This window comes from Balaenoptera physalus, assembly GCF_965194825.1.
Source record: "Balaenoptera physalus genome assembly, chromosome: 1".
Classification (NCBI taxonomy): domain Eukaryota; kingdom Metazoa; phylum Chordata; class Mammalia; order Artiodactyla; family Balaenopteridae; genus Balaenoptera; species Balaenoptera physalus.
The window spans coordinates 83,644,581-83,927,321 of record NC_138882.1 but is presented as its reverse complement, the minus strand read 5'-3'; the positions used below and the strand labels follow the sequence as shown (position 1 = coordinate 83,927,321).

Genomic DNA, 282,741 nt, shown 5'->3' with positions numbered 1-282,741 from the left:
TGCTTTTGCCCTTTGAACTCCTAATCCCAGATTCTCTGCTCCACAAGCAGCAACCATGCTCTCAAGGCCCCCCCATTTTTCCATATTGAAAAACAGGAGTGATTGCTCAGTGAAATAATCTGCCATCTCTGAGGAGGCAAAGAAGAAAAATGTAATCTCTCTCTTTTTTGAGAAAACCTCAGCAGAGATACATGATACAAGAGATGTACTTGGGGTCATGGGCAGGGCCTTCTCTGGATAGGAGGCGGGAATTCACAGGAGCTCCCCAAACTTGTGCACACACTCAAGCAATGTAGTGACGGGGTTCTTCCCAGAAAAGGAAGGATGTTGCTGAAGGGGTGGTAGTCTGGGACTCTGCAGTCTGGAGAAAATGAGAGACAAAAAAAACAAAAACAAAAACAAAAACAAACTGAGAAAACACTGGCTATTCCATCACAGCAGAGGGAATGGGAATGGGAGAATTTCTTTCGGTCAACTGCATGTTTGGGGCTGGCTTTCTAAAGGAAGAGGGTTGTGGGGATGGATTTTCTAGGCCTTGCAGGAAACAGTAGTTATTTAAATGTTTCTTTGTCTCATTTCTTATCTGCCAAGAGAGGAGACTGGATTCAATAATTTTTAACGTCTCTTTCAACCCTGAAAATTCTGCAATTCCAGTTAGGTTGGGAGGGGGCACTAGAACAGGAGCTGGGTATGAGAAGAGGAAAGGTGGGCTGGTGAGGCAGGGGAGAGGGGAGAGTGGGAAGCTGACTCTGACACAGTGGGTTGGGTAGGCTGAGATTGTTTCAAGAGGGTCAGATGAAGTTCTGATACTTCACAGACTTGGAGAGTGAACTGATGTCCTCCCAGAGGGCAGGACACCTACCTTCTCTGATTCTTTCTTCGAGGAACAGTAGTATGATTCTTCTGATCTTCCACTGTCTTTGGCTTTAGCTTCCTCAAGCAGAATTGTCATGGCTTTTCATAGCTGCATCCTGCTTGGCCACTTTTCTTGCTGCCAGCTTCAGCTGGGGGAAACTCTCGGCCACTGATGACAAACTTGGAATTTAAATCTTGATGGAAAAGTGATTAGATGTGTGAAACACTAGTCTAGGCCATCCCTTCTGCCCTCTCCAAAGAGATCTTCACCCTGAAATTTCCTGCTACACTAAGGGGCTTGTTGACTTGTGAAGGAGATGGAGGGTAGGCCAAGGAACTCCTGTCCCTTTGGAGGCTCAGACTGTTCCTATTTTTTTTGGAAACAAAGCAGCCAGTGACTCTCTCTCCAAGCTCATTAGAGCAAACATAGCCACAGGTGATAGGAAACTAGCTCAAGGGAAACCCACTATCTTTTAGCAATGAATTAAGATCAAGTCTGTACAAAAAATGATGAGCTAAGATCACCATTACAGTCTTGTTAGCAACCAAAGAGCCTTTACCCTAAAGCAATGGTGGTAGACTTGGCCACCTCAATGGTAGACTTGGCCACCTCAAGGGCAGCTCCTAAGGAAAGCGAAGGCTTCTTACAGCGCAGTCTCACACTCCCCAGACACCTACAGGGATCAGATACCTGCCCCTTTTGGGGGCCTATTTTCGTCCCCAACCTACCCTCAGAGATACACCACTCTCACGGTTTCTTTTGAGTCATCCTACAGCTCTATTTGTCTGATGCCTGAGATGAAAGGAATTTCCCTTGTTATGCAGAGAACCAAAAAGCATTTGTTCTAGGCCTCTGGACTTAGCTTAGATCGTCTCTGTTCAAGCTTTCATATTTGTTCAGCTCTTTGCTCAATCTGGGATTTCATTTAGAAAAGTAGGTCAAATTTCTTATTTCCTGGGTCTTCTGAAATATTTGAGCATGGCATCAATGTTTCTTATAGCTGGAGTCCAAAGAAAGGTTAACCGCAAAACCCACTGCTGTTCCCCAACTCTGGGGAGGGGGATGGTGGGAGAAGAAAGAGAATGACGGCCATCCAGTCTCTAGCCCAGACAGAAGCACACCAGTCCTGGCCCTGTCAGCTTCTGGACAGACGCAGCCCTCTTCTTAACAGCTCTCCTGCAATGCCATCTCAGTGTCATGAAGACGGTCAGGATACGGAGGAAGGGTCACCGCTGGGAATCCTAACCCTCAGACGCCAGCCTACGGTTAATGTAAAAGTTAGTGGGATCCTCTGCTGGCCTCACTGGCGTGCGGTCACTCAGCTTCAGTGGTTTCAGCTCTCTGCTAGGCCCTGCAGCAGCTCCTGGGCCCACCTGTCTTCCTCAATCTGTCCGCTGGCTTGGAAGAGCCTATGGTGCAGGGCTGGGCCAGCTGTCTGAGTGAGGTAATTTCTGATTTCACAGCTTAGGAGCAGCAGCAAGTGCTAGCCCACCCATCTGTGCAGAGGCGGTGTGTAAAATTAGAACCACCACCTTCAACAGACAGGCAGCCCTGCACCCTACAGCATCCTTTCCCTACGGGAGCGGAGCAGGACGGGGGTGGGGAGGTGCGGTTTGGACCCGCTGCTACTTAGCAGCACAGCCCACCCTTGCTCTCTGTGTGCAGCCTGCCGCTACCCACCTGTTCCTGCACCCCCTGGGGGACTCAGCTCGGGGGGAGGGAGGACGGCACATGGAAGGGGGCGGGAAGGGTGTCAAGTCTTCATTACCTCTGGCTTTAGGAGGCAGGCATAACAGTGATGCATGGCAGCTAATCATCTCCAAAGAAGCTTCATTTTAGCCAAGGCTGCCAACCTCCCCCTTGCTCAGCCAAGATTTTGGCTGGGCTGAGGTCTACATTCCCTGCTCAAGATGTGGAGGAAGGCCAGACAAGGGTGATTCAGCCCACAGGCAGAAAAAAAGAGGGAAAAGACAGGGGCCACCAACTGGCACTGCTCATGAGTCAGCCAAGACTCCATCAGGAGCAAGAGCGCCTGACCCCAACCGTAGGCACAAATCCTGGGTGGTCTCTTACCGAGGTTCATGGGGTGGTCCACTCTGCTCTATCAGGTTGAACTCACAGGTCTGACTAGCGAACTGAGCATATTCTAACAGGCCGCTGATGGGGTTCTTCAGCTGACACTCTGCCAGTTTCTTGTAGGGTGAACACCGTGGTAAGCCATGACTGTAGAAGGAGGGCATCTCCATGATGGCTCGAAACTCACCTGGTGCCGCGTGGATACTATTCAAGTCATCTGGGATGTCATCTGTGGCCCACTGGCCATTTTCAAAGTCAACATACCCTGTTTTGGAGGGGCCATTGTCATGAACAGGTGGTTTCGGTTTCAGTTTTATTGGTTCTGGTGTGACCTCTTGCCTAGTTTCTAACTTTACGACGGGTTCCTGCCCGTTCTCCACTTTTTCTGTGGTGACCATGCTGTTTGAGGCATCTGACGCAGGTAAATTGCAAGTGGGGAGCTCTGAGATTTTTCTGGTCTCCTGGATAGCAGCTTGAATGGTTTCCGGAACGTTGTTTGCGTTTCTCTTGATCTGTATCCTCTCCCGCTTCTTATCGGTCAAATGCCATATGGGAGGGGTCGTCCCTTGCCTGTAGACGTCCCCCTGCCTTTCCAAGTCAATCAGCACGGCAGTCACATCTCGGGCCTTGGTGAAGCCAATGTTTTTAGCCAAATTCAGGGCAGAGGAGCTGGACACATTAAACAGGTAATCGCAGATCTTTTCCTTGATCTCAGCCATGTCGAGAGGCTCAGGAGGATCTTCCAAGCCAGATGTGAAGCTTCTGTCTTCAGTTTCCAAACTGAAGTCTGAGCTTGGAGCTCCCTGGCTATGACTGTCTGCTCTCGCTACTTGGCTGGGCTGGTTCCAAGCCTGAACCGGAACTGAAAGTCTCCACAAAGGGGGCGTTCCTGCCTCCCGATGCAGCTTCCCCTTCTTTGCCAGAGAGTATAAAACTTGATTGATTTCCTTCTTTTGGACTTGGAGCTTCCCAGCCAGATCATGCGCTGTGGTGGCCTTCCCTTCCCCAAGCTCCGCCAAGAGATTTAAGATCCTTTGTTCCTGATCCTGGCTGATAGTCAGTTCCTGGAAACGTGCGGAGAGCCTATCAACACCGCTCCATGGCCGAACCCGGCCACGTGGGAAAGGATGCTGGAACCCTCTTGGGGGCACCTGACTTCTGAGAGGCAGGCCCCTGGGGACACCTGGGATCGCAAAGTACCCACCTCTGGCAGGTGGTCCTGGAAACCTTAGCCTGAGTCCAGGGAGGAACAGTGGCAGTGATGGTGCCTGTTTTCCAATTAGGGGTGCTTCTGGGAGTTGCCCCTTGAGAAACTCTATTTGCTGGAGCTGGAAACTATTAGGATAAGATCCCAGCCCCGGCTGCTGGTGTCTGAGCTTGCTGTGCTCATAGCCTTGAACGGGATGGGTTTGGTATCTGTTGAGGGAACACCCCTGCAGAATAAGAAGATGGAAAAGAAAGTGAATTGGGACTGCAGCAGTGAGCCTGTCCCTCCCCCCTGCCTGGGGTGGGTGTGAGGGTCGCACCTGATTCCTAATAAGCTGAGAAGGCAAGTGAGACGTGGGCTTGTGACCTAGCTAGGGTGGCCCGCCCACCTCATAAGTACTACCTGTGGACCCAACAGAGGGAGGAGATGGAAGAGCAGGAAGCAAGACGTACAGAGTCACGGTGCTCGCCATTCTGGTAAACGGGTGGCGGTCTGAGAGAAGATGGCGTAGCTTGTGGCCTACAGAACCGGGTTCTGAAGACACGCTGTGGAAGCAGCTATTGGGAAGTAGCTAAGGGGGTGTGGGAGGCTAGGGCCGAGGTATCCAGGAAGAGACGCTGCCAACTCCGCACAGCCAGGGGAGCCTGGTGGTTTGGGTAGAAGTGCCCAGTGTCCCTTCCAAGCCTGGGCACCGCACTGAAGGACGAGAACCATGTGCCTTTTGTCTAAGGACAAAAGGGACCCTGGGGGTGTCAGTAAATACCTTGCTGCCCGTCCCCGGGGCTTGCATATCTAGGAACAATGATTCCTCACGCTCACATCCCCCTTGTCTGATTCGCCTGAAGGCTACAGGGACCTGCAGGCAGCTGCGTCCCTTTCTTCAATAACTTCAGCCTTCTACTCCCCGACCCCTGCCCCCCGTCACCATGAGGGGATTTTAGCACTCTTGCTGGTCAAGCTCACGGCATGCTCGCTGCACATCTCCTTAGCGCGGCTCCAGTGATGGCCACCTCCACCTTTCAGCCACATAAGTGGCTTGTGCGGCTCCTCATTCAATCTCACTGTTACTTGAGCCGGGCCACTATCAAACCTCAAACCCTGAAACTTTTCCAGGGTCAGTGAACTTTTTCTGTAAAGGGCCGGAGGGGCATTCAACTGTAGCACAAAAGCAGCCACAGGCAAAATGTAAAACTTCCTTTACAAAACCAAGGGGAAGGCTGCACTTGGCCCGCGGGCCGCAGTTTGCGGACTCCTGCTCTTCTCAGCCGGCAACTTCCCTGTGTTTCTACCTCCATCCCTGTAGCTGCGGGTCAGCCACTCCTGGTTTGTCTCCATTCTGGCTTCACACACCTCCTCATTCAGCCTGGATCTCACGGTCAGTTCCCTTCACCACCCAAGGCCCGCTGTCCCCTTTTTCTGTTCCAAAGCTTCCAAATGGTGCTGGAGGAGGACACCGCCGCACCACGATAATGGGGCCATATAAATTCCTCCTCTTGAACTTCTGTTAGGTTTTCACAGCTGTTTGGTGGTCAATTCAGTACAACAAACATGCGCTGACTCAATGTGGATTGAGCTCTCTTCTTTAAAAATTCTCCTCCAATGGCTTGGCTACCACCTGTGCTGAAGCTTAAGACCTGAATTTTCAAATGCCTAGACGATCTGTCTGTCCCCTTAGATATCCTGCCATTACCTCAAATGCCACACATTCTGAACCAAATTACTCTTTTTCCCTCAATCCAGCCCCTTCTCCTGTGGTTCTTATTACTGTTAATGGCAGCATTCTCCTCTGAGTTATTAAGGCTGGAAACCTGAGTCATCTTTTCTGCCTGCCTTCCTTCCTCCCTCCCTCCCTCATCTCCCACACCTCATCAGGTAGTTGCCAAGTCCTACCTTGTCTACCACCTCTATCTTTTCTCTTAAACGTGTCTTTTTCCAGTTCTAGACCCTCATTACCTCTCACATGGGCTACCACAAGTGCCTCTCATCTTTCCATCCCTCTACATTCCAGTGCAACGTGCCTGCTTTTCCCCCTACTGCCACCTATTACAACTCGCTACAGATCTCTCTAAATGCCACCTTCTTTAGACTTCCGACTCCCCCCCGCCGCCCCCATGAGAGTTTCCTCTCCTTGAACTCCTCCCATCCAGCACCTGTTACACCACTTACTTTACCTTTTATCATAGCTACTGATTTTTTTTAATGGCACATATAGATTGTAGTGTGTCTGAAAGGTGATTAACAATATTAGGTGCCCTAGAAATTATACTCAGCTCTCCACTCTCAATATTCCCCATGTAGTATTGATGGGGGGCTGCAGTCAATTCGACAGTAAGCCCCTGGGGGACAAGGACTACACTTCAGTTATCTTTGCATCCCTAGCACCTAAGGCAGCACCTGGAACAAAGCTGATCCTGAACCAATGTCCGCACGAACAAGACATCGCTAGACATGAATTCCATCTCTTTTCTTGCTCCTCTTGCTTCACACAACCCCCCTACCCCAACCTGGGGCCGAGGTATATGTGAGTACAGACATTGAGTGTCTGGCTCACAGGACTCAAAAGGATACACGAATTTGTTAACAATAGCTATTTTAGGGAAAAATTAGAGGGAGATTATTAATTTTTTCCTTATACCCCCTAAAATCTCCTACAAGGGAAACCAAGCCAAACCACCACTTGAGAACAGCCATTTGGAGGAGAGCCACTGAATGGCAGTGAGAGCAAAGAAAGTGAGAAACCAACCTCCATGGAGATCATTCCTAAATCCCTCAACATCTCCACTCACCCAACTTCATGCCTATGTACTATACAAACTATGTAACAAGCCACTTAACATTCACTGCTCTGCAAAATTTCACTTTAATCTATTCTCATATATTTAGGATTAAGAGACAAGCCCCCCATCTTTACCACATGGGCTCCAAAGGGTAGTATATTGGTTTGCATAAAGAAATGCTTTTCCTGTAAGTCAGGTGTCCCTAATCCTTTTAAAGAAGGGAAAAATATATACACACATGCACACACATATGTATGTATACATACCACACACACACATATATATATATATATATATATATACGTGTGTACATATACTTTATATATATTTAAAATCGAGGTATATTTACATATAGTAAAATGTACTGTTAGTGTATGAGTTTTGACCATATAGAGTCAAGGCACACACAGCCTTATAACTACCACTCAGATCAAGATGTAGAACATTTCCATTTCCCAAAAACATTTTCTCATGCACTTTGCAATCAATTCCTTTCCCCACACACAGCCCCTGTCAACCACTGATCTGTCTTGTCTCTCTAGCTTTGCTTTTTCCAGAATGTCATCTAAATGGATTCATACAGTATGCAGTCTTTTGAGTCCAGCTTCTTTTGCTTAGCATCATGAATCTGAAATTTGTCCATGTTGTTGCATATAGCAATAGTTCCTGCCCTTTTTTGCCTAGCAGTTTTCCATTATATTGATATACCAGTTTTTAGAGATAATGAATAAAGCCACTATAAACTTTCTCCTACAGGTTAAGAAGGAGAGGAGACGCTAAAAGTAAAGCATGTTGTCCAAGTGGGGCTAAAGGAGGCGTGAGCATACATGGGGTCCTAGCAGAAAAGAAGAGGGGGACTGTCTTGACCTGGGCTCAGGCCTTGTTCCTCAGAAGGGGGTAGGGGAGTGCATTTTCCCCACAAATCCTCTTCCACGCCTTGCTCGACACAATTAGCAAGATACAAATTCCTAAATTCCTAGAACATAAACTTTCCTTGGCAAGAAAACACACACACACACTCTCTCTCTCTCTCTCACTCTCTCTCTCACACACACACACACAACACGCATATGTCATGCATGAAAACAGGAGCGTAGGGAGGTAGATGAGCCAGGGCGAGCAAGTTGCAGGTGGCCCGCTCTGGGCTCTGACCCCAGCGGCTTACCTGCCTCGGGTCCATGGCGCGCCCGAGGCATGTCCCGGTGTCCGCCCGCCGTGACCCTCCCCGAGAGGGACCCTTCCCAACGCGGGTCGTCGGCCTCCAAGACACAAGAGGCTCCTCTGGAATCGGGACAGGCCCAGGCAGGCGGGGAGCAGGGCTGTGAAACGGCTCCGGTTCAATTTCACTTTCGTTTCTTCAGAAGGACCTCCCTCTTTGGAAAGTTTGGCCGAGGGGCGGGGCTTGGGCAAAGCTAGCGTGAGCCGTCTGGTTTCAGGCCGGTAACAAGTTTAATCCCTTCCTTGCATGAGAACTGGGCAAGATACTATTTTTTAGGAAAACAGCTATAAATACTGAGCTCATTATTCCCCTCATGGCCTTCTCAGGAATACATGGGATAAAGCAAACGGAGAACAAAGCCACCCTGCGAAGCCTAGCGCTGGAGAAACAGCCTGAGGTTCGGTCCTCTTACTCCCAGGTCCACACTAACGTGACCTCCTGTCTCTAATGTGGCAGTGCGGGGGGGGGGGGGGGGGGGAGGGGTGGCGAACTCTTCAGATGACTAACGTCCTCACTGTGGACTTTACTCATACTGTAGCATATTAACTGACGCGACCACGTAACAGCCAATATATAGTAGCAAGATAATGATACCAGCAACTGAACAGTAAAGGATCTACATCATAAAACCATCCCACCTTTCAGCATCCGCCATCCAGGCAAGGGTTAAATCCTTTACAGGCCTGATCGCTCTCTCTCTTTTTTTTTGGACGCGCCAGCGCACCCTGCAATGCAAGTGCGGAGTCTTAACCGCTGGACCGCCAGGGAAGACCCACCTTATCTCCTTAATCTTCACAACACCTCTGCCAGGTAGGCATTATTCCCAAATTACAGATGTGGAAATGGAGGCTCCACTGGGACCATGCTGCTGCTAAATCCAGGTCTGACTGCGGAAAGTCACTCTACACTTGCTCAGGTTACACCATGGCTTTCCAAAAGATAACTTTTGTTATCAATGGACTTCATGATCAGGCTTATATATCTGCTGTTTTGTCCAAGATGTCTAGGAAAAGATTCTGTAGATCAATTCTATTGCTCAACAGCTCCCCTCCCCCCTCATCTGTGAGAAATTTTTTTCTGTATTTAATTTCAATTTTATCCCCACTGTGTGAATGAAAAATATTGCTTGCCATATCAGTAAACAAAGGATGTTGCAGCCATCAAGCCATCATATTACAGCCACCCCGACGGTGAGCCCTGAGGGAACTCAGGATGAGAAAACACAGGATATATCTGGTTTTCTTTAATTAACAGTAATCTGTTGATGTTCCGACTACCTGGTCTTTGTTGCAAAAACTCCTATATATCCTGGCTCCCTCCCTTGTGTCTCTGGAGCAGTCTCTCAGAGTTATCTGAGATGCTGTGTCCTGGGCTTAAGTCCTCAGTTTTGTCCACCAAATAAAACATAACTCTCAACTTTTAGGCTGTGCATTTTTTTCAGTCGACAACTGCTTATGAGATTTACAAGGCAGTCCCTTCACAGCACTGTCTCCAGCTGATGGCCTTTCTCACTGTCCTCTCACTCCATTCACCCTAAGTGTTAGCCCCCCTCCCCAACTTCTCATTTCTAGGGTGGCATGTACTTTCCCTCTCCATGCCTTTGCGCATTCTATTCCTTTGCCTTGAATGTACTTCCTCCACTGCTTCTGGTGAAAGTCTTTCAAGATCTGCTTCAAATATTACCTCCTAGGGAAGCTTTGCCCCACTCTGGGTGGGGGAGTGGGTGCAATTCGTGGTTCCTTATTTTGTGCTTCTCTCTTACTCAACACTTACCCCTACTAGAGCACTTTCACCATCCTCTGAAAATGCCTCATTCATTCATTTAACAGAGATTTTACTAAGCACCTAATGTGTGCCAGATACTGTGTAAAGCACTGAGGACATGACACAAATAAAAGTCCTGTCCCTTCAGCTAACAGTCAGCGTAGTGGAGGAGACTGATGCGTCAACGATTATCACAATGTTATGAACTACTTGTTTATGTATCTGCCTTTAGAGCTGTAAAGTCTTCTCCTTGCGGCAGGGAACATCCCCACATCCCCTGCATAGTGACCTTCAGAGTTATAGTTAGTTGACTGAATAACCGACTGCTCGGTAGAAAAAACAATGGGCCAAACAGTGACATGGGAATGTCACAAGAAGAAATTAAAAATATCAGCACACATAAGAAACGGTACTCAATCTCATCATGTTAGGGAAATGCACAGCAAAGCCTCAGTGAGTTACCGTCCGTCCGTCAAACAGGCACATTAACCATCTGATCAGAGCAGGTGGGAGCAGGGGGGAAAGCAGAGCAGCTCCTAGTCACCACAGGAAACCTGGGAAAAGGGTGAATGTATACACCCTGCAATTTAGCAATTCCACTCCTAGACCAGGATACACATACAAGAAGTTGGTAGTTGCATTATTCATAACAGCTCCCAACCTGAAACAACCCAAATGTTCATCAAAAGGAAAATGGATAAATGGTGGCATTTGCCTATGATAGAATATTATACAGAAGCAAAAATGAAAGAACTATAACCACATGCAACAAGGTGGCTAATTATCTAAACATGACACTGAGTGAAAGAAGCCATACACATACTACATTGTTTCACTTACATAAAGTCCCAAACCAGGCAAAACAACTATAGTATACACTGCATAAAAGACAGGATGGTGGTTATCTCTAGGGAGGGAGGAGGGGTTTTGCCTGGGAAGGAAAGTTCTGGGTGCCGGTGATGTTCTAGTTCTTGACTTGGGTGGTGGCTACATATATGGCTCTCCAATAATTCATTAAGTTATACACTGACGCTTTCTGTACCTTTCTGTATGTATGTGCTGTACTTCACAATTTTAAAAGGTTAAAAACAACAGCAAACTCTCCCTGTAGCAATTCCAGCTTACCTCCCCATGTTCTACTTTTCATTTAAGTATAATGAAATGAGTTACGTCTTACCTCTGCTTTCTTGCCTTCAAGCTAAACAATCCCAAAGCCTTTAACCCTTCTACAAGAATGATCCAGGGACTTCCCTGGGGGTCCAGTGGTTGAGAATCTGCCTTCCAATGCAGGGGACGCAGGGTCGATCCCTGGTCTGAGAACTAAGATCCCACATGCCGTGGGGCAACTAAGCCCGCGCGCCACAACTACTGAGCCTACGCGCTCTAGAGCCCGTGCGCCACAACTAGAGAGAAGCCCGTGTGCCACAATGAAAGATCCCGTGCACCGCAACTAAGACCTGACACAGCCAAATAAATAAATAAATTAAAAAAAAAAAAAAAAAAGAAGATCCAGAGAAGCAGTAATCAGAGCTACTGTGCACGGGAAGCTGCACCGCTGTTGCCTCCATGGCTTTGAATCGAACCTAGGATGCAGTGGTGAAGCAGGGAGGGGAAATATGTTTCCTCAACAGAGGTTCAGTTCATGCCTTGAAAGAATAACAACTGCTCTTGTCATTTAATCTCAGCAGCTCGAGTAACTGCAGACAGAGTTATTCATAAACATTTCATCTTCTCCCCATCAGGGATTGTTTCAGCTCCCACAGGGTTGTGAGGTGGTGACATCAGTCTTTGTGCTGTTCTGTTGTAGGGGCTTGAGGAGTTGGATGAAGCTCTTTTAAAAATTAACCAAAAGTAACAGGTTCATTGCAAAAAGTTTCAGAAAATACAGATGAGCAAACACTGTCAAAGTTACCCCTAAATCTCCATTGTTAATTCACTGGTGTCCACCCTTGCTGTTTTCCCTGTGCATAAAGCCTCCATGGACACACAGGCACAGCTCTCCTAACACTGGGGCTGTTCCAGCTCCTGGGGCTCCCCAGGAGCCTGTGTCTGCTGCTCAGCTGTGAAGTAACCCCAAATGCAAGACCTCCTGTGAACATACTACCTAGGGCTACTTGCTAACGATCACCTAAGTGATTAAGAGTTACCATCTAAAATTAGGTATTACAGAAAAAGCCCCCCATTCAGTGTTCTCAGAAATCTGGCTGCCACATAACACTGCCAAGCTCTGGCTCCATGTGTGCCTGCAGGGGCCTGGACTTCACCAATTATGGGGAAGGACTCATTATCATCTGGGTTACTGGGTTGGTTTTAGTTTCCAGTCCCTGCTATTCTTGCTTTTATGCTATAAATATAACTGTTAGTCTTCTTTGTAATGATTAATTTGGCTTGCAGATTTTCTGTTTAACCTTACTGTGTGCAGGGGTGCATATTTACAACAACAGTCTTTTTAGTCTGTAATTTCCTATAACCAGACTTTACTGCACATATGGGCTACATCCAATTGGATCATCTATCTCCCTACTGTAAAGCAGATGTCTGCAAACTCCTTCAGTATTTGCTCATACAGCAGATACTGCAACAGAAATGTACTGACTGTGAATGTGTGTTACTGAACTTGCAACACATTATCAAAAAAGTAATGAATTACTGAGGTATTTTTAAGTACTAGGGCACTATTTTAGAGTAGGATCTGTACAAAAATACACTCATGTTCTTATCTTAACTCCTAGGAAATACATAAGAAGCAATTCGTAGAGTTGCTAGGCATAAATTTATTGCCTTCCTTTTTTTGTTTTTGTTGTTTCTCTTTCAATATATCATTGGGTTTTTTATTCCACTAAACAGCTACTGCCACATGAACATAATTTTCACAATTTACATGGTCTTCCTCTAATAACCCGACTTGCTTTGATAACCTGTAAGGCAGAATAGCGAAGTTGCCCAACTGGCTGAGCAGTGCTCCACAGCTGTCTTTATGCTGATTTATATTCCATTGAGGTTAATGACTAGACTGGCTTTTGAAGTTACAAGAAAGCAAGAGATGCCTCAGGTACCCCCAGAAGAAACAGAGGTCTCCAGAAGTGGGTAAGTGCCTCTACCCAAAGTTATCCAGTAAATGAAAGAAGAAAATGGTATTTATCAAACCATCTATAGGCATTGTGATAAGTATTACCATATTTTAAAGATATATTGGTAATAATGTCAAAACAATACTAATAATAATGGCTAACACGCCTGTGCTGAATATTTTACGTGCAAGTTTAAACAGTGAATGTACATTTAGTCTCATAACCACCCCACAAGGTGACTCTACATAGCTCGTGGTCTTATGCAATAAGTCCTGACACCCTGAAACCACCTCCTCCATGCTAGGTTGGTCTGGCATGCAGCACCTGAGTGACATCTAGTTTGGCTCTGGCCAGCAAAGAGGTTCAGCTACTGGGCCACACGTGGGTTCCGCTGAGCCAGAGTCCAAAGGGGGGGACCTCCCTCTCACTCTTGCCTTCTCTTCCTTCTCACCCCTAGGACCTAGCCTATGAGTGGCTGGGCTCAGTCCCAGCTTCCTGCAAGGGCAGTGTCCCCATCTCCATGGCTTGTAGGAAGCAGAGGGGACAAGTGCAGTCCTGTTCTAGGCAGGCCTGAGGGCAGCCTCTGCCCACAAGTTCTGCAGTGTTTCCTGGGGAAGTGGGCCGATTTCAGCAACAGCCAATCGCAGAAAGCTGACTTGCCAAGTGGCCAATTCCCTGAATAACCGATTTACTAAACTACCAATATGAAAAAGACTTTACCTTTTTCTTTAAGCTCTCTAGTCTTAATTGACCAGTTTTTATTCTTCCTTCACAACAGTATTAGGGGGAATGTACTCTGCCCGTCTCCCTGAAGCTGAAGAGCTGGAGATTGAGGAGGAGACCGGGGGACAGTGGGAGGGGGCAAGGTTTAGGGGCTTTTGTGGAACTGAATTTCAGCGTATTGATTTTCTGAGAATTGACCTAGAGCTACTTCCAGATGACCACAATCTTCTTCCCAAAGGGAATGAATAAGGCTTTGCTATTCCTAACATATGACTTTAAAAGCATTTCCTTCAGCATCGACAAGTTCAGAAAAATTTCCATCTACGCACACAGAGGAGAAGGTGCGTGAAGACGGTGAAGACGTAGCAGAGAGAGATTTGAAGACACTGGCCTTGAAGGCTGGAGTGATACGGCCACAAGTCAAGCAATGCAGGCAGCCACCGGAAGCTGGCAGGGGCAAGGACCGATTCTCCCGTAGAGGCCCTGGAGGGAGCACAGCCCTGTAACACCTCGACTTCCTCCCAGTGAACTGACTTCAGATTTCTAGCCTCCAGAACTGTGAGAGAATAAACTTCTAAGGTTTTAAGCCACCAAATCTGTGGTAATTTGTTATTGCAGCTGTAGGAAACTAATACACCATCCTCGACAGGCTGTGCACATCAGGGAGCTCCGGGCACAGGACTAGCACAGACCTTGCTGTGCAGCCAGGGATTTCTGCATTTGGGGCTATCAAGGAAAAAGGCGGCAACAGACCAGCAGACCAGCTGGCATAGACGATGTGCACAGCCACAATTTCCACTTTTTTGTTAAACCAAACAGTACAGCCTTCTCATTACTGTCCAGCAGAACTAGAGCTTTTTGTTTTATTTGAAGAAAAGGATATTTCTGTAATATAACAAAGACTACCTATCATAAACTGACAGCCAATATCATATTTAAAATGGAATAGTTAGGCATTCCCACTAAAATAAGAAATAAAATAAGGAGGGCCACCATTACCACTGTTATCTTATCTCCTCAATTCTGAGATGTACTCCAAACATTTCTGATACTGGGATGTGAATGACATGCATTTACATTATATATCGGTATATTTTGACTAGTAGCCCCTAAAAGCTATTATTAAGTTGACAGCATGTTCTTATGCTCAGTGGTCTTAGAATCAAAGAAATATGGTATTTAACATTATTTTGAAAATCCTAGCATATTCTGTAACACAAAACAGAAATAAGAGATAAATTATTAAAAAAGGAAAGAAAAACATTATTTGCAGATGATAATATCGTAACCCTTGTTGCTCCAAGAAGATTAAATGAGAACTCTTGGACCACCATCAGTTAAGAAATATGGCTGGATATAAGAGAAATATACAAAACACAACCCTTCCTTATATGAAAAATACTATATTCTTAACAGCAAATAAAGCATTAAAAAAGAAAAGGGAAACATCTGGGAATAATCCTAAGAAATGTGAAGAGCCTACATGTGGAAAAGTACAAAACTCTGTTGAGGAATACCTGTCTTAAATAGAAGGATACACCAGCTCCAAATGTGATGGCGGAATACTTTATGAATGCCAATTAGTGCCAAATTAAATAACAGTTTATTGCAAATTCTAATGAGGTTAGGGGCAGTAAGGAGTGGATACCTGACAAAATGATTAAAGTTCAAGTGCAAGAACAAACAGGCAAGAATAGCCAAAATATTTTTAAGAGGACAGCCATACTGATTAAATCAAAGCAGTACTGGTATAATACAGGAATGGTGCTACAGCCTAATAGAGCAGAACCACTTTTCCCCCAATAGACCCAAGTGTGTGTACAGATCCAATGCATGATAGGAGCCAAAAGCAGCAGTGAGGGGAAGAAGGATTAGTCTATAGATGGAACTTGGCTAACTGATAGGCTTTTTGGAAAGAAAGATCTATTCAGAGTCTTGCCTTATATTAGTAAACCAAAATAAATTACAAATGGATTAAAGGATTATTTGTGAAGTATTTTAAATAAAAACACTAAAAAACAAAAGTCTTTGTGTATGACCTGACCTGTTTCACAGCAATGGAAGACATCACAAAGGAGAAGACTGACATCTGTTCACTGCAGATAAATTTCTGTACTTCAAAATAGTGACGTGATGTTTGAAAATGTTCACAGAAAAAAGTTTTTAAAAAGAGACATTAATAAAAAAAAGAAAATGGACAGGGAATCACAGTTACAACACATCATACACAGGACAGAGTTAATATGTATATGTGTCTATATAAAGCCCACATACCCAGATAAGACAGCATGTACATATGGAGTGCTCATATGGGCCAGCACTGTAGTTTATCTTTTATTTTTTATTATTTATTTTTCTGGTTGCACCGGGTCTTAGTTGAGGCTCACGGGCTCCTTAGTTGAGGCATGCGAACTCTTAGTTGCGGCATGCATGTGGGATCTAGCTCCCTGACCGGGGATCAAACCCAGGTCCCCTGCATTGGGAGCGTGGAGTCTTAGCCACTGGACCACTAGGGAAGTCCCTGTACTTTATCTTTTAATTTTCACAACCACCTTATGAGAGAGGTACACTGTTACTGTCCCCATGTTACAGAATGAAAAGCTGAGGTAGGCCAAAGTTGTTCGAGATAACACAGCCAGTAACAGGCTGAGCCAGGATTCAGACTCAAGGCATTTTGGCTCCAGAGCGGGTGCTCTTGGCCATTACACTGCCCCCACTAACTCTGCAGTAGATAAAAAAGCCAGTTCCCAAAAAAGGAAGTGCAAATGCCTGTCAAACGCTTGGGGAAATATTCAGTTACACTTGTAATACATTTTACGTTTTCATTCATAAAATAAGCAATTAAAAAAAATGACCCAGTGCCAGGTGGGGAGATTCCATGGCTACCTTCACAATCTAATCTTGGACTCTAGGAATCCCCTCTGGCCCCCTCCAAAATGTTCTCAAAGATGGTTAGGTCACCATCACCTCCCTTCTTTAACCCTTTATTGGCTACATGTTACTCTTGGGATAAAGGCCCAAGTCCATAACAAGGTCGGCTGTGCACTCCCACTCTCCAGCCAAGCCTATCCTCCCATACTTCACAAAAGGCACCTTCCATCCTGTTTGCCCAATAGCCACAGAGCACTCTTGCAGCCTCGAAAAAGCCAAGTCGTAGACTGTTTTCTCCTCCAGTCCTGTCCCTATGCCAGACGGCATATAGAGTTTATAGTATCCATAACCCTAGGAAGCTTCCTTCACAATCCTTATCAGTAGCTGTAGTTACACAATTGCATGATCTTTGTCTGTCTGTCCTGAGCAGTACTAGCCTTGTACCCCCCATGACCGAGCACAGTGCTTTGGCTATAAAAGGTATTCAACAAATATTTGTCAAAGGAATATACATTAATGATTGAATGAAAGAAAGAGGAGGGAGAAAAGTAAAAAAATAAGGAAAGGAGGAGAAATAGGCATTCTACACTATGGTGGTAAGACTAAGATGCTTTTTTTTACAAAGCAATTGGACAATGTGTGTCAGAAGTCTTAAATATGTTAATAACCTCATTTAATAATCAACAATCATTATTAATATGTAATCATATTGCTACATAATTATTAATAAGTGTAATTAATGATCCAATCATAAAAATCTACCTTGAGGAAGATAATTTGAAATCTAGTACAGAAATTTAAGCTCCCTATAGAATTGTTTACAATAGCAAAAAACTGAAAATAGATTTGATGTCCAAAACTAGAGACACAGTCAAGTAGATTCTGGTACAGTAGTAAATTATACAATACATAAAAGTGACATTTACAAAGAGTTAATGCCATGGAAGATGTTTAGTTCATAATAAGTGGAAAGACATAAAATTTAAATAGAGAACAATTTTGGCTTTGAAAAACAAAATGCCCAAGTGGCAGATAGTGCTGAGTGCCTACCCTAGAACTCTGCCTTCCCTTCTGAGAGAACCCTGATTGTGTCCACATTCATCTGAGAAGGCCAGGCTCCCTCCCCAGACCCAGAGGGAGGACTGTGATTAGTCTAATCTAACTTGGTTTTGGCAATTCCACTCCTCTTGCCAGTGATACATGTGATACAACTCTGGCCAACAAAACACAAAGGAAGTCTGTCAAGGGCTTTCTGTCACAAAGGTTCCTTGCTATGAATAAATGATGCCCTGAGGATGGCAGAGTAGAGGGCTGGGACAACTCTGAGTTGCTGAATCAATCTACCCTGGAACTGCCCTATCTGTGGGCTAACAAACACAGCACTGCACAAAAGACACCAAAATGGGCTTCCCTGGTGGCGCAGTGGTTGAGAATCTGCCTGCTAATGCAGGGGACACGGGTTCGAGCCCTGGTCTGGGAAGATCCCACATGCTGCGGAGCAACTAGGCCCGTGAGCCACAACTACTGAGCCTGCGCGTCTGGAGCCTGTGCTCCGCAACAAGAGAGGCCACGATAGTGAGAGGCCCGCGCACCGCGATGAAGAGTGGCCCCCGCTTGCCACAACTGGAGAAAGCCCTCGCACAGAAACGAAGACCCAACACAGCCAAAAATAAATAAATAAATAAAATTAAAAAAAAAAAAAAAAAAGACACCAAAATGTTAATGATGATATCTGAGAAGTAGGGTTACCAGGGATTTTATTCATTTTAATAGTTTCTTCAATTTTCAAGTTTTCTATAATAAAGCATCTATCACACTCAAAATAAAGGGGAAAAGTTAATAAGAAAAAGAGGTTCATGTATTGCATGAACCTTGCCCTTAAGAAGCTCAGTCTAATAATGGAAATAGCCATGTAAATAAGTGATTAAGATATGCTGTGATAAAACCACAATGAGATACCACTTCACAGCTATTAGAATGGCTAAAATAAAACTAAAAAAAAAACCCTCATAATATCTAATGGTGAGGATATGGAGCAAGTAGAACTCTCACACACTGTTGGTGGGAATGTAAAATGATACAACCACTTTGGAAAACTGTTTGGCAATTTCTTCTAAGGCTAAATATGTAAACGCCCTATGTATGACTCAGCCGCTATACTTCTGGGTACTTACCCAAGGAAAATGAAAAGAGATGGCTACAAAAAGACTTATACAAGAATGTTTATGGAACCAGGGGTAGGGAGAAGGGGAAAGGGAGAGTTGTTTAATGGGTGCAGAGTTTCAGATTTGCAAAATGAAAAAGTTCTGGAGATCTGAACTTTTCACCATGTGAATATACATAATACTACTGAACTGTACACTTAAAAATGGTTAATTTGGTAAATTTTATGTGTTTTTTACCACAGTTAAAAAAAAAAGAAGAAAAAAAAAGAATGTTCCTAGAGCTTTATTCTTGATAGCCGCAAACTGGAAACAACCCCAAAGTACACCAACTGATGAATGAATAAATGACTAATGTATATACATACAGTGGATACTGACACATGCGACATGGCTGAACCTCACTAAAAGAAGCCACACATAAAGTACATACTATATAGTTCTATTTATATGACATTTTAGAACAGGCAAAACTGACCTATGGTGATAGACATCAGAACAGTGGTGGCCTTTGGGGACAGCGGTGACTAGAAAGGTGCACGAGGGAACTTTCTGGGGTGATGGAAATCCTTTATTTCTTGATTTGGATGGTGATTAAATGGGTATATGTATTTGTCAAAATTTACTGAATGGTATTCAATGAATACCATAGCATATTCATTAAATATTTTTACTGTATATAATTACATCTCAAAAAGAGACTTAGGGAAATGGTGAGACAGGTGAACTGGAAGAGGCTAAATTCATCATCTTGGCTATACACCGAGAAGTTGCTAACAGAATAAGAGTGCTTCTTTAAACCAGATCAACAGCAACAGATAAACATCTCATGCAGCAATTTATGGAAATGCTTAAGAACATTAAAATGATGAGAATTATACATACATTTGAACTCAGTTTTGTGGAGCAAGCTTTGATATTCTGCTAAATTTAAAAAAGGAAAAATAAATGATACATACGCACTAATGTAAGTATCTTTAAAACAAAACACAGGACTTCCCTGGTGGCACAGTGGTTAAGAATCCGCCTGCCAATGCAGGGGACACGGGTTCGAGCCCTAGTCCAGGAAGATCCCACATGCCACGGAGCAACTAAGCCCGTGCGCTACAACTACTGAGCCTGCACTCTAGAGCTCACAAGCCACAACTACTGAGCCTGCGTGCCTAGAGACCGTGCTCCGCAACAAGAGAAGCCACTGCAATGAGAAGCCAGCACACCGCAATGAAGAGTAGCCCCACTCGCCGCAACTAGAGAAGGCCCACGCGCAGCAACAAAGACCCAACACAGCCAAAAATAAATAAATAAATAAATTTGTAAAAAACAAAACAAAACATAGACTTTTAAAAAAAATTATTAGCACCTTTAATTATTTAATTATTTATTTATTTATTTTTGTGGCTGTGTTGGGTCTTCGTTTTTCTGTGTGAGGGCTTCCTCTAGCTGCGGCAAGCAGAGGCCACTCTTCATCATGGTGCGCGGGCCTCTCACTATCGTGGCCTCTCTTGTTGCGGAGCACAGGCTCCAGACGCGCAGGCTCAGTAGTTGTGGCTCACGGGCCTAGTTGCTCCGCGGCATGTGGGATCTTCCCAGACCAGGGCTCGAACCCGTGTCCCCTGCATTGGCAGGCAGATTCTCAACCACTGCGCCACCAGGGTAGCTCCCATAGACCTTTATCTAATTAAAACTGCTTTTATTTAAAACATTGTACAATATTTTCATCAAATATCTTGTTTAAATCTGAAATAAAACTGAATATTAGCCTTTCAAAGTCATATGTCAAAAAGCAAACCTTTAGAACACAAAATGAAGAAAAAATATTTTTAAGCTTACAAGCAAAGGAAGAAATCAAAAAGGACAAAATTTGTCTGCAGATGAATGAAAAACAGGTTTTGTATGTTTAATGATAAAGCCAAAATTAGATGGCAAACAACAAACTGGAAGAATGTTTACAGCAAATAAGAGTTTTTTGTTTGTTTTTTACAATGAGCATATACTCATATTTTTTAGAGTATTTGTATAATTTATAAAAAAAAATCACTTAGACACAATAAGCGAATAGACAAAATCAGGAATTAACAGATTTTTTAAAATGGAAATAAAAATGGTTAATATGCATATGCAAAAAAGAAAAGTTCAAACTTAATCATAACAAAAAATGCAAATTAAAATGAGACACCATTTTTCAATCTAGCTAAGATTTTCCTCTTTCACTTAAAATACCCAGTCCTGGAGAAGGCAGGGTGAGACAGAGGCAACAGCGAATGGTTAGGTAGTGCAGTATAAACTCATATTCACTTTTTAGGAAGCAAATGAGGACTAAGCACTACAAGAAGGTATTGCAGCTGGGTAGAAGCGGGGCGGGGCGGGGGGGGGGTCCAGACGTTTGTGGGTGAGTGTGGGGTTAAACAATAGCCCTTTCACCTCAAGTCTCTAACTGTATGAGAACTACTTTTTGTGTGTTAAAAGAAGAAACAAAAGGGTATTCCCCCTCCCGCTATTTTTGTTGGGGGGGTGGGTGTGGCATGGGTAAGTTAAGATAAGATAAGATAAGGCACAATAGTACCCAGGAAGATGGATGTGGATTTGGGCCCTCCCTGGGAGAGGGCGGAAGACCAACACCCGAGCAGCCCCTGTCCTGAAGGACAGACTGCACTCTGGGCTGCAAGTCCCCCATCACCCCGAGGCAGAGTGCTCTCCCTGGGGAGTAGTGGTGGGTACAGCAGAAGCACATTGAAGACAGCTATGGAAAAGGAAAGGTGCAGATCAGCATGTAGAACATGGCTGCATCTGGGTGAAAATCAAACAATGACAACAAGATGGAGTGTATTTTATTTAATAGCTTTGACTACAAAAGCCTAAGAAAAGGTAAGGGAGGAGACACACACCAAGCTATTAGTAGTAGCTCTACCTCTGGAGGGTGAGATGAGCTGGATGGAGAGGGGTCTCATTTCTTTTATAATTTTCTAGTTTGGATTTTTTTTAGCCTCTTTTGAGTGTTTTTGTATTTAAAAAGAAAAAAAAAGTTTTAAAGTTCACAACCTTGATCCCCAAACTCCAGTCAAAGAATAAGTTGCTAAGAGACTTAAAACCATGCCTGGCACACTGTAAGCGCTCAAGGGAATGTTTTAAAGATAAATACTCCAGGACTTCCCTTGTGGCGCAATGGTTAAGAATCTGCCTGCCAAAGCAGGGGACACAGGTTCGAGCTCTGGTCCGGGAAGATCCCACATGCCACGGAGCAACTAAGCCCACCAGCCACACTACTGAAGCCCGTGTGCTCTAGGCCCTGCGTGCCACAACTACTGAAACCCGCACTCCTAGAGGCCATGCTCCTCAAAGGGAGAGGCCACCGCAGTGAGAAGCACGCGCACCGCAACTAGAGAAAGCCCGCGTGCAGCAATGAGGACCCAGCACGGCCAAAAATAAATAAAATTAGAAAAAAAAAAAAAAGATAAAATACTCTAAGGAAAAAAAAGACTCAAACTACAAAAAAAAGCCTTAATATACAACCTATCATAGTTCAGAAGGGTTTGAGGGGGGTGAAATATCTCACAGGGTGGAATTTCCAGGTGGCTGCTCCTTGGGGCCTGACCCTTCACCTCTGTAGGTTCAGATGCACATGGAGAGAGAGGTTCTGCCTTTCTGGGGCATTTACATGTACTTGCATTTACAGACATTTACAGTGAGAACTATATCTATCATGCAGATTGAATCCTCATCAACACCGTGGCATCATTTTCTCCCTGTGGGCAGATTTTCATTCATTCATTTAATAAACATTTATTAAGCACATACTATGTGCCAGGCACGTCCTAGGCCCTAGAGATACAGCAGTAAATAAAATAAAAATTCCTTTCCTCATTATTTACATGAAGCTGATGTTTTAGTGAGAAGACAGGCAACAAACAAATATACAGTGTCAACTGGTTGTAAGTGTTAAGAAGAAAAATAATGCAGCTAAGGAGGAGGTAAGGAATACAAAGCAAAGAGCACCTCTGTCTTCAAGGGGCTCTCAGTCTAGTGGAGAACTGACTAGAAAATAGACAGTTATCAAACAGAAATCAAATCCACAGTAGGGTTGTGCTCAGGGGATGTGACTTCCTCGTTGATGGAGATCAAGGAAGGCTTCTGAGAAGAGAAGCATGACCTGAATCCAAAAGGAAGTCAGTCAGACAAAACAGTGTGTGTGTGTGTGTGTGTGTGTGTGTGTGTGTGTGTGTGTACACGCGTGCATGCACAAACAGCAGATGCAAAGGAGCGGAAGGGATGAAAAGAACATGATCAATGCCACAACAAAATAACAACGTGTGGGCTTCCCTGGTGGCGCAGTGGTTGAGAATCTGCCTGCCAATGCAGGGGAAACGGGTTCGAGCCCTGGTCTGGGACGATCCCACATGCCGCGGAGCAACTGGGCCCGTGAGCCACAATTACTGAGCCTGCACGTCTGGACCCTGTGCTCCGCAACAAGAGAGGCCGCGATAGTGAGAGGCCCGTGCGTGCACCACGATGAAGAGTGGCCCCCGCTTGCCACAACTAGAGAAAGCCCTCGCACAGAAACGAAGACCCAACACAGCCATAAATAAATAAATTAGTTAAAAAAAAAAAAAACAACGTGTGATGGACAAACAAAACCACGTGGATCCATTCCAGTAGGAAGGCTCTGGAAAGGCCTCAAAGAAGTGGGATATAAGCACACATGTCAGCACATATGCCTATGTATACACACACACTTACAGTAATCATCTGTTGTTTTCACCTGTCTAGTACCTCTGCACTTCCCCGTCCCATGTGGTTATGGAAGGAAATTTTACTCCTTCATCTCAAAAGTGGGCCTGTGACACAGATCTGTCTAAACATGGCATCCCTAGCTCCTTGTCCACATGATTAGTTTACAGTGCTAGAAGAGAGCTGTAAGCTCATAGGCTTGGGGCTGCCAAGAGTCACCTTTTTCAGTATGTATGGAGAAAACAGCAGGAAAGAATGAGGGCAATAAACAAAAAGAAGCAGAGAAAGGCAGGGCGAAGAGAGTTCTCATGACATCATTTCAGCCTCATGATCCAGCCATGCCTGAAGCTCACATTTGGACCTCCTAGTTAAATGATCAACCCTTTTTTGCTTATGTTAGTTTACATTAGGTTTCTGCCATTTGTAACTAGATTAATATACCCCTTTCTGGGGAAAGAACTTCACTCTGTGTGTGGTGGTGGTGGGGTACAGAGGGAAAGGGAGGATAAATTATGTTAAAGGATCTCTCCCATTAAGTTTGATAAACATGATGAAATAGGTGGCTTCAAGGCATCTGGGAGGGTATAGAAGCAGCAATGAAAGCTCCTTGGGTGGAGGAACTGAGAGTTTACTTGTCACAATCTATATGGATGGGTTATATAAACCTTTCTGCATTCGTAATAATTCACTATACAGCCCTAAGTCATTTTCAGACTGAGAACCAACACAGAATGGCTCATCAAAAACACCAAGAATATCATCTGTTTAAAACCCGTTTACCATTACCACATTAATGCACATCCGTCACAGACCTTTCTCAAATACTTAATTTTGTGACAAACTTAATATTTTGAACTCTGTATCCCTGATACCAAACCATCATCCAGTGTTCTCCAGGAAACTTAACTCAAGCAGCTGTACCCACTATGGTCCAAGTCTAACAGATGTTACAGCAAAATAAACTGCTGTATCTCAAGAGATCACTACAGAAGCCCAAAAGGGGCTCAGACCCTGTTGTTCACATAAACTCAAATCAGTTGGTCACAGATAATAATACCAGTCTTGGTCTGAAACACAGCTTCAAATCTTTAAATCCATGAATCAGAAAGATGCTCATATTACACTGTGTTACAGTATAAAAATAGCTAGCTTAAAGGAAACTGTGTGTGTTAGCAATGGGTCTCCTTCTGGCAGACGTAACAATACCTCAAGATTTTTTCTTCTTTCCACAGACATTTACCAAATACCTACTGTTTGCCCACTATCCCAGCACTGTGCGCCCATGAGCCTTTCCTTTTTCTCTGGGTGAAAAGGCTAAATCTTGCTTTGCATCTGGACAATGCTGGGTAAAATGTAAAATAAAAGGTAATTTATCACTGGACAATTTGAGATGTTATTCTTACAGCAAACACCGGCCCTCTAAACTCTGCTTATGCCTCCCTTCCCCCACTACACCTCACACTGCCAGGATTCTAGTCACTGAGAAATAACAAGACCCAACCCCTACATAGCCTGAGGGCCTGGGTTCAAGTTTCAGCTCTGCCATTAAATAGTGTCAGGAACTTGGCTAAGCTCACCTTCTGCATCTGCAAAATGGGGATAATACTTATTATAGCACTGGGCTGCCGGAGGGATTAAAGAAATTAGTGTATGTTGAGAGCTCAGTACAGGGTCACACACATAGCACGTGCTCAATAAAGAGAAGCTATAAATAAGAGAATAAAGTGAGACTTCTTCCAGTTCTAAAATGTTATGGTCTATTGTAGAGAGAGTATGGGTTTTGAGTCTCCCCCGCCACCCCAAGTCTGCTTTATCATATCTGGCAGAACAGCAAGCACACAGAATAGCAAAACATTCCCCTGCTTTTCAAGCAGCTGTACCAATGGGAAACCTTGAGCAAGGGAGCAAGTTCAAGTCATGGGTGCTGGGCCCTTACTAATAATAGCTAGACACTTCAGATTCTGACAACAACCCTGCAAGGTAGATATAATTATCCTCATTTTGTAGATAAGACCAAGTAGGAGTAGAAAGGTTAAATAACTCACTCACTGTCACACAGCTGGCAAATGCAGACCAGACTCCCAAAAGTCATGCCCCCTTTCCACTCTTTTCCCTGCCTCCCATACAGCAAGCACACCCAGCTGTCCGTGAAATAATGAAATAACGGAAAAGATATCTCAAAATCTCTGCAACGATGGGAACGGGCCTTCTTTAGTAAAGAAAGAAACTGCCATCATCACTCGCATTTGCTCGACAATTTGTTGCTCCGACGTTCTCGGCTCCCAGTGACCTGTTCTAGCAATCCGGCCTCCCTCTCCAACAGCAGCCACTGTGTAGGCCTCTGTGTGCAAATCTTCTCCCTTAGCAGCTTAGGCTCTGTTCCCTCCCCAACCGCAGGCTGGGACTCCCCGACACTGCGTTTAAAATCCAATGACAGGTGCGTATGCCTCTTTGAAAGGCAAGTTTCCCAAACTCTGACACCAACAGGGCACACCTGAGGCAGGCTTACCCTCTAGCGGGACCCAAGAATCAAGCCAAGCAGATGAAGGAAGGGGAGGTGACGCAACTAGGCCTCCTGCACCAAGGCCAGACCGAGGCAGAACGCAGTGGCCGTGACCCCGCAGTGGGCTCTCCACCGCGGACGCCTACGCCTTCCCCGTATAAGGCACGCCAAGGGCTGCGGATATTATCCCAGGGATGAGGCGCGGGCCTATGCAGTCAGAGGAGAAGGCGCAGGAAGGCGCGGACCTGAACGAGTCCCAGGCGCCTAGCTCTCCAGTCACTCTCCCCCAGGGGAGGGAGTTGGCGAGAGGGACACAAGGGCCTTTGGTACCCAGCTGTTCGGCTCCGGCTGGCACGAGCGCCGGAGCATCCGTGCGCAGCCTCTGCCGCCCACACCCGCGCACACCCGGGAGCACAAACACCCGCACACAAGCCCTTGGCCCCCGGCGCCCGCCTCCCCGCAAGGCTGCTGAGCCCCGCCGCTGCCCCCGACCCCCGCCTCCCCACTTGGCCCTGCGGCCACACTCAGAGCCCACCCGGGCGCCCCTGCGCTCCCCCTTCCAGTAGCGCCGGACACTGGAGCGGCGGCGCGAGCCGGGCGTTCAGGCCACAGAAGGTGATAGCGGGGAAGGGAAAAGCCTCTTACCGGGTCTTGTAATTCTCCGGGACACAGCGCGACACCAGAGACTGCCAGTGGCGCCGGGACCCTCCCCCCGCCCTCCCCCACCACGTAGCCCTCCCCCACCACGTAGCCCTCTCTACCTTCAGTCGGGAATCAATGGCCCGGTCGCGGATTGGTGACATCATTGGCGCGCCGGGCGTGGGAGGGAGCACCACGTGATTGCTCCCTCTTTTGTTTGCGTCCTAGTTAAGCTAGGATTTTGTTGCTTCCTCCTTGGGTTTTTACTAATCTGTGAATGGCGTTGTCGTAGGCACGGTGGAGAGTAGGTACCTGGGTTTGGTATGCTACATTTTTGCTCATGGCCTTGATTAAACTCCTCAGTCATTTATAACGTAGTTGGGCCGGAAGGCCTGAGACGTATGTGGGTACCATCTTTTTTTTTTTTTTTTTAAATGGATATCAAGTACACAGAATTAGTTAATAATACCCTATAATCAGTATTCCTTGTATGGCACGTTCAAATTAAATATTTTTTAAATGTTATAATGAACATCACCTTTAACTCCCCATTTTGCCGCCCCAACCAAGAACTAAAATATTATCAATAATTTTAATGTACTTATAAGTGGTCGCCATCCTTTACCTCTGCCTTCCCCTCAGAAGTAACCTCCATCCTGACTTGTGTTTACACAACTTTTATATTGCTTTAATTTCTTTTCACAGTTATATGCATTATTAAACGCTATTTTTTTTTTTTATTAGTTTTGTGTGTGTGTGTGTGTGTTTGAACTTTCATCTAATGTTCTGGACTTTTATTTTAACAAACACGTTCCTAAGTTACTTAGTCCATTCAGGCTGCTATAACAAATACCAGATTTTTAAACAGAAATTTATTTCTCACAGTTCTAGAGGCTGGAAGTCAGGATGCCAGCATGTTATAGGGAGGGCCCTTTTCCTCTTGGCAGAGTTCTCCTTGTATGGCAGAAGGAGTTAGGGTTCTCTGTGTGGTCTCTTTTATAAGAACTCCAATCCCATTCATGAGGGCTCCACCCTCATGACTTAAGCCCCTCCCAAAGGCCCCACCTCCTAATACCATCCACTGGGCCTCAGGATTTCAACATATGAATTTGGGGGAGAACACAAATGTTGACCATAGCACTAAGATTCATTCTTCTGGTTGAGTGAAGTTGCATTTCATTCTTTTTCACTGCTATATAACAAATCATTTTGTGAGTGTACCATTATTTATCCATTCTCTGGCTGCTGAATATTTATGCAATTTCCAGTTGTTGGTGTTTTTTTGTTTTTGTTTTTGTTTTGCTTTTTCCAACTGTGCTGCTATGAGCATTGCCTTTTGGTTCCTCTATACAAACTTTTCTCTTGGGTATATTTACCTAGGAGTGGAATTGATGGGTTTTGGGTATGTCAGTGTTCAACTCTGTGTCATAGTGCCAAATCTTTATTCAAAGTGGTTATACCAGTTTACAATCCTAGCAATTTCTAGCATCCACATCTTCCCTAATACTTGAGACTTCTTGATTTTTGCCAATGAAATGGGAGTTAAATGGTGTCTCATCCTGGCTTTATTGGCATATCCCTGAAGTTAAGCATCTCTTACATATTTTATCTGTAGTTCTTTTCTATGAAATGTCAGTGTAGGGCATTCAGGGGTTTCAAGGCAGATCAAGGAAAAAGGCATGACTGTGAGGTGGCAGTAGCACAGGCAAGCTTTATTTGGACAAGTTTTGACAGGTTTGCAGACAGGGGAAGTCCCTCACAGAACCTGATAATTCAGAGACTACTTAGGGGCAGGGAGGGGAGGCATCTGGAAGGAGAGGACAAGGAAATTCCCAGAGGAGAGGGGACTTACATGTTTATGTGATGTGCTCAGCTGCCTAACAGAGAGCCTCTGGGTCAGAAAGCTCCAAAGGGCAGCAGCAGCTTGGGGTCTATAACCACAGGGTTTATCTTATCTATGACTAGCAGATGTTGGGTGCACTTTGGTGAAGTATGCATGGCAGGCAGGCAGCTCTAAATGGCTAAAAATCTGCTTATTTGGGCTATGCTTAAAACAACTAGATATGTAAAAATTTGACTTTAGTGCAGGCAGGTTTTTGAGCTAATTGATCCTAGCCTGCTGTGAAGAAATAAACAACTTGGGGGGCTATATACAGAGCCCAACATTGGCTCATTTTTATACTAGTCACTTCATAGTCACTTTTGCCTATTTTCAAAGTGGATTGTCAAATTCTTTATATACTCCGATACTAATTCTTTGTCAGTGATATGTGTTGCAAATTTCTTCTTTCATTCGTAGCTTGCCTTTTCACTTTCTTTTTTTGATAAATAGATGTACTTAACTTTGAACTTATACATACTTATACTGTTTTTTCCTACCCTAATATATATTAACTTACTGTTACTTCTAAAAATATGTAGTTTTGCTTTTGACATTTTAATCCTTATTCTTTCTGGAATTTACTTTTGTTTATGGTGTGAGGTAGGGAATCCAATTTTACTTTTTACGTACAACGGAGAATTTTTTCCAGCTTTCTTTGTTGACCAGCCCCACCTTTCTCAACTGATCTGTCATGCCAGCTTTGTCATGTGTCAACATCCCATTTATGTATATGGGTCTGTTTCTGAGCTGTCTATTCAGTTCCACTGGACAACTTATCTTGGTGCCAGCACCACTCTACTTAATTACCATAGTTTTATAAAAAGTCTTGATTACTTAGTAGGGCAAATTTTCCTTATTTTTCTTCTTTATCTTTTGTCTTGGCTAGTCTTAGTCTTTTGTTTTTCCATACATATTTTAGAACAAGCTCCTCAAGTTGCACACACACACACACACACACGCACACACACCTGTTGGGATTTTAACTGGAATTGTGTTGAATATGTAGATCAATCTGGAGAGAATTGACATCTTTATGATTTTGAGTCTTCCAATTCATGAGCAAGGAATAGATATCTTTTTATTAGGTCTTCATTAATGTCTTTTAGTAGAGGTTTTTTATTTTATGTGTCCAGATCTTGCACATCTTTTGTTGGGTTTATTCATAGATACATTGTTTTTATTGCTATTGTAAATGATATCCTATAAAAATTATGCGTTGTAATTGTTTGTTGCTAGTATAGAAATAAATTGGACTTTTGTATATTGATATTGTGTCCAGTCACTTTGCTGGAAACAATAATTTGTCTTTGATTCTAATAATTTTTCTATTATTCTTTCTAATAATTGTTCTATTGATTCTTCCAATAATTCATTTCTAGATTCTTTTGGATTTTTCTATGTAAACAATTATTATCTGAAATCTATGTCCATTTTGCCTCCTATCCAGCCCTTATTGCCTTTTATTCCTATTAAAGTATTATACTGGTTAGGACCTCCAGTACAATGTTAATAGAAATGGTGCTATTTTCTTGACATTCTTACTTGGGCACTCTTGACTTGATCCTGATTTTTGAAAAGGAAATTTAGAATTATTTTTGTAGAATATTTTTGGTAAATAAATTTAGAGTAATATTTTGAAGGCTTTTTGTAAATCCCCTTTGTCAGATTAAAGAAGGTTCCTTTTTAACCATTTTTTAGATTGAAGTATAGTTAATTTACAATATTGTGTTAGTTTCATGTGTACAGCAAAGTGATTCAGTTATACATATATATATATTCAGATTCTTTACAATTACAGGTTATTACAAGATATTGAATATAGTTCCTTGTGCTATACAGTAGGTCCTTGTTGTTTATGTATTTTATATATAGTAGGGTGTATATGTTAATCCAAAACTCCTAATTTATCCCCTCCCCCCAATTTGGTAACCATAAGTTTGTTTTCTATGTCTGTGGGTCTATGTCTGTTTTGTAAATAAGTTCATTTGTATCATTTTTTTAGATTCCATATATAAGTGATATCATATGATATTTGTCTTTCACTGTCTGACTTCACTTAGTATGATAATCTCTAGGTCCATCCATGTTGCTGCAAATGGCATTATTTCATTCTTTTTTGTGGCTTCTTTATCCATTTATCTATTGATGTACAGACAGTTCCTCAAATATTCTCCCCTTCTTGTAAGAGAACTACACATTTCCACCTATTGCCACGTGATTTGAACTGCCCCTTTTGGGAATATGCATATCCACCCAGCTGACAATGGGTTTGGTCACAATGACTTCACATCTGACCGGAATCTTTAAAAAATATTCTCTGTGTGTTTCCACTAGCTCTCTTGCTCATTTCCCTCTTCAATGAGAATGGCATATCCTCCACTGGGGATCTGAGAATGCAGAAGATATGTGGCATACACAGCAAGCAAAAAATAAACACTGAGATTTGGGATTTTGTTAGTTACCACAGCATATTATAGTGAAAACTGACTGATAAATTATTTGTCTGTGTCTTCTCTTCTTTTTTTCTTAGATAAATCATTGCAAAGCTTTGTTTATTTTGTTGGTCTTTTCAGAGAACCAACTTTTGGTCTTGTTGATTCTATTGTAACTTGGTTTCCTATTTCAGTTTTTTAATTCCTACTTCTGCTCTTATAATTATCATATTCCTTCCACTTTCTTTGAGTCTATTCTGTTGTTTGTTTTCTACTTCTTAAGTTATGGATTTAGTTCATTAATTTTCAGCCTTTTCCCCCTTCTATAAAAAAGCCTTTAAGGCAATAAATTTCCCTTGACACATACTTTTTATATCCCACAAGTTTTAATATATATTGTCTTCATTAAGTTGTAAAATGTATTTAAAATTGTATTATGGTTTCTTCTTTGACTCATGAGTTATTTAAAAAGCATGCTTTTCAATTTCAAAATCTACAGAGATTTTAAATTAACTTCTAAAATATTTGCATTGTGAACAGAACATAGTTTTGTGATACTTTTCTTTGAAATTTGTTGATTTTGCTTTGTAGCTTAATTCATGATCTAATTTTGTAAATGTTCCATATGTGCTTGAGAAGAATTTGTATTCTCTCACTGTTGTGTACAAAATTGATATATGTCCATTACTACAAGTTTGTTAATTTTGTTGTTCAAATATCCTACATCTTTGCTGATACTTTTTTTTGGGAGAGGGGGGTGTCTGCTTGAATCATCAGACACAGATAAAGACATGTTGAAAAATCTCCCGCAGTAATGGTATATTTGTCCATTTATCCCTGAAGTTTTTATAAAGTTATACTCTATGTATCTTGAGCATATTTTATTAGATGCTTATATTTTTAGAACTGTGTTATTTATGGTGATTAAATCTTAAATCATTACACGGTTATCCCTTTCTATCCCTATATTGCTCATTATCTTCAAGTCTATTTTGTCTGATATTAACATGGCCAAACCGACTTTCTTTTAGTGTTTGCTTGGAATATCATTTTCAATCCTTTTACTTTTTTTTTTTTTTCTGCATGTGTAAGCATGTGTGTATGTAGAGGTACATACCACTTGTCCCAAACCACGTTCTCTCCTATTAGTTGAAGTTGCTCTCTCTCTCTTTTTTTTTTTAATTAAATTAATTTATTTATGGCTGTGTTGGGTCTTCGTTTCTGTGCGAGGGCTTTCTCTAGTTGCGGCAAGTGGGGGCCACTCTTCATCGCGGTGCGCGGGCCTCTCACTATCGCGGCCTCTCTTGTTGCGGAGCACAGGCTCCAGATGCGCAGGCTCAGTAGTTGTGGCTCACAGGCCTAGTTGCTCTGCGGCATGTGGGATCTTCCCAGACCAGGGCTCGAACCCGTGTCCCCTGCATTGGCAGGCAGATTCTCAACCACTGCACCACCAGGGAAGCCCCAATCCTTTTACTTTTAATCTATACAAGTTCGTTTGCTTTTTAAAAAATCCAACAGGATTTAAAAAAAAAACCATTCTGATAATCTCTGTCTTGTAACTGTCAATTTTTGTCCACATATATTTATTGTAATTTTTGATATATTTGGACTTTGATTCTATCTTACTTTGTGATTTCTATTTGTTTCATGTTTTCTATGTTTCTGGCTTTTTTTCTTTCTTGCTTTATTTCTCTTTCTTTTTTTTTTTTTGGATTAACTGAGTTATTTTTGAACTTTTTTCCTATTCCATATTTTTCTTTCCAAAGATTTGGAATCATGCATACATTTTTTAGTGGTCACCCTTAAAATTTATCATGCATTCTAATTTAATAAGGTCTAAAGTTTAAACACAGTGTTGACATTCTCTTCTACACAGTATGAGAGCTTTTGAATACTTTAGCACTTTTCTTACCCCTTCTGACTAATAACAGCACTGTTGTCTAATTTTTGGTTCTGTCTTTTCTTTTTAACTCCACAAATTGTTCATTGTCATTTTATTCTACACAGACAATATTTGTTTGGGTTTACATACAGAGAAAGAAGAAGAGTTAGTATGAGGATGCATTTACAAACTAGCTGCCACTAAGTGCAACTGGGATAGCTTGATGTTATGGGACTGCTCTCCAAGAAGTCATATGAAGTGTGTCTCAGGAAAGTCTGCCTGGGAGAATATTTTAAAGATGTCTTCAATCACTCAGTAAACTGTTTTGGGGAAAGAAGAAATTGTTCTACTGACTCTTGCTTTCTTTCTGTCATGAGGGTTAACTCCCCTGCCCCTCTGCGCTGTGCAGTGCATCCCCTGGTGTCTGACTTCTCTGCATCAACTGTGTAGCCCCAGGGCTGGAGGGAAGAAGTGTGTGGTGTTAGTATAGAGTGAGTCCTGTCAGCGTGTGCTTGCATGAAAGTGGGTGGACTCTATGCTGAGTTGGCCCCAACAGGGGTGGCTGGAGCAAGGATTAAATGTGAGGCCAAGGGAATCTGAAGTGAAGCATATAATGAGAAATAAAGAGGGAGAATGTTCTCAATAGAAGGAACAACATTTTAGAGGCACCAGTATGGAAGAAAGGACTCTTCCTTTAGGGAGATGCAAGAAAGAATAGCCATTTCTTTCAAACTGAAGATTTCCTTTATGTGAACTCTTGAAGATGTATTTTTACCTCTGTGAGCCTTTTCTGTACACTCACATTTCAGGTTGGATATACATGAACTTGAATTTCTAACACTGGGAGTAATTACAGATAGAGGGAGCAGGCTGCTGGGAAGAGGAAAAGGATGTTTGTGGGCATAGATGTTTTTGCTGTGGTAGTTTGGGAGAGACAAAAAACTAAGGCAAAAAAAAAAAGTCTTTGGAATGGTCCATCTCAGCATCCCTGCCAGGAATGGTGCTGAATATGTCAGGATATCTAAGAGAGCCAGATCAGAGTGTCTTGTTATGTTCTGTGTGTTCTCGAAGTTTTTATTGGCATAATTTTACATTTGAGAAATACCTCTCGGTGTTATTAAGGACTTCCCTTTTCAGACTCTCTGAGCTAGGTAGAATAAATTAAAATCATCCAAAGACATTTCAAACCAGATTGTATCAGACCAAACTTCGCAGGAAGAGCAGTTAGAAAAGCTGGATAAAATATTTTAAAAACATCTGTTTGAAAGCATTGGAAAACTACTGAGACAGCAAAGGATTTAGGAGTCAAGAGACTGGAGAAGAGGGACTCCCACAGAAGTGAGACCAACACTTAATGTAAGACCCCCTTAAGTGAGACCCCCTTAATGTATTTGCCAATTATGAAATCAAAGCTGTGAGGATGAGAAACTGGACAGAGCTTTTGGAAGTTTCACAGAGGGACAATAACTGAAGTTTAGAACTCACTGATGAGAAGGGTCCTGGTAAACACCTCAGGTTTAGAGTTGGGATCTGAAAGGGCTATACCCTAGGAGTAAGGATGAACCAAAATCTAGCTCTCATGAAGACTGAAACCCAACTTGAAACAATTCAATCTTAGATGTACTTAGGTGGTTTGCCCCTATCCTAACCTCTCCTATAAACAAGAATAAATCCTCTCTGGGAGAAAGTAATATTGTCCAGTACTTCAAATTATCTCTACATTTTCATACAGTGTGTCTAGCATTTAATGAAAAATAGGGATGCAAAAAGGGGAAGACTTTGCCAAAAATTCAGAGACAAGACAAATAATAGAAAGAGATCTACAGGAGATCCAGATATTAGAGTTATCATACACAGACTTTAAGATAGCTGTGATGGGGCTTCCCTGGTGGCGCAGTGGTTGAGAATCTACCTGCCAATGCAGGGGACACGGGTTCGAGCCCTGGTCTGGGAAGATCCCACATGCCGCGGAGCAACTAGGCCTGTGAGCCACAACTACTGAGCCTGCGCGTCTGGAGCTTGTGCTCTGCAACAAGAGAGGCCGCGATAATGAGAGGCCCGCGCACCGCGATGAAGAGTGGCCCCCACTTGCCGCAACTAGAGAAAGCCCTCGCACAGAAACGAAGACCCAACACAGCCATAAATAAATAAATAAATAAATAAAAATAAATTTAAAAAAAAGTTTAAAAAAAAAAGGAAAAGTGCTCTTTACAGCTCATAAACTCATTAAAAAAAAAAAAGATAGCTGTGATGAATGTGTTCCAGAAATTAAATTACAAATACAGTGTTTTTGGCCAGTGGTTGTATGGTAAAAATGTATTTTTATGTCTCCCCCAACTCAAATTGATTGTTTTTACAAAACGATGTGCAGGAGAATTCTCAAGTTACATTCCAAAAACCATTGAATGTCAGTATCATTGGCAGAATATCAGAATCAGGTGTTTTGAGAAGTAAGCCCAGTGTCAACAAAGGAGATGCATGCAGGGGACATTGGTTTTAAAAGAAGCCATGCTACTACATGCAGAACAACTATTTGTTAATGATTACATTAATTATTGCAGGTTTTAGCATTTTATATCCTACTATGATCATTTGTTACTTACAGGTGTTTTACTGTGTTTAGTTTAGTTTCAGGAAATTGATTGGAGAGTTTGGTTTGAAATATAATGCACTATAATTTGTTCCTTTTAAAATAATGGGAAATAGGCCCTGATTAGTATTTTTGTGCAGAATACCTGATTTTCAGGATTGGATTACTGACGTTAACAGGAGATGCCTATGTTGGTGAGCAGGTTTCACTGTATCTTTTTTTCCCCTCATATTTATTTATTTGGTTGCGCTGGGTCTTAGTTGTGGCAGGCAGGCTCATTTAGTTGCAGCTCAAGGGCTCCTTAGTTGCGGCACGCGGGCTCCTTAGTGGCGGCATGCATGTGGGATCTAGTTCCTTGGCCAGGGATCGAACCCGGGCCGCCTGAATTGGGAGTGTGGAGTCTTAACCACTGCACCACCAGGGAAGTCTCACTGTATCTTTTTTTAATTGCTGCAGTTCTTAACACTCTCCTAAAAGTCCATCTTCTTTTTTTTTTAATTTATTTATTTTATTATTTTATTTATTTATTTATTTTGGACTGTGTTGGGTCTTCGTTGCTTTCTCTAGTTGTGGCGAGTGGGCGCTACTCTTCGTTGTGGTGCATGGGCTTCTCATTGCGGTGGCTTCTCTTGTTGCGGAGCCCAGGCTCTAGGCTCACGGGCTTCAGTAGTTGTGGCATGTGGGCTCAGTAGTTGTGGTGCACTGGCTTAGTTGCTCTGCAGCATGTGGGATCTTCCTGGACCAGGGCTTGAACCTGTGTCCCCTGCATTGGCAGGCAGATTCTTAACCACTGTGCAACCAGGGAAGCCCTAAAAGTCCATTTTCTAACCAGTTATTAATGGTATGTAATAATGCAATTAACTTTTGTATATTTATGTTCAGACTTTTAAATTCTACGGATTTGTCTGTTCTTTGTGTTTTTCATGTAAATAATCTGTCCTGTGAATAACAGATTTGACTCCTCCTTTCTAGTCTGTATACATTTTATTTACTTTTTTCTTTTTGGTCTTATTGTTCTGGGTAGAAACGGTAATATAGTAAGTAGTGGTTTTAAAACACGTCTGCAAATTCTTTGACACTCTTCCCACAAAGGGGGAATAAGGGTTGCTGTAGTGACTTGCTTCTAATGAATAAAATTTGGCAGAACTAATGCTGTGGTGTGACTTCCAATGCCATGACATAAAAGGCGATATCGCTTTGCCTCTCTTTTTCTATCTGTCTCTCTATCTTAAACTAAATTGGTTTGCCTTAAGTTTATCAATTTTCAAACAATCAACTTTGGCTTTGTTGATCCTCTGTTTTCAATTTCATTACTTTCTCTACTTATTATTTTCTTCCCACTACATTCCTCATAATTTGACTATTCTGTTGTTCTTTTTCTAATTTCTTAAGTTGGATATTTAGCTCATTATTTTTATGAGCTCCATGTCTCTAATTAATTTCCCACCTTTTAGGTTTTTAAAATTTTAATTTCACCAATTTTTTATTTCTAGAAGTTCAGTTTGGCACTTTTTCATAACAGGTCGTTTTTACAGCTTTTGTTCCTTACTCATGTTTCTAAGTCTTAAAAAAAATCTACTATATATTTGTTTTTGTTTGTATGATCATTTCAATACTGCATGCCTTTGTGGGTCTGATTTTGCTGTTGGTTTTTCTTCTGAGTCTCTCATATGGTGTCTTGTTTTCTTGCATATTCTGTAATTTTTACTGTGCTCTCATGTTCATTGAAACTGTATTGTGAGCAATATTTGAGGCCTACATTAAGGGTATATTCCCTTAGAAAGGGTTTGCTTTTCCTTCTGCTTACCATGTCAGGGACAGCCCAAAACTTGGGACCACTTCAAACTAAATTCTTAGTTTTTTGGACAAAGCAGGTAGCATGAATTTAGGTACCAAACCTTTGTGAGGGTCAACTTGTTGCTTATGAATTATTTGGGGGAAATTTTACCTCACTCCACTTGGAGCTGTGTCCTTCTCCCTTTATGAAGCAAACTTTTCTTTACTGAGAGTATAGCCCTTTGAGAGTACTGGCTTTATGGAAGGTTTTAAAACCAACTTTCCAGCTTGCAAGGGCACTAAACTTGGCCTTCTGTTTCCTAGCATGGTTGATAAAACTCCAGTTCTAGGTTACTGGGGATCATGAGATGCCCATAAGAAGGTGGCTGGATTCAGTGCTCATTCACTCTCTGATTTTATGCTTTTGATTTATTTTAGTCTCTGAGGAATTCCCTTACTTTCTTGCCTGCTCAGCTATGCATATAAGGAGATTTTTAAAAAGATTTTATTTAGTATTTTTGGGAGTTTTTTTTTTTTTTTCAGCAGAAGAGTGTTTTTGTTTTGTTGTGTTTTGAATACTAACTTATCTTCCATATTGCCAGGATGGGAGTCCCCTTAATTCTTCAACCCTAGTTGAAATTTCCATTCCTATCACTTCACTAAAACTGCTTTTGTTAAAGCCATCAACCATTTCCATGTAGCCATATTTAATGGACATTTTGGTGTCCTTGCCTTAGTTGACCTGTCAATGATATTCAGCACATTTTATCACATCCACTTCCCTGAAACATCAAAAAAGTAGATTCAACTAAAATATGACACAAATGAACCTATGTATGAAACAGAAACAGAGTCATGGACATAGAGAACAGACTGGTGGTTGCCAAGGGGGAGGGGGTTGGGGTAGGGTTGGAGTGGGAGGTTGGGCTTAGCAGATGTAAGCTTTTATATACAGAATGGATAAACAACAAGGTCCTACTGTATAGCACGAGGAACTATATTCAATATCCTATGATAAACCATAATAGAAAAGGATATTTAAAAAAAGAATGTATATATATGTATAACTGAATCACTTTGCTGTACAGCAGTGATTAACACAACATTGTAAATCAACTATACTTCAATTAAAAAAAGTAAAAGTAGATTCAAATGGTATTAAAATTCTCTTCCTGGCTTCAAACTTGTTGCTTTTTCCACTCTCAACACTGAATACATACATATATTAAATATTTATTTAATTGAATGCAGGGTAATCAATATCATTCACTGTAAAAATATTTCCAAAACCTTTAGGCTCCTTATGTGACAGCTGACATTTACTACAAAATGAAATCAAAGCAATATGATGAGATTAGAATAAATATGTAACCAACTTTCCATTTTTTATGAGCATATTACCTACTTTGTGAATTATGTATTATGATGTGATACTTTCCCTTAAAGTCATGATCCCTCCTGAGCCATCAGTTAAGTCGTTAATAATATGTCATAACTGGCAGAGAATAAGTTTTTGGTGAGGATATTGATGACTAGCATGGCTAGCCATTGCAGAGAAAAAACTTAAAATTCCTTAGTTTGTCATTCAGTTCCTAACTTACTCTTCCAGCCTAATTACTCCCAAGAAAAGTTCACGTTTTTCAAAAATATGGTCTTTGGTCTAGTGCCTTCCCTGAAAATGCTTATCCACTTTTCTACCCTATATCTTCTTTATTTCTGTGCTTCCTTTCCATATTTCCCACCACTTTTCTCTCATTCTGCCCAATTTCTCACTCTTTCAAGTTGCACCTTTCAAGTTCCTCCCCCATGAAGCCTTTCAGGCTATTCCAATGGTCATAGGAAGCATCTGACCTGGCTCCCAATACTCCCTACCTCTAGTATTCATGCCCTTGTATCGTCCTCTCCCCCTGAGTGTAGGCTGGACCTAGTGACTTGCTCCTAACAAACAAATAACAGAGAAAAATTAATAAGATATCAGGTCCATGGCTCCTGACTTGCTAGCATTCTCTCTCTTGCTGGCACCCTCTCTTGCCCCTTTGTTTGCTCACTTTGACGTTGTGAGATGTTTTACAGAGAGGCTTACGTGGCAAGGAACTGAGGGTGGCCTCAGTGCAAAAACTCATGAGGAATTGAATCCTGCCAACCACCACATGAGTGAACTTGAAAGCATATCCTTCCCAGTTGAGTCTTTAGATGAGATTGCAGCCCTAGCTGACACTTTGATTGCAGGCTCGTGACAGACTATGAAGCAGAGGAACCAGTTAAGTCATGCCTGAATTCCTGACCCACAGGAACTGTGAGATAATACATATATATTTTTTAGCCACTAAGTTGTGGGACAGTTTGTTACAGAGCAATAGATAACTAATACACCAGCCTATATTTATTGTTCTGTCCTTGTATTTATTATCCACACTGCTTGTAATTTATTATAAAAAACATACATGGGCATGATGGAAAAACTCAACAGTATAAATGTCATAAAGTAAAAAGTAAAAGGCTACCTTAACCTGTTCCTGCCTACCCTCTAGGGTAGATACTACCAAGCATTCCTTATGCACTTAAGAAGTGTTTTAACATAAATGGGATCATACTATAGATATTGTCCAACAACTTACCTTTTTTCACTTAGCAATCCATCTTTCCATATATCTGTAACACTTTTAGAAATATAAATTATATTCATTGCTTTTTTCTGTTTATGAAAACAATACATGGTCTTAGCTGAAAATCTGACATATACATAAAAGCATAAAAATTAATTTGCCTCTACTCCTACCATCCAGAGATAAACTAAAATATGGAATTGAATGTCTGTTTTGGTCTGTCTCATGTTTCTTCTGGCTCTCTTCTTGTACAGAAGCCCTCTTTCCTGTGAGGAATCGATCTGATATGGTCAGTTTGGGCCTACCTTCTCTTTCTAGGTGTGGCCCTGTGACCTATGTCTGGCCAATCAGAACCCTCCTCCACTCTTCTGTCTTCTAGATTGGTTCACAGCTGGGCATGCAACTCAACCAAGCAGGGGACCAATCAGAGTCTTTCTAAGCTTTTGCAGGGGGAGCTAATGACGGCTGCTTCTTCTGGGTTGTTAAACTAGGATTGTGTGGGACAAGGCCTTCCAGAGGCTATCTCACTGCCATCTGGGGAGTGGATGTCTGGCTTCATAGCCAAGGAGGGATAAATACAACTGAAAGTTGAAGAGAGCAGAGCCCTGAGGACATCTCTTATCCATGCCTAGATCCACTGGAATCCAGATATATCCTTGGCCATCTCAATTTCTGGTGTCAGCAAATTCCCTTTTACTGCTTCAGTTTCCGTTATCTGTATCCAAGGGACTCTTACCTAATATAAGTGTTATATTGAACTTTGTTTGAATTGAGTAGAAATAAAGCAAAATTTAAATGAAACTGGAGGAAATGCTGACAACAGATAGTTTCTTAAAGTCCCTTTAAAGTTAAGTGAAACATATTATGAAAACATTTCAAGGTTGAAGTAATTGTGTTTTGTAATTTGACTTGAGGTTTCTTAATGAACATGAGTTTAAGTTTCCAGAATAACTTAGTCAATTGTCTCAAAAACTAAAAGCCACCTCTGAGGTCTAACCAGTCAACTAACCAACCAAACATATCCCCTTAACTTTTTTTTTAAAGCAAATGTCTTTTATTCAAAAATTTTTTAAAGGTGACAAATTTTATCTCTCTATGTAATATGTATGTGTGAATAATTTTGAATGCATATATTTTATGCAGAATTGTCATGGGTTTTTTTTTATTTTTTAAATTGAAGTGTAGTTGATGTTCAATATTGTATAAGCTAAGGTGAACAACATAGTGATTCCCAATTTTTAAAGGTTATACTCCATTTATAGTTGTTATAAAATATTGACTATATTCCCTGTACTGTACAATATATCCTTGTAGCATATTTTATTTTATATATAATAGTTTGTACCTTTTAATTTCTTATCCCTAACTTGCCCCTCTCCTCCCCTCTCTCCCCACAGGTAACCACTAGTTAAAATAAATATCTTGTAAAATATAAGTCCTAAGCCTACATTTAGGGTCTTTCTTTAAATTATTAGGGGAAGAAATTAATAAGGATGAGATTGATATATAAGCAAAATATTCTTTTGTGTGAAGAAATCTCCACTTTTTAGGAAAAATAAAAATACCAAAAACAGGATAAATAATGATAGCTATTGCCTGTTATAGATCTGAAGTGAACTCACTTAATCCAAATGGTTCCAATACATCATTCAAATGATTCCCTCATTGCTCTCTTGTAATTAGCCAGTGTAGGTTAAAGCCAGTTGTTATTGTGTTCTTGGTATACAATTTCTTTTAATGACCCAACGGTTAAAAAAACACAATTCTTCTTAGAGAATCTTTAGAATACTTTGGAAAAAGATTTAAGCTAATTTGGATGCTGGCACCAAACATTCTCCAGTGTATTTTATTTCAGGAAGAACCATTTAGTCTATATTCTACTGGAAGTAATGTAGTTATCATGGGGAAGAACCCATCTTGTCTAATGGCATATTAAATAAAAGCAAAACATACTTTATATAACTGTCTTCCCAGCCCAAGAATGAAGGATGCTCTGCCGTGGAAATATGACCCGTTCAAAGTTCCATCAACTGAGAAATGATCCAACCCAACCTGGGCAGCTGTCCATGGCCTTAGGGAAGCCAGCTGAGGGTCCTTGCTCGGTGAATGCTATTGCGTAACAATGCCAGGCGAGGACAAATTCGCTTATGCTCCTATGGCATGTTAGCTATCTGGAGAGTCTCTTTTACCATAAGCTTTCCCATGACTTCATAATAAATGGGGTAAAATACTTCATTAGGTTAGCATAAAAATTGTAGCTATGTCTATCTTTGGTTTAGTTCTTGTTCTCTACTCCAACAAATATTTATGTTCAATTTTCAAGCTGGCCAGGGACCTGGAATAGCCAAGAATAGATTTCTATACGACAGGCAAGGGTAAAGGGCAGTGTGGTGTTGGTGGCCTAATATCAGGCCTTTGAGTCCTGGCTCTGTTGGGTGCCAGCACGACAACCCTCCTTGGGCAAGTCCTGAAATTGCCAGCACCTCGGTTTCCACATCTATAAAACCAGGAGAGTAATATTCTTCTTGCTGACTTCCTAGGGTTGTTGTAAGGATCAAATGATATAATGGATAGAAAAGGGCTTTGGAAATGAAAAAGGGCTAGATCAAAATGTTACTTTGTCACCCACATAGCATTCTGTAGTATTTCTGAAAAATTCCTTCATTTGTTTGAAATTATACACCTAATTACGAAAATATGATTTGTTTGTACTCAATCACTTCTATGCAAATTCAGTAGAGTGACTCCCTTACTTAGTTCCCGAGTAAACAACAACAAAAACCCAGTTAGGGAAATGTGAAAATGTGCAGTTTTAGACATTCGAGGGTAATGTGTTTCCTTTATGGATTTGGAGCTCTCTATAAGCCAAAGGCCTTCCTCCTTGCCTGCCGCTAATGGTAAGCTACATTTCAACCAGTGGCATGCTGCTTCCCGGAGAGACTCTTTCAGGGATCTTCTCTTGGCCAGGTGTTGGCAGTTTTTCTCACCCACCTTGGAGGTTGCGATCAGGGCTCCCCCTGCGTTGACTACAGCTCTGACACCTGCTGTGGGGTTGGAGCTGTGGTCCTGCTGTCTTTGAGGAAAGGAGCCAGGGAACCACTCCATTTGCTATTTGGGCACTTGGCCGCCACCATGGATGGTGCGGTTCTTTCTTTAAATGCTGGCATCCCAAAATGACTGGGCATTTGGCCAAATGATAAAACAGGTCATTTTGTTAATAGTTGCCTTTCAGCTCATCAGCTCAAGAAGAAGAATTGAGGCTTTAAAATACCATTTATAATAGCAAAACAATATTAGTTATATATAGGAATAAACAAATGTAATCCCTCTATGAAGAAAATTGTAAAACATTATTGAATGACAATTTAAAAAATAGGATGAAACATGTTCATGGATAGGATGACTCACTATCATGTCAGTTGCAATTCCAATAAAATTCTCTTCTCCCTCTTCTTGGCCCCCTCCTGCTACTCAAAACACTAAGTCCTGTTGGTTCTGCTTCCTTCTCTTCCAACTGCCCACTTCTCTCCCACTCTCACTGATTCAAATTTATTTCAAGTCCTCCTTATTCCTCTCCTGAATTACTAAAACAGCCTCATAACTGTGGCTCCTTTCCAATCCATCTTTCCACAACTGCAACTAAGTTTAACTTTCTAAAATCCTCATCTAAGCATGTCACTCCTGCTTACCACCCTGTGATGATTTGACATCATCCTTGGAATAGAGCCCAAACTCCATAGCAAGGCATCCCAGGGCTTCTCCCTGCTCCCACGCCAGCTCTCCCCTAGCTGAGGTGCTTGTAGTTCCCCAGGAGGCCCTGGCTCCTTTGGCTGGGTACACTTCCTCCTGCCCCCCTACCCTCTACCTCTTCCTCTTTTCCCTTTGTCACCTAATGAGCTCCTGCTAATTATTCAAAACTAAACTTGACTCTAATCTCCTCTGGGAAGCTTTCCTTCATCTGTCAAGGCTCAACAGCTGCCTTTCCAATTGGCCACAAACCTCAATTTCCTTATCTGCCAAATGAGGATAATAATTCCTGTATTATATGGGTTTGGTATCTCTCTAGTGGTAGGTAGGGTAACCATATATCCGGGTTTACGCCTGTTGTTCCTAAGTCGTGTCTGGTTAGTGTCCTCTGAGAACAGAAACCAACTACACGTAGTTTAATAGGATTAAGAACCAAGACTGCATTAACATGACTTGAACTCCAAGAAACCCCGGCCCAGAAAGCTGCAAATAGCATTGTTGTTTATTTCAGGAACTTCTAGAAAAATCCATTTGTTTGAACATAGACTACTCAGCTAGCCCTCATCAGGATAATAGCCCCCTTCTCACAGCAGCAGATCACTCATCTGGCTTGTGAAACACCTGTTTACTCCCCGATGTTCCCTTCAAAATCCTCTCCTCCCTGTATCCACCAATCCTAAACTATTAGATCATGATTTTGGTCAATCCCAGTCATCCTCCTGGGCCCCTGTATTGAAAGATCCAATTTAAACCCGACTTTCCAAACCTTCTGAATATCCCACCCACAACCTCCTCCTTTGGAGACACTACTCAGGTAGTGGTCTCCCTTGCTTCATTAAGTAATAAACCTAACTTTGCTGATAAACAGTTTATTTTGATGATCTCCTTGAGGAATCAGCAGTTGACACCCTTTTACTCTGAAAAGAATTCCTGTTTGGATGATAAATTAAATGATTCCTATTATAAATTGTTACCCTATTAACTTGTAACATTTATTGTTCTCATTTAATCCCTACAATAACCCCACATGGTATGTATTATTATACTACCCTTGTACAAATATGAAAATGAAGGCACAGAGAATTTCAGTAATTTATCCAAGATCCTGTAACTACTATAAGAGACTGGATTACAAACCAAGGACCCAGACTCCAGAACTGATATTCTGTAAAAAAAAAAAAAAAAAAAAAAGTAGTTTTCTTTTTAATTTTAAAATCACAAACTTACCGAAAACGTACAAGTATAGTACAAAGAACCACCTCATCCTACCACCAAATCACTGGAGAGTAAGTTGTCAACCTGATACCCTATTACCTTCACATACTTTAGTCTTTGTATTTAGCATTTGTCCTACAAATAAGGACATTCTCCTCCATAACCACAACACAGCCATCAAAATCAGGAAATTAACACTGATATGTAACTACCATATAACCCTTAAAGCCCACTCCAGTCTTGCCAATTGTCCCTATAATAACCTTTGCAGCAGAAGAATCCAGTTCAGAACCAACTACATCTTGCATTTAGTTCTTAAATCTCTTAACTTTCCTTCAGTCTGGAACGGTTCCCCAGGCTTTCCTTGACTTTCATGACCTTGACATTCTTGAAGATTACAAGAATTTTAACCTCACTTTGAGTTTGTCTGCTGTTCTCTCATGCTTACATTCAGGTTATGCATACAGAAGTGGTATTGTGTTCCCACTGCACCCTATCAGGTGGGACAAGATTCTGATTTGCCCCGTTATTAATAATGTACACACTTCTAACACTTGATTTAAGTGGTGTTTGCCAGGCTCTCTCACTTTTTCCTGTCTGTAATTAATATTTTGTGGGGCAGTATTATATTTTATTTTATTTTGGATTATTGTTGTTTTTCTAACTTTCTCCACACAACCCCTGCCAGCTTTCTTGAGGTATAATTAACAAATAAAAATTGTATATATTTAAGGCATACAATGTGATATAATTTGATATAGTTATAAATTTTGATATAGGTATACATTGTGAAATGGTTACCACAATCAAGCTAATGAATACATCTGTCACCTCACACAGTTACCATTGTGTGTATGTGTGTGGTGAGGACACTTACGATCTACTCTCTCAGCAAATTTCAAGTACTGTAAATACTACAATATTATTAACTATAGTCGCTATGTTATACTTTAGATCTCCAGAACTTATATATCCTGCATAACAAACTTTGTACCCTTTGACCAATATCTCATTTCCCCCACTCCCCAGCCCCTTGCAACCACCAATTTACTCTCAGCTTCTATGAGTTCTGCTGTTTTAGATTCCACATGTAAGTGAGATCATACAGTATTTGTCTCCTGATTTCAAACTCTACTATAAAACTACAGTACTCAAAACAGTGTGATACTAGCACAAAAACAGACACATCGGTCAATGGAACAGAATAGAGAGCTCAGAAATGAATCCACACTTAGAAGGGCAATTAATCTATTATAACAAAGGAGGCAAGAATATACAATGGGGGAAAAGACAGCCTCTTCAATAAATGGTGCTGGGAAAACTGGACAGCTACATGCAAAAGAATCAAACTGGATTACTCTCTGACACTATGCACAAAAATAAATTTGAAATAGATTAAAGATTTAAACATAAGTTCTGAAACATAAAACTTCTAGAAGAAAACAGAGGCAGTAAGCTTTTTGACATCAGGCTTAGTAGTAGTTTTTGGATATGTCTCCTCAGGCAAGGGAAACAAAAGCAAAAATAAACAAATGGGACCACAGGACCAGATGGCTTCACTGGGGAATTCTACCAAGCATATCAATACAAAGAAGAACTTATGGATGGACCTGGAGACTGTCATTCAGAGTGAAGTAAGTCAGAAAGAGAAAAAAAATATTGTATATTAATGCATATATGTGGAATCTAGAAAAATGGTGTAGATGATCTTATTTGCAAAGCAGAAATAGAGACAGACGTAGAGAACAAAAGTATGGACACCAAGGGGGGAAAAGGGGGGTGGGATGAATTGGGAGATTGGGATTGACATATATACAATATTGATACTTTGTGTAAAATAATAACTAATGAGAATCTACTGTATAGCTCAGGGAACTCTACTCAATGCTCTGTGGTGACCTAAATGGGAAGGAAATCCAAAAAAGAGGGGATATGTGTATACGTAGAGCTGATTCACTTTGCTGTACAGTAGAAACTAACACAACACTGTAAAGCAACTATACTACAATAAAAATTAATTAATTAAAGAACTAGCCACATATTTTTTCAAACTATATTTTATTTTATTCTGTAAAGAGTAATATATTGATTCATGCTATCACTTTGAATAACTGTATTTCAAAAGGAACTAAATTAGATGGGTTTTGTTGTTAAAAAAAAAAAAGAACTTATACTGGTCCTTCTCAAACTCTTCCAAAAGACTGAAGAGGAGGGAACACTCCCAAAGTCATTCTATGAAGCCACCATCATCCTGATACCAAAAGACAAAGACACTACCAAAAAATAAAATTATAGGCCAATATCCTTCATGAATATAGATGAAAAATCCTCAACAAAATATTAGTAAACCAAATCCAACAACACATAAAAAGGATCATACACCATGATCAGGTTGGATTCATTCCAGGGTCACAAGGATGGTTCAAATGAATTCAGCAAGGTAGCAGGATACCGGATTAATATACAGAAATCTGTTGTATTTCTTTACACTAACAATGAAATATCAGAAAAAGAAAGTAAAAAACAATCCCGTTTAAAATTGCATCAAAGCCATAATGAGATATCACCTCATGCCCATCAGAATGGCTATTATCAAAAAGACAACAAACAAGTGTTGGTGAGGATGTGGAGAAAGGGAACCCTTGTGCACTGCTGGTGGGGTTGTAAATTGGGCAGCCACTTAGAACTACCATATGATCCAGCAATTCCACTCCTGAGTATACATCTGAAGAAAGTGAAAACACTAATTCGAAAAGATACATGCACCCCAGTGTTCATAGCAGCACTATGTACAATAGCCAAGACATGGAAGCAGCCTAAGTGTCCATCGACAGATGACTGGATAAAGAAGATGTGGTATACATATACAATGGAATACTACTTATCATAAAAAAGAATGAAATTTTGCCGTTTGCTACAACATGGATGGACTTGGAGTGTATTATGCTTAGTGAAATAAGTCAGAGAAAGACAAATACTGTACGATATCACTTATGTGTGGAACCTAAAAAATAAAACAAACTAGTGAATATAACAAAAATAGAAACAGACTCACAGATATAGAGAACAATTTAGCGGTTACTAGTGGAGAGGGAAGGGGGAGGGGCAATGTGGGGGAGGGGATTAAGAGGTACAAACTACTGTGTATAAAATAAATAAGCTACAAGGATACATTGTACAGCACAGAGAATACAGCCAATATTTTCTAATACTATAAATGGAATATAACCTTTAAAAATTGTGAATCACTATGTTGTACACATAAAACTTATATAATATTGTAAATCAACTATATCTCAGAAAAAAATTGGGCAGCCACTATGGAAAACAGTAAGGAGATTCCTCAAAAAATTAAAAATAGAACTACCATATGATCCAGCAATTCCACTCCTGGGTATTTATCTGAAAAAAATGAAAGCACTAATTAGAAAAATTTTCTGCACCCCTATGTCTGTTGCAGCATTATTTTTAATAGCCAAGATATGGAAGCAACTTAAATGCCCAGCAATAGATGAATGGATAAAGAAGATATGGTATATAGATACCATGGAATATTACTCGGCCATAAAAAAGAATGAAATCTTGCCATTTGTGACAATATGAATGAACCTAGAGGGTATTATGCCAAGGGAAATAAGTCAGACAGAAAAGGACAAATGCTGTACAATTTTACTTATATGTGCAACCTAAAAAACAAAACAAATGAACAAACATAAAAAAACAGAAACAGAGTCACAGATGCAGAAAACAAATAGGTGGTTGCCCTAGCGGAGGGGTAGGAATAGGAAAGAAATAGGTAAGGGAAATTAAAATGTACAAACTTCCAGGTGCAAAATAAATGAGTCATGGGTATGAAATATACAGAGTGGGGAACATAGTCAATAACTATGTAATATCTTTGCATGGTGATGTATTATAACTAGACTTATGGTGGAGGTCATTTTGAAATGTATAGAAATATCGAATCACTACTTTGTGTAACAAGAACTAACATAGTGCTGTAGGTCAGTTATACTTCAAAAACAAGACAAAGAAACAAACTCAAAGAAAAAGAGATCAGATTTGTGGTTACCAGAGGCAGGGAGTGGGGCGACAGGGAATTGGATGAAGGCAGTCAAAAGGTACAAACCTCCAGTTATAAGATAAATAAGTCCTAGGGATGTAATGTACAACATGATTAATATAATTCACACTGATGTATGTTATATATGAAAATTGTTAAGAGAGTAAATCCTAAGAGTTCTCATCACAAAGGAAAAAAATTTTTCTATTTCTTTAATTTTATGCCTATATGAGATGATGGAATGTTCACTAAACTTATTGTGATCCTCATTTCATGTTGCATGTAAGTCAAATCATCATTCTGTACACCTTAAACTTGTAGTGATGTATGTCAGTTATATCTCAGTAAAACTGGAAGAAAAACAAAACAAAATAAATTATACATTTGCAGGCTTAAAAAAATCTACTCTTTCAGCAAACTTCAAGAACTGTAGGCTGGGGATCGGGCAGGGCCGGACGGGGGCGGAGAGGGTGGGTGTCCCCACTGGCCCCGGGAGGCTTCAGCCGCCCTCTGCCCTCCGCCCTCCGCCTTCCTGGGGGTGTTGCTTCTCCCGTGGGACCGATGGTTTCCCCAAACGCAGAAAACGAAACCTCAGTGGGCGCACTAGAGGGGCGACGCGGGCGCCGCCACCCGCTCCGCCGGGTTTCTGCACCTGCGGCGCTTACTTCCCACCAACCCCCGCGCGATGGCATGACTGAGGCCCCCAAGACTCAAATGAGAGCCGTTGGGATGCGGTGGGGGTCACAGTGATGCAGGACGGCGGGGGCCGACGCGTGGGGAAGAGTCCTCACCTGCCTCCAGAGGCGAAAGTGTATTTTGACGTCCCGCCTGTCTGTATATACGTGCCATCGAGCAGTCCCAGCTATGGAAGGTAAGCCATTGGTGACATCGAAAGAGAAGACTGCAGTGGTGTGTGGGGTCCCCACCCAGGTGGTCTGTACAGCCTTCAGCACTCACATCCTGGTGGTGGTGACCCAGTTCGGGAAGATGGGTACCCTGGTCTCCCTGGAACCCAGCAATGTGACCAGTGACGTCGGCAAGCCCGTGCTGACCACGAAAGTCCTTCTCGGGCAGGACGAGCCTCTCATCCATGTCTTCGCAAAGAATCTGGTGGCGTTTGTGTCTCAGGAAGCTGGCAACAGAGCAGTCCTTCTCGCCCTAGCTGTGAAGGACAAGAGCCTGGAGGGGGTGACGGCCTTGAAGGAGGAGATCCGGACGTGCCAGGTGTGGTGACCGTGGAGTAACCACCCGTGCCGTCCAGCAGGGCCACATGGTGACTCAGACACCCTGTCGATGATTTGAAGACCCTCCCTCAGTCAGAAGGAGGGGCTTTATCTGGCTTTGGTCCTTGAAGCTGGAAGAAACATGCACGTCTCGGGCCCACTTTGGTTTGGGGGCTGCCCTCACCTGTGGAGGGAGGGCGTGGAATGTGTCCTGGGGTGAGCGGTCCTCCCTGGGTCCACACAGTTGCACATGGTTGAGAATTGACGGAACGAGTCATGGCCCTCGGTGTGCAGATGAATTGTTGGGGGAAATTTTTTTTTTATTAAAAGTAAATGCACATCCCAAAATAAAAAAAAAAAAAAAAAAAAAAGAACTGTAAATGCTACAGTATTATTAACTATAGTCACTATGCTGTACTTTAGATCTCCAGAACTTATTTATTGTGCATAACTGAAACTTTGTACCCTTTGACCAATATCTCATTTCCCCTACCCCTCAGCCCCTTGCAACCACCAATTTATTCTCGGCTTCTATAAGTTCTGCTGTTTTAGATTCCACATATAAGGGAGATCATGCTGTATTTGTCTTTCTGTGTCTGGCTTATTTTACTTAGCATAATGCCCTTCAGGTTCACCCATGTTGTCAGAGATGACAAGATTTCCTTTTCTTTTTTTTTTTTTTTTAAAAAGGCTGAATAATATTCCAGTGTGTGTGTGTGTGTGTGTGTGTGTGTGTATCACATTTTAAAAAATCTATTCATCTGTCAACAGATACTTCGGTGGTTTCCATATCTTGGCTACTGTGAATAATGCTACAGTGAACATGGGAGTACAGATATCTCTTTAAGATACTGATTTTGTTTCCTTTGGATATATACCCAGAAGTGGGATTGCTGGATCATATGGTAGTTCTATTTTTAAATTTCTGATGAACCTCCATACTATTTTCTGTACTGTATACCAATTTACATCCTGTGGGGTGGTATTGTAAAACTATGTAAAGATCCTATTCTTCATCAAAATTTCTATTTATTCGTTTAATTTATTTACATCAATACAGGGTCATGTTTCCTATTTTATCCAATAGGGTGTAATTTGTTACTTCATTACTTATTTTGATGCCCTTATTTTTCTAGATTTGTCCATTGGGAGTGCTTTCAAGCTGCCTTCCAAATCTTTTTGACATCCTCCACCATTCTTTTAAGCAATTTCTTGTTTTGGTAGACGGTATTTTTTTACGTATCTGAAAGATTGAATTAGGTATATATAGAATTTAAGTTAATTGCGTTTGCTGAAAAGATGGTATTTTGTGTTAAAATGAAATATCCTCCTAGAGTTTTAAATCATGCAGCGTGAACAGATACAAATGAGAGTACCAATTTATCAATGGGAGCTCTCACTGAGCGTCTGTTTTATCAGGAGAAATGAATCCATTCCATGTTTTCTCCATTAGGAGACTATAATTAGAACCTGAGCCTTTGAATAGCGTTTTTTAAAATCACACTTAATTTTTAGTTTCTCATTAAAAAATACGTATATTTCTTGTTCTGTGAAAATTTATTAATAGTTCTGCAAATTCTCTGCTGCCCTTAGGGAACAGATTGTGTATTTAAATAGTCTTTTCAGGCACTTATGCGTGAGCACCTCCCTCCTCTGGGCTCCTGCACCGACTACCTACTTATCTGCCTACAGGCTCGTCTTATTCACTAGTCTGTTGCAAGCTCCTCAGGGCAAGGGCTTCAATGTCTACACCTTTGTACCTGTCTGGACCGAGTCTGGGGACTGGTGTGTTATAGATGCCTGGCCAGTGCTGGTGGGATGGCCAGGTGGTCATGCACTGTGTCTCGCTTCTGCCCACAGGATGGCAGTATTTAGTCAAGGCTCCAGCCCCACCAGTGGCCTGGCTGTACGGGAATTTGAAAGTACCTGGTTTCTTCCTGAAATGAAAAGAGTACTTCAGGTCCCCTCCTATGAAGAAACCCTCCACAAAATAATGTATAATGTTAACTGCTCACCCTCTCTCCAGTGTGCTTCCTGGAAGATGACCTCTTTGAGGTGAATTATGTGATGTTTCTGGACTGTGGGCATCCATCCCCAAAGGACTATTTAGGTCTAGAGTTTGTGTTACTAAAACTGAGCAGGTAGGCTGAAATCACTAGCTCATTCCACATGCAAGTCATTAGATGCAAAGAACAGTTGCTATTTAAAGAGAAAGAAGGAAACGGGAACACTTGAGCGCTTGCTGTATGCTTTGTGCTTTAAACCAGGGGCTCTCATTCATGAGTGGGCGTCAGAATCGCCTGGAGGACTGGTTAAAACACAGATTGCTGGACCTCACCTCCAGAGTTTCTAGTTCGGTAGGTTTGGGATGGAGCCCTGAGAATTTGCATTTTAACAAATTCCCAGGTGGTGCTGATGCTGCTGGTCCAGGAAATCGCTGTTTTAAACAATCACATTTAATCCTCAGCAGCCCTTTCACATACTCTCCCCATTTTGCAGATGAGAAAACTGAGGTCCAGAAGTTGCGATAACTTGCCTACTGACACATCCTAGTAAGCGGAGGGCTGGAATATGAACCCTGGTCATTCTGACTCCAAACCCTTGCTCTGTCCACTGAACCATCTGTAAGAAAAAGAGAATGAATCTGTACTTTGGGCGTTTCTCTGAATCATATGGCTCCCCAAAATATGAAACAATGCCCATTACCAGTGTAATGCTTTTAATTTTTAAGAGTTTAGCAATAACAGTTAATCTTTGCAATTCCTCTGGTACAGAAGTAATGAAGAAAACTGCCAAACTGGAATAAACAGGTGCACTTGTGTATGAAGGTACCCGAAGCTTTGCACTATTCGTTTAAAATTCAAATGTCTTTGGAAATGAAATATTGATGTTATAGGTATTTTAATCACCAAACTCCAACTTTGAAACTAGAATAGTAAGGCAGAAGTAATTATCAACTACATTAGCTTGCCCATGGAGACAGAGGACACAGTTTGTTTATGGAAATTAATGAGGAATTCAAAGCTGGTGGGCTTTATCCAGAAGTGAATCAGCAAATTAATGACTTGGCTACAGGCTCCAGTCATTGTTGAGTCCCTGATGTGTCAGCCTATGATGTATTGAGAACCTGTTCTATATTTATTACTCAGGCACAACTTGCCTCCATCTCTCTTTCCTCAATGTTATTAAAAAAAATTAAACCCGAGCTCTCAGAGGCAGGGATGGGTTTTATTCTAAATGTTTATGAAGAAGGGGTGGGACATGGAGGAGGAGGATGGAAAGAGAGAGACGACCTCAGCTCAAGCTGAGGCTTCCAGTCTGGCTGAACGAAACCTTCTTCTTCCTTTGGCCGGGCTCTTGCTTGTCTCCTGTTAACTCCTCAACAATCAGGTCTCACATGCCTGTTCCATACTGAACGGACTTGCTCAACCTGGACTTTAAAATGCTGCCAAAGAGGCCTTATGAATAGTTCATGGAGGGCCAGAGGTGGGCAAGCTGGGGCCCTTTACAGGTAGGATCTCGCCATGCTGTCCCCTTCTAGTCCCAGGTGACTCTCACCTGCTGCCTGGAGTCTCTATCTCTAAGGAGAAACTTGGTTACTATAACCTGTGTGATCTGAACTTCCAGAGCCTGCTCCAGACCTGAGGGTTCCTGAATGTTTCCTTCTACCGCCTTCCCCCAAAGGGGTTATAACCAAGCACTTGGAAAAGAGAAATGCCTCTGCCTGGGACAGCAGCGAGGTCACCTGACAGGGCCCTGGGAACAGGGAGGATGGAGACAGCCTGTGTGTCCGGAGGACCGTCACCTGCCCTCCCAGCCTGCCCTTGCTGCTGCAGCCCACCAGGAGGGTCACAGGTCTGGGGCTGAGCTTCAGCCCCTTAACCTGACACACTGTGCTTCCCAGGGAATGTGAGCTCACAGCGGGGAAATTCAGGCTTTTGAGGAACAGAATGCAACAAAGGAAAGACCGTAAACCAGAAAGCTTATCCCAGGCAAAGCAAAAATAATACTTGAAAATATTACTTGGTGGTCTGGAGGTTGGGAACCACGGCTTTCACGGGCGCTGATGGTGGGGTGTGATCTTGACTCCTGGTCCTTCGTTCTTTGCTACCAACTGAGTTCCAACACAGGTCCCTGTCGCACATCACCGCACTCTGGCTCTGCCGCTTAGGGCAGGTACCCCGGGCTCTGTTTCCACATCCAGGTGGAGGCCACTACTGCTCTCCTGGCCAGCAGGAGCTGAAGTCACATGACTTCCACCCACCAGAGAAGGATCCCTCTTTGTTAAATTCAGTTTCTGCTGCTCCCTTGACCAATTACTCCTCCAGGACACCCTGGGTTAGTGAAGTACCCACAACTCACCACTGTGCCTCCTGCACTTGACACGTATGTTAAAAAAAAACCCAAACAAACATACATTCTTCAAGCCTTCCCAAAGATAGACCCCATGGCAAATGCACCACAATTGTTTCCATTTCTGTTAATTAGAGAACATCAGCAAATAGGAATTTCAGACTTCTACCCCTTCTCTCAAGGAGGTAAATTTGGGTAAAAACAATATCAATAATAAACCTTTGTTAATCGATTTATATACTATCTGTTTTCATAGATGATTTGAAAATGACTTACTACATTAAAATACACAGAGAACAGAATATATAACAGAAAAGAGAAGAAGTCAAGCGATTCATGAACCATTACTACTCTTTGCCTCCATTTTCTTACCTTTAAAATAGGGAGAATGCTATCCTTGCCACGGGAGTTCTTGTGAAGGGGATAACGTTTGTGAAGACATTCTCCAAAGGGTGGGGCATGGCACAATTCTAGCCTCGGGAGCTGCTCAGGGACTCGGACCACTGTTCCATGACTGATTCTCTCCCTCCCTCCTTTCCTTCTTTTCTTTATGAATTCACATTTCAGCCAATATTTACTGAGGTCTTTTATTGTGCTAGGTATTGGGGATACAAAGGTGCTCAAGACACGTATCCAACCTACAAGAAACTTGACATCCAATGTCAAGTGGTCCATCCAAATGGTAAGGCCATTTCAATGTGACTTGCCCACTACAAATATAGAGTGCCATGTGGTTTACTGGAACCAACATAGGCTCTGAGGGCAGGCAGATCTGGGTGTGAATCCCAGTTTGCTTTATCTCTGTGAGCTGCAGATCCCTCATTGTAAGTTATGATTAATCGTAACTGTCTTTCAGGGCTATTGTGAAGATTACTTGAAGTGTGTGCCAGAGACACACGATAAATAGTTAACACTTATTAAACACTGACCCTGTGCCAGGCACTTTTCCTATATTAGCTCACTTAAAACTCACAGCAACTCTATGAGGTAGACACTATTATCATCATCATGCCTATTTTATGGAGGCACAGAGAAACTGAGTGACTTGCCCAAGGTCAGGCAGCCAGTCAGCAGCAGAACCGGGCTTCAAATCCAGAGTATCTGGTTCCAGAGCCCATCACAGTTGCTACGCAGCACAGCTTCTCAGCCATGGCGGTGCGTTAGAATCACCTCTGAGGCTTTGGAGTGCTTTGTTCCCACTGGGGAGATTCTGACTTAGAAGGTCTGGGACGAGGTCCAGGAATTTGTATTTTTAGAGAGCTCTCCAGGTGATCTTGATGTGCAGGTTGAGAACCAGTAGGTGTTTAGACAAGTGAGAGCTGTTATCCTCGGAGTGAGGGAAATGGAGAGGCCTCTAGAGAAGTGGGTCTTGAAGGATGGGGTAGAGTTTTCTCAGCAAAATGGAGGTTAGGGCTCTCCAGGCAGGAGGAAGAGCATGTGTAAACCCTTAGGGAACACAAGTATGTGAAACTCAGGTTTATGAGACCCAGCCGTGTGTGCGTGAGTGTGAGACAGCGTAACGGAAGAGGGAGGAACGGATGAGGAAAGCAGGATGGGAGGTAGAAAGAGGGAAGGAGGCTGGAAGGTGGATTGGGGCCACAGTGGGATAGGATTAGAAATCGTGCGAAGGAATGTAGACTTGATCCCACAGACAGGGAGAGCACCTGAAGAATTTCTATGCAGGGCAGAACGTAATTCGCTCTCTACGTGGTCTTTATTTCAAAGCTCGTCTTTTTGATTCCAAGAATTTTGACATATTGAAGGAAAATAAACATAAGCAGGAAAAGGAAGATCACAATTTATAATTAATTGAGCCAGAAGCATCTTAGCGCTTTTGGTGAGAGGAGAGAGTAAATTGTTGAAAATTGAATGCACTGTGAAGTGGCTATTATTTCACTGACTTACCTCATTTTGGAAGAAAACGGAGGAAGAGAGAGTATTTTCACAGCAGAGGATATGGAGGCTCAATTAGGGGAAATCAGTCGCTGTGCCTTACCTGGGGGAAGGTGGCAAAGGGAAGGCAGAAGGGCTCGTAGCTGTGGGGAGGAGCCCAGCCCCCACCAGCCTGGGGACGCTGGTGTTTAGCGGCTCCACGGGGATGAGGGGAATGAGATGCAGTAGGAAGAGTTTCCCCGGCATCCTCCTCCGAGGGAACCAGGAGCTGCCACCTCCCTGGCCCCTTGGGTTTCCTGAATGATCCATGCCTCCCTCTGAATGCAGACCTCTGTAAAATGAGATTGGGAGGAGATATTTGTCAGTCCTTATGATTTCTTGATGATTGGAAGGACTGGCAAGATTGTACTTTTGAGGCAGTAAAGCCTCTTTTTAATCACAGTGCATGATGTGCTTTAGACTCCCGGGTGTAATAAGAGTCGTTTGAGCTGCATTCTTGATTTGCAGCCCCTGGGACACTGTGTTGGGATTTCCAGCCCTGTTTATTTTATGCTGATAGAGTCGGTTGAATCTAGGCATGGCAGAGACTAGAAAGCACCATCATTAGATGAAAAGAAGCAATGGTTAAGTCAGCTCCCTCTGGGTAAAACACAAAGCTTGGAAATAAGTGACTCTACACAAGCAGCTGGAGACTGGGCTAGCCCTGTGCGTGTGGGAGGTGACTTCACATATGTTACTGCATTTAATCTTCATAGCAACCCTCCAGTAGGAGTACTATTAGTATTCCCATTTTACAGATGGTGAAACTGATGCTTGGAGCTCTTCTTTCTCACAGAATGTCACCAGCTAGTAAGCACCAAAGTCAGCAATAAGAACCCCGGTCTAGCTGACTGTAAATCTAAGTGTTGGGTACTTAAACTGTTCTTATTTATTCATTTGGCTGCGCCAGGTCTTAGTTCTGGCATTTGGGTCATGCGAGATCTTCGTTGCTGCATGTGGGATCTTTAGTTGCGGCATGCGGGATCTAGTTCCCTGACCAGGGATTGAACCTGGGGCCCCTGCATTGGGAGCGTGGAGTCTTAGCCACTGGACCACCAGGGAAGTCCCACTTCAGTTGTTCTTGATTAAATAAGACATTCTTGGCAGGGCTCCTTTTTCTTTATGGAGACCTGTGAGGACTGCTTTCTCCTTCTTCCCTTCTCCTCAGTGTTCAGGAGGGTCTGCCATGTGCTCACGGTCAAAGTTCTCTGGAGATAAAAGCTCTGCTCCTAACTGAAGAAGTATGGATGTCATTTATGGGCAGCTCTTTTACCTCCTAAAGTCTAAAACAGCATCAGAGGCTTCCGGGGGTGTACCTTCAGCTTTGTCCTGCTTTCCTGGATGTTGGGTCATTCCTTCTACTTATCTTAGATGATACTGCTGCCTATGTGCCAACCAGCTGTACTAGACCAGAGGAAAAACCTGGCATGTGCTGGGTGCTGCTTTATTAACTTTAAAAAACTATGAGGCATAGCAGGTATACAAAAGAATGTATGTATACATTTTTGTACAGGTTAAAGAAGAATAATAAAATGAACATCTGTATCTTATCTACCCAGATTGAAAGCTAGGAAATGTTCAGAAGCTTAGAATTCCCTGACACCCTTCTCCAATCTCATCTCCCTTTTTTCCCCGTGACACACCAATGTCTGTATCTTTAAGCAGGATATTATTTAGTTCTGCCTGGTTTTGAACATCATATCACAGGCACATACAATGTGTATTCTTTCTGGGCTGTTTCTTCCCTTAATATTATGAGACCGGAGTCATTCCTGCTGGTGTACCCGGCTGTAGTTCATTGATTTCATTTATGCTGCGGCCTGACATTCCATTGTGTGACTGTCTATAATTCTTCTACTCATTCTATTCTTGTTTTGGGTTGATTCTAGTGGTATTTTGTTTGCTTGTTTGTTTTACAAATAATACTGGGTCATTGGATATGCACATACTCAACCAATCTAAATAATGACAAACTGATTTCCGAAGTGGTTATACCAGTTTATACTCCCACTAGCGATGGGTGACAGTTCCAGTTGCTCCACATACTTACAACACTTGGTAGTACCTGATTTTTAACTTTTTTTCTATCACTCTAATGGATGTGAAATAGTAACTTGTGATTTTGTTTGCATTTCCTTGATCACTAGAAGCTGACCACCTTTTTAATATGTTTATGGACATTTGTGGTTCCTTTTTTGTGAAATTCATGTTCCTTTCTTTTTTTTAAAAAAAAAATTATTTATTTATTTTGGCTGTACCGGGTCTTAGTTGCAGCACGCAGACTTCTTAATTGCGGCATGCACACTCTTAGTTGCGGCATGCATGTGGTATCTAGTCCCTGACCAGGGATCGAACCCAGGCCCCCTGCATTGGGAGCTCGGCGTCTTACCCACTGGACCACCAGGGAAGTCCCCATGTTCCTTTCTTTTGCCTGTTTTTTTTCCCCTATTGGTTTGCTTGACTTTGTAAGTCATACGAGTTGTAACTCCCTTCTCATTTTTGGAATAGAAAGTCTTAATATACTCAAATTTGTCAGTCATTCTCTCTTTCTTTGAGCTTTTGGAGTCTTGTTTAAGGAATGTTTTCTATTGTCTTCTGAAAGTATCACAATTTTTCTTTATGTTTTTAATTCAACCAGTATTAATTTTTGTGTATAAATTTAGGTAGTCATTGTTTCAGTGCTGTTCACTGAATAGTCCATTTTTTCCAATTGATTTGCAAGGCCAGCTCTATAACAGATCAAGTTTCCATAAATGTATGATGTCTGTTTGTCAGCTCCCTGTTGTGTTTCACTGTTCAAATTGTCTTCCTCTCCCTACACAAAAACCACATTACCTTAATTTTACCTTTATGACAAACCTTGATCTATGGTAAGTCCTCCTACCTTGCTCTCCTTCAGAAATGTCAAGACCTCTTTGTTTTTGTATCAATTTAACAATCAGATTGTCATGTTTCACACACAAAAAACCCTGTTTGGATTTTGGTTGGTACAGTATTAAATTTATAGATTAATTTGGGGGAGAATAAACATGTTTACAATCCTGAACATGAATATCTTCCCATTTATTTAAGTTTTCTTTATTGTCCTTTAATAACATTTCATAATTTTCTCTGTAAAGCTCTAAAACATAGTGTTAGTTTAATGCTAGTTTTTTTTGTGTGTGGCTGCGTTGGGTCTTCGTTGCTGTGCGTGGGCTTTCTGTAGTTGTGGCGAACGAGGGCTGCTCTTCATTGCGGTGCGTGGGCTTCTCATTGCGGTGGCTTCTCTTGTTGCGGAGCACGGGCTCTAGGTGCACGGGCTTCAGTAGTTGTGGCATGTGGGCTCAGTAGTTGCAGCTCATGGGCTCTAGAGTGCAGGCTCAGTAGTTGTGGCGCAGGGGCTTAGTTGCTCCACGGCATGTGGGATCTTCCCGGACCAGGGCTCGAACCCGTGTCCCCTGCATTGGCAGGTGGATTCTTAACCACTGTGCCACCAGGGAAGTCCCTATTGCTAGATTTTTAATATTTTTGGATGCTATTATAAATGTTTGCTTTTGTAAAATTTCATTCCGTATCCTCTTATTGATAGGGTATAGACATGTAAATTAATTTTTATTTATTGAATTTGTATCCAGCACCCATGCTCTCTGATTAATTCTAATAATTTATCTTCAGATGCTTTGGGGTAGACAAGCAGACAATCATATCAGCTGCAAGTAATGACAAAATTTTCTTCCTTTCTGATCCTTTCCCTCTTATTTTTCTACTGATATTGCACAGCTAGGAACTCCACTGCAGAGGTGGTAATAACAGGCATCTTGAGCTCATCATTAAATATGGTGTGTGCTTTAGGAAGATACGATTTTGTAGATATCATTTATTGGGTTAGGGAAGTTCCTTTTGTATTAATTTTCTATTGCTGCATAACAAACTACTACAAATTTAATGGCTCAGAACAACACACATCTATCATCGCAGTTTCCATGGGTCAGGGCTGTGGCCACAGCTTAGCTGGGTCATTTGCTCAGATTCTCACAGGGTGCAATCAGTCTGCAGTCTCATCTGGAGGTTTGACTAGGGAAAGATCTCTTTTTCTAAGCTCATTCCGATTGTTGACAGAATTCATTTCCTCGTATGACTGAGAGTTCTGGCATCTTACTGGCTATTGTCTGCCCTCAGCTGCTAGAGGCCTCCCACCCACAGTTCCTTGCCACAGACCCTTTCCCTGGGCAGTTCACAGCATTTCTATTTGCTTTTTCAAAGTCAGCAGGAGACTCTCTCAGTCCACTAAGACAGTGTCTTCTGTAACAAAACCTAACCACAGGAAGGACATCTCATTACCTTTGCCTTATTCTATTGGCTAGATGTAGTCACAAGTCCCACCCACACTCAAGAGGTGAAGAGTATACAAAGGCATGAATCATAGGGTGATTACACTATACCTTCTATGCCTAATTTGCTCAGTGTTGTTTTTTTTTAATTAACCAATGTTGATTTTAATTAATTTCTTTAAAAATCGATTATTATTAAATGATTTTTCTCCTTTGATCTATTAATGTGGCAAATTTCATTATTTTTCTAATGTTAAACAAACATTTTTGGGACAAACCTAATTTAATTATGATGTATTTTTCCCCACTTATTTCTAGATTTAGTTTGATAATAGTATGTTTAGGATGTTTGCATCTGAAGTCATAAATAAAACTGGTCTATAGATTTCCTTTCTTGTACTGTCCTTATTGGGTTCTGACATCAATGCTATGCTAGCTTCATAAAATGAATTGGAGAACAGCCCTTTTATTTTCCTTATGCTTTGGAAAAAAATGTGTAAGATTGGAATTATCTTGCTCCTTGAATATTTGGTAGAATTTGCTGGTAAAATCATCCAGGCCAGGCATTTTCTTTGTGGGAAAAATCTGAAGCATTTACTTATTTATTTATAATGATTTTATGACTATTCTATTTTTTAATGATTTTCTTGAGTCAGTTTTGGTAAGTAGTCTTTTTCTAGAAATCTATTTTTTCCCTTTTATTTCCAAACACCGTTCCTATTATCTTTTTGGTGATTGTAGCATCATTCCTAAGATTGCTTTCTGTTTTCTCTCTCTCTCCCTCTCCCTCCCTTCCTTCTCTGTCTCTTTTTGTTCAATCCTGCTAGAGGTTTATCAGTTTTAATTGTTTTCACAGGATCAACTTTTGTCTTTTTAAAAATCTTATCTGGTGTATATTTATTTTCTATTTAATTTCTTGTCTCTATTTGTTCATTCTGCTTTTCTTAAAATTGCATTCAAGGGCTTCCCTGGTGGCGCAGTGGTTAAGAATCTGCCTGCCAATGCAGGGGACACGGGTTCGAGCCCTGATCCGGGAAGATCCCACATGCCGCGGAGCAACTAAGCCCGTGAGCCACAACTACTGAGCCTGCGCGTCAGGAGCCTGTACTCCGCAACGGGAGAGGCCGCGACAGAGAGAGGCCCGCGCACCGCGATGAAGAGTGGCCCCCGCTCGCCGCAACTGGAGAAAGCCCTCGCGCAGAAACGAAGACACAACACAGCCAAAAAAATAAATATTAATTAATTAATTAATTAAAGAAACGTTTAAAAAAAAAATTGCGTTCAACTAATTTTGAAATGTATTTTCATTAAAGTTCTGTTTTACATATTTGAAAATTTCCATTATGATTTATTTTTTGATTTATCAATTATTCATAAGTAGGTTTCTTAACTTCCAAAAGACATATTTTGGTTATAAGTTTTTGTTTTACTGATTTTTAGTATATATCACATTGTACTCAAAGAATGTTGTTTGATGGTACGAGTCCTTTCAAATGTGTTCATGGCCCATTAAGTGGTTGATTTTCATTAATGTTCCATGTACTAGGAAAAGGTGTGATTTTATAATTATTAAGTCATTCAAATTTTCAATGTCCTTTCAGATTTTTTTTTGTCTGCTTGATCTACTACTTACTCAGAGAGATGTGATACATTTTCCTACTAACACAGGAAAATTTAACACATTTAAATTGTTAAATGTGTGGGCTTGTCTGTGTTTTTCTGTAGTTCCATAAATGTTTGTTTTATGTATTTTGAGGCCAAATGATCAAATACATAAATTCAGAATTGTTATATTTTCTTGGTGAATTCAGTGCTTTTTACATTAAAGTATATTTCCCCATGATATTTGTATAGCTACACAACTTTCTTTTCGTTAGAATATACTTGGTGTACCTTTGAAGATTTGTACATTCAATTTTTCTTTATGTTTTAGATGCGTCCCTTATAAATAGCATTTATTTGGATAACTGAAAACGTTTGGTCTGACAATCCTTTTCTTTTGCCTAGAGCATTTAGTCCATTATTTTCATTGTGATTCTGGAAATAGTTGGGTATATTTATTCCATTTTATTTTGTCCTTTCAATTTGTTCCATCTTTTCTGTGTTTTTCCTCCGTTTGAATTGATTTTTTTTCCTCAGTTTTTCAGCCTCTACTAATTTGGAAGTTATAGACTCCATTTCAATGATATAATTGATTATAATTTTAATTATCTAACTCTGAAGTTATCAATATTTACCTTCCTTTCAAAAAATACCTAGATCACTTTTACTGCACTCCTCTCCACCACCTGACTGATTAATCATTGTCCATTTTAGTCTCTTGATTCATGGAACAGAATCTCATTCTGTGGCTCTTTCCTTCTTCCATCACCCTTCTATCCTGCTGGTCAAGGTACACTCTAGAGTCAATTTTGACATTTCCAATTTTCTTGTTATCCTATTTAGTTTTTGTGTTTTAAACTTTTTAAATGTCAGAATTACTGTATAGGCATTTCCCTTTCTCATTCTGGTTACTCCTCTGGGGAATCATACATGTGTATAGAAGGTTGGTTCTTCTCCACCAGGACTCTTTATGTTGAATGTGGCTGAAAATCCACCTGCAAATGACTTCATCATAAAGCAAAGTTACTGGCTCAGGTAATTAGAAGAGTCAGTGGCTCCAAGGAACTTACCAAGACCCCCATTTCTCTCTTCCTCTCCTCTCTGCCTTCTCTGGTCTTGGCTTCAACCTCATGTTCCACGTGTTGGCCCCCTGTCAACCCCACCCTCTCCCTCACGAAACAAAAGGGCACATCAGTTCCTGACAAAATCTGTACCATCCCTTTCTGGGGAAGACTGTTTTTTTTCCTGGTAGCTTCTGCTTAAGCCTTGGCTCTGAGATTCATTTGCTCATGTTGGCTTAATCTGGGCCATGTGCCCATCCCTTCGTGAGGGTGATGAGTCCCTCTAATTGCCTTAGCCTGCCTTGGTCCACCATGGGTCTGGAAGTAGGATTACTCCTACCCAAATACACAGTGGAGATGGGGGAAGGGTAAATTCATCAAATTAAAATCCATGTACTATGGGCTAGAGAACTGGGGGAGTGGATGTTGTGGAGGTAATGAATAATGGATGTCAGGTCCTCTTGTTGATGTTCAGACAATACTAGATGATTATTTTCTCATTTGAACCAAAACCAAACTGGATCTTAGGTTCCCAAATTTCTGAGTCAAGTAAACATTGCATTTTCACCCTTAGAAAAATTCTCTAGGAAACCTTAAGTATAAATCTGTTGGGATTCCTAAATTCTGATGTTCAGGCAGAGCTATGTACCTACCTTCTCATTCCAAGAGGTGGGAGGAGAGGAGGGTGTTAGAAGAAAGGGCAACTGAATCACGGTGCACAGGAGCCTACAGAAGACCTGACATTTCCCTTGATGAGTGACTGGGGTGTGGGTGCCCCACTGCTATATGTATTCTTTCTTGAGAAATACTTGATGGCTTTTAAGTGATACCCCAGTGTTGGAAAGTAGGAGGTAGAACAGATTTGGAAAGAAGCTTTACCTAATTAAAGAGGAAATCGCCCATAGGCAGCAGTAACATATTGCATTTGTGTTTTCCACCTTTGGTTTTCTAGGGGACAGAATTGCATTTTAAAGAGATGCTATTAAGTGTGACTTGTTCCCGGAAAAAAATAAAGTGTAAATTTCAAATTCATGCTACAAAAAAAAAAAAGATAATTTTGGCTAATGTTCATGTACTATTTGCAGTAGTGACTGAAATAAAGATTAATAACCTTGACCACCATTAGCATAATCCACTGTAATGCTGGATATAAAATTGCATCATTTTAATAATCTAATTTAATGTTTCCTAACCAGTGGGGGTTCTTGTCGATTTGCAAGTATTAGCTCCAAATTCTTTAACTAAAGGCAGATAACAGTGAAAACGATCAATGCCTCTGGAATATAAAATACATGATGAATTAATTTGGCCAGTCGCAATATGCATATCTTTGTTTTCAGTGAGAGATTGATAATGTGGTGTGTGTATGTGTATGTGTGTGTGTGAACATGTGTGTGGGGGAAGCAGGGCCTTTTATTTTTATCTAACATTTGCAAAATTGATAACTGACTATGAGGATGAATCTAGGAAGAACTTGGCGAGACTCTGGGCAGGCCTCAGCTTTCCACACCCGCACAGAAGGCATTCTCAACAGGGGGTGGCAACGTTCCAGTCCCGTTTCTGCCCAATTAGGCAGAAATTCTCTGTTTGATTTTGGGCCAATCACTTCTCTTGCCCCCCATTGCCTCTGTGTAAGGTAAGGGACGTGACTGACAAATGAGTTTCCCGGATGCCTGAGGAGCTTCCTGTTCCCTCGGTTGCTGTATTTCTGTCTGACCTGCAGGGGGCAGTCTTACTCAGAGGGCCCTGAATTTAGCAGAATTGTCCAGTTCTGAGAACGGGGCCCACTTTCCGGTTCTAACGTCCCTTTCCCCCAGCTTTCGTAGGTATGCATAATGTAATAACGGGTCAAGTTTTCTTTAGGATAGGAGCCATTTGACTTAATGGTTAAATATAGTTAGGAAGGGATCCATGAGTGTCACATGGCAGGTTACCCTGTTTTCGTTAGGTTTAATGAGACACCTACTAGCAAGGACAACATGTTATTTTTAATCTTAACCTTTTTTGCCTAATGAAAAATGTTGGGATGGCCCTTCCGCTAATCCTCGCCCGGAGCTAAGGCCAAAGAAAGACATTAAGCCCCAGACAGACTGTACGTCAGGCAAAAGCAGAAGGCTGCGGCAGCCAGGCAGAGAAATACTGAGTGAACAATACCCTGGCGGCATTGTTTGCCAATACGTGTAGAGCCGAATGCAAATGAACACAGGTTCATGGGTCCAGAACTGAAAAGAAACGAGGGCAGGATGAAAGCAACGGAGCTTCAAGCAAATCCCCCGTCTTTATACAAATCTTGCCTCCCCTGCCCCCTCCCCAGTGGCTCCTTGCCAACTCGGGAGGGTAGAGATCCCAGGGGGCACTGGCCAGGCTGGGCACCTGCGGGTCTCACTTCAGCAAGCTCTGGATCGGCCCTCAACTCTGAGAGCCCCTTAGAACCCCTTGGGGGGCTTCAGGGAAATGTGCGGGCACCACCCCAGACTCTGCCTTCTGAATCTCGGGGCTTGGGGGCACTGGCTTGGATGTTTTCAAAAGCTTCTGAGGTGCTTCCAGCGTGAAGCCAAGATTGAGAACCTTTGCTCAGATAAATGGAATGACTGTACTGTGTTACTGCCTGATCCTTTATTTGAGCATACCTGCAAGCGGCTTTATCACACATCAGTGTGTCTATACATCCTCATTGATAACAGCTGCTCACCTTGAGCACGGTTCTCAATTTCTCTCTAGGTTGTTAAAACTGGGTTAGGCAAAAAAAAAAAAAAAAAACAACAAAAACCAAAAATCAAAACTGGGTTAGGCACTAAAGCCATTCACGTGTCTACTTGTTGGCAGGGCCAATCTCCTGAGTCAGACACAGCCATCAATGCCAGGGTAACCCTTGATTAAAGAGGTAACTTTTTCCAGGGGGCTCTGTTTCTAATCTAAATTAAGATTTCCTCCTTTAAAAATTCCTGTTTTCACAACTGTAGACATAGGGAAGGAAGAAGATAAAATTAAAGGAAATCAGCCGCTTGCATTTTTGGTTTTGTGTTTGTGTCAGTTCCCGTCTTGTTTTTATTTAATGCCGTCATACTGTATCAGCATTTGCCAGAACATTTAAAAAATGCTCCTTCTCTCCAGCTTCAGTTCAAGAGGAAGTGGCAAAGGCCATAGACTCAGCTTACTCCTAACAGCACAACTCTCAAACTTCGCACAAAGAAAGAGATGCAGTCTCCCACCCAGACCTCCAAACCCACAAACCAGCCCACCATTTACATTCCAAGCCTGTGTCTGGGCATATGGTCGACATACATTCTTGGTCTTACTCATCCAAAGGTGGCCAGCAATAGAACTTGAGCCACCAAGTTTCCGTTCCCTTCCCAAATGTGCTGAAAAATCTTTGGTTGTATTTTCAGCTTAACTCCTGTCTTAGATGTCATTTACTGCTCGGTTTTCTCTAGCTCAATTTTCCCATTTGAATAATGGGAATAATGTTTGTCATCCACCTCACAGAGTGACAACTAACTTATTGACATTTGAGGTCCTTGGATGAAAGGTATGATTGTTTATAAGTATGAAGTATTGTTATTTCATAATCACTGAGTTGGTAAATGTATTCATTCATAAGGAATTTTGGGAAGAGCAGCAGAAATATAGCTAGATATATTTTTAAAAAATATTTTAACTTAGAAAAAGTCCCAAATATTAGATACTGGTTTTGAAAGCACCTAAATTGCATTTTTGTTTTTGTTTTTCTTTTTTTTTTTTTTTTGTCTAGAGCTACAGAAAAATTCATGGGGAGGAAAGTAAGGGTAGGGGGGTTTCAATTTGGGGAACTTGATTTGCCAAGCCTTCTTAATGACGATTCCACAAATGTGGCTGCAGCTGTGAGGACAGCTGGAGAGACGTGTTGTCCTTCTGGTCACCTCTGATATTTTGCAATGTCTCTTCTGATTGACACCGTGACTGGGCGTTGCCGCTCTGGCCTGGCCCTGGCTGTCATGAGGGCGTTGCCACTTGGGCAGGGAACTGGAGAGATTTAGTTGGTTTGAAGAAGTAAAATCCCTCCTTGAGCTCATGGGCAGAGCCATGGAAACCTGATGACTTCTCCCTGGGGCTCTGGGGGACTTCTAACCAGAGAGGTGGGTCCCTTACAAGCTGTCACACCATAGAAAGAGAAGACCTTTGGCTAAGGTAGACAGGCTGATTGATACAGGTGACTGTATTATTGTAGAAAGGCAGGGCACAGGAGCTCTAGAAAGTTCACTGGGGTCCCTCTGCCGGCCTTCTAGGACAGGTTCTCACCTGGTTCAGGGAGAGAACTTCCTATTTGTCTTTCTGTGTGTGCTGCTAAAAAGGAAGCAATATTCAGAGCCGATTTAAGCCCCATCCCCTGCAATTTAGTCTGTCCAATGCCAACAAAACCATGCCTAGCTTACAAAGACCAGGCCCTTCTGATGCTGATGTGTGAAGAGAACTGGGCACTAGACTGAACAAAAGGTTTGCTTCTGTTAAAATGGTTAAAATGGATTATAATGAAATTATAGAATCACTGTAACCACTCTTACTTATGCACTCCTGCAAAGGGAAAACAGTCACTGAAACAGAAAAATCGTTCCCAAAGGCAAATTCGGTTTCCTTTTTGGTGACCTGAGAAAGTTGACCACAATTCCATTCAAAACCTTCAGGCACTTGACTTTTTTTTTTTTTTTTTAATATCCTTTACCTTTTTAATAAAAAGTAAAAAACAAACAAAAAAATACATCGATGTCCTGAATAGAACCTCTCTATGTAAAGGTCTCACTAAACAAATAAACATAGGACCAGACAAAAGAAATGGAGCTGCGAATAGCAATATGATATATTATGAAGCATTTATATATGTATGTATATATTATATATGAATGTGCGGGTTTATGTGTGTGCACCTATGTACGTATAAATATGTAAATATTTGCCTACATATGTCATACACACACATATATATTTATACTGACCTCTTTAGATTGAAGTCCAAGGCACTTTTTACAATGAACAGGTTAAAGCCATTAATTCAGAACATAACTGTTTCTGGGTACATATCGATTTATGGCGCCAATATCACAATTCACATCTTTCCTTGCTTACTTTGGAGTGTCTGGTTGGTGTAATGAATAAGAGGCTTGGTTTTAAAAGAGATTAGGAATGTTTCTAGGTGGTTAAACTAACTTCTTTTGCTAGTTTCCTGTAGGGAGGAGAGTTCCCACTGGTGGGATGGTGAGTTTCTCAAGAAAGGAACACAGATGCAGCTATTTCTGTGCTATGCTGAGCAGAAAGCCAGGTGGCCTTACAGGGGACCTGCCCTGAGGAGCCACCTGATATTCTGATGGCCCTGCCAGCATACACTAAAATGAAAACCTTAAAAAGGTGCTTGGAGGTGGCTCAAGGCAATGAAGTGAGTACTTTTAAAATTAGACAGGGAAAAGACTGCTTCTTTGCGTACACCACCCAAGCTATATGACCTCAAGGGGAATTTTAAGATGCATTTGTTTTTATCATTATGATCATATAGGACCTTTACTTCCTCAAATAATTCTGTAGATGAGGGTCAAGGAAGAAATGGCTTGATTTTCTGATTATTAATTTTGTTGGTTACCACGGCTATGTGGTGAGGCCAGAGCTTCTCAACATTTAATATGTATACAGATCACTTGGGGGACCTTGTTAAAATGCCCAATGTGATTAAGTAGGTCTGGTGAGGGGCCTGATATTCTGCATTTCTGACAAGTTCCCAGGTGACGCTAATGCTGCCGGCCCATGGACCACGCTTTGACTAGCAAGGGTTAGCATATAGCTGTATACCTGAATTACTGTCAAAAGGTCTGTTTTCCCCAAAGCAGGAATTTGTATTGGTCTCCTTGACTCTAGATCGAATAATAACTTTGAGTAGAAAATCAGAACACTCTCTATAAATGTACAAGTCTTAGTCTGAGAAAGGCTAGGAGGAAAAGCCAAAAGAGACAGTTCTATTTCGTAGCAGAAAAGTATTACGAGATCAATCAATTACCACCAGTACATTCATCAGTCAATTATAAAATTGAGAATAAACTAATTTCCATCACCCAGTGAGTGAGTAACTTGCTAAAAACCGGTGCCCTGGAGTTCTGATGGCTTTAATGGAGCTCTGCCTAACATGTAACTGAGGAGCAGTACAGAGAGAGAGAGAACTGAGAGAACTCAGCTCAATAAAAATAAAATGTGTGTCCAAGTTAGGTCTCAGCTACACAAGCAGATAGAAACTAGGCATTTAGATATTTCTCTTTCGAATGGCATGACTAACACCACTGAAGGCCCAGCCTTACCTATATTTAAGCTCAAATGAATGGAGGTGTGAGAGGGTTCCAGCCTTTTTCCCAGGAGAAAACTTGCCGTTTTGCACTATCAGTATATCTGTGTGAATTGTCAGAGATTGTGAAGGGAAGAGATGCGCATACTCAGTTCAATCTACCCTGATGCTACTTGGTTTGCACCTGTGCAATACTATACCGAGTGATGGTAACAAATGAGGGTCCTCCTTGGGAGGAGGCCCACTGATTCTAGGAAACCTCTGTTCTATAACCAAACACATCCTGTTTTCGTCTACAAATAGTCCTTTGGTCAGTCAAAGGAGGGAAGTGAGAAATTCTACGCGTGTGTCTCCGAGAAGGCGGGGCATGGATATCATAGTTGCCAAAGTAGAGAATTTGCCACAATTTTGCCAGTAAAGGAAAATCTCTTGATTGAAACTCTTCCTTCCTCCCAGCTGGAGTAAACTAGCAGAAAAGGAAGGCCGGCTCTCTGCGTGTCCCGCCTCTTCCCCTCAGTCCCTCAGGAGCTGTGCTCAGTGCTGTGGATAAACATGTGCAAACCCCGCACCCTCTAGGGCACTGCTGACTCAGGAACGCACGCCTGCACACCAGCCTCTCACTGGGCCCCGGGTAAATGGAATTCCAATCCCAGTTATACTCTGACACAGAGAAACTTATAATGCCTAGAATTTTGAGTCTTTTGTGTCACAGGAGAACAAGAGTCTTCCTTATGCCCCGTTCCGACATTGCCAAAGGAAACACCAGTTGACTGTGTTTGAGACGTATCATTTATGGAAGAGGGTCTTTGCATTTATATAGGAAGAGCCTGCACTTTTATTAAACTGGCTTTGCACAGCTACTAAAGGAGTGATGGCTTTTAAAATCTCTTCTGAAATGGCTTGAAAGAATTTAGGGTAGAATTAGTCATCTAAGCTGGGAACAATGTTGTTTTGTGTCTAATAGTCACGTCTCAGAGAATTAGAATATGGCAGTTCTGTAGGCTGAGGACCCTTGGTCTGGGTGTCAGGCAATCACTAACAGTGATGTGTACTCAGAAACAGTCGTTGGGAGAGCAGGCTGACACCGGACCTGCTAAAGACTAGTTTGATACAAAATGTTAGTTGAAAGTTACAATATATTTTATAATATAGCAATATATTTCATATTTAAAATAAACTGTTATACTTTCTCCTATCATTAAAAAATAGCAAGCAGTACAGAGGCAAGATGCAAATTCATATTGAAGCTCATCTGATTCTGAATATAAACACATCAGTTTCTGAGTTCACCATGAAAATATTTCCTCCATTGACATCCTGTTGCTCTCTTTTGTTGTTCTCTTCTGGTCAGTGCAGAATGGAGAATCTGGGACCAGCATTGAGTTGTTGCGCCATTGAAAAGTGTGTCTGATGAAGGTGGATCAGTCCTGGTTGAGATTCAAAAACTGAGACAATATGACACAGCTAGAGAATGTTGTTTATTCCCTGTCCTTCTTCTGTGAACTTGGATTTTGGCTGTTCCGATCAGATTGATATTTGCTTTGTCAAAATATACATATATATATATATATATATTTTTTTTTTTTTGGCTATAAATTCAGCATCTCTTTGGGATCCGAACTATAGGTTGGTGTTGAATTTTGTGCTTTTCCTCCATCAGCTTGGTTGGTCACAACGTCTCTTTTGTTTGTTTCAACACATGATCCAGGCCCAAGAGTACAGCTTCCAGAACACGTTTCTCAGGTGTGTAAACAACTGTGGCAGGGCACTTGGCACCTAGATTTGGAGGTCATACGTTGATGATTTGATAATGGTTTTGTTCAGAGGGAACTCCAGTTCATGTTTGGGCATTTCCAGTAATGGTGTAAGAAAAAAAGATCACAGTTATTTTTTTTCTCTATCTGTATATATTTATATACCATTGCACTGAGTACTTTTAATAAGCTTCGGCCTATTTTAGTAAAAATCTACATATTACTTGTCTGACAGGAGTTTAGTGTTAACTATTCATGCAGCCTGGCACAGGCTTTCAGGATGAAGAGCACTCACCTATATTCTACGGCCAGAGGCAGACCGTTAATATTGCTATCCCTGTAACATTCCTTTCTTAGTGGTATCAATGATCCCGTTCCCACAATGTTTACTTTGGCGGCAGTAGAGAAGGAAGGGATACTGTCCAGGGCGTCATTAAGCTGACGGGAAGGGAAGGGAAGGGGCTGTTCCCGCCTACCAGGAAGCCAGCAGATAGCTGTCTAAGGTACTGAAACCGAATGCCGCAGAGTCAATAGCGGCAGCCAAATGGCCACTGACAGAGGCTTCATCTGCTTCTAAGCAACATCCAGGGAAGTAGGATGATTGTGTAGAACTGGGACGTATTTTAGGATTTAAGAGCAGTAACCTACTGGTAGTGCAATGACTTCATAGTGTCTCAGTTGTGGTCCTGTGATGGTAGCAACACCATGGGTTCTGGGATGAAACACTGATTCTTAATTTGGGGTGCACTGTTTGTTGAGGTATGCTCTGAAGGAGAGAGGTCCTGGGACTATGTGCTAATCCCATACTTCTCCCTGCTAATTTCACATCGGTTGATATGTAAGAATTACTTTTTGGTAACTATTGACTACCTTCAGAGGCAACATCAAGGTGTGGACTCGACAGAGTCAGTCTGGGCTGCTGTTGTTGGCGATAGTGATTTCATTTTAAAATCTATTGAATACTTTGTACTTAAGAATATTAACTATTACCTTCATTTTAAGCATAGAGAAATTGAGGTATGGGGTGGTTATAGTCATTGGCCAAAGATGTGGATCCAGTGTTAGAGTTTTATTTATTCTGATTCTGCATCTCTAGTTTTCTTCTCTTCCATCATTACTTATTCACAAGAAATTATCAAAAATCTAAGGGGGAAAGCCTCAAATATTATATACTAAAATCCTTGTTTCTTCAATGCTGTTTCTTCTTGGCCTTTAATAAATAACAATAGTTTGCACTTGCTCAGCACTTTGGAAATTACTTGCACAGACATTTTCTATACCTCTTCAGTTATGAGATTGTTGTTACACCACTGGTACTTGCTGAGGTCAGAAGTTAGTGGTGATGCAGGGCCTTACCCCTCTTGTTCTTTTGCATTGCATTAAGCATTTCTAGAGATATGATGTCATGAAGTTACATATTATGAGGATGGCAAGAGCAGTTCATAGACACTTCATGATAAATTTATTGATGATGATCACACATATGTGGCCTTTGATCCAAAGATGCAGATTTTTATTTGGACTTCAATCTAAGGAGGAGTGAGCCCCTAGTCTGGTATAATTTACCAACTGATGCTATGTCCTGAAATTCCACTGAGATTAGTGGTCTTAAAGTATCACAGTACATCCCTGACTTTACAGTACATGAAGCTATAATATGGCTTAAGCGATGAGGGGGTGGCTCTGTATTTTTAATTCAAGTGTCTAGATATTTTAGGGAATATTAGAGTACTTTTACCTGACACTGAGTTATCAGAAGGATTATAGTAGGGGCTCTGCCACTGGGTCATCCTTCCAGGAGTGGGCAGAACTCAATCAGTTCAGTACTGGAGTGAGGTTACTGTAATTAATAGTTTTTCCATATAGCCAATTCTTGAGTAGATAATTAAACCTCCTCCACCACCAAACTTGAAATTACAGAACAAGAAGGCATGGCATGAGAATCCACCTGCCCCCTTTTCCCATCTGACTAAGATGCTGAGGCTCAGTGGAATTAGCCAAAAGATGGGCTGTAGGAAGGAAACCTGGGTGAGCTACACCCTGGATAATCAATACCTAAATCATCAAGGGTTGATTGTACTTGCAGGAGAATGGGAAACTTCCCCACATAAAGCTGAAAAACCAGTACAGAGAAGCAGCCTCCCATTTACCATTGCAGGATCAACATGCAGATTTGATCACTTTTTTTTTTTTCCGAAGAGTAAGTACTCTTTCGCCAAGGATAAAAACCATACGTAGCTATTGCACTACCAATAGGTCCAGTCATGCTACAAATGCCCATATGTTTCTAGGATGCCAGTGGCTACTGCTACTGGAAATATCTCCAACCACTCTCTTTGCTAGTGTTGCTAGGTTGGTCCTCAGGATTTACCTAAGTGAATAGCATTAGTGGTGAGTTAAAGAAAAGTCACCCACAGACAGCGATGGGCCAATGACAGTCTGCACACACTTTTTGGCAGGAGGAGTAGCAGTGGAATCTTGCATGCCATTTGCTTGAAATTCAGATTAAATCCCTATTTGTGTACATGTGCACATACACACACACACACACACATCACAGGGTTACGGGGGAAATGGGAAGGGTGACCAGGAATTAAGAATTGAGGGCTGTAGGTTAGATGACTGGGATTGGCACGCTCAGGTTGACCTGTCAGTGCTCTTCACTTCATTTCTTTGTGAAATGAACTAACGCCACAAAGAAACTGCATGGTTATTTCATCTGCTTATTGGTCTGTTTATATGTTCAGCTGTCACTGAAAACAGGAGCACCATTCCTGGGACTGGTAAAAAAAAGGAGAGGGATCTTTTAGATAATCAATAGTTAAAAGAACAAGCAAAAAAATTTTAAAGCCAGCAGCAAGTGTGGCATCTATGGTGTGCAAAGCAACCAAGGAAAATGCCCAAAGGAGTTATCAAGATAAAAATGAGGGCATCAGGGGAACAGCACAGCAATGAAAAGAGATGTAAGAAGAGGTTGAACAAGAGACCAGATCTTCTTGAAAGATTGGCCTTTCTAGGGTGGTCTACCTTTTGCTGTCTGATGATTCCCTTGTCCTTAGAAGACCAGGCCCAGTGTTGTAGAGGAAAAGTCTTCACAGCTAGACTCTGCCTTTGGAAAAGTGGCGATGTCCTGTACAAAGTGAAACCCAACAGGACAGCCATCCACAAATGATACCCTTCTGTTTTACCCTAAACAGATGAAATATTCCCTATAGTATGATTTAAGTCCCCACAAGCAGACGTCAAAGACCTCAGAATGAGAAATGTGATGACTAGTATGATGGTTTTCACATCACAAACATTATGCATGGTTAGATGATGGAGTGCGGAAAATATCATGCATCCCCATGCCCTCTCCTCACAATGCCTGTCCTACACTGGATCTGGATGTTTCTGGAGTCCCTTGGAGTTTGAGATGTATTACAATAGTTTCTGCACCAGGATTAACGTGGCACAGCAGGAACAGGATACTGACAAATCCGTGTCACCTTATCTTATCCACAGGGTTCGCTAAAGGCTTCCTTTATCCTCATAACCTTACACTTTGAGGTGGTTTTAGGTCAGGTAGAAGGGACCAGCTGGGCCACTCACCATCGCTTCTCCCAGCTCTCAGGTGAGGCACTTGACCCCTTTGTGCTCGTAACATCTGGGGCTGTAAACCTGTTGCTGGATAAATATCACTGAGCAAACCCCCTAGACAATACTTCTATTCATGCAGGTGTCCTGGGGTCGCACCTGTTGGTGCAGGTGTGTGCACGCATGCACAGATCCCACACCCCTTCCCTCACACACATACACCTGATCATGCGCTCCAGTGGAACACAGCTTGTTTGGATATAAGATGAAAACTCTGCAGAAGCTGTTATTTTTAGAAGGCTGCTTATCTCTCCAGAATGCCAATTTTGGCTTGTCATTCATCTCAGAGCAAGCATGGTGCATACCCAGGGCAAAGCACCCTGTTTTGTGTTTGAAGCAACCTGCATCTTCAGTGAAGCTCAGGATGTGGCCGACACTGGCAAACTACCTGAACTGACAGCACCCACATCCCGATTCAGACCAACTCAACGTGCATTTAGGGAGTGCCTACTGTGTGCAGGGTAAGGTACCAGGTCCCTCTTTATTTGGGTCAAGTGCAAACCAGAAAAGACCTGGGTTGACTGTGGGATGTGTATGTGTGTGTGTACAGGCACACGCTTGCAAATACACGGGTTTATGTGGGTATTAATATTGGATGGAAAGTCTGGCTTTTTATTTGTCTATTTTTCTTTCAGTCTAAATTTTGTTTTATGACTGTGTGAGGGATGGCAGGAAAGCATGTCTGTCTTGGCAAAAGCTGTGGGCAGCTCTCCCTTACTTTGTCATCCAGGGGCTTCCTTAGACAGAAGGAACGCAGACAGGTGGGCTGGAGGACCCCAGGGTGAGGAACCCATCCCCCAAGCCTGACACCACGCCCTCCCCCCACGGGATCCTCCTCCGGGCTGGCTTCACTGCCGGCTACTTCAGTGCATCTGAACTCCCACCCCCCCCACGTGAAGACCTGAGATTGAACGTGGGTGTCTGTTCTCCACCAACTGTGCCACAAGGGCCCTACCAGAGGCGTCGTTTCCTGTCATCTCCTCTTCCTGCTCCCGAGTAGAGGCACCTAAACAGAGATCAGATTTCTGGTTTCAAGGCATATCAAACCAAGCACGCTGAATGAACATGAGTTAGTTAATTAGCTCGGTCTCTCTTCTTTACGTTCCCTGGTCTGAATGTTCCTTGATGGCAAAGTGACCAGGAGAGAGTTGATTTGCATCTTAAGACCTATGGGTAATGCTTCTGAAGTGGGGAGTTTTATTTAGCAACTGCTTGAACTCGTGTACGGGGTTGGGAAGGAGGTGGAGCTGACCCCGATTGGGCTGTCGGAGAGTGGGGTGTGGGTGGTGCCCACTGCCACGCTGACGCCCCGGGCCTCCGTGAGGGCAGACAGGAACTGCCGCTGCTGCTGGCGCAGGGTATCCGCGATGAGCAGGGGCAGGGAATTGACGCTGGCGGTGAGGTGCTCCAGCTTAGACTCCAGACTGCCGATTTGTTTCTCCAGATCTTCGCTCCGATCATTGAGTTCTGTGATTAAGTCATACATGACGTTCTGCATCTATTGGGAGAGACGGGGAGACGACAGGTCATTGCAGAGGAATCTGCAATGGGAAAAATGAAATACTCCTCCAGATTACACTTGAAACACAACTCCTCCAGGGATCAACTTCCACACCGGCCGTGACGGATCTGGCCAAGGACAGAGAAACAGTTTACTTTCTTGACGACTTGGAGGCTCAAATGGCACAGTGGGTTTTTTTTTTGTGTGTGTTTTTGTTGTTGTTGTATTACAAAAATAATATATATTACTTATAAAAATATATTAGAAAATATATAGAATGGAAAGGCAGCACTTTCTTCTTAAATAGAACAAGTCCCTAAAGTGCCCTCATGTTCTTACTGCGTCCAACCTCTCAGCTCATATGCCAATGGCACCTACTGATGAAAGAGACGGCTCTGTGGTGGGGAGCGGACAATGCAATAGACTTACCATTGGTAGGCCAGGGTTCAAGTACACGTCTGCCACTCACTAATAATGTGCCTTCCCTCATGCCCCTTAACCTCTCTGCTTGGTTTCCTTATGAAATGGGAGTTAATAATAACAACACATAGTTATAAAGCTGTCGATCCCCCCCGCCCCAACTTTCAACACAGCAGCCAGAATGTACAGTGTACAACGTAACTCACTCAGGACTGGGCCGTAGTGAAAGGGAGCTGCCTCGCTGAGGTTACAGCCCCTCTCCTGCCTGGTCAATGAGGAGGGACATTGTCTCAATTTGGGACACCCCTGAAGGGCCAGTCCACCTCCAGAACTCCCGTGGGTTGGTCGAGGCCTTTGTCAATCATACCACAGTTCAGACTCTCCCTCTGCCCCATCCTGCTTCCCTCGCTTCCGAACAGGTGCTGTCCTGATGGTGTCCCCAGTAAACCTCCTGCTCTCGGTGCCATCTCCAGTGTCCCAGGGACCCGCCCTGTCACCACTGCTCACTCCCCACACATCCCATGGCCGACAGCCTCACCTTCTCTCAGCCTCCCCTTAAAAGTCATCTCCCCCGATGCCCTTGTTAATGTGGCACCTTGTTCCCAGCCCTACTCCTGATCCCACTAACCCTGCTCAAGTCTTTTCTTTTCTTCATGCCACCTTCTAATACACTCGCTAATTTGCTGTTTCTTCTGCTTATTATTGTCTGTTTTCTCCCACTAGAAGGAAAGCTCCTCCACGGCGGGGACCTTCGCCTGTTGTGTTCACTGATGTGTCCCAAGGGCTTAAAACAGCATCTGGCACATAGGGAATGCTCAACTAACATTTTTTGATGGACAAATGTACATAAACATGCCTAGCAAGGGGGTCTGTCACATGTGGTTGGCACTAAAAGATGTTGGTAGAACTAATGCATGAATAAAGTGCTGGCACAGGGGAAAATCACCGTCCCTTCCATCCTTTGGCCAATGTAGGAGTTTAACTGATGGGAAAAGACCTTTTGCACCACAAATTATTTCCATATACCTAGAAAGTTTCTCAGCGTTTCCCACCGAGACCTGAGTGGCTGAAGGAAAGGAGAGAAGACTCCCAAGGGGGCCCAGCCCAGGGCCTGCCTCTGGAGAGCAGGTGTTCCGGAAGCTTTTGTGAATGAACATTGAACAAGGTCGTGAGAGCAGGGGAGCAAAAATGGGGTACCTCCAGGGAACTGCCAATAAAATAAAACTTTAATGTAATAAAATAAACTTGTCTTCTGAGAGTTCAGTTATAAAACTAGGTCAGAGCAGCACTAAACAAAGGCAGCTCGTGCCAAGTGCACCATTTTCGGTCCTACGTCTGCTCTTTGCCAGTGCTCCCTGGTTCCATGAGAGGCCATCCATTCAGGCTGTCCCCACCTGAAACCTGGGCGTCATCCTCTCCCTCAGGCCCCACATCTCACCAGTACAAAGTCCTGCCCACCCTGCGTCTAACTATCCCTCAAATTCAATTCATTTAATTGAAATGAAACCACTTTTGTTCCAACCGTTCCACCACGGTTCTGACTCTCCTCTTATCAGGCAACTTTCTGGTTATAATTTGGCTTCCCGGGTTGGTCTGTAGAGCCCTTATCTATGTGACAGTCACATTTCTCCCTGCAAACTAACAAATGACATCAGACTTGGGAGCAAGACTCTTGGGAGACTTCATGCTCTCGGGTGTTCCTGTGGGCCAGGCTGGCGGTTGCTTTGTACACTCCCAAACCCCACCTGCAGGCACTGCGGCTCTAGGGGCTTCTGGTCATCTGCCAGTGACACCCTGATCCTATTTTACCTGAAATTTCAGGTTACTCCAGGAAGATGCAGAAACCATTGGTGCCCGCAGGGGCCAAGGTAATAGGGAATGAGGTGAACGAAAAAAAAAGTAAAGGAAGGTGGCAAAATATGAGAAGCCAGAAAGGAGATGGGAGAAGGGGGATTGAAAATGTAGTGATACCTTCCCACCAGGAAACTAACTGGCTGCAGCCCCAAAGGGAGCCGTCACAGAGGTGGAGTGAGGCAGCTCTGCCTTTGCAAGGGCAGGACTCTTCTGTGGCCACCTCAGAGGACAGCGTGACTTTAGAAGCAAGAGTGCTTCCTTCATTAATTAACATTCACAGAACCTCTTCAAGGTGCAGGTTCTCCCCAGAATGTACAACACCACAAATCTATTTGACTGCAGGGGCACCCTAACGAGCTCTGGACTGAATCCGGGCCCCTGGGTCTCAGCCCCAGCGCGGCAGCTCTCCAACAGCCCGACCTTGGGATGGTCTCTTTGTTTCTTTGGACCTTGGTTTCCTCATCTATATTCCTAATCAGAACTATCACATGTAAAACCATTATAGTTCACAAAGCATTTTCACAGATACCATCTTATTTGATCAGTTGAGCCTCAGATGTGGGGAATGATTTTTACACTTCAATGGAAGACACTGAAGCTAGCATATAAAGCATCCCAGCGTTCCCCCACCCCATCTCTGCCACCCTATGAGCGAGCTCTTCAATACAGCAAGTGTTATGTGGAGGCCACACACCCTTTTCTTAATCTAGAAAGGACCAAAGGACAGGGGTGGAAGGTGGTGAGCTGGGAGGACGAAGCACAGAAAGAAAAGGGAGAGAACACAGTGTTATTATTGTCTCCCCTGTTCTGTTGCTTGGTGACAGGATACCAGGGGGAATGGGGACCACTGTGAAAGATGCTAGGCTGCTGCCAGGACCTTGGCTGAGTCTCCTGGGAGGAAAGATGAAGACTGGATGGACGTCAGAGTTCACCCTCCCTGCAGGTCCCACACCACTCCCGGTAGCCCTGCAGACGCTTTCCCTTAACCCTCTCCTCCACACCCTTTCTTTCCAGGTAACTTGCTCCCAGGTTATTGATGGTTTAGTTCCCCGACCCAATTCACATGAGCCTCTTTCCAGTTCACTGAGTTTTTTGCTTCACCCAGTCTGCTCTGCACGGGGCCCTGTCTCTGTGAGAGGCGGTGGCTGGCACTGAAGAAACGCAGGCTTGAAAGTCCAGTGTGCCCGCTATTCCCAGGAGAACACCAGCCACAGCCTGTCTTGCCAGGTGAGAGGGGAGGCAGAAACATGGCTACCTGTAAAAGAAATATCTTGGGGCTTGTTGGGCCATTCCTGCACCTCCCAGCGTGGGTCCCCAGCCATGTTTGCCCTACCCGACCCCCCTGCTGGTCTCAGCTGATTGGCCCAAGGGTGGACACGTGACCCAAACTGGCCAGTCATCTCATCCCTTCTGAGAATTTAGAATTAAGACCAATAGGAGGATGGCCAATCGGTTTTGCCTGTGGCTAGAACTAGAACATGTACTCTCTGGATAGGGGCCTGCCATGGTCTGCCATGGAGACAGGGGGCATAGAAAGTTGTCAGGAGATGCGGGAGAGGGAGAGAGAGAGAACTGAAGCATGCACTTGAACAGGAGAGCGAAGAGAGGGTGAGCGAATACTTTCCAGGGTGAGGGGCACTTGTAGGTAGTTCTTTCCTGAAGTCTGACCACATGCCTGCCTTGAGGTTCTGCCTGGAATGAGACTTCCTTGTATCCTTATAATAAACACCTATATTTTAAAACCTACTTCCAATGGGTTTCTGATACTGAAACCCAAGAGTTTTAAGCAGTGCACCCAAGACCATGGGGGGGCTCCCTTCTGCACTTGGGCGTTCCATTCACATCTTTGCCTCCTCCTGGCTCTCAGGAGCCCTGCACTCCACCACAGTGCCCCCTCCAAAGCACACAGCCTGTGGGCTTCTCCCCACCTGTGCCAGCCACACATTCCCTGATTGAAGTCCTGCCAAGCTTAGGAGGCCCTTTCTTTGGCCTGATCCCTTCATTGAACAAGGCGCCTGCACGTGGCCCAAGAACTGGCAATTTCTCTGATTGCACCATCTTTTCAAAGGGGGCTTAATTTGCCTGAGGGAGTTTCTCTTGCTTACCCAGGGAATGTGTTCCATGATGATAATCGACATCTGCTGGAATGTTCTGCCAGCCTGGCCCTGGGCTATACATTTGATATAAAATTTCTATCAAGAGGCAATGAGGGGGCTTCCCTGATGGTGCAGTGGTTAAGAATCCGCCTGCCAATGCAGGGGACACGGGTTCGAGCCGTGATCTGGGAAGATCCCACATGCCGCAGAGCAACAAAGCCCGTGCGCCACAACTACTGAGCCTGCGCTCTACAGCCCGCGAGCCACAACTATTGAGCCCGTGTGCCACAACTACTGAAGCCCGCACGCCTAGAGCCTGTGCTCCGCAACAAGAGAAGCCACCGCAATGAGAAGCCCGCGCACTGCAGTGAAGAGTAGCCCCCGCTCGCCGCAACTAGAGAAAGCCTGCGCTCAGCAACGAAGACCCAATGCAGCCAAAAATAAAAAACAAATTAAAAAAAAAAAAAAAAGAGGCAATGAGGAGGAGGGGCTGAGGAGGGGAGGCCCTTTCTTCATTGGCGCCTACGCTCAGCTCTGCCAGGGGTGCAGCCTCCGATTCCTTCACTCCAGAGATTTGCAAAAGGAGAGAGTTCCTTTACAGTATTTACAGCAGTTCAGGGCCAGAAACGCAGAATGACAGTAGCACTCTCAAAGGAGGGCTCTCCTTTTTGGCATCTTCATGAGAAATAAAGAAATGCACCCCTCACCACCACCACCACCGATTTGGGGCCAGAAAAGCTGAGTTGTAAGGACTGGAGGATGCAAGAAAATGAGTTTGCAATTATAACGGCAAACCGGAAGGATCCTCCTAGGTGTGGCCCAGGAAGCAGCATCGCCATTATCACCATTTGGTCTCGTCAGTGTGCTTCACCCTGTGCAAACTCAGTGTACAGCTAATCAAGCAACACACCGAAAAGATGTAGTAGGTCAGCTAATTAAATCCCAGCAAAGACTGACCTGAGTGACTGAATTTAAGAAACGCATGCCAGGTTTTAAAAGTCAACAACACGCACTAGTAGATTGCAAGTGTCAAGAACTCGAACCCAGATGATTTTTTAACAAAGGAGGAAGCAGTCTTTGCTTTCCTGGTCCTGCACTGTCCAGTTTGGCCAAGGCCAGGCCTTCACAGCCACACTTGAGAAATTGAAATGCCAGCATCTGAGAACCCTCTACGGGGTCTTCGGAGTTTGCCACTCACCTTGGAAAGGTCCACCAGGGTGTTGGCTTGGTCACTCAGCTTCCTCTGCTCCATCTTGACGCTCCTCAGTCTGCGGGAAAGAGTCGTAATAGCCATGCTCCTCAAGCGCTGGGCTCAGCCCCGCAGGCAGATTCCACACCCACATCAATTCATCTGGTTTTGGAACCCAGCCCAGGACCTCGAACATGGGTGACAACTGACCAGAATCAAGGGCTTGGCAGGTCCCCAAGAAAGCAAACTCTTGCCCCCACACGTGCCTGCCTTCAGTCATTATAGTTTCCTCACCACTCTTCAGATAATTTCCCGGCTTCTATGCCTTTATCTAGGCTGTGCCTTCCACCTTAAGTGCCCTACTCTAGGCCTTTCATGGTTTCCCCAAGCCTCCAGGTCAGAATAAATGTTTTCATCCTCTACTTTTAAAAATCCACTATACTTTTTAAATACTTAGCTTATAGAAAGCACTGACCACAATTTGTTCTGCTTCCAGTTGTAATGTGGGGTGTGTGTGCGTGTGTTTGTGTGTGTGTGTGTGTGTGTGTGTGTGTGTGTGTAGACTATGAGAGCCCCCTGAGGCTCTTACCTAATTTTTACCTTCCATAGCAGTCTGTCCAATGTCTGCCAGTGGCAGGTGCAATAAGTGAATAAACAGACTGATCTGCGGCCAGTTCACCGCCCCCAGTGGTTGTTGAGTGGAAAAGAATGGATTTCTCCTGCTCCTCTAAGTATACAAGAAGATACTGATGGAGCTCTGGGGAACCCACCACTTCTAATTTGGTCCTCTGGTGGCTGAGCTGCCCCGGCCTACTCACTGGTGGATTGCTTGGAGGAACTTCCTCTGGTGTTTCCTGACTTTGGCGTGGTCAATCTTCTTTAGCAGCTTTGTGTGTTTATAGATTAGCCACGTTTCCCGAAGGACATTGGCTGCAGCATTCTTGATCTAAGGAAAAGTAAATAAAACAGGCTGCTATCAGGTAAATTTTCCTAGGTTCACATAACATGTTTTTTATGTCTGTCAATATAGTCTACCTTATAAGGAAATGATTCTGCAACGATCTTTTTCCTTAATGAAATCATGAACTCTTAGAAAGGATCATTAAAATTCATCTCTTATTAATCCTGTGTTGGACACAGTAGACTGGAGCCCGAAGCTGAGAGGCGGTTCTTGTCTCTTTCTTAATTATTTCAGGACTGCCTATGGACTGTTGCTGCTGATGCTATATTTAGATAGGCTACATTACCAAGACCTGGAGGCCTGGGGCACACTTTGAATAGATAAACATGTACCATTGCTGCCCTTGGATGCAGAGTTCCATGCTCTACGTGGGATTTCTATTTAGTGTACATGGTACATTTCTTGGATTCACAGAGTAAACAGATTTCCTATCAGCTAGAGATTTCATTTATTTATTTAAAAATTATTTAAAATTTGTATACCATTTTTAAAGGTTACTTTCCATTTACAGTTATTACAAAATATTGGCTATATTCCCCGTATTGTCCTATACATCCTTGAGCCTATCTTACACCCAGTGGTTTGTTTCTCCCACTCCCCCAACCCCTATGTTGTCCCTTCCTGCTCCCCACTGGTAACCACTAATTTGTTCTCTTTACCTGTGAGTCTGCTTCTTTTTGGTTATATTCACTAGTTGGTTGTATTTTTTAGAGTCCACATATAAGTGATATACAGTATTTGTCTTTCTCTGTCTGACTTCTTTCACTTCAGCTGGAGATTTTACAAGGCCTCTTTGAGGAAATGTCTCTCCCACCGAATAGAACTCTAGGTATTAACAAGTCCATTGTTTCCTTTCCCAAATGGCAAAAAACATTTACACTGTAATTTCACATGTAAATGTAATTAGCATAAAACTGAAATCATTTCCAAGCAGTGTCTGAAAATCAGTGAAGATATTTTGTTGTGAAACCAGAGCTGCCTCTTTCCCAAGGCTGGCTCTTTCACTGCACTGCAATCACACATTTCAACATATGACGCTGTCATCTGTTGACATGGAAACCACTGATATCACCTGGCTCACGACAGAGCTGAGACATATCAATGGCATCCAGATGGCAGGGGACAAAGTTTTAATCCAAACACAGACATCTTCAGCAATTAGTAACAAGAGCAAGAGGAAACATTTCTTATTAAGCACAAGCTAAACAGATTTTTGATTAACCGTTCCCATTTCTGTCAGCCATGCAAACTGGCACAGGCCCACAGGCCCAGGGCCTGGAAGTAAGTAGGCCAGCCTAGTAGAAATCAGGTTACTAGCCAGAAAGGATTTTAATAAAATTGGAGAGTACAGGCCTGCTTCTTCAGACCGACATCAACAGATGGGACGTTGTTAAAATACTGAGACGTGTGGGAAGGCCTGGGAAACATTGTTTTGCAGGCTGATAACTTCTGTGTGTATGTTTTAAAAATTTATTACTAAGGCTGGATTACATTTTTCATTGGCGCTGAAGTGATTTTCTAAAAGAACAGCTAGGTCTTCTCAGAAATGTCTAAGTGACATAAATACTGCCTTTTTGTTCAGTAAAAATCTACCGTGAAGGTGGTTTTAAATGACTTAATTGTCCACCTTTGGTACTTTCTTGCCTGAAAGGAAGCAGGTGGTGGTGAGGAGAAGCTGGAAATGGTAAGTGTCCAGGTGAGGAGGGGGGAGGCGGAGGAGGGTGTGGTCACCGGGGTTCTGTCCAGGGGCTGGAGTGGACATCAGCCTCCTGGCAAAAGAGGCAGCATAGAAGGGAAGGCTTTCTCTCTGTGGAGTGCCTACTCCTGCCGCCCTTCTGTGGGGAGAGGGCAACTTGGCAGGTGGTTTTCTCAGTTTCCCTAGGTGCTTAGCCTCCAAGGAAAGCCTCACAGAAGAACAGGAGGGAAAAACCTGCCCAGCATGTGTGATGATCGGAAGAGCCCCAGTTACACGGGTCTTGTCTTTGGAACACTGATAGAGCCATGGAATGTCAGCGCTGATGAGCCTTTGACACCTGTCTCTGTGTTGGTGTGGAACAAACATTTGAAACTGGAGAGGCTGCAGGTGAATCCTTCCTCTGCCAGTTTAGGAGTAAGTGCTTAACAATCTATAAGAAGGGAAAAATAAATCCTTACCTTAAGGGTTGTTATGAGGCCCAAATGAGGCAATAACCATGGTGCTGAGGCTAAGAGCGAACATCTACCAGGTGCCACTTTGCATATGTGTAAACTCATTTAATCTTCACAACAACCCTCTCAGGAAGGTACTAATATTATCCCCATTTTACAGATGAAGAAACTGAGACAGAGACCAAGACCGTAAAGTGATAAATGGCAAACTGAGTCAATGTGGATTTAAGTGTTATAGAAACTATAAAGTACCATAAAGATACTAGTTATCATCATCTGGCCCAAACCCCCACTGAAAATATGAGGAAATGACAGCTTCAGAGATAGAATGTGAGGGCCAGAATCCCACAGCTAGCTAATGGCAAAGTCAAAACAAGAGCCAGGTCCAAAAAGAGCATAAGGTTTTCATGTGGTCTGAAGAAAGACCTGACTGACTAGATGTCATCTCTACACAAACAAAATTATTTCCTGTTTTCCAGGATCAAGGAACTGGAAAGGACATTAGATTTGTTTTTAATCATCATGGCCCTCACTTAGCAATATGACAGAACAGGGAGTCCAGGTCCTGCACTTAACTTTAGCCCAAATATAAGGTACTAAAATCACAGCACAGCCTGGGTAGCTGAGCAAAGCAGTCACAGCATCTTTATGGGTTTGAACGGGAGGCCCCCGCGTATTCAGGAAAGCGATGTTAAATGCAATCCTTGGTGCTGACTCTGAATTAATTGCCAGCAAACAACCTGGCACCAAGCTAAGCAGATCAATATCTGCAAGAGAAAAAGAAATAGGCTTTTAACTGCATTGTGCTTTCCCACGACGACAGTAAATGCTATTGTGACCAGGTTCTCCCTCCAATTCACCTGGCTGATTGTTTTGAGCATCACCGGGGTGGGAGGCAGTTGAGGCTGTGTGCACCCCCTGGGATTCACTGAGCTTCCACAGGGCTCCCAAGCACCACTCCCTGATGGGGACTTGGGTACCCACTGAGCTCTCCTAGTGGGCGGGGCGCCAGGGCTAAAAGATGCGCTTGAGGGTGAGGGTGGGAGTGGGTGGGTCAGGGAACTGGGAAGGACTGGGTAAGGTTGGCCATGATCCGATGGGCTCAGGGATGGTTAGAAGAGGGCCGTTTGTGCATGGAAGACTGGCTGTTTCGTCCCCCAAACCCATAAGCATACGAGCTAATTGTTTTCCGTGGGCCCATTCATTCTCTCCCAAGAATTGTATGCTTTCACTCTGACAGTGGCCAGAGAATTGGCTCAGTGACCTATGTCCTTCAGGGAGGGCTCTAAGATTCATGAGCCCGGGCAAGAAAGTCATCCAACTAAGATCTTGCATATAATACTGACAGCTAACATTCACAGAGTGCTTACTATATGCCAGGCTCTATGCTAAACACTTTCTGTTTACATTGTTCCACTAGCCCTCAGAAAAACCTCACAAGGGGATGAATGATCATCTCTACCTTGGACCGTTGCGGAACCTCTCTGAGACTCAATTTTCATATTCATTCCTTCCCAAAACATTTACTGAGCCCTTACAATGGGGCAGATAATGTTTAGGAAGTAAGAATACTGGGATGCACAAACCAATAACATTTCTGCCCTCAAGGAGCTTCTAATACTATGGGGACAGCATGCCCTGTGTAATATAGCGTCAGGTAATAAGTGCTTCAGAGAAAACTACAGCACAGTAGGGTGCTACAGAGTGATGCAAGTTCTCCCAATCTGTGAAATGGGATTGTGGTGTTGATTCAATGAAACACTTAGCACAGAGCCTGGCTGCACCGCGCCTCAGTACACAGTAGTTTTACTGATGTTCCTTCCCCCAACAAATGTCAGCTTCTTCCCCCACCTCCAGCGAAAGAAAACATAAAACAGAACACATATGTCTGTTCCTTGAGCTCTTGGCCGTATTATCCATGTCGACGACTTGCTCTGGCTGCCTCTCTGCCAGGGTAACCTGCCTCTCCAGACTTCGTGGAGGCTGGTGCAGGAGGAACATGTGGGGCAGACGAGGGGCGCCCTTCTTCACCTCCCCCCATGCTCCCAACAGCCACAGGGAGCCCTGGGAGAGAAATTCCAGGAGCCCTACTGATGGGCCCCCGGGAAAGAAATAGCATGCCCTCCGTGCTGCCAGGACTCCCTCCCAGGGAGAGGGAAGTTGGAGAGGAGGGCAGATCAGGCCTGGCAAGTGGGTGTGACTTCGACAACTTCAAGAAGTTCCAGGGGTTGAATTTAGATGAATAAATCTAAAGGGATGATAAAATCGCAATCTGAGAGCCCTCAGGTCAGGCCCGTCTTCAGACACCTGACTGGTGTCCATTATAACCGGGGCGTCCCCTCTTCTCCATCCGCCAACCCCTCACTTCCCTCACCCTCACCCACACACACTTCCTGCTGGCTTCCTGACGCTGCCATCTCTTTCATCTCCCCCCTTATACCCTCTCTTCTTCCTCCCCCATCCTATTCCACACTCCCTTCTCAGGCTTCTTTGCCCGCCTTACCCAGAAGCCCTCACCGAACACTTAGAAATGGGGGCTCCACCCCTGTGGCTGGCAGGACACTAGGACAGGGAGTGCGGAGGGATGTACTTCTGTGGTTCAAAGTTGGAGTTTGTAGTCTTCCCCCATAGCAATGCAGTAATGAACCACGGCTAGTTCCATAATGCTATTAATGTGATGCTCAGCTAGTTTGGAGGTAAACTGGCTTTTCTTTCCAGCAGACCTGGGACCCTAACCACCATTCTGAGTTCCAAGGAACTGGCTGTTCTGGGAAACCCATTGGGTTATGGCTGGAGAGCTGCCTGCCAGCCTGAGAACAAACGGCAGCCCTGGCTGGGACCCAGCTCACTGCATATGGCTGGGGGCCCACACTTGCCCATCTCTGGGCCTGAGAGGCTCATCCCTAAGAACACTTTCAGCTCAAAAGCTCAATGTTCCTATGACTATTGTTAAAGAAAAACTGTACCCAGTCTGTCTGGGATAGAACTTTAGTGGGTGATATAATTTATAATCCCCTTCTGGGGAGAATTAACATTCGTGATAACTGCTCAATTGATTATCTGATAAATTTTTAAAAGACGAAGACCTGTTCTGGGAATCCACTCATGGGCCCTACCAGCTGTCAGTCAGGAGTCTGTGTCCTTTAGCCAGGCTTTCTGTACCCTGTACAACAATGACTACCATTGTCTTTTTCCTATAAAAGACCCCTACTATGAGTAAACCTTCGAATTTGCCTGCTGGAAAAAAACACATTTTTTTCCCCTAGCAGGATTGTGATAAAACTTTGACACATGCTCATAATTAAAGAAAAGTTTTCGGGACTTCCCTGGTGGCGCAATGGTCAAGAATCCGCCTGCCAATGCAGGGAACACAGGTTTGAGCCCTGGTCCGGGAAGATCACACGTGCCGCAGAGCAACTAAGCCCGTGCGCCGCAACTACTGAGCCTGTGCTCTAGAGCCCGCAAGCCACAACTACTGAGCCCATGTGCCACAACTACTGAAGCCCGGGCACCTAGAGCCCGTGCTCCGCTACAAGAGAAGCCACCGCAATGAGAAGCCCGCGCACCGCAACGAAGAGTAGTCCCCGCTCGCCGCAACTAGAGAAAGCCTGCTCTCAGCAACAAAGACTCAATGCATCCAAAAAAATAATAAATAAAATTTTAAAAAATTAGCCCCTATTTAAAAAAATAAAAAATAAAGAAAAGTCTTTTTTTTATCAGTGGATCAATAGGTTCCCGGGGGTTATTAAAGGTTTTTGAGCAGGTTGGTGATATGTTCAGAGCTAAGTCTCAGAGTCTAAGGAGAGTCACAAGGAAGCAAAGTACAGGATGACTTGGGTCAGGGAGGACCAGGTGAGATGAGACGGTAGCAAGCAACTGAGATGGTACAAGACTGAGATGGTGGCTTTGAGTATGGTGGGCAGAGGACCTGGAGAGGCTGGTGTGGCCAGGTGGAATCAGACTCCAAAGCTGCTCGGACCCCTGTGGGGACCAGGGCAGAGAGGAGTCAGAGATGCTGCTAAGCTTTCAGGCCTGGAGACTGGAGGAACGATGATGTCATTAACAGGGAAGGCAGGAGAAGGCACTAGTGTAGGGAAGATATGGGTTTGGTTTTGGTCTTACTCATTGATTTCACGGGGAAATGTACTTGGATGAAGTATTTGAGGCAGGAACCCATCGTGGCAAGGATAAGGAGACAAAATCCTCAGCCAGTGGCACACACCGCAGAGGTGTCTGCAGGTTTGATGTGGAGAGGAGGCGTGGCAAACAGAACGTCTCCTGTCCGTGGTGCCTCTGAAGTCAAGTGTGTCCATGGGCAGCTACCTTGCTCTTTAGAAAGGAGAGGTGCTCTTTGAGGACAGGCAGTAAGTATGAGGGCAGGTACCATCTCTTACTCATCTTGGTGTCCCCAGAACACAGGGAGTGCCATCCAGCTGTGATGGATGTGTTTCGTTACCTAAAACAGCGACAGCGGGATGTGTAGCACTGAGTGGGAGAAAAGGTGGGGATCTAGTATCTTTTTCATAGTCTCTCTGTGTGTCATTTACATATATATTATCTAGTAGCCCAGAGGTTAGCAATAAATTATAATTCTAGATTAACAATGGCAGTAACACTGCAAAGTCAGTGTGGGAAGATCTTATTGCATTAAATACAGAGATGATGTTGCCACCAGGGTTGACAAGTTATACAGGTGAGAGAAGAAAAGCCACGGGAATCAGGAAAACCAGAAACTGAGTTCCGACCCTGTGCCATCAGAACACCGCCGCACCTGCCCCCGCCCCCCTGGCAAATAAGTGAATAAAAACAGTGTGACTCTAGTGGTAAAGTCTGGGCTGAAGCCTTTACAGCAAGACAGGCAGAGTATATAAAGACTAGAACAATCTGAGTATTTTTATGATTAATAGATTACAATTCCTCTTTTTTGTTTTTTTTGCTTAGAGGTTTGAATAATTAAGGTTGCATGTATTGTAAGAGATGGCTTTTCTCTGTTAAATCTATTAATTGTCCACTCTTGAGAGGTTTGCAATTATGTCCCAATCAGCTCCTCCAAAGGTCGGATCTTTCTCTGGGAATTCACTGAGAATTCACTGTGAATTCACTGTGAATTCTATCTGACCCATGAGCCACTCCTGCTGGACACAGCGGGCCACTTGGAGAGAACAGAGGACGGATGAGGCATCGCCAGGGGAAGAAAGGTGGGCTTCTCTGAGACCAGGTCAAGGGGAGCTGAAGCCAGAGCAGGCCAAGCTCACAGCCAGTTTCCTTTCAATCAAGGTTAGGTAAAAGAACCTTTCCAGTCTTGCCAGCTTTGAGAATCCTCTCTCTGTAAGGGCCACTCCTTTCGTGTTGTTTGTTTCTCTGGGAAAAGATATTAGATATTAAAGGGACATTTCAACAGATTTAAGTGTTCTCAGAAAAGTGAGATGTTATTCGATAAAAAGATGCCTTGTACTCATAGATGGGCAATAAATATTTGTTGATTTGATTTTCAGTCCCACTTTTCAAAAAGTAAGTGGACTTGAGGAGGATTTTAGAGAATTATTTTTGAAAGCTTGAAATTAGCAACCACAATCTCATCTCCTTGTACAATTATATTGCAGAAAAATTGTTTATTTTCCTGTCATGTGAGGGAGCTGGCTTTCCTCGGCTTTATTTTCCTGTAATGTCTGATTCACAGAGTGAAAAATGGAGAGGACAAAGGAATAACATGATATACAAAGTACATCCTTGGTTTCAAAAAGCAAATAGAATAAACAGAGAGGCTGTTAACGTCTCTGCTCGAAGAAACAGCTTCTGAGAAGGTTTTGGAGGCTAGACTCCCTTGCCCCTGACTCCTGCACCAAATTGTTCCAGGAGAACAGAGGCAACTTTGGTAATTTGCTCAATACTTAGCATGACTTCTGCATGCTTACTAGGGGGCTGAAGGAAAGCAGCTAGGTTACAGGGCTCTGGGTGGAACCCGGCTGGCCTACCCACAGGTATGGCCCTCAATCCTGCCATCTTGATGATACAAATCATGTTTTCTTTTGTACCACGGACAGCTCAGTGCCAGGATGTACCGTATACAACCATCTGTATGGCAGCGACGGAAGACTATTTGCCTGTACCCCTTCTTTTTAACATCTGTGGAGGCTCTTTAAAGAATCCAGTACATGTAATCAAAGACCAAACAATCAAACACCATAAATAATTCTGCTGAGAAACTGGAGAGGCCTGGCAACTTCCCATTCCCCCACGCCTCCCTCTGAGTGAGCACGCCCACCCTTTGTCACTCTCCCTCTCTTTTTGTTCTCCCTTCCTGCCTTTGTCTCTATTTAGAACACATTTTTACTGTGCTGCAACATTCATCACTGAATATTTTCTCCAGCTTTCAAAAACCCCAATCAAAATCTCGTGGCTCATGGGTCTCCTAACCCACTTTAATCCTAAATGAGAAACTTGTTAGAGCCACCAAGACCCCAGCACAGGGTTTTGCTTTGCTCTCATTTCGGAAAGAGGAGAGTTTTGCAGGAAATCATATTACTGACCTTCGTTCGGCCTGCAGCTCTAAAGGATTTTCCATAAAAGCTGTCATTAAATAAACAGCTTCTGCCTAGCTCATTTGGCCTGCTGTTTTCCTGGAAGGCTCGTTTCTGTCTCTTCTAAATGGGCCTTTTCTTCTCTGACGATTCAGTGGGGTGTCAGACTTTTAGCAGCTAAATGATCTTCCCATTCCTGCTTATATTCAGTTTTTCACCCTCCTTACCCACTTTCATGAAGTTACGAGGGAGAAACATTATTTGGAAAACCCAAAAGGGGGAAAATTGGATGATGATATTTTGATGAATGTTATTTCGGAGTGATTGTCTGTAATGATTTTTTTTAAAGGGTTGGATTTAGATACATTCCCAATATCGTTTTTAAGACTTTCTACTGCCCTTCCTAATGAGAAGCATGAAAATATTTAAGCATAAGCAAAAACACCTCATGCTGGGTGATTTACTCGGTACCATTAGGCAAGGGGGGCGGGTTACATCATTGTATGCTATAGATTTAATTATCAGGAAAGTTATTTGGTCGCCTGAACCATGCACAGTGATTTAAGAGAAGACAGGAGCCTTCAGCGTTGGGACATTGTGCCCGTTTTGCGCTGGCTGTTTGCATGTGTCTGGGGCTCCCTCAACCCTCCACTGAAAGGTGGGGCCCTAACCCACTGTGGCTACTTTCTGACTGGCTCCCATGTTGGTCTTGAGTCCCCCGTTAAGACGTGGACAGTGGCGTTTTACCCGTTTGGTGAGCTGAGTGTCCATCATGAAGTTGTGAACGTGCTTCTCTGCTTTGGTGAGTTCCAGCTTTCGGGCCACCACGGCCACCACCAGGGCAGTACAGCCCGCACCCTGTGAGGGGACAGCAAGAGGACCAGGGGAGAGAGCACATCATTAAGAGGCAGGGCTCAGGCGGAAGACTCCACGTGCCCCGGGCCCACGGTGGGGTCTCCAGGAGTGGAGTGGGGACTTGAACTCTGGCTGGTCAAGGCCAAGCCACAAAACCCATCAGGGCCCTGATTCCCGCACCCATGAAGGGGTCTGCAGTGTTCTTGGCTTAGCTGCAGAGCTGACCTCTGGGAGACTGAGCCTTCCTAAAGCTGGCCACTTCTTCATGGAGCAGGATACTGGATGGGGCTGAGGCTTGGGGGAATTTAAAACACCGAACAATCACTTGGTCACCTGCCAGGGTGTGCAGGGAAGACAGAAAATCCACACACGCTCCCCCTCCCTCATGCATATCCCAGCCCCACTGCCAGCTCCAGAGCAGGGAGCCAGGAGGAAAGAAAGCCATGCAGTATGGATGGATCACCTGTTGGTGGTGGAGAGTTTTCCTGATAATAATCTAACGAAGAGGCAAAGCATCACCCCGCCAAGACTGCTTCCCAGGGCTACACTGGTTGGCATGAGTCTGTGTACTCAGCGGCTGAGCTTGCTCCCAGTTGGGTCTTTTTACTGGAGGTCTAGCCTATGACTCAGCACAAGAAATTCAGTTCCTTCTTGCTTTCACCAGGAGGCTCACGAATTCACCATCTTTCAGAGATTTAAAAGACGATAACAACACACCTGCCTCAAATCAGGATTTTAAGGGAACCCGCAGAAGGTGCTCAGGATTCTCCAGAGCAGCGTTCTTATTCTGCTCTGAAAGGTCCATTCCAGGGAAGCCCAGGGAGAGTGAGTAAAAGAGGCCAGTTCCTCAGGACTCACTTTCTCTCTCCTAATCCTCTGGGCGCATGCTTGACTGTCTGAGAAATGAGCAGAAATGGGCTCATCCCAACATTCTTCCAAAGGACTTTGAAGTCCTCTTCGCTGTGCATCTTGACCTGGTTGGTGGGGGGGGGGAGGGGATCGAGAGAGAACTGCTCCTGCCCTGCTTCTCCTGCAGGCAGCAGATGACAGCCCCGCCCTTGCCTGGCTCTTGGAAGAGAGCACATGCCCCTCGGTGACCATCACCCTTTTCCTGCACGTGGGGCCCTGCACCATCCTAACCTCCACTCGTGGAAAGAGACAATAAGCTCAGAAAAGTCAGCAGTCTGATCCTCTAGATGTCAAACAGTAATTACAGTTGCCACAGAGCTCAGTTTAGCAATTGAGGTCCTAGGATTGAAGGAATCCATCAATAACATTTGGGGCTCACCCAGTCTAACAGAATGCATAGGAAACCTTAAAGACTGTTTTCAAAGGTACTATAATCCGTACCAGAGCTGGGCGGAATGCATATGGTAGATCAATCCCCTACTCTCTCCTTCATAATCTCTTTCCTTTGCCAGAGGTTGGCAAAGGTTGGTCGGTGCAAGGTTTTGGCACAGGTGAAGTTGGCAACGCTTTCGCCCAGCTTCTTACAAGGGTTCCCATGAAAACAATCTCATGTTTCTCGGTACACTTGGTCAGCCACCCATTTCTAGCACAACAAACTGAAAAGAAAGGAGCCTGTGTGAACTTTCCTTTTCTGACCTCATTTTCCTTTCTTGTTCAGGGACGGCCCTGTTTTCCTGGCATCTGTGACTTGCAGGAGACTCTGTGCCCAGTTTTCAAAGGATATGTAATGGGCAGTTGGACAGCCTGGGCTGTAGGTGTCATCAATTGAGCCAGGCCTCTAAAAGTAAAAAATAGCTTAAAAAGAAGCTGTTCTAGAGGCAAGATGTGTGCTCCATTTCCCCTCAAGCAGACCGAGTATATAATCCCTCTCTTTTGTATGGAGCTACAAAAGAACTTTGGGCTGAACGCCCAAAAAGAGGGATATATCACTGTGTTAAAAATGGAACATCAGATGGAGAGGGTTCTTCCCAGGCTGCAGGCTTCCTCATTTCCCTGGGTCCAGGGAAACTCTGCTTAAATCACTCCTGAAAGCTGGGGGCAGAATTAGCCTGAAGGAGTCTCCCTGCTCACCACGCCACTTTGGAAGTTTCATTAAAACAATGAACCATCCACAGTCCCGAAGTTCCAGGGTCTAGACGGATTGCTCCATGGTTCTTGCTATGGCCCACAACCTAGGCTGCTGAATGCAGAAGGGTTCTAATGAGAAGCTAGAGTGTTCTAACTAAGGAACCATCTATCTTATATGATTAAGATTCATTTCTGCATGGAGGCAGGAGGCTGGGCTAGATGACATTTCCCAGTTTCTTTCAACTTAAAGATGTCAAGGCTCTCCTGTGGATATTTCTCTGAAGGATGCTTGGTTCTTAACCCCTAATTCTAACTTGAATAGATAGCAGTGGATACTTTCAACTTTTCTTTTAGAAAATCCATCATCTGGCTGAATTAGGGAAGTAGCCAATAATGAAGCCTAATCTGGTCACTCCCATTAAGAGGCAACCTTGTAAAGATGGGGTCAGACGTCAGCAACCTTCAGAAAGTGGTGTTCAGGGTGCTGAAATACAAACTGATCCTCTTCAGTGTGTGTGTGTGTGTGTGTGTGTGTGTGAGAGAGAGAGAGAGAGAGAGAGAGAGAAGCGGGGGGAGGGGAGGGGAGGGAAGGGAAGGGAAGGGGAGAGGGGAGATGCAGAGAGACATAGAGCTGGAGCAGAGACTGAGACAGGGAACAAGTTGTGCTGCCTCCTCAACAGATGGGACAGACAGGGGAAGTGGAAAGGAAGAAGCAGACAATAGGCAAAAAGGATGGGCTGATGGGAATTTGAGTGGAAGGCAGGAAGAACAAGAAGCCTAAGACTTGAGTCAGAAGTTAATGGTCAACTTTGGCTCTTTAGAGGAAATAAAGGAAGTACTACGGGATTCTCCCTCCCTCCTGCTGTATTCACCTTTCATGTGGTATAATGATCACCTATGTTCCTTTTGGGTCTTTTTACTTAGATGAGTTTATCAGCCTGACAGGGCCCCGTTAGCAGTTTGGGAATGCTTGTGTGATACGGCAGGGATGCGGGTTGGTTTTAAGAGACAGATTGCCAAGGGCTTGGCTGATTTGGGTGTGTGAGAGCTCCTGCTGTCCTAGCTGTCCTCGTGTGGAATCTCAGAAATGGTTGGTGGGCAGCGGGGCCATGTGAGGAGAGATCGGAGTGGGACAGAAGAGGGTAAGCAGCTGCTGGGATGACTTCCATGGGGTCAGATTGTGGAGCAAATCCATGACTCAGACTCTTGCCTTCAGAGGTGCCAAGTCCTGAATCCTTGTTGACACCAACTGAATTCCCTGGGTCTTGTCTGTCCAACACTATTTCCACGGGAGGGCTGTGGGAGGGGAGAGGGTTCACCTCTAATGAGGTCGTCCTTGCCAAGGTACATGGTGAGCAGAAGCACAGGAGTGAACAGAGAAAGGAGGGGCTGGCCTGGGGTCAACATGCCTAACTCATCCATAGATCTGGACCCAAACCAGAGACCCAGTCTCCTCCACTCTGGTCCTCCTACTTCTTGTGTCCAAGAAACATTTTCCAGCTGGAAAACCTTAGAGTCTCAAAAAACAAGTATCCCAAGGGGAAAAGTATGAGGTGTACTTAACTAAAGAAGCATAAGATAAAATAAAATAAAACATAAATGAAAGTGACAAATGGAGGAGGGAAGCCTGGAGGATTTACAGTTGGATTCTGTTTCTGCAACAGATACCATGTAACAACTAAAATAACATCAATTGGTTTGAAACCAAGGTGTTTCAGGGAGAAGCTCGTCTTCTAAAACTGACATTAAGCAGATGTCTTACTGAGCCCTCTTTTTCCCTCCTCCCCAAATGACTCAATTTGTGCTACCTTTTACTTCATCATCCCTTTCCTTTTGCAGTTCAAAGAAGCCTCTCTCATGAAGCCTCGGGGAAAAGCTCAGTGACCCCCACAGATATCCTGGAAGCTTTTGTCTATTTGTCCCTAACTCATGAAGGGTCCACAGAGTGAGTCCAGCTTTAGAAACTGGCTGTATTGAAATGGGATTCCTACCCAGGAGTCTTGGGGGCCCCAAAAGTCTTCCAGATGCCTGCAGAACCAAAAAGCCTTCAAAGGCCCATTCTGGATACTAAATATTGCCAGCTTTCTCTCTACCTTGTAACTGTCATCATAAAATTCTTTATGGAAAGTTGATGCACTTTGAGATACCTGCTTTTGTGGGTGAAATCTCTCAAACACACCAGGTCTGTGCCAACAATGTCAAGTTGTTCAGACAATTATATACCCTGCTTAATGGTTGATAATTACACCGTTACTGGGATTGCCAAGAGAAAACAATGATTAAGACTATTTACAGCCCGCACACACAAATTCTTCCTTTCCCTTCCCGAGCAGGCCTTGCCTTGGCCTGCATGGTGTCCATGGTAACCAAACAGGAAGCCCTACCTTTAGTAAAGGCACTTGCAATAATAATCAGGAGATGTACAAAGTGTCGGGAGGCTGGGAGAGGGGAGGAAGGGATTCTCAGCCATGCGAAACCCTGGAAAGGAGTGACTCAGCTGGAAAAGTCACATTTGTTAGTAAAAATGCCACCAGGGTTCCTCACTGTCAGACCCCAGAGGGAGGCAGCTGATTTTAATTTGGGTAAACACACTGACAGTGAGAGCAGGGATGCTCCCTGTCCCTGTTATAGATAGGTATATATTTACACAGCAGGGTTTGTGCAAAAGGAGAAGATAAAAGGCATGTGCTGTACTTTTAATATGGGGGGTGGGTATCGGTTCCTCCTCACTTGTTTGTTCTTTCCACTTTGATCACACCTCTCTCCACAAGGAACAAACACTCCTTTCCAAGGAGCTGCTACAGCCCCAGGAGCAAAAGCGGGTGCTGAAGACCACACCCCAGGAGAAGGCAGGGCGGGGCCCAGGGATCCTGCCCACCCACCCCCCAACTGTGCCAGAGCAGAAGCCCGGAGATGCAGGAGTGAGGGAACCAGGGAAATGGTGGCTATGGGGCCGCTTCTTGGATGGGGCACAGCTCCGTGCTGAGAGGGCGAATGGCTGGTATTTAAAAATAACAGAGGTTCCCAGCAGGGCCATCCACCTATTGGCAGCCCGGCTCTGTGCGGGCCTGGCTGAGAGCCGGTGCCGAGGCACAAAGCTTGAACCCCAGGAGCAGCTCTGAGACAGGAAAGCTTTGGCCTTCGGGCGGCATTTCATTCCTTTCTGGAAGGAAGAATCATTCCTTGGTTTCCTGGTGACAGCTGGAGCTGTGCCAGATAGACTCCTACTAACCGATGGGAGGTATTTGTTCTGAGGCCTTACACTTACCCGTGATTTATCCCAATCCCGGGGCTAAGCCTTTTCTCATTAACTGCTGCCCAGGACCTGCTAATATGCACCAGCTCTGGATTTCAGTCAAAACGGGAGAGGACGGTGTCCAGTCGTGACATGGCAACGCTGGACCCCTCCTGCTCACCAGCCCCAAGGCCCCAGGCCTCTGACCCTATGGCCTCTGCTGCTCTGAGCTGCTTTGTCACCGAGATCAGTCCCAGGAGGCCACCAGGCTGGCGAGGGCTTAACCCCCTTCCCACTGCAGAAAGGAGTCACTTCCCTTTCAGAAGGAGGGTGTCTGGTGTCCTCCTGGAGAAGTGGGGGTGATGACTGAAATCTGAGGGAGTCCTGGAAGGATTTCGATGATGGGGGTGCGGAGAGGGCTCCCTGGGGAGGGCTGTCGTAACCAACCGCGGAGCCCTAGGACCAAGTCACTGGCCTCCTGTCCGCCCTCAGCCCCACGACACCCAGGCTTAGCTGCCTGCTCCTTCTCTGACCCTCAGCTCCCTCTTCTGAAAAGAGGACCCTGTGTGTTTACTCTGTACTCTGGGGTTCTGGGAAGGAGGTCAAAGACCAGGGCTGCCTGTCCTGGCCAGAAAGTGCAGCAAGGCGAGGAGCCCTCATCCCCGGCCAGTGACGGAGTAGCGGCGGCAGGGACGCCGAGGACGCGCCAGCACTGAAGGCGGCGCAGCTCCTTGCTGCTGGCGGAGTGCGTTAACATAAAGCATTGCAGTTTATCCCCCTCGCCAGCCAGGGAGGAGGGCAGAGCAGGCCTCCCATCCGCACTTGGTACTCGAGAATGCTGAGGTCCAGCAGGCTAAGTGCCCTGCCTGGAGTCCGCAGTGAGGTCATGGGGTCAGAGGCCTGCGGCTGTGGGGCTGGTGAGCAGGAGGGGTCCAGCGCTGCAGCGAGCACCGGGGACTCAGACTCTGGTCTGACTCCCTACCCGCATCTCTCCCAAACTCCGTACTGTGTGGCCATGTGATGGGCACGAGTGTGTGTAGGGGTGGGGGATGGCAGGGTGATGGGCGGGAGGAATATACACCTTGAAAGGAGGCAGCACAGCTGCTGGACACCTGGGGAGAGATGGGGATGCAGTCACACGCTAGCCGGGTGCCAACACTGGGAGGGAACTGGCACTCGGAACCTGGCACCTCAACATTTGGATGCAGAGGCCAAGAGTTGGCCCAGGGTCATGTCATCAAACCAAGACCGAACCAGTGGCCAACCCAGTCTAGGACACGGGTCTCTCATGGCCGGCTCAGTGAGTTCTAGCTATACTCTTATCAGATGTGGTACCAAGGTCTGCGGGGCCCAGGCGACAGGAAAGAGGACAATGAACTGCAAGCCCTGATGCTCACCGGGGCCGGTGGGTAGGAGCAGAGGGTAAGACCCACGGCCAGCTTCACTCGGCCCATTTCTGGGGGGCTATGAAGAGGCCATTAGCTGTTAGGAACTGGGACATAGTCCTATCTTAGACAAGGAAATGAAACAGTGAGAAGCCACGCAGATTTCACATCTGCCTTTCTACGTGCAGGGACACACACGCTGGCCTGTTAACTAGCAGCTGGCCCCATGCCCGGATGAGGAGGGCCCCCTGCACCCACCATAAAGGCGCTGCTCCTAGCAGCATTCGGTGGGTGGGGAAGGGTAACTGGCCGAGGCAGGTACTCACCATGATGCCCGTGAGAAGACAGACACCTTTCCCACAGTATGTGTGGGGCACCATGTCCCCATAACCAATGGAAAGGAATGTGATAGAGATGAGCCACATGGCACCCAGAAAGTTACTAGTTACGTCCTGCTGGTCATGGTACCTGCCGGGGGGGAAGACAGGAGTTAGTTAGTGGAACTGCCATTCCCGGGAGTAAAGGCTCTGGGCAAACCTGGACAAAGACGGAAATGTGACATTTTGCTGAGATGGAGACAGCAGCGATGGTGGCACACGGATCTCTTCAGGAGACTGAAGCTGCCGCAACTCTGCCCACCCAGGTCCTGCCTACAGTTCTCCGTCCATCCCCCAACCCCCCCACCACGAACTTGGTCCCAGCGGTAAAATGTTTTGTCATGATTTGCACCATATCATAGACGTCCTTTCGGTAAAATACCTTTGGATGAAATCATGCAGTAACAAAATTTAGATTTTCCCTTCCAAGCTGACAGTCTAAATGTATGTGGATGTGATTAATCTGAAATCACAAGCTCTGAATAAGGAAAATGTCAAAAAAAATCACCAAACGCATTTAGCAATTTCCCCTAAGAAGGCTGATGGAGCCCAAAGACTGGCACCTCCCAGGTGTCTGGAGGGAGGCTGCGGTAGCCGGGGCGCTCTTGGAGCTGTTTCCAGGGGAGGCTCTGGAGTCTCCACGGAGCCACGGCCTCCTCTTCTGAGCTGGATGGAGGCTCGTGGCTGTCCTGTCCTGGGAGGAACCAGCTGGAAATGCATCACCACCATTCCCTCTGCCGGATACCCATTCCACCCCATCCTTTTCCTCCCTCCCTTCATCCCCAAACACCAAGGCCCGCTGTGGGCCAGGCTCTGTGCCAGGCACTGAGATAGAAAGATGAACAGGATACAGTCCCTGCCTTAGGGTTCTCAGCCCAGGGCAAGGGTCCATCAAGGATGCAGACATTTCTGAAAGCGTCAGTAAGTGAGTGGAAGAGGTACCTGGAGGACAGGAGGGAAAGGGCAATGACCTCGACTCAAATGTAGGAGGGTTAGTCAGAGGCTTGAGTTTTCCAGGCCGGCCGGGGGTAAGGTGTTCCAGGCAAAGGGAATGCCCTTATGAAAAGCCAAGGCCCAACTTGAGTGCAGCAGGTGGGCCTGGCTGCACCTGGGGTGGCAGGGCAGATGAAGGTGGGTCCTTTCTCAAAATGTTCTCTAACAGGATGAGCCTGAATGACAGGGACATCACTCCTTGATAAACTCTTCCCATCAGCCTCTTGTAGGCCACTGGATGGGAAAGGTGAGACGGGGCCAGGGAGACCAAACCATCCTGGTTGGATAGAGCAGAAAGCCATTTAGGAACCATAATCTACAGAATTGAGTTACCAGCAAGGCTTACATGACGTGCTTGGGATGGGGTCTGGTACAAGGAGGCCCCCAGAAAGTATTAGCTGCTACCGTCAGTGCTCTCCCTGCGCCCCACACCCCCACCAACAGGGTCTGGCGCCCAGTGGGCAATTGACAAATGTTGCTTTTCTTACCCTTACCCCCCGCCCCAGGTCAGGTGTGCTGGAAAGGCTGCAGATACGGGTGCATCTGGAGATGAGCGTAAAAGGAGGCAGAAGTCTGCTAGTCAGAAAGGAGATGGAGGGCACGTGAATGGGGAACACCAAGGACACTCTATGACGGATACCGTTTATTGACTCACACTGTATTAGCGGGAGCCACACAATACAAACTATCCTGTGGCTAGCTAGCACTTTGTGTACAAACACTCACATTCTCACAACATCCTGTAAAGTGTTTTTACAGGTAAGCAACTGGAAGCACAGAGGCATTGAGTGACTTACCTGAAAACACACAGGAAGTAACCAAAGCAAAGCCCATGCCCTTTTCGCTATTCCCTCAGCATCAGGGAGATGGGAACGACTGCTGTGTGCCTTGGGGAATGATGAGGAAGTTTTAGCAACAGGAGGGCACCTGGGCTCCAGCAGCAAGTGATGAGGTAGCTATGGAGACCAAGGGTCTGATTTTGGAAGGCCTTGAATTCCAGGATAAGAGGTTTGGATCTGGTCTTAAAGGCCTTGGAAATGATTCTTGGCTCTTGAGCAGATGAATGACAAGATGACATGGCCCACTGGGAAGAGTGGTCTGTAGGTGGTAAGTAGACTGATTCAAAAGATGCAGCACAGGGGTGGGGTAGCCAGGTGGGAAGCAAATGCGCAAAGCCAGGAGGGAGGTGCAGGCAGCAACCTTCATGGTCCACCTGAGCCTGGCCCGAGCAGATCCCGGTAAGCACATCGTTGGTGGGCCGTCCAGCCCCAACTTGAATCCTCCACCAGTAACTAGAGGAGGGTGGCTTTAGCCTTTCATAGCTGTCTGCACAAGGGCATGCATGCCCAGAACTCTAGGGGCGACATCTGAAAAGCAGACATCCCTCCCCAAAGCTCTGCTGGTTAAGTTGTCTTACCTGCCCTCCCCTACCTGCTTTGCTTGCTCCCCAGCACTACTCTGTTGCTACCCAGATGGCACCCTGGCTGCCTGCCCCTTCCAGTTGGCCTCATGTCCCCGGGGCTGCACTGTGTCTGCTCATCTGGCCACACTGGAGTAGCATAGGCTGTTGGTGCCCAGGTCTGATCTCCGAGAGGGAGCGTGCCCTGCCCTGCCCTGCCCCGGGACACCTGCCCCATCCCAGGTCTGATCCCCGAGAGGGAGCGTGCCCTGCCCCGCCCCGGGACACCTGCCCCATCCCAGGTCTGACATGGCCTTGGATGGGCAGCCACCCTCCGCATCCCGCTCCCCACAGCCCTGGGTCTCTGCAAGGCGCTTGGGCTGATGTGGTCCCCTCCACTCACAGCCTGCTGCTCTTTGGCCAGGAAGAATGGTGGTGACCCTGGCTCTAAGGGCCTGTGCTGAGGTTAGTGGTGGGGATTCCTTCCCTGGAGGGATGGACTTTGGAGTCTGTGAAGCAGCGAGACTCAGTGACAGGTTGAGTGTGGGGACACAGAAGGGGCAAGACTTAAAGATGGCTCCATGCCACAAGCCAGCAACACGCAAACACATGTGTAGAGTATAGCCGGAATCGTCATCTCCCGGAAGGGGTCTTGGGTCAGGTCTGATGACAGTGAGGTTGAGGCAGTGGGTAGAGAGGAGGCGAGCCTGTGGTCTCGGGCTCAGTTTCCCTGGCTTCGAGCCCCAGCTCCACCTTAAGTAGCTCCACGGCTGTGGGCAAATGACTTAACCTCTCTGTGACCCAGTTTCTTTATCTGCAGATGGGAGGAGTAAGGAAAATAATTCACCAGCCATATTAGCACAGTGCTCGGCCCAGAGTAAGTGCACACTAAGTGTCAGCAATTACCATTATTGCTGAGATTGGTATATGTTATCAGTCTGAGAAACAATCTGTAGAAAAATACAGTGGTAGGGATTTACAAGTGCAGTGGGTAGAGGGTCTCAGCAGGGAGGGAAGAAGATGGAGGGAGGGATGAAGATGGAGGGAGGGACGATGATGGAGGGAGGGATGAAGATGGAGGGAGAGATGAAGATGGAGGGAGGGATGAAGATGGAGGGAGAGATGAAGATGGAGGGAGGGATGAAGATGGAGGGAGGGACGATGATGGAGGGGGGAATGGAGATGAAGTGGGGGGATGAAGATGAAGGAGGATGAAGATAAAGATGTCTTGGCATTTAGGCTGGAAAACTATCTGATGAAGGGATGAAAGGAATCTACTGTAAGTTCTTGGACAAAGAAGGGACACGAGACACTTGGTATCTGAGAATGATTCTTCTAGCAGCTACATGTGAGACTGATTAAAGAAGACAGGCCCCAGACAGCAAGAACCTCTAGAAAGTTTGCAGGTACCCGAGGAGAAGCAATGGAGAGACTTGAACACTGAACTATGGGGTTTGGACTTAATTTGCAGCCTGTCTTCTGTGGACTTATTGTCTTTACTGTGCACATGGGTCTCTAAAGTCCTCCTTTCTTTGCTTAAACTAGAGTTCCTGAGCTGCTCAGCTGCCCTCAGAACCATGGCCCATCCTATTCATATGTGGGTGGATTCTGAGGTAAAGAGATCAGAACTCAAAGTGGAATTAAATAAAAGCAACCAGTAATGTGTCTCTCTTTTTAAAGTTGAGGTTTGATTTACTGCTTTATTTTTCTCTAAATTCTCTTTATGTTCTTGTGGGTTTCTTTTCCATTCACCATCTAAAATCCCTTGGTGCTAACTATGTGTGCTGAGGAGAGGAGAAGCAGATCTTGAGGATGTTATTCATTCATCGTTTGTCAGACTTTGATGATCTCCCCTCTGACAGGGGCTATTGAAGATCTGGAGATGAATCGGACATGCACCCTGCTCTCCCATGGCTTGGAGCATCGTCATGGAGATAAGACACACATGCAACTCACCAAGCAGGAAGTGATGAGTGAGAGAGCAGGGCTGGTGATTCAGGACTGTGGGAGTGGAGAGGAGGGAAAAATTGTTTCCAAATCTATTCACAATTTTAGAGTGGTTTACACTTGTCACAAACTCACATACTAATCTCATGATATTTTTTGCAGTAGAGAATTTTTTGGAGAAAAGAGTCCCATGTTTTTCCTTAAAGGCTAAGGAGAAAAAGGTGTAGGTATTTTTTTAGGGTTATTATAGTTATTAATTTATCATTAGCATGTGTGGACTATGGTTTTTTTCACTTTTTAATATTATGAAATAAATGATAGATATGGAAGATTGTATGATTGGGTAAAGATGGTAGATGAAACACACATGTTACTTTTGCTCTCTCTTCACATCCCTCTACAACTAACAGTTTTAGTTCCCTGCTTTTAAAAATAAGCAGACAACCAGGAATCCCCAGACATCTGAGGAAAGTCTCAAACATTAAAGACACAGACCAAATCAGTCAATTAAACAAACAAAGAAAAAAGACTCTGGATCAAATACTGACCATTAACAGAGAAGAACTCTTGAAACAAATCCTGTAATTAACATCTTAAGAGAGATAAAATAAGATATTGGACCCATGAGACAAGAATGACATGCTATACCAAAAAAGTCCTCCCACAGGGCTGGAAAATAAATTGAGGAAGTTTCCCAAAAGACAGTGAAAGAGATGAAAATAGGAGAAAATTAGTGAATCAATCTACCAGTTCAAATACCGAGAGTCTCAGAAAGAGAGAACTGGAAAAAAAGAAGGAGGAGGAGAAAAAAGGAAAAGAAGGAAAGAAGTAATCATTAAAGACAGCATTAAAAAACTTCCCAGAGGGGCTTCCCTGGTGGCGCAGTGGTTGAGAATCTGCCTGCCAATGCAGGGGACACGGGTTCAAGCCCTGGTCTGGGAGGATCCCACATGCCGCGGAGCAACTAGGCCCGTGAGCCACAACTACTGAGCCTGCGCGTCTGGAGCCTGTGCTCCGCAACAAGAGAGGCCGCGATAGTGAGAGGCCCACGCACCACGATGAAGAGTGGCCCCCACTTGCCGCAACTAGAGAAAGCCCTCGCACAGAAACGAAGACCCAACACAGCCATAAATAAATAAAAATAAATAAATAAAAATAAAAATAAAAAACAAAAAAAAACTTCCCAGAGCGGAAGGACACACGTTTCTAGATTAAGGGCCCACTGTTCCCAGCACAGTGGTTGGAAATAGAGTCACAGCAAGGCACATTACTGTGAAATTTTAGAACACCAGGGGGAAAAGAGAAGACTCTATGGAGCTTCCAGGGAGACAGAGAGAGAGGTCAAACACAAGAATCAGAAGTCAGAGTGACTCTGGACTTTTTCACAGCAACGCTGGAAGCTAGAAGGCCATGGAATAAAGGCTTCAAAATTCTGAAGGCAAATTATCTCCAATCCAGAATTCCAAACCAGCCAAGGCTCTCAAAGATTTGCCTCCTTTGCACCCTTTCTCATGAAGCTACAGGAGGGTGTGCGTCACCAGAACAAAGGAGTAAACCCAGAAGGAGGAAGCCCTGAGATGGAGGAAACTGGGGATCCACAGAGGAGAGAGGCCCGGGGTGATGGCACCAGGAGGTCCTTGGGTGACAGCCACGCACCAGGTGTGGAGGGCAACCCGTCCAGACTGGAGCAGGTCAGACAGCTCTGGAAGGTATTTCTCCAAGAAGATGAAATTGATAGAAAACCTACAGTGCCTAAACATCCTGAGAAGAAATTTAGACAACTGTCAGAGTCTAGAATTGAGTTAGTGATAAATACACAGCAAACTAAGCAAATGAACAAACATGGTAATTAACCAGGAGAAACAAAAAGTTATGCAGGGAAGGAAAAGCTATCATCCTTTACTACAAGGCTCAGCTCTGAATAGAGTCAAATTAGTGTTGGCTGAGTAATGTAAACACCGATTACTGATCTAACCAAAAACGTGATACAATGATGAAAGGAGGATGGGGAGACAGGAAGAGTTGGAGGGGAGGAAAAGGACCTAAATCCTCATCTTCCGCTGTGGGAAGGGGATAGATGATGCCGAAACCAAAGCACCGAAAAGCAGCAATACAAGTGTGTTATGAAGAGACATGGAGGAAAAGGTTAAAATTAATTAGCGAAAGAAGGTAAAAGTGCTACCTCTGGGGAGGCATACATGGGAAAAACTGGTGGAGGACAGCAAATACCACAGAACAATTGACTCTAAGTGTATGCAGGTATAACTTCCATAATATCAAACACAAAACTAAACCTAAGACAAAAAACCCACAAATATATATAACATAAAATTAAGTTGCAAAGCATAAAAGTAAGCATTCCTGAACTCACTGTCCTGTTGAAAATACTTGTGCATTTTCTCCATTCTCAGCCTCCCATGTCCCCCCAGATATCATCAACATCTTGAATTTCATGTTTGTGTTCTTGTTTTTCTTCACAGTGCTTCTCTTTTTAAAAATTTTTTAATTTTTTAATTTAATTGAAGTATAGTTGATTTACAATGCTGTGTTAGGTTCAGGTGTACAGCAAAGTGATTCAGTTATATATATATATATATATATATATTTTTTTTTCAGATTCTTTTCCCTTACAGGTTATCACAAAATATTGAATAGACTTCCCTGCCCTATATAGTAGGTCCTTGTTGGTTATCTATTTTATATATAGAAGTGTGTATACGTTAATCTCAAACTCCTCACAGCGCTTCTACCTAGCTATGTATACCTACCTAAACAATATATAATTTAGTTTTGTCTACTTCTGAATTTTATAAAAATGAAATCGTACCATAAGAGTGTGATAGGCAGCCTCTAAAATGACCCCCGGTATTCTCCCTCCTCCTGGGGTACTCACACACTTTTGTAATCCCCTCCTTTTAAGTGTGGGCTGGACCTAGTAACTTGTTTCTAAGGAATAGAATATGGCAGAATATGGCTATCACTTCTAAGGTTGGGTTACAGGAAGACTGTGGCTTCTGTCTGGGAAATCTCTACCTTGTTCTCTTTTGAATTGCTCTCCCTTGGGAGAAGCCACCCAAGTGGTGAGTGAACTTGGGAGCAGAAACCCCTTAAGTCAAGCCTTAAGGTGAGACCACAGGCCTGAACTACAATCTCATGAGACCTCTTGAGCCAGAGGTACCCATTTAAGCTGTCCCTGAATTCCTGATGCATGGCAACTGTGAGATAGCAGATGTTTGTTGTTTTAAGCTGCTAAATTACAGGGCAATTTGCGATGGTCCAGCCACCGCAGGGGGTCTTCCAGGTCCCCACGGAGAGGGGTAAGGGACTGAATAGCACCGTGAGTATGGGGTCAGAAGGACCAAGACAACTGATGGTTGCAAGGCACTTTATTTAGAATTTACTGAATCTTATATAGACAGAAGAGGAACTCCTTATTAGACAATAATCCCATGGAATTGTTTATCGTCTCACTTCAGTCACCACCACGGATGTCAACAAGTTTACAACAACTATCCTTGAACATTATCTTCCCTTAACCAGGCTCACACACAGCCCCCAGCCATAAGGAATAACCAGGACTCTCAGTTCCCTGAGGTCTCCTGGCTTGAGATAGCTTTGCTAATCTCTTTTACATTCCTCAGGCCTGGGACAAAGAGTGCATTCCAAGTCAAGGGTAAGGGCTTTGCTTTTTGTGAGAGACAAACTGTCTCCTCCAGGACTTACCTCCGGCTAAGACTGCATGCTTCCCACAGCAGTAGGTAACTAATACAATGAACTCTTCTCTGAATTGCTTTTTTCCACTCAACATATATGTTGATATATGTGACTATAGTGTATTCTCATTCCTGCACTGTGCTTCATCTTATGAATATACCATTATTTATTCATTCACCTCTCGATGGACATTTGCGTTGTTTCTAGGTTTTTCCTCTAATGAGCAATACTGCTACAAACATTCTTAATCATAGTTCCTGGTTGTGTTAGAGTCTTAGGACACATACCTAAGAGTGGATTTACTGGTTTGTAAGGCATGTACATATTTAACTTCCTTTGAAAATGTCAAGTTATTTTCCAAAATGGCAGTACCATTAGGTTTCTACCAGCAGTGAATACGTGTTCCTGTTGCTCTATGTCTTTATCAACACATCATCATCTGACTTTAATTTTTGCCAAACCAGTGGGCACACTGGTATCTCATCATGCTTTTACTTTACATTTTCCTGATAAAAGCTGTGTATTCTTTTATGTTTATTGGTCATTCGTGTTTCCTCTTCTGCGAGGTACCATTCATGACTTTTGCTCATTTTTCTATTGGTTTGTTTTTGTCTTTTATTCTAATTCATTACAAGAGCTCTTTATAAAATTCTAGGTAAGAACTTTGTCAGTTTATGTATTGCAAATATCTTCTCCCAGTTTGTGCCAGGTCTTTTTATTTGCTTTATAGTATTTTTGATGAACAGAAGTTTTAAATTTTACTATAGCTGAATTTATCATCCTTTTCATTTATAATTAGCAACTTGTATAATTTTTTAAAGAAATCCTTTCCTATCTGCGGTTATAAGACTTTCTTTTAAATGTTTCTAAATGTGGCCTTTCACATTTAAGTCTTCAATTCACCTGGAATTGATTTTGTGTGTGGTGTGAGGTAGGGATACAACTTCATCTTTTTTCATATGGATAATCAATTATCCCAGGTCCACTTAACGAGTAGTTCATCCTTTCTCCCACTGAGAATGCTACCTCTGTCATATAGATTATATGTGAAAGTGAAGCTATTTCTGGGTTCTCTATTCTGTTCCATTGGCCTATTTGTCCAACCCTGGAGTTACATTATACTCCTCTTCGTAACCTTTTCTGGGTACCTTCTCAGAGCCTAATGCATGAAAGGTGCTCAGTAAATATTTGTGGAATGAATATGGCCTACTTGTTGCTTTTCCTGTCCCTTTGTGAAAGCGATGCTTGCTTTAGTAATTCAGTGACTCATGTTAAGGTGACTTCAGCTGTTCTCTTTGGCAGATAAACTTTTGTCAAACTGGCTGCCAAATTCCTTGGGCTTGGAGTTGGTTCTCACTATTCATAAGAACTCAGCTTCTTGACAGTAGCTGCGACCTAGCTCTTTTCATATGGGTCTTAGTGATTTAATGGCTCTAGACATTTGTCCTGGGTCTGGTTTGTTTGTTGGGAATTTTCAGGAATCAAGCCAACTGGATTCTTTGTCTTCACCTTCCAGTCATTCCCCAGCTTCACACAGTCAGATCCCAGCCCCCACTGAGCTGTGGAACCCGTGCTTGCTCAGTTCTCCAGTGAAGAACCCAACATGTTCCTGACTCGACCCCTTGGTGGCCTTGGATCCCATTGGTGCCTCCCTCCTCAGAACAGTCCTCTTGGCATCTTCAGTGGCTTGCTCTCCTGCCTTCCTCCTGCCCTGACCATCCTTCTTGGCTTCTTCTTCTGGCCTCCTCTTCAATGTTGCTGTGCTCCAAGCTTGCTTCACACCTTTCTTGCTTCTCTCGTGCCTGCCACTGTCCTTACTGATCCCTTGTAAATGACCCTTCAAGAAGCAGCTCAAAGCCCACCCTGACCCACCCAGCCAATGTGGGTTCTCTGTCTCTAACCCCACACCACTCAGCTTCTGCACTCTCCATTTGATGCCTACACACTGTCTTTGGTAGGAGACCACCGGTGTGGACCATGGTTAGGTGTCATGGTGGACTATCTATGTTTGAATCTGGGTTTTGCTCCTTAGTATCTACATGACCTTGTCCTCAGTCTTCCTATCTGTAAAAGGGGATAATACTTGTACCAGCTCACACAGAGTTACCTTTAGGGTTAAATGAGCTAATATTTCTAAACCATTAGAACAGTGCCTGGCACATAGACACACTAAAAAATGTTGGCTATTGTTGTGCTGTTACAATCTAGTGTGTATAAGCCTGGCCTTGTCATAGCAGAAAAGATGCAGGATCTGGAGCTGAAGGACTGCCTTTCATGCCCTAATGGCTTTGTGACCTTGAACAAATTACTGTCTCAGGATCTGTTTCCTCTTTACCGAATCAGGGTGTAATAATGTCTGCCCTGACCATCTCACAAGACTGTGGTGAGGAGCGAATGTGGAAGGGCTTTGTCCACCTGGAACGTATGATGCACATAGAGGCATGTGACTGCCTCTTGAAGAGCTTCCCACCTGGGGCTTCGTCCTAGTGACAAGGAGAGCCACATGGGACATGGAGGGGGAACAGGCAGCAGATACTGCCAGGTAGGGAAACAGTCATTCATTCTTCCCAGGTTCTCCTTTCACTCATCCTTTGTTCCACTGCTGTGGGTTGACCACAGCCCTTCTATATGGTGATTTGCAGTGTGAAGCCCTTATCGCTATCATATCCTATCTGCTTCATCTTCAAAATATGCCCTGAATCTGCCCAGTCCCCACCACCTTTGCTGCTACCACCTGGTCCAGGCCTTGCCCTCTCACTTGGACCACGCAGTAGTCACCTAACTGATCTCCCTGCTTCTGCCTATATGACCCCCACCCACCATCCACTAACAGCAGCCAGAGTGGTCCTTGCAAAACAGTAAGACAGACCATGTCATCTCTCTGCTCCAAAATTCCTGCATCCCTCAGAACAAGAGCCAAAGTCCTCATGGGCCTAAAGAACCCTCCCCCAAAGCCCTGGGGCCTCTCTGACCCCATAGCCCATGAGCTGCCCCCTCATCCACTCTGCTCCTGCCATCTGGTTTCTGTACAGCTCCTTGTGCAGCCCAGCTTTACTCCGTCTCAGAGTTTGGGTCCCTGCCATGCCTTGTACCCGGAAGGCTCTCACCTCAATTAATTGCAGGCCTTTGCTCAAACATCAGTTCTCAGGAAAGCGTTCCCTGTCCCCTGTTATGACACACGACTGCCCACACCCACCATGCCCCACTTTCCTCTTCTGTGTCACTTTTCTCCATGTGTGTATCACCACTTGACATAATACATATTTGGCTTATTTTTGTGTTTATTGACTGTCAATCCCCATTAGAATACAAGCTTCATGAAGGAAAGGACTTTTTCTACTTTGTCTACCGTGCTAGAAATACTTGTTGAATGTATGAATGAATGATCCCATTTTGTCTTTATCACAAGCCAGCAGGACAAGGTCAGCGGGACAGGGGCTGTTATCCCAATTTTATAATAAAACAATGAGAAGCTCAAGAGACTAACTAACTGGTCTCCCTAACTTCTCAGAGCAAATGAGTGAAAAAACTGGGCCAGAAACCCATCTTTTTTCTGATTCTAGAAATGGCTGCAGTGAGCAGGACCTAGGATGGGGCGTGGTGGCAGCATCTGTGGGCCTGGGCAGATGCCAGCCTGTCCTGGCAACGCGGAGCTCCTGCTTGCTCCCTGCCAGTAGGACAATGGCCAGGGGACTGCGTGTGACTGGCGAGTGAGTACCAGCTGGGATCAGGGGGCCTGAGAAGCTCTTCTTAAGGGAAGACATTTTCATGGAGTCCTGGGTTTTACTCCCATCCCTACCTCTACTTTTGTCTTGGTTGCCAATATAATCAACTCCTAATTATCAAGGGCCCTCATCATGCAAGGGCATGTGATTCCAGCATTGGGGAGAAAATCGCCATTTCTTAAGCATATTATGAGCCTTAGTTTAGGAGGACTCGAGAAATGCTTGAGGTATATGAAAGAGTACCACTGAAATTCAAAGTTAGCTGAGGAATAAATGGCTTATTACAGTGACTTTAGAGCTACTCCGTTATTCCAGCTACAAGTGAATTCACATAAAGACCAAAAAAAAAAAAAAAATTCTTTCTTTTCTTAAAAACAATCTCCCTCATAAACATCTTAAAATATAAAATAAATGGCCCTGGAGGCCCAGGGCTAACCACCAGCCTACTGATGTCTGACGACACACGCACCCATGAAGTCACTCCCTCATCTGCCTCATTCCTATAGCCAGTGTTGTATTTTTTACAAGTTGGCTTTGAATTTAGGAAAATAAGGACGTTTCCCTCCACCAGGTAATTCAAGGCAACAGCGCTGAATCTTTCCAAGGCAAACCTAAATCTAGCCTCTTGTTTCCAGCCCCAAGAACTAACAGCATGGGTGCAAAGCCTCTGGTTATTTTTAAAAGGGGAGAAAACCACCACCACCAAAACAGACAACTCCAACAACCAACCAAGCAGAAGCAACTCATACCCTTTCTGTGACCACGGTGGGTGTGCCTTTTTCTCTCAGAGGTGGTGGCATGCATGCCTCCTCTGGCAGTTTTCCTTGGAGACTTTTGCCAAATGTGGGTGAGTCGGGACATCTGGCTGGTGTCACACATCTGGATGCAACCTCTCTACAGGGAAGTCTGAACAAGAATGCCAGCTCAGCTTTTCTTGGGGTGTGTTTGCCTTCTCTCGGGTCTCTCCCTCCTTTTGTTAGGCTAAGAAGTTTTGTTCGACTTCCCCACTTCGCAAATGGATACAGCAATTGAGGGAGGCCAGCTGCCATTCCTTCCACGGTCTGTTTTCTTCACAAAGAGGAGCGCTGTCAACCTCTTTGAATGGTTATTAAATTAAAAACCAGATGGTTCATCTGGCAAACCTTTCTGAGCCCGTTTCACTATTTGCAATGTTTTCTTTCTTCTTATTAAAAAATATTTCCATGTTTCCTCATTTGGAAATGTTTAATAAAATGCATGAAAATGGAGAAAAACAATATGTTTGGAAGAAGCACTGTTCCCATGGGAAGCATGTCTTCCACGGTCTTTGGAGGTGGCGTGGCGGAGAGGGGACAGATCCCAACCCTGCCACCTGTTAGCTGCGTGGCCTGGGTAAGGCGCTCACCTCTCCATGTCTTGGGCTTTCCTTCTGTAAAGCAAAATGTAAAACCTCTCTCATGGGATCAGGTAGATGGTTAAATGAGATAACAAATGTAAGACCCCGTGCAGCGCCTGGCAGGTATTGGGGGCTCACCACATGAACTCATTCAGTCAGCAACCGTGAGCGGGCCCCTACTATGCACCAGACTTGGCACCTACTTCAGGGAACTTACAGTCCAGTGAAGGAGGCCGACACCAAGCAACGCCGAAAGCTGAAAAAGGCCGAGTTAGAACTGAAACGCATGCCAAGAGGCAGCATGGGGTGCCCTAAGCAGGGACCGCCTCTGAGGATGCAACCTTTGCGCAGAGCCACCCAGGACGAGCAGGAGTGAGGCTGGAGCACAGGGGTGGGCCGGGGTGGAGGTGCTCCCGGTGGAGGGACTGCTCTGGAGAAGGCTGGGGGAACTGGGAGGACGTGGCTGGAGAGGCAGGGCGGATGAAGGCTGCTCTCTCCGAGCCAGCACTGGGCTTTGATGAGAAGAGCCGCTGGCACTGTTGGCCTCGCTGGCACCGGCTCCCTGGGCCCTTGTTTCCCTTCCTCTCCCTCATCCGTCTGTCTTTCCATTGCCGGTCTGTCTTCTCTCTCATCCTTCTGTCTCTCGTTCCCTCCTTTGAAACACGCCCCCCCCTCCGCCCCTCTCTATCTCTCCTCTCTCATTCCCCTTCACTGGTTCAGTCTCTTTCTCATCCTCTCCTCGTGAGCAAAGCCCTGCCGCGAGGAGAGGCGGGGGCTTCTGTCTCCAACCAAGGGGTTGACAATTCCTGTGGGGACACCAGTCTTTCTTTGCCTCAGGTTGGTTTTGCTTAACCAGCAATCTCGCATTCTGCACCTACTGGGTGGCCAGGTACCAATGGCGTGAGATGAAACAGCCCAGGGTCCCTGCTCCAGGAACCGCCCCCCGCCCCCCGCAGAGTCAGACTCCCGGGATTGGAAGTGGGGAGGGCTGCACCAGGAGCCGTACCCACGTGCTTGTCCTCCCAGGGCCTGGAGACCGCAGCCCTCCGCTCTTCCGGTGACCGTGTGCCTACTCGCGGTTTCAGCTGCCACCCCCGGGCCTCTGAAACCAGCCCAAACCTCCCCTCTGAGCTTCGGACCCGTGGACCCACCTGCCAACATGGGACATATCCAGGGGGACAGCGGGTAAATTACGTTCAGCTTATCCTGAGCCCTGCTCATTACCTGACCCCTGCCTTGTGCCCGGATCCCCTCCAGACCCATCCTCTTCCTCCTGCATCTCCTATCTGCGGGCAATACCCCCACCCAGCCGCGCCAGGACACTGGGCATTGTTCTCGAACTTCCTCCACTGTCACCCCGCATCCAATGAGTCCGCGTGGCAGTTTGGGCTCCTCTAGTTCTTCCTCTTTTTTTTTTTTTGTCCGCACCGTGCGGCATGTGGGATCTTAGTTCCCCGACCAGGGATGGAACCCGTGCCCCCTGCAGCAGGAACGCGGAGTCTTCACCACTGGACCTCCATTGAAGTCCCTCCTCTAGTACTTTCAAACCTGTCCCTCACTCGCCATCCCCGCCACCACCTCCCTGGCGGAAGTGGCATCCTATCCCATGTCCATCATGGCAGCAGTCTCCCAACTGGTCTCCTTGACTCGTGGTCATCATCGTGCTCCCCTCACACATTGCAGCCAGGGAAACCTTTCCAAAACAGAGGACTTTCCCCCACTCAAAACCCACTAGTGGCTCCCACCGGCCTAGGGTAGGGGCACGGGGTGTTCCCCAGCCTCAGCGTGGAGACACACAAACAATCTATCCAGGACTAAGAGTGGTTGAAGAGTTGACATCTGTGAAGGATTTACAAGGTGGTTTCAAGGTTACCCCTATGATAACATCACTCTCGCAGTCTTATGTTCTGATTTGCTTTCTCCAGTGGAAAGGAAGGGCTAGGACTCCGGCCAGGCTGGTGGAAATGACTTATAACCTGGGGCACACCCACAGCAGAAGTCAGGTATCTCAACACCATCTCTCCTGCGTCACTAGACTAAAAGAAAAAAGTAAATAAACAAGGTTGGGAACTGTCGGCTGTGATAGAGGATTAAGTCCAAACTCTTTAGACTGGCCTGGCCCCTGCCTACCTCTCTAACCTTGAGTGCAGCTGCGACCTCTCATTGACACCCCCTGGCAAGCAACTGCTTATTCTCTCTCCCACCCTGTGCTCCCCCACCTCCACGCTCTGCTGGTGCTGGTCCCTCTGGCTGGAGTCCCCTCAGGCCCAGAAGATCACCTCCTCCAGAAAGCCTTCCTGGATCAAGCACCCTCTGCAGAGCACCCTTAGCCGCAGGCTCCTCTCTGTCACCTCCTACCGCAGGAGCTGATCACGTGCTTGCTCCTGGGGCTTGCCCTTCCGCATGGCCCGTTGCCAGTCCCGGGGCCCTGGCACTTGGAGGAAGCTCTGAGAATCTGCTGAAGGAGGCAGTGAGTGAACAAGGGTCCAGGGGATGTGACTTTCAAACTTGGTCTCATCTCACTCCCCTCCACGAGCCTCTGCTTTCTCACAGCTGCTGCCTTTGGTTTTCATTCAGTTGCACCCTCCTGGGGCCTCAGTCTTCAGCCTGGGAGCTTTTTCTCTCCTGGTTGAGCCTTTTCCTGACATTAGTCACAGAGTGTGATTTGGAAGCAAAGGGGCTTCACAGCTCTTGGTGTTTTATACACAAGAATACCAGTGGTTGGGATTCTTGCCAAATATTTCCTCAGAGAACTTAGAGATGATCTATTTCTCATCTCGTTTTATTTCTGGGACTAACTCTATGAGGCGGGTAGGACTGGATATATAGCCCTATTTTAAAAGATAACAATCAGGGCTTCCCTGGTGCCGCAGTGGTTAAGAAGCCGCCTGCCAATGCAGGGGACATGGGTTCGAGCCCTGGTCCGGGAAGATCCCACATGCCACGGAGCAACTAAACCCGTGCGCCACAACTACTGAGCCTGCGCTCTAGAGCCCGTGAGCCACAACTATTGAGCCCACTTGCCACAACTATTGAGCCCACTTGCCACAACTACTGAGGCCCGCACTCCTAGAGCCCGTGCTCCGCAACAAGAGAAGCCACCGCAATGAGAAGCCTGCGCACCGCAACGAAGAGTAGCCCCCGCTCGCCGCAACTAGAGAAAGCCGGTGCACGGCAACCAAGTCCCAACACAGCCAAAAGAATAAATTAAAAAAAAATAAATTAAAAAAAATTTAAAAAGATAACAATCATCATCATCATTTGTCAAATGCCAGCCATGTGCAACGTGGGCCAAACTTTTGTGTGCATTATCTTATTTAATCCTCACAATAACAAGATTTGCAATTGTCATTTCCTGTTTTCTTGAGTTGGAAACTCAGGCTCAGCCAGATTAGGGAATTTGCACAAAATAAAACATTTACCAAGTGGCAGAGCCTAAGTGTGAGCTTGGGTCTGGCGTATTCCTCAGCCCAATCTTTGACCATATTATGCCTTTGAGGAAGTGAAGGCCCAGTGAGGTTGATGGGAGAGGTTACTGGGGATGCTCCCTTTCTCAGGTATATGATTCTGGATGTGTATTACAATGAGCCAGCTTCACAAGGGAGTGAGCCAGAGCCAGGGCTGCCCTGTTCAGCACCGTAGGTTGTGTGCTGTGCAACTCCAGGGAGTGCCATTCGCGGAGCCGTCAATGCGAATGGCGCCCCCTGGAGGGCAGTGCCGCGTAGGCAGTGGTCCCGGCTAGAGCCTCAAAGGAAAGAAGGGTGTCTTTCTCCTCTCAGTTATACTTTCCAAAGAGAATTAAAGGCAGGCAGCTGCCCAGGCGCACAGATGTTGAGGAGGGCACAGAGCTGCGGTCTCACCTGGGCAGCGTTAGTGTGGGAGGGAGGTGGGGACCGCTCTGTGACCAAGAACAAAGAGAAACAGGCTGGAAGAAATACGCTGGGAAGGAGTTTTCTTGTTACTGTTTCCCAGAGCAGTGGGGATTCCAGGGCAGGACGTGGGAGCTCTGGCTGGACAGCTTCCCCTGCCACTGAGAAGAGGGGGTGCCAAAGAGGTGAGTAGGAAGAAGTCTAACTCAGCACAGACACCCACCCCCATCTGGGGAACATGGCTTCAGCGCTCTGGGGGCTGCAGGATCTCCCTGACCACAAGTAGCCTGCATGTGGAGGGCAGTTGCCTCTAACCTCTAACCTCTTTCCACATGCCTGGGCGTCCAGATGGCACACTTCCTTGGATTTCTGGGGGTGGACTTTGGCCACTTGAAGAGTGACAAAGTCTCGGGCAGGGTCTCAGGGCCTGGTCCAGGCTCGCCTGTCCCACAGCCAAACCACCCAGACCTTGGCTTATATGATTAACTGGAAGGTCCTGGAACACATCAGAAAGAAAGCTAGTTCTGAAGCTCGGGACTGTGTGGGGAAGGGAATGGAGACAGCCAGCACCTGCACCCCTCCAAGGGGGAGTTTCTTGCTAGAGGAACTTCTAAATCTCCGCAGCTGGCATGCCCCAAGATCTACAAGAGCAGCAGCTGGAAGGAAAGGCTCGTGTGCTGGGGCCTCCCTGCTCATCTCTGTGGCCCCAGGAGCAGAGTGAAGGGATGCAGCCGGGGAAAGACAGCCTGCAGCATCCAAACTCCTTTTTTCTGCCTCTTGAACTGAGAGATTCTTGCTGGGGAAAGAGAAGGAGCAAGACACAGGAGACACGACCCATCTGGACGTTTCTTCTCATTTTCAGGACATGAAGAGGTTGGTATAAAATCCCCTGCACATCAGCGGTCTCCTCGTGAGCTCCGTCTGCTCCTCTGAGAAATGAGGGGGCCTGGGCCCCAGCCCCGTGCAACTGTAACCCCCCAAACAGGACGGAGAGCTGGCCAGGTAGGGGAGTGGTCAGTGACCAAGAACAAACAGAAACAGGATGGAAGAAATACCCTGGGAGCACGTTTGATGCTTTAAGGGGCCATATTTGGAAAGACACAGATTCCCAGAGACTTGCCCTAAATTGACCTGATGGTGACAAGTGTCCTTAGAAACACAGTGTGGCTGTGCTGAGGGGTTTTGCCTGCAGAATGGGGTTCTCCTAAGGAGCATTAACCAGAGGCCCAGGACTCCCCAGCCTCTGGGCTTTTCTAGGGAGGGGAGAGAACAGCCATGGATGTACCATCAAAGACCTGGGCAGGAGGTGCTTTGCCTGTTGGGTAGGCTTTGTCTCTGGGAGTCACACTGAGTCTTGGGGCTACCTTTAGCCAGACAAACCTCATTTTTTTCAGGCAAGGAAATGGAGGCCAGAGAGGAGCACGCTGGGCCCAAGTCCATCGTACTTCTCCTCACTGTGCTGCCTCTTCCTACTCCACCAGCACCAGTCATGTCAGCCTGGGATGGTCAGTCCCAGGAGAAAGACCCTCAACAGGGAGCTTAGATTCTCTCCAACTTGTGTGACTCTAGACAAGTCGCTTCCCCTCTCTGGACCTTGGTTTCTTCATGTAACATGTGAGGATTTTTCCAGTTCTTAGGTAGGTGTTTCTATGATGACACTCTACCATCACCCACACATACACACCCTCACTCAACCTCCACCCGGTCTCTGGGGAGCGTTTGGCTGGGCTGACTGCAGACACAGAAGCCAGTCATCTTCACAGACAGGAGGCCTTTTACATCCCATGGGGAACAAGATGAAGAGTTCCGCTCAAGTGGAAACCACCTAGCGGCCTCCGCCCAGAGCCAGCCAGCCACCCCTTGGGCAGCTGCAGCAGGTGGGCACCGAGTTACACAGAACCTCTGACGGCTCCTAACCAAGACTTTTGACCACTGAACACCTGTGATTCCTGAAACAGAACAGGAGAGGGTGAGTTGGTGCCCCAGCTGTTATAAAAGAATCAGAATGGCTACACTCGGAGTCACCTGAGTCTGCCTGCCTGTCTCTCTGCCCCCTCTTCCTCCCCAACCAGCTTGGAGAGGCCCCTGGAGCCTCCTCTATCCCAGCACCCCAGCCCTGGCTCTGTTTTCCAGGACGCAGCCATCACAGAAGATGCTTGTTACATGTTGCCAGGCAACAAAATGCTGCCTGAAAACTACAACCCACCTCTGACACTTCATAGGGCTGGAAACCCGCAGATGAGAGGAGCCTGCCAGAACAAAGGAGAAGCATCAGGAGGGAACACGTCGGAGCTGAGCAATTGCAGAAGCAAAACGAAAGAGCCCAGACAGTTGTATAAAGTACCAAACAGCAAACAGATGGGGAGGAAAAACTGACTCACTGAAATGAGGGAGACAGAGAGAGAACGTGACGTGGAGGAGAGCCCTCCGCAGGTCAAGTCCTCGAAAGGCCTCCTTTATTTTATTTTTGGTCAAATCTGTCATGATTAGAGTTGAGGTTGTTGATAAGGAGGATGATGGTAATGATACTGATGATGATTCCTTAGGCAAACATTTATCTATCGGTTTTTACTTTGATGAGTGATTTTTATTAAACACCCTCAAGCAATGGCACGATTTTCCACCGACTTTCCAGGAAATAACAATTATTCCCTAAAACAAAGATCTCCGCAGCCATCACCATCACCCCCTTGCCCAAATACAGGATCATTCACTTGTTAGCTTAAGTGACCTTGGGCTCTGGAATCTCAAGCCCTGAGTAGATCTGGGAGAGCCAGGCCCAGGAGATGCCCAGGCTGGAAGGCTCCCTGGCTGCCAAGGGGACCTCAGAGGGAGGTGCCGGGAGCTCGACATGGGAGTGTCACGGGTGGAGGACCCTCCCTCTCCAGGCAGGATCTCTGGGCCAGCAGTGAGATTCTGCCTCACACCCAGAGATCCTGCCTCACATACCTCTCAAAGCCTCCATTCCCTAGTTTCTGAAATGGGAAAATTACTCCTGCCCTGCCCACCCCACAGAGTGCTGGCCCCAGAGGAGAAAGTGCATAGACTGAAAAGCTGTGAACAAGAAGACACTGTTCCTGACTTATTCAAAAATAATGCCTAACCTCCTACAAGGGCTGGGCATTCTAGAAAACATTCTCTTACAAACTTACCATCTGCTGGGGGAGAGGCAATTAACAAGCAACCTCACACAATGGTGGGTGAGCTACCCCACTGCCCTTGGCTTCAGTTTTTCCATCAGTGAAATGGAGATAGCATCACAAAAGATTCCTGTGAGGGTTAAATGGGATGATGAATGCAAGAAACCAGTACTTAACAAATGACGGCTCTCTTTCTCCTTCCTCATGCTTGAGGTCATCCTTAACTAGGCTTCTGAGACCCTGGCTCAGTCTCACCAGCCCTCCAGCTTTGCCTAATTTGGCCGCAGCAACAGTCTGGCAACCTCAGGAGGGTATAGTCTAATTTCTGAAATAATGAAAAGCCTCAAGACACATTTATTCCCTAAATAAAATCCACAGTTTAAATTATAAACAAGAACAAAACAAATTAAGAATGTTGGTAACTAAGTGAGAGCAATTTCACATGCTAAACTTGACAAAATAATTACAAAGCTACTACCCAGTTAACTGTATTCACATTTACTTAACTCTGTAAGTTTGACAATACAGCTGTTTACTTTATGAATTTTGACATATACTTTCTCAGAAAATGCCTAGCCAGTCTCCAACCCCGCCTGCCCCGGCCCCCCGAAAACTGACATCATGGCATTTGAGGATGATGGGCCGTTTCTACCTGTACTCACTAACAGGAAGTGGCTTCCCACTAAAAATTGCTGTTTTTCTACAGCACCATCACAATTTCCATCTAGGTACCAGATAGTATGCCCTCAAACAAATTATAAATTGGCCTCAGAGTGCCAACTGAAAGAAAAACTAAATTCGCTTTGCACATTTTGCTCTTTCTCCTTTGGCCCCAACACAGTCACATAAGACAACTCCCTAATTTAACAAATATCCCAAGGGCCCTACAGCAGGCAGTCAGGATCCCGGGGTCACAGGCCTCTACTGCCCTATGAGTCAGGGGACAGGACAAATCACCGAGTCTTGTTGAGTTGCTATGTCCTGATCCACTAAATAGGGGGCTCTGGACTCTATTGCACCTGCTCACTTCTTAGGGCCATTGTGAGAAGCAGAAGAGATTAAGTCCTGGATTTTATGTTTTCCCCAGCTTTTCGTTCCCTCTCTTATTTGAATTTCATACTCACCTAGGAAATAGGTAAGACAGGCTTATATTTCCAACCTACGGATCAGAAGAATGAGGCTCAGGAAAGGAAAGGATCCAGTGTTCCCCAAGAACCGCTACAGTCATAGGCACTTGTCTTATTTAATAGAGGGTAAGTGACTTGCCCAAGGTCACATAGCTGGTGCACTATTAAGCTAGGCTGTGAGCCAGGGTTTTCCGACTTCAGATGTCACCGCTTTCAATTTTGTAGGCAATAAAACCTCACATAGAAATGTGAGGTGTTATTACAATCATTGCTAATATTACTGAAATTGAACCAAATGGGTTTTATCATGAGTTGACTGTAGAAGTCCTTGGACACTAAAGCAAGGAATATGGACTTAATCTTCTAAAAGGAGCAATTGCATGTTTTTTAGGGGTAATAGAATGTATCTAGTGGTAGTATAATTTGAGGTCAGAGAAGCTACTTCTATAGTCCAGTGTAAGATGACAGGGATCTGTGTCAGTGAGGTAGCAGGAAGAGATGAGTTTGAGAGACATTATAGCATAAGAACCCTAGGGCTTGAGGCCTGAATAAAGGGGTGAATGGGGTTGGGCATAGGCACAAAGATAGTGAATGGTTATGAGCCTATGAGATAGTTATGGCCCAACAGTCCTTCTTCCCTTCTTCATTGTAAAAGAGCCCAGGAATGAGCAATGGCTGCCAATAATAAAGACTACATTTTTCCAGCCATGTGAGTGACCAATGAACGTGAATGGAAATGACATGTGTCACTTCTAGGAAATGTCTTTAGAGAGAAAGAGCACACCTTACTTTGTCCCTTCCTCCCTCCTGCAGTCTAGAAGGTAGACGGGATGGCTGGAACTCTAGCAGCCTTCTTGAACTATGAGGAAGAAGCCATGTACCAAGGCCGGCAGGGCAACAAGGCAGAAGAAGCCTGGGTTCCTAATGCCATGGAGCACCATAACTGCTCTGGAGTGACCCTTTTCCAGTCTTCTTTTGCATAACAAAGAAACTTCTACTTTGCTTAAGTTGCGGTTATTTTGGGTTTCCTGTCACTTGCAGCCAAAAACTAATACTAACTGGAAAATTCCTGAGAAAAAGAAGACAAAAACAGAGAAGCAGAGAGAAATGAGGGGAAGCATGATGAGTTTGAACAGAGACTTGATACATGGGACATTCAGTCTTGGCCTAGTACATAGAAGGTATCCAAGAACCCTACACTGCCACCACCACCCTTCTAAGTCACCATGTCCTTTGCCCTGGCCTGTGCAATGGCCTCCTAACTCATCCTCCTAGTAGTTTCCTTGCCCACTTCCAATTTATTCTCCACAAAGTTGCCAGAGTGATATTCTTAGAATGAATGAGGTTGTATTACTCTCTGACTTGAAGCTTTCAGAGGCCTCCCACTGCACTTGCCTTCAATCCCTTAACACAGTCCCCGGAGCCCCCTCTGCAGCTCAGGCTCTGCCACAGCCCCATGCCCATCCACACTACCCTCCTTCCAGCCACTCCACACACCATGCTCTTCGCCAGCTCAGGGCCTTTGTATGTTCTGTTCCCTCTTCTTGCAGAGCTCATCCCCTTGGTCTGTAAATGACTCATTCCTTCCCATCCTTCAGGTCTCAGCTGAAACATAACCTCTCTGGAGAGACCTTCCAAGCAGGTCCCAGCTGAGTAGGATTCCTCTCCAACCCCATTACTTAAAAAAAAAAAAAAAAAAAAAAAAAATTGCAACCTTGTTTCTTTTAACAACTTCAACAGTATATACCATAGATTTGAAAGTACCTACTTGTGTCTTGAGTTGTTATTGGTCTACATGGTCTTCCCTGGTAGACTATAAGCCCCATGAGGGGAAAAAAATCACGTGTGTTTTACTAAGGTATATTAAATGGCTAACGTAGTGCCTGGTGAATAGTAGGGCTCCACAACTACTAACATTATTCCTACTTAGCAAGCCATTCGGAATTGAGCATTACATCTCAGGGGAAAGGCTTGGCTCAACGTTTAGACTTTGGAGGTGAGGCTGCATTCTGGTGAGACTGGATGCATTCTCTGGGGGCAAGCATGATAAAGAGATGCCAAAGGGTGGAGAATGTCCTTTAGGAAGCAGATCTGATGGAGAAAAGCAGGGGATGGGGAAGACCAGCATGAGATGGGTCCAGAGAGCAGCGGGTGGAGGGAGTGAGCTCAACACTGGGCCAATCCCTGTTTAAAGATCTGCAAGGGCCTGAAAAACCACTGCTTTTATCAGCGGGAAAACTAAGGCAGAGAAATGGGCTCCCAGGCCAGATCCAGAGCCCCTTGCTAAAGCTGGAAGCAGGACATGAGCCTCTTGACACTTAGAGTCCTAACTAGTTCCCCACTTGGCTTAAAACCCTTTGGCCTAAATTCAGCCGTGGCTCTGTCAGGTGGCAGGCTGAGTGGGGTGCGGGTGCTGGTCATAGGGCGCAGGCTAAGCGGGGCCTGTGCAGTTGTACTGAGGAAATATTAACAACAGCGTGTGGGGCTCTATAGCGTGTGGGACTGTCAAAAGTGCCAAACCTAAACAGAGATGTGCCCTGGGTCTCACTCCCTAATGCCCAGGTCATTATGCCTCTTCTGGGAGATGCTTGCTCTCCCCATGGGCCGCTCTCAAGCCGCACTAAAAGGAGAATAATGCCGAGAAAATGGGAGGTTGCCTAATCTTCGGGGCACTGTGTTCGGTCTGGGGCCCCCGATTTGTGGGGACACTGATGACCAAAGAGGAGGGTGAGAAAGAGAGTGGAGTCTGATGGGAGCTGAGTCCCGTGAGGACTTGCTGCAGGATGAGAGACCATTAGACTGCAGAAGATGAGACCTGAATTCTCAAGCGTTGAAGGCGCCTTCAGCGGAACAGGGAAGGTCAGCCTGCTTCGCTGGTTGCTCAGCAGGTGCTAAATGCTGTGCCCTGTGCTACGGGCTTTTTGTGAATTACCCCACTTCCCGGATGTCCTGAGGCTAGCCTGCCCAAGGTCATGGCTGTCAGAGCTTGAGCAAGACCCCAAGCCCGTATCTGCCTAGATGGCAATGGTTTAACCACCAGCCTATGTTGCTTGAATTTTTGTGTGGATACAGAAAACCAGACCCAAGTCAGAAACTATGAGGAGTTCAACTTTAACCAATATTAGGAAGATATTTCTAAGTCAGAGCTGTCTGCAGACGGATTGAATCGTCTTTTAAAGCGATGAGTTCCCTGTCCCAGAGCATGGTCAGTAGAGGCTGCATGACTGGCGAGATTAAGTACACGTACGATGTCCAAGGTAAATGGTGGAACCAGGAGCCACATGGTCTTTTAACCCTGAGTTCAGGCTGTATCCAGCCTCTGCGCGCTGTGTCACTGCATGTATTGGCTCAGCTGCAACATATTTAACACTTTCAAAAGGAGTTTTACTCAGTAGGCTCTGTGCCCCCTCTACTGTAGGGGTGTTGAGCTCATCTGGCCCTTCTTAGTGTGTCTGGGCCTGTCTGGGCCAGCCTGCAGGGGCTTTGTTGGCAGGCAGCTTCCATGAGCCTCTTGGGAAAACAAAATGACCTGGTGTGGTAGGGTTGGTGGGTTCCCAGGGCCACTATTCCCAGGCCACCAGGGGACGTGGTTGCCAGGGAAACTCTTGGGCAGTGCACAGAGCCGGGAAGTAGACATCCAGGCAGGGTGGGAGGTGGAGGTGGGGTAGGGCTGGGGATGCTCAGTGAGGTTCCATTTGGAGTATAGCATATCTTGCCCATATTCCCTCCCAGCTCAGCCTCTGAGGGACTGGAGCCAAGCCTCAGGGGACGGAGGAGCCTGTATTAAATGGAAGGAGAAAATCTCATGAAAAAATCTCCTAGCAGATATGCTATGAGAGTGGGAATGCAGGGCTCCCCACCAGCTTGGGCGGCAGCAGCTATGCCCGCAGTGGAGGGAGGTGGAAAGCACAGAATGGCAAGGAGTGCACACATGATGTGTCCCAGGCCACCAAACGCATGGAGAAGGCCTGTGGGGTGAGGATCCAGTCCCTTGCTCGTGGGTGCCTGCACTGAGATGCAGGGCACCAAGAGATCACCAGGGGCAAACAAAACCACCCCAAAGTTGAAAAATGGAAAAGTTGACAGAATGTGGATTTCCTGTCTTGACTAATGTCAGCCCACAAATAGATGTGGCTGACGTGGCTTACAGGAAACCCTCCCTTTTCCTCACCTTGGCTCCCTCCAAGGATTCCCACCCTTGTAAGATTTTTGGCATTGTCTCCTCCCAGTGGTACAGCCTTTTCAACTGGTCCTGGGGATGAGAATCAAGCCTGGGTGCCCTTAGGCATCCATGATAAGAAACAAGCAACTTCCCCCTTATACATCAAGGGTGGTACTAGCTGTGTACCATCCTTGGTGGAATCAGGAAGATGGTCATTCCAGCCTATTTCTGTAGGGCTTAATTCTCAGTTCTCAGTTGAGAAAGGTTGGATGATCCAGCTGGAGAAAGAGCCCTGTCCTTAGCTGGGTCTACCTAAGGCAAAAATCCTGGAGGCAAAGGCACTGGCCACCTCCCGCAGAGAGAGTTTATGTGAAACCTAGTGTTTAGCATAACACAAGTTGGAGTAATTTGGGGATTGACTTGACTGGGAAAATGGAATGGTTTCTCAGTGCAGTGGAGTTCACTTTGCACCCACACTGTCCCAAACTAATCTTATGGACATTTTCCTCATTTCTTGATTCTCCTTTCTAAGAGGTGTCATTCATTACTTATAATTTGTGAATAATATATTACTTAATATAAATAAAAGTACCAAGAAACCAGTCACAAATTAACGATTTCCATGCGTAATTGTCAAAGAGCACAAACATACTGCCAATAATAAAGGAAAGAATTGTTGAATCAAAAATAACAGAAAGAGCAAGTGGGCGGAGGTAGTAAGGATGGGGAAAAATGTAAAACATGCACATGAAATAAAAATGCGACGCTACTAGAAGCAGGAAAGAGGCAACCTTGGGGCAGAGGAGCCAGTCCTGAAGTTTATTCTTGTTGCCCTGGGCGCCGGCGCCACAGCAGGGTTGAACCTGAACTCTGGCGGCGCCAGGAGCTGGCCGACTGGCTCCTCCCCCGCGGCCTGCCCTTTCCCGTGAGACCCCGCCCACCGGCCCCCACCTGTTCGCGTTCCCCCGCCCGCCCCGCGCCCCCTGGCGGAGCGAGCCTCGGCCCCGCCCCGGTACCAGCCTCCTCCCTCGGACGGTGCCTTCCGCGTCATTGCTGGCACCCCGGAGCCTGGCCCGCCTAGAGCCGGTGCTAGAGAGTTAATGCAGCCCTGCCTCGGACCACACCTCACCTGCACAACTCCACCTGCCTGGACACCGGTTCTAGGTCCTCCCATAATCATCCCGCGGCCACAGAGGGGCTGTAAGTGGCACCCCCGCCCGAGGAGAGAGGACCCCAGCCTAGGCTCACGTCATCCCCCTGCCTTGTCCACTAAGGCCACTGGCAGCTAAGTCTGAAGGGGAACCCTTTAGGAAGGAACTTTTATTGAGCTTTTCTGAGAAGATTATACGTAAAAACTGAGTGAGCCGTTCAACTTCACATTCCAAGCCCTGTTGATATAAAATATGAGTTCCTGTGCAAGATGAGAAGAGGGGCTTTGTGGAGGGAGAAAAAACAAAATGCTCCCTCTTTACATTAAAACACACACACACACCCACATATATATTGCCATGCATTCTCATTGAAAATACAATAAAATGTAATGAAAAAAATCACATGTAACATCCCACAGAAAACAATAGATGTATTTTCCAAGCATTTTCTACGCTTGTTATACATCTATTTTTTTTTTTTAAAGGTGTAGGTTTTTTGTTTTTGTTTTTTTTTTTTAATTTATTTATGGCCGTGTTGGGTCTTCGTTTCTGTGCGAGGGCTTTCTCTAGTTGTGGCAAGCGGGGGCCACTCTTCATCGCGGTGCGCGGGCCTCTCTTGTTGCGGAGCACAGGCTCCAGACGCGCAGGCTCAGTATTTGTGGCTCACGGGCCCAGTTGCTCCGCAGCATGTGGGATCTTCCCAGACCAGGGCTCGAACCCGTATCCCCTGCATTAGCAGGCAGACTCTCAACCACTGCGCCACCAGGGAAGCCCCACATCTATGTATTTTTAATTGGTAACATCCTATATAATACCTTTGTGTGCTCTTTTTAAAACTATTACATCACGACTATTTTCCTACCTTATTATAGTCTTTGAAGGATGATTTTTTAAAATTGTTGCCTAACTACCCATCATATTGATGTACTATGATTTATTTAACTGTTTAAGCCCTGGACATTTGCTTGGTTTCTGATTCTCCACTGCTGTAGAACGCATCATGCCGAAGAATCTTGACATAATTGATTATTCCATTAGAATAGCTTCCTAGAAGGTGAATTCCTGGGTTAAATTTATGAACTTGTAAAGGCTCCCCTGACATACTATTTAATTGTTTTCCAGAAAAATGGTGCTAATTTTCCTTCTTGCCATCAGTATGAGAGAATCAACCTATCCACCCCACCACAAACAATAACAACTTTCTTCAGCATCGAATTATATTTATTTAAATTTTTGTCAATTCTGGAGGAGAAAAAGCAATTCTCCTTGTAGTTTTAATTTGTAGTTCTTTGATTTGAGAGGCTGTGTTTTTCATTTTATTGGTTATTTGTATTTCTTCCTTTGTGGTTGTCTGTTTTTATTTTTAGCCTTTTTTTTTTTTTTTTTACTGAGGAGATGAGTTTTTCTGATTGGTAACTAATACTGCTTTGCACAATGGGATATTTACCTCTTCTCATGTTTGCTGCAAATATTTTTCCTAGTGTAACATTTGCTTTTTTAAATAAATTTATATTTTTTGAAGGACAGAAATCCAAAATTGTATGTATAATATAATCAGATATACTGGTCTTTTCCTTCACATTTCTTCTCTTCTAAGATTTTATGCTTAACAATTCTCTCCCATCTCAGGATTGATTAAATATTCACTTTGTTTTCTGGAGCTTGTTCATGGTTTCTTCTTTTACATCTGACTCTTTAATCCACCTGGAATTTATTTTGGTGGCTGGTGAGAAGTGGGTTTCTAATTTGATTTTTCATCCAAGTATCCAATCTTCCCATTAACATTTATAGAATAATCTATTCCTTCCTAATTGGTTTTTTCCTCAAATATTGGGTTCTCACATACTAGGATTTATTTCAGGAGTTTCCATTAGGTTTCATTGATCTGTCATTACTGATTTTTCAGTAATGCCACAGGGACTTAATTACCTTAGTTTTGTAACACATTTTAATATCTAGTGGAGAAAGTCCCCCTCAAAGGTCTTCTCTTTCAAAAAAAGTTAAGCTATTCTCTTTCATTTATTAAAACATCCTCAGAATCAGTAGGTTTCCACCTTCAAATTTCTAATTTTGCTTGTATTTTCTTTTTTTCTTGATTAGATTTATTTGAAATTGATATCTTTTGGATTCACAAATTCTGTTTTTCTTTGTTTAAATTCATTAATTCCTGTCTTTGTTATAAAGCTAATTTGTTCTGAGGCTTGTTCTGTTCTTCTAATGAATTCAGTTTATTTTCATGCTTTTTATTTTAAATGAAAAATCTTAAGGATATTTTTCATCTGAGAACAACTTTGGTCACATCTGAGTTTTAATATATAGAGTTGTTGTAATTTTTCAAATAGTTTTCAATGGTAGTTTTGAATAATTCTCTTTTGACCAAGTTATAGTTGAGGAGACTGCTTTAAAAGCTCCCCCCAAAAGTTTCCTTTTAATTGAAGTTTATGGCCTTGTCGTTAGAGAATATGCCTGAAATTTTTTTTCTGATGTTTTGAAACGTGTGGCCAAGAAGTTGATCAATTTTTGTAAATGTCGATGGATGCTTAAAAAGAAAATGTATTATTTGTTTATAGGCTACAAAGTTCAAAATTTATCAGACAATTAAAACATTAAAAACTCAGATCTTCTATCTCATTTATTTTTGCATAAAAGTTCACAGTTTTCCTGTGTATAATATTTTTATCCATGTTAAATGGTTCCTTTGGACCATTTAATGGTTTTGGCTTTGAATTCAACTTGGTTTAAAATGAGGATTTCTACTCAATTGCCCTTTGGTTTGTACTTAACTAATAAATCTTTGCTATTCACTTATTTTTCTAGGTCCTTCTGTTTTAGGTACCTCTTTTGTAAACAGTGTAAAATTAAATTTTGCTTTTAAATCCTATCTAAGTAAGGGACATTGTCTTCTAATTGGGGAGGTAAATTCAATTATGTTGATCGTTATAAATTTTATTTATTTATTTATTTATGGCTGTGTTGGGTCTTCGTTTCTGTGCGAGGGCTTTCTCTAGTTGTGGCGAGCGGGGGCCACTCTTCATCGCAGTGCGCGGGCCTCTCACTATCGCTGCCTCTCTTGTTGCGGAGCACAGGCTCCAGATGCGCAGGCTCAGTAGTTGTGGTTCACGGGCCCAGTTGCTCCGCGGCATGTGGGATCTTCCCAGACCAGGGCTCGAACCCGTGTCCCCTGCATTGGCAGGCGGACTCTCAACCACTGCGCCACCAGGGAAGCCCGATTGTTATAAATTTTAAGTTTGGTTTCCCCTCATCTTGTTTCAGGCTTTCTGTTTTAAAATTCTTCCTTCCTGGTTCCTTTATTTTTCTGTCTCTGATGATGCTTGTGTGTCTCATCCAGGAATGTGGAAAATGCACATTCTCAAGGTAGGGAAAAGCAAGGCTCTCAGGCAGGGGGTTGGGGGTCTCGGGTCTGCCAACCCCTGGCTCCATGACCCAAGGCACATTGCGTAACCATAACCTCCCTGGGCCTCCATTTCCTCACGTGTAGGATGGAGATAATGATAGTCCCTGTACCTCACAGAGCTGTGGTCTGGATTAAGTGAAATAACACCTGGCTGATGCTATCGTTATCATTATTATACTTATAAAATTCTACCTGTGGTTACCTTTAGCTTTAAAAAATGATTTAAACTATATTTCTCTAATTATTAAAATTGAGAGATAAGGCTTTTAAAATTCTCTTCTACTTAAGATGATGAATTTATCATGCTTTTACTCATCCTTCCTAGACAACTTCTCTCAACTTTTCAATCTGAGAGTTAGCAACCCTCTCATTATTATGGAATTATTATTTTGTTGCATACATTTACTCTTTCCAGAATCTACTTTTTCTTTGACATTAGAATTTCGTTTTACAATCATGTTTAAATGTAGTCTGGATTTCATGTTTACCTGGTTTCAACACTGTCTACCTGTCTTTCTTTCATATAGTTCCATTATTAAGATCTTAATCGTGATTCATCCCTTGGTCAACGGACACACAAGCTCCCCCAAAAAGTGTAGGTTGTAAACTTCTGAGCCCACAAAACTCCAAGAATGACTCTTGTTCCTCTTGTTTCCTCATGTAAATGACACGAATGCCCTAATGTCTCCTGGAATTTAGGGTTCTGAGGAGAAGTCAGCTCTGTGTTGCCTATGTGCTTCTAGGATTGTTTAACCTTATGATTCAGAAAATTTTCCAGAAAAAAAATTATTTTTCCCCCTATTCTAAGTGGAAAACAGGAAACTTTTTGATCTGAATAATCTTAACCTCCCCACCACCCCCCTGGCGCCAATTCTGATAAAGGTTTCTTCATGTATGTCCTTGATTTTGCTTTTATCCAAATCATTCTGGTTTCTTCCTCCAAAATAACTCTAGAGCTAGGATTTAGCCTTGATTCTGCAGCTTCCAATTCTGTCCTATTCACCCTCTTCTCTCATCTCTTTGTTCTTGTCTTCTACATTTGGAGAGAACCTTTGTTTGTCCTTCACATTCCGCATTTTAAAAAATTCAGTCCCCCAATGTGGATTTTCTTTTTGCTAAAACAATTTTCATTTTCTGTGAACTCTAGGCTTATGTGAACCAGATACATTTTCATTTCATACCTGCCCACTCTTCTCTATCATAGAGATCACATCTTCTTGCACCCTGTAAGGGATGCCCAAGAATTTTCAAATGTTGCTTTCTGTTCCTCATAATTAAACGTTATTCTGCATCTTCAGAATTATTTTCCTCTTTCTTAATGCTGCACATTTGTTTCAAGGCCTCCTGTATGATTCCCCTTCCCTCCCCTCCTCAGTCTCCCCCACCCACCCCCCGCCGGGAATTCATCTTTGAATTAGGAGTGATCTATCCAGACCTGGCACCCGGCAGCAGGATTGCCCTAGGCTGCTCCTCTGCCCAACGGGGTGCTGATTTCCCCTTTCTCCAGCTAGAGGGCAGGGTTCCAGGTCTAGCAGGCTTCATCCAATGTGACAGGATACTTTCCTATCCTTACTAACTAGTCCTCTCATTCCCCAAACCAGTGGTTTGCATCCTCTAAAATCATGGACTCCTGCCAGTAAAAAATTTTTGAGCATGCACCCTCCCCCTGCTATATGTATATTTATTATAAATTGTCCACATGTATTACAGTCTACCTGCATATTAAGATTAGCAAAGCTTAATTTTCTTAGATAAAAATAACTATGAACAGAAACTCTGATCATTTCTTTCCGTCGTCCCAGTGGGTCACTGTGCATGTGTTACACGTTGGAGGTTGTGCCTCACATCAGAGGGCCCATGAGAACCCATTGCTCTCAGAGCTCTTCCCAGCTCTGCCCAGCACACAAAGACTCTACTTGGGCACACATGTCAACCCCGTGCTATGTGCTTCCTTCTGTAGACCTTCTCTCTGCTCCTTTCTTGGAGCTGAAGCCCCTGGCGGAGGTGGCAGGAGACTGTGGGAAGGAGACAGGGAGGAGGAGGGAACTGTACTTGCTCCCGGCTTCCGGCTGGTGCAGACCTGGGCGTCTGGGACAGAAGCAGAAGAGACTGGAGGAAGGAAGCCTCTTTTTATCTTCCTTATGATGGGAGGAGTGGCTCTGTTTTAATGAGAGAAAGAATGGCCACTCATTGTTTTTCTCCAGTTCCAGCAGCCAGGTCTCCAGAATCCATTTTCTCACGAAAATGCCAATATACAGACTTAGATGAAAGTTCACACCATCATCACCAAAGACCTGTTGATGGGCTGGAAGGCCTGAGATACTGACACGGCCTGTGAGCAGAACTTGGGGCCTCAGGAGAGAAGAGGCCAAAGGGATTCCAGTCACGAGGCTAGGAGGTCATTTACAAAACTTGGCTCGGGATCACAAGACTCAGCTCACTCTGTCAGTGTCCTGGGAGGCCTTGTTGCTCCTCCCAGGGAGGTAAACAGCCACATGTGAGCTGGCAGACTTCGTTCAGGGCGTGCCGGGAAAGCCCCCTTCCCCACCTTGCTGCCTTTAGGTCTGGGGCCCCCAGTGGTCTCTCCACCAGCTCGGCTGCTTGGTGTGTGACGGTGTTTAATGAGGAGGATCCTCGGATGGGCTCTGGGAGGCCTGTGGGAGGCGGGCACGCGGCCAGGAGAATCCCAGAGAATGGCGAGTGCCACACTGTCAGGCCTCGGAACCCATGATGTAATGCTTCACTGGGGTCCAAGGAAAACAAGCCTGCTGTTGATGCTGCCCTCCCAGCAACCGGGCGCTGCCCTCCCCGTAGCAGGCTGTTCTGGGTAATTACTGATTCCCTCTCCCTCGCTGGAAGGAGGAAATGTGAAATACCTTTATTGTCACATAAAAGCCAACCCCAGATATGAGAAATGTCTTTCAAAATGAGTCTAGCTGAAGAGGGATTTCCATAGCAACTTCAGAAGTGTGTGTTCACAGCTAGAGATGCATCCGGGCTGATGAAACCCACCTGGAATGTGAACAAACCCTGCTCTGCTCATCAGCAGAGGGGAGTTTTTCTAGAGCCTGTCGTGCTGCTATGTGACCTTGGGCGAGTCCTTTACCCTCTCTGCCGTCTCAGGTGACAGAATGGTCATTGATCAGGCTGAGAGAGAAAAACGGCATCTTGCCCACATTGGACAGGGCAGGTCCTTCCACCCTGGTCCGAGGCTTCAGTCCTCCAAAGCAGCCCCTGCCTCCAGTTTCTGTCCGGTCTCTGGTTGAATAATTCCTATCTCAGCCTCTGCCAGTCTTGCTGATTATTTGACATTGGGGAAGGACAATGCTCATTTAAGCTTGATTCTAAAAGAAATTGCTTGGTCTTTTTAAAAGAAGCACTTTGCCTGATTAGGAAAGAATATACTTACTCATAAATGCTTCCACAGTTCCATAGGTCAGATTCCTGGGAAAGAGTCACTGGGACGCTGCGATTTGAGTGCGGGAGGTTTGTTGGGGCTGCTCTCGGGATCAACACCCGTGGGGCCTGAGGGACGAAGGACTGGGGAGAGGGAGGGGTTGAAGTGCCACGTGATCCCTCAGGAGCCCTGGAGCCAGGAAGGCCCTGCAGAGCTGTGAGGTAAAGGGGCTGGGCCTTTAAACTCCTACACTGACAAGTCACTGGATGCTGCTGCCCTGGGCAGGAGGCTTGATCTTAGCTGAGGCAGCTCCCTTCATCCAGGGCAATTCTGCCACAGCCGACAACCCCAGCTGAGGGAGTGAGCCTGGGCTGAGAGGTGGCCCCAGGGTAGCATACCACAGCATCCACTACACTCGGGTATGTTTGAATTTAACATGAAGGCAGCCCTGAAGACAGGGTGATAAAATGGTTAAAAGCACAGACATCAGAGGCAGGCAAAACAGCAAGACTGGGATTTAAGTGTCAGTCTCAGTGGCTTTGAGACGCTCAGATCGGGAAAGTCGCCAGGAGAGTCTAGGCCACAGTTTCCTTGTAAGTGCAGGATTCAGCCTGGGCTGGTGAGACAAACATGAAGTTCAGAGTCCGAAGCAAGTTCAAATTCTGGCTCCATATTTACTGGCTCTGTGACCTCGGGCTAGTTACTTTACATCAGTTTCCTCCGCTCTAAAATGAGGACAGGACTTCCCTGGTGGCGCAGTGGTTAAGAATCCGCCTGCCAATGCAGGGGACACGGGTTTGAGCCCTGGTCTGGGAAGATCCCACATGCCGTGGAGCAACGAAGCCCGCGCGCCACAACTACTGAGCCTGAGCTCCAGAGCCTGTGAGCCACAACTACTGAGCCCGTGTGCCACAACTGCTGACCCCGTGCACCTAGAGCCCGTGCTCCGCAACAAGAGAAGCCCACGCACCACAATGAAGAGCAGCCCCCGCTCTCCGCAACTAGAGAAAGCCCGTGCGCAGCAATGAAGACCCAAGGCAGCCAATAAATAAATAAATAAATAAAAAGAGAGTAACTATTTTAAAAAATAAAAAATAAAAAAAAAATAAAATGAGGACAATTGCAGTGCCTCTACCACAGGGCTACTGGGAGGGCAGATGGAGATAAGAGTGAAGTATTTCACACAGAACTGGCACAGGGTAAGCTCCCAAAAAACAGGGGCAATGACAACACCCCACATGTTTTAATATATCTCATGTGAGATCTAAGCAGAAGCCTTTTGGTCAAAGGGCCTTTTCACAAGAGAAGGGGAAGCTTTAGGAGAACCTTTGATTTGCTCGTTGCTTCTCTGTGCCTTTGCCTTGGACTTCAGCTGGGCATGTCAGTCATCTCCGTAGACAGAGGCCCTGATGGTCTGATGGGGGCCAGGTCAACCCAGCCCCAGTGTGGAGGCCATGGAGTGTCATTCAGTGCCAAATAACGTGCAACAGGGTACTTTGCAAACTACACACTTTGAATCACGCTCATCATCCGATAAAAAATCATCACCCAGACTTCTGACAGGTTCAATAAACAATGAAACTCACTTGCTGGTACTTTGTTCCATGTTTGCGCATCTGAAAAATGGGCTAGTGATACACACCAAACAGGGTCGATTTGAGGACATGGATGCCAAACACCTTAAGGGGCTATGAAAATTCAATTATTATTGCTGTTAGAAGACTCAGCTTTGATCAATTAAAAAGGAAAACAGGAAGAGCATAGGTCTACATATAGTAGGAATTGGTTTGTTCTAATTATAAAAAGGCAGCCACAAGATTCCCAAGAGTTATCAAGAGATCTCCGTTATTAGTATTAATGGTCACTATCATTATCACAGTGTATGCTTCACGTACGTTATCTATTTGACTCCAACAACAAATCCTATAAAGTTAGTATTATTATCCCCAGCTTGCAGATGAGAAAACTGAGGCCCAGACTGGCACCATATTGCTCAGCTAAGGGAACTATGAGGAGTCTGGGGTTGGAACCCAAACATATGCTTTCTCCATTGCAGAAAGAGTGTCTGCTTACCAGAGAAGATTCATGAAGCCTGGTGAGGTATGGTCCTACTTAGAGCAGGTGTTATAATGTCAGCTGCTGAGTAATGACGGGGTTCTGAATACGTGGGTATCGTGTGTCCTTCAGGCTTTGTATGTGAGAAATGTCTCCCAGCATGGCACTGGCTCTCAAGAGACTGACCCTGCCATGCGCAGGGATCCCTGTCTGGCTGCAGCAGAATGGCCTCTTCATCTGACTGTGTGTCTTCTGGCCAAACATCTGAAAGAACTGTCTGCACACAGAACATTTCAAAATAGGTGGGAAATCTGGTTCAGTGAACCCCTGAGATATCGTTAGACTAACTCTCCTCCAGACTTCTTTTGCTTGTTTTATCTCTCCTGGGACACTGGTACATGGAAGATTTGACAATACAATTTTATGTGATAATGAACGAAGGGTGACTACGGGATCCAAGTAAATTACACAGGACGCTTGACCAGGCCTCCCAGCATACTAAAAATAACCTCTCTCAAGTAAATATATATATCTTCCTTCTGTCTCAAGTGAGCCTCACTTTAAAATGAGGACGCTGAGGCCCAGAGAGGTGAAGTGACTTGCTCAAGGTCTTACAGCTACTTAGGGGCAGAATCCAGGTTTTTAACCTCGGCGTTCAGACTCCACATATGAAATCAGAGAAAATGAATATCCAGGACAAGCTTGAAAGGGAGAGGAGTCAGTAAGGGCAGCTTGAGGATGGCGGTGGAAGGGGATAACCACAGACCTACCCTTGAGCCTTGATGATGGCAGTTCTGAGGGGCTGGCGTGATGCCTTAGAGCCCCAGATCTCTATTAGGCCATATTCCCCTTCTCTCCTACCAGCCACCAGCCTCCCAAAACAGTGTTTCCCAAAGTATGTTCCATCAGTGAGGTGCTTCTCAAACTTTAAGGTGCATACAAATCACCAGTGAACTTGTTAAAATGCAAATGCTATTCAGTAGCTCCAGGGTGAGGCCTGAGATTCTGCAATCTAACAAGTTACCAGTGATGCTGGTCTGTGGACCAAATTTTTGAGTAGTGAGGCATCCATAGTGATGTACAATGAAAAGCGTTGGTGGGTGAATACTCTTGAGAAAATCTGGACTAAACAAAATTAAACCAGTTTCATTACTGCAGGACTTCTCAGAGCCTTTAAAATGCTAGCGAACATCCTTGATCTCCAAGAGGGAGAGATAATGCAGAAATTGCGAAGTGTTATATGTGAGAAAGGGGCAATGATATAACCAGAACGCTTTGAGATACACTGGTTTACAAAGAACAGGAAATGAGGTTTATATATGCATTTTTCCCAGCTTACCTTGGTTCCCATGTTTCAATGTTGCAGCTCATATTCAGCCCCAACCCGGTCCTCTCCTTTCCCATTTTCTCCTGAGGTGTTTGCGTACATGCCTGTTTCTTCCATCAGACCACATACATCCGGGCCCCCCTGCTCCTCCTCCCTTCCCCCCTCCCAACATGGGCTGTGTGCTCAGAGGCCCCGGTCGAGTGGAGAACCCGACCCGCCGGAATACCTTTCGCAGACGCGGACGGTCCAGGCAGCGATGATCCACAGTGAGATGCTGAACACGAGGAGCACGGTGCCGGGGCAGATGGTCATGAGGGTCTTCATGACGAAGCGCGTGTTGAAGTTGATCTTGTTGAGGGCCCCGATGCTGCGGGACGAGGCGTCGGTGAAGAGCTTGCTGTGCAGTAGCATGACGCGGGCGATCAGGTACAGGCGCAGGAACATCGGGATGGACAGGATGATGTCCACGTCGGCCTCCGCCCGCGAGGGTGTGTAGGAGAAGGCCAGGCGCGCCGTCCAGAAGAACTTGTACTCGCCAGGAATGGGGTGGATGGCGCACACCAGCATCTCCAAGCTGATGTAGAGGATGCGCTCGTAGGTCATGGCTATCCGCCAGTCGTCGGCACCATTGTCGATCACGAAGAGCTGTGGGAGCAGAGAGCCTGTTAGCACAGCCAGGATGGGACCACACAGCGGGGGCGAGGGAGGATCTGGCAGCTGATCCGCCTCAGGGCCCTCTCGGAGGCCTCGCCTGGGTGAAGAGAGCCCTGGACGGGGAGTCAGGTGACCTGGCTAAGACATGTCAATCTCTGGGCCTCCATTTCTGTAAGTTGCTTCCCAAGATTCCTTCCAGCTCCAAGGAGCCCCTAAACTGGTTGTTTCATGACTAGGAAGAGGAACAACTCACTTGTATTGAACACAGGTCCCTGGGCCCCCGCCACGCCCTGAGCTGAGCCCTAAGGGGGATGCGGAGATGAAAAGGCTATGTTTCCAGAGTGAGCCCATAGGGCTGGCAGAGACGCCTCTTCCCACAGGAGAAAAGTGTCTGCTGGCAGCACTTTGCTCTCAGTCGGTGGTGGGGTGTTAGTGGTGTGGGCCCTGGAGCCACACTGCCTGGGTCTGCATCCTGATCCCAACACTAACTAGCTCTGTGACCTTCTGCAAGTTATTGAGCCTCTCTGTGCCTCAGTTTCCTCATCTGGGGACAATGATAATAATACCTGCTGCATAGTGGGCGCTATGTGGCTGCAATGGATCAGTACGTACGAAGTGCAGAGAATCCTGTCTAGCAACCAGCTCTGTAAGTATTAGCTATTGTTATTTTTAGTGTTATTAATCCATGGGGTCTCTTTCTGTTAATGAGGGTTGGGCTCAGTGATGTCTAAGCTCCCTTCCAGTCCTAACCTTCCTTCCATGAAGATGAGGCTCCCACTGTCGCACCAGGAGGACTGACAAAGCAGCTGAAACAAGCCTTCAGTGAGCACCTGCTATGTGCCCAGCCTGGGCTCAGTGCTGGGTTCGCATACTGGGAAGGCCCAGGCTTGTTCTCAAGGAGGTCCCACAGTGGGGGGTCTCCCACACCCAATGACTGTGAAGGGGGCTTCACGTTCTTCCCCTCCGTGGCCCCAGTCTCCACATCTGTGAAATGCGAGGCCTCTGAGGTCTACCTTGGATATCTGAAGGTTCTGATTCTTAGAAGGTGAGGCCTGCAATCAGGGGCCTGTGCTGGGCATGGGGGCCTCCTGGACAGGTATGCGCCTCACTTATGAGAGGCGATGGAAGCGTTTATCCTCGTGATAATCCTGGGAAGGATTCATGGCCAGAAGGAAATTAGGCTGTGTTAGAAAGAAATTAATGTTGGGGCCAGGGTTGGGTGGAAGAAGTTTGATTTAACCTGGAAATACACCCTCAGCATGGAGGGAGTAACAGAGAGTTTGTGTCAGCGTGGATTGGGCGTGCTGGTTGAAGGCTGAGCTAAGCCTTCCTTGCCCTCACACTTCACCCCACTTCACAGGGAGTTTAGGAACGGAGAGGCCCTTTACTCTGTGTGTCCCACTGTTTCCTCTACGGTTTGGGCCAAAGAAACATTCTGCTGTGTTTTGAAGTTACTCACCAAGCACCCTTCTCTCTTCTCCCTCCTTCACTGCCTGCCCTCCAGGCCACCATGCCCACAACCAAGGACCCAGGAGAGAAAACCGTGGCACCCATGTCTGGGGCCTCTGAGGGTGAAAAGGGCCCATCAAGGGATCTGTGTCAGGGGACTTCCCTGGTGGTCCAGTGGTTAAGACTTTGCCTTCCAACGCAGTGGATGCGGGTTTGATCCCTGGTGGGGGAGCTAAGATCCCATGTGCCTCGTGGCCAAAAAACCAAGACACAAAACAGAAGTAATACTGTAACAAATTCATTAAAGACTTTAAAAATGGTCCACATCAAAAAAAATCTTAAAAAAAAAAAAGGATCTGTGTCATGTCTGAGACAAATTCAAGGTGAACCAATCGAGTCACATGACTTGAACAGGGGTCTCCTGCTTGCCTTGCTTTTAGGGTGTGCCTGTGACATTTGTCTGCCACATGGAGCAAGTGCCAGGCAACTCAGTGGGCTGTCCAGAGGCAAGGGCACCTGCAAAAGTGCACAGGGAAGGGAGGCAGCCTGTGAGAGCACCTCCTTCACCTTTCTGGACCACAGTTTCCCCTTCCTCCTGCCCTGGGACCTCACACAGCTATAATGGGGAATAGGGGAGATAATGGGTATGAAGGGCTTCATAAACTACAAAAGCTCATTCATTCATTCATTCATTCAACAAACATATGTTGGAGGCCCTCTATTTGCCAGGGGGCTGAGCATTCAGGGTTCAAGGAAACAGCTCTGAGCATGACCCCCTGTGATGAAGATCATGGGGGGGAACTAGAAGGCTCTATGGGAGCAAGTGGCTGAGGGGCCGACCTCTGCCCAGGCGGCTGTAATTAGGAAGGTGTGCTCCCTGAACAGGAGAGGGTACCCAGCACAACACCAGCCGAGACTCCCCCTCCCTCCTTCTCCAGCGCAACTGAGCCAGGGGGTTTTCCAGACACGGGTTTCCACCATCAATTAGAGGGACCTAGAGGCTGCTCAAAGGGTTCCCTCTGCTTCTAACTGCTGCTGACAGGCCGAGCCATGGCAACGCGACTGCCTGGCCAGACTCTTCAAATACAAAATGAAAACATCCATCCTATAAGAAAGAACGGCATCAGGTTACTATAGCAACCGGGTTCATTCTGGGCAGGAACTGAAGTAAAGAGTCACAGGTTCCTTGGATTTCCTGATGGAGAATGAGATTGTATACCATCCAAGTTAAAGGTGAGGCACATCGGCGGTTCTGCCCAGCTTGACGGGAGGGTGCTGGCCCCGGGGTGGTGTCCCCACCTGCCTCCCAGGTGCCCCGCTTCTGTTTCAGTTTCCTGGCGCAAGGCTTGGGGTCGGGGGACGACATGGGTAGTGGAGTTGGAGGCTGGCGAGCTAGACTGAAGTCTCACACATCCAGATACTAGCTGTGTGATCTTAGGCAGGTCACACCACTTCTCTGAGCCTATTTCTACATCTCTATCATCAGACTATTAACCTTGACCCTGTCCATCGCACGGGATTAGCATTAGGATCCAATAATACAGATAAGAGGGAATGTGCTTTACCAACTACAGTTGGACCTCCATATCCATGGCTGAAGAACTGTGGATCCGGAGGGCTGAGGGTCCTACACCATTTTATATAAGGGACTTGGGCATCCTCAGATTTTTGTATCCACAGGGTTTCCTGGAACCAATCCCCTGTAGATACCGAGGGATGACTGTATGTTAAAATGTGAGGGATTATTAACCTGGCTGGCCTGGGAGGCACTCATAAATAGTATGTATGGGGGCCAGCAGGGAGATATTTCAGGTTGCAGATTGAGAGCCTCTGCTAGACAGGGCTCCAGTGCAGGGATCTGTGGATCAGCAGGGTGGGCAATACGGCCCAGAAGATTCCATTGCTGTCCCATATGAGGACACCCTTGTGCTTGCTCCCATCTGACCCCTGGAACCACAGTTCTCCAAGTGCAGCCTCACTCAGACTTAGGCAGATAACAGTACCCCACCCTGCCATGTCCTCACTCAGCATCCTGTTCATTCCTTACAAATCACAAATTTCAGTTACGTATTTATTCATATTTACTTGGTTTTTGCCTGTCTCCCCCACCCCAGAGCAGTGGTTCTTGACCTGTCTGCACATCAGAATCACTTGGAGAACTTGTTTAAAAATACCCACACTTGGACCCCAGACCAGGCCAGTCTGAATCTCTGGGCATGAGGCATTGGGATTTTTCTTAAGCTTCCTTGGGTAAGCCTAAAGTGTAACCTGGATTGAGACCCACCAGTCACAGCTGGAGTGCCAAAGGGACAGGGCTGTGTCCACCTTGTTCCCTGTGGTATCTCCAGTGTCAGCCCAGATCTTAGCATATATAGGTGTTGGGTAAATTCTTGCGTAGTGAATCAATAACTACTGCTTACTGTGTGACCCTGGATGACTAAACTCCCCTCTCTTGGGCTCAGTTTCCTCCTCTGAGGAATGAGGGGATAGGTTGGATGATCCCCAAGGTAACTTCTGCTCTGAAGAGCCCTTATTCCGTGGTCCTATGCAGACCTCGTGTGTGGTCTCAGGGCACATGAGCTCCCAGGGGACAGGACCCACGCCTGGCTCATCTCACCTCTCCCTAAGGCCTGAGATGGTCCTGGTACACAGTGGGCAGTCTATAGAATTTTAGTGAGTAAAGGGGTGGGTGGGTGAATGACTGTGTCATGTGAAGAAAAGGACAGGTGGCCAGTGGCCCTTGTTCACCACCCAGAATGGAAACTCCCGTAGAAAACTCATTGCTAAGCCTGTGAGTAATGAAGTACCTGACAATTTATCTTATGCCATGGGAGGGACATCCTCCTGTTCCCAGGGGGTGGTCCAATCTGGAATAAAGGGTCACAGGTGATCTCCAAGCCTTAGAAAGTGCTGGAGAAGTGCTGGAGCACTGCTGGACCAGAGTGGGGAGGGTGGCAAAGGACTGTCCTTCCCTCCATTTGGGTCTCAGCCACCCAGGCCTGGTTCTAGAGCAGCCTGACTGGTCACCCTGATGAATTTTGGAAGAGTGCTGAGGTGATGTGGATGGGATCTGGCATGGGGCAGGGGGTGCCAGAGGGCCCTCGGGGGCTCAGGTGGTGGGGTCCGCTCTGAGCTGTCACAGAGTAGAAGCCTCAGAGGTCGGGGGCTGACAAACATGTTTCCTCCTGACCTGGCCTGGGTTTCCCCTGAGTGAGGAAGGAAAGCCACGATCTCCAAACTGCTGTATCTTTCTGCTTCCTTAGCCTCACACGGTGATGCCGCTCATTTGGGGTATGGCCGGCCTGAAGATGGAATGCTTTGGTGCCAGGGCCTGTGGTCACCTGCAAGTCCCACTCTTACCCCAGATAGTGTCCTGAACAGAGCTGGCTCCAGACCTGATCCTCTGCCACTTAACTGGTTCTAAGAGCCTGTGGGATTTTCAGCCTGTTGGTATAATTCCAAGAGCTTTCGGAGGGAGATTTTATGTGAGAGAGCAATTCCAAACTTGCCTTCAAGGAGCTTGTAATTAGAAAGAAAGGAGAACCAACTCAGTCAATTCAACTCAACTCAATTCAATAAAATAATTAGTAAGAACCAACCAATACTTGAAATTTGCTAAGAGAGCAGATCATAAGTGTTCTCAAAAAAAAAAAAGGTAACGATGTGAGGGGGTAGATGTGTTAACTTGACTGTGGTAATCATTTCACAATGTATACGTATATCAAATCATCACATTGTACACTATACAATTTTATTTGTCGATTATACCTCTATGAAAAAGAACCAACTAGGTGAGAACACTGTGGTGACATAAATATTAATCAGACACATGTCCCATGAATCAGCTCACAATCTCAAGGAGCTCTAGCATAAGAGAGGCATGATAAGGGCCCATCATGGAAAGTTTCTTAGGCAAGATAGGGATTCAGTAGTGCTTGGAAGGCCTGTATCAGACAAACCTGGTGTGGTGCTACCAAAATGCCACCAATTCCTCCAATCCCGTTTGTTTCTTTTTTCACATGTGACTTTGCTTCTCCTCCCAGCAAGAGGTACATATAGTCCATTTCTCAAGGGGTACAGTCCATTTCTCCCTTGAATCTGAACCTGGCCGTGTGCCTTCCTTTGGCCAAATGGACATTAGAGAATGTGATGTAGCTGAGGTTTGTAGAATGTCAATGCGATGGGGCTTGCTGTAGACACGTGGCCCCATTTTCCCCATCACCCCAGCCTACAGCCAGCACCAGCTGCCAGGCACGCGAGTGAGGCCATCCTTGACCAGCTGCATGACAGAAGCTCACCCCAGGTGAGACAGCAGAAGAACTACCAAGCTGAGCCTTGCCCTGATTGCTGACCCACACAATCGTGAGCTAAATGATTATTGTTTTAAGTCATTAATTTTGGGGGTGCTTTGTCATGCAACAAAAGTAATACATAAACAAATCTAATTCACGCGTTTACTTAGCACGCATATTAGAAGTCGGGTGATTTGCCTGCCATGCCCAACACTTCTCTTTTAACTTCTCATGCCACAGCCCCTAGAAGGAACTTCCACCCCCACCCTCCCACCCCGCATAGTTAATCAGACAGGGCCGGCCATTCTATCTCAAGTAACTGGGTAACTGGATGAAGAGGAGATCATGATCAAGGGCCATGCCAGCTTCCCCCAGCCCTGCCCCACCCAGTGGACACATCATTTCATATATCAAAGAATAAATCAAAGCATTTAAAAAATTATTTTGCAAGCAGCTCAGTTATTTTGCATGCAATGTGTTTCTCACAGGCGAGGAAGTCATCTGGTAGACTGAATCGAGGAGCGAAGGCAAAACAGAATTTATCGGGTGTGAAGAAGAAAAACTGCAGGGACTCTGGGAACAGTGAATCTTGTTGGCAAATTTGGGGGGTAAATTGATCAGCTGGCAGCTAGCAAAAAGGTCAATGTGGGCATTCCATCCTTGAGTGGCCAATTAGAGGTATCAAAGAAAACAGTTCAGTTATTTATGGGTTCTCCAGGAACACTTGAATTTCAGCTGTGGCACATGGGTGTGTAACAGGCTCCCTCTCTGTAAAGTCTGCTGGGCTCTTCCATCTGCACCAGTCAGACCAGGTCTGCATGCTTCCCACATTGGAGTTTCTCACAGAGTAATTGTGTGGTTCACCAGCTCACCATGAGGGCCAACACTGAAGGGCCATCTGGTCATCCCAGGACAGGTCATTTCATGTGCAATCACTGGAGCCCACCATGCGTTAGCTGCAGGACTGGAAACAGGCTGTCTCGACAGGGAGACAAGGAGAATGTCCCGGAGCCCCCAGTGTCAACCTGACAGAGCAACAAGCACCAGAGAACCTGCCCTTTTTTTTTTCCCCTTTAGTGTAAATACATTTGGAGTTGATTAATTGGATTTGCTAGTTTCCCCCTTCTATTTTGAAAGACTTGAGGCCTTTTCAATTCTTTATTTAAGAAATATCTTTCCTTAAAATGTTCTCAGCTATTAGGGGAGATCCTGCTTAGACGTTTTCTGACCCATCTGAAAAACTTTCATTCTTGTGCAACTATGAATTTTTTTTAATTAAAAGAGAGAAAATGGAAAAGGCCCTTGTGTTCTCTACTATTCTTTCTCTGTGAGAGAAAAAAATCCAGGGATAATTTCCATGATTTACAAAATATACATGCAGAAAAAAAGCAAGAGAAAAAAATTAAAGATATTCTTAAAATCCAGTAATAATATATACATTTTTTCCCCAAACTCCCTAGAGCATATATTCTGCATGTACACCATTACTATGGGGGTTTCCATGGAAACGACATCTAAAGTCCCGTAATACCTAATTAGGTTTCCCCAAGGACAAGAGCTGATTGCCAGTGATGAAATGAATGTCTGGGTTTGCAGTAATGGCTAACATAAAATTTCCAGTCAGCAAATGCTCCTTGGAACTGGCTGAAGAAAAGGAGGAAGGAAAAGAAGGGAAGGTAGAAGAGAGGTCAGCAAGTAAGGGGGCTGTCAGAAAAGTCTATCATTCTACCACCAACAAGACTCTCAGAGGGCTGGAGTCCATGCTAGCCAGCTCTGAGTCTTTCTAAGAAGAAATCCTCCCCTTCTGAAACTGCTGTGACTTACTGGGCCATGTATAATGTTCTTTGGTGGCTCTTTGGCCTGGCCAGGGTTCTCCTGAGTGCCCCTAGCAGAGTTCATGTGTGGTCTCCTGAAGCGGGCATGAGAACTCATGGGACCCTTGAGCCTGAAGTTTGTTTGGGACTGCCAGAGACCAGTGGTGACCATAAGCCCTTTCTTGTCCCCAGTTCATAGAGAGTAAAAGCTAAGTTATAGCATTTGAGGAAGCCAGTATTTTTCACTCACATAACAAGAATTGTTAACAAGAATAGTGCCTGACCATGGCACCATTGGGGATACAGTGCTCTGCCAATGACCATCTGTGCATGGGCAAGTCCCTTTCCCTCACTGGTCCTCAGATTCTTCCTCTGTAAGATAAAGGGTTGGATCCAATTTGTGGTTTTCCATTTTCTCCTAGCTGTGGAGCTGTTTCTTCTAGTGAGATTTTTCACTAAAGCCCAATATAGGAATCAGATAAACTCAGAGCTCTACTGGTTGAAAGGGTAGAAAAGAGCATTCAAAGGCCAATCATGAGAGGGCAGACAGCAGAAGCAAGAAGAACTACACTCCTGCAGCCTGTGGAACAAAAACCACATTCACAGATAGATAGACAATATGAAAAGGCAGAGGGCTATGTACAAGATGAAGGAACAAGATAAAACCCCAGAAAAACAACTAAATGAAGTGGAGATAGGCAACCTTCTAGAAAAAGAATTCAGAATAATGATAGTGAAGATGATCCCGGACCTCGGAAAAGAATGGAGGCAAAGATCGAGAAGATGCAAGAAATGTTTAACAAAGACCTAGAAGAATTAAAGAACAAACAAACAGAGATGAACAATACAATAACTGAAATGAAAAATACACTAGAAGGAATCAATAGCAGCATAACTGAGGCAGAAGAACAGATAAATGACCTGGAAGAAACATGGTGGAATTCATTGCCGCAGAACAGAATAAAAAAAAAAAAGAATGAAAAGAAATGAAGACAGCCTAACAGATCTCTGGTACAACATTAAACTCAACAACATTCGCATTATAGGGGTCCCAGAAGGAGAAGAGAGAGAGAAAGGACCCAAGAAAATATTTGAAGAGATTATAGTAGAAAACTTCCCTAACATGGGAAAGGAAATAGCCACCCAAGTCCAGGAAGCACAGAGAGTCCCAGGCAGGATAAACCCAAGGAGAAACACTCTGAGACACATAGTAATCAAACTGGCAAAAATTAAAGACAAAGAAAAATGACTGAAAGCAGCAAGGGAAAAATGACAAATAACATACAAGGGAACTCCCATAAGGTTAACAGCTGATTTCTCAGCTGAAACTCTACAAGCCGGAAGGTAGTGGCATGATATATTTAAAGTGATGAAAGGGATTAAAGTGATGAAAGGGAAAAACCTACAACCAAGATTTCTCTACCCGGCAAGGATCTCATTCAGATTCGATGGAGAAATCAAAAGCTTTACAGACAAGCAAAAGCTAAGAGAATTCAGCACCACCAAACCAGCTCTACAACAAATGCTAATGGAACTTCTCTAAGTGGGAAACACAAGAGAAGAAAAGGACCTACAAAAACAAACCCATAACAACTAAGAAAATGTAATAGGAACATACATATCAATAATTACCTTAAACATGAAGGGATTAAATGCTCCAACCAAAAGACACAGGCTTGCTGAATGGGTACAAAAACAAGACCCAGATTTATGCTGTCTACAAGAGACCCACTTCAGACCTAGGGACACATACAGACTGAAAGTGAGGGGATGGAAAAAGATATTCCATGCAAATGGAAATCAAAAGAAAGCTGGAGTAGCAATACTCACAGCAGATAAACTAGACTTTAAAATAAAGAATGTTACAAGAGACAAGGAAGGACACTACATAATGATCAAGGGATCAATCCAAGAAGAAGATATAACAATTATAAATATATATGCACCCAACATAGGAGCACCTCAATACATAAGGCAACTTCTAACAGCTATAAAAGAGGAAATAGACAGTAACACAATAATAGTGGGGGACTTTAAAACCTCACTTACACCAATGGACAGACCATCCAAACAGAAAATTAATAAGGAAACACAAGCTTTAAATGACACAATAAACCAGATAGATTTAATTGATACTTATAGGACATTCCATCCAGAAACAGCAGATTACACTTTCTTCTCAAGTGCTCATGGAACATTCTCCAGGTTAGATCACATCTTGGGTCACAAATAAAGCCTCAGTAAATTTAAGAAAATTGAAATCATATCAAGTATCTTTATTGACCACAACGCTATAAGATTAGAAGTCAATTACAAGGAAAAAAATGAAAAAAACACAACCACATGGAGGCTAAACAATACATTACTAAATAACCAAGAGATCACTGAAGAAATCAAAGAGGAAATCAGAAAATACCTAGAAACAAATGACAATGAAAACACGACGATCCAAAACCTATGGGATGCAGCAAAAGCAGTTCTATGAGGGAAGTTTATAGCAATACAAGCCTACCTCAAGAAACAAGAAAAATCTCAAATAAACAGTCTAACCTTACACCTAAAGGAACAACAGAAAGAAGAACAAACAAAACCCAAAGTTAGCAGAAGGAAAGAAATCATAAAGATCAGAGCAGAAATAAATGAAATAGCAACAAAGAAAGCAATAGCAAAGATCAATAAAACTAAAAGCTGGTTCTTTGAGAAGATAAACAAAATTGATAAACCATTAGCCAGACTCATCAAGAAAAAGAGGGAGAGGACTCAAATCAACAAAATTAGAAACGGAAAAGGAGAAGTTACAACAGACACCACATAAAGCAAAGCATCCTAAGAGACTATTACAAGCAACTCTATGCCAATAAAATGGACAACCTGGAAGAAATAGACAAATTCTTAGAAAGGTATAACCTTCCAAGACTGAACCAGGAAGAAACAGAAAATATGAGCAGACAAATAACAAGTAATGAAATTGAAACTGTGATTAAAAATCTTCCAACAAACAAAAGTCCAGGACCAGATGGCTTCACAGGTGAATTCTATCAAACATTTAGAGAAGAGTTAACACCCATCCTTCTCAAACTCTTCCAAAAAACTGCAGAGGAAGGAACACTCCCAAACTCATTCTATGAGGCCACCATCACCCTGATACGAAAACCAGACAAACATACCACAAAAAAATAAAATTACAGACCAATATCACTGATGAGTATAGATGCAAAAATCCTCAACAAAATACTAGCAAACAGAATCCAACAACACATTAAAAGCATCATACACCATGATCAAGTGGGATTTATCCCAGGGATGCAAGGATTCTTCAATATATGCAAATCAATCAAATTGATACACCATATTAATAAATTGAAGAAGAAAAACCATATGATCATCTCAATAGATGCAGAAAAAGCTTTTGACAAAATTCAACACCCGTTTATGATAAAAACTCTCCAGAAAGTGGGCATAGAGGGAAACTACCTCAACATAATAAAGGCCATATATGACAAACCCACAGCAAACATCATTCTCAATGGTGAAAAACTGAAACCATTTCCTCTAAGAACAGAACAAGGATGTTCACTCTCACCACTATTATTCAACATAGTTTTGGAAGTCCTAGCCTCGGCAATCATAGAAGAAAAAGAAATAAAAGGAATACAAATTGGAAAAGAAGAAGTAAAACTGTCACTGTCTGCAGATGACACGATACTATACACAGAATCCTAAAGATGCCACCAGAAAACTATTAGAGCTAATCAATGAATTTGGTAAAGTTGCAGGATACAAAATTAATGCACAGAAATCTCTTGCATTCCTATACACTAATGATGAAAAATCTGAAAGAGAAATTAAGGAAACACTCCCATTTACCACTGCAACAAAAAGAATAAAATACCTAGGAATAAACCTACCTAGGGAGACAAAAGACCTGTATGCAGAAAACTATAAGACACTGATGAAAGAAATTAAAGGTGATACAAACAGATGGAGAGATATACCATGTTCTTGGACTGGACAAATCAACATTGTGAAAATGACTATACTACCCAAAGCAATCTACAGATTCAGTGCAATCACTATCAAATTACCAATGGCATTTTTCACAGAACCAGAACAAAAAATCTTAAAATTTGTATGGAGACACAAAAGACCCTTAATAGCAAAAGCAGTCTTGAGGGAAAAAAACGGAGCTGGAGGAATCAGGCTCCTGGACTTCAGACAATACTACAAAGCTACAGTAATCAAGACAATATGGTACTGGCACAAAGAACAGAAATATAGATCAATGGAACAGGATAGAAAGCCCAGAGATAAACCCACGCACCTATGGTCAACTAATCTATGACAAAGGAGGCAAAGATATACAATGGAGAAAAGACAGTCTCTTCAATAAGTGATGCTGGGAAAACTGGACAGCTACATGTAAAAGAATGAAATTAGAACACTCCCTAACACCATACACAAAAATAAACTCAAAATGGATTAGAGACCTAAATGTAAGACTGGACACTATAAAACTCGTAGAGGAAAACATAGGAAGAACACTCTTTGACATAAATCACAGCAAGATCTTTTTTGATCCACCTCCTAGAGTAATGGAAACAAAAACAAAAATAAACAAATGGGACTTAATGAAACTTAAAAGCTTTTGCAAAGCAAAGGAAACTACAAACAAGATGAAAAGACAACCCTCAGAATGGGAGAAAATATTTGCAAATGAAGCAACTGACAAAGGATTAAACTCCAAAATTTACAAGCAGCTCATGCAGCTCAATATCAAAAACAAAAACAAAAAACAACCCAATCCAAAAATGGGCAGAAGACCTAAATAGACATTTCTCCAAAGAAGATATACAGATTGCCAACAAACACATGAAAGGATGCTCAACATCACCAGCCATTAGAGAAATGCAAATCAAAACCACAATGAGGCATCACCACACACCAGTCAGAATGGCCATCATCAAAAAATCTACAAACATTAAATGCTGGAGAGGGTGTGGAGAAAAGGGAACCCTCTTGCACTGTTGGTGGGAATGTAAATTGATACAGCCACTATGGAGAACAGTATGGAGGTTCCTTAAAAAACTAAAAATAGAACTACCATATGACCCAGCAATCCCACTACTGGGCATACACCCAGAGAAAACCATAATTCAAAAAGACACATGCACCCCAATGTTCATTGCAGCACTATTTACAATAGCCAGGGCATGGAAGAAAACTAAATGCCCATCGACAGACGAATGGATAAGTAAGATGTATATACAATGGAATATTACTCAGCCATAAAAAGGAACAAAATTGGGTCATTTGTAAAGAGGTGGATGGATCTAGAGACTGTCATACAGAGTGAAGTAAGTCAGAAAGAGAAAAACAAATATCATATATTAATGCATATATGTGGAACCTAGAAAAATGGCATAGATGAACCGGTTTGCAGGACAGAAATAGAGACACAGATGTAGAGAACAAACGTATGGACACCAAGGGAGGAAAGTGGCAGGAGGGGGGGTGGTGGTGGGATGAATTGGGAGATTATGATTGACATGTATACACTAATATGTATAAAATGGATAACTAATACGAACCTGTTGTATAAAAAAAAATAAAATAAAATTCAAAAAGAAAAAAAAAAAAGGCCAACTCATTCACCTCGTCCTCTGCCTAGCTCTCTGTGGTGGCCCATACCCCTCCATAGAACCCTTCAGTTGAAAAACCGTTGGCTGGACCAGTTGGCCTCTAGTTATAATGAGGGATAAGTTGTGGTAATCAAGGTGCTTTGGATCTACTTCAAGGGATGCTGGGTGCACGGGCATGGAACTTTTACCAGATCAGTTTGCTCTTTCGTTCTTTCTCTGTCTTTCTCTCTCTCTCTCTCTTTCTCTCTTTTGTTCTTTCTTTCTGGGTTGAGTCCCTATTATGTGACAGTCACCATGCCAAGCTCTGGGGATATAGCAAGAACAAGTAAACAAGACCTCTATCATCATGGAGCTTACGTTCTAATGGAGAAAAACAGATAAGAAACAGGTAAACCATTTAATTTCAGTACGTGATGCCTGCTAGGAAGAAACAAGAGCAGCCTGGGTAGAAGTTGTGCTGTCTTGGGCAGGCAGTCCAGGCAGGGCTCTCTGAGAACTGAACCTTAGAGTGAAAGGTAAACCCTGCAAAGGTAGGCACTGCAGGCAGAGGGGACAGCACCTGCAAAGCAGGATAGAGCTCGGAGCATTTGAGAAATGAAAGAAAGAAGGCCAATCTAGGAAATAAGTGACGGGTGGTACCAGATGAGGCCAAGAAGGTAGCAGGACCCAGATCACTGGGACCTGGGAAGCCAGGGTAGGTGCGGCTGGAGGGGCAGGGAGAGCACAGGCCCACCCCCCTCAGGGCCGAGTCCATGCCATCACCACTTTCTGAAGACAGACTGTACACAGATTGAATACATGTCTGCATTAGTCAGCTTGGGCCACCATAACAAAGTACCACTGACTGGGTGACTTAAGCAACAGAACTTTTCATTTTCTCACAGTTCTGGAGGCTGGAAGTCTGAGATCCAGGTAGTCAGCATGGCCAGGTTCTGGCGAGGACTCTCTTCCTGGCTTGTAGACAGCTGCCTTCTCACTGTGTTCTCACATGGCAGAGAGAGCAAGAGAGACCGAGAGAGATCTCTCTTCTTATAAGGCCACAGTCCTATCAGATTGGGCTACTACTATACCTCATTTAACCTTAATTATCTCCTGAAGACCCTATCTCCAAATACAGTCACATTGGGGATTAGGGCTTCAACATATGGATTTTGAGGGGGACACAATTCAGTTCATCGTAGTGTCCTTATGTGTCCAAATTAACCCAAAGTCCAACTACAGGCCAAACCAAGTGATTCTGCACATACTATCTCATTGCAACCTCACAATCTTCCTGTAAAGAAGTAATATCATGCCCATTTTGCAGATGGAGAGACTAACCTAGAGAGGTTAAATTGATTGCCCAGGGCCCTGCATTCTACTTTTTTTTTTAACATCTTTATTGGAGTATAATTGCTTTACAATGGTGTGTTAGTTTCTGTTTTATAACAAAGTGAATCAGCTATACATATACATATATCCCCATATCTCCTCCCTCTTGCATCTCCCTCTCACCCTCCCTATCCCACCCCTCTAGGTGGTCACAAAGCACCGAGCTGATCTCCTTGTGCTATGCAGCTGCTTCCCACTAGCTATCTATTTTACATTTGTTAGTGTATATAAGTCCATGCCACTCTCTCACTTCGTCCCAGCTTACCCTTTCCCCTCCCTGTGTCCTCAAGTCCATTCTCTACATCTGCATCTTTATTCCTGTCCTGCCCCTAGGTTCTTCAAAACCTTTTTTTTTTTTTTAGATTCTACATATATGTGTTAGCATATGGTATTTATTTTTCTCTTTCTGACTTACTTCACTCTGTATGACAGTCTCTAGGTCCATCCACCTCACTACAAATAAATCAATTTTGTTTCATTTTATGGCTGAGTAATATTCCATTGTATATATGTGCCACATCTTCTTTATCCATTCATCTGGCGATGGACACTTAGGTTGCTTCCATGTCCTGGCTATTGTAAATAGAGCTGCAATGAATATTGTGGTACATGACTCTTTTTGAATTATGGTTTTCTCGGGGTATGCCCAGTAGTGGGATTACTGGGTCGTATGGTAGTTCTATTTTTAGATTTTAAGGAACCTCCATAGTGGCTGTATCAATTTACATTCCCACCAACAGTGCAAGAGGGTTCCCTTTTCTCCACACCCTCTCCAGCATTTACTGTTTGTAGATTTTTTGATGATGGCCATTCTGACTGGTGTGAGGTGATACCTCATTGTGGTTTTGTTTTCCATTTCTCTAATGACTGGTGATGCTGAGCATCCTTTCATGTGTTTGTTGGCAATCTGTATATCTTCTTTGGAGAAATGTCTATTTAGGTCTTCTGCCCATTTTTGGATTGGGTTGTTTTTTTTTTTTTTTTTTTTGATATTGAGCTGCATGAGCTGCTTGTAAATTTTGGAGTTTAATCCTTTGTCAGTTGCTTCATTTGCAAATATTTTCTCCCATTCTGAGGGTTGTCTTTTCATCTTGTTTGTAGTTTCCTTTGCTTTTCATAAGCTTTTAAGTTTCATTAAGTCCCATCTGTTTATTTTTGGTTTTATTTCCATTTCTCTAGGAGGTGGGTCAAAAAGGATCTTGCTGTGATCTATGTCATAGAGTGTTCTGCCTATGTTTTCCTCTAAGAGTTTTATAATGTCTGGCCTTACATTTAGGTCTGTAATCCATTTTGAGTTTATTTTTGTGTATGGTGTTAGGGAGTGTTCTAATTTCATTCTTTTACATGTAGCTGTCCAGTTTTCCCAGCACCACTTATTGAATAGGCTGTCTTTTCTCCATTGTATATTCTTGCCTCCTTTATCAAAAATAAGGTGACCATATGTGTGTGGGTTTATCTCTGGGCTTCCTATCCTGTTCCATTGACCTATATTTCTGTTCTTTGTGCCAGTACCATACTGTCTTGATTACTGTAGCTTTGTAGTATAGTCTGAAGTCAGGGAGTCTGTTTCCTCCAGCTCCGTTTTTTTCACTCAAGACTGCTTTGTCTATTCGGGGTCTTTTGTGTTTCCATACAAATTGTGAAATTTTTTGTTCTACTTATGTGAAAAATGTCATTGGTAGTTTGATAGGGATTGCATTGAATCTGTAGATTGCTTTGGGTAGTATAGTCATTTTCACAATGTTGATTCGTCCAGTCCAAGAACATGGTATATCTCTCCATCTGTTGGTATCATCTTTAATTTCTTTCATCAGTGTCTTATAGTTTTCTGCATACAGGTCTTTTGTCTCCTTAGGTAGGTTTATTCCTAGGCATTTTACTCTTTTTGTTGCAGTGGTAAGTGGGAGTGTTTCCTTAATTTCTCTTTCAGATTTTTCATCATTAGTGTATAGGAATGCAAGAGATTTCTGTGCATTAATTTTGTATCCTGCTACTTTACCAAATTCATTGATTAGCTCTAGTAGTTTTCTGGTAGCATCTTTAGGATTCTCTATGTATAGTATCATGTCATCTACAAACTGTGACAGCTTTATTTCTTCTTTTCTGATTTGTATTCCTTTTATTTCTTTTTCTTCTCTGATTGCTGTGGCTAAAACTTCCAAAACTATGTTGAATAATAGTGGCGAGAGCGGACAACCTTGTCTTGTTCTTGATCTTGGAGGAAATGCTTTCCGTTTTTCACCATTGAGAATGATGTTGGCTGTGGGTTTGTCATACATGGCCTTTATTATGTTGAGGTAAGTTCCCTCTATGCCTACTTTCTGGCGGGTTTTTATCATAAATGGGTGTTGAATTTTGTCAAAAGCTTTTTCTGCATCTATTGAGATGATCATATGGTTTTTCTCCTTCAATTTGTTAACATGGTGTATCACATTGACTGATTTGCATATATTGAAGAATCCTTGCATTCCTGGGATAATCCCCACTTAATCATGGTGTATGATCCTTTTAATGTGCTGTTGGATTCTGTTTGCTACTATTTTGCTGAGGATTTTTGCATCTATGTTCATCAGTGATATTGGCCTGTAGTTTTTGTTCTTTGTGACATCTTTGTCTGGTTTTGGTATCATGGTGATGGTGGCCTCATAGAATGAGTTTGGGAGTATTCCTCCCTCTGCTATATTTTGGAAGAGTTTGAGAAGGATAGGTGTTAGCTCTTCTCTAAATATTTGATAGAATTCGCCTGTGAAGCCATCTGGTCCTGGGCGTTTGTTTGTTGGAAGATTTTTAATCACAGTCTCAATATCAGTGCTTGTGACTGGTATGTTTATATTTTCTATTTCTTCCTGGTTCAATCTCAGAAGGTTGTGCTTTTCTAAGAATTTGTTCATTTCTTCCAGGTTGTCCATTTTATTGTCATATAGTTGCTTGTAGTAATCTCTCATGATCCTTTGTATTTCTGCAGTGTCAGTTGTTACTTCTCCTTTTTCATTTCTAATTCTATTGATTTGAGTCTTCTCCCTTTTTTTCTTTATGAGTCTGGCTAATGGTTTATCAATTTTGTTTATCTTCTCAAAGAACCAGCTTTTAGTTTTATTGATCTTTGCTATTGTTTCCTTCATTTCTTTTTCATTTATTTCTGATCTTATGTTTATGATTTCCTTCCTTCTGCTAACTTTGGGGGATTTTTGTTCTTCTTTCTCTAATTGCTTTAGGTATAAGATTAGGTTGTTTATTTGAGATTTTTCTTGTTTCTTGTGGTAGGATTGTATTGCTATAAACTTCCCTCTTAGAACTGCTTTTGCTGCATCCCATAGGTTTTGGGTCATCGTGTTTTCATTGTCATTTGTTTCTAGGTATTTTTTTATTTCCTCTTTGATTTCTTCAGTGAACTCTTGGTTATTTAGTAGTGTGTTGTTTAGCCTCCATGTGTTTGTATTTTTTACAGATTTTTTCCTGTAATTGATATCTAGTCTCCTAGCATTGTGGTGAGAAAAGATACTTGATATGATTACAATTTTCTTAAATTTACCAAGGCTTGATTTGTGACCCAAGATATGATCTATCCTGGAGAATGTTCCATGAGCAGCACTTGAGAAGAAATTGTATTCTGTTGTTTTTGGATGGAATGTCTTATAAATGTCAATTAAGTTCATCTTGTTTATTGTATCATTTAAAGCTTGTGTTTCCTTATTTATTTTCATTTTGGATGATCTGTCCATTGGTGAAAGTGGGGTGTTAAAGTTCCCTACTATGATTGTGTTACTGTCGATTTCCCCTTTTATGGCTGTTAGCATTTGCCTTATGTATTGAGGTGCTCCTATGTTGGGTGCGTATTTACAATTGTTATATCTTCTTCTTGGATTGATCCCTTGATCATTATGTAGTGTCCTTCTTTGTCTCTTGTAATAGTCTTTATTTTAAAGTCTAGTTTGTCTGATATGAGAATTGCTACTCCAGCTTTCTTTTGATTTCCATTTGCATGGAATATCTTCTTCCATGTCCGCACTTTCAGTCTGTATGTGTCCCTAGGTCTGAAGTGGGTCTCTTGTAGACAGCATATATACAGGTCTTGTTTTTGTATCCATTCAGCCAGTCTGTGTGTTTTGGTGGGAGCATTTAATCCATTTACATTTAAGGTAATTATCAACATGTGTGTTCCTATTACCATTTTTCTTAATTGTTTTGGGTTTGTTATTGTAGGTCTTTTCCTTCTCTTGTGTTTCCTGCCTAAAGAAGTTCCTTTAGCATTTGTGGTAAAGCTGGTTTGGTGGTGCTGAATTCTCTTAGCTTTTGTTTGTCTGTAAAGGTTTTAATTTTTTTGTCGAATCTGAATGAGATCCTTTCTGGGTAGAGTAATCTTGGTTGTAGGTTTTTCCCTTGCATCAATTTAAATTGTCTTGCCACTCCCTTCTGGCTTGCAGAGTTTCTGCTGAAAGATCAGCTGCTAACCTTATGGGAATTCCCTTGTATGTTATTTGTTGTTCTTCCCTTGCTGATTTTAATATTTTTTCTTTGTATTTAATTTTTGATAGTTTGATTAATATGTGTCTTGGTGTGTTTCTCCTTGATTTATGCTGTATGGGACTCTGTGATCTTCCTGGACTTGACTATTTCCTTTCCCATAATAGGGAACTTTTCAACTATAATCTCTTCAAATATTTTCTCAGTCCCTTTCTTTTTCTTTTCTTCTTCTGGGACCCCTATAATTCGAATGTTGCTGCATTTAATGTTGTCCCAAAAGTCTCTAAGACTGTCCTCAATTCTTTTCATTCTTTTTTCTTTATTCTGCTCTGCAGTAGTTAGTTCCACTATTTTATCCTCCAGGTCACTTATCCATTCTTCTGCCTCAGTTATTCTGCTATTGATTCCTTCTAGAGAATTTTTAATTTCATTTATTGTGTTGTTCATCATTGTTTATTTGCTCTTTAGTTCTTCTAGGTCCTTGTTAAACGTTTCTTGTATTTTCTCCATTCTATTTCCAAGACTTTGGATCATCTTTACTATCATTACTCTGAATTCTTTTTCAGGTAGACTGCCTATTTCCTCTTCATTTGTTTGGTCTGGTGGGTTTTTACCTTGCTCCTTCATTTGCTGTGTGTTTCTCTGTCTTCTCATTTTGCTTCACATACTGTGTTTGGGGTCTCCTTTTTGCAGGCTGCAGGTTCATAGTTCCTGTTGTTTTTGGTGTCTGCCCCCAGTGGCTAAGGTTGTTTCAGTGGGTTGTGTAGGCTTCCTGGTGGAGGGGACCAGTGCCTGTGTTCTGATGGATGAGGTTGGATCTTGTCTTTCTGGTGGGCAGGACTGTGTCCGGTGGTGTGTTTTGGGGTGTCTGTGACATTATGATTTTAGGCAGCCTCTCTGCTAATGGGTGCGGTTGTGTTCCTGTCTTGCTAGTTGTTTGGCACAGGGTGTCCAGCACTGTAGCTTGCTGGTTGTTGAGTGGAGCTGGGTCTTAGTGTTGAGATGGAGATCTCTGGGAGAGCTTTCACTGTATGATATTATGTGCAGCAGGGAGGTCTCTGGTGGACCAGTGTCCTGAACTTGGTTCTCCCACCCCAGAGGCACAGGCCTGACACCTGGCCAGAGCACCAAGACCCTGTCAGCCACACGGCTCAGAAGAAAAGGGAGAAAGAAAGAAAGAAAGAGAGAAGGAAAGAAAGAAAGAGAGACAGAGGAAGGGAGGGAGGGAGGGAGGGAGGAAGAAAGAAAATAAAAAGAAAGTTATTAAAATAAAAAATAAAAACTATTAAAAATAAAAAAATTAAAAAGTAATAAAAAAAAAAGAAAGAAAAAAGAGCAACCAAACCAAAAAACAAATCCACCAATGATAACAAGCACTAAAAACTATACTAAAAAAAAAAAAAAAAAAAAAAATGGACAGACAGAACCCTAGGAAAAATGGTAAAAGCAAAGCTGTACAGACAAAAATCACACAAAGAAGCATACACGTACACACTCACAAAGAGAGAAAAAGGAAAAATATATATATCTTTTGGGAAGTCTGAGGTCTTCTGCCAGCGTTCAGTAGGTGTTCTGTAGGAGTTGTTCCACATGTAGATGTATTTCTGATGTACTTGTGGGGAGGAAGGTGACCTCCACGTCTTACTCCTCCGCCATCTTGAAGGTCTCTCAGCCCTGCATTCTATATGCCTTTCACCTGCCGGTCCACCAAGCAGAACCCTCTATGTTGGGGACTAGCCAGTATTGACTTTAGTTTGTTTTATTCTAAAGAAAACTCAAGCCTACTCTTTTGTTTTATTTTTTTAAAATCAATTATTTATTATTATTATTATTTTAATTGATTTAATTTATTTATTTTTGGCTGCATTGGGTCTCCGTTGCTGCACGCGGGCTCTCTCTAGTTGCAGCCAGCGGGGGCTATTCTTTGTTGCGGTGCACGGGCTTCTCATTGGGGTGTCTTCTCTTGTTGTGGAGCACAAGCACAGGCTGTAGGCGCGCAGGCTTCAGTAGTTGCGGCACGTGGGCTCAGTAGCTGTGGCTTGCAGGCTCTCGAGCACAGGCTCAGTAGTTGTGGCTCATGGGCTTAGTTGCTCCATGGCACGTGGGATCTTCCCGGACCAGGGCTCGAACCCGTGTCCCCTGCATTGGCAGGTGGATTCTTAACCACTGCACCACCAGGGAAGCCCAAGCCCACTCTTTTAAACGTTCATTTCTCAGAAGAACCTTCGCTGACCACGGGATCAATATACAATTAAAATAAGCTGGGTCTGCACCACCTTGGGAAACCCACATTGTGATTAGCAGTCCAGATTGGTCTCTGTGGAACTAAGACAGTTGCATTCATCTCCCTGGGGCCAGTCCAGAGCGAGCAAGGAAGGTAAAGCCCACTTAGAAGCAGCTGCCTCTGACTACTCCCCCTCTCCCCGCTGAGGCAGGAACAGTCATGAGACTTCCAAATCCAACACTATGCAAAGTTCAATGTCATGTTGTTTGTTGTGCCACCAGCAACATCATGCCCCCCCCTTGCTCCCAACCCACAGAGAAGTCAGGCCTTGATCATGAGTCCTGTGGGAATGAAGGGACCAACCAGGAGGTGACCCAGTGCCTATGGGGGTCACTATGTGCAGGATGGAACTGGAGAATTCAGCAGAAGCAGGAGTTTGGCATCAGGGGAGCTGCCAAGAGAGAAATGGAAGTTCCCAAGAGTCCCCAGAGACCTGTGGGGAGACATTGGGTCCCCTCCTTGTTTGCAGTGGGAGTTCATGACCAATTCTATTAGAAGCAGTAAGGACAAGATGACCCCAGATAACACTTGGGTTAGATTGGCCATGCCCTGGTATCATAACATGCCTTACTCCATCCATCCTCCACCCTGCTACCAGAGCGAATGGTCTAAAATGCAAACCAAACTGTGTTACTTCCCTTCTTGGAGCCTTTCGATGGCTCCCCAGAGCATTCAGAATCAAGTCAAACCTCCTAGCTGTACTTGGCAAAAGGGCCCTTCCCCACGTGGTCCCAGCCATTGCCCCCCACCCTAAACCTGGCATCTCATTCCAGCCAAACCAAGTTACTTGTGATTCCCAAACTTTGTCCCTTGAAGTTTTGTCCAAGCTGTTCCCTCTTCTCAGCCTCTTCACCAGGGAGCTCCTTCTCATCCTTGAAAGCCCAGATGGAGCATCTCTCCTTTCCACATGTCTTAGCTGGCCTCTTCCCAACCCCAGGCAGGGTTAGGCGCCCCCCTTGGGGATTTCCCAGTCCCTGTACACTGTCACAGAGCCAATTCTCAGATAGCACCTGGTCAGAAGGTCTGGAGTGCTAGCCCCAATTTCAGGGGAGGTAGGGATGAGGTAGAGTGGCCATCTCCATAAGCACCCATAACGACAGACACCAGGTATTGTAGCCTCATTCTGTACCAGGCCCTGTGCTGTGTGCTTTACAGGCATTATCTCATTTAGTCTTTAGTAGGGCTCTGGGAATACGTATTATCATTCCCATTTTACAGATAGGGAAACTGAGGCTAAGAGAGATTAAGTAATTGTTCAAGGCCATACAGTTAATAAGGAGCAGACCTAGGCTCTAGAACCAGGAAGACAGGTTCCAAAGGCTACAATCTTGACCACTATGTCCTGGTGCCCAGCTATGTGAGGGGGGCCGACCCCTGGTGCTTGCTCACTCAGACCAGGCTGGAGAGTGTTTTTGGGTCTCTACCTGCCTTGGCAGATCGGAGAGTTAGAAGGTTTCTGAGCACCTGCTAAATCTGGGGTGAGAAGAATTGTTTTCTCAACAGGAAGTCTCTGATAAGTTTCCATTTTGTTTTTACACATGAACTGATCCTGCTGAATGTTTTTGGGGTAACAGCACGATCACTGGGGCTGCCAGACCTGGCTCCACCGTAACATGAACCTGTTTACCACTAGGGAGAAGATCTCTAACCCTGGCTCAGAGGTTTTGCAACTAAAAATGAAGAGGTTTCTGGATCTTTCAACCACCTGGGGTGCTGGAGAACCAGGTCAGGACCAGGTGTTAGTGGTGGGTGGGGAGTGTTTGTTTTCCCTCAGCAGACAAAAATGCCCTTCAACTCATCCTCAAGGACCAGCTGAAATGTCCACCCTCAGGGGAGCTTTCCTGATCTCCCTGCAGACAGGGGGGCCACTGCAAACAGCAACTACAGCCCACTGGGGCTTCCGACTTGCTGGCTTAGTCCAAAGTACTTTTCTTTACATTAATTAACCCTCTTTGTCCTCACAGCAGTCCCATGTGAAAAGTCCTATTGTTTTCCCTCGTTTACAGATGAGCCAACTTCCCCAAGACCACACAGCAAGTGAGTGGTAGAGACAGGATTTGAAACCAGAGTCCACGCTGCCATCTATTAATCCTCTAGCTCTCCCAGCAAGCTGCCTCATAGATGCTCCGGTCCACCCGCCTGTCTACACCAACACCCACCTGACAAATGGCTCCTTGAGGACAGACTGTCTTCTTGGCCACAGGGCCACGCACAGAGCTCAGGAGATGCAGGCTGCCCAAATGAATGCATAATTGGGGCAAATATTCTGAAAACGTCACAAGTTAAGGTTTCAAAACTCTATCAGTGTGACGGTAAAGGAAAACATTTTAATTGTCCACCATTTCTATAATTCTCCTAAGGCATAATAGTCCTTTGCAACATATGCACAAGAAAGAAACTGAAGAATATTTAAACTAGAACTGCTAATAAGAGCTGCTATTGGAACTGCTAATAATTGAAAAAACAAACTTGGGAACAACCTGAATACACATCAACAGGGAAACAGTTGAATAAATTGTGGTACTCACACGGTGGAACATTATGTAGCTCTTTTTAAAAATGAAGTGGATCTATTTGTATGGACTTAGAAAATGTTCATGATATTTTATTAAGTCAAAAGAGAAAATGCAGCATAATTGGTGTAGTGCGATTCCTCTTTTTTTAAAAAAGCAAACACCAACATGTGAAAACAAAAATTCCTCTATATGTATATACATATTGGTATATTTTTGCATATGGACACACACAAAAAAAAGGTGGTAAAAGCCCTCTGATTAATCACCAAATGGTTAACACCAGCGCCTCTGAGGAGGTAAGGGGGTGGGAGTCAGGGAAACTATTGATTATTTTTTCCTTTAATAATTAGAACATACCTCTGTGTTAAAACAAGCTTTGGTAATTTTGAAAACCCAATAAAGTCTTCTTTTTAAAGAACTGGCCTGGGGGAAGCCACTAGTTGAACCTAATGGGGATGTTTTAAGCACGGCCATTCTTGGAGGGACAGTGATCCCCTGAGCCTTTGCTGCTCTGTAATTTTCCATATAGAGCTTCGAGGCCCCCAGGAGCCTCCCACCCCTGACTCCCACCAGGATGCTGTGAACAAGCCCTACTGAAAAGTGTCAATAGCGGGGCTCCTCCCGCCAAGGCCAACTTCATTACATGTTCCACAGCCCTTCTAACTAAACCACTCTGTGAAAAATAGTTCTCACCTATACAAATTAACAAAGGCACTTATCTCAAGGCCTACCTCTTGGGCACATTTTTTTTTTTAACATCTTTATTGGAGTATAATTGCTTTACAATGGTGTGTTAGTTTCTGCTTTGTAACAAAGTGTATCAGCTATACATAAACACTCTTGGGCACATTTACACTGCAGGTCCTGAAAGTCAGCAGCCCACCTTGCTCGCCCACCATGGGCAGAGGCCAGGGCTTCCCATGGGAAGGGGTGGCCCTCCTCACAATTCGTAACATAAATCGCACTCCACTGTTCCCTCCATTCAGGAGGGGAGGGGGCAGGGACAGGGCAGGGGGTGACTGCTGTTGGGGAAGGCTCACTAGGGACATGGCCACAGGGCACCAGGCACAGAGCTAGGCCCCATGGGTTACAGCGGAGATTAGGATGCAAGTGTCTGCCCAACCGGGAGCTTAGAAGTCACCAGACATAACGAAGGACGAGGCTATTGAGGTGCCCAGCTTGGTGCTGAGGGGCAGAGGAAGAGCGCTACCCGCAACTCAGGGTCCTGTGACACTGCAGTGTCAGTGCCCACACCTGGTGCCACCCTAGACCCAGACCCCTGGGGCTTCTGCTCTGGGCCTCCCCAAATAGAGGGCCATGCTCCAGGCCTCCTCTGGTCACACCTCACCCCATGGAGCCAGGAGCCCACAGACGCCAAGGTGCTGAATCCACTCCCATCTTGTAAACCACCCTTCAGATATCCAGGACCCTAAATTCCATATCTGAGCCTGCTTCCATGGCCGGCACCGCCTCTTCCCCCATCTGTCCTCTGGCAGGCAGACCACGGCTGCTTACAGATGTGGCCCTAGGCCTGAGAGGTGGCCAAGGGGCAGCTGAGTTAGGGGTTGGATGGAGCTTGGGCCTGAAGGCTAAGGTATCCACAAGAGTCCTTAGGGTACTGGTTGAGCCAGGGGAGGGAAGAGGAGGGGCATGCTAGGGAATGAGGGCTGGGGGCTTGGGCGCCCCCATTTAAGGCTGGCCCCAGGCCCTGCAGATATCAGGGGTGGGTCTTTCCGTAATCCTTTCTGACTGTCTGGGGTATATCTATACAGCAGCAGCTATATTTTCTAGATTGTTCTGAGGTCAGGCAAACAGGACCTGATACTCCATCTCAGATAGTCTGTCCTACCTTTCCCCACCTTCTGTGGCAGCCCCAGGCCTCCAGACTTGCTCTGAAGTGTGTTCTGTAATAAAACACTAGTCCTGTAGGAAGTGCCACAGAAAGGGGTCCGGTGGCCAATGTTTGGGAAATGTCTCTTGGAGATTCACTAGGTTCATCTGCATATGCAATGTTCAAGAATTCCTAAGGGAAAGAAAACCAGTCAGCTTTGAAATGTAGTTTCTCCAACTTATTTGACCAGCTATTAGAGTAACAGCTATTAATGCTTCAAGGAAGACTGGAAAGCCCAGTGGGTGGGGCCATCACTGTAGCAGAGAACTCAAGTTCACCCTGCAGGCATCCATGCTGTATTTGAACTGAGACGGCTGACAGTCTTCCTGAAAGGCACCACATACTCCCCTGCTTTGTTCAACGGGCTCTGCTGAGCACACCAAACCTGCCAAACCAGTGTCAACTGGCTCCGTCCAATGGCCTCCTGTCAGCCAGGAGTGTCCACGTGCTTTGTAGGTATTTTATTTAACAAATGAACCTACATTACTTACTAGATTCCAGGCACTGTTCTCATGCTTTACAAATATTAACTTCCTTTATCCTCATAACAACCCTATGTGGTGGGCCCTATTATTATCCCCATTTAAAGATGAGAAAACTGAGGCCTGATGAGGTTAAGTACCCTGCCCAAGGTCACATAGCTGGCAAATGGTGGAGCCTGGAAGGAACCCACGCAGTCTGGCTCCAGAGTCCATGTTTATTAGTTTCCATTGCTGCTGTAACAAATTACCACAAAATTAGTGACTTTAAAACAACACAAATTCATTCTCTTCCAGTTCTGGAGGCCAGAAGTCTGAAATCAGTCTCACTGGACTAAAGTCAAGGTTATGAGCAGGGTTGGCTCCTTCTGGGGGCTCTAGGGGAAAGTCCATTTCTTTGCCTTTTGCGTCTCACAGACCCTTCCCCCCAGCCCTCTAACCTCTGGCTTCAGTTGTCACATCTCTTACTTCCTCTTCTGTAGTCAAATTTGCCTCTGCCTCCCTTTTATAAGGACACTTGTGATGACATTCACGACCCCCACAGAAAATCCAGGATTATCTCCCCTTCTTAAGAGCCTGAATTTGATCACATCTTCAAAGTCCCTTTTGCCATATAAGGTAATAGTCACCAATTCCAGGGATTATGGCCTGAATATTTTGGGGGACTATTACTCAACCTATCACACCATGCTTTTAACCACTGCACTGTGTTCGTTTAATTTTCTCAACAGTTCTTGGAGGATGTTGTCATTATCCCTATTTTACAGATTAGAAGACTAAGGCTCCAAGAAGTCAAAAGAGTTGCCAAGGTTCATCCAGGTAGGAAATGGCACAGCATGATAAATGTGGACGACTTGCTCCTGCACCCCTGCACCTGCTGCTAGAGAGCTCAGGGGTTTTGGGGGGGCTTAGGGTTTTTTAAATATATATTTTTATTGAAGTATATTTGATTTACAATACTGTGTTAGTTTCAGGTGTATAGCAAAGTGATTCAGTTATATATACATATATATACTCTGAGCTCAGGAGTTTTTGAAGCAGGGGCTGCTCTTGTTCCCTTTTAGACTGAACCCTTTTGGCATCTTAACCCCACTGCAAACCTGATGACCACTATGGATTTGCCTTCCCCAGAACAAGATGCATTTACACACCACATTTTGCAGATAGTTTCTGGGAGTTCACAAATCCCAAGTTAAGAATGCTTGCTCTTGGGAATTCCCTGGTGGTCCAGTGGTTAGGACTCCATGCTCTCACTGCTGAGGGCCCAGGTTCAATCCCTCGTTGGGGAACTAAAATTCCACAAGATGCATGGAGGAGCCAAAAAAAAAAAAAAAAGAATGCTTGCTCTTGAAAGCCAGGTCTCAAAGAGGTATTTGCACACCCATGTTCAAAGCAGCATTATTCACCATAACCAAAAGTGTCTATTGATGGATAAATAGATAAGTAACATGTTATGCAGTGGAATATTATTCAGCCCTGAAAAGCAAGGAAATTCTGACACATGCTACAACATGGATGAAACTTGAGGACATTATGCTAAGTGAAATAAGCCAGTCACAAAAAGGTAAATACCGTATGATTCTACTTATATGAGGTACCTAGAGTAGTCAAATTCACAGAGACAGAAAGAAGGATGATGGTGGCCAGGGGCTGGAGGGGAGGGTACGGAGTCTCTGTTCTGCAAGATGAAAAGCTTTCTGGAGGTTGGCTGTACAACAACGTGAATGTACTTAACACTACTGAACTGTAACCTAAGAAATGGTTCAGATGGCAAATCTTATGTGTATCTTAGCACAAGTTTTTGAAAAAGGACACTTGTTCGAAACTGAGAGTTCTTGCAGGGTAGGGATCACATCTGTGAAGGCTGGTGCACAGAACGGGCTCAACAGAAAACTGCCCATGACTGCTGGATGGGTTGAGTGGGTGATTCTGCTGCCTCCCCCAAGCTGTGGGCTGGCATTTCTAGAAGCCCCACAGTGGTGGTTAAACAGCTACCCCAAGCTTGGTTAAAAACAAAAACAATAAAAGCACTGAGAATTGGGAATGGGGTGGAGACAGATAGGAGGAGAATAAACCCAGTTGCGTTGTGATGAAGAATGAGTGTCTCTCACCCATCCTTGAAAGGAATCTTGAAAGGCAGCCAGGGCTCTGATGTCAATGTTACAAATAACTTGAGCCCCCTCTAACTTGAGAGTGATCCCATGCCTCTTCCATGGCTTAAAGTACCCAGGCTTTTTGACTGTTGTATCCCTCTGTTGCCAAATAAGATACTTGAGGATTTTTTAAACTTCTCTGCTGTTTGCAGGAATTCAGGAAGAAGAACCAAATTCCAAGAGCTGACCTGCGTTCCTCTGGGCATCGTGCCAGCCCCTCAGAAATCACCTCACCTGCCAACCTGCCAATGATACCTTGTCCACAAAAGCATCCTTCCACTGTGCCAGGGGGACAGCACAGGAAACAACGTGATTGCAAGAAAAGCCAAGCCAGAGTGGCAGGTGGCACCTATGTCATGATCAGTGGAGGGTGAAGCCATTGAGGCTTCAGAATTGAGAGTGGGTGGAGGCAGACGAGCACAAGAATAAATCCTGTCACCGTTGTGGTAAAAATGGGTGGCGCTCACTGTGGGAATCTTGAAAGGGAAAAACGGGCCCTGCTGTTGCTAATGGGTGTCCCTTTGCAGAGGGTCCGGTGACTCATGCAGCATCCCGGAGTGCTTTACTCCCTCCGTGTCCCTCTCTCTGCCGTGCTCCTACAACCACAGCAAATCATCCTCCTTTGACTGGGATTGTATTAAATAGCCTTTCAACCAGCAACAGAAGGAGGTGGGCTCTTAGTGAAGCCCAGTCTATAAATACAGGGTAACAATAGGAACCAGAACGTTCGTTCCACAGGAAACCGGTAGGACTTGCCCTCCCCATACAGAGCAGGGAAGATTTTCACAGAGATTTCTGCAGCCCTCCCCAATTATAATCCCAGAATGGTAATAACAAACTGATGAGTTTATTCAGGTAATATCCATGAGACATAGTTCTCTTTAAAAGGAAAGGGAATTTGCATGTTTTGTTATATCCATCCTTTATTCCAGTTTAACTGGTCCCTAAGAGGCTTTAACTCTAGCAAGAGGGATTTTGGTTAGAGAGACTGTCACACCTTGCAGAAGAAGAGAGAGAGAAAGACATATGTTGGAGAAACTCCCCCCAGGGAAGTGCTTTCAAAATGGAATCCAACCTATCCATCCAGGAGAGTAAGTCCTATATGGATTCCGAAAGCCTATCCAGTCTGTTTAGATGGAACTACCTATCCTTGTCTGAGATCCAGGTAGAAGTCTGATGTTTTTCTGTCCTTGAAGGTATTGACAAAACTAAAGGGTTTCTCTGCACATGCTCCCTCCTTCAGCCAGGTCTCAGGTGGCTTCTGGTGTGTCCCTCCCCATCTCTTTCATTTCCAGCCAGATCAAGGGCGGTTCCTGGGTTACGGTCCTTGGTTCAGCACTAAGAACAGGAAGCCCCTAACCTAAAACCATCGCACCCAGGAACATTCTCACCACAAACACTTAGAAGCCAATCTTCCCATTCCAAATGGACACGGACAGTTCAATCGAGAAGGAAAGAGATATTTAAAAGCTGTAATAAATCATGGCCAAGTGAGGTGTCAGACATGCAAACCAGTGAATGAAAAGTTGGCAAGTTGCAAATGGAGAGGTGTGTTGAATTCACAGCCTCCCGGTTGCTCCTGCCCATGGCCAAGGCCCAGGGCCAGGTAAAGTGCTGTCCCTACTTCTTGGCCAAATGTCCTTGGAGAGAGGCTGACATTGAAAAGTTCACACCTGGATTTCCATCCCTTCATCTTATAGCAAAGGCGGAGGATAGGGAGCATTGTGGGGAGCTTGAGGGGGAAAAGAGCAACGAGTGAGGGTGGCAGACCCCAATCCAGCCTACAGACAAAGCCACCAGGGTTGGGAACTGACAGACCCCATGTGAAAGTTATAAACCGTATAAAAGAACTACCATTAATGATGGTTATTACTGTAAACCTCAAATTCTCAATAGATCATGAATAATACTTTTAATTAAAAGGAAAACAACAAATCAATATTAACTTATTCTGGATGCTGGGGACTATTATTCAACTGTTTTTTAAAAAAGGCAGAAATAGAACACAAAATGCCTGCAGTGAAATACCTGTAAGAATGGCCAGAGCAGTAACTTAGCTGACTTAGTCAAGAAACGTCAAAGACCGGAAGTTAAAATTCCAGCCTACACCAGATCCCCGAGAGCAGCATTGGAGTGGGGGAGGGTGCTGCGTCTAGTACTCCACAAAGCACCCCTCACCCCACCCCCACTCCGCCCCCACCCCCTGCCCCGTGCTCAATCCTTCCACCCACGGATCCCTTCATCCCTCACTGATGGGATGCATCCGTTCCTCAGACATGTGCGTGGCACTGTCCCAGGTGCTGGAGACACAGAACCAGCGGTTCTGCCCAATGGTTTCCTGTTGTGCAAAATGAAGACAAGTCATCTTCTCAGGGCCCACAGGATGCGGAGGGATTGGGTCCCTCCTTCTCCGCAGCCTCCATTTGCGTTTCATGCCCCTCACTCTCTCCACTGCAACCACACTGGCCATCTTTCAGGCTGCCATGCTCATCTTCTCCTACCTGACACACGGCCTTTGAGCAATGCTAGTCCCTCTGCCTAGAATGCTCTTCCCTTCACTCTGTGCCAAGTTAGAATCTATTCATCCTCCTATCGACTGAGTCAATCCTAGGCCATTCGTGACATTTATTGTAGTTGCAACTGTACTTCTTTGTGCAACTATCTGACGAAAGTCTGATCTGTTATGAGACTGTAAGTTTACTTGAGGGCAGAGGCCATATCTGTTTCTATCTCCATTATCTCCCCAGAGCCTGCCCTTGATACTAGGTATTTAATAAATACTTTATAAGTGAAAAAATGAAGTATACCTTAAGAGAGCTCACGCCCAGGTGGAAGAGACACTATTTGATCCTCCATGTAAATGACTCCACAGGCCTTTCCTGCAAGACCAGTTTTTAGAGTGAGGAACTGGGTCCTTTGGTGGGGGTCAGAGACCCTCTGAGAGGAGAAAAGACTTGGACCGTGGAGGGGAGACAATTGTTATGGCCAGTGTATTTCGCTATTGCCTTTCTGGTCTCTCTTTGAATGAGTAAGCTATTATGGCCCACAAGGAGCAGGCGTGTGGTCCATGGTTGAGTCACAGAGTCGTAGGAGTACCTTACACAGTAGCCTGGGCATCGAGCACGGAGGAGCAGCAGGAGGGAGGAAGCACTAGTGCAGGGAGGGATGCCAGGCTCTTCTCTCAGGCCAGCTCCAAATGATTGGAGGTGCCTGCCCAGAGTGCTCAGTGAGAAGATTTCTGAGAAGACATTTGAAATCATCTAGAAAGGGTGCTGGGATCAATTAGTCATGTCTGCTCTGGGTGCAGATGGGATACCAGTGGCATGCCTGCCATGTGTTGGTCACCCTGCTCTGAGAAGGCAGGCGGGCTTGTTCACTGACCTGCTGGAGAGCTGTTCCCTGCCCAGTTTGTGAGGGCAAGTGCTCTGTGGAATAAGGGAGGCCATTTCTTCCCAGTTAGTGGTTATGGCTGGATTTCCCACAGCTGGATGTTTGCATAAATAGCTTATATCTAAGTAATTGAGGCAGGCATCACATTTTTCCAGAACATTCTCTGAAACACTGCTAAAGGAACCGTGTGAGAGAAGGGCATCCTAAGGTGCCCAGGGGAACAGGGGGCCCACGATGCCCGAGTCCCAGTCTTTGTGGTCTCAGGACACTTGTGCAGCTATTGGTTAAACAAAAATGGAGGTTCTGGCATTAGGTCATGATCTGGGAAGCCACGTCCCTTCTCTGACTGGCTTCTGAGGAAAGAACCTAGCCACACTTCGTAGGCTGGCCACCTGAAAGGAAGCACTTTGTAAACATAGGAGGACAGAACAGAGCAGACAGTAGAGGCACCTCTGCAGGGACAGTGGCCAATCCCTGCCTGCTGATCGCAGCGTGAAGGGAAGGCTTCTGTGACAGCAAGGCTCAATCCCAGGACCTCCCGAGTTCAAGTATGACAGGTCGGCAGAAGCTGTACATAATTCACTCAGTTGCCAAACATTCCGTGAGACATGTCTTCTATCAGACGCTGTATAAGGCCTGGGGGATTCAGAGCAGCCGGGCCTGGATGCCCTACAGAGCTCACTGAGAGGGACCGTCATGTAAACAGAGAACCGGGTGCCATGGGAGACACAATAAGAGAGGCCTGTGTGCATGGGGGGGCGCCGAAACGGGGGCAGCTCAGGCTGGAGAGATGAGTAGCGTTCACTGAGCAGGCGAGGCGGAGAAGGGCCCTCAGGAGGAGGGATGGCACATGCAAAGGTCCAGTGATGAGGAACAGTGGGGCACAGGAAACCCCAAGGGGACTGGCACAGTGTCCAAGGAGGAAATGGCACAGATGTGGCTGCCCAGAGCTATCTTCCAGAGAGCCCCGCGTGCCAGGCTGGGGAGTCTAGAGTGTATTCGAAGGACAGTGAGGAGCTGCTGAAGGTGTTCAGACAAGGGCAAGGTCAGATGTGTCTGTGGGATTCCTCGGCAGCAGTGTAGGTGGGGTGATAGAGGGAGGGCAAGCAGGAAGGGGTACTAGTTGGAGGCTGCCCTAACAGTCCAACCGAGACCCGGTGTGGGGAGACGAGCAGAGCCAGTGAACGCTGCAATCAAAAGGGATCTTATCTTAGAAGATAAACACTCAGCAACAACAAAGAAAGAGTTCATAAACTCTTGGAGAAGGGAATTCCCTGGTGGTGCAATGGTTAAGAATCTGCCTGCCAAGGCAGGGGACTCGGGTTCGATCCCTGGTCCAGGAAGATCTCACATGCTTCACAGCAACTAAGCCCTTGCGCCACAAATACTGAGCCTGTGCTCTAGAGCCTGCGAGCCACAACTACTGAGCCCGTGCACCTAGAGCCTGTGCTCCATAACAAGAGAAGCCTGCACACTGCAACGAAGAGTAGCCCCCGCTCTCTGCAACTAGAGAAAGCCCGCTCGCAGCAACAAAGACCTAACGCAGCCAAAAATAAATAAATAAATAAAAACTCTTGGAGAGCCCGGCCTCCAGGGCCCTTTTCCTGGTCTCCACTCCATATCTGAATTCTTGCCCCCTCCCCTAGTCTGCATAGCTCTTTGTTACTAGTCTGTCTTCCTTGAATTACAGTCCACAGAGTATCATCTCCTACCCCATCTGAGAACAGGTTGAGGGCAGAGCTGGCAATGCACACTCCTCTGTATTTCCCATCAGCCCAGCACAGCTCCTGACATGTAGCTGACACCCAACCGTGGATGGATGGAAGGATGGATGGATGGATGGAAGGAAGGAAGGAAGGATAGATAGATGTGCTTTCGTGCATACATAGATGTTTCAATATAAATTTTTTAAATTAATTTATTTTATTTATTTATTTATTTTTGGCTGCATTGGGTCTTCATTGCTGCTCGCAGGCTTTCTCCAGTTGCTGCGAGCGGGGGCTACTCTTCGTTGCGGTGCACGGGCTTCTCATGGCTGTGGCTTCTCTTGTTGCGGAACACAGGCACTAGGTGTGCAGGCTTCAGTAGCTGTGGCACGCAGGCTCGGTGGTTGTGGCTTGCGGGCTCTAGAGCACAGGCTCAGTAGTTGTGGCGCACGGGCTTAGTTGCTCCGCGGCATGTGGGATCTTCCCGGACCAGGGCTTGAACCCATGTCCCCTGCACTGGCAGAAGGATTCTTAACCACTGCGCCACCAGGGAAGTCCCTCAATATAATTTTTAATTGGATGAAAAATTTAGGTGAACAGACTGCCCTGGCTACAATTCATCTGATTGCAAAGGCTCACAGGGAACTGGCTGCAAATTTGCGGTTTGGGAGGCAGGTCAGGATTCAAGAACCGATTTTGTCCATAAAGCAGCGGGTTCAGAAGTGTCTGAGGCTGGAAGCCTGGGGGGAGGACCAAGCCCCCCAACCCGCAGCCCAGCAGGACAGCCCCTGAAGTGCAGAGCAGTCACTCGCCCAGCTGTGCAAGGTGCTCCTGGGTCCCCGTCAGTCATGGGGCAGGAAGTGAGGCCGTGCCCAGAGGACAGGACATGGCTCTTGACTGTGTGGTTTGCCTTTGTGATGAATGAAAGAGTTTTTCAAATGAGGCTGGTAGAACTGAAACAATCAGTAAACTGGGAAATGAAAAAGGCATTTGCGAGCTGGGACATAAGCATATCAGCCTGGTTTGCCTGCGGAAGCAGGGAAGGCTCTGCCTGTCTTCATAAAGAGCTTGGGACAAACTGTGACCTAAAAAAGCTGGCCTGGGGACAGTGTCATCTCACGCCCTAGGAGGCCAGTCCCAGGAGAGGAGGGGGAAAGGCCACCTGGATAGTCCACCTCATCCTTCCCCTAGAAAAGGATGAAGAGAGAGCCTGGCCTTGGGGTTTTTAATGCTCATAACAATGATCTCCATATTACTATGAACATGTAGGGCAGGGTCATCCTAATTTCTGGAGACAATCAAGGAGGGTGGAAAGAACTTGGACTGTGGAGTCTGGCAGAGTAGGATTCAAATTCTGGCTCTGACCACTGACCAGCTGTATGATCTTGGTTAAGTTAATTAACCCATCTGAGCCTTACTTTCCTAAGGAGATAATATTGTAGTACAAACAGAAAGGAGATAATGTTAATAGAAATAAATCACAACACCAAACCATTATCTCAGAGGTCTTTCTTGAAACTCCAACCCTATGTAATTTCCTTTTGCATCATTCTCCACCACTGTTCCATTTTGTTCATTGTCTTCATCTGCATTTACACTGACCTATCTGATACCTTACCTGTGATTCCCTGACGCTGTACCTGTCCCTAACGCTGTCCCTGGAAGCTCTATGGGGGCAGGGATCGTACCTGCCTCATTCATGACTGTATCCCCACTGCCTGGAACAGTGTAGGCACTCTTTAAATTTGGAGTAAATGAGTTGAATGGGGAACATGGTACCTGGCCTACAGTAGATGTTCAAGGAATAGTGGCCAGTATGACCCAGACACCTGGAAAGCCCAGAGGCATGAACCTGGGAGTCCAGTTCTGGCCCGGAGAAAATCTCTGCAACTTGCTGTGTGGACTTAGGTGAGCCTCTTTCCCCTCTAGGCCTCAGATTCTTCATCTGTCCGATGAGGAAGATGGTCTGAAGATGATCGCTGGGGCCCTCTCCAGCATTCATGGCTCTAACCATCTCTGATTCTCCACATGGGCTCTGAACTGACAAGGACTAAGAGAAAGGCCAGTTCCATCACTGGATCCTGTGCGTGTGACTCTCAGCTCCACAAATGCCATACAAAATGAACCCAAAAGGCCCGGGTGCAATTCTTAGGAAGAAGTGAGCATTGGCAACAGCCAACAGTCAACCCCACTCCTTTGCTGCCCAGCATCAGGCCCAGAGGACTCACCACGAATCACCGCTTAGCCTCAGGACTGGTTTGAGAACACAGGAAGGTGGGGGGGAGGGAGGGAGAGCGGTGGGTATGCACATGCACCAGGCCCTAAGCCAGGGACTTTGGCATCACTAGCTTGTCTGGTCCTCACCATAGCCTGGGCGATACCATTATACCCACTCACAGACCAGAAGAGCATGTTAGTAATAGCCCCTGGGAAGCAGCAGGTACCAAAGCAGGAAATAAAGCCGACCCTCCTGACTCCAAGTCTCCCACACCGAAGAACCTGGTGGAGTTTAGACGTCAGGCCTCTTCTCTGTGACTGTTAATCAGGATATACCCCAAGTGTAATTGATGGCAAGAAGACACCACTAATTCAGGAGCAGCCTCTAGAGGAAGCATTGTTTACACTAATGGAATAATAAGAGCACTGAAAAGTGCCAATACTTACAGAGCGTTTCCTAAGGGTGAAGTAGACTCAGTGCTAAGCACATCACAAGCACTCTCCGGTTTCATCCTCACAAAAACTCAATGAGTAGGCACTGATACTGTACCCACTTTGCAGATGAAGAGCCTGGGGCTTAGAGAGGCAAAGTACTTGCCTGAGGTCATGCAGCTAGGAAGTGGTGGAGCCAAAATTTCAACCCTGGTCTCTCTAATTCTAGTCATCCAGTCCCACCATCTTACCGTACCCTGGGGAGGCTGGTGAGACTACTGGGATAAATTTACATTTAATTATATGACACTAACATTTATTATATTAATATAACATTAACCATATACATATATCCAAAGCATACTATAGACAGTGATTCATACCGATACAGTACTTAGAATATGATCAAACTGAGATGGAAAGAGGTGAGTGCTCTCCAGTCTCAGCCAGCACTGACACCAAATGGATTAGATCAGTCTCTGGGATTAGGTCAAAGGCTCAAGATCATTGTCACCCAGTGGGTGAATGCACAGCGATGCCAGGCATTTGCCGTTTTCTGGTCGGGGGCCTCTGAAGACAACCGCTGTGAACCATCCAGACAGTGTAACCAGAGTCTCCAGGGAGACTCCAAGCCCGTAAAGTGAGGCTGTCCAGGGTCATGTCCCCTCCCTTGCATAAGTTCATATAGGAATTCAGCTGTAAATCCTGTAAAGAGTGGCAGGTGGAAGGGCTTAGCTCCTACTGAGGGCAAGAGAGAGCCTCTACTGTCTCACTCTGGAACACGCAAGTGCCCTGGGAGGGGGAGACTTGTGGCCGACGGTGAGTGGGTCATGGCCTGGAGTTCCTGGTCGGCGTGGTGCCCTCACCCCTCAAAGGATCAGGCAGTGAACGCAGGACCTGGGAAAGGTCACTGAGATTACTTCCGCAGCTGGATTTAAAATGGCTTTGAGTGTTGGGGTATCCAGGGCTCTGCACCCCAGATCGGGAGACAGCCACCCTACCTTGCCTTTTACAGTCTGGACAGTCCTGGGCCCGTCCCTTGACCTGTTGGCCCCTCAACCGCTTCATCTGTAAATAGAGGCTAAATGCCAGTCTAGGCGTGTGACTTGTATGTGGGAGACAGCTTTGCAGAGCCCTGAAAAAATGTAAGGGGATTTGACTTCACTATATGGGGTCCCAAAGTCGTCATTGTCATCATGCTGTTTTGGATGATATCATTGGCTGTGTTCTTACAAAATGGACCATATAAGCAGCTCACTCTGAAATGAAAGGAGGGCCTTGTCCCTCCCTGTGCCCTGACCCAGCCCATAGCAGACCACGCCACTGCCTGGAATCATGAGTGACCACCTCCCCTGCTGAAGAAGCTGTCAGTTCTCTTATTTGTCCATCCATTCGATCGCAGGTAGGTATTTATTGAATCCCCACCAGGGCAGGGCCCTATGCTGGTGTTGGTACACCACAGCTGAACTCCCTTTGTCCTTGCAGAGCTGCTTCTCTACTAGAGGACACGGGCACAGAAGCCAGAGTTGGCTCAGGGGACCCAAACCCTGACCCAGGAGATGAGCACTCAGGGCCAGGGGCTGTTATGGAGCCCAGTGCAGAGCTCTGGAGCTGGCCTTGTTATAACTGGCTGGGACGCAGGACCCACAGGGAAAGCAGACATCACCCAGCCCTCTGCAGACCAACCCTGGCAGCTCCTTCCTGGGCACCAGTTATGATGCCAGCCAGTCTGAGATGTGGTCTTCCCAAGGGTCCAGTAAGCAGTTATCCCTTCCCTGGACTCCAGGCTTTACCAAGAGAAAACTGCAAAGAGGAAACAGATTAAGACTCTATCCACAGGGCTTCCCTGGTGGCGCAGTGGTTGAGAATCCGCCTGCCAATGCAGGGGACACGGGTTCGAGCCCTGGTCCGGGAAGATCCCACATGCGGCAGAGCAACTAAGCCCGTGTGCCACAACTACTGAGCCTGTGCTCTAGAGCCTGTGAGCCACAACTACTGAGCCCGCGTGCCGCAACTACTGAAGCCCGTGCGCCTAGAGCCTGTGCTCCACAACGAGAGAAGCCACTGCAATAAGAAGCCCGCACACTGCAACGAAGACCCAACACAGCCAAAAATAAATAAATAAAATCAATAAATTTATTTAAGAAAAAAAAAAAAAAGACTCTATCCACAGAGCTGTCCTGGGCCCAAGCTGGCCGGTGGATTCCAACCTCCAGCTTCCTCTCTTTGAGATTCTGGGAGTGACCAGCAGAAGAGGGAGGGGAAACACCCTCACCCCACACAGAGGAGGCCCTTCAATTTTACACGGAAAGCCCTGTTTCTTTGTTCTCTGTTCCTGACTAAAGAGAACCATTTATCTTGGCAAAATGGGAGAAGACCCTTTATATTCCGAAATGAAGTGTCAGCATGCAATGACAGTTAAGGTCCCAAGATACCCCCAGAGTCACTTTTTATTCTTTTCTATCCACAATCATTAGGGGGAAATCTCTCTGCAGCTTCTGTAGAACCCATTCACTGGAGGGAAATAGATCAATGAGAAAACCCGAGCCCCGAGCAGCTGCACTGACAGCTCTGAAGCAGGTACATTCATTCTTCCCTGGAGCCCACGCCAAAAGGACAAAGGACGCTCGCTCCCACCTCCTGAAAGAAGAGCTGGCCCAAAAAGTTCCTTAACTAGATATCTATTTCTTATCTTTTATACAGCAAGAACAAAATCTCTTTCTGAGAGTGACATATCTTACAGTCACTTCAAACAAACGCAGCTTTTGCCACTTATTTTTAAGTGCACTTGCCTGCTAAAGTGAGAGCAAAAAAATCCAGGGGGGAGAATAAGGCAAGATGGTGGAGGCCCAGCTGCTTCCATAGCTGGCATCTCCAGCCAACAACTGCCGGACCTGGAAAAGGTCCCTGAGAAGAGCCTGAAGAGCTGACACCCCAAGAGGATGTGCAATCCAAGTGTGAAGAACTTGACCTCTGGTGCTCCATCTGCTTCCACCAGAGCCCAGGTGCTCCGAGAATGCTCATGACGGCCAGCTGCGAGGGGTAGGCACGTGGGCACAAAAAGGGGAAGGTGCTACAGCCACGAGAGCAGGGGAATAGGAATATAGCTCAACATTGATTCACTTGTTCATTGATCCTGCAATTATTAGCACCTACTGTTGCCAGGCACTGACAGTGGGGGTGGGATGAAATTAAAGTAGCAACAAAACTAATAGCAGTTACCACACTGAACTCATACCCTGTGCCAGACACTCTGCCAAGTGCTTTCTGTGTATTATTTCGTCTAATGGTCACACCAACCCCTTAAGGAAGGTAATAAAGTGACTCTGCTTGTAGACAAGGAAATTGAGGCAGAGAGTTAAACCTCTAGCCCAAGATTATATAGCTAATAAGAGGTAGAGCTGGATCTATACCAGACCCACTGTGTCTCAGCTGGAGAAGGACTAACCATCGATGTGTATCCTGACCTGGTCAGTAAGAACAGGCAGTGTTCACCCAAACCTGCGCAGAGAAGCACAGGATACTGCCCCGTGTCCAGGAGCTCACTCGCCAGCCAGGAAGGAGGAGAGTTTGCATAATTGCAGGGAGGCAGGCGGGTAAGATCTAGTCCATGTTCAGTGAACACAGGCAGCTGGCCTGGGGCAGGACCCAGGCAGCATGGAGCCCAGCCACACTGTGGTGCCTTGAAATCCAGGCTCAGGGGTTCGGCTTTATCTAGAAGTCACCAAAGGGTGAGAGTGTGTGAAGAGAGGATGCCCTACTCAGAGTCATGTTTTAGGAAGACTACCAGCTGCAGGCTACCATTCATAACCCTGAGAATATGAGGCAAAACACAATATCTAGAATATTACAGAAAAAAATAGGATCCATTTATTGAAACACTCTAGCCACTGCGAGGCATCAGACTCAACCCCAGGAAACCTGTGTTTGCCTGCAGGCCTCCACCTGCTGACTCAGGCACGCATGGGGCCCCAAGACCATCCCAGTGGCCCCCCCGGTTTCCTCTGGCTGTCACTCGGAGGCTTCTTCCTTGACCTTATTCTCTAGCCTCTTCACGTAGCTGTTCTGACCAGTTGGAAGGGAGAGGCTGTCTGTCTTTGTAAGGGCCCTTTTCATGTACATGACACGTCATGGCTCTGCCCTCTGTCCCATCTCACCAAGGCTGTGAAGTGCCTCTTGTTGGGGATGGAGCCCTCCCTGTCATGCTGCCTCCGCTCCAGCTGTACCACACTGGGCTTTGGGCCGTGGCCAGGCCCTAGGAAGTGGCTCAGAAATCCCCCTGGGCCCTACCCACCAATGAGCCCGAGGGCTTTTCTTCCCTGTGCAGATTCCTAGAGACTCCAGTGGCCGGGGAACAAAAAGGGACACGACTGACCACCAGCAAGGCACATGGATGGATTAGCAGGGCGCCCCAGGCAACTGCAAACATTTTGCCACAAGTCAGGTCAGGGCCGCGGCTGAAAGGTCAGCAGCGTGGAGCAGGCTGCCCCAGCAGAGGTGGGGTCTAAATGATGTTTCTGACAATAAAACCCTCTGAGCTGCGGGTCAGAATTGACGCCTGTCATTTCGGTAATGATCTGGTATCATTATTGGCTTGCGGTATAGCCCCTATAAACACACTGATCAACATCTGTCTGCCCGAGACAGGTGATTTTCTTCAAAACCAGAAAACCCACAAGCCTATCAAGCATTCGCCCCACTGTCCTCAACAGGCAGACAGGAGTTTTTGGCCTCTGAGCCCATATTTTACAGTAAGAACCCAAGGAGTGTTGAGTCCTGTTTCTAAGCATGTTCAACCAGGCGGGATGGGAAAGGTGCCAGGGGGCAAATCAGCCCAGTGTCGGTGCACAGCTGTTCCCACAGCTGGCAGATACGCTGCAGCTGCAGGCCAGCAACAAGGGCCAACACTGAGCAAGGAAGCCCGGAGCCAAGAGAGGGGCGTGGGTGGAGCCACAGGCCATTGGGCTGGAGGGGATGGGAGGACACTTTCAGGTCCAGTAGGACTCCTCTCTAAAGAGCCTCTCCCACCAAAGATTCGCCCTCTCCTTTCCCACTAACCCTGCGGCCACCTTCACAACCAAGCCTCCCATCCGGGTACTTTCTATCCCTCTCCTTGGGGGTTTTAAGCCCAAGCCTAGGGCTTTCTGAGCAACTCCAAACTCCACAGTTAACTGCTGCCACTGCCCTCCCCGACCACACACCCTCCACCCCCATTTGCATGACAAGCCCTCCTTGGACTCCAGCTGCAATCTGGGATGGTAACCCTTTCCTGGCAGGGAACCAGCCCCTTCTTCAGGGGCAAGTTCTCCCATCAGGGGCATCTTAAGCAGGAATTGGGACATATTAATGCATTCACTAGCCAGCACTAACACAATTTACCTGAATTCACGATTCACACAACTAGTCTAAGCGTTACAGACCAAACTTCACAAGTGTAGACGGTAGGGACAAAACCCATTAAGATTTTATTAGTGCTTAGAATTCACAATACACTTCCCATCCGTGGTCCCATTGAATCCCCACATCATGGATGTCCCTATCTTTCTCATCCCTTAGCAATTTGGTTCAAACTTTTCACACTGTATTGCCCACCTGTTCTACTCTTTCTCCTCAACACCCCTCACTCCCTCCCAAGACCATGAGCTATTTGAGGGTAGGAAACATTTCTTACTCTTTCCTGTTCTGGCACCGAGTAGGTCATCAGTGTTTGCTGAATACAATTGAATCCCACAGGGCCAGGTTAAGAGAACAGGAGGAACTGGAGTAGTAATACTAGCAAACGCCTATACAGTCTTCCTGTGTGCCAGACACTCGTCTGATTAATCCCTTTTACATAGATAAAATCATTAATTCTCACACCAACCCTAGGTAAGTACTACTGTTATCCCTATTTTTTTTTAATAGAAGAAATTGAGGCACAGAGATAGAATAACTTGCTCCGAGCTCACAGCAGGAACTGGCAGGGCTGGGATTTGAACCCAGACAGTCTGGTTCCAGAGTCTGATCTCTAATCAGACTCCATATACACTGCTTCTCAAGTTGAACTGATGCAGACTCCCTAAGAAACAGTTTATTATATTTTCTTGGGGAGACCCTTTATAGAAATGTAACATGCACAATGGGGAAATTAATAAAATTCAATTCTGCAGACAGCCATGTGGAAGGACACAAGAGACACAGAAGGAAAGCATGCTTTGTTCCCAAAGGGGAAGGTCCTCTGTGCATAGAGGATGCCGCTCTATACATAGCCAGGGTGCAAGGGGGGGCTGCCAGGAAGAAACAAGGGAGACACGGCCATTCTGGGCAAGGGCCCAGGAGCAAAGTCCTGGGGGTGGGAGGGGTGTGTCCTGGGCATGGTCACAAGAGACTGTACATAATTGTGGGGGGCACGATTGTGAACCATGATTAGCTCAAAGCAATGATTCCCCCACTCTGCTGCACTTTAGAATCACCTGGGGAGCTTGGAAAAACCCCTACACTCAATGCCTCCCCAGAGCAATCAAATCCCAATCTCTGGGGGTGGGCACCAGTATTATTTTAAAGCTCCCTGGGTGATTCCAACGTACAGCCAAATTGGAGGACCACTGGTTCAGCCTATGCAGTGTTATTCATAGAGCAGTCTATTCTTCCATTAAGGACTAAAATGGCATGGAGGGCTTCAAACTGGGTGTGCTCCTTCCATCTGCCCTCCTTCCACTTTGGAAGGCTGTTTGGGGCCATTTTGGGGGAATGTGTTTTCTCTGGTTTCCTGGGAGCCCTTTAAAACGAAGGCAGGGGGGCTTCCCTGGTGGCGCAGTGGTTGAGAATCTGCCTGCTAATGCAGGGGACACGGGTTCGAGCCCTGGTCTGGGAAGATCCCACATGCCACGGAGCAGCTGGGCCCGTGAGCCACAACTACTGAGCCTGCGCGTCTGGAGCCTGTGCCCCGCAACGGGAGGGGCCGCGATAGTGAAAGGCCCGCGCACCGCGATGAAGAGTGGCCCCCACTTGCCGTAACTAGAGAAAGCCCTCGCACGAACCGAAGACCCAACACAGCCAAAAATAAATAAATAAATAAATAAAGTAGCTACAAAAAATTTAAAAAAAAAACGAAGGCAGGTTTTAGATAGTGCAGCTCCAACTCAAATTCCAACCTTGCCACTTACCAGCTGCATGAGTTTGGGCATGTTATATAATGTCCAAGCCTCGGTTTCCTCATCCACAAATAGGGGATTGTGGTAGGCGGAATAACGGCCCCCCAAATGTCCACATCCTCATCTCCAGAACCTGTATGTTACATGGCAAAGAGGAATTATGGATGCAGATGGATTAGGATGGCTAATCAGTTGACTTTAAAATAGGGAGATTATCCTGGTGGATGCAACGTAATCATAAGGGTCCTTACAGGCGGAAGAGGGAGACAGGAAGAGTCAGTGTCAGAGTGATACAATGTGAGAAAGCCTTGGGCAACTGTTGCAGGCTTTGAAGGTGGAGAGGCAGACAGCTTCTAGAAGCTGGAAAAGACAAGAAAATGAATTCTCCCCTAGAGCCTCCGGAATATGCAGCCTTGCTGACATCTTGATTTTAGCTTAGTGAGACTCATCTTAGACTCCAGAACTGTAAGATAATAAATTTGTGTTGTTTTAAGCCACTAAGTTTGTGGTAGTTTGTTACAGCAGCAGTAGGAAACTAATACAGGATGGACGGGAATAAATCGGGGATAGTATGAAGATTAAATGAGATAAATTTTGAAAAACTTGCAGCACTGCTCTTAGTGCTTTGTAATTATTAGTTGCTGTTATCATTTTTACCATTACCATCCTATCAGGAAGCTGCCACCTCCTGTGTTCTGTGTACCTGGCACAGGCTGCCCACTCTCTACCCACCATCCCTGGATCCACTCCCCACTCCCGAGGTGGTTGAGTGGTTCCAGGCCCTGCGCGTCAGTAAGAGGCTTTGTGACCTGGGCCCAGGCTGGTGGGAACCGGCCAGTCTTTCTTGGACAGAGCAAGAGGCTCCCTAGAGCCCTGTGATGCCCATTCACACGGCACAGACCAGTATTTCTGCTTCCTGACACTGTTCATGAGAATCAACAGGAAATGGGGCTGGGTGGGGAGGGGGAGAGGTTTGGGAAGGGAGGCCCCCAGGGAGTCTTCCTGACCACCAGCTAAGAAAGCACCATGGGAATGGTCAGCAAGGGCCTCAAGAGACTTACTCTAAAGGACTAAAGGTGTCCAGCACCTCAATAGCTGTCAACAGCAGGCAAGAGCTGGACCACCAGGCCAAGAGCAGAGGGCTTGGGTTTGGCAAGGAGGGTCCAAAATTAAATCTCCATCAGGCCCCTTGTTTGTGCCAGGCTCTCGTGGGCCCTTTCCCCCAGCTCTTGTAGCTGATGTTCACTATACTCCTTGTGGCCATTATGATCCCATCATACAGAGGGGGAAACAGACTCAGTGATCTGCCTGAGGTCACCCGCTGGCAGCAGAGCTGAGATTCAAACTTTTGATTCTAACACTAGAATGCTCCACTCTGTATCATATCTCGTTTTCTTTTCATAAAGGTCCAATTAATATTTTAGTCATTACTGATTTAATCCTGGGAGCATGAGAACACAGCTAGTACAGACTGTTAATCTGTATTTATACCTTGAAATGGGCCAGCCATGAAAACGTAGAAGCTTCAAAAACTACAAACAACTAAAAAGGGGCTTGAAGGAAATCTGGTCCCAGATGAATAAATCTTGTGTCAGCTCGGGGTTGCCATAATTGAAGTTCTACATAATGATCACAAACCTGGGTTTCACGTGGCCCCTGAAGTGGACCAGGCAGGTGAGGAGAGGCTCATCCCCTCCCCACCGTGGGCGCCCAAGGACTCCCTCCAAATTAGAATGTGTACCAGCCCTGGGAACTAAATTTATCCTGAAAGGACACCCAGATCAGAATGCTCTCTGCTATGAGATATCCTGTCCCTCACTGTCCTCCTCTCTTTTGCCAGAGCCAGGGAGTATCGGCTGTCAATTCAGCCCTGTCAATTCAGCTTGAAAGCCACACACACGTGATGTCAGCCCACAGCGACAGGCACCACATGTTTAGATGCAAAAGACAGGAAATGTTGAAAGAGCGAGAAAGGAGAGCCAGAGAAGATGGAAGAGAAGGTGGAAAGAGGCAGGTTTAGATGATGCTGATAAGAGGGTCGTAAAGAAACTGAGAAGAGGAAAAAAACGGCACTGGGGCCGGACATCTGTGGCAGGGTCCCCCAGGATAAGCCATCGGGGGCACGAGAGCTACGATGGGGTCCTGTTCGAAGTCAGCGGCTCCTTTACAAGCTTCAGGCAGCACGTCTCCTCCATTTCCCCGGCGTTTGCACCTTTCAAGCCCACTACAAACTGAGAAGTTCCCACGTCAGCCTTGGATGATATCGCTGCTCCTGCAGGTGACAGCCAGGCCTTGGGGACAGGAGCCCATTCTGCCAGCACTCCAGAAGGGTGGCCATTCCGCCACACCCCCTCCCCAATCCCACAGGTAGAGGAAGGACACGAACTCCCTGCCTGAGGGAGGCCGCTGGGGAGCCTGGGTTAGGGAACAATGAGAGAAGGGCAAAACTGTAAAATCCTGAGGTTCTTGTAAATCTCATCAGTGCAGTTAAACATCTAAGAAGATCCGACAGAACAAGACAAACTCGGGCTCCCCAGGAGGCCCGGGCTCCCAGTGGGGTCTTGTTCCGTTAACAAGATCACAGAACCTCAGATTCTGGAGGGGTATTTTTCCGTTCCTCTCCCTCTCAAACAAGAGTGTACCAGGTTGCTGTCGTCTTTATGTCTAAAGATCCCCCAAGGAAGGAGCTTTTCAATGTTTTCTCAAGGTCAATGCTATGCTTTAAAGTCAGAGTAGGTGCTTAAGCTTGCAGATTGGGTGGGTTTCCACCATAATCTCCACCAGTCCTCCCACCCCCAGCTCCACCTCTTGATCTTAATGCTGACTATTGATGGTTTCTAAATCTTAGGTAAAATGCTTTGCTAATGCAACCTGGGGATCAATTCTCTGGCCTCCCTGTCCCCCCCATCAGATTGCCATCCCTGAGCCCTTTCTGATGGACAGCTAGGGGCTGCTACCATTGTAGACAAGGATGCCTAATCTCTCCTGATCCTACTTGCCAGGTTCTGGGTCCAGCCTTTCTTTTTATTTTCACTTCTCACCACTGCCTTTATGGCCAACTGCACCTCTCCCATTCCCCAGAAGCCCTGAGCTTTCCCAGCTCTCCGCATCTGCTCCAGCAGGTCCCTTCCCCTAAAGCACCCCTCACCCCACCTGCGTCTGCGAAACTCTGCCCAGCTTTCAAGGCCCATCTCAAATGCCCGGGAGGCAGAGGCCTTGTTCCCACCCATGAGGAAGGCCTTGCTCTACCCACCGCACCTGCGCTCCCAGCACCTGGCAGCCAAGGCCCGTGAGTATTCGAGTGCTTATCTCCCCATTAGATCCCAAGCCCGTTTAGGGCAGGGACCTTGCAGTCCACATGGTGCCAGGCTCAGAACAGGACCTTCAATAGCTCCGTGTCAGATGAATTAATCACCTTTTGTCCAGTCCTCAGGGGAGGTGGAGAGCGGTTGCTATTTCTAACAGCAGCAGGAAGACAAATATGGCCCTGCCCACCCCCCCTTCATCCCCCACCATTCCACACACACCAAGGGGTGGTCATTTCTCTTTGCTCTCACATCAATAAGGTTTCTAGCACATTCTAGCAAGAGGCACCAGAGAGAGCTGGGAGGAGTCTTGGAGAGCACTTAGGTCCCCGCCCTGGTTGCACAAATGGGGGACCTGAGGGCCACGAGGGGCAGGGCCAGCGGGCACTCACACAGCAGACTGGTGTCAGGGATGTACCTGTCTCCCCAGCCAGTCTCCCACGGAGCTGCCTCGGGGTACTGAGCTCAGAGGCTGTGGCTGCTCTGCACCGGGTGATGGCTCCACCACGGCTGGTCACTGATCTCTGGTTGTGGCTGTGAGCAGTGCAGCCACAGGTCGGCAGTCGCAGCCAAGTCCAGCTGCTGCAGTGAGAGTGGCTTCAGGAACGTTGGAGCCCCAGGGGCATGTGGCTGTCCGGCAACACTCTCCTGTGACACAGCCTGCTGGGGCAGCGTTGTGACAACCCAATCCTGCCAGGTGGCCAAGCGCCCACCTCACCCTTTCATTCACAGACCATGAGCAGCACAGAGGCAGGGTCCACTCGGCAGCTCACAGCTCTATCCCGCACCAGAGCGGCACTCAGTAAACACTTATACGATGTGCTTGCACAGCCGGACTTATTTGGCGGGTGGGTTAGGAGGGAGCATAAAACCACAGCCTATGGGGAGGCCACAGAATATTTAGAATGAGAAAGATTTGCAAAGCCTTGAATTTCTTCTTCTCCATTCCTCCTGCCTTTAATCCAACAAAAGGAAGTTTACTTCCCCAGATTCCATTTCTGGTTCCACATTTGTATCAATGGCTTGGATGAAGCTATCACAGTCAGGCTCATCAAATGTGGGAGGACAGGAAGCTGGGAGGGCCCCAAACATGGGCTGCTGAGTGAGATGCTAAAAGACCCGGACAGATTAGAACAAAGGGCTGAAACCAAACGAACTCAGGGAAAAGGAACAGAGGCAAACGACAGGTGCAGCTCTCGTCCCCAAAAGGCAACTGGGCAAGCAAGGGTGGGAGATCAGGGGCAGGGGGTGAAGGCCTGTGGCTTGGCAGCTCTGTGAAGAAGACAGAGGGCTTTAAAAAACATTCCACTCAATGTGAACTAACAGGCTGCTGTGCAAGTCAGGGGCACTGGCTGTCTTTGGCTGCAGTAACGGAATGAGAAAGCAGGTAGGTGGTCCTCTGTCCTGAGCAGCTCGAACCCCTGGGCAGGTGCAGAGCAAGGGCACTGAGCAAAGCAGTGGGGACAGGACGGAGACAGGGCTCCTAACAGTGCCAGGGAAGCTGGGGATGTTTTGTGTGGGCAGGAGAAAACCCTGGGACGACCTGTGTCCAACCCAGGGGGGCTTGGGTATGAAGCTGTTGGCCCCTTACCACAGGGACAGTCAGCAGGAGGAGGAAAGAGGGATGGGGAAACTGAGGAGGCTGCTGAAGCCTGACCCACCCAGGCCACTGGCAGCCCAAGGCTCAGTGTCCAAAGGGAAGACCAGACGCAGCCCAGATAGGCGCTGGCTGGTCCCGAGGGCCAGGGGACTCTGGCAGGGAAGCAGGAACTAGCCTCTCATAAACCGGGGGGGTGGGGAGAGGGCAAAAAGGAACAAGACCCAGTATGGGGCCAGCCAGGCAGCCAGGGCTTCAGAGAAGGCTCTAGCCAAGCAGGGATCAGGAGGGGAGGCAGGGAAACCAAAGCATCATCCAGTCCTGATGGCTGGGAATGCTACCTGGGGTTGGCAAGCTCCCAGCTCCCTGAGGGTGCTGGACCTCATCCTTGGGGTAGGCCTGGGACCCAAGAGGAAGACAAGAGGGAAACCAGGGTAAGGAAGCGATTTCTAACATGCAGAGGAGCCACCCCAGGGCAGAACAGAGGCTGGAGGTCCCTCCTGGAGGTGCTGCTGGGGCTGAGGGCCCCGGGTGCTACTGTGGGGTTTCTGTTCTGCCCTTGGCTTCGTCATGTGCGCCCTTGCCCTGTTTTGGAGGGGAGGCCCCATGGCTGTGCCCAAATTCCAAGCAGCCTTCTGGTACTGCAGGAACTAGGGGCAGGAGAGACAGACCAAGGATGGAGCTCTCCCCCCAAGTGAAGCCTAACAGGCTTAGAGACAGCCCACTTGAGTCCAGCTCTGCCTGTCACCAGGCACATGACCTTGGCCACATCACTCACCTTCTTAGGCCTCAGTTGTCTTATCTATAAAACAGGGATAGTAACAGAATTCACCTCACAGGACTGACATGAGGATCCATTGAGATCATAAAGGGCACAATTCCCGGCACATATGAGATCAAAAATAGAGCCTGTCATTATTATCATTTGTGGAGTTACAAACCTTTGTGCAGATCTAAACTTGGAATCAGAACCTGGGCCTGTGATATGAGGATGTCGGGACAGGGTGAAGGCAAGTTCGCGGGATGCTGGTAGGGGGCGGTGTATGAAAAAAGTCCACCATACTCAGAGGGGCACCCACACCCACGAGCCATCAGGTGACTGAAGGTTACATAAAAATGACAAAGTCAGTTCTGGAGATGGATGGAGGTGATGGTGGCACAACAACATGGATGAACTTAACCACTGAACTGTATGTGTAAAAATGGTTAAAATGGTAAAATTTTACATGATATACATTTACAATAATTTAAAAAAATTTTTAATGGCAAAGTCACAACTTGGCCCCAGGTCTACTGACCACAAGCCCAGGGTCCCTCCCACCCACCCACCAGGTTTGTATTGGTGATATGTTCAGAGGAAATGGAATTCTGCTGGATTGAATTGTATTGAATACTTTAATTCAAAGATAAACTCGGCACAGTTCATCTCTTTTCCAATTATTGGGTTTGGGAGAATTTGAGCAGTGGTGATTTTGCCATCTTTTCTCTTAAAAACAAAAAGATGTGACTTCAGCTTCCTGCTGAACAGAGACTAGAATTATCAGAATTTTCTTGGTCCTATAATGCAATGAAAATGGTAAGGAAGTCTCCAAACACTAAAAATTCTACCATGCCTTCCAATTTCCCAAATCCTCAGAGAGTCAATTATCTTTAGCCCAGATTTAGAATCATCACACTCCCACTACGTACAACCCCCTTTATTGGCACAGCAGGGATAGTCACCCAGACGATTAAGAGAAAGCATGGCCCTTGCAGAGCTTATAACTGAGCACGATGTTTCTTAATCAGGAGAAAGCCCTGGAACCCTGTGGTGCTTTCCAAACACACACCCCCAGGCAGTGGGGTTCACTAGATTGCACAGGGGATCTGATGGAAAATGGAAGAGATCATCACTTGAAAATAGTAACAACAACAATACAAAATAGAATGAATTAACTCTGAAAAAGTCACGGACAGTACACATCGGCACTCTCAGGGAAATAGAATTAAGCTGAACACTCGCTCCCCAGTGACTCTGAAGAAATGGGAGTTTGTATTCATGGAAGGAAGCTGGAACTGAGCGCTGAGGAAGGGAACATGGTCACTGACTTTAATTATCCTAAAAGCTTTACTATGTCTGACCAGATTATATTTGTAAGAGACTTAAGAGGAGTCACCTTTAAACTTTAGGATGTTGGAGCCAAAGAACTGTTCTTTTGATTGTTTGCTATTTCAAGTTCAAGGCTATATTAAGGGGACAGCCAGCTCCCTTTCTGGGCAGAGAAGCAAGGCAGTTAGGAGAAGGGACAGTCTGCTGGGACAGTCCCGCATGAGGGCCTCCTGAATGCAAACTCTATCAGTTCTTGTTATCAAAAACCATTCATAGCTACTCTCCCTACATTTTTGTCTCCTTGTCACTGAGCATCCTTCAGGCATGGAATCCTGGATACAGTCAGAGGCCCCAGAGATCATCTGATCCAATCTGCCTACTTTACAGATGACAAAACTCAGGTTGAGAGAGAAGTAGCTCATCCAAGCTCGCACAGTGATTGGTACCACCGACAGACCAGGCCACAGGTCCCTCGCACCTTGTAAAGGGGGCAGAGGCTTGCTAGGTGGAAGCGCCTTGGATGGGGCAGGCACTCGGGCTGTTTTTCTCAACCCTGTCATTCACTTAGCTGCCCATGTTGGACGGTGATCTCTTGTATCCCTGAATTACAGCAGAAGCTTCTTGAGAAGCTTCCTTGGCCCCCCTCGCTTCCCAAGGTGAGGACGGTGTGTGGTTTCCAAGGTAACACACAGCTTGGTGGATTCAGCCTCCCAGCACCACCTCATCCGGCACCAGCAGGGGAGGAGGAGTGGGAGGTGAGGTGACACCACCTCCCCATTTACAAACACTGATTCCTCCCGAAACCAGTTTCCCCTCTGTCCCCCTGCCAGGGTTCAGGGTAGAGGACACCCCTGACATCCTGGAGTCCTGGAGCTGAGGAAGCTTCTGGAGGACTTGGCAAGAGGCAATTGCCTGGAAGTGAATGGAGCCGCAGGCAGCTGACTCCGGAAGTCTGGGACCGGCCCTCCCGGCTGGGGCAAGTCTTAACATGCCCAGGGCAACAGTTTTCACACCTGTTAACAGACACAGCACATGCCCTGTCAAGAAGCATGACACAGGATGACATTTCCAACTGACAAAACGGAAAGTCAACACAGGCAGCTGAGAAACAGCCTTGCTGCTCCCCCAGGCACGCCAGCCCCGTGGGCTCTGGGCCCCGGAGAGAGCAGCGGGAGGCCATCACCCCTAGGGAAGGGGCAACATGGCAGGAAAGCCCTCTCTGGGGCAGAAAGGGTTAAAGCCAAGTGTTCAAATATTTAGCAAATAAAACCAAAATGTCACACAGAGACTGCCAGGGCTGACGTGGTAACCATGGCAATCCATGGCCAGCCACAGATCTGAGAGTGTAGAGGCTCTGGGACTGAGGCCTGGGACGAGACAGGATGAGAGGATGGTGGGGAGGGTCACAGAGGGCATGGCCAGCCCAGCTCACAGGGCGCAGCCCGCTGAGACCCTTGACCCCTCACGATGCACAAGCCAGAGCTGTGGACTTCACGCCAGTCTCTCAGTCTTACAGAGACTCAGTTTTCTCTTCTATGGAGCGAGGGGAATAAATCGGCCTGTCTGCCCCTCAGGCTTGTTGTTCATTCATTTGGTTACACTTATTGAATCCCTGCTATGTGCTGCGTGCTCTTGGCTGTGCGACAGAGCAGTGAATCCAAGTCAGCCTCCACCACCATGGACATACGGCCGGAGCGGGTGCAGGTGAGATACAGTGTCAGGGTCAGAGCCCATGTCCAGCCAACTCCTAGAAGGGGCGCCTTGCCCGGGGAGTGGGGGCAGCCAGAAGGGTTCCTAGCGGAGGAAGCATCTGTGCTGAACCCTAAAAGTCAAAGAGGTGAAGTCAGGCACGCAAGAGGTCTGACAATACATGTGAAAATACTCCCAAAACTACAAAGCACTAGACAAGATGACGTGACACCATCGTCACCGACGTGGTTGCTAATGCGTCATCCTCTCAGCTTTCTGTCTTTGGAGGGTAGTCTGACAAAGACTCATGGCATTTGAACTGAGCAGCTACTCACCCTCTCTTTCCTCCTTTCTCTCCAGCTGTACAGGTGCAGGTGGGCCAGTGGGAGGGCAGGCGGCGTCCTCAGCTGATGCACGGTGGCCTAGCCAGGCCCTGTCCCCTGGACACACCCCTCATTTCCAATTTCCCTCGTGTGCTGTCATCGGTCTAGGGAGTGTTCATTAGCGTGGAGTAGGAGATGGCTGTGAGCTCAGCAGAGGAGACCACCATCCAGAATTTTCCTGTCAAGCCCTGTGGTCCTGGAGCCACCCTGGGGGCCTAGAGTTCCCTCCTCCTCTCTGTGCAGCACACCTAGGTTGAGGAGCTCGTGTCCTCAGACCTAGCAGGCTGAGCGGGCCATCTGGAGGTCTTGGGACCTCAGGGGTCCCCAATCTGCTCAGCTCTAAAGGAGTCCCTGGGCCACTGGCCCATCTGTGAGCCCAGTGAAGGTGATTCAAATCCATCAGCCAACCAGCCAGGGACATCCTTAGGAAATGTCTGTCAGGGGCCTGCAAGGACAGAGACCCCAGCCCCACCAGGGTGAGGCAGCTGCCATCTCCCCTGCAGGACAGACACACCTTCCTTTCTCTTCTCTCTCATGTCCCTGAAATGCTCCAGGCCAGTTTCATCCCAAACACACACAAGGGCTCTGCTCCCGGTGAATACATGGCTTGGTTAAAGCCTCTTCTCTCCATGAGAGTTGCCTGGCCCACTGTGGCCACACGGTATTTCACACACACCTCATACCTTGGGGCTTATCAGCTTGGGTCACAGTGGATCAAGGTCTAGGACAAGCAGCTTCCAAAGGTAGGGACTGGGTCTGAATTATTTCTGGATTCTCAATGCCTGACACACAGTAGTCCTTACCTTACAGATAAGTTCAGGGTATGACTTGAGCCCACTTTCTTCTATAGGGAGAAGGGAGAGTGAGAGCACAGAGCAAGACTCAGCCTGAACCCTTGAGTCCGTTCCCTGATGGGAAGACGCGCCTGACTCATTTAGCAGTGGGCCCCCAAGGCAACTGGACCAGTGACACCTCCTGCATTCCAGATGCCCCTGTTCCTGTGACAGCAGGTTATACATGCCCAGGGGGACGCTCCAACCTACGGGACCATCATGCCGTGGCATGTGAGCCTTTTTACAATGTGAGCTGTCTCTTGAATATAATTTATGTGCTACACTTTGAAGTAATTTCCCTGCCAGCTGAGAACTCTATTGCTATTTAATAAAAATATCCACTTTTACACATCTAATAACTTAAAAGTCTCCCCTTTTATTGGTCTCCTATGTTTCAAGTTCATGAGCTTGAAGACCTCTATCTTGTCACTATAGTTATATTTCTGTCAGGTTTGAAGCAGACTAGAAGTCTCTGGAGGCCCACACCAGATCTTCATCTGATTGATGCTTTCTACTTTGAATATGGCCAATAAGTACAGACTGAAATTAATGATCTATAAGTTCCCATCCACACACTGGATGATGGGAGATCTGCCACTGCCTATGTCCTGTCCTAGGTTCACAGCAGTCCCTCCATTTGAATTAGACAAACATTAATTGAGCCATGCTATGTGCCAGGCACAGTCCTGCAGCCTCCTGACCCTGTAGCTTCATTAAGGACACCAAGGCTCGGCTCCACACCTCCAGGTGTGGGTGTGTCTGCACTTCCCACCCACCCCTCCCCATCCCCCCACCATGTCCCCCAGGCTCTGAGCCAGGGCACTTCCTCCCTGGGGCACTTGTTCCCTTCCCCTCCTGTGTGCTCCTGGACAAGAACCTGGCCCCTGGTTATTTCCTCTCCCTCTCAACTGGCTTCTTCCTGACAGCTGAGAGACATATGCAGTCTCTCCAGGCTACACAAGCAGACCAACATCCCTCCCTCAGCACTGTGTCCTCTCCAGCTGCCACTCTGCCTTCCCTCGATTCACAGTCAAACTTCTTAGAAGACTAGCCAGTATTCAGTGTCTCCATGTTCCTCACCTCCTACTTGGTCCTCCCTTCCCCTTCCACTGCCCTGTGACTGTCACTCCCAGTGACTGTGCTGAGGAAGGGCACAATGACCTTCCCACAGCCTGATGCAAAAGACCAGTGGGGTTCCCAACTCCTTGACCCCCCTGTGGCATAACTGACACTTCCTTCTCTGTCCCAGCTTTGTGACTCCCTCCCTTTGGAGTCTCCTCTGACCTCCCTGACTTTTCCATTCTCCTTTGCGGTCTCCTCTTCCTCTTCCCACTTCTCACTCGATGATGTCCCTCTGGGGACCTGTCCCATGCCTCCTCTCATCTCACTGCCCCCGGCTCATCTAGGCCTATCCTCTGCATCACTATCCTGGAGGCGGCTGGATGCCCAGCCCCCAAACCTCAACTTCCAAAACTAACCTGGTCATCATTCCCCACCTCAGCCTCCTTCTGCGGTTTCAACTATAATGAATGGCACTCCCAGCCACTGAGTTACCCAAGCAACTGCTGGACCCCTCCTTTCCCCACAGACAGTACCTCCAACCTAATAACTGACCAAGTCTGGTCAATTCCACTTGTTCAACATCTCTTATGCACAGTCTCTCCTGTCCTGGCTCTTGTCTTGCCCCTGATTCAGGGTGTCACCATCCCTCATCTCGACCATGGAAACATGCGTCTAATTAGTCTTCCTGCCTCTGAAATTGGCCCTTGCAACATTTGCCATGCTGCAGCTAAAATGCAAATCTGATCATCTCTCTCCCCTGCTTGAACTCCTTCCATGGTTCTCCCTGCTGCCCACAGGACAGTTCCAAAACTCTTCAGCAAGGCAGATGAGTTCCTGCTGGTCCTGCCATGCTCCAGAGTAGACCGGCCCCCACTGCCCAGGACCTTGTCCTGGAGGCGTTCTGAATGCACTATGCAGTTTCCCGTCTCAGGGCCTCTGTTTCTTTTGAGACTTCTGCCTGGGATATCCTTTCCATGCTGTCAGCCCGGCAAACACGTCCTCATTGAAGCTGAGGTGTTTTGCACGTATTATCTAATTTGATCTGCACAACAACCCTGTGGTGGGTACTATTATTAGTCCCATTTTGCAGAAAGGAAGTAGACTAAGAGGCATTCAGTAACTTGCTAAAGGCTACCATACATACTACAATGTGACAAAGAACATGATTTGAACCCAAGCTGGGCTACTCTAAAATCTGTGTTCTCAGCCTCCTTCTGTCCTGCCTTCCAGGATGGCACTAAAGACATTAGAGCCATGGATTCACTCACCATTGGCAACCCCCTGGAGAAGCAAAAGTTGTTTCAGTGTTTCCAGCACAGCGTACTGGGCCCCTGTACCAGGCTCTGCACAGAGCAGAACCTCGTTAAGTACACACTGAATGAATGAATGCACTAGATGGGTAAGAAGGGTAGAGGAGGGAGGATATCGGGGGAGCAATAAAGCGTTCAGTGTCTCACCGGTCAGAATGGCCATCATCAAAAAGTCTACAAATAATACATGCTGGAGAGGGTGTGGAGAAAAGGGAACCCTCCCACACTGTTGGTGGGAATGTAAATTGGTGCAGCCACTACAGAAAACAGAATGGAGCTTCCTTGAAAAACTAAAAATAGGGCTTCCCTGGTGGCGCAGTGGTTGAGAATCTGCCTGCCAATGCAGGAGACACGGGTTCGAGCCCTGGTCTGGGAAGATCCCACATGCTACGGAGCAACTAGGCCCGTGAGCCACAACTACTGAGCCTGTACTCTGGAGCCCACGAGCCACAACTACTGAGCCTGCGCGTCTGGAGCCTGTGCTCCGCAACAAGAGAGGCCACGATAGTGAGAGGACCGCGCACCGCGGTGAAGAGTGGCCCCCACTTGCTGCAACTAGAGAAAGCCCGCACACGGAAACGAAGACCCAATACAGCCAAAAATAAAATAAAATAAAAATAAATTAATTAAAAAAAAAAAACAAAACTAAAAATAGAGTTGCCATATGATCCAGCAATTCCACTCCTGGGCATATATCCAGAAAAGATGAATACTCTAATTCAAAAAGATACATGCACCCCAATGTTCATAGTGGCACTATTTACAATAGCCAAGACATGGAAGCAACCAAAGTGTCCATCAACAGATGAATGGATAAAGAAGATATTATATAGACACACAATGGAATACTAGTCAGCCATAAAAAAGAATGAAATAATGCCATTTGCAGCAACATGGATGGCCCTAGAGATTATCATACTAAGTGAAGTAAGTCAGAGAAAGACAAGTATCATATATCACTTATGTGTGGAATCTAAAATATGATACAAATGAACATATTTACAAAACAGAAACAGACTCACAGACATAGAAAACAAACTTACGGTTACCAAAGGGGGAATAAATTAGAAGTTTGAGATTAACAGATACACACCACTACATATAAACTGGATAAACAGTAAGGACCTACTTTACAGCTATACAGGGAAATATATTCAATATCCTGTAATAAACCATAATGGAAAAGAATCTAAAAAAGAATATATATATAACTGAATCACTTTGCTGTACACCTGAAACTAACACAACGCTGTAAATCAACTATACTTCAATAGAAAGAAAGAAAAGAAACAGAGAGAAAAGAGAAAAAACAAAGAGAGACAGAAAGAGGAAGCAAGGAAGGAAGGAAGGAAGGGAGAGAGGAAGGGAGGGAGGGAGTTACATGTTGAGCCGGGGTGTGCCGATGGCCCCTAAAACGTGAGTCTGCAGCCTGGGGAAAGGAGGTTTGCACTGCCGATCTGGGAGGTGCTGGCGATCGCCAAACCACAGGAGTAAATGGACTCTCCAAGGGGGAGTGCAGTTTTCAAAGTTTTGATAAATAACACAACAACCAATGCATTTTGCTTTTCATTTCTTTCCAGGACACGCTAGCCTGAGGAGAACAGATGCCCGGGCCTTTGAAGGCTCTGTGCTCCAAGATGCCAAGAGAAGAGGAGACCAAGGAGACACAGGGCAGCCATCCTCAAACGACAGGGGTTGCCTCATGGGAAACACAGGCACCTCTTTTCCCTGCTCCAGAAGAGAGGCGGGCTGAGTGGAATTTTCAGAGAGGCCCGTTTCCTCTCAGTGGAAGGGCAGACTTTCTAGAACTCACACTGCCCAGCCAGGGAGAGCCTCCCTCAAGAGACAGTGAGTCCCGGTGACAGGCCGGCCCACAGAGGCTGGAGGGGCCTCCTGCACTGGTGAGGGGTGCACCCCACTCCTGTCACCTCTGAGGACCTACCAAGCCTCAGGTGCATGACTCAGAGTCTTCTTTCTCAGAAACACAAGTTGTCCAAACTAATAACAAATACGAACACTATTCTAGAAGGTACTCCTAGCCTCCTGTGTGTGCTGGGCCAGGGCCAGGGGCCTGGATGTGAGCGACTGGGGCAGGGCTGGGGGGAGGTGGAGACACGGTCATCTGGTTCCTGCTAAAATTTAGCCAAGTGACCAGAAACTGGTGTTGATGAGGAAGTGGCGAGCATATCCTTAACACAAGCCCCTGACTTCACCCCACGGAGGAGAGGAGCCATACCCTCACCCTGCCCTACTTCCCAACAGATGAGCAGCAGCTGGCCTTTCCCTACTGAAGAGGTTTTCCAAGCATCCCCTCTGGATAAGCACTGGCAATCACGCTTGGGATAACCCTCCCACCACTCTCAGGAAGCAGGTCCCCCAGCCGGCGGGCACCAACCTCAATCAGACAATTACAGAATCAGGGTGGGGTGGGGTGGGGTGGGTGCTTAGGATCCCCAGTGAACAGATGTGGAAACTTGAGGCCCAAGACCACAGAGCTGAGTCATGGTCTAAAAGGCTTTGGAAACCAGATAGCTTGAATCCAGCACTCTTTCATTCAAAATATGCCCTGCAGACACCTGCTCTCTGTCAGACACCACGGGTCCCTGGAAATACAAAGATTAACAGCATCACTGTCCCTGAGAGTGGGGAAAAGGATACAGAACAGAAAATCACAGTATGGTCAGGTGAGTGCATACAAGGGTCCTGCTGACTGGCTGGGCCCAAACCGTTCCCATTTCCCTCTGGCAGGAGAAGGTCCCACTAGACCTTTCCAGAAGAAAGAACTTCACTGGACAGGTAAGAGACACAGAGGGAGCCAGGTTCTGGTGACTCCCCACATGACGGTGGGTCAGGTAGGATAAGGGGCTGGGCGGTGGGAGCTGAGAGTGGAGGCAGGGCCGGGCCAGAGCAGGGAGGAAGTCCAACCACCCGCCAGTACCGGGAAGTTGTGACAGTAACCATCTGGTGGGCACAGCTTGTACATGGACGAGGTCCAGCTGGAAGCAGTGGGACAGAGGTCACAGGAAAGAGACCAGTTTCCATTTCATGAAGGCCCACTCTGTACTGTCAACTGTTACCCCCCTGCTAATGAGTTCAGCAAGGTGGGTGATATGACTTCCATACTTCAGATGCGGAAACCGACGAGGCCCAGAGAAGTTGTTATTGGCTCAAGGTCATTCAGGCTGAAGTGTCTGAGCCAGGATTTAATGCCACTGACTTCACTTTGTTTCTCCAAACTGTGAGTGTCAGGCCAAGACAAGTGACTGAAAAGCATCCTCTGCTGCCTATAATTAGGGTGAAGCAGAGACTGGCTATGAGCTGAGGATGGACAAAGTGTGCCCAGCTAGGTGCTAGCCTATCAGCATCACGGCCCTGCCACCAGGCCAGAACTGAGGTCACAACTGCAGTTGGGTGGGATCAGGTCTGAGAGCCAAGGCTGCAAGCCCTGGGGGGAGGTGGGGCAGGACCCCAAGAGAATCAGAGGGAGGGATGTCTGGCTCTTCCAATCCCAATGCCTGGAGTGGAAAGCAGCAGCAGTCAGGCTGAATGGAACCGTCGTGCGGGCGTGAGGCTGAGATCAGCTCCTCTCCCCTCCCTCAAGCCTGGATCACAGATGAGTTCATGACTCTGTCTTTTTCTCTGGCCTGTGCAACCCCTCTGCACAGGTCAAGGTGACACATAGTAGTATAGACGCCCTCTAGGTGAGGGTTCAGGGGCTCAGAGAAGTTGAGGAGATACATGGGTCCCACAGCTGGTTTGGGGTGGGGTGAACCCAGCCGGGAGCCCCGACTGTGACTCATGGTCCTGTCTCTGTTCCTTGCCCGTTCCTCCTGCCTGTACTCCTGGCTCCTTTCTGGGGTTGACTGGACCACGGTCTGGGTTAAAGCCCACCTGCATTGTCCAGGTCAGACCCCAGGAAGGAAGCTGCTTGGTGGCGTCTGGGACTCTCAGCCTTCAGAGCACAACCTCAGTCCCCGCACCTGTGACCCCCCAGAGATTAAAGAGTCCCCACCTTCTAGATTAGTGTCCTCTGGTCATCAACAGAGTGGAGGTAAGGTGGCCTGGAGCCAGGGCTCCAACCCCGAGGCCAGCCGCAGAGGTCCCTGACACCCAGCGGCAAAGCAGAGCCCCTCCAGGAGCAGGAGGCACTGGCCCGTCTCTGCCTGTGCAGCCACTCGGCCCAGAAACGCTGAGTGACAAAAGCGATGAGATTTGAAGTGTTTTACAGTTTACAGAGCTCGCTCATACACTCCCCATTCATCCTCACAACAACCCATAAATGGTAGGATAAAACCCCCCATGTTCCAGACGAGGAAGAGTTCACATGTTCCAGTCCAGAAAGGTCTCAGGGCTGGCCAAAGACAAGCTGTAAGAACAGGTCATGGGCGAGACTCGGCCCCAGCTTTTCTGACTCTGAGTTCTGGTCTTTGTCAATTTCTTGCCTGCTGCCCAGATGTGGATCTATCTGTGCTCCTCCAGCCAAATGACGGGAGTTATATTTAGATGCGTATGCATGTGAGAAAAAACATCTGGATACTTCAGAACTACCCAGGGTCCCAGCAGAGCAGGTCAGCCCGAAGGGCCCAGTGAGAGGGAGACCCATTGTCATGAGAAGATGCTACAGATCTGCTCACTCCTGCCTGCCCTTCCCAGCCCAGGTCGAACCATCCTCCCTACATTGGCCAAACTGGAGTGCACCCCAGAGGTTAAGCCAATATTTCTCTGGGTGCCAAGTGACTCCTGGGCAGCAAGAAACAGAGGCCCCCTCAACTACAGCAGGTTCTATTCTATCTAGAAAATGACTCCTCCCTGGCAGAGTCCAGTGGGGGTAAAGTCTACACCAGTCAGAAATACAGATTCCCGGTGGCATCTGGTGCAGTGTGTGTGTATGTGTGTGTGTGTATGCAGGGGCACGGGAGGCAGGTCTGTTTCACCTGGGGGATTCAGTGGCTCAAGTTCAGAGAGGATCCAGCAAGAGATAGAAAGGGCAAAGCAAGTCTCACAGTAGAATGGTGCAAAATGAAGATTCTAAGCAGGACTGCCCCCCAAATCATGAAGTCGTGTTTGCCTCTGGGATCCCCACTTGAAGATAATGTCACTGTTGTTCTAAAGCCACAGGGCAGCCTCACAATTCCCTCTCCCACGAGGGTCCAAACCAAAAGAGAAGATCCACAATCTCAGATACCTTTTGGTGAAATCACCCAAGTAGCTACTGAAAGGGTGGGTTTGGGAGTGGGGACGGGCTCAGCCTGGAGCAAAGGAATAGCCCCTGCATGAAGGGGTGTGGGCGAGGGCACCTACCTGGACTTCACGTGTGTGATAGGCGATGATCAAACCCAAAAGGATGATGGTGGACAGACTGATAAGGCATTTCAGGGCCAACGAAAACATGGAATCCTGCAGGAGAAAGGGAAAGAGAGGATTAGGGAAATCCGGGATGGAGCATCTTAATTTTACTCTGAGGCTGTGTTAAGGGGTTGGGGTGAGGGGAAGTGAAGGCAAAGGAAAGACTGTCACCAGCGCCTCCTGGGAGCGGGATACAGCACAAAGTTAGCCTGAGCCCCGAAAGTACCTTGGGCTGGGCCCTGGGCCGGCTCCGTCTCAGCAGCTGCCCTCTGAGCCTCTGTTTTCTAGGGTTAAATCATATTTGCATTCCTGCGATGAACCCTGCTTGGGCGTGATGTATTCTGTTTGTTATACATGCCTAGATTCAGTTTGCTGATGTGTTGTTTAGAATATTTGCCTCCATGCTCATAAGTCATATGAACATAATTCTTTTCTATGCTGCTGTTATATGGTTTGGGCATCAATACTGTGCCAGCTTGAGCCTCTCTTTTCTCTTAACAAACCTGAACCAGAGGATTCTGAGGTCCCTTCCATCTCTGACAATGCAGAGTTCTTTCAGGAATGAATGAGAATGTCCTGGCAGCAGCTCTCATCTCCCGTTTTAGGGCCAAGGGCGGGGAGGGAAGCGAGGGTGACAGAGGAGCTACTGGAAAGAGAAGGGGGCCGAGCACAGGAGCAGAGAGGGGTCCTGGGCAGGAGAAGGGCCCTGAGGGTCCCTCCAGCTGAGGCTGGGGGAGGCAGGATGGGCCACTTGGCCTTCACTGCAGTCCTCCAGCCCCAGGGCAGCTTAGGGGACCCACGTGGTTAGCAGCAAGAGCTCTGGGACCAGCTCACAGAATCCAAACCCTGACGTAGCCGCTTACTAGCCACGTAACCTCAGGCTGCTCACTCCATCTCTCTGTGCTCAATTGCCTCAGGCATCAGATGGGGATAACATCAGTACCTACCTCTCAGGGATGCTGTGAAGGATAAAGGCATTTGTCTATGTAAAGTGCCTAGCCCGGGGCCAGGCCCTGTGAGGGCTGGCTACTATCATCGACCTCACCTCCTCTACAGGGCTGGTGCCTCCTGGGCATTTGGAAGCCAGGGAGTAGAGGCAGCTCCCAGTCCCAAAGGAAGGCAGGAACACAGCCCTGAGCAAAGGTAGCAGAAAGCCAGGCAGTACCTCCAAGCACTGTGTTGTGGCCTCACGCATCCTGAGAGAGGCACGCCACATGAGAAGCAGCCCCCATGCTCCAGAATCATAACATGCCTGATGTCTGCAAAGCACCTCACAGTGTACAAGGTGGTTTCACATCTTGTTCTCATCCATCCTTGAGACAGCCCTTGGCCTCTAGCCCAGCTTTATAGATATTACAGGCAGAGGCTCAGAGGGGTGAGTGCCTCATGCCAGAGTTCAAAGCCAAGACCTCTGACTCTCAGCCTGACTCCCAGCCCAGAGCACTGCCCGCAAGCGCTCAGGACCACTCTCAATGGGAAACAGAGTAAAAATGTGAGAAGTGCCCATTTACACAGACCCAAATGACTACTTAAGACAATAATGGAAGGTATTTCGAAGGTGGGATATGATTAATTACCACGTGAAACCTACAATAGAGCTAGGGAGGGAGACATCACTGTCCAAGAAAGCAAGCTTTCAGAGACAGAGGGAGAGGTGGCTGAGATCTCCAGCATTAGGGGGTGTGTCCAATATGGCAGCCACTAGAGTCAGTGGAGGGCTTGGACTTAAACCCAGGGCTCCCAGATGCCCAAGTCCATGTTCTCAACCACCCTCTGCAGGCTGAGATGGAAAGAAAGCAGTTCTCCCTGGTGTCTGCCAATCTACCATTCATTTATTTGATATAGTTTTGGGGCCCACTCTGTGCCAGGCACAAGCTAGTGCCGGGGACCCAAGGGAGAACTAATGAAGGAGCTCATTCATTCTTTCTTTCTTTCATGACGATTTCAACAACTTCTCATTTCTTGAGCACCTGCTAGATGTCCAACAGTGTGCTAGATACTGCAGGATATTTATAGAGGGCCCCTGCCCACCAGAAGTTTCCAATCTGTCTTATACACAAACCCCAGCTTTCTACGCTGTGCAGGATCATCCAGCTGTGGGGAAAATTCTCCATTCTGCTCTGCCCAGAGACGATGGTCTAAGCATAATCCACTTTTCATTTAGCCTCTTGCATGTTCTACACTTAATGAAGAGCAGCCTGCAATCAGTTACTCAGTGCACATGCACAGAGGTGCCTTGGGGGGTATTCTGCTGCTCCAGTTAAGGGCCCAAAGGAAAACAAAACACTGTTCCAGCCTTCAGGAAGGTTCTACTCTTCGAAAGCACTATTGGATGCCTGAAACACCATCCAAACCACAAGACCTATTGGGGCTGAAGAGAGCAGGTGGTGAATTCAGGGACACTCAGACTCTTAGGACAAGACTACCTCCCTACAGGAATAACTGGGGACAGATCATGATGTTTTCGAGCCAGAAATGACCATAACTTTCTTCTCAAAGGGGTCTGACATCTGGGGAGCATCATGCCTCCCCAGGAAAGGGTTTGGGATCAGCTGCACATTTCAAACTCTAATTTATTTCTTTTGGCAGAAAGTAACTGAAATCAGAATCCAAGTCTATTTCCATCATTTTTAGAGGAAGAGGTGAAGGGAAAGGGGCCAGATGCTGTCTCCTCTCCTTTGAGCCTCTTCCTTTTGTTCTAAAACTCAAAGCCTTTACATAAGAGGCATCTCCACCTGCCTCTTGGTTTTGGCCAGTGAAACCTCATCGGCCAGCCCCAGCCCCATGGGGAGACGAGTGTGCACTGGATCAGTGGGAATGCTCACTACTTCACAGATTTCCTTGCATTCTCTATCACATGTCAACAAAAAATAAACCATCAACCATTTTTAATAGCAGGAAAATACGTCAAAGAAGTCTGGCTGGATTAGAAATGTTTTCCATTTGTTAAAATGTTGAATTATCATCTTTTCTTTGCTGTCTGAACTCCAGTGAAGCTTGAAATTGATATGGTTCTTTGGGTGATGGCAGCAACTCAGGGCTGGCTAATTAGCTGACGTACACCACATGTGTGTATGTACACACCCCTGCTCAGCCCCCACTCACTGCTATCCAAGGGCCAAAGGGACTCATAGGGCTGGAAGGGAGTCCCGTGGTCAACTGGTCAACACTTCTCCCCTGCAACTCAGAATTTTTCAGTAGAGTAATATCCTTAATACACAGGAATGCTTAAGAATTATATCCCAACAGATGAGAGTTGTTTTTTTAAAGCCATTTATTCCTAAATGCCCCAAAATATTAGAGTGGGTAAGTAAATTGGAGAATAGCCAGTGATGGAACACTATGTTGCCACTTAAAGCCACCTCTGCAGAGAATATTTGAAGATATCAGGAAAGGTTCATGATATAACATCAAGTCAAAAACCCAGCCCCCAAAACTGTAAATATGGTATATTTCCAATTATTTTTTAATTTTTTACTTTTTTAATGTAAAAAAAGACTGCAAATATATAGTGTCATTCTATAAAGTGTCAGGGTACTCAACTGTATTACCTCTGATGATCTGAGTACAATAGGTGCTTAATAAGTGCTTCTTGAAACTACTTAATAATAGTACTTTTATTTTTACCTAACATTTATTAAGTATTGACTACATACCAGGTCCCAGACTATGCCTTCTATACAGATTACTTCGCATTCTCACCCTACAGATGAGGTCATAATGTCTCCATTTTACTGATTAAAAAACAAAACAAAACAAAACTGAGGGTCATAGAGACAAAGTGACTTTTCCAAGGTCATACAGCTAGCCCAGACTTTAGCTATATATCAGATTTTTTTATATACCACGCTTCCCCCCTGCCTTCAAAATGAACTAGGCTCCCGTGTGAGATGGTGAGTTCCTGTCATCTTAGTAGAGGCTGGCTACAGCCATCAGGGGTGCTGTAGAGGGGATTCCTAGCAGGGAAGGAGGGTGAACCACATTCCTGCAAGATGCCCCTATCCACGTGGTTCTGTTCTGCTCCAAGCCATGAGCCAGCCCTTCACAGATCTGTGACTTGTTGATGACAACAATCTGTTATAAAGCACTACTGTAGGGGCCTACCATGCAAGGTGGACATCGCCAACCCACTTTACAGAGGAGGAAACTGAGGCTCCAAGAAGTTACCTAACTTGTCCAAGGACATGGCCAACAGATGGCCAAGTCAGGATTGAAGAAGCCAGGATTTACTCCAGATCATCTACTTCCGGGTTCTGTGCCCTGCCTGTGCACCAACACCCCACCTGCCCGGCTGGTCAGGCCTTTCCAGCCTCCAATTTCTTCAGTGAGGCTTCTCAGAGCTGCTCTAGCCCTTCCTCCCCCGAGGCTGTGCAGACTGTGATGGAGTACGTTCCCAGCTTCTGAGCCAGCCATATAAATTGCTCTCCCAGCTGCCTTGTAGCTTCCAAAGACAAGCCAGAATTGTAATGATTACGGTAGATTTTCCAGAGGCTTTGAAGTTCTAAATGTATTATATTGTTTGGAACATTTGAAAATAACAGAAAACCATGCTTGCAGGCAGAGTCCTAGAGGGGCACTGAACAGAAGTGAAATATCAGGTAAAGATGTGCAGGTGCCTTCCCCAAAGTATGTGTGTGCATGTGTGTGTGTGTGTGTGTGTGCATATGTGATCCATTCATGATCTTTGTCACTGGCTGGAACCCCCAAAGGGGAAGAGGTAATATCATCTAAAGTCTGTATCTACTGAATTAAGATTTACGTTTTGTGCATTCGACTTGGGAAATAATTGATTTAGAGATCTTTTCAGTTTAATAAGGTCAACTTTTCCTTCAATTTCACGGAGAGGCTCCAAAATTGATTGACATTCAGCATCAGCTTAATACTGTGGCTCTGTAAGGGTTGTCCTAATTAGACACTCTTGCTAATTAACGCTATGCAAATTAAAACCAGCCCCTTATCCACTGGCCAGGAAGACTGCATTCGTGGTTGCTGGTCTCTGCGGAGACGGAGCTTCTTTCCTCAACCTGGTGCTTTCATACCAGCGCCAAGCCCCTGCCTTCCTCCTTCCTCTGCTCTCATCCTGCCTCTTTCTCATAATCTCTCATTCTCGTCCACTCTCCACACCTTTCACCCTGATGCTCATCTCTTAGCTCAGGCTCGTGGTCCCAGGTTGAGCTGCCTGATTTAAGTACACCCCTGGCTCTTCCTGGCATTCTCAGAGTGGCTGCCCAGCCTGGTTCCTACCAGAAGGCAGCTACCAGAATCCTATTTTGGTCACTCACGGTCCAGAGTGGAATCACTCAGACCCTCTGCGTCCTTGGATGTCCAACTTGCAAACAGGGGAAATAGGCAAAGCTGTCACGATGGGGTGGGAGGGTGGACCCTGGGGGCTTTAAAGGGCACCTGGACCTCCGACAGGCCTGAGGAGGGAGAAGTTCCAAGAAGCCAGGGTGCTTCATAACTAAGAGGTCTCTGGAGCTGGGCCCTGGGCTTGCCATCAGAGGGCCCAGAGGGTCTGGGCCTCTTCCACGGTAAATGCCTGGCTTTGGACAAGCTGCTTCATTCTTCTAGGCCTCAATACCCCCAGTACAATGAGACTCTTGGACCAAATAGTCCCTGAAGCCTAATGGCTGATGGCACTGGGCACACACTGGCCATGACACATACACAGGTCATAGGGACAGTCCCCATATTTCTTTCCTTTTTCTCCTTTTCTCAGGCATTTCATGATACATAAATACATGATATTTTACATGATATACATGATAAAATTGTGAGTGTGAAATAGTCAGCAACAAAACTCACTCATGCCAACTCCTCCTCAAATAGAACGAGATAGCTAACAAAGAAAATTACCATTGTCTCTTTCTAAATAACATGGGGTTTGGAACCAAAAGGCCAGAATTCAAGTCATATCTTTGCTGCTCACTAGCTATGTGACACTGGACCTGTCACTTAACCTCTCTGGGCCTCTGTTTCATTCTCTGCAAGCCAGATCTAATAGGACCAACTCTCACAGGTACTGGAGGATAAAATAAAATAATGCATATGAAAAAACTCATTCTTTTTTCACACACAAAAAAGCTCACATTCTCTTGTAGCCAAACACCCTTTCTCTTGCTGCACAGATATCAGTGCAGGTAAACTCAGCTGGTTCTCAGTCAGCGGCTGCTGAATGCACCTCCAATATCAGCATTTTAGGGTTGCAACGATTTACAAAGATGCTCCCACAGGCATTTCAGAAAGACAGCTTTGGCATCCTGCAATGGGCCAAACATTCATTCACTCATCCATTCACACTATAAATATTTATATAGAGCACTTAACTATGCCCAGGCCCTGTGCTGGGTACTTGCAAAATGCCAGGGATTCCCCCACTCCATCCACCCCCAGTCCGCTGAGCCTGAATCCCACCTGGCAGACAAAGGACAGATGAGTAGGGCCTGGAAGAAATGGGCAGGAAGCCCAGGCTGAGAGAAAAGAGCTACAAGTAGCTCCTTGAATGACCAGGACCAGAAGAGGCGACCCTAGAGAGGCAGCTGAACCCGAACTGACCCTACATCCTGAATGTGAAGTGAGGAATATAGACTAACCCAAGGCCAAAGGAGCTTCAGAGAGTACCTTCTCCCCAAAGATGCTGTTTGCTAAGGATGCAGGCTCTCTGTGCAGACAAGGAGGGCATGAGACCTTCTTCTGCTCAACGCCCACCAGGGCTGAACATCAGCCTGGGTACTGGAGACCAAGCTCCAGGCACCTTCCACCTTCCTGAGCTCTCTGTGTGGGTGTCTTTACCACATCCCAGGGGCTGTCTCTCACCGCCAAGATGGAAACCCCAGAAGGGCAGGATTTCAAATTTGTTTGTCCACTTCTACATCCTGGTACCTCAGACATTGTCCGGCACATAGCAGGTCAATAAGTATCAGTTGAATGCTGAATATTTGAATGAAGGGAACAAAATTTTGAGATGTGTCAAGCAGGTAGACACTTCCTTCCTGAACTCCCAAATACATTACAACTAAAGGGACATGATAAAAATAACAGCCTACATCTACTGTGCGCTTACCATTGCCAGGCGCTGTTGTAATTGCTTTAGATCCTCGGAACAACCCCATGCGAGGCCCAGGGAGGTTCCGTCACTTGCCTACCATCCCCAAGCAAGGACAAGGTAGAGGTCAGATTCCAACCCAGGCAGAAGTTAGACCCAAAGGTCTGTGCTCTCTCCACCCAGAGAGTCTCATGACACACGGGATGCCTGTCATCGGAACATCGCCTTCCATGCCCAGTCTTCCTGGGCAGGACTAATCTCTCCATCTCACCCCACTCTCTGATGAGGCCCCAGTCATGTCACCATTAAACTCCGGTCACTTAGTAGCATGACAGACAGTGAGCAGCCTGACGTCAGGGATGGGGATCTGCATCGTTGTTGCGAGTGCAGCCCAGACCAGGCCTGGTATGGGGCGGGCAGGCAGGAAATGTTTGTGGAGTGAAGGATGCCAGTGGTCTCAAAATGAAACTCATAAAGTCAAGTTGGCCTGGGCCATTTCTCTGTGGCCCTCCACTTTGTCACTCCCAGAAGGAGATGGAACCTGATGGCTGAGGGACATCATGCAGTTAACACAAGGGCATTCGGGTCTGAGCAGAGGGTGGCCTGGTAATGGTTAGTGAAACCAGCACAACAACCAGGACACCAATTAAGAAGGAATCATCCTCCCCAGGCCTCGGCTCTCCCGCTGTGCGATGCCCCAAGGAGGAAAAAATGGTCATTTGGGAGACCATGCTACCAAAATATCAAGTCAGATGGGTCACCCCTAAGGCCACAAACATAATTCCAATTAAGGAGATGATTTCCTTTACAAGGTCTGAGCAGAGGGGAAATGGCATATCATGAATTCTCTACTGCGCGCTTGCTTATAATTTATTTTCCTGCCCCACTTACAACATTGGCAAAGATTCCATGCAATTCAATCAAAATGTTTTATTATATACTTGCCATGTGCCAGGCACTGTGCTAAGCGTAGGAGGTAGGAATACACATGATGAGGTCTTTCTGAAGGCAGTTTGGGGCTTGCTGCTCCTAAAGTAGCCAAGAGCTGGCCTACTAGGACTCTTCCAACATGAAATAAGCACTTAACAAATGTTTGTTGGGTGAATGAATGTGGAAGGGTCAAACGTTTGAGCTATATACCAAGGCAAAATGAAACCAGAGGGAGGTTGAGTCTCCTCACCCCATCAGGAAGTATGCAGGTGGGAAGGATGCCCACCAGGCACCAACAGCCCAGGCCATTCTAGAACTGAGGGACCTTGACTCCCACCCCAGAATAATTAAATCAAATCTCTGCAGGTGAGGCCTGGACACTGACATTTAAAAAAATATTTCAGCGATTCAAATGTGCAGGCCAGGGATGAGAACTGCTGCTCTAGGGGCACAAGAAGTGCAGAAGGCTGGGGCTGACATCATAGCCTTGAGGAGACTCTGTCATATGCATAAGCAGTGGAGCTCCTTAGAGTTAAAAGGAAATGTAAAAGCCATCTAGTTAAATGGCTCATGACTCTCCTCTGTAAGATTCCTGGCATATGGTCATTCAGTCTCTGCTTGATTACCTCCAGGGACAGGGAACTCACTTCCTATCAAGGCAGCCTATCTCTATGTTGGAAAGGCTCTGACTTTTTCACAGATCTGGCTTCAGCTTTCTCAGGTGCTTAGCCCCCAGTAAAGCTAAACAAACAAATGCCTCTGTGAAGCCTCACTCTGATTTTGACATCATATGTGCCTATGCAAAAGTCCTCAATAAGTGAGCCCCTCCCCAAGACAAATACCAATAAAAATATAGACCCCAGGCCTGGAGGCACCCCTGGAGGTCAGCTCATCTCCACCCTTCACTCTACATGAGGACACTGAGGCCCAGTGGGGCTGGCTCGGCCCCTATCAAACACCAGCCTGTGTTGAAGCAAATCTTAGAACCTGGGTATTGTGTCCCCCAGGCTTATGCTCATGGGGTAGGCATCCCTGCCCACCCTGTCTCCCCTGTTTCTGAAGATATAACAACTCTAAATTTATCTGTTCTCCAAAAGCCTAGATCCCTATCCTGGAAGTCACCTCCAAACCTCTCACCTAGCCACTTTATTTCCTTCTCCAATAAACAATCTGCTCCTGATTACCTTTCATCCTCCTCTGCTTGTGGAATGTGAGCGCTCTTGGCCAGTCAGCAATTACATCACTCTTGTGGTGTCAAAAAGCCCATACAGCCTTCTCCAGCTTTGATGAATGCACACCTGTCACTATGCATCTCATTCTGAAGGTCCCAGTCCCTGCCATCATCTTGGGAGAAGCACATACTAAAGGTCTCTTGTCCTAGTCGCAACATGCATCCTGGCAACCTGGGGGGTCCTCAGTTACAGAAAACCACTTAATCTTTCTTCACCCCCCAGGTGTGGCAGAGCCCTGCCGGAAGGCTGCTCAGTTTGCCATCACCATGATGGGTTCTCCTTGCAAATATCCGCTGCTACCCTCACCAAGACCATGGTTCCCGTATTTCCTCCAACTTGCAGAGCCCCCCTTTTTTAATGTTCTAGAATGTTGGAGACAAATAACTGTGCTTTCTGGATGGCTTGCTTTGAAGTTGTTTTCTTTTCTCTTATTAAAACCTATCTGGCCCCCAAACCAATAAAACAGCAGGAAATCACTTTGCTCTGCAGAAGGCTGTGTGTGCACACTGGGTTCCCAGCTAGAACCAAACCAGCCCAGACAGGGCTTGACCCAGGACTGGGGTTCTCTCTCCCCATCCTGCCCCAGGACATACACCAGACTCCTGGATTCTCTGCAGGAGCTGTGGTCAACCAATTGCAATGAACTGGATAAATGCATCTTCAGATGGATAGAATCTGAAATAAGAATTCTCACCACCTGACAGCCACAGAGAAGCATGTGTTGGTTTTAAAAACACAAAGCAAGGCCTACAGACTACCCCCACCCTTCATCTCTCAGACTCATCACCCCCTCTCCCCAAGCTCTCTTCCCTCTTTTCACCCTCCAGCCCCTGCCTCTCTCCGCACCAGAGGCTGCTGCGGCGGCAGAAGCAACACCATGATCCCACCTACACCTTCCAACCTCATCAGAGGTTTCCACAGCCCACTTGTCTGCCCACTCCCAGCCTGGTGCCTAGAGGCAAGACCACTTCCATCCCCTCGCAGGGCACAATCAACCCCTGAGCCTGGCAATGTTTGGGCCAAGTGAAAATTTTAAGATGCCTAGAAATCACATATGGTGAGAAAAACAACCGCCTGGCAGGCTCCACAGACATCTCTGAAGGCTGGAGCTTCCCGGATAAGGAACAGCCCTGTCCTGTGTTTCCCCTGCCACGTTTCCAGGCTTTCCAGAGCAGCAGCCCGAGGACGGCATCACCCTCCTTCCACTTCCACACCCGCACTCCTGCCAGTAAACGTGAGACAGCAAGTCCTCCAACCCAACGCACAGACTCAGCTGGAAGGGGCCTCCTGGGCCGTCTAGTCCAACTCCCCCACTTTGCAGGCAAGGAAATGGGGGCCCAGAGAGGGGCTCTGTCCTAGCCAAGGCCACACAGCAGTAACAGAAAGGGCTAATCTTGCCCTGAGTCTTCTGAGGCCTGGGCCGGTGTTTTTCCCACGTCCGCACTCTGCCTGCCCATCAGTCGCACACTCCTGAAAGGGGCAGCACCCCTGTCGGATTCCTCTCCCACCCCTCTGCAAGTCCTCAGTTCACGTTTGGGGAATGAACGTTTCTTCTATGGCTCTCAAGGGCAAATCAGGAGAAATAATAATCACCTGGTCCAGGTTCTCCATCTTCTTTTTGCCTAAAACTCTAAAAGCTTAAACATAAATAAAGGGAAATGGTCTGGAAAAATAACCAGTTGGCATGGAACAATTGGCATTTCAGAGCTGCATCAGAAGTGGAAATACTGTTTTTCAGAAATTCAGCACAGCCATGAGTTGTTAACTCCTAGCCATTTGGCACAAGCTTTTCGATTGTTTGGATGTGATGGACGATGTTGATAGAAGTGGTGGAGACCAAACACGGCTATTAATAGGCTGAATGTGGCACTTTTATCTCTCTCTTTCTCACTCACTAGCTCTCTGGCACCAAACTGTTGCCAACCCGCCTACCTTTGGCTCTGAGGTGCCATCACTTCCAGCAACAGGGCACCACAGGAGCCGTGTCTCCTGCCCATGTCTGAGAAAATTCATCCTCGAGCCTAAAAGGCCAGGGCTGCCGGCCAACGTGGGCTGCTTGTGTGTGCAGAGCTTCAAGGGAATCACAAGGCCTGACGCTTCCTTGGGTGCAGTCCCCACCTCGCACAGAGCATGCAGTAGATCATCACAGCTTAGGGGAGTCAGGAAGCTCTCAATTCCCCCATGTATTTCTCTTATCCACCTCCTCCCTGCAAGAATTTGAGGCAACCCCGATCTCAAGGTTGGAGCACATCCACCCTACTTGGCCCAAGTCAGAACTGTTTCAATGCAGAAGGATCCCCACGGTTCCCTAAAGGATACTGCTTCTGGGAACTCTCTCCAGATTCAAACTCTACAAGGATTTACTGAGTACCTATGACATGTCAGTCTCTGAGCCCACTCATTTTCATATAGGATCGCACTTAATCCTTACAACAAGGAATTATTGTCCCCACTTGACAAATGAGGAAACTGAGGCACACAGTGATCACACAATTAGCTGAGATCACATGATTAGTAAAGGGAGGAGTCTTCTGATTCCGAGTTCAGGATTGGAGAGGACCCGGGCAAAGGCCCTGTTGGGAAGTGTGCCCTGCACTCTCCGTGGGTATGGTCACTTTGCTGCAGCTCTTCTGAAGCCTGAGCTGCTGGTTCTCTCCCTCTGAGCACCACGTGTTTCCCCAGCCCCAGAGCTCCTTGATCCTGGCCAGCTGTCCTCAACCTGCATTGGCTCACCCACCAGGGAAGCCATGGCAAAGATCACAGCTGGAATGGTTTGTCTCTAGCACTATTTTTATTATCCATTAAATGAGAGTAAAAATACTTTCTTCCTTCCAGAGTTATTGTGAAGACAAATCATAACTGTGGAAATGCTCAACCACCTAGGGATTCCCAGAAGCTCAAAACAGTCTATGCACATGTGGACCATACACATCCAGGTTTGCTCTGGGGAGACCAGCTTATGTCTGTTGTCTAGCATAATTATTAATATGAGTAGCAATTATTAATATCATACTCTCAAAAGTGTCCCCATTTAGACAGTGAATATGTAGAGTGAATCACACGATCACTCTACATATGTAGCATTTGCTGCCTTAGGGTCTGAGAGAACTGGGGGCCCCCTCCCTGCCCTCTGGCCTCCATGTCTCCCAGCTCCCACACCCACCTTGTCCAGTGGCAGGGGTGGTGCTCAGTGCTGCAGACCCTTGGCCAGGGTCCCTGCTACCAGGCTCACAGACAGGCATCATTTTGTTAGATCAAAGTAATTATTAGTAGACAGTTTTTAGCAGGGCAGTGTCACAGTGCCTGGATTAACTGCAATTATACGTCACTCCTTTAAGGTTTATTCCATCAATTATGGACAATCTCAGTCACGTGCCTAGCTGCCTTAACCCTTTGTGGCTTGAATTACTCAGCACAGAAGAGGCTGTAACCATGGAAAAGGCTGAATATATTTGCTACTGAATCATTGCCCTGTGGATGTCAGTTTAGAGCCTCCCCGCTTACGAGGCACTTTCTTGCAGTTTCCTATTTGATCTCTGAGAGATAGGGAGAGCCACTCCCATCTCACAGATGGGAAAACTGAGACTTGGAATATTTAAGCAATTACCCAAGGTCACACAGCTAGGAACCCCAATTCTTCAAACACTGTATTGCCAAAACATTGTTTTCTTTAGCAATCAATGAGTGTGACCTGCACCGGAACCCTTCGGAATGTGACCCTTGGGCTTCAGTAGTCTGACCCGGCCCCAGGGCGAGGCATTTGGGTCAGCATCTGAGGGCATCCAGAGGCAGGCCTGCCAAGGAGTCAGTCCAAAGCATCAGATGCTGCATGCTCGCCATGCAGAGTCACCCTGTACCTGGAGCAATTCAAGCGGCCTTAGTGTCAGAAAGAAAAAGAAAAGAAACTCCAAGAAGAAAATGTCCACACCAGAAAAATATACAAACATGGAGACCCAGAACCTTCCTTCTTCCACTGTTCAGCAGGGAGAGTAGCCAGAAGGCACCTCTTGCTAGCGAGGGGATGGCAGGACACCCACAGGCCCCAGACACCTAAGGGTGTCTCAGTGTTGAGATGAGAGAAGCCAGGGGAACACTTCCTTCTACTTCCAGAGCCTTTATTTGGGCTCCTGCCCCATATCTACTATGCCCTGCACCGGTCACAGAACGCTAGTTCAAAGATCTCCGAGATCCCACCGTCCAAAGCCCCATTTTACAGATGGGGGAACTGAGGCACCAAGCAGGAAGTGCCCTGCCTATGACCCAGCTTGCCAGGGCCGAGCTGAGAGGGAGCGGAGGGCCTTCCCCTCTGCTGGGTTCTTGCTGCCCGTGGCTGTGAGCTGCCGCAGGGAACTGGGGGGCCGTCTGCAGTCTCTCGTGGGAAAGTTTGCTGCTTTCTTTCTTCCATCTCTCTCTTTCCTCCGCCCTCATCTCACTCTCCTCACCCACATTTCTTCCCTCTTGCATTATTTCTATTTCCCTGTTTTCCAGAAACAGGGTTTAAGACTGTCAGCTAGAGTTTCTACGTCTGAATGGAACTCACTGTGCTGGAGCCCCTGGGCTCCCACTGGGTAGTCACCCCAGACTCTAGGCTGCTTTGTGGCAGGGTCTGGGTCCTATTTGTCTCTCTCTCCCCATTACTTCACACAGGGCCTGGCACATAGTAATGGATACTCAATAAGCACTCGAATGAATGAATGAGTGAGTGAATGAATGAAATACCATGCCAAATTCCCAAGGAGAGGAGAATCAAGCAAAATGATTCCATTACAGGTCTCATCATTCAGGTAGTAAATAGCACTTAGAATAGGGGGCGGGGGAGGGGAGTCTGAGTCACCTTTAAATTCCTCATTCCACTGACTAAACAGATACTTATTTGTTTAGAACCCATTGTTTAAGCCTTTAAATATACCAGCTGTGATCAAAGACCTAGGAAAAGAGAAACTGCAGCCAAGCTGTCCCCCGGGGCTCCTCAGCCTGGAGACGCTCTAGGATCAGAGCGATAACCCTGCAAAGGCGGTGGGACAAATGATGCTTGTGAGGGAAACCTGTCTTTCCAGCCACAGCCGTTTTCAATTCTGCAGAAGTGGCTTGGGGGTCCCTGAGCAGGAAGAGCAAATGCTGGGGCTCCCGGACAACCACTGCAGCTGATGACTTGCTAAGCTTTTAAAACCCGGGTCAAAGCAAAGGAAAAAGACTGTACAGGCCAAAGGCACTGACATCTCTCCATGCAGATGTCCCTGGCTTCCGGGCGGTGAGTCCAAATCAGCTGCCTCTTGTCATTTGGGGCCAGGCGGACTGGGGGCGTGGGGAAGGGTTAGGCCCAGGGGAATGAATTGCTTCATTGAAGAAACCCAGCTGGGCCCAGGACTGTGAGTCGTGGGGAGCCAGGTGGGCTGGGGCAGGGGTGGGGGGGTGCGGGGAGGGCGCGGAGAGAAGGTATTCCTGCAGGGCTGGAAAACGTCAGGCAACTGTGAGCTATGAGGGTCAGAAGTGCACATTCTTCCTGGAGAACTCACCCCTCTCCCTCCAGCTGCCACCAGCTGCCGAGCAAGGTGGGACAGCCAGGAGACATGGGTCAGGCGGCCAGAGGTAGAGAGACAAGTACAGAAGAAAAGGCGTGGGAGCCAAAGACAGAGGTGGTCATGGGTGTGGAGAGTGTCAGAGCTGGGACAGTTCTTGGAGTCTTCTCATCTGACAAACCAGGACACTGAAGCCTAGACCTGGCTGAGGTCAATCAGCTGCTGGGCCAGATCTAGAATCTAGCTCCCTAGACCCCCTACTCCAGTGCTCCTTCTGCCACACCATGTAGACTCCACAGCAGTTAACATAAAACACAAACTGTGCTGAATGGGAGAAAATATTTGTAAATGATATGACCAATAAGGGGTTAACATCCAACATATATAAACAGCTCATGCAACTCAACATCAAAAAACCAAACAACTCGATTAAAAAATGGGCAGAAGGCATCGACAGATGAATGGATAAAGAAGATGTGGTACATATATACAAGGGACTATTACTCAGCCATAAAAAGGAATGAAATCGGGTCATTTGTAGAGATGTGGATGGACCTAGAGACTGTCATACAGAGTGAAGTAAGTCAGAAAGAGAAAACAAATATCGTATATTAACATATATATGTGGAATCTAGAAAAATAGTACAGATGAACTGGTTTGCAGGACAGAAATAGAGACACAGATGTAAAGAACAAATGTATGGACACCAAGGGGGGAAAGTGGGTTGCGGGGTGGTGGTGGTGGGATGAATTGGGAGATTGGGATTGACATATATACACTAATATGTATAAAATAGATAACTAATAAGAACCTGCTGTATAAAAAATAAATTAATTAAATTAAAAAAAAAAATGGGCAGAAGGACGGTGGGCCACATTGGCCGGTCATGGAAACGTGGAGCCAGGCCGCGGCAGCGCCCCTGCTCAGCGGAACCCGCCGCCTTCCTCTTCTCCACTGTGCTCAGCACATGTTTGCCTCACAGACTAGGGGGAGCTCAAAGTGACCCAAATTCTCAAAGAAAAGTGTCCTCGAGCTACAGCTATCAAAGTCACTGACATTTCAGGAGGCTGTGGGGCAATTATGAAATTCAAATTGAATTGGAAGAATTTAAGAAGAGAACGGTCCAACAGCACCAGACGGTAAATCAGGCATTAAAAGAAGAAATCAAAGGTATGCACGGGGCTTCCCTGGTGGCACAATTGTTGAGAATCCGCCTGCCAAGGCAGGGAACATGGGTTCGAGCCCTGGTCCGGGAAGATCCCACATGCCGCGGAGCAACTAAGCCCGTGCGCCACAACTACTGAGCCTCTGCTCTAGAGCCCGTGCTCCACAACGAGAGAAGCCACCCCAATGAGAAGCCCATGCACTGCAACGAAGAGTAGCCCCCACTCACCACAACTAGAGAAAGACCACACGCAGCAACGAAGACCCAACACAGCCAAATATAAATAAATAAAATAAATAAATTTAAAAAAGGTATGCATGGATTGCAGATATTTACCTCTGACCCCAAACACTGACCATGCCCTGGCTGTGTAGATGTTGCTGCTAAAACCTTGGATGAATCTTACTGCCACCATTCTTTCCTAGGCATGTGACAAAAAATTTATCTATTTTATTCATAGACATTTCCATATTGTAATTATAGAAGAATACGGCATCTATTTAGATGTTAATTAAAGGCAACAGAAAACTAAAAAAAAAAAAAAAATGGGCAGAAGAACTGAACAGACATTTCTCCAAAGAGGAAATGCAGATGGCCAACAGGTACATGAAAAGATGCCCAACATCCCTAATCATCAGAGAAATGCAAATCAAAACCACAATGAGATATCACCTCACACTTGTGAGGATGGCCATCATCAAAAAGTCTACAAATAACAAATGTCGGCAAGGATATGGAGAAAAGGGAACCGTTGTACACTGTTGGTGGGAATGTAAATTGGTGCAGCCACTGTGAAAATCAGTATGAAGGTTTCTCAAAAAACTAAAAACACAACTACCATATGACCCAGCAATTCCACTTCTGGGTCTATATCTGAAAAAAACAAAAACACTAATTCGAAAAGATACATGCACCCAATGTTCACCGCAGCATTATTTACAATTGCCAAGATACGGAAGCAACTATCTATCTATCTATATCTGTATATCTATATCTATATCTATATCTGTATATACACACACACACACACACAAAGGAATACTACTCAGCCATAAAAAAAGAATGAAATTTTGCCATTTGCAGCAACATGGATGGACTTGGAGAGTATTATGCTAAGTGAAATAAGCCAGACAGAGAAAGACAAATACTGTATGATATCACTTATACATGGAATCTAAAAAATATAACAAACTAGTGAATATAACAAAAAAGCAGCAGACTCACAGATGTAGAGAACAAACTAGTGGTTACCAGGGGAGAGAGGGAAGGGGGAGGGGCAATATAGGGGTAGGGGATTAACAGAGGTAGTAGAGGTACAAACTACCAGGTATAAAATAAGTTACAAGGATATATTGTACAAAATGGGGAATATAGCCAATATTTTATAATAACTATAACTGGAGCATAACCTTTAAAAATTGTGAATCACTATATTGTACACCTGTAACATATAATATTGTACATCAACTATATTTCAATAATAAATTTTAATTTAAATTTTTTAAAAAGACCTAAATTTTTAAAAACATACAAACTGTGCCACCCCTCTGCCTAAAACCCTTCTGTGGCTCCCCACGGCCTCTAGGATAGAGGTGAACCCCTTAAGCAAGGCACCTGCACGATCTGACCCTTGCCTACCTCTCCAGCCCCATCACACCATAGACTCGAGCCATATTTTGTCTTTATTCACACTCCTCCAAAATGCTCTGCACTTTCATGTCTCTGGGTCTTTGCACATGTTTCCTGGGCCAGGAGTGACCTTCCTCTCTTGGCCTATCGCATTCCTAGTCAACCTAGACCCAAATACGCTCTCACTACTCCCACTGCCCCACCCTCCCGAGCCACCTCCTCTTCTGTGCTACCTCTGCTGGACATCAGGCCTCTCTGGGAAACAATCTAAGTGCATGAAGTATCTGTTTACTGGGCTGTGAGCTCTTTGAGTGTGGAAACAAGGTCTTTTTCATCCTCCGGTTTCTCCCTGACCCCCAGCACCTAGAAGAGTGCCCAGTATGTGAGAAAAACTCCATTAATGTTTGCAGAATTAATTATCAAATTAAGGAGTGAGTGAACCCCTGGGCAGCACTGATAGTGCCTTGTTTATGTTCCTCATGAAGCTACTTAACCTCCAGAAGGACCAGCTGCACTCAGAATACTCAACCCCCGATTTTCTCTCTGATCTCCCCTCCTCCCCACGTGGGAGGGCAGTGGGGTCTCGCCACAACCAGGAGTCATGTGAGGTGGTATCTCTGCGGGGAAAAGAGCAACGGAGATCCAGAGGCCCTGAGTAACGCCTGCAGCTTATGTGAACACAGGTCACTGAACAGTGATGGCAAAGCAGCCAGACTGGTTACTGAGTTCACTTTTCCATGAAACGAGCATGTCAACGTGTGGCCACTGCCATCAAGGACTCTGCAATTAGCAGTCCCCTGGCAGCAGGGCGCAGCTGTGCGACACCACCCCACAGCACGGCTCCAAGTCTCTGGGTACCTGCTCTGCAGGGGGAGCAGATCCTAGAGCCCAAAGGAGCAGTGAGTCTCCAGAAGACCCCTCAGGGGCTCTAAGTGATGTGACGTGATAGGCCATTAGCCTTCCAAATTCTATTTTCCCTACACAAAGTATGAACAGCATATTATACCTGGTTTACATCCCCTGAGCACCACCAACTGGTAGGGAAGGAAGGTGCCCAACTTGGAGAGACGACAGCGGGGACCTGACCTAGGGGCAGGGGTGAGGAGATCCACAAAGTGGACAAACCACGCACAGGTGACCAAGGGCTGGCCTCGGACCACTGGGAGGGTTGGCTGGGCTTGGACCCCAGCCTAGCTCTCACTTGGCAAGGCCGAGGACTCCCTGCCACATGCATGGGGCAGCCCCGGCTGGCAGAGAATCTGAGCCTTTCCAAAGCAGCCCTCGGCCAGCCCCAAGGGCATTTCTGGGGGTTCTGGCCACCAGTGGAAACATTTTGAATAATGGAGCGCAGAGGCAAACACAGACAGGAATAGGTGCCAGGAGCCACATACCAGAGCTGCCTCGAAGAGCTGCAAACATCTCAGAGGACACCCGGGCCGGCAGGCAAGGAGAGAGGCAGGCGGGCAGGGGCCGCCACAAGGCTGAGGAGGGGTACACGGGAAGCCAGGGATTTCTAAGACTCAGCCTGAGAACCTGGCAGGAAAGGCACTGGAAATTGTCCTTCTCCTTTTGGTCTGTCTATTTGTCTCTTATAATTTATCTAGTACTTCCTGAAAGGTCACTGGGTGGCGATTTCAATACTGTAAAATTTGTAGAGATGCTCTCAAAGAAATGTACAAATTTCACAGGTTTACCCTGGCTTAAAGGGAATGTATTTTATTAAAAGTGTCTATTCTGAGTGCACTTTAGGCACTCAGATGGATAGGATTTGGCGACCGACTGGTTAGTGATCCAAAAGGCCTCGCGCTATTAAAAGATTCACTGTGTTTTTTGCGGGTGGTAAAAAGAAATCGAAATCAAAGGCATTTGCCAAGGTATGGTCTGTGGATGGAGGAGAGGGTGGTGTGTGAGATCACAAAATGCTTTGTTTCCTTCCAGCTTCCCGAAGCAGGGAGCTGGGTAAGAAACGCAGATTAAAAGCAGAAGGATGCACGTCCTGCGAAGACTCTCCACCTCCTGAAATCTCACAGGACCCCCTCTCACTTCCCTCTCTCAGCTCCTCATTAGCTAAATTCAACCTTTGTCATTCAAAGGAAAATAAACAGGGAGCAAGCGCCTGAGGGGAGAAAGAGTCCCTATATTGGAACAAAACAGCTTCTACAAGCAAACACCTTTTTCCTCAGCCCCAGTCAGAATCCTCTATTTCTCTCCAAATAGCAGAGCCATTTCCTTCCTGTCAGCCCAGTGATGCACAACTTCCTGTCAGAACAGCTGAGGAATCTAGGGAAATGTGTCTTCCTTCACAGCCTCCACTTCAGGTCTGCCGAGCCTCCAATGGTGCCAAGGAGCAGAGTAGAGGGTATCAAGGAAGGGGCCCCTCCCCAACTCTGTCCCCATGGACACCCTCCCCTGAGCCCAGCCCCACCCCAGATCAGACCACCACATCCAGACTTAGTGTACCACATGTCAGCATCTTGGCCCTCTGTCTCCTAGAGACCTGTGTGGGGACCAGCCCTTCCATCTGCAAAGCCACCAGGAAGAGACTCATGGAGCCCTGGTCATGTGCCATCAACCCCCGCTCCTTCCAGCTTCCCTCTCAGACATCCTGGTCTGATCATGAACTCCCTGGAGACTGTCAGGAAGCTGGAGGCCTGCCCTAGGGCTGCAGCGACAGTTTCTGGTTTAACTTGAGAGGGGGAAAAGAAGGAAGGGCTTTTCTAGTCCAGATGGGCCACAGTCAGCCACTTCAGGGTCAGCACTCAAGGCAAACCCACCATGGAGAAGAAATGAAAACCCTCCTTCGCCCTTCAGATCCCACAATAAATGGCGTGACAGGCAGGGAACTGAATTAAAAAATAATCACCTCCATTGACTGAGTCTTCCCCACATGTCTGCATGATCTCCTTTAATCCCCCCCCAAACTCTATGACGTGGTTCCCAACTATGCAGCTCAGTATCACCTGGAAAGTTTTTGCAACTCCGGATACCAGGTTGCACCCCAAACCAATGAAATCAGAAGGTAGAAAGCTGGAAATCAGACATTATTAGCACTATTTAAAGATTCCCAGGTGATTCCAAAATGTAGCAAAGTTTGGGAACCACAAAGGTATTATTACTCCCATTTTCTTAATGAGGAAATTGACACTCAGAGAAATTAAGTCACTTGCCTAAAGTCACACAGCTTGTAGGTGATGGAGTCAGGATTCCAGCTCACACCTCTGTGATTCCAGTCTAGAGGCCCCCTCACTCCAAACTTCCTACAGAAAGTCTTTCAGATCTACCAGGTACTGCTCTCCCCGCTCCAGAGCAACCCCAGGGCAGGAGCAAGGACACCACGGGCAGGCGGGGCTGGGGAGAGTGGGCTGAGTGTGTGTGAGGGGCCTCTCAGGGAGTAATGTAATTAGTAGTTTCTGCTCCTTCCTCATCCACTTAAATTCTCTCCAGAACAAAGCCCTGGCCTAAGAGGATCCCAAGAGGATGGACAGGCACGAGGGAAACACAGCAAGAGTGCATGTGTGTGGGTGCGTGAGTACAGGACAGAGGGTGCTAAGCAGGGCACACACAGCCTGGAAAGGGTGGGAGCCCTGGGGAGCCAGCAGGGGAGGGGCTAGTGCTCAGACCCGAGAACCTGGGGTTGATCTGCTTCTTCACCGGCTGTTGGACTTGGCGAAGTTACTTCCCCTCTGAACCTCTGACCCCTCCTCTGTGTGACAGGGGTCCTTTCAGCCCTGTGCGCCATAGTGCAAAGAATTCCCAGGGCTGCTTTGATGGCAGCCCCATGCTCAGGCCTGAGTGGGTGTGGGTATGTGACCAGCTGAGGCCTCACCCCAGGCAGGCAGAGTCCATACACAGTTCAGGCACCCACAGACACCCCCCCGGCTCTCAGGGCTGTGTGGCCAGGCCAGGGAGGTCAGCACGGCTGCTGAACATATGGGAAAGGAGCCCGTGGCGCAGTACCCCACACCTGCCTGTCCCAGCCATGATCCCCTGAAATCTGTCAGCTCCCCTTTACCCAGTCCCACCCTGCAAGTTGCTGAGGAGGGGGCTGAGAGCATCTGGAATTGCCCTGCTCCCCTGAAAGCCCCCCCACTCTCCACCACAGCCCACTGACTCAAGTGCGAGATAGAATCTGGTTTCCCCTCTGTGGTTTATTCAGGGGCCACCCCTTCTCCAAGCCTTCCCTGGCCCTCCCTGACATAATTAAATGCTCTGTGCTACTTCTGTTCTTGGTTCAAACCTCTCTCCTTGCACTGACCATACTTCACCCTACCCATCATCTGCTTACACCTCTGTTACCATAAGACCCTCAAGGGAGGGGTCTGGGTAGGAGTCTACAGAGGCAGCAAAGCATCGTAGTCAGGAGAATGGGCTACAGAGTCAAAGGACCTGGCTCAAGCCTTGCTTTGCCACTTACTGGCCCTGTGACCAAGACTCAACCTACTCATCATACAACGGGGAAATAAGAGCAGTGATTTCATCAAGTTGTTGTAAATATTAAATGAGATGACACATGTAAACAAGGGGCTTAGCACCGAGCCTATACCTAGGGTAGGAGCTCAGTAAGAGCTACAAGCGCTTTTTTCATCTCCATGGTTCTAGCACCTAACACAAGCCCTGGCCCACAGAGCCAGGCACGTAATAAGTATGTTGAACTGAGCTGAACCCAGCCTGTTGGCAGCCTTCACAGGCTGCTCAGACTTTCCAGAAGCTAGATACCCCTACCCACTCCCCAACCAGGGCTGGTCTCTGCAGCCACCATGCAGAACGTCCTCCTTCCCCAGAACAAGAAGTGTTAGTACTTCCTGGAGAAGCCCCCTGCCCGGCCCCTCGCACCGCCCCACCTCTGCAGCTGATACCCACACCCCTTCTGTCTGAGCCCCCCAGCTGCCCAGGCTTCCAGGCAGCACCCACAGGAGCCAGACCTCAAGTACCCTCAGTCCCAACCACAGCCTTCATCAAAGCTGAAGTCAAAGATTAGCAAGGGCTCAGGGAGGGCAGGAGGGAAAAGCAGAAGATGGAGCCCACTTTGCAACCAGAGGCCCAAACCCTTCAAAGCAATGATCAGAAACCAGGGAGGTCAGGTGAGTTCTCTCCTCCAGATGCCTTCTCACCCTCACTTCCCAGAGAGCCGAAGCAAAAGGCACTTGTCAATGGTTACAGCTCCAGATGGCAGTCCCACGACCTCTGAGAGACAGAACAGTTTGGAGAAATAATGACCCGGGGGACTTCCCGGGGAAAGTTGTCTGTACACGGATGGGCTGCTGTGAGATTTAATGAAGCCAGTTCCACATGAGAGGGGAGCACAGGGCAGTGTGCCCCTGCCTCGGTGACACCCCTGTGAGGGGGAGGGATGGCCATGCAGCCAGGCGGCAGAAGGACAGACACAGGGCCAGCTGGGAAAGGCTGACAGTCCCCCTCAGGACCAGGAGCAGCTGGGGAAGGAGGAGAGAATGGGTGTCCCCCGTTACGCACAGATCTGGGCGGGCGCTCTCACTCCCACTCTTTCCCCTCCTCAGCCCTCCTCCAGTCCCTCCATTATGTAAATCAAGTGACTACACAGATTTGCATAATTCATGCATTATTAGTACGTGCTCTTGTCAGGCTTTCAGACTTTATAAAGCAATTTTGCTATCTTTAATGGAGTATAAGAGTCAAGGGGAGAGGTTTTCTGTCCTTTTCTCACTAAACATAAAAACAGTCTCTAAATCTTAAGTTGGGGAGAAGGTCAGTGAGAGAAATGAAGTGACTTCCAATTGGACACATGACCAAACACTTTGTTGACACCTTGGCCAAGAGTGTATAAAGGGCGTGGGTGCCAGGCACCGTACAGATCACCCGTCCTGTCAGTCATGGCTCTTGCACAGACCACAGAGTGGTCTAGTCCAGTGCGCCAGAGAAAGTAGTGACTACAGACACTACTATTATTAGGTCATTTGGGGTCCTGGGTGACTCGGTAACAACAAAACCCCCACTCTTCACCTGTATCACTTTTTTATATTTTACGCAGTACTTTCACTCCACTCTCTCACTCAATTTCCACAATAAGTCTATCCGGTTGGAAGGGAGACATTTTTACTCCCATTTTAGAGACGAGGAAGCTGGGGCCCAGAGAGGTAAAATTTACTCACCAAAAAGCAAACACAGGCTGTCTTTCCTCCATACCAGGGATGGCAAATACCTTGCCACTCCTCCATGCTTCCTTGCCCAGGGTAGACATCACAAATCAATCACAGCACTCTTCCCACCAAGCTCAGATTGCACCTCAGGATCCTTCTCAACACAGCCCTTCTGGCGGCTAGTACCAGTTGCCCAGATAAAACCTGTTTGCTGTTCCTACACTACATCTTGCCAACTCCTCAATACCCAGCCAGTACTGTGATGGTGCCATGAGTTTCTGGGAAGTGCGTACGGGCTAAGCTTAGCCTGGCTGCTCAGCCCCAGAAGCCACAGACAGCCACACATAAGCCCACTCACTGGTTCCAAACGGGCTCCAAATGGAACCAGACGCACCTGCTTTGGGGAGCAGATCCAGAAGAGGGACCCTCATGCCCCCAAGTCTCAAAGGTCTGGGCTCTCCTCACTGCAGGGGCCCCATGACACAGGACCACAGAGGCCCATCTGGACTAATGCACATCTGCTTCAGATACAGCAGGGACCAAATGTATCTGGTTCCAAAACACACCCAGGCCTTGCGGATCCCTGGCAAGAGGTTCATACAGAAAAGGGGCCAAGCACTGCCAGATCCCAAGCACACACTGCCCTGGGCCCTGGGCCTCATCCAACACCAGGGACACACTTTCCTCCCTTGTACATCGACTGAGGCTCTCCAGACTGGAGAGATGCTCCCACAATCCTTCCACAATGGGCCCCTCCCACAGCCCTGCAAGGAAACCTGTTAAATCATCGTCATTAAACCCTAAAAGTGCTCATTTTGACCCTCATGCACATCCTGTTCTGCCAGGTGGAGAAATGTGAATCCCAGCATGTCTCCCATCTTCCCCAAACCCTCCCAGCTCCCCGAGCCCCAGGGCAGCCCTGGCCCCTCCCAGCCCCAGATGAAGGACCAGTCCCTCCTTGGAGGATGGGGAGCAGTCTGCCAGTCTCACAGAGCAGGGTGGCACAGTACCCACACCTGCCGGCACCAGCCGCCCTGGCTGGGGGGCTTTCCTTCTGGAACCCACAGGGCTCAGCGCTGGCTTCCTGCCAGGCCCGAGGGAGATGGAACACACCCTCTCCATGCCCACGTCCAAAGGGCCTAGACAATGCCTCCCCAGCCTGAGCTCACAGCCGGCACCTCCACTGCCCGCATCTCCCCACGCCCTTCTCTCCCCTCGCTTCCCGGCGAGGTCTCCTGGGCCCCAAGTCTGAGCTGCCACTGCAATCATAAATGCTTCACTCTCCAAATCATCTCTGCTTCCTCGGCCACGGCTCCATGAGTTCCCCGCCTGGAACTGACAGTTCCAAGGCTCTTTTCTGGAGGACCTCTAGGCAGGGAATACCAAGGGCAGGGGGTGGGAGCATGTGGCCCTAGAGGGGGAAGAGTTTATCACTGACCTTATTGAGCAGTGATGGTGGTACTCAAAGGACTTTTAGCTGGTTTTCTTTACTTTCACTTATTTTTTTACATTCTCTACAGACAACACACCCCCGCACTGTGCGCTTGGGAGCAAGCTGCTCCTCCACGGCCCCTCCCCAGCCGTGGTGCACTGCTGCCCTTAGGTGGCTGCAGCCAGCGTCTACAGGGCTGGCTCACATTTCTGGAGAGGACAGAGCAAAGGAATACGTGACAGGCAGCCAGGGCAGGGAGAAAGCCCGGCCTTCAGAAGCTCCCCCACCCACTTCTCTTTACAGTGCCATAGTTGGGGAAATAAAGGCATTTGGGGACGGCCTTTTGGGGGTAATTTTGCCCTAACTGCCTACCGTACTTACTAAAGGAGGAATGCATGTTCCTAGGCACTCTGTGTGTCCCTGGTGCTATTTATCCCTCTAGACCCATCACCACGTGGTAAGGTAGGCATGAGGGCGGCCCCTAAGCCCAAGCTCCTGTCTCCACCACCCACACACTTCGGCAATGAGGATGACACCTGGAAGCAAGTGGCAGAGCCAGGAGTTGATCCAAGGTCTACCCGAGCCCCTCGCCGCCCTCCCTGTCCCCTGGCCTCTCCTCGGGGCTGCCTCCCACCACCCCTCTCTGGCCCCCGCCCGGCTTTCCCTTCATTCATTCACCAAACACTTGCCAAGAGCCCCTATGAGCCAGGCACCTGTGGGAGGCTTTCCCAGCCCTCATCTCACAGATCCTCCCAGCAACCATGCCCACTTTATGGATGAGGATGTTGCCCCCCCAGAGAGCCCACACCTGCCCAGGTCACCCTGAAAGGGAAGGGGCAGAGCCAGGGCGGATATCAGGTCACTGATCCCAAATCCAGGGCTCTCTCTTCTCTGGAGCCTGCGCGGGGCCAAGACCCAGTGGGGCCCTGGGCAGAGGTGAGGCCAGCCTCTGGGCAGGAGGCGCTGAGGACCAAGGCCAGGCTGGCCCTACTAACCCCGCTCCCGAACCCCACACTGGGACCACCTGCAGTGACGCTGGGGTTTTGAAAAACTGATTCCAAGCTAGCTAGTAAGGATGGTTCCGGTGAACCCCATTGCTCGAAGACCCCCGGCATCGCCCAATTCCTGCAGGGTATCCTCCTGGGATCCCCGCCGAACCCCTCAGAGCCGACACACTCAAGACAGAACTCACCATCTCGACCACCTCCCAGGGCTCCATCTCCTTTACAGGCAACACGGCCCTGCTCTCCCCACCCCGTCACGCCAGTCTGTCACCGTGTCTTGTAAATTGAAAGAGTGGCCAAGTACTGAGCTAAGAACTTTACACCTGTGTCCTTATTAATCCTCTCTCACAACACCCCGTGGGCTGAGCACCATGACCCCCATTTCACACATGCACAGGCTGAGGTTCAGGGAGACTGGGCAAGTTGCCCAAACACACAGCCTGTCAGCACCCGAGCTGTGATGTGAGCCCAAGCGGAGCTGGCTCCGGCACGCTGCCGCTATTCCACCCCTGTCTTTGAAAACGAGCAGGAAGAGGGTGTGTTCCATCTCCCTCGGGCCTGGCAGGGGGCCAGTGCGGAGCCCTGTGGGTTCCAGAAGGAAAGCCCCCCAGCCAGGGCGGCTGGTGCCGGCTGGTGTGGGCACTGTGCCACCCCACCCTCTGGGACTGGCAGGCTGTTTCAGTGCTCACAGCCTCCCATCCTCCAAGAAGGCGTTGGTTTTGAGCAGAGCAGTGAGTGGATCAGGGCACAGTACTCGCTTTGACCCTCACACACCACATCCAGGGTGGAGAAATGTGAAGCCCCCCACATACCACCTACCTCCCTAAAGCCCCTGCCTCCTCCTCCACCTTCCCTCCCTTTGCCTCCAGCCTGGTTCAAGCCTTCATCTCTCCTTCTGTAGAACTATTGCAATAACCTTCTAACCAGCCTCCCTGCTTCAAGCTTCCTTCTTTTAGAAACAATCCATCCTCTCCCGGGGCTTGATCACGCCACTAGACTGCTCAAACACTTTCCATGGCTCCCTGTTCCTTTAGACAAAAGTGCAGGCTCCTCCGCCTGCTGTGCAAGCCCCATGGGCAGCTTCCACGTCCCTTGCCAGTCTTCTCTTCCCGGCACTTCCAGGAAAGCCTGCCGCCTTTGTCCCCCCCACCCCCACCCCTGAGAACACCGGGCACTCTCCAACTTTGAGCCTCTGCCCAAACTGTGCCATCAGATTGGAACACTCTTTCCCTTTTGCCTCATGAAGCCCTCCCTACCTATGAAGCCCGCACGACCCCCACTTCCTGTAAGAAGTCCCCGGACGCGAGGAGTCACCGGCATGCCCTCATGTGACGCTGCACCTCATTGGGGCACTTGTCACAGCCTGCCTCTCCTTAGAGTCGTGGCAGCCTGGCCACCCACCCCCCAACCACGTCCTGTCCATCTCTTTGTCCCCCAGCATTTCCGGGGCCAGTGCCTGGCACAGAATGGGCTCCAGGGAAAGTCTACCCAGAAGAACATCCTCAGACCTTCAACATATCAATGCAGATCCTTCCCTGACAGTGGGGCCTGTCTTTCCCTGTGGCCAGTCTTAAGCTCAGAGCAAATACTCGTTTCCTGAGGTGGTTACTGGGGAATCCTGGCCCACTCACCCCAAAAGGATTCTAGCGATGCCGGGCTGGCACACTTACTGTCTCTCCCCTGCCAGGAAACCTGCCACTCAGCCGGCTCTGCCCCCTACTCACACAGCCCAGAAATAATAGCTCTGCGCTTTCCTGCAAATTCCATCTTCCCAAATGGAGACTTTAGCTCCACCTGTTCAAGAAAACACAAAACAAGAAGCGAAATGGAGCAGGCCTGGGGGAACAGTCACGTGGCCCTGCAGGGGCAGAGGGGCATCCCTGGGCTCCCCTCTCCTAAAGTGTCATTCGTGCACATGTAGAAAGGCTCCAATCCCGCCACCTCCCCTTGGCCAGCACATCCCAGGTGATGGAGCGTCTCCCCCACGCAGACTCTGTGTCCACACCACAGCCCACCACTGTGGAGACACCACTGTCCCATTTACACATGAGACCTGCAAGGATGAAGGACACGGAGACCAGACACAAGGACACACTGCCCCGAGTTGGGCTTTGAACTCAGGTCTTCCAACTCCTGGTCCAGAGCCCTTCATGACACAGGGGTGACCCTGAGAAAAGGGTAGGGGGAGAGAGGGATTAGAATGGCATGTTCAAGCTGATAAAGCAATCTCGTCTGTTTTCTCATTTCTTCTCACAAGAAGCCTGTGAGAATGAGTCATCTAAAGCAGGGATTCCCAGCCCCAGAGCTACTGACACTGGGGCCGGGCAATTCTTTGCTGTGGGGATTGTCCTGTGTGTTGTAGGATGTTTACCAGCATCCCTGGCCTCTACCCACGAGATGTCTGTAACAGCCTTCCCCTAGTCTTGATGACCAAAAACGTCTGCGGACATTGCCAGACATCCCACTGGGGAGCAAACTCACCCCAGTTGAGAGCCGCGATCTAAAGGCACAGGGCGATGGGGCTTCCCTGGTGGCTCAGTGGTTAAGAATCCGCCTGCCAATGCAGGAGACACACGTTTGAGCCCTGGTCCGGTAAGATCCCACATGCCACGGAGCAACTAAACCCATGTGCCACAACTACTGAGCCTGCGTTCTAGAGCCCGCGAGCCACAACTACTGAGCCCGCAAGCCACAACTACTGAGCCTGCGTGCCACAACTACTGAAGCCTGTGCGCCTAGAGCCCCTGCTCCACAACAAGAGAAGCCACCGCAATGAGAGGCCCGCGCATCGCAACGAAGAGTAGCCCCCGCTCGCCGTAACTAGAAAAAGCCCGCACACAGCAACGAAGACCCAATGCCGTCAAAAATAATAAATAATTTTTTTAAATTATAAAAATAAATAAATAAAAATAAAGGCACAGGGCAAGATCCCAGCCTCGCGGAAGGCAGGAGACTCCCCACGGTCTCACTCTCCCCCATTCACGCAGGTGCTTCCTTCTCCTCTACCCACACTCGCTGCTCATCGGGCATCCTCAATCCAACACTACGACAGATGTTCCCTTCTGCACCATCTCCCGCCACTCGGGGGGCAGAATTGGCCTGCCCACAGGCAATTCTCACATCCGTGGAAGGAAGAAGGGAATCAATATTTACTGAAAATCAACATGCACTAAGTGTCACATCTCAGAGCTAAGGTCACTCATTAACATCACTTCACAAAACCGCCCCAGCAGGCACCATCACCCCCATTCAAGAGACGCACTAACGGACTCAAAAATTAAATCACTGAAGTTTCACAGCCAATAAGGGTCAGTCTCTGGATCTGAACCCAGGTCAGAAGACCCGTGCCCAGCAGGCCTGGGCTACCAGAATGGAGTGGCCTTGGTCCACAGGTCCCAAGACCCTCACCCTCCAGGCCCAGGTCCCAGCATCGGACACTGGTAGGGGTGGAAGAAGACCTTCAAGGCCACTCCTGCCCCCTTTCCCAACTCTCTTCCCAGCTGGAAAGGGAGCAGGTGTGATGGCACCCAGCATGGTCCCTGAGAGCCCCAGGCACTCAGTGACACACCTGGTGAACATGAGGCTGGGTGGGGGCGGGGGTACCAGAGGCCGGGCCTCTCCGCCTCCCTGGCTCTGAGACCTGGCAGAGGTCGTCCGCCTCTCCACTCCCTCTCCACCTGTAGCCCATTAATCCCTTCCTCCACATCCCTGCAGAGTTAAAGTGCTAGGAAATCAGGAATGCGTGTCTTCAGAATTTTGTACTGTTTCAGTAACTTCCCCTAAAATTGGCCTTCCCAGCATGCTGGGGGAGATTTTGACCATGTATGACTCTTTTTATTCATCATACTGCTCTGGGGTCAGCTAGGAGCAGGGAGATGTGACCTTGAAATATGGCTCTGACCCAGAGGACCCTAGCAACTTCCAGTGACCTTCAGGGAGTAAGCACCGATGGTGCTGGAGGCACAGAGAATTTATCTGAAAGTTTTTAAAATTCAGCTGTGCCAAGAACTGCCCTCTGGAATAGGAGGGGAGCCATCCGTATGGCGCAGGGGTTCGGGCAGAAGCCTGACATGCTCCAGGCCTCTGACCTCCCACAGCCTCAGGGCACACGCCACCCACATTATATCGAAATGGACACATCTCAAGCCTAGCAAATCCAACCCCAAACTCCCACCTTCTCCCCAAAACTGCTCCTCCCACAGTCTTCTCCATCCCCATTAATGGAAATTCCATCCTTAATGTTTGCTTGGGCTGAAATCTTGGCCTCATCCTTGACCTTCCCCTTTCTCTCCCACCTCCCCCACCTCCACATCCCTGCATCCAGCTCATCAGGAGTGCCTTCCTTCCAAAAATTCTAAGGCTCCAACCACTCTCACCATCTCACTGCTACCACCTGGCTCCGAAACACCACGACCCCTCACCTGGATTGTGACCACGGCTTCTTAACCAGGCGCCTTTGCCCCCACCCCCTCATCTGTTCCCAGCACTGCAACCAGTGCCATCCTTTTAAAACGTAACTCACATCTTGTTACTTCTCCACTCAAAGCCCTCCGTCTGCTCCCATTTCACCCAGGGTGGAAGCCAAACTCCCCACAATGGCTTACAGAACCCTGCAGTGGGTCCCACTTCCTCTCTGACCTCATACCCCCCAGCTCCCTCGAGGCCCCCATCACTCACCTCACTGCCCAAGACCTGCACTGTCCAACACAGTAGAAATTGGCCACGTGTCCACTGAGGCCCTGCAATGTGGCTAGTGTAACGGAATTTTTTAATGTATTTCATTTTCAATAACTTACATGTTAAAAATGATACTCCATTCATTTATTGGAAAACTTTTAAATATATTTGCAACAACATGGGTGTGTGAGTCTACTTTTTTAACTGTAAATTTTATGAATTCTAAACACAGATCAGGTATTTCCAGTGAAGATTTAGTGTCCAGTTGAGATGTGCTGTAAGATACACAACACACCAGATTTCAAAGACTTGTAGGAAAAACAGAATCTAAACTATCTCAATAATTTTTTACATTGATTATATGTTGAAATGGTAATATTTTTACTATACTGGGTTAAATAGAAAATATCACTAATATTAATTTCACATTTCTCTTTTTCCTTTCTCTAATATGGCTACTGGACAATCTAAAATTCCAGATGTGGCTTCTATCATATTTTTACTGGACAAGGCTACCCAGACCATGTCAGGCATAATGCCGATCCAGTGCCTTCACACTGCTCTTTCCTCTTCCGCCGGGGCTCGCTCACTCCCTTGCCTCCTAAACATCTTTCATCAGTTGTCGCCTTCTTAGTGAGATCCTCCCCACCTATTTAAAATCATAACTCTTCCCTCAGAACTCCCTGCCCTCCCATCCCACCTTTCTTTCTCTTCGTATCATTTATTGCTACCTAACATAAAGTATAATAAACATATAGTTTATTATTTTATTAGTTTATTATTGTCAGTTTTACCTACTAAAATGTAAGTTCCAGATTGACATGTACACACTGCTCTATTTTAAATGGATAACCAACAAGGGTTTACTGTAGAGCACAGGGAAGTCTGCTCAATATTATGTAACAACTTAAACGGCAAAAGAATTTGAAAAAGAATAGATACATGTATATGTATAACTGAATCACTTTGCTGTACACCTGAAACTAACACAACATTGTTAATCAGCTATACTCCAATATAAAATAAAAAGTTTTCTAAAAATCACCAAAAAAAATGTATGTTCCTACATATCAATAATTACCTTAATGTGAATGGATTAAATGCTCCAACCAAAAGACACGGGCTCACTGAATGGATACAAAAACAAGACCCATATATATGGTGTCTACAAGAGACCCACTTCAGACCTAGGGACACAAACAGCCTGAAAGTGAGGGGATGGAAAAAGATATGCCATGCAAATGGAAATCAAAAGAAAGCTGGAGTAGCAATACTCATATCAGATAACATACACTTTAAAATAAAGAATGTTACAAGAGACAAGGAAGGACACTACATAATGATCAAGGGATCAATCCAAGAAGAAGATATAACAATTATAAATATATATGCACCCAACATAGGAGCACCTCAATACATAAGGCAAATGCTAACAGCTATAAAAGAGGAAATTGACAGTAACACAGTAACAGTAGGGGACATTAACACCTCTCTTACACCAATGGACAGATCATCCAGACAGAAAATTAATAAGGAAACACAAGCTTTAAATGACATAATAGACCAGATAGATTTAATTGATATTTATAGGACTTCCATCCAAAAACAGCAGATTACACTTTCTTCTCAAGTGCTCACGGAACATTCTCCAGGATAGATCACATCTTGGGTCACAAATCAAGCCTCAGTAAATTTAAGAAAATTGAAATCATATCAAGCATCTTTTCCGACTACAATGCTGAGATTAGAAATCAATTACGTAAAAAGCACAAACACATGAGGCTAAACAATATGTTGCTAAATAACCAAAAGATCACTGAAGAAATCAAAGAGGAAATAAAAAAATATCTAGAAACAAATGACAACGAAAACACGACGATCCAAAACCTATGGGACGCAGCAAAAGCAGTTCTAAGAGGGAAGTTTATAGCAATACAAGCCTACCTCAAGAAACAAGAAAAATCTCAAATAAACAATCTAACCTTACACCTAAAGGAAATAGAGAAAGAAGAACAAACAAAACCCAAAGTTAGTAGAAGGAAAGAAATCATAAAGATCAGAGCAGAAATAAGTGAAGCAGAAACAAAGAAAACAAGAGCAAAGATTAATAAAACTAAAAGCTGGTTCTTTAAGAAGATAAACAAAACTGATAAACCACTAGCCAGACTCATCAAGAAAAAGAGGGAGAGGACTCAAATCAATAAAATTAGAAATGAAAAAGAAGTTACAATAGACACCGCAGAAATCAAAGCATCCTAAGAGACTACTACAAGCAATGCTATGCCAATAAAATGGACAACCTGGAAGAAATGGACAAATTCTTAGAAAGGTATAACCTTCCAAGACTGAACCAGGAAGAAACAGAAAATATGAACAGACCAATCACAAGTAATGAAATTGAAACTGTGATTAAAAATCTTCTAACAAACAAAAGTCCAGGTCCAGATGGCTTCACAGGTGAATTCTATCAAACATTTAAAGAAGAGCTAACACCCACCCTTCTCAAACTCTTCCAAAAAAGTGCAGAGGAAGGAACACTCCCAAACTCATTCTATGAGGCCACCATCACCCTGATACCAAAACCAGACAGAGATACTACAAAAAAAGAAAATTACAGACCAATATCATTGATGAATATAGATGCAAAAATCCTCAACAAAATACTAGCAAACAGAATCCAACAACACATTAAAAGCATCATACACCATGATCAAGTGGGATTTATCCCAGGGATGCAAGCATTCTTCAATATAAGCAAATTAATCAATGTGATACACCATATTAACAAATTAAAGAATAAAAACCATATGATCCTCTCTATAGATGCAGAAAAAGCTTCTGACAAAATTCAACACCAATTTATGATAAAAACTCTCCAGAAAGTGGGCATAGAGGGAACCTACCTCAACATAATAAAGGCCATATACGACAAACCCACAGCAAACATCATCCTCAATAGTGAAAAAGGGAAAGCATTTCCTCTAAGATCAAGAACAAGACAAGGATGCCCATTCTCACCACTATTATTCAACATAGTTTTGGAGTTCTAGCCACGGCAATCAGAGAAGACAAAGAAATAAAAGGAATACAAACTGGAAAAGAAGAAGTAAAACTGTCACTGTTTGCAGAGGACATGATACTATACATAGATAATACTAAAGATGCCACCAGAAAACTAATAGAGTTAATCAATGAATTTGGTAAAGTTGCAGGATACAAAATTAATGCACAGAAATCTCTTGCATTCCTATACACTAACAATGAAAGATCAGAAAGAGAAATTAAGGAAACAATCTCGTTCACCATTGCAACAAAAAGAATAAAAAACCTAGGAATAAACCTACCTAAGGAGACAAAAGACCTGTACTCAGAAAACTATAAGACACTGATGAAAGAAATCAAAGGTGACACAAACAGATGTAGAGATATACCATGTTCTTGGATTGGAAGAATCAATATTGTAAAAATGACTATACTACCCAAAGCAGTCTACAGATTCAATGCAATCCCTGTCAAATTATCAATGGCATTTTCCACAGAACTAGGATAAAAAAATCTTAAAATTTGTATGGAGACACAAAAGACCCTGAATAGCCAAAGCAGTCTTGAGGGGAAAAATAGGAGCTGGAGGAATCAGACTCCCTGACTTCAGACTATACTACAAAGCTACAGTAATCAAGACAATATGGTACTGGCACAAAAGCAGAAATGTAGATCAATGGAACAGGATAGAAAGCTCAGAGATAAAGCCACATACATATGGTCAACTAATCTATGACAAAGGAGACAAGGATATACAATGGAGAAAAGACAGTCTCTTCAATAAGTGGTGCTGGGAAAACTGGACAGCTACAATGTAAAAGAATGAAATTAGAACACTCCCTAACACCATATACAAAAATAAACTCAAAATGGATTAAAGACCTAAATGTAAGACCAGACACTATAAAACTATTAGAGGAAAACATAGGAAGAACACTCTTTGACATAAATCACAGCAAGATCTTTTTTGACCCACCTCCTAGAGTAATGGAAATAAAAACAAAAATAAACATATGGGACCTAATGAAACTTAAAAGCTTTGCACAGCAAAGGAAACTAGAAACAGTACGAAAAGACAACCCTCAGAATGGGAGAAAATATTTGCAAATGAATCAACGGACAAAGGATTAATCTCCAAAATGTATAAACAGCTCATGCAGCTCAATATTAATAAAACAAACAACCCAATCAAAAAATGGGCAGAAGACCTAAGTAGACATTTCTCCAAAGAAAACATATAGATGGTCAAGAGGCACATGAAAAGCTGCTCAACATCACTAATCATTAGAGAAATCAAATCAAAACTACAATGAGGGGCTTCCCTCATGGCAGAGTGGTTAAGAATCCACCTGCCAATGCAGGGAACACGAGTTCAAGCCCTGGTCCAGGAAGATCATACATGCCACAGAGCAACTAAGCCCGTGAGCACCATAACTACTGGGCCTGCACTCTAGAGCCCGTGAGCCACAACTACTGAGCCCACATGCCACAACTACTGAAGCCCATGCGCCTAGAGCCCATGCTCCACAAAAAGAGAAGCTACAGCAATGAGAAGCCCACACACCACAATGAAGAGTAGCCCCCGCTCACCACAACTAGAGAAAGCCCGCATGCAGCAATGAAGACCCAATGCAGCCAAAAATAAATAAATTAAAAAAAAAAAAAAACTACAATGAGGTATCACCTCACACCGGTTAGAATGAGCATCATCAGAAAATCTACAAACAACAAATGCTGGAGAGGGTGTGGAGAAAAGGGAACCATCTTGCACTGTTGGTGGGAATGTAAATTGATACAGCCACTATGGAGAACAGCATGGAGTTTCCTTAAAAAACTAAAAATAGAATTACCATATGACCCAGCAATCCCACTACTGGGCCTATACCCAGAGAAAACCATAATTCAAAAAGACACATGCACCCTAATGTTCATTGCAGCACTATTTACAATAGCCAGGTCATGGAAGCAACCTAAATGCCCATCAGCAGACGAAAGGATAAAGAAGATGTGGTACATATATACAATGGACTATTACTCAGCCATAAAAAGGAACAAAACTGGGTCATTTGTAGAGACGTGGATGGACCTAGAGGCTGTCATACAGAGTGAAGTACGTCAGAATGAGAAACACAAATATCACATATTAACGCATATATGTGGAATCTAGAAAAATGGTACAGATGAACCGGTTTGCAAGGCAGAAATAGAGACACAGATGTAGGAAACAAACATGGACACCAAGGGGGGAAAGCAGGGGTGGTGATGGTGGTGGGATGAATTGGGAGATTGGGATTGACATATATACACTAATATGTATAAAACAGATAACATAGGAACCTGATGTATAAAAAATGAAATAAAATAAAATTCAAAAAATATATATATATATGTTCCAAAGGCCAGGGTTTTATCTTTTATGGTTTCTTTTTACTATATCTGTGGTGTCTAGAACAATGCTGGCACAAAATAGATGTTCAATAACTATTTATTGAATGAATAAAGTTACGTATTTTTCAGCCTGGCCTCCCTACTCTGCTAGAAATTTCTAAAGAGCAGTGCCAGGCATACAGTTGTTGCTTAATATATGACTGGTAGGCTGATCTGGGGAAACAAAGGCAGCTCAGCTGAGTCATGGCACAGAATACAAAAGCAAGAACCAAGGGTCCTTGAAGTGGACCCTGTGTCTCCTCCCCTCTGCTGTCCAGGCTTCTCTCTCCCCACCTCCACGAAAGCTACCCATCAGCCCAACAGCAGTAGGTACTTCAGAGGAAGGTACATTTCCTTTCCTTCCCATCGATTTTTATTCTCCCAGTGAGAAGACAAATCTGTTTCCCCTCCACCAGAAAGCCTCGAGCCACGGCTACTGACATTATAGTAATTAAATCCCTGCTGCTAGGAGGGTTCAGGAGCCGAACAGGCCTCATGCCAAGGGCTGGCCTGCAGGGAGGGAGGCTGGCCAGGAGGGTCTGTCTCAGCCATCTCCTGATAGTGAGAAAATCCACTTAGCCACAATGCCTTCATGGGTTTTCACTCCTGGGTAGGAAGATAAAACCTCTCCAGCCGGACTTCCCTGGTGGTGCAGTGGTTGAGAATCCACCTGCCAATGCAGGGGACACGGGTTCGAGCCCTGGTCCGGGAGGATCCCACATGCCGTGGAGCAACTAGGCCCGTGAGCCACAACTACTGAGCCTGTGCTCTAGAGCCCGCAAGCCACAACTACTGAGCCCGTGTGCCACAACTACTGAAGCCCACGTGCCTAGAGCCCATGCTCCGCAACAAGAGAAGCCACCGCAATGAGAAGCCCATGCACTGCAACGAAGAGTAGCCCCTGCTCGCCGTAACTAGAGAAAGCCTGCACCCAGCAACAAAAACCCAATGCAGCCAGAAAATAAAGAAATTTATTCAAAAAAAAAAAAAAAAGAGTGAAAGAAAGCAGAACATTAAAAAAAAAAAAAAAAAAAAACCTCTCCAGCCCACCCCCCTCCAAAACGCACCCACTGATCAGCCAAGTGATCCTTCACTCCGGGCATCACAACTTTCTTCCCCTTCGCTCCTTAATTCCATCTGGTCCTCATGACCCTCCTCCCTTAAAATGGCCAGCGGAGAAATTATCATCATCCTCAACCTCACTTCTCCCATTTTCCAGATGACAAAACAGAGGCCCAGAAACCAAGTTTCCTCAATCCTCGTCCAGGGCCTTTCTCTTCACCCACAATCTTTACTGGTGCTCAGCATGGGCCACAATCCACGTCACATGCTTTCCACACAGTGGTGCCTCATTAATCCTCACAACTGCCCCGGAAATAGGGTTAGGATTAACCCCCAAGGAAACAGAATCAAAGCATTGAAGCAACTTATGCAAAGCCACACGTGACAGTCAGGATTCAAACCCAGCTCTGTCATATGGAAGCCTGTTCTCCTAACGCCAGGCTATGCTGCCATATATAAGAGGCGGGGGGGCAGCTGGGAGATAGATACAAGGGAAGATGAAAGAAGTGAAGGCGAGGTGGACCCGCAGGGAATAGAGGGCGGGGGAGCAGGCAGAAGGAATGGGAGACTCAGCCAGGTTGGCGGGTCAAATCCAGGACACGTGTGTGGTTTTGTCTCCTATAAAACTCTGATCATACCTGTCATGACTTGGTCAACGCCTGCCTCCCCAACCAGCCTGTGAGCTCCGTGTCTTGTTAAGTACTGAACCCCCAGAGCCAACCTGGCACCTGTCGACCCTCATGAGTAGTTATCCACAAAAGACCAAGGGCTTGAGAAGCAAGGGGTGGTGGGGTCCTGGGATAGACATGGAGTGGGGCCAACAGAGGAGAGGGGGGCAGGAGGCACTGGGAGAGGGGGGCAGGAGGCACTGGAACGCGCATGAAACGGGATGGGCCCAGGAAGACGCCTGCTGGCCAGGCCGGCAACAGATGATCTGGCCAGGAAGGAGCACAAGGTCAGCGACTCTATCTAGTCCTCTGGGCTTTGGTGACTAAGTCTGTGTTTGGAGTTTTCAGATTATACAACGAGAAAATTAACGATAAGAACAGCTGGCACTTCCCCAGCCCTTTACCATGAGCCCAGCACTGGGTCTTGTCTCATTGGCTCCTCATGACACACATCCTCATCCCTATTCACAGATCTGGAGACTGAGGCTCACGGAAGTCAACTTTGTCATCTAGGTTGTACAGCCAAGAAGCTGCAGAGCTGGGACAAGAACACCAAAGCATGTCTGTTGACTGATCAGCTGACCCCTCCAGAGCCCACGGGAGACCGTCCTCGGCCCCAGAGCCCATTCTTCCCTGTCAACGTACCCAGGGCTCATGGAGGTTCAACAGACTTCTGCGTCTAAGCTGACAGCCTCCCCCTCCCTCTCCTCCCTCTCCTCCCTCCAGAGCTCAAAGCATCCGCTGAGGCTCTGGTAGGGCTAGTGGGACCGTGAGGGTGGCATAAAACTAAAGGGGGTGGGGTAGGCAAGGGTGGAGAGAACAAGAACAGCTTTTTTGGCTGGAAAGAGCCCCAAGCCAGGAGGTGATCTGCAAAATCATGTGTTCAAGCCCCAAGTCCACTACTTCCTGGTTGTGAGACCCTGGGCAAGTCACCTAACCTCTTTGATCCTTGGGTCAGTCATCTGTAAAACAAGGATTGCTGTGAGGATTAGACGAGAGGAGGTGTGTGAAAGCACTAGTTGCAGGCCCTTGATAAATGTTCATTTTCTTCTCCTCCATTTACCCCTTTTTACACTCCTAAGAGTTGCTTTGGAGTCATTTTTATGGAAGGGGAAAGAAGTATCCATTTTGTGAGAGAGGCACGTTCTGCCGAGCTGCTGAGGACACAAGCATTAGAGACGGTCCCCTCCGCCCAAGCGGAAACCCTCATGACTCAACCTCCATCCTGGACTCGCTCTCCACTCACATCAATTTCATTTCACTCTTGAGGGATCTTTCCATCACTGGCACACAGCGTGGACCAGTCTGGTGTCTTGTGCCAAAATGTCCTCCCACCCGGCTCAGCATCATTACTACCCTCAGGAGCAGCAGAGAGCATCTTGGCAGAGCTGAACGCCCGGTCCAGCCCAGAGCAAGAGGGGCAGGGGGTCATGGGCCCAGCTCTAAGGGGTTTCTACAAACCCATAGCCACCGAACTCTCAAAAGAAATAGCATGGCAAAGCCTGCCACGGACCAGAGTGGACCAAAGAGCCCCCGGGGGCCAGATCTGTGCCTAATTGAATCCTCCACCTCCACGCTCAGCAAAAGGAATTATAATCCCACTTTCCAAAAAAGAGGCCACTGCTCAAGGCCATACAGCTCAACAGCACATGTCCAGGATTTGAATCTAGGTCTGTGTTGAAAGTCTGAGCTCTTTTAGGAAGAGGAGGCAGAGAGAAACACATTTCATTGAGGAGAGACCCCTATAGCTGACTCACATCCTTAAGGGCACAGACCTTTGCACTCCTGGAACCTAGACTGGGGCCTACCACACAGCAGGTGTTCAGTGGGACTAAAACCCAGAATTCCTGGATTCTAGCTGCACCCTTGCCACTCACAATGCTGAGTGGCCTTGGACAAGTCACATAACTTCTCTGGGCCTTGGGATCCTGTAAAGAGGATGGTCCCTGCCCTGCCTTCCTCATTGAGGTGGGAGGCCTGTACAGGGGCCATGTCACCCAGGCTGGCACACCTGGTGGGCCCATGGAGCTTGGCCATTCAGGGAGGTATGGTACCACACCAGGCCAGATATGCCAGCAGCTGCTCCTGGAGGAGGCCTCCCCTGGGTCAACCCACCAATGCCATCCAGCTCTGAGCCCCTCCAAAGGCAGTAGCCCGACCCACAGCAACACGCCCTGCCCAAGCCCTCATCCTAGAGGAAGGTGACGTCACCCATGTCTGTGGCTCCGGGCATTCCCACATGTGGGAGCTATTCGGGGACTGACTGAGCAAGCCAACATCCTACCCGATGGAAGCCAGAAGAGAGAGAAAATGGCTAAGCCCCAATTTGTTAAAATCAGAAATCTTCTTAAAAGGGAGAAAAGGCTGTGCAAAAATCCCTGCTGGCGGAACCTTGCGAGGATGCAGGCAGGTGCCAACTCAGGCAAAGGCGCTAAGAAGAACTGCCATTTGTTGGCAGCCTGGGATGTGCCAGCCATTGGGCTGGCCACTTACCCAACCATTATCACGTTTAGTTCTCACCAGGCTAGTGAATGCCACCCTCTCCATTTACAGATGGGGAAACTGAGGCTCAGAGACTTTGAGTCACTGGCCTTATGGTCACCCAGCAGCAAGGGGCTGGGCCAGAATTAGCCCCCAGTGCAGTCTCTTCCCTACTCCCCACGGTCAGCCAGCAGATCACCTGTCTCCTCCCCCTCGCTGTCTGTGGGGTGGTCCTGGCCAAGACCCCCAGCTTTCTGGGCTTCTCCATTCATCAGCTCAAGCTAAACATCAATGATTCTGAAGATGCTGGCTGGCAGGCCTGGTGCCCGTGAGCTCTGAGGGGCAGGCACCAGCCCATTCAGCCCCTGTGGGAGCGTCCTGTAAGACAGCTTTTCTGTTCATTTGACACTGAGCAAATGCCTGTCCTTTAAGAAAAATGCCCAACAAGCTGACTCAAAAATAACAGATGCCAATTTGCATATTATTTCACACATCATTTGCATGTTGTTCATTTAGTGTCACCACGGCTCCACTCAGAATACAACTCTGGTTACCTTACAACCAGGCCTTGGGGAAAAAAAATGGCCTCCACGCAGGGCGAGCCCTGATCCCCTGGTACATCCCTCCCCAACCCAGCTGCTCTTTATGCTCCTTGGCGCCTGGTTGGGAGAGTTAAACACCTGCCAGAGCAGAAAGGATAGGGAGAACCTTGATTCACAAGCCCTCACAACCTTTTGAATTCAAGACGATACCCCATCACAAGTCTTGAAGGAAAAATTATGTTCTCTTGAAGACATGTCAGGAAAGCCTTAGCTTTCTTTGCTTGCCCAGTTCTGTCCCAGGAAGGCCTCCTGGCTGGCCCTCTCGCTGTCATCCGTGCTCTCAGCCTCATTCTGCCTGGTCATCGTGTGTCCCCCTGACCTTCCTCCGGGCGTCCCGGCCTCTGGCCTGGCTCCCTGGGCTTATTTTTGTCCTCTCTCCACCTGTCCGATTTGCAGGTCCACACCCAACGAGCTGTGCCCAGGCCACAGATTGCTGACGCTGAGTGTAGAATAACTGGGTCCCATGAGGTAAGAAGGCTCCAGAAGCCCAGGCCAGGCCACCACTGCAGCCCCACCTTCCAGGGAGCAGTCTGCTTCCCTCTTACTTGTGCAGACACACCCACAGGGACCCAGGCAGAAACAGGACCGAAGGTAAAGCCATTTGATTTTAGGAGAAAGGGGGCATGCTCCACACGTGTTCGCCTCTTCCGGAGCCCCTTTCTACAGCCACCTGTGTGGAGGGTGACACATGCACCCGCGCCCTCCACGGCTCTCTGGGGACTCGGGGCTAACAGCACCATCTTCTAAGCACTGCTCTCACAAAAGCAACAGCTGATGGGCTCAGTGTGCGCCCAGCTCTGACCCGGGTGCTGTGCTGTAGGCAGGGGCTGTGATTCCCTCTGAACATCTAAGAAACAGGCTCCAGGTTCAGGAAACTCCCTGAGGACCCCCCCCTTAGGATGCTGCCGAGTCTGGATGCGAACCCAGAGCCCACGGCTGCAACTGCCATGCCAGGCCACCTCTGCCAATCAGTATTGCCTCTGAGAAAAGAAGAGCAGCGGGTCTTCAGGGTCTGAGGGTGCAGAAGTCTAGGAAGAACTCTGAGCCCCTGGCAATTACAGTTATCAACTAAATATTAAATCCCAGGCTTCCCTTTCCTCCCTACCTGTCCCTGTGGATACCACATGGCGGGAACTCCAAGCTGCCCCTGCTCCATTCCCTACTCACTCTGCACCCTGTACCCTGGCTGCCAACGTTCTCACTCTCAGAAAGGCCCCCTGCCCATGACCCCGCCATCTTGGTCTGTCTAACACTTCAGGGGCCACCCCACCTCCTACAGGGAGCCTCCCAACATCCCGAATGACTGCCTGCTTCCTCAGAGCTGCCAACACCACTGCAGCCCAGCCTGGATGGACGGGGCCTGGGTGCAGGCCCGACGCCCCTTGAGAACAGGAGTTGGAAGACTGTGGCTTGCTGTCTTAGTGATAGAACGGCAACAAATATATGTTTGATGGAATCAGAAAGCTTTGGAGCAGGAAGGGAGTTCAGCATCAGAGTCCAGCCCTCATTTTTAAGCTAGAGAAACAGAGACCCAGAGAAGTGAAGGGACTTGACAAAGGCCATACTACAAGTCAGAAGCAAGAGGTGCAGGCACCTCTTGAGGGCTCCTTCAAAGCAGAGACAGGCCTTTCTTTAACATTAACTGCCACTGACAGAGCGAAACAAAGCCTCACGCCAGGGAAGTAGGAAACTGGGACTCAAGGATGTGGAAGAAAGTTCTAGAAACAGGGATGGAGAAGCCCTTGAAGGTTCCCTCACTCAAATCCCCAGCAGAGGTTTGTGGTGGGGTTTGGAACAGAGAGACGAGCAAGGCACTGGGGAACTGAGCTCGTGTTCTAGAACCATCTCTCCTCACACGGGCACCAGGAGTAGCCACTCAACCCCTCTGCAGCTCAGTTTTCTCATCTGTGAGATACTCTGACTGTAACGACTCCCGGGTCGAGGCGGGGACCCTGCGGAAAAACAAACATGGAAATACCTTGGATGTGAGATGCTGAGCCCACGCGGGTCACCCCAGTAAGTAGCCCTGCAGCCGGTGCTGGAAAGGGGAGAGGAGGGCGACAGGAAGCTCACAGGAGGATCAAGAGGCCAGGGAGCCGTGCGTGGAAGTGTCCCGGCCTGCTGGCTCTCGAGGGTGGAGGGGGAGCACTTCGTGGCTGCGTCAGGAGCCCGCCCGGTCCAGGCCTTCGCAGGGAGGGGTCTAATTCCACACCTTCCACCCTCTCAGCTTTGCCAGCACCACTCTGGGGCGGTATTACCAGGCCTCCAGGTGAGGAGGCATCCCGATGACGGACAGTGGGCCTGTCCACATCTCACCCTGGACCCAGGCTGCACCCAGGGCCCCACCCCCTTGCCCTGGCCACCCCCCAGGACACTGTCTCCTCTGGGTACCTGCACTGGCATCTCCCACCCTCCATCAAGCCTCTTCCTGCCTACCTCTCGGTAAAGCTCATCCCGTCCCAACATTTTGCATCAAGGCTCTCAGGCCCATAAACCTTGATTTGTCTCTTAAGAATGATAAGCAATTTCTCCAGCAGCAGCAGGCAAGGAAAAAGGCCTAAACTTGGGAGTCCAATGGGCCTGGGCTCTTATTCCAGCGCCACCACCCACTAGCAGTGTCAGCTTGGCCTCATGACTTCATCTACAAAGGGGGCCATGACCACCCCCTACCTCCAGGACTCTTGAGGATAAAGCCGGCCCAGGGAGGCACAAATGGTCCCCTCCTCCCCACTCCTATCACCCAGCAGCATTCGTGGCCCATGCAGTGCCAGGCCCAGAGATAAAGCAGGGTGGTCCCTGCCCCCAGCTCCCCCTCCCCTCCTTGCTCTTGGAGCCCAGCTGAGCTCCTGGGGGTGGAATGACAAGGTCGGGGGAGAGGGCACCCAAAAACCCGTCAGCCTCCTCCAGACTTTCCTTACCAGAAAAAAAGGCACTAGAATTTTCCTCCCCAAAGCTCCTGAGAACAGTGCAGTCTTAGAATCATTATTTAAAGAGGAATAGGAGGCTTTCTTCTTTCTCTCTCTGCCTTTGGGGTTTTGAAAGAAAGAGAAGAAAAACAACTACGAATGAATGAACGTGCTGGTCTGCCTACCACTGAGCTGAGGAAGGCGGTGTTTCATCAATACACAGCCGCCCTCAACAACCCCTTCCTCTCTCTCTCCCTCTCTCTCCCTCTCTCTCTAGTACACACTCATTTTCTCCCGCAAATATGCTTTACAAATAACCACAACAAAACCAAACCTTTCAGTTCTGATTTTACATCTCTCTCCCGGCCTCAGCTTCACCACAGAGGTTACTCCAATTGCTTTTCATTTTGTTTTTCTTTACCTTATATTTTTTAGAGCAGATCTTTGGACCCTGGCCTCACAAATCCCCCTTCCTGCAAGCTCAATAAGGGAAATACAAGGCCATCCACCAGCTCTCTAATTAGCCTGTGTAGCCGATAAATGCCCTAGCAATGATGCCAGGGCCGGAGCAGCAGGGAGCACTGCCCATGGGGAAGGGAAGTCCGGATGTGTTATGAAGTCTTTCCCCCGGGACAGTTATAAATAGTGTCATGACATGCAAAGGAGAAGCATATATAAAAGTTAGCTGTCCCTTCTGTGGGTTACAAACATTTGGCTCATTTGCAGACTGTCCACAAAGGTTATAAATAGAGTCGCCACCACCCTGGGTGGGAGAAGGGGCTCATTTTCACGCTCCCAGAGTCTCTCTTGCCCTCCTTGGGCCAAGACACTGGGTGTGATGATAAAATGTATGCCTGGGGCCGTGGTGGCTGGCTCCCAGGCTCCTACCTCTAGCCAGTCGCTTATAAAGAGTCTCCTGCCTTCTGCAACCCTGTCCTGCAGGGCATCCCACAGGGAGGCTCCATGCAGAGGAGTCTGACCTATTCCTACCTTCCCAGCATGCTTGAAACCACAGACACGAGTGCCCTGAGGCATGTGCTCCCAATCATCAGGACATCCCCCCACAGTCACCCCCGTACCCCAAAGTGGCTCCTGGGTCTGTCAGGAGGTGTAGACAATTCACCCAGCTGAGCCTCGGCTGCTGCTCTGCCCTTCTGCAGACAAGACCTCCATGACAGGGAGGGCAGGGGAACAGAAGAGCTGGGACCGGTGAGCCCACTCAATCATTCAGGCTGGAAGCTGGGGGTGGACCTCTGTGAGGTCAGCAAAGAGATACAAGTTGGCCCTAAGGGACCCCACTCTCTTGGAAGAATGAACGGCCAGGAGACCGAGCTCCCCAGGGCATACAGAGAAGGCTGCCCTTTTCAGGGTGGCCTCCCATGAGGTGGCCTGATGAAAGGAAGCCACGCATGGAGTAGACAGGGAAGCCCCAGCATATCCACTCCTCCACCAGTGGCCCGGGTGACCCCAGCAACAAGGCCCCCAGGGGGAGCGGGAAGAGCGGAGGTGCAGGAAGTTGGTGGGGAGGGCAGGAGCGGGGCACAAGAGGGGCAGAGAATGGGCTCTACCTGGGCAGTGAAACTCAGACAGATTGTGAGGCCAGGGGTGGGGAAGTGGTTTGAGGTTGTGCAAATTTGGTGGAAACAGAGAACCACCCTGCTGCTGCCCCAGCATTTCCCAGCCTCCCCTGGGCTGACCCCACAGCCCGATGCCCGAGGTCCCTGAGAAACAAGGCCCACCGATGACTTGCCAGCTGGATGGAGGCACCAGCTCAGACATCAGCAGGATGGCAAGGTGGGGAGGGGGCATCCACAGAGTCCCCAACTCTCTCTGGACTCAAGTGGAAAGAGCACAGCAGGCAGTGTAAGACCACAAAGTGGGTGTGCCTCAAACCAGCTCTGGAAGAAAATATAGCATGCCAAGAAAGACTCCCCAAATCCTCATTCCTTAATCCTGACCAGCACTAATGTAGTAAAGACAATGCCACTAAGATGCCTCAACAGGACCTCTAGACCTGGCCTATCATGGTGGCTAAGGCCTCAAGAGTAAATCCACCCATAAGGAAATCACCTGGGCGCTCATTCGGTTCGGGGATAACCCAGTACCATCAGGAGCCACAGCTCTGGTGTGATCACAAACAGCTCTCCTCTTACCTCAGCCCATCTTCCTTCCCCATCATCACCTGAGGCTTGTGAGAGCAGAGCCAAGGACCATTCCATCCTGATTTCTTACCTTCTCAGGCTGGCTCCCTTTTGCATTAACTGACTACACTCAGGGGTCATGCCATGTTCCTTCTCAAGAGAGCCAGGCCTGTGTGGTGAATTCCTCCCCCAGTAACAGATATCAGCCAAAGACAGGCAAACAGGAAGTCCACAGCCCCGTGGAAAAGAGCAGAGAACTTCCAAAAGCAGCAGCTCAAGCACAAGGTTAGCAGTCTTCATCACTTGGGGAAAAGAAAGTGTGTCCCTCTCCCCAGGGCCTTTGAGTGGGAACTGCCACCATCAGTGCAGAATAACCCAGTCTGGGTGGGGTGCCTGAGGCCCCCCTGTCCACCCTCCTGCTTCCAGACCAGTTAGCAAAGCCACCCAGACACAGAGAGTTCTCCAGCACAAGAGGGTGTTACCCATCCCTCCCCAGGGTCCACTGAACATCTCTGAGTTCCCCCAGCTGTTGATTCTTCATTCTGACCTAAACCCTCTTGTCACAACAGAGTCCGTTTTCTCTGCAAGGCTGGAGAACAAATGTTCACCTCCCCTACAACAGACCCATGCTATAGGTGGTTTCCAGTCAGAAGACCCAGCCCCATCTCAGAACATCTCCCCTCCGAGATACAACTCGCTCCAGTGACAAGTCTTAGTTCCCAAGCTATCAAGGCCCCAACTAATTCTGGAGCCAGAGTTAGATAACAGAGGAAAAAGACATCTCTTTTCCTCTCATCTTCATCATTAATAACAATAACAGTAGGTCCTGTATGGAGTGCCTTACACTAATTCACTCTCCCCACTTGACAGCTGGGGAGACAGGCTCAGAGAAGCTACATGGCTTGTCCAAGATCACACACTGGAGGTGGCAGAGCTAGGATTCAAACTTTGGTCTGCTTCTTTAAAACAATCCTATTTGCCCCCAGGAGGAGAGGGAATAGCTACCTTCTCCCCTCCTGGGTCCACAGGGCCTGCCACAGACACCCAGAAAATACTTGTTCCAATAATGACTCAATGCCCGGATGGATAGAGGATGGAAGGGCTGGTGAGCGGGTGAGCAGGTTAAAGCGAGCCCTGATCATCACAACCGATACCGACCCCAAGGTGCACAGGAGGTGCCCGCCTCACGAGCTGAGGCAGGCAGGACTTCCCGGGTTGATGCCCCCTCCCTCCTTCCATTAGCCAGAGGGTCATCAATTTAAAATTAGGCAAAGCCCACCCCTTGGATCACCTCACCCTTCCTTCGCGCCAGAGTCTGCTGTCTCCGGCTCTGGGAAAGCCCCTTTCCCTGAATACTCCATCAGGGAGGCACCTGCTCTAGCAGCAACCCTCCCGCCCCATTAAAACAACTGTGCACAGACCGATCCCACGCTGGGAGCTGTCTCTAGGAAGAGCCATTCCCCTAAGAGCTCTGACCACAGGGTTCACTAAAAGAGAGGGTGCTTGTCTTCTCCCCACCCCCCAGCAATTGGGCCTTCGTCAGCTTCCCCCAGCAAGGGCTCCTGGTCCCCAGGGGGTGCCTGGAGGGAGCCCGGATTGTGCCCAGGGCGGCTGCCAGGCCTGCCGAGGCTAGCAGCCCCCTGTCCCGGAGCGCCCAGCGGGAGAAGGCAGCGAGCAGAAGGACCCGCAGATTCAGAGGCTCATTACAGGGAATGACTAAGTGAGCTGCGATGCCAGGGGAAACCCCACTCGCTCTGGCTCACGGAGGGGCTCAAATCCTTGAGCCATTTAGACGAAGGCAGCTTCCAGGAGCTGCCCTGGGCTGGGGCAGTCCCCTCTGAGCAGCCAGGTCCCTGGGGGACCCTCCACCTGGAAGTCTTGATTCTGGCTATTCAGGTCATCTGACAGGTCTGCCCCACCCCTTTCCAGAGCGGGCAAATCTGCCCATCCTCTGCTCCAGCTAGCGAGAGGCTGGGAATGGGGGAAATCCGATCAGCACCTCCTAGGTTTTTGTGGCTGGATTTCAACAAGGAATGTGACAGTCTCGCAGCAGCTGTGCCCAGCCTGAAACAAGCTCTATTTGAAACCTCCAACAGCTGAACCCCTCCCAGCTACCCGCTGCCCCAAATGACAAATAAGTAGAGAAATCCAAACAACAAGTAAGCATGCACACACACACTCACACCAACAAATTGGGGGTGAAGGGTAGAGTGGGAAAAAAATCCACTTGCCCAGTGACTCCCCAGGTCTCCAAGCCTTCAAGCTCGCAGCAGGAGGGCTCCCAGCCAGCAGAGCTTTGACAGAAACCCACCTTCCTCAAGCCCCACTCCCTTGGAGGACGCGATTTCCAAGCCCCCTCGGGGAGGGAAACCCCCTCCTCCGTCTTGGGACTGGACAGAGGCTGGGGCAGTGGGGCCAGCTCCCCCGCTAAAGCCGTGCCGCCGTTCTCCATCGGGGCGCGCACTCACACACTCAGCCTTATTTATCCCGAGAAGAAGGAGTTGGGGTGGGAGGGGAGAACTGGGGCTGAGCCGGGGGCATGAGCTCTCGGGGACTCCCAGGAAGCCCTGTCATCCCATCCGAAGAAGAGGGACTCCCCCCCCCCCACCCCAGCTGATGCCAAGGCGGCGCCCATCTGCTCTGCCCGGGTAACACCTGTAGCCATTTTTATCAGGGGATGTTTACAAGGCAGCAGCAGGTTTATTCTGAGTCCTCTTTCCTGAGGGAAAAGACCGCTGATTTCCTCCACCTATATTTTTACCCCATGCCCCCAGGAGACTCAAGTCACGGGTGCTTTTCTATTTTGCCCTAAGTCTCTCAGGGATGAGGAGGGAAACAGAAACTTGGGAAGAGAGAGAGAAGACAGAGAGAGAAGGGACTGGCATGGAATCCCCACCCCCCCACCCAGACATTTATTTCTTTTTTATCCTCGGGAAGATGGAGTGGAGCAGGGAGGGGAGGAGAGGAGGGGAAGTCACAGGAACTGGCAAGCACATCAAGGCAGAGTGTAATTAATTGGTGCGTTAAACTGCTAGGTTATGCTTTAGTACGAGTGAGCCAGGAGGAAAGATGATTTCTCAGAAGGGATTCTTTAATCCTCCCTAACACAGAGTCTACAAATTAGACACAGTGTGTGGGGATGTCCCCCCTCCCAAGGAAGCAAGGAATGAATTCTCCCGGGATTAAGCAGGAAAACCATGGGAAGTTAGAGTGTTCCATATAACTGAGCAAACGCCTCTCCCCAGCACCACCATCCCTCTCTCTCCCCCAATCTCTCTCCCTCTCTCCCTCTCTCTCTTTCTGTCTCTCTCTCTCACCAACCCCCCCCCCAACTCGCGCGCGCTCTCTCTCTTGCTACCTACATATTCCTTTTGTTCAAGGTATAAAGAGAAACTGCAGCCCCTACCTTTGAGTACAAACCCCAAGAGAGCTCGGTCTCTATCACCATAACAACAATTCCAAACATCCCAAAAATCAGAGCATAGTCACTCAGTCGCTTCCTCTTTTCAAACAGGGCCCTCCTGTGTCCCAGCTTATAGCCAATGTTTTGGTTTTTCCGCTTGTTGGCTTTGGGGAAGGTGGTGCTGCTGGCGGTGGCGCCGGGGTGCTGGTGGTTGTGGGCAGCATTGGGGTGATGGAGCAGGGTCTGGTGGGCATGGTTGTCCTCCCGGGAGGAGATGACGATCTCCGGGGGATTGCTGGGGCTGAAGAGCTGGAGGGGCTGGCCCTCGGGCTCAGCCTCGATGAGGTTCCTCCGGGAGGCGCTGAGGCGGCTGAGGGGCTTCATGACCCCGCCGCTGTACTTGCAGGAGCTCATGGCGATCTCTGTGAAGGGGTTGCTGTCCCGCCGGTGCACCAGGGGGCTGGCCTGCCGGTGCCGGCCGCCTCCACCAGGCCCACTTGTGGCTGTGGAAGTTGGAGAGTGGCCAAGCAAGTGGTCATTGAGATTGAGCTGGCTGCCTTGCCTGGAGGAAGGGTGGAGGATGGCGGTGGAGTTGGATGAAGGGGGGCCCCTGAAAGCAGTGGGAGAGGAGTGTAGCAGGCCAGGGTGGATGGGCTGGCTCTGGAGTTGGGCGAGCTGAGACAGGGGATGCGGTGTCTGCTGCTGCTGCTGCTGCTGCTGAAGCTGCGGAGGCTGAGGCTGCAACGGGGGTCCTGGGGGCTGCTGGGGGGCTGCTGGTGGTGCTGGTGCTGGTGGCGGCGGCGGCGGCGGCGGCGGCGGCTGCTGCTGCTGCTCATCCCCGGAGGACGGACAGGGGCACTTGGGGTCTTCATCCAGGTCCCCCACCCCGGAGTCATGGAAGTGCCCAGAAGTGTCCATCTTGGGGCCTGGCTGGATTCCCTGCAGCACAACTCCCCACCCCAAAGCCACCCTCGTTCCAAAGATGTCCTCAAAGGAAGCCAGGCATCCAAGCTCCCCCACCAGAGTGTCTTGGTTCCAGTCCTCTCTCTTTGGCTTGCTCCGGTTCTCTGGGGCTGCCTGGAGTCCAGACGCTGCCACTCAAGAATGCATTGTACTGGGCAGGGAGGGAGGGCAGGAGGGGAGCTTGGAGAAAGAAGAAGAAGGGGGAAAAAGAACTCTGTCTCAGGAGGTGGTCCTCTAGGAGCGTGTGAGGCCAGGCTCAGCTTCACTCCTCGCTGGCTCAATAGCTTTGCTCTCCTCCTCCTGCCACTGTTATACGGTAAGCCAAGCCCACTTATTAGCAGCTGGTCTCATTGGCTTGTCTTAACTCTCCAACCACCTCCTAACTCCGCCCCCCGCATAGGCTCCACCCCGAAGGAGGGGCCTGCCGCGCTCCGCTCCCAGCCCCAGTGACAGCGCAGCGAAGGCTGGGAAATGTAGTTTCCGCTCCCCACCCGGGAGCTGAGCAGCTGCCCTCTTTCCTCTGACAGGTATGGCAGAAAGCCGTCAGCGCACGGCGATACGGGATGTACGCGCACGCGGGGCGGTGGCGAGGAGGAGCAGAGGTCCTCCTAAGGAGGGGAGCTGTGCACCCCGATGCGGGGGCAAGAAGCAGGAAGACAGTTATTAATGGTTAGGGTCTGCGATAGGTTGTTTAACACATATTATCCAGCTACATCCTCCAAACACGCAAGGAGGTGGGCATCGTGTTCCCATTTCACAAATTGATGCTCAGAGATACTGAGTAACAACTTCAAGGTCACAGAAGCAGAGGGAACCCACATCCTCCTGACCCCAGGTAAATACTGAACTGCCTGCAATATGTGTGCAGGAGCGTCTGTTATTTCTAAGCCTCACATCAACCCTGTGAAAATGATGTCATCATTCTGCTTTTACAGAGGAAACCCGTTTTTTAAAAAATCACTCAAGCACAGATAAGTAGCTTGCCAGACGTTACCCCGTTTGTAATTAAGGATGCTAGAATTCGAACTCAGCTCAGTGTGACCCCACAGCTCCTATACCATCTCCCAGGATGCCTTTCCACTGTGATGCTCAGTGCACAGTGGTTGCTCCATAAATATTGCTCAGATGAGGGGTGGGAAAGAGCCAGAGAGAAGCTGTGGAGGAAGAACTGGCTTCCCCAAAGCAGGATGTGTGAAATGCGCTATGGCTCCAGCTGGATTTGGAGTCATGGGAAGGTCTGGAAGGAAGACTGAAAACCCCCATGGTCGCTCCCCACCTGATCTGTTCCATGGAGCCCTGAGAGTCAGAGCTGGGAACAGCTGCTGGCTTCCCAGGTTCAGAACCATCATCAAGTATTTATTAAGCTCCCACTGTGTGCAAAGGGAGTTCCAAAAAGATGGGACCCAGCTGAATTCATTTCCACTTCTAACAGCAGCCGACTTAGGGATCAGTGAAGAAGGGGCCATTATGGGATTCCCCAAGCACACCTGGGGTTTTAGGAGGGAGGCATCTTCCTGCCTGGCTCTTGCTTCCCCCATCACCCCTTGGCCTCTGTCCAGCTGCTTCCCTGGTAGGAAGGGGGAAGAGGAGGAGAGCCATGCATGCACACACACACACACACAGATACACGTATGCAGGTGCACCTATATACATAGGTGTGCACTCACTGGCCCACAAACACGTACACACATGCACACACACACACACATGCCCACACACAGTGAGGTTCTAAAGCAGTTCTGAATGGTGAGCAGCAAGTGGCCAGGTCAGGAAGGAGCAGGGCTCCCATCAAAAGAGCCCAGAGTATCCTCCGTATGTCAGTTGTCACCTCTCCAATCCCCTCTCAGCCCGAATGATTGAGAGCTAAATAGTACTTGTAAGCCACAACCCCAGAAACCTGAATAATTACAACTACACCCGATAATCTTGATTACTGTTATTATTATCAATGACATGGTCACACCCCCTGCCACTACAAGTCATAGCGCTGGGGCTCAGACACAAGCTGGGGTCTCATGTGTTTTCTCACGACCATGCCGGCCCTCCGGTACCCTCCACCTCACCCCCTCCAGCATGCCCTGCCTGCTCTCCCCTTCCCTTCTGTCTTCTTGGTTGCCCTCCATCCATCCCCAAACAGAGCCACCTGTTTGGTTCAAGGCTCCAGATCATATACTTAGGCTTAATGATTTCCTAATAAATTATCATTACTATGTCATTAGTAGCAGAAATATGCTGTTAGTATTGCTTCTCAGTGCTGGATACAGCATCTGAGCTGTGAAAAATCAATTTTTAGGGGCAGATTCCAGGTCTGGGCATTTCTGTGCCCACTCCACCGCTATGACCTGTCTTCTGCCTCAGTTGACCTTTCTGGGCCATCCCGGCTGTACCAGCTGGATCCCATAGGGACTGTTAGAATATGTCCTGCTATCATGGATGGGGATAAGAAACACCTGGTGGGGGTGGGGGACTAAACTATACCAGAGCCAAAGATAGATTAGAGATTCATCTGGAAATGGGCTGGAGCTTGACAGCTAATGCCACCAATGCAGCTCATGCCCTTCAATACAGCCACCCTATGGGAATGGGAAGTGAATGATATCATGGTTAGAGCTCGGGCTCTAGAGTCAGACTGCCCAGGCTGGAGCCCTTCTCTGCCATGCAGTGGCTGTGTAACCACAGGCAGGATAACTACCTTCTGATCCTCAGCTTCCTACTCTATATAATGGGAGTGATAAGGGTCCCGACATCATGCAAGTCAGTAGTAGTGGGCTATCTCACCGGGCCACACACGCTGCCCAGAAGCTGGTGTGCTGGAGGTGGCTGGTACTGGCTCCTAAAAGCCAAAGGTGTATATCTCTTCCCATCTCTTCTACAACCAGTGATGTCACACTGATAGCTTGCAATCAGCGATGATGGGAGTGTTTACACCAGCACATCAGGGTTGACTTTTTCCTGCATGTCCAAATCCACACCTTGAAGGATAGGCTCTTCCTTCAAATAAATTATGCCTCTTAAGTCTGTAAAGATGAAGATCAAGGGGATGTGGTGGAGTTTCTTAGCCCAGAGAAGACAGGGAAAGTGAACAAGGACATGCTCACGAAACCCAATAAGGTAATGGTGGCCTTTGGCCATACCAGCTCCACATCAGGTGTGCTGGTGCTCTGCCCCTGCCCTCCTTTCCACATTCATTCCTCACCGCTTCCTTCTTTAAGTCCCAATACCACCAGCTTCTTATGGTTCCTCCAACAAGCCATGCTATTTCATACCTCCATGCCTTTGCTCACGCTATTCCTCCTGCCTGGCAAGCCCTTCCAGTACATCTTCAACCAGCACATTGCTTTTGCCCTTCAAGACATGGCTCACAGGACTTCTTGCTGGGAAGCCTCTCCCAAGCTCCCCCATATCCAAATCAGGGGCCCTTCTCCTGTATTTTTCAGTATCAAGCACTATAGCTGTTATCTCTTTGTGTGTCCTTTTCCCCCTAGACTGTGACCCCTGTGAGGGCCGGAATTATGTCTTCTCCATCATCGGACCTGCAGCTCTTACACAGAGCCTGGCATTTAATAGATGCTTAATAAAGATTCATTGAACTGAACTGAACTTGAAACCTTGGAGAGGTCACTTTGAGGCAAATAAGAGGAAGTCATAGTGCTTTCCATACAAATAATTCCCCCATTAGTAAAATGAGTGTGATAGAAGAGATAATTTCTAAGATCACTCAGCTTTAAAATCCCATAATCTGTGGTCTGTGAAACTTGTTACCCCCAAAACATAGAACTGACTGAAAATGGGTTTAAGAAAAGGAATGATATATGGTTTATATAGCTGTATTTCCCACTAAGCTGTAGACTTCTTGAGCACAGAGAAGGGGTCTAATTTTTTCTGTATCCCCAGCACTGATCAGGGTTATCTGGCTGTGGATATACTCATTATAGGTTTATTGGATAGATGGATGGATGGATGGATAGATAGGTGGATGGATGGAGTTTAGATACAATGACAGAAAATAGCGGGATTTTTAGAAAAGCTAGTGGTGGTTAAGGGCTATCCTTAACCTTCTAAGAATAGAAGTATCTTAAAGATCAATGACACCTCCCTCAGACCCTGGATGGTTGGGTCAGAGACAGCTCTGGGCTGAACAGCTCATTAGCCCATTCAGGTTCAGTCATCATTGTGTTCTTATCTAGGAGCTTTGTTACAGGATCAGTTAATGTTTTAAAAATAAAAACAACGCCTGTATTTGCTAGCACTTTATAGTTTTCCAACTGCTTTCACATAAGGTACTCCATTTGCACTTCCTGGCAGCCCTGGAAGGCAGGCCAGGAAGGTTCTATTGCTCCATCCTTTACACTCTCGCCCCCATAAACTAAAGTATAGAAAGGTTGAAGTGACTCGCTCAAGGTCACCAGTTAGTCGTGGATTTGAACCTGGATCCTTCTGACCACTAGACTCATGCTCTTTCCCATTCCCCATTTGTACTGCCCAGAATGCCACTTCACCCCTCACTTGGTGTCCAGTCCCACTAGAATTTAAGGAGAGCACAGTGATGCCTCCACCCAAAGCCTTCCCACACCTCCCCTCCTCTGCTCCTTCCCCCTAATTTGACATCATCTTCCTCTTCTGAATTCCCTTAGCACTTTATTTGTATCTCTCTGGGGATACTTTTCACCTCTTGCCTTGTATTGGAGTCCTCTGTATACGTGACTTTTCTCCCCTGTTTTTAATTTACACCATAAGCTCCTTGGGGACAGGAGCCTGTGGTGTGGATTGTAAAACACACACACAATACTGCACCTTACCCCACACACAGATTGTGTGTTAAATCTGGAAGTGAGTGAGTGAACTGATGCATGAATGAGAGTTCAGGGCACTCTGACCCTGGACACAATGCTTGCCCCTTACCTGCGCCACTGGCCACAATGAGCGCCGATCTGTAAGTGTAGGTCTCTCATCCATGCTTCTTTTCTCTGAGTCCCTGAACATCCAGACCCGGGGTGAGGGGTCTCCTAAGTAAAGCCCACCCACCCTCCTCCAAGTCATGGCAGAAAGAGTGAGACAGGACCACAGCACATCCCACCTGCCTCCAGGGCACCCGCCAACCGCTCTTACCCACCTATGGCAGCTTCACACCATCTCCTCCAGTATCCTGCTTTGCTAAAGAAAAACTGAAACTGTTGTGCTTCATATGGGTCTCGCTATAAAAGAGACGTACAGCTCAACATCTCACACCCCAGTGCATTCACTGAAAGCCTGCTCTGTGCAAATGTGGTCCCAACAAGCTAGTGGGGTTAGATTAGTATCCCCATTCTACAGATGTGGAAACTGAGTTAAGTTCCAGAGAAGGCAACTGGTTTGCTCTTGTTCTCAAAGGAGGGAAGAGGCCACGCCATGAGCCAAACTGGACCGTCCACTTGCAGGTCACCCCTCCACTCAGCCACCACCACTGGGCTTCTTCCCCTTCCAGAGGAAAGATTCCTCCTGCCCTCCACTCCTACCCAGGTCCTCCAGGAAACCCCCTTTGACAAAAGGAGTGGGGGAGGTTTCAACAGAGCAGCTCCACTGAGACCTGTCTGAAAGAAGGGTGACGATTTTGCTCCAAAAACTTTGTGGCAGGCAGGGCTGGTCCTGAACATGGAGAGAAGATGGAGTGGAGCAGGCAGGCAGGGGTGCCGGGAGCAGCCTTGGGCTGGAACTCCAATACATGTGCTTTAGAGCTGCCATCTTCCTGCCGGTGACCACACGGCACCACTCTGAGCCCGTAAAACTGGACCAATTCATGCCTCCCTCCGTGGTTGTTTTGTGAAAAACGAGATACATTTTTAAATGCTTCTCACCACTTCTCCATGGCTTTGGTGTGAGAACTTGCTGTTCTGGCCACATGGATCAGTCCAGAAGGGAACATTTATTTGAGGGGTCAAAGGTCAAATAAAAGGTGCTGATACAGTATCTGGAAAGAACGCATGAGAAACGGGTACAGGGCACCAACATCTTGTCACCATGAGGCCTTGCCAGGCTCACAGGGAGCTGGTATAGGGGCACACACTTTGCAAACTGTAAAGTGCTACATGTGTGGACTGGGCAAGTGCAACGAGCTTGGCGGACCTTGGTGGCTGGGGGAGAGCCCGTGTAGACCCGTTTGGCCAGGGCTCAGCATCTGAGCCTCATCCCTAGAGTCAGGGCAGGTCCAAAGGCCTGTCTGCTCAAGGCTAAGTCAGTGGAGAGAGCCCATCACTGGCCTGTCCTGGATGGGTGGGTGTCCACTCCCAGCCCCACACTGTGTAGATGATGGCACCCTTCCCCCCAACCAGAGATTCAGCTTCCTGAGGGTGGACTCTCTATTTTATTCACTGCTGAATCCCCAGTGCCTGGCACAGCACATGCTCTCAATTAAGATTTACTGATTAAGTCAGCTTCCTGGACTCAGTCCCAAAAGGCTCAGAGGAAAAAAAAAAAAAAACCTCTAACGGATTCCCAAACCCAGAGCTGGCACCTAGGCTGCCCAAGAGAAGGCCAAGAACCAGGGCAGCCGCAGGCCCCAGGCACCAAGGGACACAGCAGCGCTCTGTAGCCTTGGATGAACCACCCTCCTACAGTTAGGGTCGAGAGTGAAGGACAGATCCCCGGAGCCTGGCTGGTGACTTGAGCCCGAGCCTTCTGAGCCAGCCGGTGCCATCAGCCCTTTCCCAGACTCCAGGTGACCAGTGGCAGCTCAAGCGGGAAGGTCCTGGCGGCTCCCCGCCCAGCTCTGGCTCTGAGATTGAGACCCCAGCTGATGCTCACCCGGGGCGCACCCACCTGGGGCACAGCAACCTGTGGCGGGTTTGTGAGGAGTGTGGCGACCTCTGCTGGTGGCACATGCACATAGCTCTGCACTCCAGGCACCTTGGGAGGCGCGGAGGGAGATCCCCAAAGGGAACTGCGCCCGTAACTTTCTGCCTCCTTCCGTGGAGACTCGGGGACCACATCTGGTGCCAGGATTTACCTTTGTGAACATTTTGCAAAGGTAGCCTCTATTTGGCAGGTTCTTCGAGCTTTTCCACCATAGGGAAAGAACATATTACCCCTATTATCTGTCCTAGGTAAGCCAGCATAAAACCGTTGAATGAGAGGGCTGGAAGGGACCACACAGATGCCTAGGGCCCAGCCTTACTAGCAAGAGAAGACCTCCCAGAGATGGGAGGTGACTTGCCTAAGCTCACATGTGAGTTAAGGACAAAGCTGGGACTTGAATCAGGATCCCCTTGATATGATGTGTCCCTTTCAGGGGGCCTATCATCTCTCAGTAGCTGTTGGACACCCAACAGCACAGCTCACTACATCCCTCCCTGCTGTCTCACTGCGTGCATCCCAAACTCAAGCTCCCAGCTACACGTCCACTCCAAGTCGCTGCTATTAAATGAGAAAAAGTCCCTTCTCCCCACACCACATTCACAGGGCAAAGTCAGCAGCCAAGGCCTTCCGCGCCCAGCACTTTGATATGAATAATGCAAAAGGGCAGGAATCTCACTGCCTTCCTGCCTTCCTTTGCCTTCCTTCTCTCCTGGTAAAGGTGAAAGCTGGAGGGTTGCTATGGACACTGCACTCAGTCTCTCCCTCCTCAGTAATAATCCGTAGCCGCCCTCCCTGCTGGAGTCTGAGTCTCTAATTGCCTAGCCTTGGAGGCAGCAGGATGCTTCACAGGAGATACCAGGCAGCTGGAAGAGCCTGAGGATTAGATGGGCTAAGTGGGAAGGAGAGAGTGACAAGATGGAAATCACCTGAAATTGGAAGCAACAAGCTCAACCTGTGTAGGTAGATCAACAAAACCAATGCCTATTTAGCCAGAATTAGAAGAGCATTAGTGTCTTAACAGGATCCCCATCAAATCGGACACTTAATCACTATGGCCAGCACCTCTCAGGCAGGATTCTGAGACGAGGGAAGGGAGAATCTAGGCCCCATGGCTGTGTGCATGAGCAGTGTCTGAGGGAAAGACTTCGACAGCCCTTTTGCTCTTACATAAAAACAAACATGGGTCCAGGAGATTTTCTGAGCTGGACTCCTGGACCCCCTGTTGCCCTGTGGACAGGAGCACCGCAGCTCCCCACTGCCACACAGCCCCCTTCATTTATCCTCCCCAGGAGATCAGATCACTATCACCACTACTAGTTTCCCCACCATGAGAACAGAGCGTGTGCGCCCCCCATTAGGATCCCACCAGGTGACCAGAGAACTATCACCTCTAGTCCTGTCTCTGCCACGAGAACCAGAGTGTATCACCTCCATGAACAGCCCCTCTGAGAGATCAGGACGCCATTGCTGCTACTCTTGTCCCCACCCTGAGACCAGAGCTTTTTCTCCACTATTGGGCTCTCCACCATGAAATCGGAACATTGTCATCTCTACCCATGTCCCGCAGCTGCCCACCTACACATCAGACCAGGTCACCAAGACCACGAGATTCCATACAGCCATGGACTCAGGTCCAACGTGGAGCATCCTTTGTTTTCAACCAAAAGCCACACGCTTCTGGGAAGGATAGCTGGCTTCATCCTCCAGTGCCCGCAGTGGCCACAAGGAACCTTTAAAGAGAGGGCCTACGGGAAAGCACATTGGGCCCTACAAGTCACTGAACACGTGCATTGGTGGCTAGAGTGGCCTTCTGGAGGCTGGGCTTGTCTCAGAGCTCAGCCATTAGGAGGATAAAGTTAGCTTTGCTGTGCCCTGACCACCACTACAAAAAGCTCCCTCCCCACATTCATTAATCCTGGAGGAAGCGTGTGAATGAACCAGGGAAGCCCCAACTCTATCCCCAAAGACCCTTGAGATGGATAGATACAGATATAGATAGAGACCTAAACACATACACACACATACACATATATGTATACACATGGGTTTACACATATATACATATATTTTTAAAAGGCTGAAAAAGATTGATGAAGGGAGGGATCAAAAACTTTTCCAAACCCCCACATTTACCACTATTTCTCTCATTTTTAAATTTCTGCCATTAAATACAGTGAAGCAGAACAGAAAGCTGTTTCTCCCCCAGACTTGTAAGGGAAATTCCAAGACTTACCCTGAAAAGAGGGCCATGAGGTCATCCCAGGAAGTGGGTTCAAGGCAGTCAGCTGGGCTGACTCACTCCAACACTGACTTTATAACAAGTGGAACTCCAACCCACACCTCAGGAGAACCATAAATCACCCCCCATCCTGGACCACGGGGCACTCAAAGATAATCCTTGTCACAGACGTTGGGGACAGAATGCTGGGGGTCTGCAGTGCTGGACAGGAGGAGGCCCAGCCACTGCTAGCTGGACACTTAGTGCAGTGACGAATTCCCCATTGATGGGAGCCACAGCCCAGCCTGGGACTCCCTTTTCCAGTCTAGAGCCTCTGGTAAGTTTTTCTAACAAAAGGAAAGACACCAAAGAAGTGGGGAGACCTCAATTTTGGAAAGTGCCTATGAGCACAGGTCCCCTACACACATGAGATCAGGTGGGCCGCCAGCCTAGCCCTTCCAGACCTGGCCTCTGCCCTCCACCTTGGGAATCTTCCCTGCCTGCTAATGAGCTCAGTGGACTCTCTGGAGGGTCAAGAGAAGAGAGAACATTTTCATTCTGGGTTTCCAGGCTGCCTGTCATTGGATGGGGAGAAGGGGGCATGTGGGCTGCTCAAGGACACTTCTTCCATTGCCCCAATACCAGGCCTGGATCATAGTTCAGAAACCGATTCAATCAACAGTTTGGGGGCACCTACCAAGCCCCAGACATCGTGCAGCCACTTCTCACTGACCCTGTGACCCTCTGCCAGGCAGTTCCTGTCGTCCCCATTCTACAAAGAGAAACGAGAGGCCTAGGGGACTTGCCCAAGATTAAATAACTGACATTCAGACTCCGAAGGCCCAGCACCCTCATCTTGGCCATTTTCCCATCTGGTGTTTGGAAGTCATGCTCAGAAAGGGAATGGGATAAGGCTGTACATCTCAGAAAGAGTATGTGCCGAAGAAAAGCCATTATTCTAACTGAGGAGCTTTTCCTACAATTTAGGGAACCTTGCCTCCTCTGACTGTCTCCGAAACTATGTTCCCAGAACTGATTTTATGACAAGTTGCAGCTCTCGCAATCCCTGTGGCCCATTGTGGGAGCTCCGGGGGGCCTGATGAGCACTAATCCTCTTTCTTAGTATTGAATACAATACCTTTTTCCTCCTGCAAACCTAGTAATTAATAAGCCTCCTGGCGGCTCCAGGATCCGGCAAATGTCAGCCCCAGAGGGTGAGAAAGGCCAGTGGCTTCCTACCTACTTCTTATGGCTTCCTACTTACTTCTTTTCACTTCCATTAGAGAAGCTTCTGAACCAGCCAGAAAGGCCAGAGAAGGGAAAGAAGAGAAAAGGGGATGAGAGCCTGCCCTGGCAGCCCCCCAGATCTTATCCTAGCTGCTTCCAGCGCTGTGAGCCTTGACTCTGATCAATGGGGCACTTCTGCATCTCCCGATAAAGGTCAAGAAGGCCAGCAACTCCCCCTCACTCAACCAAGAAGTTTCAGGTTGTCCAGTTCTCCCAGACCCACAGATCTCATCCGATCGAACTTCTAGTGTAGAGAGAAAGGACAAGATAGCAAGAGATCCTGAGAGACCTGAACCCCGGGTCTAGGACTGGAGGAAACTGATTTGTGTGTTATTGGTACCAAGGCAGGAATTTTCCAGAATAGGTTGCCAGAGACAAGCAAGCAGCCAGTATCTCCTACTTCAGGCTAGACGAGTTCTCACTGGAAAGATCTGGTCTCCCCACAAAGTAATAGATGTGAAATGCTAAGCACACGGCCAGCACGTGATAGGTACTCAATAAATGTTTCTTTCTCACCTCACTTTTCATCCTTCTTGTAAAGTGTTTCACTGACTGAAAGGGGACTTTGGTAAATAAGAGGGTCACTGCTACCTGGATCACGAATCCAAAAGCTCTAAATTCAATGCATACAATTCATTTTAGTTCATGCCATTGCGTGGGAGAAGGAAAAGTCACCCCTCTTTCCAAGAAATGAGTGACATAAGGAAAGGAGCTCTGAGCACAAGTGAAGTTAGTTGTGCACTGACTGGCCTGAGTGGGGCCCACTGGAGGCGAGGAACCTGCATCTCTGGTGCTCATCTCCACCTGGAGGAGCTTGGAGAAACTGAAGTCAAACTAGCCCAAGGGGTAGACAGAGCCCAACTCCAAGGCCAAGCTCAATCATGCAGCTTCCAGGCTGTTCTTGGCTGGGGAGGCAGCATCAGCCCCCTTGCCTCTCCTCCATCGCCCTGGGCTTGGCTGTATTGAAGCAGCTTTGCCAAGTGATGCACCAGAAGAGAGAAGAGGAGAGATGTGCATCCATGTGGCAGTTTGTCAGCTGCACCAAAAAAGTGATGTTGGGGGAGGTGGTGGAAGTCAGTGACTCAAAGCAGGTTCGGGGATTATCTGCTGTTTTCAATTATCCACATCTCTCATCACCATGGAGAATGGAGAATCGGGTGTATTTGCCTCCCCCTCAGCGCTGTTGCTGGCATTAGAGATGTGATTTGTACTTGGATCAACTGTAGGTAAAGGAGTCAGAATGGTCTCTGTATAAAACTCTCCCCAGCACTGAAATGTCATTAAATAACTCTCTGCTCCTGGCACCTCTTGCCCCTTTAAAAATAGCTGGAAGAGAAACATATCTAGGAAGAAGAGAACTGACAATTATTGAGCATCTGTGTGGTACTCAATACTCATTTTGAGCCAAGGAAACCACAGCTCAGAGAGGTTAAGTGATTTGCCCGTGATTTGTCATAAGCAGGAGCAACAAAGCTGGTGCTCCAGAGCGAAGCCACCTGATCCCAAAGCTCATTTCCCCACCCCACCCCTCTCTCAGTGAACTCACACTTCCCTTATGAAACATGGTGGGTCCATCTTGGACCTCCCTGTCTGTATTTGCTAAGATACTTTCAGTTGCCAGTAAACAAACCCCAACTCAAGACAGTTTAAAAACAAGGACATTTAGGGAGTTCCCTGGCGGTCCAGTGGTTAGGACTCAGTGCTTTCACTGCCGAGGGCTCTGGTTCAATCCCTGGTTGGGGAACTAAGATCCCACAGGCAGTGTGGCCAAAGGGAAAAAAAAGGACACACGCTAACTCCAGAGGTAAGACAGTTTCGGGGGCCATTAATTTGATGGCACGTGTCACCGTGAACATAAGTTCTTTCTGACTTTCTGCTCCACCATCTTCATTCAGCATGTTGGCCACTCCCTCATGGTCACGAGATGGCTGCAGCACCCCCAGGCATCCCACCATCACACTTCAAAGTCCAGAGACAATAAAAGGAAGCACCCCTGTCTTGGATCTCTTTTTAGTAATACGGAAAACTGTCTCAGAAGTCCCTAGACTTTCCTCCACATCTCACCGGTTAAAAATGGGTTGCATGCTCCAACCTAAGTCAATCCCTGGCAAATCCCACGGTAGTGGGATTACCATGTTGTCTAGATTGGGGCCTGTCTTCCTCTAAAGAAGATGCTGACTAGAGTGTGTGGACAAAGTGGGGATTCAAGAAAGAAGTGAGGCAAGTGCCGCATGTGCAAAGCCAGCCAGAGGTCCAAATGTACCTCATCATAAGGATTCTTGCCCCCAGTGTGGACCCTGAGGACACGGTGCCAGCTCAGTGTCCTTGTAATCCAGATAAGAAAGGTGAGGCACCCTTTCCTGCACCAAAATGAGAACCTCTGGCCTTGTTGTGAGCTTGCTTATCTAGAAGACACACACGACCACCTTCATTAGAGAGATGTGGGAAATAAATCTTATCAAAGATGTGTTCTATCACATACCAGGGAAGCAAAGCCTTTTGTGAAACTTAATGCGCCACGAAGGTGAGATGAGCAGCTACACAGCGCCAAGGTCTTTAATTTCCTGTAGGAAGCCTGATGATTATCTGTCTGGAAATGTCTCTGCTCAAGTAGGGATATATGAGAGCCAGAATGAAAGAGCTCTTTATATTGTCACACTATAAATTCAGACTCCTTAAAAAGAGATGCTTGTTGAGGGAGGCCAAACAAGCTCAGAGTATCCCACCAACTCTGCCCTCCCAAATCCCCTCAAAGGCAGGCTGGGGCTCCTTTCAATGGAGAAAACCAAGGAGGTGACCTGAAGACAGGCAAGAGATTAGGCGAAAAGAAAGAGAAAATATGCAAAGCAAGAGAGACAGAAACACTCAGAGAAACAGGAGGCAGAGAGTGAGACCAAGAGACTAAAGAGAGAAGAAAAAGAAAGAAAAAAGGAGGAAGGTAGATGTGACAAAGGAGAGAGAAAGGAGAAAGAGGAAATAAGAAACTGAGAAAAGGAGGGAAGAAAGACAAGCAACAGAACCAGACAGACAGGAGATGCCTGACAATCACTTTTTCAAGGATTCTTGTTTACCAGTTAGAATTTCCAGCCCTAGGTCATCTTCTTACAGCCATCCTTCTTTCTGCACGAGGACAGAAATCCAGGGGTCACACAATGTTTTTCCAGCCCAGCAGGATCCAGATGTTTCCAGTTCCTGGACCAGGCTGTACTGATGGGTCGAAGGGGTCATTATTCAAACAGGTCTTGAACATGCATGACTCTCAGTTAAAAGTGGAAGAAGAAACAGCCACGACTCAAAAGAATTATTCTAACTTTATGAGTTCAGATATTTGAACTCACTTCTTATCCTGATTTCCGTGGCTGGGATGAGGACAAGAGTCTATAAACAATCTCTTTATTCCATCTTCCCTCATAGCACACATAGGCCTCTCCAGAAATAATTCTCAACTTAGCATAAGCTCTGTTTCCCTCTGTTTGCTGCCTAGAGAACTCTTATTCATCCCTCAAGACCCTATTCAAATAAGCCTCCTTTATGAGGCCTTCCATGACCTCCCACAGCCCCCAAAAGGGTCAGCTGCTTCCCCTGCTGTGTGCCCCTAACACTTTGTAAGGGAATTCTCCTGCGGCACTTCACACGTGGCATTGTAATTATGTGTTTATGTTCCCCAGCAACTGGAACAATGCCAGGAACATAGCAGCAACTCTATAAATATTTGTTGAGTTGAATGAATAAATAAATACGTCTGCTCCCCTAACTAGATGGTGAGCTTCTCAACTTATATGGAATTAACTTGAATCCCAGAACTTCAGAGCCAAAGAGCACTTAGCACCCACTTAGTCCAGCTCTCAAATATCAGTGTATGTTTTATTACAAGTGTGGACAACAGAATCTAGTGATCACCAAGCTCTTCTTACATCCCTGGAAGTAGATCCCTGATCTCTGCCAATGTGTAGACATAGGAGGGTTCCAGTGTTTAAAGTTATTTACTTTTCTGAATTTTCATAGTAATAGCTTGCTCATCATAAAAAGTCTGGAAAGAATAAAAACAATAAAGAAGCAGAAAAATCATGTATTAACTCTCTGCCTAAATCAGGTGTTGTTAATATTTGGCATATTCCAGTCTTTTGCAATACATTGCGTTTTCCTTACAAAACTGAGATTATGGTGTGTGTACATAGGTTTTAGAGCAGTTGTAATTAGTGTGTACCTGACTTTTTACGTTCTGTTTATTTCACTAAAGGAAATCTCACAGACACATTAAATCCCATCTCATTACACATCAGTATAATCCCACCTACTTGGCGTTTTTATTGGATAACATCTTGCTCTCCCATCTTATGCCTATAGTTTGCGCAGTCATTCACTATTTGGGGGCACTTGTCAGTTTCTGTCCCTTATAAGCATCACTGCTCTGAACCCCCAGCAAGTACGTATGTGTGGCTGGAGATAAAACTTCTAATAACAGCATCATCTATGGACTCTAGAAGTGTTGTATCTCAGCCAGCTTAGATGGAAGCAAGGATAATGTGCTCTGGAAGCCGCTAGCTGACCCTAAAGGTGGCTGTGATGGTGGTGGCACCACTGGTGTATGGATGCATGTGAAGTGTGTGAGCTTAGAGGGCCGAGAACAGACCTGTCTGGTTGTCATGATACACCCAGAGCCCAGCACAGGGCCTGGCACACAGGGGGTGAATGAGTGAACGAATGAATGGTGCATGGCTAGGGGATGGTTGAACTGTGCTCAGACACCTTGGCAGCGTCTCAGCCTTCTGTATGTTATACTCCTTGACTGCAAAACAGAACCCCAAGCGTCTGGGGAAATCTGGGAATGGTATGTGTTAGTGGCAGGGAAGTGTTCCAAGCCCTTGGACTGCAGCACTGCCCTGCAGCAGCCAGACCCTGCCCCCCGCTGAGCAGTAAAGGGAATGGACGGTGATGAGATGCTGAGTACAAAGCTCCCCCAACTCCCAGGGTCCCTCGTGTGCTCTCTCACGCCCACACACCCACCCGCTCCTACACACGTGGGCCTCTCCGCTCTCATCTGGGGTAACCTCCAGAGCAGTCTATTTGGGCAGATAACCCGCTGGGTGAGAAAGAACATAACAGGGCTTTCCCTGTCATCCAAGGAGCAGCACTGGTGTTCTGGCCGTTCAACCGACAAAAGCAGGTCAGCAGGCATGAGAGCGTCTGTCCCATCGTTCACTCCACCAACAGTCCTCGGGCCCCTGCTGGGCCTAATACCCGGGAATTCGAGGTGAATAATAGATGTGTCCGTCCTTGAGGAGCTCACCCTTATGTCCCAAACTGACTCTTGATTTGCTCCCCCAAAACCATCCCCTTGTCCCGCGTCCCCCATCTCAGACAGAGAAGGCCCCATCACCCCCCAGATGCTGGGAGCCATCCTCGACACCTGCTTCTCCTGGTCCTGCTGACCCAGCCTCATAAACGCCTTGCTACATCCTCCTCCTTCCCTCTCCTCTCTAGTCCAAGTAATGACCCCAACGCCTCCTAACTGGTCTGACTGCCACCCTCCCCCTCAACCCTCAAATCCGTCCTCCACATGGCAGCAGAGAAATCTTCTGAAAATGCAAATCTGATCATATTGCTCCTCTGCTTAAAACCCCATAATGGCTTCGAAGGGCCCTCAGGGTAAAAGCCAAAGTCCTCCTTAGTGCAGCCCCAGGGCCCGAGGGGGCCGACCTTACTCTCCTCCCTGGCATCAGCCTTCACCTCTCCCCACCTGCTCCTGCACACCCACCACACTGGCCCCCTCCAGCTCCTCAAAGAGCAGGTGACCTCACCACTCAGGGTGCTCCTACATGATGTTCCTCTGCCTGGAATGCCACCAACACCCCCTCCCACCATCTTCTTTCCCTGGCCACCAACTCCTCCTCCTCCTAGAGTTCCCACGTAGCCATCACTTCCTCAGGGAAGCCACCCCTGATCCTCAGGCTAAGGCAGGCCCTCTGTTATTTACTCCATTAATACCCTGCACTGTCTTCCCTGGCACCGTCTCAACTGTAATCAGAGTATGTGCTTAGTTTGGGGACCCTCCACCCCAACTCCCGCTAAAACAGAAACTCCAAAGAGTGGGTACAGGGTAACCTAGGGCCTGGAGTGCAGAGGTTCTACAAAAATTGTTAAGTGACAATTCTAGTATAGAGCTAGGAGCTGCGACAGTGGATGGCAGAAGAGGCACCTGGATGAACCGTGGAAAATGGGTGGGGCTGGGAGCATTTCTTAGGAATGGTAAAACTTAAGCTGAGTCCTGAAGGATGAGGATTTGTGAGCCAACCAGGGGCAGAAGTGAAGAGATTCTCACTTGAGGCAGAGATAAAGCTTTGCGGAATTTCTTTGGAGAAAACGGAAATAATCCCAGATGGCTTGGGTTCACATGAGTATAAGAGTACTTTGAGAGGTGGCTGAAGAATTAAATAGGAGAGAGATTTGAAGGGTTTTACAACCAAGAAAGGTAGTCTGATAAGGGGGGAATGGAGAGCATCAAAGGATTTAAGCAAGAGAGTGACCTTTTTTTTTGGGGGGGGGGGTCTTTGTTGCTGTGCAAGAGCTTTCTTTAGTTGCAGCGAGCGGGGGCTGCTTTTCGTTGTGGTGCTCGGGCCTCTCATTGCAGTGGCTTCTCTTGCTGCGGAGCACGGGCTCTAAGCTTGCAGGCTTCAGTAGCTGTGGCTCGCAGGCTCTAGAGCACAGGCTCGGTAGTTGTGGCACATGGGCTTAGTTGCTCCGCAGCATGTGGGATCTTCCGAGACCAGGGCTTGAACCCGTGTCCCCTGCATTGGCAGGCAGATTCTTAACTGCTGCACCAACAGGGAAGTCCCGAGACTGACCTTATTAAAAAGTACATTCTGGCTACACTATGGAGAAAGGATAGCATAGGATCAAGATTGGAGGCAAGAAGATCAATTTGGAGGCTGCTGCAGTTATCCAGGGAGCTGATACGGGCCTGGACTAAAGCACTGAGAAGAGAAAGGAGGGAAAGAGGGAAATTAGAGAGGCATTTGAAGATAGGAGTGACAGGCTTTGGTGACAAAATAGATTAAGAGAGAGAAAGAGTCATTCCCAAATTCCTGTCTTGAGCAGCTCAATGAAGGTAAATTCTCTAAGGTAAGGAATGCAGGAGGAAGAAGAGATCAGGGCAAGATGATGATACACCACTTATTTGATATGTTGAAATTCAGGTGTCTGTGGGCCAAACCAAATGCACATGTTAAACGGGCCTGGAGCTCAGGAGAGAGGCCAGCAGGTGTGTAGTTCAGTTCAGAAAAGATTTGTCAAGCACTTAGAATGAAAGGTTGATGCTCAGAAATGTCAATATCAGAGAGGACTAAGAGAGGAATGTGCAGGTGCTATGGGGACCCACAGCAAGGTGCCTGGATCACCTGCAAGTGCCAGGAAGCTTCTTGGGGGCTGTGATGCCTGATCTGAACATTGAAGGATAATGGTGTGCTGTTGATGCAAGGTGGGGGTATTGGGAGATAAGGCTGGAGAAGCAGATAAAGGCCAGGCCATGGAAACCTGGAGTGTCATGCTAGGTACTTGAAATTTAGTCAGAAGTTATTATGTAGCCATTGGCATGTTTAATCAGAGCACTGACACAGTCAAATGTCTGACCACATTGGGAGGCAGAGTCAGACAGAGGGACATAGACACGGCTACCTCCCCAACAACCACTGTCCCCCTTCCTCCTTACAACAGAACCCAAGACTTGTCCAGGTAAATCATCTGGACCATGTGGCCATATGTCTCAGAGAAAGAGTGCCTCATCTCCAGTTCTAAGGATTGAATCATAATTGACCTAATCCTGATCCCATGGTGATCCCATTCCCCTTAATAGTGACTGGTTTAGGCATGGGCAAGTGGTGGCCAAGAGAATGAGAAGGGGAGTCTGTAAGAGGTTTCTGAGAAAGTTTACCTTGATGCCGGACATTGCTGAATCTGTATGTGATACCTAAACCTATGGAAGCTATCTTGGGACCATGAACGGAGTTAGCTTGAAGAAAGCTCACAAAGATGGCAGAGCAGAAAGATAAAAGAAGGCTAAGTGCTTGACAACATCACTGAGTTGTTGAATCAACCAACCCTAGAGCTGCTTCCTTCTAGTCTTGTCATATGACCTTCTTAAAATGTGACCCCTTATGTTGAAGACAATTTGGGTTGGATTTTCTGTTATCTTGAGCCAAAATCATCATCACCAACACAGAAGCAAAGAATAGAAGCCATGACACTGGTCAGGAGAGCCATAGACAAGACTGTGGTAGCACAGAAGTTGTGGTTGAAGCTAAATGTGTGAATGAGATGCCCTTGGGAGAAGGTGTATGAAATATGTAGACTAAGAATTTGGAGAGGGCAGGACAAGATTCTGGTAAACAATAAACATTGGACAGCTCATGGAGGAGAAACCTACATAGGAGACCCAGAAGATATGGCTGAAAATAAGGAATATGAGAGAGCAGAGCATCAAGAGCCAGAGAAAGAAAAGGATTGATCAACAGCATCCCAGACAGCAGAGAGGTCTAGATAGAGGGCTATAAAATGTCCCTGGCCACAAGGAATTCACTGATGACACTAGTGAGAGCTGAGTCAGTGGGGTTGGTGGGAAGGAGAGTAATAGTAACTTGACTGAGTGGGATAGGGACAAATGGAAGTTAAGAAAGTAGAGCTGATAGTGTATTAATGACTCTCTTCTTAGAACTTGGTCATAAAAAGGAGAGACTTACACATGGAGAAGCTAGAGGAAAATGCAAAGAGGATGGATTAGTTATCTATTGCTGCTGCATAGCAAATTACCCCCAAAACTTGGTGGTTTAAACAACAAACATTTATAATCTCAAAGCTTCTGTGGGTTAGGAATTAGAGTCCAGCATAGCTGGGTGGTTCTGTCTTATAGTCTTTCATGAGGTTGCAGTCAAAATGTCAGTTGCCTTCATTTTTTTTTAGTCTTTTTTCTCTCTGTGTTTCACGTTGGGTATTTCTATTTCTCTGTCTTCAAGTTCACTAATACGTTCTTCAATAATGTCTAATCTGCTGTTAAACCCATCCAATATACTTTTCTCAGAGCATCAGTGAGCTGTGGGACAACTTCAAGTGGCCTAATATATGTTAATTTGAGTCTCAGAAAAACGGGGAGGAGATGGAGAACAGAAAAAATATTTCAAGAAATAATGACCAAAATTATTCACAATATTTTATGAAAACTATAAACTTAACAGAACCAAAAATCTCAATGAACCCCAAGTACAAGAAACATGAAGAAAACTACAGTAGGGGCACATAATAATCAAATGGCTTAAAACAAGTGCTAAAGAGAAAATCTTAAAAGCAACCAGAGACATTACATACAGAAGAAAAAAGATAAGCATGATAGCAGACTTCCTGTCATAAACAATTCAAGCCAGAGAACTATGGAACAACTTTAAAGTACTGAAAGAAAAGCACTATAGACTATAATTTCTTTACCCAGTGAAAATATCTTCAAAATGAAGATAAAACAAAGACTTTTTCAGACATACAAAACCTAAAAAGTTTCATCACCAGGAGACCTGAACTATAGTTATAAATGTTAAAGGAAGTCCTTCAGGCAGAAGGAAAATATGGATCTACACAAAGGAATGAAGCGCATCAAAACTGGTAACTATGTGGATAGGCAAAAAAAAAAAAAAAAATTAGAAAACAATGGAACTATTTAAAATATTTATTAATCCAAAAGTAGGCAGAAAAAAAGGAAAAAAGGGACAAAGAATAAAGGGGACAAACAAAATATCGTTAGGATGTAAATGCCTTAAACAACACAATCAACCAAGTTGACCTAATTGACATTTATAGAACCCTCCACACAAGAATAGTAGAACACACATTATTTTCAAGTGCATGTGGAACATTTACCAAGACAAACTATATCCAGAGCCATAAAACAAGTCTCAAAGAATTTAAAAGAATTTAAGTCACATAAAAATATTCTCTGACTGTAATGGAACTAAATTAGAAATCAATAACAGAAAGATCTCAGCAATATCCACAAACATTTGGAAACAAAATAACATACCTCCAAATAATTCATGGGTCAAAGGAGAAATAAAAAGGGACAATAGAAAGTATTTTGGATGAGAAGAAAACACACAAATTCTAATTTTCCACAAAAGCAATACTTAGGGAGAATTTATAGCACCAAACACCTGTCTTAGAAAAGAATAAGGGTCTCAAATAAATGACTTCAGCTTTTATATTAAGAAATTAGGGATTTCCCTCGTGGTGCAGTGGTTAAGAATCCGCCTGCCAATGCAGGGGACGTAGGTTCGAGCCCTGTTCCGGGAAGATCCCACATGCTGTAGAGCAACTATACCCATGTGCCACAACTACTGAAGCCCGCGCCTAGGGCCCATGCTCTGCAACAAGAGAAGCCACCAAGATGAGAAGCCTGCACACCACAACAAAGAGTAGCCCCCGCTCTCTGCAACTAAGGAAAGCCCGCGCACAGCAGCAAAGATGCAATGCAGCCAAAATATTAATTAATTAATTTTTAAAAAAAAGAAATTAGTAAAAGAAGAGAAAACTAAACCTAAGTAAACAAAAGAAAGGAACATCAGAGTGGAAATCAATGAAATAGAAAACGTAAAAACATTAGGAAAAAAATCTATCAAACCAAAAGATGGATCTTTGAGAAGATTAATAAAATTGATGAATCTCTGGCTCCGGGATTAAGGCTGGTCACCAGAAAGACCAAGCTGTGATTAGAAGTTTGAAATTTTCAACCCTACTCCTCGTCCTCCAGAGAGGGGAGAGGGGCTGGAAATGGAGTTAATTAAAATTGATTATGCATACATGAGAAAGTCTCTATAAAATCCCAATAGTACGGGGTTTGGGGAGCTTCCAGGTTGGTGAACACATCCACATGGTGGTAGAATAATGGTCCCCAACTCCACAGGGACAGAAACTGCTGCACTCAGGACCCTTCCAGACCTTGCCCTATGTATCTGGCTGTTTATATCCTTTAATAAACTGGTAAACATTAAAAAAAATTGGAACTTCCCTGGTGGTCCAGTGGTAAACAATCCACTGTCAAATGCAGGGGACACAGCTTAGATCCCTGATCGAGCCCACATGCCATGGGGCAACTAAGCCCCCATGCCTCAACTAGAGAGAAGCCTGTGCACCACAACTAGAGAGGAGCGCACCCAACAAAGATCCTGCAGGCCGCAAGAAGACCCAATGCAGCCAAAACTTTTAAAAATTAAAAAATTTTTAAAAACTGATGAATCTCTAGCCAGAAGAATCAGGAAAAAAGAGGAAAGACAAAAATTCATCAACATGAGAGGGCAGACAGCAGAAGCAAGAAGAACTACAATCCTGCAGCCTGTGGAAGGAAAACCACATTCACAGAAAGATAGACAAGATGAAAAGGCAGAGGGCTATGCACCAGATGAAGGAACAAGATAAAACCCCAGAAAAACAACTAAATGAAATGGAGATAGGCAATCTTCCAGAAAAAGAATTCAGAATAATGATAGTGAAGATGATCCAGGACCTCGGAAAAAGAATGGAGGCAAAGATCGAGAAGATGCAAGAAATGTTTAACAAAGACCTAGAAGAATTAAAGAACAAACAAACAGAGATGAACAATACAATAACTGAAATGAAAAATACACTAGAAGGAATCAATAGCAGAATAACTGAGGCAGAAGAACGGATAAGTGACCTGGAAGACAGAATGGTAGAATTCACTGCTGCAGAAAAGAATAAAGAAAATAGATTGAAAAGAAATGAAGACAGCCTAAGCAACCTCTGGGACAACATTAAATGCAACAACATTCGCATGATAGGGGTCCCAGAAGGAGAAGAGAGAGAGAAAGGACCCAAGAAAATATTTGAAGAGATTATAGTTGAAAACTTCCCTAACATGGGAAAGGAAATAGCCACCCAAGTCCAGGAATCACAGAGAGTCCCAGGCAGGATAAACCCAAGGAGAAACACACCGAGACACATAGTAATCAAACTGGCAAAAATTAAAGACAAAGAAAAATTATTGAAAGCAGCAAGGGAAAAAAGACAAATACATACAAGGGAACTCCCATAAGGTTAACACTGATTTCTCAGCAGAAACTCTACAGGCCAGAAGGGAGTGGCATGATATATTTAAAGTGATGAAAGGGAAAAACCTACAACCAAGATTACTCTACCCAGCAAGGATCTCATTCAGATTCGACAGAGAAGTCAAAAGCTTTACAGACAAGCAAAAGCTAAGAGAATTCAGCACCACCAAACCAGCTCTACAACAAATGCTAAAGGAACTTCTCTAAGTGGGAAATACAAGAGAAGAAAAGGATCTACAAAAGCAAACCCAAAACACTTAAGTCAATGGTCATAGGAACATACATATTGATAATTACCGTAAACGTGAATGGATTAAATGCTCCAACCAAAAGACACAGGCTCGCTGAATGGATACAAAAACAAGACCCATATATATGGTGTCTACAAGAGACCCACTTCAGACCTAGGGACACAAATAGCCTGAAAGTGAGGGGATGGAAAAAGATATGCCATGCAAATGGAAATCAAAGAAAGCTGGAGTAGCAATACTCATAGCAGATAAAATAGACTTTAAAATAAAAAATGTTACAAGAGACAAGGAAGGACACTACGTAATGATCAAGGGATCAATCCAAGAAGAAGATATAACAATTATAAATATATATGCACCCAACATAGGAGCACCTCAATACATAAGGCAACTGCTAACAGCTATAAAAGAGGAAATTGACAGTAACACAATAATAGTGGGGGACTTTAACACCTCACTTACACCAATGGACAGATCATCCAAACAGAAAATTTATAAGGAAACACAAGCTTTAAATGACACAATAGACCAGATAGATTTAATTGATATTTACAGGAGATTCCATCCAAAAACATCTGATTACACTTTCTTCTCAAGTCTGCATGGAACATTCTCCAGGTTAGATCACATCTTGGGTCACAAATCAAGCCTCAGTAAATTTAAGAATATTGAAATCATATCAAGCATCTTTTCTGACCACAACGCTATGAGATTAGAAGTGAATTACAGGGCAAAAAACATAAAAAACACAAACACATGGAGGCTAAAAAATACGTTACTAAATAACCAGGAGATCACTGAAGAAATCAAAGAAGAAATCAAAAAATACCTAGAGACAAATGACAATGAAAATACAATGATCCAAAACCTATGGGATGCAGCAAAAGCAGTTCTAAGAGGGAAGTTTATAGCTATACAAGCCTACCTCAAGAAACAAGAAAAATCTCAAATAAACAATCTAACCTTACACCTAAAGGAATGAGAGAAAGAAGAACAAACAAAACCCAAAGTTAGCAGAAGGAAAGAAATCATAAAGATCAGAGCAGAAATAAATGAAATAGCAACAAAGAAAGCAATAGCAAAGATCAATAAAACTAAAAGCTGGTTCTTTGAGAAGATAAACAAAATTGATAAACCATTAGCCAGACTCATCAAGAAAAAGAGGGAGAGGACTCCAATCAATAAAATTAGAAATGAAAAAGGAGAAGTTACAACAGACATGGCAGAAATACAAAGCATCCTAAGAGACTACTACAAGCAATGCTATGCCAATAAAAAGGACAACCTGGAAGAAATGGACAAATTCGTAGAAAGGTATAACCTTCCAAGACTGAACCAGGAAGAAATAGAAAATATGAACAGAACAATCACAAGTAATGAAACTGTGATTAAAAATCTTCCAATACGGGCTTCCCTGGTGGCGCAGTGGTTGAGAATCTGCCTGCCAATGCAGGGGACACGGGTTCGAGCCCTGGTCTGGGAAGATCCCACATGCTGCGGAGCAACTAGGCCCGTGAGCCACAACTACTGAGCCTGGGCGTCTGGAGCCTGTGCTCCACAACAAGAGAGGCCGTGACAGTGAGAGGCCCGCGCGTCGCAATGAAGAGTGGCCCCCACTCGCCGCAACTAGAGAAAGCCCACACACAGAAACGAAGACCCAACACAGCCAAAATAAATAAATAAATAAATAAAATTAAAAAAAAAAATCTTCCAACAAACAGAAGTCCAGGATCAGATGGCATCACAGGTGAATTCTAGCAAACATTTAGAGAAGAGCTAACACCCATCCTTCTCAAACTCTTCCAAAACATTGCAGAGGAAGGAAAACTCTCAGACTCATTCTATGAGGCCACCATCACCCTGATACCAAAACCAGACAAAGATACTACAAAAAAAGGAAATTACAGACCAGTATCACTGATGAATATAGATGCAAAAATCCTCAACAAAATACTAGCAAATAGAATCCAACAACACATTAAAAGGATCATACCCCATTATCAAGTGGGATTTATCCCAGAGATGCAAGGATTCTTCAATATATGCAAATCAATCAAACTGATACACCATATTAATAAACTGACAAAGAAAAACCATATGATCATCTCAATAGATGCAGAAAAAGCTTTTGACAAAATTCAACACCCATTTATGATAAAAAAACTCTCCAGAAAGTGGGCATAGAGGGAACCTACTTCAACATAATAAAGGCCATATACGACAAACCCCCAGCAAACACCATTCTCAATGGTGAAAAACTGAAACCATTTCCTCTAAGATCAGGAACGAGACAAGGATGTCCACTCTCACCACTATTATTCAACATAGTTTTGGAAGTCCTAGCCATGGCAATCAGAGAAGAAAAAGAAACAAAAGGAAGACAAATTGGGAAAGAAGAAGTAAAACTGTCACTGTTTGCAGATGACATGATACTATACATAGAGAATCCTAAAGATGCCACCAGAAAACTATTAGAGCTAATCAATGAATTTGGTAAAGTTGCAGGATACAAAATTAATTCACAGTAATCTCTTGCATTCCTATACACTAATGATGAAAAATCTGAAAGCGAAATTAAGGAAACACTCCCATTTACCATTGCAACAAGAAGAATAAAATACCTAGGAATAAACCTACCTAGGGAGACAAAAGACCTGTATGCAGAAAACTATGACACTGATGAAAGAAATTAAAGATGATACCAGCAGATGGAGAGATATACCATGTTCTTGGATTGGAAGAATCAATATTGTGAAAATGACTATTCTACCCAAAGCAATCTACAGATTCAATGCAATCCCTATCAAATTACCAATGGCATTTTTTTACAGGACTAGAACAAAAAATCTTAAAATTTGTATGGAGACACAAAAGACCCTGAATAGCCAAAGCAGTCTTGAGTGAAAAAAACGGAGCTGGAGGAAACAGACTCCCTGACTTCAGACTATACTACAAAACTACAGTAATCAAGACAATATGGTACTGACACAAAAACAGAAATATAGATCAATGCAACAGGATAGAAAGCCCAGAGATAAACCCATGCACCTATGGACAACTAATCTATGACAAAGGAGGCAAGGATATACAATGGAAAAAAGACAGTCTGTTCAATAAGTGGTGCTGGGAAAACTGGACAGCTACATGTAAAAGAATGAAATTAGAACACTCCCTAACACCATACACAAAAATAAACTCAAAATGGATTACAGACCTAAATGTAAGGCCAGACACTATCAAACTCTTAGAGGAAAACATAGGAAGAACACTCTTTGACATAAATCACAGCAAGATATTTTTTGATCCACCTCCTAGAGTCATGGAAATAAAAACAAAAATAAACAAATGGGACCTAATGAAACTTAAAAGCTTTTGCACAGCAAAGGAAACCATAAACAAGATGAAAAGACAGCCCTCAGAATGGGAGAAAATATTTGCAAATGAATCATCAGACAAAGGATTAATCTCCAAAATATATAAACAGCTCATGAAGCTCAATATTAAAAAACAAACAACCCAATCCAAAACTGGGCAGAAGACCTAAATAGACATTTCTCCAAAGAAGACATACAGATAGCCAAGAAGCACATGAAAAGCTGCTCAACATCACTAATTATTAGAGAAATGCAGATCAAAACTACAATGAGGTATCACCTCACACCAGTTAGAATGGGCATCAACAGAAAATCTACAAACAACAAATGCTGGAGAGGGTGTGGAGAAAAGGGAACCCTCTTGCACTGTTGGTGGGAATGTAAATTGATACAGCCACTATGGAGAACAGCATGGAGTTTCCTTAAAAAACTAAAAATAGAACTACCATATGACCCAGCAATTCCACTACTGGGCATACACCCACAGAAAACCATAGTTCAAAAAGACACATGCACCCCAATGTTCATTGCAGCTCTATTTACAATAGCCAGGTCATGGAAGCAACCTAAATGCCCATCAACAGATGAATGGATAAAGAAGATGTGGTACATATATGCAATGGAATATTACTCAGCCATAAAAAGGAATGAAATTGGGTCATTTGTAGAGATGTGGATGCATCTAGAGACTGTCATAGAGGGTGAAGTAAGTCAGAAAGAGAAAAGCGAATATCATATATTAACGCATATACGTGGAACCTAGAAAATGGTACAGATGAACCAGTTTGCAGAGCAGAAATTGAGACACAGAAGTAGAGAAAAAAAGTATGGATACCAAGGGGGGAAAGCGGCGGGGAGTGGGGGTGGGGGGGATGAATTGGGCGATTGGGATTGACATGTATACACTGATGTGTATGAAATGGATGACTAATAAGAAAAAATAAATAAATAAATATATATGTATATAAATATATATATATATATATATATAGTTAGTAGATATAATTTAAATACTAAGGCTAAGTGGGACATTCTATTAGGGGCTTTTCCATTCCGTGCTTGAACAGAGAAGTATCTCTATTTGTTGCTTCATGTATATGAAGAACAAGTAGTCAAAACTGTCTCCCACTATAAGGGGAAAAATTACAGCAGATGGCTATTATACTACTTCGAACACTGGTACTTCCTTTTATGGGGGTTAATGTTTGAATGTGGTGTGAGAATTATTACAAGACATGTTAATACTGAAATGTGCAGCTAACTTTCTGTATAAAATTTTATTTTCTACTGAATTTCTTATTCTATCTGATCATTAAAAAAATATGTATTTATGGGAATGCCAAAGCAAGGAGCATATAAATTTATTTGTCTTTGTGTAATTGAGTGTGAGGGAATTTAGTTTTTCTCACAGTATGTATTTTTAACTTTTTTTTTTAAAAATGAACTTTAAAAAAAAAAAAAAAAAAAAAAAAAAATGAACTTTTTTTTTTTTTTTTTTAATTTATTTATGGCTGTGTTGGGTCTTCGTTTCTGTGCGAGGGCTTTCTCCAGTTGTGGCAAGCGGGGGCCACTCTTCATAGCGGTGCGCGGGCCTCTCACTATCGCGGCCTCTCTTCTTGCAGAGCACAGGCTCCAGACGCGCAGGCTCAGTAATTGTGGCTCACGGGCCCAGCTGCTCCGCGTCATGTGGGATCTTCCCAGACCAGGGCTCGAACCCGTGTCCCCTGCATTGGCAGGCAGATTCTCAACCATTGCGCCACCAGGGAAGCCCAAAAAAATGAACTTTTTGAATCTTTCTTTTTATTGGAAGAGATGTTATTCCAAAGAAACATTAATAAAAAAAGAATTCATCAACATCAGGAATGTAACTAACTTCCATATTCTTAGATATTAAGAAGCTATCTAAGGAAATATTGTAAGCAACTCTATGCCAATAAATTTGACAACTTAGATGAAATGGACAAATTCCTTGAAAGACAGAAACTACCAAAGTTCACACAAAAAGAAATATATAATGTGAATAATCAATTCTACATCTATTAAGGAAATAGAATTTATAGTTTAAAACATTCCCACAAAGAAACCCCAGCCCCACATGGCTTGACTGATGAATTCTACCAAGTATTTAAGGAAGAAATAATACCAGTTTTATACAAACTCTTCCAGATAACTGAAGAGGAGGAAATATTCTCAACTCATTCTATGAGGTTAGAATTACCACGATACCAAAACAAGACAAAGACATTATAAGAAAAGAAAACACAGGCCAAAATTGCTCATAAACATAGATACAAAAATTCTAAACCAAAATTTAGCAAATTGAATCCAACAATATATAAAAAGGATAAAACACCATGATCAAGTGAGATTGAGCCAAGGAAAGCAAAGTTTAACATTTGAAAATCAGTCAATATAATTCACCACATTAACAAACTAAAAAAGAGAAAAAAGATGATATTTATAGATGCAGCAAAGATATTTGATAAAATCCAACACACATTCCTGATTTAAAACCTTCAGCAAACTATGAATAGAACAAACCTCCTCAACCTGATAAAGGGCATCTACAAAAAAAACTACAGTTAACAGCATACATAATGGTTAAAGTCTAAAGGCTTTTCCCTAAGACTGAGAATGAGTCACATCCAAACTCATCACCTATTCAACACTGTACTGAAGGTTCTAGCCAGTGCAACAAGATAAGAAATAAAAGGCATCTAGATTAGAAAGAAAGAACTAAAACTGTCTTTATTCAGAGATGACACAATCAATCATCTATGGAGAAAATTTGATGAAACTCTCTAAAAAAGCCACTAGAACTGATAAGTGAGTTCAACAAGGTTGCAGGATACCAGATCAATATACAAAACTCAAGTGTATTTCTACTTATTAGCAATAAACCACCAAAGATGGAAATAAACAGTGACAATTACAATAGTATTAAAACTATGAAATAGGGATAGATCTGATTAAAGACATGCAACATCTGTACACTGAAAATTACAAAACATTGCTGAGAAAAATTAAAGATCTCAATAAATGAAGAGATATATACTACGGTCATGGGTCAGAGACTCAAGATTGTTCAGATGCCAATTCTCCCCAAATTATCTATAGATTCAATGTAATCCCAATCAAAATCCCAGCAGGCTTTTTTATAGATATTTATGAGCTTATTCCAAAGTTTATGTGGAAATGCAAAGGACCTAGAGGAACCAAAACAACCTTGAAAAAGAAAGTTGGAGGATTTACACTACCTGATTTCAAGACTAATTATCAAGCTAAAATAATTAAGACAGTGTGGAGTTGGCATAAAAATAGACAAATAGATCAATGGAACAGAATAGAGACTCCAGAAATAGGTCCACACATATGTGCACTACTGATTTTCAACAAGTGTGCAAAAGGCAATTCAGTAGAGAAGGGATAGTATTTTCAATAAATGATGCCAGAATAATTGGATAACTAGACGCAAAAAAAGAAAAAATTTAATAATCCATAACTCACACCACATACAAAAATCAACTTAAAATGGATTGCAGACTTAAATGTAAAACCTAAATCTATGAAACTTCTAGAAGAGAACGTAGGAGAAAATCTTTGTGACCTTGGGTTAGACTGGGGTTTTGACTGGGATTTCATTGACTCTATAGATCAATAGATACAATACTAAAAGCACAGTCCATAAAAGAAAAAATGATAAATTGGACTTCATCAGAATTAAGAGGGATTGGAGAGCCTAACAAAATGCGCATGACTTTAGTACATTATACCAAGTGCCATGGGAGTATAGAGGGCATTAGTTGGTTACATTCCCAGCAATAATTGCCCTCTTCTCTGTCCTAAAAACTCTCCCTCTGGGAACCACCCCACTCGTACTTTGTAGGAATCACATGCTTGAGTGAGATCGATCTCACCCCAGTTCCATGGTGGTCCCTGCCTGGCATAATTTCATCATTTGTACCACACACTGACTGATTCAGGAAGAGAAGCTAATGTCAATCGGTGCATGGATTCTCTTGTCCACTTCAGGTCAGTCTAACCACAGTGAGGCTTAAGGTTTTTTGCTCTATGGCTGGGGGAGAAGACGTTCTCTCTTTCTGCCCATAAGTCAAGAAGGATGAATGTAGTCTCCATCGCTGGTGGCAGCCATCTTGCCTCCTTGGGAGAAGTCAATCTGAAAACAAAGTCAACACATCTGAGGAGGATAGAGTCTAGAAAACTAATGATAAACAGAGCCAGAGCCCTGGGACTTCCCTGGCGGTCCAGTGGTTAAGACTTTGCCTTCCAATGCAGGGGGTGCAGGTTCGATCCCTGGTCAGGGAGCTAAGATCCCGCATGCCTTGCGGCCAAAAAACCAAAACATAAAACAGAAGCAATACTGTAAAAAATTCAATAAAGACTTAAAAAGTGGTCCACATCAAAAACAAAAACAAAAAACAAAAAAAAACAGAGCCAGAGTCCTGATCAAACCATGACTGAAGCTATTACTTCTGAAATTCTCAGTCATCTGAAATAATGAATTCTCTTTATTGTTTAAGTCCATTGGAATGGAATTTCCTCTTACTTGCAACCAAAAGCATCCTTACTGATATAGGAGCATGGAAGAGAGCTCATTAATTTTGTCTGATAATACTGGAGAAGTCATCCCAAAGGGGACATCATTTGACCTTTCATTTATAGGCTGAGTAGGAGTTCACCAGCAAACAAGAGAGGTAAGAATGATCAGGGTTGAATCTGTCAGGCAGCAGGGCAGGCCTTCCATGACCTCCAGGTCACCTTGAGGATAGCCTGACTTCCCTCCAGCCCTGCAGCTGAGATCCTTTCATTCAGTCCTCTCTCCCCCACGAATCTGCACATTCTCATCTCCGTTCACCAGGCAGCAGCTTATTGCCAGTGAGGGGAGATATTAAAGCCGACTCCTTCTGCCCAGGAAATGGAAAGAACCCAGGAGAATTAGCTGGAGAAAACCTATTAAGCAACAAAGAACATACCCAGCTGTCAAGTCATCTTTAGAATTTTAAATCATGCAAGTTGCCTTCTGAGTGGCTTTCCCAGCCCATAAGAGCTCTCCACTTCAAGAGGGCCTTGGAGACCAGCAGGGTGTGGAATTTTCCCAGCCTGGGCACACCTCAGCCATCTCCCCTGTGTGCCCTTCAGTCACAAGACTTTAACAACAAAATCCACATAGTCATGAAGCCCCCAAATAAGTACAATGAATCCTCTTTCCTTTTGAGAAGCAATCCTTTCCCTCTTGGGCTGAGATAAAAATACAGCCTTTGATGTGGCCTTATAGCTTCACATTGATAAGAGTTCCTTCTTGCACAGTGCTTTCCAGCACTTTATCTCATCCGAGCTGAGAACCAGTTGGGGATTACCAGGCCCCAGTAGCAGATGAGGATCCGGAGGCTCCCAGAGATTAAATGGCTTGCTCAAGGTCACGAGGCTAACACCTGGTGGGGCCCGTTCCTGGACCCCTGTGCTGCCTCTCTTCTTACACGAATTCTCAGAAAAGCATCTTCACTGTGCCTACATAGTCTGCCATACAAACAGCAGCAAACCTCACCAGGACAACAAAGTATTCTGTCCTTCCAGAAATCTAGGAATCCCCCAGTGGACCATGACAGGGCTCAGCTACCAAAGTGAGGCCTTGGGCAGTCGCTGGATGCATCCAAGCCTCAAATCCCTCCATGTGAACTGGACATCAGCTGCCTCACTGGCAGTGGGGACAATCACACAGGGTCACTGCATTCCTCTGACGGGCTGGCATTTACCCTCCACCAGCCTGAAAGCCCGCTGCGGGGCAACGATGCTGGAGCAGGTGTGGGAGCTGAGGGTTCTAGCCGACCCCACGCTCAGCGGGATGATGGAAAAGCTACTAATGGCAGAAAGGAGTCAGGGGAGGGGCGACTTCCTACCTGCCCCGTGGGAACCGAGGCAGAATGTCCCCAGGGCCGAAACTTGCACACCACCCTCAGAGTTTCCATCCTTCTATCACGAAGCCACGCTTCCTTTCCCACACTGGTATCACCGCACAAAGCCGCCTCCTCTACTGCCCAGCCTTACCCGGAACAATAGAACCTGGAGGCCTTCTAAAATTAGCCAGCTCGGCCTCCAGCCCTGCCCGGGAGGGCCCTGCCAGACCTCCTGCTGCTGTCCAGGGTCACTGACTTCCTGAGCTGGGGACAGGGACTGGCTTGGTTTTCTTCCACTGTGCGCCCTCCCTCCTCGCCTACCTCCTCCTTCCAGCTCTCTGGTTGGGACTCCACCTTGGTTTCTACTTAGTGTTCCCAACTGAGGAGGTGAATGAGCAAAGCTAGGAGTGGGGCAGCTGGGCCTGGAAGGACAGAAGGCTTCCCTCTGAGTGAACAGCTGGTGACAGTTGTAAGTCAATCTCAGATGGGCACCCGCATGCCCATGCTTCCCCAGAATGACATTTCCCCAGTCTCCAAGATGATAAGCGCTCTCCTCCTCTCCCTCCTCACACCTCCTACGTTCTCCCCCCACCGCTGCCACCCCACACCACTACCACTACCACCACGCCAAAGGTCTTGCTTCATATTTCCTGGGGAAAAACCTGGTGCAATCTGACAGAAACCCCCTCCTCTCCTTACCACAAACCACTGGCCTACTCACATCAAGACCACCCTGTCTGCTTCCCTCCTGTGAGGAGGGATAACGTCCCTGGGCCCATCGGTGCCCAGATCCCACCCTTCCCCGCTCCTTAAGGACATGGGTCCTGCCCAGGACCTCACTCTTCCATCACAATCTTCTTCTCTTCTACCAAATCCACCCATCAGCATGTAAACACGCTTTAGCATCTCCTATCTTTAAAAATCCTCCCTTGACCTCATGTCCCCTTCCAGGTGCTCGACCCTTGCTTTCCTCCCCGTCCACAGCGAAACTGTAGGACAGTGGCTGCAGCCCAGACTCCACCCACTCGTCCCTCATTCTCTCTCAACGCCCCCAACCCCAATAAGACTGCTCAGGTCAAGGACACTCATGACCCTCATGTTGCCAAATCCTATGGTCACCTCCCATCAGTATTTTACACAGTTGACCATTCCCTCCTTGAATCATATTATTCTCTTGGTTTCTCTACTCCCTGTTTTCCTGATGGATTTCCTTCAACCTCCAAGGCTGCTCCTTCTCAGCCTCCTCCTAAGTTCTTCCTCCTTTGTTTGATTTTTCAGCATTGGAGGATCTCAGGGCTCGGTCCTAGGATCTCTTCTTCTCCTGTCTATATACTCTCCCTAGGTGACAGCATCCTGTCCCGAGATTTTAACTTCCATCTGTGTGCTTATGGCTCCTAAATCTACATTTATAGCAGAGAACTCTGGATGTCTCTGGAATTCTAGACTCAAATACCCAACTACCTACATGACACCTCCATGTGAATGTTTAATAAGCATCTCAAAATTTGCCTTGGGCAGAATGGATCTCTGGATTTCCTACCCCTAAATCCATTCCTCCTTCAGTCTTCCCCATCTTATAAATACCACCACCCTCTACCTAGTTACTCCATCCAAAATCTGTTGTCTTCTCTCCATCTACACTGCTTCCACCCTTGCCCATGATGGGTCTCTTGCCCAGTTATAATCCATGTTCCACACCCAGTAAGAGTGATTTCTAAAAACATAACTTAGATCAGGTCACTTCCATGATTAAAATCCTCCAGTGGCTGCTCATCACACTTCAAACTCAAACTCCTCACCCTGGTTCATAAAACTGTACCTGTCCAACCCCTAAACAAGCCTCAACTCTCATCACATCCTATCCTGCCCAGTACCCTCTCCACTCTACTCTGCCACTCTGGCTTCTTTTAGCTCCTTACCATGCCATGCTCCTTCCTACTTTCTGGCCTTTGCACATTCTGTTCTCTCTGCCTAGCATGCTCTTCCCCAATCTTTGCTCTTATCATTCGTTCATTTATGTGTTTTCTCCTCACAAATTCTTTTATCAACCACCCAATCTCAACCAGCCTCCCCGTAACCATCATGTCCCCCTATATTAATTCTCAGGATAACACAACTATCTAGTACTAGACTGACTGTCTGATCATTTTTTGCTTCTTCTGTCTCCCACTACAAGAATTAAACTCCACAACAGCAGAGATCTTATCATTCTTGTTCAGTGCTGTCCTTAGACAGTGCCTGGCACATGGTTAATAGTCAATGACTATTTATTGATTGACTGCATAAAGGTGTCCTGGACAAGCCTATTTCAATTTTCAAAAGGGCTTTTAGAGTTGGCAAGGTCACAATCAGAACTAGGTATTAGAAGATTAATATGCAAAAGGAGAGAAGCTGGGAGTAGAGGGACCTTTAGGAGGCTGATGCCACAAGGGAGGCAAGAGGACATGCTGCCAAGATTGGTAAAAGACAACAGAAGTCAATAGTATCC

At 46.3% G+C, this 282,741-nt stretch overlaps 3 protein-coding genes and 2 long non-coding RNA genes across 12 annotated transcripts in view; 3 read left to right on the top strand and 2 right to left on the bottom strand.

Annotated features, from left to right (window-relative positions):
* The window catches only part of ADAR (adenosine deaminase RNA specific), a 41,137-nt gene extending 14,365 nt beyond the window's left edge, over positions 1-26,772 (bottom strand). Inside the window, 10 exon segments of the mRNA XM_082435298.1 lie at positions 210-247; positions 249-269; positions 271-318; positions 320-361; positions 863-958; positions 960-986; positions 988-1,032; positions 1,034-1,049; positions 2,930-4,365; positions 26,716-26,772. Of these exon segments, the coding sequence (XP_082291424.1) occupies positions 210-247; positions 249-269; positions 271-318; positions 320-361; positions 863-958; positions 960-986; positions 988-1,032; positions 1,034-1,049; positions 2,930-4,365; positions 26,716-26,760 (1,814 nt within the window). The 5' untranslated portion in view covers positions 26,761-26,772.
* Positions 26,773-49,225: 22,453 nt separating this feature from the next.
* LOC309648122 (proteasome assembly chaperone 3) lies at positions 49,226-50,373 on the top strand. The gene has a single exon (XM_082436293.1). The coding sequence runs from the start codon at positions 49,651-49,653 to the stop codon at positions 50,017-50,019; it is 369 nt and encodes a 122-aa protein (XP_082292419.1). The 5' UTR covers positions 49,226-49,650; the 3' UTR covers positions 50,020-50,373.
* A 17,704-nt stretch (positions 50,374-68,077) lies between these two features.
* On the bottom strand, positions 68,078-260,824 carry KCNN3 (potassium calcium-activated channel subfamily N member 3). Of its 5 annotated transcripts, XM_082435566.1 has the most exons (9): positions 247,314-248,595; positions 197,784-197,879; positions 136,557-136,975; positions 99,484-99,625; positions 92,393-92,503; positions 82,834-82,961; positions 82,025-82,094; positions 76,208-76,453; positions 68,078-75,961 (listed from the first exon to the last, which is right to left on the bottom strand). In XM_082435566.1, the coding sequence occupies exons 1-9, from the start codon at positions 248,226-248,228 to the stop codon at positions 75,929-75,931; spliced, it is 2,160 nt and encodes a 719-aa protein (XP_082291692.1). In that variant the 5' UTR covers positions 248,229-248,595; the 3' UTR covers positions 68,078-75,928. The 5 variants fall into 5 exon arrangements, with proteins under 5 accessions (XP_082291692.1, XP_082291695.1, XP_082291691.1 ...); XM_082435569.1 differs by lacking the exon at positions 247,314-248,595 and adding an exon at positions 257,338-260,824 and having other exon boundaries at positions 68,078-76,453; XM_082435565.1 differs by having other exon boundaries at positions 68,078-76,453.
* Positions 83,060-88,831, top strand: LOC309648188. Of its 3 annotated transcripts, none has more exons than XR_014256512.1 (3): positions 83,060-84,660; positions 84,850-85,086; positions 88,394-88,831. It is a non-coding gene; the product is annotated as an uncharacterized lncRNA (long non-coding RNA). The 3 variants fall into 3 exon arrangements; XR_014256513.1 differs by having other exon boundaries at positions 83,061-84,660; positions 88,432-88,831; XR_014256514.1 differs by having other exon boundaries at positions 83,064-84,660; positions 88,490-88,831.
* On the top strand, positions 103,039-113,315 carry LOC309648200. 2 transcript variants are annotated; one of them, XR_014256522.1, is made up of 4 exons: positions 103,039-107,631; positions 109,931-110,129; positions 111,151-111,297; positions 111,948-113,315. It is a non-coding gene; the product is annotated as an uncharacterized lncRNA (long non-coding RNA). The 2 variants fall into 2 exon arrangements; XR_014256521.1 differs by lacking the exon at positions 109,931-110,129.
* Positions 260,825-282,741: the final 21,917 nt, after the last annotated feature.

Bases quoted from the DNA above. Each gene is read 5' to 3' on its own strand.
- LOC309648122 (XM_082436293.1), top strand. From the start codon at position 49,651: ATGGAAGGTAAGCCATTGGTGACATCGAAAGAGAAGACTGCAGTGGTG.
- KCNN3 (XM_082435565.1), bottom strand. From the start codon at position 248,228: ATGGACACTTCTGGGCACTTCCATGACTCCGGGGTGGGGGACCTGGAT. The intron at 82,095-82,833 runs GTGAGTAGGCCG...TCTTTCCCGCAG, and splicing joins TTCCTCCAAGCAATCCACCA to ACTGAGGAGCGTCAAGATGG. The intron at 76,454-82,024 runs GTGAGTGGCAAA...CTCTCCCAATAG, and splicing joins CCCTGGTGGACCTTTCCAAG to ATGCAGAACGTCATGTATGA.